The following is a 233,408-nucleotide window of genomic DNA, read 5'->3' on the forward strand; positions in this document are numbered from 1 at the left end:
TTTGGAATTAGTTTGCCTATACCATTGAAAAAATAGTCCACTGAGACTTTTTTGAAAAGCAGAATTACATTAAATCTACAGACCAATTTGGGGAATATTGACATTCTACCATGTTGAGTCTTACAATCCTTAAATGCAGTATATCTTTCCATATCTTTAGATATTCTTTGCTTGCTTTCAATACCATTTTGTAGTTTTCAACATATAGATCCTGCATATGTTTTATTAGATTTATACTGGAGTATCTCATTTGGGGGCTCTACTGTAAATAGTATTTTAAAACACATTTTGGTTTTTAATTGTTCATTACTAGTATATAGAAATATGATGGAGATTTGTGTGTTGACATTGTATCCAGCTGCTTTGCTAAACTCATGTATTAGTTAGTTTGAGTAGTTTTTAGGTAGATTTATTGGGATTTTCTATTTATACAATCATGCCCTCTACAGAGAGGAACACTATCATTTCTTCCTTTCAAATTTGCATGGCTTTTTTTTTTAATTAGCTTACTGCCCTGGCTAGGACTTCTAATATGATGTTGAATACAAGTGGTGAGAGCGGGCCTCCTTGTCTTGTCCCCAAGCTAAGGGGGAAAGTGCCCAGTCTCTCACCATTAAGTATAGAATTAACTTTAGGGTTTTTTTTTTTTAGACGCCATTTATCAAGTAGACAAATTCTCTTACATTCCTAGTTTGCAGAGAGTTTTTTCATGAATGGACATGGAATATTGTCAAATGCTTTTTCTGCATCTGTTGAAATAATCATTTTGTTTTTTCTTCTTTAGGCTGTTCATATGATGTTACATTGATTTTTTTTTTTTAATATTGAACCAGTCTTGCATTCTTGGGATAAACCTTACTTAGTCTTGGTGTATTATTCTTTTTATATATTCCCGGATTTGATTGGCTAACATTTTGTTAAGGAATTTTGCATTCATGTTCATGAATTCATGTTCATGAGAAATGTGAGTTCATAGTTTTCTCTTATTGTATTTGACTAGTTTTGGTATCAGGGTAATGCTGTTTTATTTTCTCCAAGATACTGAGTAGAATTGTTGTGGTTTTTTTTCTTTAAGTGTTTGGTAGAATTTGCCAGTAATCCACTTGGGTAGAGAATTTTCCTTTTTGGAAGGCTTTAAACCTCATATTCAATTTCTTTTATAGTTATTGATCCAGTCAGGTCAGTTATCCGTTTCATCTTGGGTGAGTTTTGGTAGTTAGTGGTTTTTGAGAAATTGGTCCATTTCATCTAAATTGTTCAATTCATGTGCATACAGTTCCTTGTACTATTCCCTTGTTATCCTTTTAATGTCTGTTGAGACTGTAGCAAATGGTAATTTTTCTTTTTGTCAGTTTTATTGGAGATTTATCCATTTTATTGATATTTTCAAAGAACCAGATTTTGGTTCCACTGATTCTATTACTTTTCTGATTTCAATTTTTAAAACTTCAGCTCTCATCTTTATTACTTCCTTCCTTATTGTTCTACTAGCTGCCGGAATGCAACACACCAGAGACGGATTGGCTTTTAATCAGAGGGGATTTATTTCGTTAGTTCTTTAGAGGAAAGGCAGCTAACTTTCAACTGAGGTTCTTTCTTACATGGAAGGTACAGGATAATCTCTGCTGGCCTTCTCTCCAGGCCTCTGGGTTCCAACATCTTTCCCCAGGGTGATTCCTTTTTGCATCTCCAAAGGCCTGGGCTGAGCTGCGAGTGCTGAGATGAGGTATGCTGAGCTGCTTGGGCTGTGCTATGTTGAGTCTCTCATTGAAGCACCAGTCAATTAAGTCAAACATCATTCATTTCAACAGGCACGCCTCCCAGCCAACTGCAGATGTAATCAACAACAGATGAGGTAGGTTCACATACCATTGGCTCATGTCCACAGCAATAGAATTAGGCGCCTTCACCTAGCCAAGTTGACACTTGAATCTAACTACCACACTTATGCTTTGCATTTATTTCATGCATCTTTTTCTAGTTTCTTAAAGTGCAAGCTTAGATTATTGATTGCAGACCTTTCTTCTTGAAGTATTTGCATTTAATGTTATAAACTTTAATTTGTACTCTAAACATTGCTTTGGCTGCATCTCAAATATTTTGATATGTTGTATTTTCATGTTCCTAACTGATTTCTAGTTTAATTCCGTTATGGTCAGAGACCATACTCTCTATATTTTAATTTTTTAAAAACTTTTCTAAAGATTGTTATGACCCAGGATATAGTCTATTTGGTGAAAAGAATACACTTGAAAAGAAGGTGTATTCTAGTATTGTTGGATGGAAAGTTCTATAAATGTCAATTAAGTACAGGTGGTTGATGGCATTGTTCAGTTATTCTGTATCTGTTGCAAATTGAATTATGTCTGCCACAAAGACATGTTCAAGTAACCCCCAGACCTGTGGAAGTGAGCCCATTTGTAAATAGGAGGCCAAACTGAAGCAGGGTGGGCTTTAATCCAACATGACTAGAGTCCTTATAAGCACAAGAAATTTCAACACAGTAGGAGAGGGACAGAGAGAGAGATGACCATGTGGCAGAGGCAGAGTCTGAGTTAAGGACCGACAGTGAGCCACTGCCAGAACACTGCAGACTTCAGAGAAAGCATGATCTGGCTGACTCTTGATTTGGCACTTCCAGTTTCCAAAACCATGAGACAAATTCCTGTGCGTTAAGGCAACTAGTTTGTGATTTCTTTGTTATAGCAGCCCTGGCAAACTAAGACAGTATCCTTGCTGATTTTCTGTCTACTAGTTCTGTCAATCACTGAGAGGAGCTGAGCACCACACACAAGGATTGCCTGAGTAGGGGGCAGATACCATGCGGGAAGGACAGGATGTCTTGGCATAATGGGTAGGTTCTCGTACCAGCTTGGCCGAGTGATGACACCCAGTTGTCCGGTCATCACGAAATAAGCTGCAAGGATATTTCATGGCTGGTTGATAAACCAGAAGGTGTATTAAATCATCAGTTGATTGCATCTGTGACTGATGACATCTGAGATGAGATGTAATGCGATCAAGTATCTCCCACAAACAAGATAATCCAATCAGTTGAAGGCTTTAAGGGAGAAGAGAAACTCTTTCACTGCTTCTTCAGCCAGCGAGCCTCTCCTGTGTAGTTCATCCAGACCCTTCCTCGGAGGCACCAGCTCTACAGCCTGCCCTATGGATTTTGGGCTCTTCCATTCCCACAGTTGCATGAAGCATCTTTATAAATCTCATATTTACAGATGTCTCCTGTTGGTTCTGTTTCTCTAGAGAACCCTGACTAACACACTTGGTCACCAGAGAGGCTGCAAGTTAGAGTACAGTGCTGGGTCCTTCACGACATCATTGCTGGTCTGTGACAACACAGCCTTGGGAGGCAGGAAGATACGAGTTTGAATTTTACCAGTTACCCTGTTTTGTACGAGAGAGTTAACAGTGAACTGTTGACTTTCAGACATAACCTAGGTAAGTCCAGACATATGTATGTGTAGAATTTATCACTATGCTTTCCTATAACTTTTTGACGAGGGAAAGCTGATTGCTGTCTGAATATCCTTTGCCTTTCAACTGGTCCAACCCCCTAATGAGCATTTTGCTGTGTTCCCTAGACCTTTGTGGGCAGGTGAACGTAATGGTGGAGAAGCTGAGACAAGTCTAAAGAGACTAAATCAATTTGCATTTAAATAAATGCTCATGGCTATTAGAAGGAGAAAATCATAGATATGTAAGGCAGCAGAGGGCTGGAGGAAAGAGAGAGTCAGAGAAGATAAATTTAAAGCAACAGCTGTAGACATGAGAGGCATTTGGGGGAAGACTTATTGAAAGGGGACTCTTGAGAAGTTGAGCGGAGTGTTGTGAAGTGTGGTTCTTCCTTTGCCAATACTCCAAGAGTCTGTCTTCAGTCAGAACCATCTCTGCTCTTGATGCTTTTGAGTCATACTTGTGCTTCTTTTGGCTATAACACCTCACCTCACTGGACCTGAATGTCAAACAGAGGCCAAGCTATCATATTCAATGCATTGACTGGGGGCCCCTGCAGAAGCTTGGAGATGGGGGGTGGGGAGGTTTTCTCTCATTCCAGTCTCAGAAGGCACAGAATTGTGTTTTCCACACCAGGAGGGGAGACTTGGCCAGAATACTGCGAGTGGAATTCAGGGAATTCTTTAATTGTATTGAAGAACCATATTTGAAATGGATCGCTTCCTTCAAGTACAGGCTGTCAACTCCCTCAGTAAGCATGGTTTTCTGGTTGCATAAAAAAAATATTTCCTCTTTTTTCAAGTTCATAGAGCTTGGATGAACCACTTGGGGTGGGACCCTGTGGGAAGCTATTTGGAAAAGAAGGTGTAAAAACCCAACCCAGTCAGGTGCACGGGTAGTTCAGTGGTAGAATGTTCGCTTTCCATGCGGGAGATCCGGGTTCGAGTCCCAGGCCATGCACAAAACCAAACCAAACCAAAAAAACCAACCCAATTGCTCAAGCCACCCTAGCCTGCCCACTTCCAAATCCCCTCCTCCCAACTTCCCTGAACTGTAAATGGGAAGGAGCTATTAGGACCATCGATAATACTAGCTGGCTATACTGAACAATTATTGAGTGCTTGCTGGATATAGTGGAAGTGCCTAGACCAGGACCTCATACAAAGAAGATTCTTGGTGACTATTTGCTGGCTGACTGATATTGGCCTGTTCTGTCAATGGTGTTTCAGTGGTCAGGTATTTCTCCCTTGTTCACAAGTCAGTCGCTCTTCCAAGAAAGAGACAGGCCCATAAGGCCATCTTCTGTATAAAACAACATTTCTCCACCTTCCTTGTTTAGGACTTTTGTTATAAGTGGACAAACCCGGTGTGAACTAGCCTAGGCAAGAGAAGGGAATTTATCAGTTTACATCCTCAGACCATAGAAAGTAGTGGTGGGGGCAGAGGCTCTAAGGATATCAGTTTCTCCTTCTCTCTCTGTTTCTTGTCTCTGCTGGCTTCGTTCTGTCCTATGCAGGTGCTCTCTTCTCTAGGCATAAAGAACATGGTTCTGGCATTCTCTGATTCAGATCCTTTGAGTCCCCAAACTCGAGGCAAGAGAGATTCTTACCCACAGAAACATCCCAGGGAAGGATGTGACTAGCAGAACCTGGCTCACATGCCAGGTCTAGACCCTCTGTAGCCTGAGGGGTGGGATAATGTGATTGGTTCAGCCTAGGTTACAGGACCAATCCTTGGTGGGAGGAGTGGGTTTTAGAATCCTTCACCAAAAAGGATTTGAAGGCATGATCTTCATCACAGGGAACATAAACTAACTTTGGTGGATATAAGCAGCATGAATTTTATCAGTCCTATGGGGTAATCACATGAAAGCGAGAGAATCACACTCGGTGCTACCCAGGCAGAAACAAGCCCCAAAGCCACCGCAGTCCTGGTCTGACAGCTGGAGGCTGGGGCTGCACGACTGTTCCTGCCACACCAAGAACTTGATCTTGCTTCCACTGCCACCAAGGAGAATTTGCCATTGAGTCAGCTTCTTTGCATCTCTGGCTCAGGACCCAAAGACCAGCGTGAGTGTATCTGATGGGCAGAGCCCATGACACACCTGGGCTCTAGCTGCACAGGCTAGAAAAGCCAGTGATGGCAGCATCGACACCTATAGTGGGAGACAAATTCTGCTTCACTCTCATAGGAAGGGAAATTCCCAAACCTGCCTGGCCAAAACTCATGACGGATGTAAACTACCGGCTCCACATTGTATATCTGTGCAACAGCCATTAACCTTGTCCCTGAGATGTAAGCCTGTTTCTACTAAATGTCAAGTGAAAGATAATTAGACATCCTTTTGTAACAGATTCCACCCTATAAATCTTGGCAAGCAGCTCCTTTTCATGCTAAGTGTCTGGGCTGGGGAATATTTTTCTCCTTCAAATTTTCCAAATGGGGTTTCTTGGGAAGCAGCTCCAGGCACCATTAATTTAAATGTCTTTAATCTGATTCCTTTTGCTATTTTCTGCTTCAATCAAAGGTCAGCCGACATGGCTCAATTGTTAAGGATGGATCTGTTTCCTTGATTGGCAACATCTCAATGGCACTGTGAATCCCATGGTGATTTTCTGGAGGTAAACTGAATTGGTGGGTAGTTAAAGAACAACGGGGGGAGAGGTCCGGGGCGTGAGAGAGCTCATGCCCTGGCCCAGAATCCATCACCTCTGACGGCAGTGGCCAGGCCTTATTTAGAGAAAGAGGGAGGTCCCAGCTGACCTCCTCAGGTCCTTGGTCGGGCGAGATCGCCTCGTTCTGGTTTTCCACACACCCTCCCAGGCATCTACGCCCTGCTATTCTTGACCTGGCACCTTTAAGTGCCTTGGAATGATTTTTCTTGGCTGACAAGCTTTCCTTCCATTGCTTTGGAGACAGGCTTTCAGAATCTTCTGGATGTCAAGAGACCATCTGCTGAACAGTCCAAGATAGTGTTGGGAAAGGGCTATGGGCGTCTTGTCTGAGCAAAGCTCAGTATCACAGGGACTCCTGGAGTGAAGCCATCTTTGCTGTTTACCACAAAGAAAGTGGTCCAGTGGTGGATATTTAGGCCAGGTAGGAGGAGAGTCCATTGCTATGACAGGAGGGGTCCTGATTTGGAGGGAGGTGGGGCCTTGAGGAATGGCCAGCTTTAATGGCCCTGTCCCCATGGCAGAGACTGTCCAATTTTGAACACATCTTCAAATGCTTGTGGGGAAATTATTCAAATAATGAGATAGTAAATTAATGGAAATTATTAAAGGCACTAGGATACTGTTTATTATATATTTTTGAAAAAACAAAAAGCTTTATTATTGGAGTCGTTTTCGGTATGCTGAAAAATGTCATGCCAAGTACAGAGAATCCCCATATACTGCTGCACATGCAGAGTTTCTCCTCTTATTAACATCTTGCACTAGTGTGGTACATGTTATAGCTTATGAACCAGTATTGATACACTGTTAGTAACTAAAGTCTATAGTTTCAGTTAGGGTTCACTCTTTGTGTTGCAGAGCTCTATGGGATTTGACAAATACATACTGTGATGTATCCACCATTATGGTATCAAACAAATGCCCTGTGCCCCACCTATCCATCCCTCCCTCCTCCTGAATGCCTGGGCATCACTGATCTTTTTAGTGTTGCTCTCTCTTTGCCTTTACCAGAACGTCATATAGTCAGATCATGCACTATTCTCACCAGCAATGAATGAGAGCTCCTGTGGCTCCACATCTCACCACCATTCTAACAGGTATGCAATGCCATATTCTTATTTTAATTTGCAGTTCCCTAATGATATATGATGTCGAGCATCTTTTCATATGTTTATTCACCATCTGTATATCTTCTGTGGTGAGGTGTCTGTTCAGCTCTTCTGGCCCTTTAAAAAATTGGGTTGTTTGTTTTCTCATTATTGAGCTTATTTTGGATTGAAGTCCTTTGTCAGATATGGATTTTGCAACTATCTTCTCCAGGCCTGTGGCTTGTCTTTTCATTCTCTTACCAATGGCCTTCTTAGAGTGCAAAAGTTTTTAATTTTAATGAAGTCCAACTTGTGAGTTTTTTGTTTCACGAATTGTGCTTTTGAGGTTGTACTCGAGAAGTCATTGCCAAACCCAAGGTCACCTAGATGGTCTCCTATGTAATCTAGAAATTTTATAGTTCTGCATTTTACATTTAAGTCTGTGATCGATTTTGAGTTGGTTTTTGTGAAAGGATGCTTATTATATTTTAATTGTATTGATTAACCTTGTGAGTTTATGAATAAACAATGAATGAAAGGGTTTAGACTTTTCTTGTTCTACCCATCTGTTCATACAACATTTACTTATTGAATTCCTATCATGTGCCAGCTGCTGTGTAGGACTTAAGGGTATGTCTGAGCAAGAGTCAAATGTGGTCTCTATTCTTTGGGTCCCATTGCGCAGTGGCCAATCATAGCTCCTTCCTTGGGGTGCTTGCAGCACCCCTAAGGAGAAGCAACGGCCCTTGGGGTTTGGCTCCAAAGTCACTGCATAAGGAGGAATTTAGGTATAGAAAAAATTGTTTGACAATCGCTTAAACTACACATTAAAGTCAGTATACACGGTTTTGTATTTACAGCTCAGGTAGGAATATTTATGTAAAATTGTACAACACATAGGTAAAACAAAAGGTCAGGCATGTCTCAGCGAGAATGTTTCAACTGCAAGTAACAGAGCATGAAAGTGAATTAGCTTAACTATGAAGGAAACTGCAATATCACACATAGCAAGAAAACCATACATATGTCAGCTCCAAGGTTCTCTTCTCTTTGCACTCTGTCTTCTGGCCAACTGTCCTCATGCTTTCAAGATAACTGCCACAATTCCAGGGGTCCTTCATAGATGTGACAGCATTGAGCAGAAGAAGAAGGGCTCTTCCTTCCTTGTGTCTTTTTTTTCTAGAACCTACATATTTAACTTTTACACTCATTCAATAAATCATCTTGAATCAATTTTTATATGTGGTGTGAGGTAGGGATCAAAGTGTGTTGTTTTTCCATCCAGATAACCAGTTACAACACCATTAATTGAAACAGATTTTTCTTTCCTCATTGAGTTAAACTGACATCATCAAAAATTGATTGATCATATTAATGGGTCCGTTTCTAGGTTCAACTTCATTCTATTGATCTGTTTGTCTATACTTTTACCGACACCACACTGTCTTGATTACTGTAGTTGTAGAATAGGACTTGAAATCAGGTAGTGTACGTCCTCTCACCTTGTTGTTTGTGTATCTTTTGGAGTAGTTTTTCCCTGAGCCTTCCAGCACATGTCCCTTCATGTTCCACTTGTCAAAACTGCACCAGTGCCCATTCCCAGTCCAATCACTGCAAGGGGAATGGAGAGGTTACAAGTAATGGTGTTGTAACTGGTTATCTGGATGGAAAAACAACACACTTTGATCCCTATCTCACACAGGGGTGACCTAACTATCAGTGTTTCCCTTGGAGAGGAGAATGAGTTGCCTTTCCTTAAGTCATAAGAAGAGGAGTAGACATCGGAACCAGGAAGCCAGGGGAAAAGCCAGGGTTTCCTTGAAGAAGGGCATGGGGAGACTTTAGAGTAGGAAGCATCAGTGTCTGCCAGAAATATGAACAGTTAAATAGAATTTTTAATTATGAGAGAAAGAAAGAGACAGAACCAAAGAATAAAAAGGACATACAGTAAACCTCAACTCCTTTTGGATATCCTTCCCAGATGCTGATGGCAATACTAAAGGTGACACAATGGCCATAAATGACAACAAGCCTGAACAGTGATCAATGACCCCGCCAATGAGGCATGTCCCTTCTCCCTCGATGACAGCATCCGGGACTCAGCAGCATGTATGCTCCATCCAGGGAATGATGGGCCAGGCCCTGGGCAGGGGTGGGGGTGGGGGGAGTGACTCCTGGAGCATTTAGCCCTGGTTTAGCTCATTTAATTGTTTGTTCTTGAAAACATAGAGACGGGCAACAGTTCCTGCATCTCTTGAGCAGCACAAATATTTCCTGGGATAGTTTCAAACCATTCCTTATGGTACATATGATTCAGAGGCCTGGTTCCATAGATGGATTGGATTCAGCAATAAATCATTCAAGTATCTGGCAACTCGGAACGCTTGACAAATTTATGTAGATTCTGACTTCCTGGCTCCTCCCGCTTGTCCTCAGTAGCTCCATCAACTTGGGTTGTTTGTCATTTCCTCTGACTCCCTGTTAGTCCTGCTCTCCATCTCCACCCCCACCCCCTTAATTCTTTAATTCCTTCCTAGAGGACAGAATAAAAGCTTCAAACCTGCTTTTACTTCTTTCTCAGGCCCTGGGTCCACTGAGGGGGTGGGGTGGGGACAGAATCGCCAGCCTTATTTATAAGGTTGTTGTTCTTTCGCCTTTCTGTTTTCTCCCTGGCAGTTTGGTTACATAGGGATAGGATTGATGCTATAGCCCTTCTAGGGTGCTGTCTGAAACTCTGAGCTCTGCCCAAGGAATTTAGAGAGGACTGTGCATGTCCAAGGAAGGCTCTAAGTCTGTGTGAGCTCTAGAAGAAGCTCTGCTTGCTGAGGTTCCTGTGCACATCATTTTCTCACATTTCTCAGGCAGTTTGGGGTGGTGGTGCAGGCCATAAGCTTCGGAAGGAGGCAGATGAGCAGGCCAAGTCCACCTGCACACAAGACTTCACCTCTTTGAGCCTCAGCTTCCTCATCCGCCTATGAAGAGTGAATATTGATATTAGGGTTGTTGTGGGGCTCTAATGAGAAGGCATTTAGCACAGTGACTGGCACTCAAAAATGCTATCCACCATATGTATCTTTACTCTTTCAGGGGAACAGAACAGATTTCCTCGGGAAGAGGGCTGGGGTGGACAGGATGAATGGTTAATGTTAGAATCTCAGAGGACCTAATATGGCTGAGACGAGGACAAATTTAGGGAGCAGGACACAGGGAAGCATAAAAAAGGGCTGTTGGTAGGGAGAAGCCATTTCTACTAGACCAGACAAAGTATTCAGAGCCTTGGGTCCTGACCCAGCCCCTCAGCTGGTCTTGAATTTCCAGCAGAGACCCAGTGGATGGGGATGGATGTCTGAGCCAAAGTAGAAGGCAGTGGAGCGAGCGATAACAGTGATGCTTCCTTTAAGCGGGTGGGTGCTTTCCATTGCAAGCATGTAGTATGTTAGGAAACAACTCCACTGAGGTGGTTCCTTCTGGAAATAGGGGTAAAAAGTGGATCATCTTGAGTTTAAAAATGAGGGGATCGAAGGCAGCCTAGAGGAGTTGAGGTGGTGGGCTGGAAACTGGATGGATGAGGTTGGGCCTTCCACACTCATGTTCAGCACGTCAGGCCTTGCTCACTTGGCATGACCATGGTTACATTTCTGGAGCATCTCGAGCACCTGGATAGCCCATGCTTGGTGCAGTCCTCACTGCTTCACTGAACAGGCAGTAAGATTAGGGCCAGACATCACTCACTGATGGAGCCATATCACGTGGGATGACATGTGCCTGCCCAAGAGTCCCTTCCCTGGCAACCTTGGGAGAGGCTTTGCCAACATGAGCTCAGGACCAGAGGTTCTTTCACATTCTTCCTGAATCTCCAAGAGGCTGCTGTTGGTGGTTCTAGAGGGTGGGGCTGCAAGAAATATTGGAAGTCATCTTGTTAGCCAACCCCCTGCATCTCAAATTATTTTACAAATGGGAAAACTAAGGCCCAGAAGTGGCAGGGGGCAGGTGCTGCTCAAGGTCAGAAGGTTATTTCTCAACCCAAACCCACGATCCCAGTTGTCCCTTATGACAAAGGAGAAAGTGTCTTGCTTTCTTTGGGGCCAACTCTGTGCTTACCTCCACAGGGAGTAGGTTTATAGTTTCTTGAAGTCTATAAGATATATCCCTTGAACTTCTGCCACTGTGATTTGTCTGAAATGCAATTTGGATCTGGCTGTTCCCCTTCTTGATACTTTTCAAACCAAGACCTTTTGTGATATTTAAGGTCTTTCATGATCTGGCCTCTCCTCTGTCATCATCCATCAATTACACAGGGCTACTGGTGGGTCTCTCATGACTCCCTGTCTTTGCACATGCTGTTCCTACTTCTTGAATACTCTTCCCCTTTTGTCCTTTAAGCTGCTTGGGCTCTCTGTGTGGCTTCTTCTGACACTTTAAGCCCAGCCACTCCTTCCTCTGTGTTCCCAGACCTCCTCTATTTGTACTTATCTCATTGATGTAGAATTATCCGTTTACATGTGTGTTCTCCCCAGAGTGGGAGACATGTCTCACACATCTTTAAATCTCCCTTCCACTGTAAGTGCCTAGTAGAGAGCCTGAAACACAGCTCTGGCTCAGCATATGTTTGTGGGATAAATGATCAAAGGACCTGTTTGTCCCCAAAGATCCTCTACCATCTGCTGAAATGTCACCACTTGTGAGCCTGCCTGGTTCCTGGCCCATGGTTGCCTTTGCCTCCCCACACCTGGGGGCCTCTCTTCTCTCTCTAACAGCTTGCCAGGCCCCGTCCAGACTCTGGAGCCAATCACAGCCTTAGCCCAGGGAGATTTAAAAAGCCAGCATTCAGAAATGCGGGTGATTCAACTTCCCATGTGCCAAGGCTGCAAGCTCTACTCCTGCCCTGGGTTTGAGGACCCTGTTCTGCCATGTTCCAAGAGACAGACAGGTTCATGAGAGACCATTTCCTGCGACCACCAAGGGTGGTCTCCTCAATGAAGGGTCTTGCCCTGGTCTAGTGTTGAACCCCTGAGGACGAGCCTCCCACCACAGCCTCTCTGCCAGACCTCTCTGAAGCCTGCTTCCCCATTCAGGCCACAAACCTTCACTGGACCCCTACTATGTGCCAGGTACTGGATCTCTGCTGCTAGAGAGCTCACTTTCAGGGAATGGGGAGACCCACAGAGAGTGGCATTGATAACTCAATGTGGTCAGAGGTAGGGCACAGGGTCTGAGAAGGGGTTGTGGGGTCTCAGCACATGGATGCCAAAGCAGCCTCACAGGAGGGAGCTGAGCTGAGCTGAGCTTGAAGGGAGAAGGAGGAAGTATGGTGTAGGAATGAGGGCTTGCTCCTGGCTGAGTGCTCTGGAAGGGAAGGAGCTGGAGAAAAACCCCTTTACTTATAGACCCAAAGCCCTCAGCCATGTCCACAGGGCTGCCTATCCCTGTCCTGGGAGCAGTCTTTTTGGAGGAGGAATGGAGGGGTATGGGGTGGGGCAGACCTCTCTTCTCTCAAAACTAGGCATACCCACAAAAGCTGCCATTTGCTTATTTATTTTACTAACGTTTAGTGAGTCTCCACCATGTGCCAAAGTCTGGGCTTGGAACTGAAGGTCAATTTACTGAGGAACAAGACATAGCTCTGCCCTCATGGGGTCATGAGTTTGCAGGGAGAGAAATGTAAAGACAAGCATGAGAACACAGCCTGCGATGAGCAATGATGGGTGCCTGCTCCTGCCAGGACAGTGGGAAGGAGCATCACCAGGGAGCAGATGACTAAACCCAGTCCAGGCAGCACTAATGGCACCTCACACTTGTGCCAGAACCTTCACATGCAATCCATGGGCCCAGTGAAGTAGGTGGGCAGAGGGGTCTCACAGGTAACCTAGAGTCACCAGATGACCGGTGACAATGTCTTTTAACATTTAAGGAAACAGCAGAGCCGGGTGCTTTGGAGACTGCTCAGATATGGATTCTAATACTGTCTCCAGCACTTGAGAAGCTGAGGGTGGACAAATGACTTCACCTCTTTGACTCTCAGTTTGTTCATTGGAAAACTGGGTTTAATATTAGTACCACCCTCCGAGAATCCTAGGGAGAGTTCAAGGAAATAACAGCTATAAACTTAGGGTGGTTTACCGTATTAACAGAATAATAACAATAATTTTGGGGAAGCACAGAACGCTGGTAAAGCCTTGTAGACTTCACATGCGTGGGTATGTGTGTGCGCACGTGTGCGCGCGTGTGTGTACATTTGGTGGCCTAGAAGGCTGAGGGGAGCACAAAACCAGGGTCCTATATTGGCCATTCCCCACTCCCTGCCCCAGTAGGGGCTGGGAGCCGTCCCTTCGTCCCCCTCCTTCTCCCACCCCCGCAGCGGCCCGAGCCTGGGGCGATCTGTCTGCGGGAGGCGCAGGTGTCCGTTCCATTCCGTGTGTCCCCATCGCTCGCTATCTTGGCTGCGGCCCCAGCTCCAGTCGGCTGTCCGCCCCGCGTCCTCCCCTAACCTCGGTTCTGGACTGGCGAGCCGGGAAAGTTTGAGTCACGAAGGGTGGGTGGGTGCGGGGGAGGGGAGGAGGCGGGCCCGTGACCCTGAACGGGGTGGGCTCTAGGACCCGCCTCCGGCTCCCAGCAGGGGGACCCCGCCGCTAGCCCCAGTTCCGCGCGCACCGGCCGGCGTCCGCTCGGAGCGAGGCGCAGCGCTGCAGACGCGCGTCGGACTGCAGCCGGGTGGCGCGAAGCGGCCGCGTGGCGCTCCCTGACTGCGTGCCCGCACCCGCCGCAGCCGCAGCCGGTCCGGCGTTCCCGGCACGATGTCCGCGGCGCCGCTCCTGCGGGTGCTGGTGGCCGTCTCCGCGACAGCGGTGGTGGCCGGGGCGCCCGGGACCGCGCTGCCTCCTACCACGGGGGACGCCACCCTGGCCTTCGTCTTCGACGTCACGGGCTCTATGTTGGACGACCTGACGCAGGTGATCGACGGCGCCTCGCGCATTCTGGAGCGCAGCCTGAGTCGCCGCAGCCAGGCCATCGCCAACTACGCGCTGGTGCCCTTCCATGACCCAGGTAGCAACCCCCTCGACCTCTGCCCGGCGGTCGGTCGGTCGGTCAAGGCGCGCACGCTCACCTGCCGGCTCGCCCATCCGTGCGCCCCGGACGCACCTGGAGATCCGCGGCCCGCTCGGCCGCTGAGTGGGTGTGCCTCCTCTCTCACCTCTGCGCCGCCGGGGTCTCTGGCGCTGGGAGCAGCCCTTGCGGCAGTTCCTTTCCGCCCCCGGGGAATCTGCTCTCCCCATTTTCCCGCGCCTTCCGGTTTCGCGCTGTCGGGTTAGTGGTTGGGAACCCAGCGCTCTGCGTTCAAATCCCGCGCAGCCCCCTCTTGGTTTCAGCAGGTCCTTAGCTCCACTTTTGCGGCTTATGAGGAGGGTGAGAACTCTATATGCAACTTGCTGAGACGTTGTAATGAGGTATTTGCGTCAAGGGTCTGGCAGGCAATGAACGTTTGCAGGTTTTGTGTTTTTACTCTTGTCATTTCTTAAAATTCTCTTCCAAAACGGACCTCGGAGGTCGGAAACACCCTCAACGGCAGGACTTGCGGCAAAATGAGGTCCACCGTCTAATCCACCGAAGGAGCCGAGTCATCCTTATCGGGTCTTGCCCAAGCCCCTGTTATCGCTGAGAAAGCCACGGCGCCCCTTAACGCACCGCGGTGTGTCCTGCCTCTGCTCAACCTGTTCGCGTTGCTGGGTCTTTCGTCTTAACTGTTTCTCCTCAGCAGGCAGCACCTCTGCAACCCCCTGGAGCCCCCTTGCCTTTCAGCTTGGGGTGAGGACACTACGGGCAATTTCATGGAGAACTGCTGCAGCCTGTGCTCGAGGCTCTCAACCTTCTAAACTAGAAGGACCGCTTTTACTTTTTCCAACACTTTCTCATGAAAAATCTTCAAATTTACAGAAAAGTTGGGGGAAAAGGACATCGAATTTCTGTATGCCTGCCACCTAGGTTTTATGATAAATAGTTTGCTTTATTTGCTTTGTTGCATCCATTTATCCACCCGTCCATCCAGAAGGATGACTTTATAAAGTCCAAAAATTGTGCAGATCCTTTGCAAAATTGTACTGTTATGTACTCTTGCGCTGAGAAAATACACAATGACTGTTATATGTTAGTATGCTCTTTTAGAAGAAATTACATTTGTTAGTCACAACACCATTACACATGTTCAAAAAATAGGCAACAGTGGGAGATATAATTGCATGCAGATTTTAGGCTGTTTGTTGTCTAGGCACTTCAAGGCTACTTGTTTCCAGAAGGTCTGGGCTCCCCAGGGCTCTCTCAGCTGCCTGAAGACCAGAAGCCGGGGATCTGGTCAGGGTTTCTAGGAACATCTAAAGGACAGCCTCGACCTCAGGGTCCGTGGGCCACAAGGCTGAGGGGTTTGTGAGGAGGTGGAGTGTGTGGGTGTCACAGGGCTTCCGCTAGAATACAGAGCGTTCTCTCTCCTCCCAACTTTCTCACCCCGTTTCTAGATTGTTCTTAGGCTTCCAAAGGCATCACATTCAGGGAGCTTGTAAATCATATATGGTACATACCCTTATCTTACAGTTGGGGAAACTGAGGCTCAGGACACAGATCAGATTTCTCCAAGGCCACTTGCCAGGGTAACTTATTTTCTGACTTGTAATCTACATTTGTCTTTAAAATGCTCAGCTGCAGTTGCAGAGTAGATAGCAGCCTTTCGGAGCCAGATGCAGTGTCTGAGGCCCAGACCGGGGCTTCTGAGGGCTCTCCCTGCTACCCCACCGCTGGCTAGCAGCTTCATAAAGTCCTTCCATCCCCCCAAATTCTCCTCTTCTCTCTGGGCACGGGTTCCAACCGTGTACCTGGGTCATGCTAGGTTCTTATATTTGCTTGGGTAGTTGCTGAAGGTTGGTCTGGGTGGCTGACATACGGGGACAGGTGAATGTAGGAGGCAGGGTATAGGAGGAAAGAAATGGGAAAAGTGGGGAGGAGAGAGCCTGGGCCAGGCCATGACTGCCTGGCAGAGGATTTGGAGGATTTAGATTTCCTTCTATGGGCCATGAGCAGCCGCTGAAGCTTTCTGAGCAGGAATTGAAGCTGTGGTTTAGGTTTAGTTGTGCCTTTTGACTCAGCATATGAATTCCTTTAGTGGAAGAGGGGCTTGATAAATTGGGGTTTTAGCTGACTGTTCAGGCTCTCCAGGGCTGCACACCCAGAGGGCATTCTTAAAGAAGCCCGGAGTTGGATTGGAACCAGCCCTGGCCTGGGGCGGGTAGGGCAAGTATCAGTGCTTCTGAGCTCCATACACTTGGGGATCCGTTTATAACTGTGCTTCAAAAATGTTTTTTAACAAACCAACGTTTTTAATGATAAAATTGATGTGTTCCTATAGTCTAAAAGTTATGATTTGGCTAATCATTTTATTTTGGCTGAATATTCAGTTTGTATTCAGTTTTTCTCTATTAAAATGTTGCAAAAAACATTGTCCCGTGTAAATCTTTGCATTCTTGAATTTTTTTTTTCTCCATAGAATTAAGTTCCTTGTAGTGGGATTTCTAGGTCATTTTGAAGGCGTAGAGCAGGTGAATGATTCTTCATATTTGTTTTCCAGAATGTTTCAGGAGTTTAAACTCCCTTAAGAAACATTTGAGGGGCCAGTTTCAGTGCAGCTGCCCCCCCAACTGGGAATTAGGATAAAAACCTTTTTTTTCTAATTTGAAAAGTGGGAAAGTACATCTTACTGTTTTAATTGCTTGTGAGGCTCAAGAGGTTTTCAAATGTTCATTAGATTTTTGGTGTTTGTATTTCTTCTTTTGTACATTGTCAGTTTCTTTGTTAATTTTTCATTGGGCTTTTAGTGGTTTTATCAGTTGGTGTGAGAACTTTATATTGAGAATATTAATTGTTTTTTGGTATGTGTTAGTATTTTTCCTGGTTGCTTGCTTTTTGGTATTGTTTGTGATTTCTGATGGTCCAAAGTTTTGAATGTTTATGTAGAGAAACCTATTGTTTTTTATTTTGTGATTTCTTCACTTACATACTTAGAAAGGTTTTTTTTTTAATCATAAAATCAGTTAGTTGTTTTGGCTTTAAAACATTTTAAGGTTTCTCACTTTCTATCTCTTAGCATTTAATCTGTCTCAATTAAATATTAGTTTAAACTTGGAATTTAAAAATTGGTGCATGTTGGGCGGTGCGATGGTGGCTCAGTAGCAGAATTCCCGCCTGCCATGCTGGAGATTCCTGGTTGCCCATTCAAAAGAAAAAAATTGATGCGTGTTGTAAAAAAGAGTCTAGTGCAGTTCTTTAAGAACGGGATAGTTAATTGTCCAGGTCTATTTTATTAAATAATCCTTTCTTTTTCACTTGTTTGGATCCCATCTTTCTCCCAAATTACATTATGTATTAGAGATTGATCCAGCCTTTCCCTTCCACCCCTTTGTATGACCATTCCTGTACCAGAAACATATTATATAAATTATTCGGTTTAATAATAAGTACTAGTAGGAAAAATCCTTACTCAGATTCTTTTTTTACTTTTTGATTAAAAAAACAATTATAGAACAGTTTTAGATTTACAGAATTATTGAGAAAATAGTACAGAAAGTTCACATATACCCCACCCCAGTTTCCTCTATTATTAGTATTCTGACCTCCCAGACAGGATATTATACTTAGAAGACTTGTATCCTTAGGCACCAGTTGGCTGTGACAGTTTCTCAGAATTTCCTTATATTTGATGACCTTGACAGCTTTGAGGACTACTGGTCAGATACTTTGCAGAATGTCCCTTAGTTTGGATTTGTTTGATGTTTTCCTCCTGTGTTTTTGGGAGGAAGACCACAGAAGTAAGGTGCCGTTCCCATTGCCTCATATCAAGAGTGCGTACTTGCCATTAGCCTTACTGTGATATTGACCTTAATCACGTGATGCAGTAGTGTTTGTCAGGTTTCTCTACTGTAAAGTTACTCTTATTTTCTCCCCTTTCCATACTGTACTCTTGAAGGAAAGCCCTATGCTCAGCCCGCACTTAAGGAGTAGGGAGTTATACCCCACCTCCTTGAGAGCAGAGCATCTACATAAATTGTTTGGAATTCTTCTGCATGGGAGATTTGCTTTGTCTGCCCCATTTATTTATTCATTTAATCATTTATTTATATCAGTATGATTTATTTTATCCTTTGGGGTATAATCCAAATGTTACTTTATTTATTTTGCTGTTTTATTTCTTCCAGCTCTGGCCATTGGGAGTTCTTTCAGTTGGCTCCTGTGTCCCTTTTGATGTGTCCCCATTGTTGTAGGTTTTGTTTTGTTTCAGCACTTCCTTACTTTCTGACACTACAAGGTACCCCAGACTCATCATGTAAATTTTCTGCCCCAGTCCTAGAATCAGACGTGTCTCCAAGGAGCCCTGGTTCCTTTTATTGGAAAATGGTATTAGAAACCAAGATCTGGGTGCTGGGTGTGCTCGGTGTCATTGCTTGTAGCCCCTCTTGGCTAACAGAATAAGGGGATATATGTTGTATGTATAATCTGTGTATATACCTCTATCTGTAAGTACTGCCTTATGTAACCACCTGTATCTATATTAAGCTAAACCTGAGATCACACTGATGTCTCCAGCTCTAGTCTGTTAGAATATGGATCATTCTAACCTCCTCTGCTTGGTTATCTAGACCTTCAAACCCGGCTACCATCATCCTGCATTTTCTTAATTGTTCAGCTCCACAGATTGATCTATCATATCTATCTAATTATCTGTCTGTCTATCTATCTATCTGATCTATCGTGATTTTAGAATTGTTAATCTGTACTCTTGATAGAGAGAACTTTATCAACTAGAGGACAGCTCTTTTGCTTATAGTTTTACAGACTCCACTCATTTCCAAAGTTACGCAGGTCAGCACTTTATTCATATCATTTGTTTTATTTCAGTTTTTATTTTTCAAAATATTCTTAATCATTTATTCTTTGAAATGAAATCTATATGACCTTGGTCAACTTCAAAATTTTTTTTCCTGCTGTAATTTTGCTTGGAAATTGTAATAAATCTTGATTTGGGGAAGAATCGTTATCTTAAATAACCCAATTGTTCCTATCCAGGAACATGCTTCTCCCTCTTATTGTGCTCATGGATTTATTTCCTTTAGTAAAGATTTATAGTTTTCTTCCTATAAGTTCCATCAATTCTTTTAAAGATCATTTCTAAATACTTTTTGTGTTATTTTTTTCTCTGCTATTTTGACCAGGATTTTTCCATTACTTTTTTGTGTGTGTGCAAATTAATACTCCTGGTATGTTGGAAAGCAATTTATTTTTGTGTATTTTTTAATTTCCAACTTGTTTACTGAAGTGTTTTTTTTCCCACCTGAACTAGTTCTAGTTTTTTTTTTTTTTTTTTGGTAGACACTTTTGATTTTTCTAGATTGATAACCATGACCTCCTCAAATTATAATGTTTTCCTAGCAGTTGTTTTATTTTACATGTCTTGTATTACTTATCAGCTAGAACGTTCAGAAAAATGTTAAATAATGGTGGCAGCAGTCGTTCTTGCCTTGTTTCTTTTATATAGTCCATATGATGCTGGCTCTTGATTTGAGGTTTTCTTCGTCATATAAAAGAAAATGCTTCCATTCTTAACTTTTTAAGAGAGAGAAAAAAGCAGGAATCATTGCTGAATTTTAGAAGTGACTTTCTGGTTTTCATTGAGATGTTTGTAAAGTCTTTATTCTCTTATCCTATTGATGTGTTTCCTTAATTTTTAGCCATCTCTGTATTCCTTGCGTAAGCCCTGCTTGGTCATGGTATATTATTCTTTTAATATACAGCTGGATTCTGTTTGCCAGGATTTTGCTTAGGATTTTGGCATTTTATTTCAATAAGTCTGATCAGAAAGTGGTGTTTTTCTTTGTGTTCTTTCGTCAAGTTTTGGCATCAAGGCTTACTAGTTCTTTCAGTTAATAACCTTTTTCGTTCAAAAAGTGAAAGATTAATACGTGTGTGAAATATTCTAAAAGCATGCTGATAATACTACTCGTAAGAGATGTGAACATTTTAAATACTTTGCGTCCTTCCAATTTCTGTGTGTATCCATTTGCTTGTTTATTCTTTATTATTACAAATGGGATTATATTATGTATACTGTTTTGCAACTTTTTTCCCCACATAACATCTCATGGGTATTTTTCATGACAGGAAGTAGAGATCACGCCCATTGTTCTTCATGGTGCTACAGAAAGAAGCTTCTTAATTTAGCCAGCCATCCCCATCTTGGGTAAATAGGTTACTTTCAGCATCTTTATAATAAACAGATGCACATTTGCAGATATATCTATGGGACAGATTCCCAGAAATGTAATTGCTCTATTAAAGAGTATGGGAACTTTGGATTTTGATGCAGTCATACTGTCCTCTATGCTGCCCTCCTGCTGACCCTACCAGACACTGCTTTTTCAAAACCCGTGCGAACCTCACGGAATCCGCTTTTCATTTTCTGCTGATTTGATAGGTGCAAAAATGTTACCTCGTTTAAATTTGCGTATCGGTGAGTTTGAGCCTTCTTCTAGGGTTTCTCTTCTGTTGCCTCTGGGTTGCCAGACGCCCCAGGTGTCAGCTTTCCTCAGGGAAGAGGTGGTTTTGGTTCCGTGGGTGACCACCTGGATGCAGGTGGGCAGAGAACCAGTGCCATCCACAGAATTCCCCGGGGGCAGGGTTGGCTCCGGCCGCGTCCCTACGTGTGTGCGCGCTTAGAGGTCTGTGCTGTCACCTCTGAGTGACACTGCGATCAACCAGCCTCTCATCAAGAAATAGAAACCATCCATCCTCACTGTGGGGAGAGAACCCACCACCCGGTCGAGGCCAGGACCCCTTTCCACAGAGGCTGGGAGGCCTGAGCACCTGTGAGGTGGACCCGGCCACGGCCTGTCCCTCTGAGGCCGTCCAAGCTGCCTGGCTGGGCCAGGTGATGCCTCGTCAAGGGGCAGTGTCCCTGCCGGGGCTTTCCAGGCGGGAGTCTGTGAAAGGAGGGCTGTGAGGGAGAGGCAGGACAGGGCACACTCTTGCTTCCAGGGTAAGGAAGCAAGTGGGAGGTGGGAGGCTCCTGGCAGAGGCTGGAATGAGCTGGGGCTGTCGGGCTGGTCTTTACAGTGTGAGCTGCTCTGGTCCCCAGGATCCTTGACGGACCCATTCTCAGTCATTCGATTGGCAGTCCTTTTTCTTCTCTCTCTCAAAATGTCATGTGTAACTTTTTAAAAGCAGTTTCACTGGGAGAATACTCCATTCTTGAGGGCTCACTGTGGGTTGGGCAGGGTGTCAGGCTTCAGTCCAGCCAGGCAGGTCCACAGTGAACAGCCACGCTCAGGGTTCTTTAATCACAGCTGTGGTCCCTGTTATAAGGAGGTCCGGGCTGCTCTGAGAGGTGGGGGAGGGTGGGAAGTTGTCCCCAAGGCGCTGAGCTGAGGTGAAGAGTGTCTGGGTGGATGGGGAGAGTCAGTCTGGGCTGTGTGAGCAGCGTGAGCAGAGGAGACCAGAAGGAATGTGGATCAGACCATGTCCTTGGACGTGGCCTTGAGCAGCTGAGGATCGTCAGTCCTGGCTTTAGACTCTACCTGGCGCTCAGGGAAAGAGGTTTGGCCCTCAAGAGGAGGCCCAAGGAGTCTCAGGTTCTGGACTTCTGGTTGCAAAGGAAGATTCTGGGGGCTTTTTGGCTTTTGGGGGAAGAGTCACCTGCCCAATTGGTTCCTCTCTCACCTTGTCTGTTCTTTGGGGATGTTAAAGGGGCAGAGCCCAGACTTGGGCTTAGGAACTCTTGGGATTCTAGAAGGCTAGAGGTCATTTTCTCCAGCCCCTTCCTGTTGGAAATGGGAGAATTGAGTCCTAGAGAAGGGAGGTGATGTCCCCCACCATGTTGGCAGGGTGTGGGCCCCGAGGCCCAGTGAACGTCACACGCTCTGCTGGGGTCACTGTAGCTTGAGCAGGGGGTGTATATGCGTACAGAATTGGCCCCAGAATTGGAGCCCCGCTTTCAGGGAGGAGGGGGAAGGGAGGGCCTTGGGAAGGGTCCTCTATGTGGGTTTTTTCTAAGAGCTGGATTCTGAGTGCCTGGCTGCAGCCTTGCTCATCTCCACTGGTGTGAAAGTGACTGTCTCGTCAGCACACAAGGCTGGGAGGGTTGGCTAACAGCTAGAGAACCAAGTGGGCCAGGGACTGGGCCTTTCCACCCATGCATACTCCTCCTTACATGTCAGAGAGAGTCCTTGGGGCTGATTCCACCCCTCTCCCCCCATCTTTTGGCGTGGAAAAAACTCCATAGGTGGGAAAAAGCTCACCTATGGAGAGATCAGTTCTAGGCTGGGTTTCTGGGGCTTGGGGGTGGCTTTAGTGGAGCTAAAGTTTAATGGGTTTAATCATGCCTGTGACTGGCAGGCCCTGCTGTGATGAACTGCATGCCACATCTGCTCAGCTGTTTGGCAAGTGCCCACTTTCAATCATGAACCTCCACCCCCACCCTCCTGAGACAGGAATGAAGGGCGAGAGAAGAAGTGTGGAGCATCTGCAGCTTCATACATGGCTGAGAGCTGAGATCTGAGGTCAGACTGACCCAGATTTGAATCCTGTCTCTGCTGCTTCCTAGTTATGAAACCTTGGGCAGGCCGCTTACCAATCTGGACCTCAAGTTTCTCATCTGTAAGGTGGGTCATTTGAGAGCAAATGTATGCCAAAGCCATTAACCACATGGAAGGGAACTTGGTGCTTAGTAAATACTAAAGCACAGGTAGCTGGCATCGTCATCGTTGTTGTTATTGTTTAGGAGACAGTATAGCCAGTGGGAGAAGACATGGAAATTAGGTACAAAAGAGATGTAGGTTTTGATATTAACTACCACTTAGTAGCTGTGTAACCCTCACCAAACATTTCACTTCTCTAAGACTCGGCACCTGCAGTTGTATTAGAGAGGAATTAATAGGACTGACTTCCTGAGTTGTTGGAAGGATTCAGTGAACTAAAGCCTGTAAAATAACAAGGGCTCAATGCATAGAAGCTTCTGTTACCACCATCACCATCATCATAATCAACCTTCTCCTCCTCCTCACCATTTTCATCACCACCACCACCGTCATCCCCTTCTCCAGGGCAGCATGTAAGGATGTGGGTTTTGTCCTGGGCAGGGTGCTGAGTGTTGACTGTATGCCTGGCATTGTGCTGGGTGCAGGATACAATGATAGATGAAACTTGGGTCTGACCTGGAGCTGCTCAAGTGGTAGGGAATTAATTGACGTATTCATTCATTCGTTCATTTGAATCATATTTATTGAGCACCTACCATGTGCCAGGCACTGAGCTTGGCATGAAGAGTATGATGGATTGCTGCCATGGTACATCCAATCACCTCTTTTGCCAAATTGTCCCATGTGAACTTGAGGGCCTCTCTTACCCTCTCCAGGTGTTATTTTCTTCATCTGTAAAAATCAAAAAAGGGAGTTATTCTTTGGATCTCTTCCTTCTCACCATTATTATGTGTGGCACATAGGTTTGCAGTCAAATTGGTTTTACCCAGCACCATTCTTGCTGGAGACAGGATAGTGGGGGCTGTGGGAGGCAGAATAACGCACCTCCAAAGAGGTTTGCATCTAATTCCCAGAACCTGTAAATCTGTTCCCCTAATTGGCGAGAGGGAATTTGCAAATGTGGGTAAGTTAAGGATCTTCAGATGGAGAGATTATCTTGAGTTATCCAGATGGGCCCAATCTGATCACAAGGGGCTTTATGGGGGGAAGCAGGAAGATCCAAGTTGTAGAAGGAGATGTGATGATAGAAGCAGAGGTCAGAGAAAGTTGAAGAGGCTAATCTTCTGACTTTGAAAATGGAAGAAGGGGCCACAAGCCAAGGAATGCAGGCAGCCCCTAGAAGCTGGAAAAGTCAAGTAAATGAGCTTCCAGAAAGGAATGCAGCCTTTCTGCCACCTTGATTTTAGGACTTTTGATGTCCAGAGATAAATTTGTGTTGTTTTAAGCCACGAAGTTTTGTGATGATTTGTTACAGCAGCAATAAGAAACTAATACAAAGGCCAAACTTAAAATTCCACTTAAGGGCTTCCCAGATGAGGGGAATTCCTTCTATCTCCTGAAATTTCCTGGGACTTGATATAGCTGTACAGTCTCTGGCAGCTGACACGTGCTAGTTGAGTACTTCAGATATGAGGAGGTCAGATGAGGAGGTCATCTGACCTCGGGAGGTGTGAGCCTTGCCAAGGGTCATGGTGGAGTCAGGATGGGGTGATTTCCCAGAAGAACCTTCCCCTCTCCCAGGGTGCAGAACCTCCCAGAACAGCCTTGGCGATGGAAGACCAGACTTTAGACGGTGGGCCTGGGCACCTCCTTGCTTCTCAATTGCAGACTTTGGGTTTCTCAATCAATTGTTTAGCAAAACAAAACAGAAAAACACCTAAAAAGAAAAAAAAATAGAGCTGGCATAGGTAGCTAGCATTTTTTTGGGGGGGGGGGTGCATGGTCCGGGAATCGAACCCAGGTCTCCCACATGAAAAGCGGGCATTCTAACCACTGAACCACCCGTGCACCCTCAGTGGCTAACATTTTATCAAGTAGAACCATGAACAAAATTAATTCCCTGTCCTTCCGTGAAACAAAGTCCCAGCCCCCCAAGTAGGATGCACCTGGACTGTAGAAAAAAGGGTGGCCCTTCCCGTTGGAGCACATGAAGTGGGGTTTATGAAAACCCACTTCTTCTCCAGCTTCACTTTTCTCATGTGCTGTGAGGGGGGAGAACATGGTCCGTCTTGGTCCGCTTCACCGCTGGGAGCCACCAGGGTGGACACGGCTGACCCACCCTGATGGAGGAGGGCCGGGCTGGCCAGGTTTCAAAACTGGACACTGCAGAGGCTCCGCTTGGTTTGAGGGTGCTGAGCAGTCCCTCCCAATTCTTCAGCAGAGGTAGTGTGACTAAGACGGTAGGTGAGGGTGAGGTCTCTGGATTTTGCAGGTAGGATGAATTGGAGGCAGGAGCGTGTAGGGATGTGGAGGACAGTTTGTGTCAAAAGTCTTTACAAATGTCCATGCCATTGACCCAGCAATTCCCTTATGGGAATAATGCCTAAAAACGATGACTACAAGGTGGTCTTCATAGCGTTGTTCATTATAGTAAAAATCAGAAGCACAACAATATGGGATCGGGCAAGTTCATATTAGACATTTATGCAAAGGAAATACAGTATGGCCTGTAAAATGATGTTGAGCTGAGTATTTAACCTTCAGGAAAGAGGCTCACAATATGCTGTCAGTGAAAAGCATCAGGTTAAAAATGAGATGCTATTTATACTTCAATAAAAATTCTGCTTAAAACATATACCTTTATGTAAGATATATTTGTGTGCTTACGTATATGAATAAAATTTTGAGGGTTATATAGAAAAATAAAAATAACTTTCTGGTTGGCAGAATTACAGGTCATTTAATCCCACCCCCTTCTGTTTTCTGCTTGTCAGAGATTTCTGTGTACAGTTCCCAGAGTGCAGTAGTCAATAACTTGACTACTGGATTATATAGATGTTTGCTTATATCCCAACTCTGCCACTTACTGGCTGTGTGTCTTTGGGCAAGTTGCTTAACTTCTCTGGGCTTCCATTTTCTCCTCTGTAAAATGTGGGTAAGACTGGGGTCTACCAGGTACCATGAGGATCCAGTGAGCTAATACATAGGAAGTGTCCTTGCATACAACCTGGTGCTTAGTAAGTGCTTAGTAAATGTCAATATCATTAATGTTCATTATTTTTTACAATGAACTTATATTATTATGTAATAAAGGAATAATGAAAATTGAGTAAAATTACTGCTCTTCTCAGTCAGACTAGAATTTAAGGACCTCCCATTGAAGCAAGAAACATTTTCCCACCACATCATGTAAGACCATCTGCTGGAGCTTGGACAGTTAGATGCTGCTATCAGCAGTGCTGGCTTCCATTCATTGATTTGTTGCTCTGGGCCAAGTTCCTGCTACGTGTTTACTTTCTTGGCTTCACTGAATCCCCACAATGACGATTCAGTAGAGGAAGATGGTGATGTTATGGGCCTCTTATTGCAGACGAGGAAGCTGAGGCTTGGGACAGCGAAGTGAGCTCTACCTGGCTCTGTAGACGAGCCAGGGGGCTTAGGGTTTAGCTGCTGTGTATGGGTTGGTTCATGGCTTAGGGTTTAGAGAAGAGGAGGCCGTGGGGAGGGCTGATTGACCCAGAAAGGTCAGGAAGAAGGCACAGGGTATGATAAATAATTATAGAACCAAGGGGCAGGGCGCTCCATGGGGGGTGATTCTTAAAGTGACCAGCTGAGGAGGTGATGTCCTTCTTGAAGCTCAAAGGAGAATGCTGGAAAATTCCATGGGCTTCTCTTTCTAAGAAAGACTAATGTCTGCTATTAGTTACCAAGTATGGAAGTTTTGTAGGGTGGTGGGAATTTAGAATTCCTGAGCTAAAAATAGTTCATTACCAGAGTTCACCAAGGACTCAAATGAAATATTTTCCTAAGAAATCTCGTGTCCACACAATGTGCAAAATCACTATTGTGTGCATATCCACATAGCTGGTTGGAATTCTAGCTCTGTTTTCAGTGCACTGACTGCATTGTCTTATGTCGGCTGAGGCTAACTGCTATAAAAAACTTTTATTGTATAGAAATTTTCAAATATTTACAAAGTAAGCAGAATAGTACAACGAATCTTCATGTACCCATCAGCCAACATCACCAATTATCAAAAAAATTCTGCCATTATTGTTTTAGCTATACCTCCTCCCACTCGCCACCCCCCTCAATTATTATCCTTTCTATAGTTCAGTTTTTCATGAGGAAAAATTTGCATACATTGAAATGCACAGATCTTAGCTGTACAATTTTGATAAGTGGGTACATCCATGGCACCCACACCTCTATGACAATATAGAACATTTCTGTCTCAGAAAGTTCCTTTGTGTCTCTTCCAAGTCAATCTCCTCTGCCCCCCATGTAACCTCTATTTTGATTTTTTTCACCTTAGATTCATCTCGACTGTTACAGAACTTCCTATAAATGGAATCATATGGCGTGCTCTCTTTTGTGTCTGGCTTGTTTAGTTCAGCGGCGTGTCTGTGAGAGCCATCCGTGTGCTGCCTGTATTGGTAGTTTGTTCTGTTTTATTGCCGAGCGGTATTCGATTATGTGAATAAACCACGGTTTGTTTATCCGTTTACTTGTCAATGGACATTTGGACAGTTTTCAGTGTGGGGAACGTAAAGCTGCTGTAAACATTCTTGTACAGGTCTTCGTGTGGACGTATGTTTTTATTTCTCTCGGGTAACTATCTAGATGTGAAGTGGCTGAACCTTTCAGTGGGTGCATGTTTAACTTTTTAAGAAACCTCCAGCTGTCCTCTGAAATGGTTTAACCGTTTCACATTCCCACCAGCAGTTTATAAAGGTTCTGGCCGCTCTACCTCCTGACCATGTTTGCTGTTTGCAATGTTTTTTTCAAAGTTAGCTACCATATAGAGGAAGCTTCTAGAAGGTTTTACTCTTATTGATCAATCTGGTGTTGCTTAGTTGCCATGTGGCCCACTTTGATTATTTGTTCACTTCTCTATTTCTTTGTCTTCCCAGAATTCTTTTTTCCACTGAGAGTGAGGGCAGGCTGGGTGGTAGAATGGATCTTGGTCAGAAAAGATTGGGACTAGAGGGAGGGACGAGAAATTGGCCTTTGCCCCCTTCCCTGGAGCTTGGGTTCCTGGTTTGGAGTGGGGAGTGGGGCACAATGATCTGACCGCCCTATCCAGACCTGGTCCTTCGAAGGGCAGCCCTGGATGCTGCTCTCTTATCTCTTCTGCTTTTGGGGAACCCAGGCCTCAGCTCCTCTCTCCTCTGATGTGCAAATAGCACGACCTCAGTCCCAGCCCACTGGGGCTGTGCATATGGGAGTCCCAGCTCACCTGGGCCTCTCTCTCTTTTCCACAGATATTGGCCCAGTGACCCTCACGGCGGACCCAGAGGTGTTTCAGAGGGAGCTGAGAGAACTCTACGTGCAGGTGGGCTGCCCCGTCCTGCTTGATGGCCAGACTGTTTCCCACGGCTGCTTGCCCCCTGTGCAATCCCACAACAAAAGCCAAGCTTCCTTCCCCACTTAGAGGCCGAGATAGTGGTTTCCTCCACCATGCTTCCAAGCTGTCCATGGCCCTCACCCCAGCTTGGGAGTCCTGGTGATTCTTTGCTTAAGGGGGTCCCTTCCTTCATTCAGTGAGCCAAGTACTTACATAGCCCTTGTGCCTGGCACCCAGCAGGTGCTTTTTTGTTTAGTGGGTGAATGAAGGTGGCAGAAGGGGAGGTGTGGGTGCCCAGTTGAGGGTGTGTGTGATGGCTTTGCCGTACCAAGTGTCTTTGTCCAGGGTCTGCCCCCACCCCACCCCACCCCCAGCCCCCACACCACCCTCTCATTGATGCCACAAGCTTCCTGACAGCAGGGAGTACACACAGGTCTAGTCACTGCAGGGCAGGGCCAGGCCCATTCAGGGGCTCATTCCTTTTCGAGGAAAGCAACATTTTCTGAGAAGTTACCTCCTTAAATCCTGCTGGGAACTGGGTGTACAAACGTGGGTGAGATGAGGATGTGCTCCCTTCCCGCAGAGGATTCCTACCTGGAGAGCAGGAAGGAAAGGCGTGTGTATTTATTTGGGATTGATATCAGGACAGGCTACAAAGAGGATTTGGGGAGGCGGCTTTGAATGCTTTCTGCTCGGTCCAGTGGCGCCCCCTCTCCCTTGTCCCTCTTCTTCTTGAAGCCTTGGTGGCTCTTTGGGCATCTTTAGAAGGTCCCCTGACTCCCTCCCACCCATCTTGTAGCACTCATCACCGTGGTGATTAAATGTTACCATAGTATAGGTGTAAAGTCTGCCTCCCCTACCGGATTCCACCGGGTGGGGGCTGGTCTCCCGTGGGTGAATGAATGGATGACGCTGCTAGTCTGAAGTTCAAGCCAGTTGGATCCTACATGGTGCCTCCAGGAAGGGGGTGGTTGGCGTCAGCACCTGACTCCTGAATGTGTTAAGGGGACTCCCAGACATGCACTGGATTCGGAGGAGGTGTCTCTGGGTGGACCTCCTCTGGAGGAGGTGGGTGCAGCTGCTGACATGCATTGTCCTGCAGGGAGGTGGTGACTGCCCGGAGATGACTGTGGGGGCCATCAAGGCTGCGGTGGAGGTGGCCAACCCTGGGTCCTTCATCTACGTCTTCTCTGACGCACGGGCCAAGGACTATCACAAAAAGGAGGAGGTGCTGCGTCTCCTGCAGCTCAAACAGTCCCAGGTGAGCAACCTGGCTTGGCAGGCTTGAGTATGGAAGTCATAAGTGGGTTCTAAGGAAAGTGCGGTCTCCAGCTCGGGCAGCCCTGAGCCCCCACCCGGAGAGGGGAGCGGCAGGGTGCTTTTCTTCGACAGCCTCAGCCCCAGCGTCCGCCAGCCTCTGTCCGTCAGCTCTCAGAACCAAGCAGGCCTGGTGAATTCCAAGAGTGTTCTCATCCTCTGGGCCCCCAGCCCCAGCTTCTCTGGCGAGGCTCGTCCTTGATAAAGAGCACACTACCTTATTCCTTCGACACCCTGTCAAAGCCTGCACAATCCATCTTCCTCCTGGCGTGGCCCCTGCTGGTCTCTGCAGCTCACATCATCCTCTTCCCATTGTCTAAGGGTTTGGGAGGCGTAGCCAGGCTGTTGCTTTTTGTTTTTTTGCAGTGAGGGCCAGGGAGAGGATGGGAGCAGGGAAGGGAGCAGGACTGGCCCATCTCACTTCCGTATCTGAAGACATCAACGGCTGGGGCAGCTTCTCTACTCTTGCCTCTAGAAAAAGCTCTGGTTCTCCGAGGTTCTTCTAAACTCTGCTGCCTCAAGGGGCCAGTCCCATTCCCTTCCTTGTGCATTTAACAACAGCTCCCTTTTATCGAGCACCTACTGTATTCCTGGCCCTGTCCTGAGCCCTTGACCTGCTCCTTTAACTCCAGCTCCCTCATTACTCCCATTTCCTCTCCCAGGCCCAGGGAAAGGAAAGGGCTAGGCTGGCTCGGACCCTGCCACTTCCACCTGAAGCAGGTACCTGGGAAGTCACAGGCCAGGCTGTGTGTCTGTCTTGCAGGTTGTCTTTGTGCTGACGGGGGACTGTGGTGACCGCACTCATCCCGGCTACCTGGCCTACGAAGAGATCGCTGCCACCAGCTCTGGGCAGGTGTTCCACCTGGACAAGCAGCAAGTGGCGGAGGTGAGCCCTGGGTGGGGGTGCCTTCCCCTGGCCTCCTGAACCGAAGCCTGAGCTCCAGGGACCGTGAGGCCCTTCCCTGCGTCTCTGGGGTGGGGGGTGGGAGGTATCTTTGCTAGGTGGTTGAATAGCAGTGGCAGGTGCTCGGTGCTGAGTGCTTCCCCAGAGCTGGCGTGGGAAGCGCTGTGCTCAGAGCTTTACCCCAGCGTGTCTGAGCCTTCCTAACCCATCCCAAAGGCAACTACTACAGGTTTTCCCATTCCACACGTGAAGAGGATGAGGCTTGTCAAAGCTACCTAGGTTTTGCCCTCGCAGGATGGTCCTAGCACAGTTTGGCACAAGTGTGGGCATGGGGTTTCCTCCAGGTTTCTCCCCAGAGCCAGAGGACCTGAGGACAGGTGTAGGAAGGAGCATGGGGGAGCCATGGGATTCCACCTCCTGGCTGTGCTGGTGGGACAGAAAATCCTGCTTGGGGACTTGGTGGGGAGGGCCATGCTTGGCCGGATGGCCCGGGTGCAGGGCGGCTGGTGGTCCGGGTTCCCGCAGGGCCTGGTGCTAACCAGGTGTCTGCGTCCTGCTCTTGCTCCTGGGCCAGGTGCCCTTCCTCCCTTCCGGTCCTTCCTTCCTTCCAGGTCTGTCTGCTCAGGGCTTCCCTGCTTTCTCTCCGCCCCGCACTTCCACTCCTTCCCGGCACCCAGGGGCACCCTTTGGGGCCGTGCTGGTCAATGTTTAACAGCCATCTCTCTGGAAAGAACAACGCCTATTTCCATGGTGTCAGAACTCCAGCCTTGGCTGATTTCAAGCTGTCTTCATGAAGTCACTGGATGTGGCGCTGGGGAGCAAGGCTTGCAGTTGCTTTCCTGAGCTGGAGTGAGCTGGCTCCCCATGCCAGTGGATTCTTCTAAAACAAATCCGACCAAGTTTCTTCCACTTTCTCCCCTGGAGAATGTCCAGATCCCGACCTGACCCCTTCGCCTCTCAGACCTCGTCGCCTGGGTTCTCCCCCTTGCCCACCACATGCTGCCCCACTGGCCAATTTCCTGTTTCTTCAGAGCCTCCTGTCCACCCTGCCCCAGGGCCTTTGCTCGTGTGGCTTGTCCTTCCAGCTCCTCTTTTCCTGGCTGCTTCTCATCGTCCCAGTGTTGGCCAACATGTCGCCTCCCCAGGGAGGCCTTTCCTGATTTCCTGTCAACATTAAGTAAGTCCCTTTCATACCCTCTCCCAGCTCCCTGTGCTGCTTTACATAATTGTAAGTTTACAGTTGTGCAATTATTTAATGTCAATAAGCTGAGAGCTCCCCGAGGGCAGGGATATTATGGGTCCCATTTGCCACTGTATCTCTGGCTTCCAGCCCAGTGGCCAGCACATGGCAGCTGCTCAGAAAAGAAATAGCAGGCGAATGCATGGACCTGAGGCCCTGGAAAAAGGAAGGCGAGAGAGGTAGCATCCGAGGCCAGCTCCGGCTTTGAGCCAGTCCTGCCATCACCTCTAGGCAAGAGTTTTGTGTGTTGTGTATTGTTAACTGAAGAGAGTGGTCTCTAGGGCCGTGTTTAGATTAGCGTGCCTTAACTCCCTGTCGACAGATGGCGTTTATAGTTCTCTGCGATACATTAGGTTTTATTTTTTTGGCGTGTCAGCCCGTTCCAGTACTGAGCTGCCCAAATGAGGGTGGGGGGCATTTCGGAGCAGAGGGATGGCCTGGTCCTTGCTTTTGGGGAGACTTATCTTTGCAACTTGCATGGGAACTGGGTTCCTGCCAGGGGCAAATCGCGTGGCAGAGCAGCCAGGGAGAAAGCTTGCTGAAGTGTGGGGCCGGGCTCTCTGAGCCCCTCCCTGGAGTTAGGAAAGCTGGGGGCAGATCCACTGGCTCGTATCTGTGGTGTCCAACCTTCTGCTGACTCAGTGGGACCTTCTGCTGGCTTGGTGGGACATGATGGTCAAGGTCAGCTGTCTCTGGTTAGGAGCATGGAGCCTTGTCCTTCCTGGACACGGGTGCTCTGTTAGCTTAATGCCTTGGACCTGGCCCCTTCCAGATGTTCCCCGACATTTTGCAAGCCTGGGAAAATGGCTAGAGCAGCCAGGGCTCTGGTCATCTCCCCAAGAGAGGGAAATGGAGCTTTCACCCAAGCCAAAGGAGCTCCAGCTGGGAGAAGGATTCTTCAGAAGTTGTCAAAAGTCCCCAAACTGTGCATGTGTAGTTAATCCTTATACCTTTACAGAATATGTCTAGTGTGGCAGGAGTGACACATTCTGCATTATCTCTTTCGTTCCTTTACTGAGCACCTGCTAGGTGCCAAGCACAGCTGGAGAGTATTTACGTGGAGCAGCTAATCAATCAGAGTTTAGGTTCCAATGATTTTGAATATTTAGCTTTTTCCAGTTGTGGAGTTGGCGTCTCTGGTACCAGGAACTCCCTTTGGAGTTTCAGGGTGGGTAAAGGAAGACAAAGACCCTCCTCACTGGCAGGGCTAATTTGGAGATTTTACCGTCCTTATACAGACAGGGAACTGGGTCCGAGCCAGGCACCGGGGCCTCTTGAGCCTGTCCCAAAGACATGCAGTTTTGATCAAGACTTAAATAGGTTCAAGAACCCCCTTGCCCCAGTGTACCATCTCTCAGGCTTCCCCCACAGCTCAAACCCAGATCAGTGTTCTGTCACCAGGCCATGAGTGAGGAGTGAATCAGAGGAATTGGGTAAACCCCATCATCCTGCAGCCTTCTCTGGGTTCTGGGAAGTCCCTTCCACCTCCTTGTAAGGAGAACACCGGGTCTCTTGTTCTCCTATGCACCATCCTCCCCCCTCTCCCAACACACATGCCAGCACAGCCAGTTCTGGGGTCTCAGAACCCTTCCTGAACCTAGTACATGAGGGTACAAAAAGTTTGCAGCTTATCCAGATAATCTGCATTTCAACTAGGGAAAAGGTGAACTGCCTTCTAGGACAGGAAGCCCCCCCACCCCCATCCCCAACCTTCATGGAAGGTTCTGACCAGACAGTTCTGATTAATGGATAAAGAGGTCCAGAGATGATTTCATCCTGGACCCGCCCCAGAGGGAAGCAGTATGATGGAGTGGTTAAAGCATTGATTTCCAGGCAAGAAGCTTGCCTTCAGACCCCAGGTCTGCCACTACCTGAGGTGTGATCTTAAGCATAGGACTCACTCTCTCTGGCCTCGGTTTCCTCATGTGCATAGTTGAGCCACAAGAGCTCCAGCCCTAGGAGATGATGGCTGGAGAAGAGGAGATGTAACAGTGCTGGGTACTCACTAGACTCTCAGGAAGCCCTTGGTAAGAGTCAACAGTGGTCCTAACTCCACCTTCCATGCTTTGGTGTGGAGCCCAGAAGATTCCAGTGTAATCTCCTGAAGCATAGGAGCTCCCCTCTAGAAGAGGTTCTCAGAGAGGTAGAGCCTGGGATGAGTGCCCAGGGATGCCAGATGGTGAGGGGCAGAGACCCCGAGACAGTTCTCTCTCTCTGTCGCCCCTTCCCAGCTTCATCTCTCTCCATCACACCATGCCATTGGGCTCAGGGATCCCCAACCCTCAGTTTTCTGACCTGTGGTTCTGAGGCCCGTTTGGCCTCCTGGCTTCCCCCTTCTGCTTCCTCAGCCTCCCTGGCTGTCGAGTGGCCTGGGAGAAGCCACAGGGGAATGATTTATCTGCTGTGAAGGGCCGAGCAGCAGCCATCTGGCTGGGATAGCAGTGCCAGATTCTTTCATTCCTTCCCCATCAGCGACAGAGACATGAGCCCAAATGCAGGCCCCCGTCGCCCTGCTAACATCTGGGAGCCATTGCCTCTGCCAAGTAAACATTGAGATTGCTCAATGAACCTCTCTGCTTAGAAGAGTCCCCAGGTTCTGCTCTGGAGCCCTAGAGGCATCTCAGAGCTCAGGAGGTCTTGCCCTCAGGCCTGGTCCTACAGTGCTCCTGGCCTTGTATGGGCAGGAGGGTCAGACCCTTTCCCCCCTGCTAAGTCCTGAGTGGTACTGTGCTCACAGAGCAGGCCCCATGAGCAGGACACGTCCTGCTGGGGTCCCTGACATTCTGTCCTGTGTCTCAGACCCAATATGGTTCGGTAGCCTGAACTCCTTTTCTCCATCAGAACGTCCTAGAACAAGCTTGTAATGACAGTTGTAACACAGTAGCAGTTGTTACTTGTTGGGTTAAGTGTCAGCTGGGGCTGCCACCACCTCCCAGCAGCTTTGTTCAGTTGCACTTTCCTCCTGACCCCTGACAAGACCTTGCCCTGGGGAAGAGGACAGAGGTCATAGCTGCTGCTTTGCTGCGGGGGGAGGAGCCTCACTCACTACACCACCCTCTGTCCACCCCTCGGGCTGGGAGTCCTTGACTGCAGCTTCCTTCCAATACTTCCCTGCATGGATGAAGTACTTTTCCCCATTCCTCAGGGAAGACAGATGGACCCTTCTCAAAAGAAACATTATTTGGAAAGCTAAGCTAAACAGATGAATGAAGTTGCTGCAGGTATAAAAGCAGATGGGTTTTAGAACAGGATTCTTATCCTGTGATAACGAAAGTCTAGCTGTAAACTTCTGGGTGCAAAAGCCACACATTTTCTAAATCTTGGACAATTCTTCCAGTTTCGTTCTTTTCACCTTCCCCCTCCCCCCCATGGAATTTCACATGGTAGGCAAACTTGAAGGACTATGAATTGCAGCAAGGATGGCAAATAAGTAGCATTCAAGGTACTACTTACTTATCCCACATTCATAGCTGACATTGCTAGTCAATCACAGAACTTTTTCTTATTGAGTTTGAAGGTGGCCTCCTGTTTCTTCTAAAAGTAGTTCCCCAGGAAACCATTCTCAGTTTGTTGGAGTTGGCAAGCAATAGGAAACCACTATGCTTGCCCAGGTATGTATTTAAGTCATAACATATTTGTTCTTTTTAAATGACTTTTACTTAAAAAAAAAACTCATGAAAAATTTCAAGGGTACAGAAAAGTAAAAAGAATATATTTACGAACTAGACTTAGCAATTATTACTGTGTTTGCTCTACTTACTTCATCTGTTTCCCTCTCTACGTACTGCTGAATCGTGACTGCTTATGGAAATAAATCAGCACGACCCTTTTATTTAAAAAAAAGATAGTCACCAATACAACTACGATATCATCTAGTAAAATTATTATTATTTCCCAGTATCATCCCTTACCCAATCCATATTCAAATTACCCTAATTATCCTCAATACATCTTTTGTAGCAGTTTTTGTCAAACCAGGATTCACGGAAGGGCTGTATATTTCATTTGGTTGTTATGTCTTAAGTTCTCCCAAATCTGAAGCAGTCACCCCCTCTTTTCATGATGTTAATTTGTTGATGAGGCATTGATTTGTACAATGCCCCATGTTTTGGATTTATCCGGTTGTTTCCTTGTGGTGTCACTAACTTGTTCCTCTATTCCCTAGATTTCCCTTAAGTTTGGAGTTAGGTCTAATGGCCTGATTGGAGGGAGGCTAACATTTATGGCAGGAATATTTATTTCATTGTTGGTGCTGTGTGCACTTTCTGTTGTCTCACATCAGGAGTCAAATAATGTCTGATTGTCCCGCTATTAATGATGATAAATTTGATAACTGGGTTAAGGTGGTGACAGCCAGCTTTGAAAGTCAAGTTTTCCTTTTATGACTCCCTGGTCTGTGGAGTGGTGCCCTGGCTCTTTGCATATGTCCATTTCCCCATCAACTTTTCATCTGAGGATTTTAACATCGCTGAGGAGACTTACCCAAAACACTTACTTCATTAGGGGTCGCAAAATGATGATTTCCTAATTGCATCATTCCTTCCACATTTATTAGCTGGCAGTCTTCCGTGAAGAAGAGCTTTTGTGCATCAGGAGGGACGGTTTGTTTTCTCTGAAGTGCAATTCCTATTGAAAAGTCAGGGATCAAGCTCAATCCTTTCTCTTTAATTAAGAAGTCACCTCTAATGCAAGCAAATGAGGTTTTGTTGTTTTGATTTCTTTTGTATTTTGCTTTCTCCTTATTAAGTATCGTTATGACACATGGGTTCTATAATACAATGTATTTCAACCAATTTCAGTCATTGTTTTTTTCAGGCTCAAATGGCTGCAAATTCAGCTCGTGGGAACTCCTTCACACTAGTTCCTCTGTCCTTTTACCTGCCCCCATTAGTCTTTGTTTTCTTGAAGTGACCAGTTGTGTCCTAGGCTTACCCGTAAATTCCTTGTCCTTAGACCTGGGATCAGCCATTTTTCAAGGAACCCTAATTCCTTTTAGTGGGGAATGGTATTTAGGAATCAAATTATGTGTATAAGGGTGATTACTGATATTGGCATATTGGGGTGTCATTGCTTTTGGGTGTATATATATAGAGAGAGACAGAGAGAGAGAGAGAAAGAGAGAGAGAAGAGATTATGTGGTTATTTCCAATTAAAATTTAGCACTGCAGATGGTTTACTTACCTTATTTGATTATTTTTGTGTATGTTGTATGGTGGGGTCACATTTTGTTCTTTTTCCATGTGAGTAGCCCGTTACTGCAGCACCATTTGTTGATTTTTTTTTGAGGGGGGGAGTATATGAGCTGGGAATCGAACCCAGATCTGTCTCCTGGCAGGCACGAATTCTACCACCAAACTACCCTTGCATCTTCTGTTTGTTTGATTTTATACTTGTACCTTTTACACTGAAATTCTTGCTTCAGAAAACATTGGTGCTTTGACTTATTTGCTTTATTCTACAAAATGCACTAACAGTTTCAGAATCACAATACTACTAACTTCTACTGACTTACAATTACTGAATAAAATTTAAATTCTCTTTGTAGTTCTTTTTGTCTTCTGGGCACATTCCACTGAGAAAGTATACTCAAACTCTTGGGTTCTAAAGTGACTCGAAGTCATTATTTTCTCTCTGTGTTATAGTATTAATCTGATGCAAAGTCAAGCTTATTTGCTTCATTTTGTTTCATCTTCAGGGTTTGCAAGGATGCCTCTTGAGATAACTTGGCCTAGAGAGAGACAGTCCAGGCTTGAGGAACCCCTTGCTCTCCTTCTTTCCTGGTTTTCTTGCTAGGAACCTGGGAGACTTAGCTATTGCAAATAGGAGGAGATGTTAGTTGGGGGAGGGGAGGGGAATCGAGTGAGATGTCCAGGAGGTAAACTAGATGACCCTGTCCAGGAAGTATGTGCAGCTGTACTTACACATACCTGTGAGTCATCAAGTCCTACTGAGACCACTCTGTGCCACCCACTGGGCTTGGGGCTCAGATACTCATGGACACAGCAGAAGTCTCTGTTCTCATGAGCTCCCAGGCTAATGGGAGGAGAGGCACAGAGCCAATAAATATGAATAATTAGGATGCAACATGCTGCCAAAGAAAACATGGGTTCTCGGAGTATGTGCCAGGCAGTAGAACCTATCTGGGATTGGAGAAGGCCTCTTCAAGCTAAGAGGTGAAGAATAAACAAACGTTCATCCATGAAGAGTAGAGCAGGGCATTCCCTGCAAAGAGAATGGCTTTTGTGGGTGGGGCTACCTGGGGGAGGCAAGAGGCTCCAGCATAGTAAGCTTGGGGAGAATCAGGGGCCTGATGACCCCAGGTCAGGCTGGACAGGTGGACAGGGCCGTAGAACTTAGAGTCTAGAAGGCCGTGGGAAGAATTTGGAGAAGTTAAATAATGAGATACCATCATAGACTAGATGAAAGTAATGATCATGTGGGGTCCGTGGATTTATGGGGGCTTCTTGGGCTCATGGGAGATCTTTGAAGGAGGTTGATAGCCCTCTGAGATCACACCTTAAATGTGTACCTAAGTAATGTGGTATTCTGGGGAGAGTCCTTCCTTTTATCTGATTCTCATTAAGATCTTTCCAAAACAGGTTTTAGATTGAATAAGTAATTAGAGAAAAATCAAGGATTTAAGATTTCTCACCATCATGAAGTCACCCAGTGAATCCCTGATCTTCTGTGAATCAGGAAGAGAGGCTGTGTGTCTCTGCAGCAGATCTTCTTGATCCTGCTTGGAGAACACAGTGCCTGGTGGAAGCATAGTCTGAGACCCTGTGGTGGGTGTTTGTAGATTGCATTGGTCTGGGGGACATTTTGGATCTCCAGGGCTCACCCGTGCTGCAGCAATGTCAGAGGTCTTTTTGGAGGAGGAAGTAACAGGTGGCGTAGAAGCTGGGCAGGTGGGGCAGAGTCTTCCCAGCAGGGGGACACCCACTTGCTCCTTCCCCCTGAGCCAAGTCCTCTGGATGCCTCAATTTGGTCATCACAACTCGGAACCCACAGAAACCAGGAAGGGAACAATGCATCAACCAGGCCTGGTGTAGCACAATGAGGAGTGTTGTAGCCTCAGGTGACCTGGAAAGCCTGTGTTCTGCCTTATAGCATCAAAACCCAAAAGGACCAGATTCTGTCTGCAGCTGGCAGCCAGTTGAGGACCCTGCCTCAGGTAGGCTGGACATAAGCCAGAGGTTATGGCCATCTGCTCTCTCATGCCTGCCTCCCCAGGTGCTGAAGTGGGTGGAGTCAGCGATTCAGGCCTCCAAGGTGCACCTGCTGTCTACGGACCATGAGGAGGAGGGGGAGCACACGTGGAGCATCCCTTTCGACCCCAGCCTGAAGGAAGTCACCATCTCCTTGAGTGGGCCAGGGCCTGAGATCGAAGTCCGCGATCCGCTGGGTACGTGCCGCCTGTGGGCTGCTTTCCTATCAGCCTCCTCTCTGTGACTGAGCTGGGAGCCCAGGGTGGGACAGAGAGAGAAAACCAGCATCGCAGGTATTTGGACACAAGTTTCAGGGAACACGGAGAGTGGAGAAGAATCCGAGGAGAGGGCAGAGATGATACCCATGGTTGACCAGCAAGCCTGGGGCTGCTCTCAGGAAAGTGTTGGGGACTCAGTTCTTGGGGTTTCCACAGGCAGGATCCTGCAGAAGGACGAGGGCCTCCGTGTGCTCCTCAACATCCCCGACTCAGCCAAGGTCGTGGCCTTTAAGCCTGAGCATCCCGGGCTGTGGTCCATCAAGGTAGGGAGCACTGGGTGGGGGGAAGATCGGTTTCACTGAGCTAGAGCACCATCTCCCAACTTCCTGCTCTGGGGGGCTTGAGGCCCAGGGAAGCTGCGGGCTGGGCCCTGGGCAGGGATGTCTAGGGCTTATCAATAGTAATAAAAGACCAAGAACAAAGGAGAAGCATTCTGTTTGTAACAGTGAGTAAAACCGCTTTGGAGTGGTTTGGGTATAGTTCTTAGAAGAAGGACTTGGAGAAACAATTTGAGTGCCCTGTGTCAAGCTGGCTTGTGACACAGAGCTATGTCCTATGAAGAATGTGCAAAAGAAGCAAGAATGACTATACAGAGTTGATTCAGAGGTTCAGGACTGGCAGGAGAAGCAGGGCCTGCTCTAATCTATCTGCAGGGTTCTGGAAGCTCAGGACTGGGGGGCAAACTCAGCTCCCATGTAAGCAAGGACTCTCTGACAGAGCAACCTGGGATGGGATAGGTTGCTGCGTTGGAAGGACTTGTGACCACATGGTGATAGGGAAAATGTTTTCTGAGCACCTACTAGGTGCCAGGCACTGTGCTAGGTGCTGTGGGTGGCATGACAGCATCAACCACCTACCTTTCAAACTCTGGGCTTCTTTGAGTCAAGAGTTGCTGATGGGGAAGGTAAGGCAGGTCAGATGCAGAGGTAGATGTCAGGGCTGCAGAAATGGGGGAGAGCTAGAAAGGCAGCGCAGCTTCAAGAGCTTCACTCAGGACAGTGTGGTAAGCTGGGGTTTCTTCCATTTCTTGGGGGAGTGTCATGTTGGGAGATGGAAGTAACTAAGTTGCCTATTTGGCTGCAAAGGCAGGAAAAATCAGGCAGGAAGAATCAAGCTGCTGACACAGGGCCTGGCAGCCTCTACTAATCTAGAGTTTGATCAGGTTGGCTGCCTCCTGTGCTGAGCTGGGGTGCTGGGGTTGGATGCTCCAGTGATGTGTGGGGCCGGGACCTGTGCTAGGTTTACAGCAGCGGCCGCCACTCAGTGAGAATCACGGGTGTCAGCAACATCGACTTCCGAGCCGGCTTCTCCATCCAGCCCTCTCTGGACCTCAACCACACCATCGAGTGGCCCTTGCAAGGTACTATGGTGCTGAGTCACCTTTGGCAGAAATGGGTCCTGGCTTTGGGAAGTGGAGGAGTTCTGGGGTACAGACTTGGCTGACCGAGTGTGTGACTATAGGATACACCCTGCAGAGGCTAAAGTTGGACCAGTCTCCCATATCCCAGTGTGGTAAACTGAGGTCCAGGGCCAGCGTCCTCTTCATCAGCCCCAGCCAAGGTGACATTGTGATAATTTACCTTTAACACATGCTCACTGTAACCAAGGGCCTCCAGAACCCTTATGCTCTCCCTCTTGTTACTGAGTTCATATCGTCCCCTTTGTTTTTTGTCAAAGCTTGTTGGGTGAACATTTAGACGCCCCAGAGGTTGATGAGTTTGGGGACAGCCTGGGAGAGATGTTGAGGTTGGAGGCACAAGGTCAGTGTCTCCTGAATGATTGGAAGTTGTCCACTTGGGTCCGGGGTGCTTGGATGTCCCATCACTGTTCGCCTAGGGGAGGGTAGGCTCCAGGGCAGGGAGGGGCTTCTGCCTCAGGCTGTCTCAGCTCCATGCTAGAAAATAACATATAGTGGACAGATCAGGGGTTACAACTTGTAGTTTGGAAAATATGGTCCCTCATCATCGGGCCACTCGGTACGTCTAGCTGGGACTAGCTCAGAAGAGAGATTGGGAGTGTCTGGAGCAGGTCAGACTGATTTTGGGGACCACTGAATAATGACCAGAAATTGTACATGTTGGACCCTTAAATCTTCTTTTCAAACTGCATCTTTTCTAATGTTTGTTATTCTTGTCAGCCCTTGTTGGTTTCTCTGCCAGGTCCAGCATTAACATCTTTAGAGTGAAAAAGGGGCTGCTTGCTCATTTTGTGTCTGTTTTGCCAGGAACAAGAAGGAGAGGAGCAGGGAAACTTAGGCCCTACTCAAAAGCCAATCTTGGAAAGAAGAGAAATCCTAAATTTAGTGCTAAAATGCTGGAATGAGGATTGAAAGTGAATGTCCCCTAGAGGACATTCACTACTGGCCAGTTTCCAGTGGAAGTGGGCAAAGGGGACCACAGCCCCTCCTGGGCTACCTTCTGCATTTTTGCTCTTGATAGAGATGTGTGGGTCCAAGACATTTTTTTTTTGAAAAAAGAGAAACAACGGGACAATTGCAGTGAGAAATAGCAGTTGGCACTTGGCCAGGGCATCAGGGAGTAGAGGAGATGGTGGCCAAGTTGACACTGGATGCCCCAGCTACACAGAGCAGCTGATACATGCCATCTGCTGATTTACCATGTGGGAATGGGTGCCCAGGATTGGCACACTTGTTTTTTTCAAAAGAATCTGGACGTCTAGATTTTCATGTGCACTTCCGGATTATTCAGTGTTTTTCAAACATTTTAAGCCTTTTGTGGACCAAACCAGCCACACCCATAGGCCACTGGTTTTGATCTTTGAGAGAAAAGAAATGATAACTGTCCAAAAAGTGAGAGACCTGACAAAAGTTTCAAAATCAACTAAGGACATTATGAAGCCTGAGTGAAGTCCTGTCTGTTCTGAGATGGTGTGAAAAGTACCACATTTCCATTATGATAGAAAAAAAATCAAAGAACAGCCGAGCAGGGGGCAAGGTTGGTCAGGAGTCACATTCCCCAGATTATGACATGCGCCTTATCTGAGGCCAGCCCCAGAAGCCTGCCTGATGATGCTTTATACCAGACTTAAAGGCAGGTGGTGGTGGAGAGAAATGCCCCTACCCAGTTCTACCCCATGAGAGTCAGAATTTGTGGTCATGGGGGAAGCATGGCCTGGATGGCCAGTGATGTTTCAGGACCATGGACAGTGGCAAGGTCCTCCTTATCTTACCCCAGCATTAATTGGCACAGGGGTAGGTAGAGGAGGTGGCAGTGAGTGAAGGAGGGCCAAGCAGGCTGGGTTCCTGAGGTGTGGTTCCAAGGCCCCTGCTTGGGGTGCATCAGAGATCACATGCAGATGCCAGCACCACTTTCCTCATCCTTCTCTCTGCAGGGGTTCCCATTTCCCTAGTGATCAACTCCACAGGCCTGCAGTCACCTGGCCACCTGGACTCCGTGGAGCTCTCACACAGCTCAGGGCAACCCCTCCTGACTCTCCCCACTCAACCCCTCTTCAATGGCTCCACCTATCAGCTGTGGGGTGGGCCACCCTTCCAGGCCCCCCAGGAGCGCTTCTACCTCAAGGTGAAGGGTGAGGACCATGAGGGGAACCCCCTCCTCCGTGTCTCTGGCGTTGCCTACAGCAGGGTGGCCCCAGGTGAGTGATTGACTCTCTTGTCCCTCAGCTCTCCTGGCTCACTTTAAAGCCCATTTCTTTCTGAATGCCTTCCCTGATTAGATTAGATTAGGAAATATTTGTTAAGCAAATTTCTTTTGGGCCAGTCCTTCCCTGAAAGTCATTATGGTAAGTACAAGACACTTCAGTTGTGATGATCAGTTCGAAAATTTAGTACAAAGTTAGCCATCTATCCACCCATCCACCTCTTCAATATTCATTTTGAGAATCTACTGTGCATCAGTTACAATGCTAGGCATTGGGACACAACAGTGGGCAATGCATTCATGGATAGCTGCTCTTCTGTAATCATAATCATAGCAATATTAATTTCAGCCACCATTTTGAGCACCTCCCATGGGCTAGTTCTGAATCAAGCACTCACCATGCATTAATTGATTGAATGCTTACAACAATTCTGAGAAGTAACCTCATTTTATAGATGAGAAAACTAAGACCACCCACCTCACAGGGTTACACTGAGGGTTCCCCATAGAGAGACAGTGTGTGGGGTGCTCAGAGGCTGGGAGTTGTGGTGAGGACCCTCTACATGCGGTGGCTGCTCTTATCGTCACTTCGCTGTGGTCATAGGTTGTTTCGTCATCCCATCCTTGGTCATACGGTGTTTGTTCTCATATGTGTGGCTTCTTGGTGGCTTCCCGTGTGTTCTTGTGGTTTCAGGATTGAGGTGGGAAGCTTCCATAGGGCAGGATTGAGTTTTAGGCCTTCTAGGTTTGCCACTGGTCTAAGTTAGCTGGCCATCAGGCCTCTTTATTGAGCTCCATTGACTTCTTCTGCCCATTCCTTCCTTCCCCTGGAGGTAGATGTCATTGATATTCTGGTGTCTTTGCAATGGATTTCAGTGAGGGGTAGTGTCCTCTACCTGCCTTGAATAGGGGTGAAGGGCCAGGAAGGTGCTCTTCTCCTCTGCAGAACTTTGGGGATTTAGGTGCAGCAGGACAGGTCTGGGCTGAGTAAGGGAGCTTTGGATCCCTTCTTTATAGCTTCCACTCCCCTGCTCCTGGGCCTCCTCTCTTTTGGCTTATCCAGCTTGGAGAAGGAATTTCCAGGAAGGAATTTCCGCAGGGGAAATAACAGCCTCTGTTTGCTCTCTGTGTACTTTCAGATGGATCCAAGAGCTTGGAGATCAGTTCTGCTTTTGGTCTCCATTGCAGCTCTAGATTAGAGACAAATGTATATATGTGTGTGTGGTTTGGAGTTTTGCTTCCACCCCATCCTCCAGGCCTGGGAGGCTGGGGTGGGAGTGGGCTGGGAGTTTGGCTGAGAGCAGGAGGCTCTGAGTTTAGAGATACGGGGGTGGTGAGGACTGGCCCTAGGTCCTGGGCACCCTGGAATCTTTTGGCTCATGGAAGTAGGAACCCAAGTTGGCCTCACAGAGGCTGCCAGCATGTGGGTGAGTGGCGGCTTCTTTGCACACAGCTGAGGACGTGGCTGGATGTCCAACACCCCTTTCCCCCGGGATGCGGCTGGAAGCCTGTAGCATGATGTCACCCGCCGCCCTCCCACCCTCAGCTCTGTGCTTTGAGGAGGTCTGGCACATTGTTTCATTCTCAGAGCATCTCTGCCTGGCAGAAGCAGTCCTCTCCGTTCTGGTGGGGAAGGGGGAGAGGGCAACACCAGGCATGCAGACCTGGGGGCACCCACAAGCACTGGCTGGCTGTGGCAGACCCTGCGGTGGCGTCTCTTAGACTTTCCTGCTGAATTCCAAAAGCCAAGGAAAGAGAATGTGTCACCCAAGCTCAGGGTCAGGAGAGGAGCAGTGGTGTCTGATGGGAGTCCCAAGGGACTAATCACTAACTGAGATTTCATTAAAGAGTCTCATTTTATCTAAAAAATGCATATGAATTCACAGTCATGCTCCGTCTATGTTTATTTTGAAATAAAAGGGCTTCCCTCCAGGCTCGTTGAGGAAAAACTGACTGTCCAGGCTGATGAGCCCTTGTGTAACCACACCCACACCCCTGGGGTGCCTGATCCCACTTGGGGTAGCATTTCATCAGATTTCAGAAGTAGTCCAACTCCTCTGCCCAGCACAATTGAGAAAATGGTGATACCGAGTCGAGAAGTGACTTGTCCATCTTGGCCAGTCTTGAGTTAGTCTCCTCACAAACCATAAAAGTAACACTAGCTTCTACTGATGGGGCTTTTGGGGCGGCATGCAGTATGCTAAAAGCTTTCCATGCACTCTTTCTCACCCATTCCTCACGACAACCTGATGAGGGCAGAACCGTGGTTACCCCCATTTTACAGAGGTGGAAGCTGAAGCTTAGGGGAGTGAGGTGACCTGCTCATGGTGCCCCACGAAGTGGTGGAGTCAGGGCTTGAATCCCACTTTTTTGGCTCTAGGTTCATGCCTGTGGGTCTCTGTGCCACTGGGTGTGGGGAGGGCAGGTCGTGGGGGGTAGAAGGGAGGAATCCTGAGTCTTGATCCTTGCCTGCAGGTGCCCCCCTGGTCAGCATGCCCCCCAAGATTCATGGCTACCTGCATCAGCCCCTCCTGGTCTCCTGCTCTGTGCACAGCACCCTCCCCTTCCGCCTGCAGCTGTGGCGCAACGGGACCAAGCTGGGCGAGCAGAGGCACTTCCAGTGAGTGGTCGATGGCCAGCTTGTTTGTCCCCAGCCCCAGGACTCCTAGTATTCTCATGCCCTGGTGAGGCCTGAGGGGAGTGGGCAGCAGGAGAGGGACTTTGGTCTCAGAGATCGCAGCCTCCCAGCATGGCCAAGGGTGGGTAAGAGTAGGCACCTGGAACTCGCACTACTGCTGGGCTCTCATCCCCTGAGATGGCTGTGGGCCTTCCTCAGCCTCCAGAAAACTCACCCCATGCAAGGCCGGGCTGCTAACAGGGCTCGGGAAGCGGTGGGGGGGGCGGGGGATCAGGGCAGAAAGGACCCTCCAAGAACTTCTTCCTTATGGATGGGTATCCATGGCTCAGAGGAAGGGCTTGCTCAGAGTCACACGACATAGTATGGAATTTGCACGTTCTTGGCTGCCTGCCTTATGTCACCAAGGTGCACAGAGGATTTGGCGTCTCCCTTCTGGGCTGGATTCAGGGGACCGAAGCTTCTGAGGGTTGGGTAAGGCTGGATGACCGTGTCTGGGGTCAGGGCGATTGTGTGTCTCCTGCTGATCTCCATGCGCAGGGAGTCAGGGAACAGCAGCTGGGAGATCCCGCGGGCCTCCAAGGCGGAGGAAGGCACGTACGAGTGCACGGCGCTCAGCAGGGCCGGGACTGGGCGAGCAGAGGCCCAGGTTGTCGTCACAGGTCTGTCTCTGTGTGCCCCTCTCCCAGAGTCTTCCCTCTAGGATTTCCTCCCAGAGTGCCTCCCTACATGGGGCAGCGTGCCAGCCGGCTGCTGGGCAATGTCCTTCACCCAGACTCTGGCTGCCCACACTGCTGCCTGCTGACCCCCACGTGGGGCTGTCTCCCCTGGGAATGGGCCTGGGGTCTCAGTTGGAGGAAAGCTGAGAAGGCTACCTGGGGTCATGCCTGCCCTGCCCCGCCCAGCCGTGAGCCCTCCCCTGGCATGTTGGTCTGGCCTTTGAGCCTTGGCAGACCCCCAGGCACTTTCAGAGATCACCATCCATCTCACAGCCCCAGTCCCTTATCACCTCTAGGGTCCTGCCCAGGACGGCCCTGTCAAGCTCAGGGAAGGATGGATGTGCCACGGAACATCTGGAAATGTAATTGGCTTCATATTGTAAAATTAATGGACCCAAGCTGTCTTGAAGAGAAGAAGAGGAACCTAATGAACATGGAAAGATTAGCCCTTCTGCGTTCTTTCATAATAAAAAAATTACACATGTTCTTTGTATCAAGATTGAAAAATATAAACAAGCAGTAAAAAAGATCAAAATAGCCTGAAATCCCTTCACTCTAAACATTATCTTGATAGTATTTTGCTGTATTTCCTTCCAGACCTTTTTCCATGTGTGCCTTTTAACAAAGATGGGATAGAATTATTTACGCTCACTTACACCCTGTGTTTTTACCACCTGACACTATAGCGTATCAACAAAGATTCTTCTCTGGCAGTAATTAATGAAACTTCCCTTTTAATAATAAGTACAGAAAAGTAGAGAGAACTGTGTAAGAAAACCGTGTGCCCATTACTTAGATTTAACAACTGTTAATATTTTGCCATATTGCTTTTTCTCTTTTTTTGCCCAAGTATTTTTAAATTAATTATAGTCATCCTGACATTTTAGTTTATATCTCTAAAAAAATCAAGTAGATTTTTCCATACGGTAAAGTTCTCTTCTCCTACCTAACAGCACTAACAGTAATGCCTTGATACTGTTTACTTTTGTCCCTAGTTGCATTTCCCTGTTTGACCTCAGAATGCCATTTTTTGGTGGTTTCGACAATAGCATTTTTAGTGACTGCAGAGTTGAAACGCCCTCCGTTTGCCCATCCGTGTTCAGGCGTCCTGGCCAGCGGCAAGGGTAGCCTGTGTGGGCTTAGCCGTTTCCTGCTGGTTCTCAGGCCCCTGTCCCCCCACCCCCCACCCCCCGAGTGGGACAGTCTCTGAATGTGTCACTTCTTATGGCTTTTTCCTTTTGAGATAGCAGTTTTCTTAGTTCCTCCCTCATTTGGGGTGGTGGCCTTATTTCTAAATTTTGACCGTGGTAAACAGCCCTGCTGTTTGGATAGAGAATTGCTTTGTGCACAAACACTTTCCCCCTGGGGGTTATTTCCGAAGCTCCATTCCCTAGGGAAGAATTATTGCTCAAAGGGTGTGAAGTCTGGTTTAGTCCTTGTTGAATATCCAGGTTGGCTTTATAGGGAAAGCACGCACAGCCATCCGCCCCGTCCCCAGGGACGGCGAGCAGCTCTGGTTGAGCTCTCTGCTGCCTGCTGCGTCCCAAGGGATATGACACCGCCCCCCAGCGCCTCAGGCCTGCTGCTGAGGCAGGGCCTGGGGGCTGCCCACGGCCAGGCCTGCCGGATAGCCCCCTGCCCCTCCTCAGCTCACCCTGCGCACGTGTCCCTGCAGACCCCCCGCCGCAGCTGGTGTCTGCCTCCAACGTGACCGTGTCGCCAGGAGAGACCGCCGTCCTGAGCTGCCGCATCCTGGCTGAGGCCCCCTACAACCTGACGTGGATCCGGGACTGGCGTGTCCTGCCAGCCTCGGCGGGCCGAGTCTCCCAGCTGGCTGATCTGTCACTGGAGGTCAGCGACGTCATGCCCAGTGATGGTGGGCGGTACCAGTGCGTGGCCAGCAATGCCAACGGGGTCGCACGGGCTTCTGTCTGGCTCCTGGTGAGAGGTGAGCCTCTTCCTGCCACTGCTGTTCCCAACACCCGACGTGTCGTTTGCCTCAGGAGCCCATTGGTCTGTCCCGCTGCTCCAGGCCTCATCCCCGGCAGGCACCACCAGCCCTTTCAGTGTTTGCTGCATCTTTAGGGAAAGAGAATTCTGCGGCTTCCTATGCCCACCTGTACCCAAGGCTAGTGGCTGTCAGTGTTGGAAGGCTCATCCTAACAGTGAATCTAAATTTCTACTGCTGTAGGCCATGCCAATTTCACCTTGTCCTGTCCTTTTCCTATGCCACTGAGAACCTCCCTTATCCACACCCCCACCCCTGTAAGGTAGGGATCACGATATTGGAAGCTTTGTAAAAGCCCAAATATCTGATGTTCTTGGCGGGGGCTGGGAACAGCGACCAGATGGAGGTGTAGACAGCAGTGAAAGGAGCACTTGTCTGGGAGTTTTGAGAACTGAGTTGTGGGCTCAGGTTTATCCAGGGTGTAGACAGATCGTCTTCCCTGGGGCAGAATTTCCAACTTGAGGTTGTTGGAACAAGTTTTCTCTCTGTGCCAGCTACTCTTGAATGGCGGTGGCTGCCTGGAGTGTGTTGTGAAGGATTCTGAAGCACAGATCCAGGTTCTGCAGGAAGGAGACCTGTTAGCTCTGTCTGCCATGGGTGTGCGAAGGGTGTGCTTGCATTTCTAGATTAGCTGTCCTGTGAAGTTTGCCCAAGTCTGACAAGTTTGTGAGCTCTCAGAGAGCCAGGATAGAACCTAAGTTTGGGGCCAATTCTAAGGCAGGCATGGGTCCACCTCAAGGTTCCTAGAGGACCAGAGCCATCCCCAGCCTTGGAAGCTGCCCGACATCTTCTTAAGTCTTTCCAAGGCACTCAGCCCAGAGCAGACTCTAGGGAGATTGCAGCCAGGATGCTCCCACCAGGCCAGGGAGCATTGGGAAATCTGTTCCTAATGTGGCCTGGGAATGTGCTCTGGGTTGCTGCCTGGTTCACCCCAGTGCCCAGGAGAGCCACTCGCAGGGATTTGGGTTCCTTGCATACTTTGCTTCTTCTTTTTTGCTCATATGTGGCTGCCGTGAGGGGAGGGGGCCCTGGGGCTGAGTGCCTGGAACAGCGCTCTGGGTGGCTGCTCTGACTGTCTCTTCCCTTGTCCACCGGCCCACCATCTGAGCTGCAGAGGCCCCACAGGTCAGCATCCACACCAGGTCCCAGCGCTTCTCACAGGGTGTGGAGGTGAGGATCAGCTGCTCAGCCTCGGGACATCCAACGCCCCGCATCTCCTGGAGCCGGGAGGGCCGCGCCCTGCAAGAGGACAGCAGGTGAGGGGCCCAGGGCCCAGGCCTCCGGGATTGGGAGCAGGTGCACATGGATGCCTGTGTCCCCTTCCTGGGCCTTGGCCTTCATACCTGTAGATGGGGGAGTAGCATTTGCTGTGCCTTCCTCCTGGGATTATTTGGGACTCTGGAGTGAGCTCATTCGAAACAAAGATGCAACAGTGTGGCCCAGTGGTTAGGACATGGGTTCGGAATCTGACAGGCCTGTGCTCTAATCCTGCCTCCCTGCTTGAGCTGTGTAACATTGGGCACGTTGCCTCCCCTCTTGGAGCCCCATAAATGTATGTAGAGCGTCCTGCACAGTGCCCAGACTCCAAGTGGGCAGGGTGGCCTGGCGGTCCCGAGTGACACTACTATTTCGTCTGTTGTTAATGATGACTGTGTGTGCTGCCCTCACTGGACCCTGCTGTTGAACATGTTGTTTTTGCGGCATGACTCCAGAATCCTAGTGGATGCCCGGGGAACCCTGATCATTCTGGGGGTAGCCCCAGAGGATGTTGGGAACTACAGCTGCCAGGCGGCCAATGAGGTTGGCACAGACGAGGAGACTGTCACCCTCTACTATTCAGGTACAGGGGCTGACGGCGTGGGCGGGACAGAGACCACTCCCCACAAATATCTATTGAGTAACTACTCCATGCGAGCACCTGTCCAGGTAGAGCTTATATTCCAATGGGGGAGGCAGAAAACAGACATGCAGATAGATAAATGAATGAGACACTTTCCGATGGTGAAGGTGCCGTGGAGGAGACAGAGCAGGGTGCTGTGATGGGGTGATGTGCAGGTGGGGGTGCGAGGGAAAGGACTGTCACCCGCGGTACTCAGCAGAGCCTCTCGGAGGAGGTGACCCTGGCCAGAGCATTGCAGGTAGAGGATGACTAGAACAGGTAGGGCAAAGGCCCTGTGCTTGGAATGAGCCTGGAGTGGTGCTCAGAGAGCTGCTGGGAGGCTGGGTGGAGTGGAGTAGGAGGGGGCGGGGGAGGGGGAGCGGAGGTAGAGAGGTAGGGGGAGAGGATGGGGAAAAGGTGGGGGGAGAGGGAGGCAGCTTAGGCAGGGCAACTTAGGGCCTTGTAGAATTTGGGCTTTTATTCCAGGTTTGGTAGAGGGAGCAGTAGAGGGGTTTGGTCGGGAGTGACTGGCTTTAATTTAAGGTCCTAGATGGGAAGCTTTCAGAAAGCCAGCTGCAGCTAGATCTTTCTGGGGTGATTGGCTCTGGCTGATGGGGGTGGGGTGGGGAGGAGAGGAGGCAGGGTATTGGAGCGCCACCCATGTCCCCTCAGGCCTCTGTCCCCACTGTACCCCTGAGCTGTGGCAAGCGTTTCTCAAAGGGCGTTTGCTTGCCCCCCAATTCCATGACTCCTGCCCATACAGACCCGCCGTCCATCTCTGCCATAAATACTGTGGTCCTGGCCGCTGCCGGGGAGGAGGCTGTGCTGGCGTGTGAGGCTTCTGGGGTTCCCCCACCCAGGATCATCTGGTATCGAGGTACGCTGGGTCGGGAGAGGGCTCCGGGGCCCTGGAGCCTCCGCTTTCCACTGGGGGCACTCTGAATGGGGTGTCTGGGGACAGCTGGCCTGTTCCAGCAGCCCCCACCCCTCACCCCAAGCCTGGTCTCGACACAGCTGATGCAAGGCAGCTCAGCAGGTGTCAACAAGATTCCGTCAGACCCAGGTCTGGATTCTGACCTTGGGCAAGTGACTTGGCACCTCTGAGCCTCAGTTTCCTTCTTGGGGAAAATGGGGAAAAGCAAAGAGAGGTTGATTGCATGAGGTCTGTGCCCTGTGTCCTCAGCGATGGTGATGGTGATGATAATGTGGAAAATGGGAGCAATAATGCTACTTTGAGGCTATTTTGAGCTCATGGGTGTGAAATGTTTTCATGGTGTCTGGCATGGAGCTGGAGTTTGATTGACAGGAGCTATTCTTCAGTCCCAGATACTCCTGGGACTTGGGGCCGCTGCCTCAGTCTTTCTAGCAGTAGGATGCTGGGCTCCTCATCAGGTCTCAGCCAGGGGAACCCTGGAAGCACTCCATCCTTTGCAGCACCTGTCTGATTCCCCTAGCGTCTCCTTGATTCTGTGCGGCAGGCTGGGCAGGGGCTATTAACTCAGTTTGAATTTTTGTTCAGCGTCACCCGTCAGTGCTAGTGGGTGGCAGAAGACTCTGGACTCATTAATTGGGGCTCAATTCACTGCATAGTCTGGCCGAGAGTCCCAGCAGCCTAGTCCTGGAGCCCTTTTTAAAAGGGGGGTCAGAATCAGGGGAGTCCAACGGACCTCGGGAGCCTGGGGGCAGAAGACAGGCAGGAGAAATGAGGGAGGCCCCAGGAGCAGAAGGCCAGGGAGGCCTTTGTGGGGTAAGCTCTCTGGGATGCAGGCAAGGATAGGATGTGGTCACCCTGGGGCTCCCTAGGCCTCTCCCAGAGCTGATCCAACCTCAGGCTGAACCTGGAGCAGAGGCGCGGGAAATAAGGAGGGAAGCCCAAGCATGGAGTTACTGGGTAGTGGGCCTGCCCTGGAGGGGAACACACTGAACCCTACCTGAACCCCACCCTCCCAGCAGGATTAGACCCAGAGACCCTGACTTTGGTGGTGGGGTGCCTACACCCAGCTCCTGTCCAAGGCCTAACTTAGCTTTGTAGAGTCACAGGAGCCCAGATTAGCAGGGCTCAGGCGGCCCCATCCCCTGGCCTCCCGCAGCGACCACAGGCACCTGCCTAATGCATTCTCGTCTTTGGTCCAGCGGGTCTGGAAATGATTCTGGCCCCTGAGGCCTCCAGCTCCGGGACCCTGCAGATCCTGGCGGCTCAGGAGAGGGATGCTGGCATCTATACCTGCCGAGCTGTCAATGACTTGGGCGATGCTTCTGCGGAAATCCGGCTGGAGGTTGGGCGTGAGTATACACCTGGTCTCTGTCTTCTCCCACCCTTGCACCCTCCCCTGGACCTTCACTCTGACTCTGAGCAAGGAGCAGAGGATTCTCCTCCATAGACTGCCCATGTGGAATTTGTTTTATGTGAATCTTGAGCATATAGTATAAAAGATGATTGGAAAGACCGTGCACGCATTCTCTCTTGCTGTGTAACAAATGGCCCCCAAATTCTGCAGCTTAAGACAGCTTAAGATTTGTTATCTGCCAGTTTCTCAGGTCCAGGAATCTGAGAGTGCCTTAGCCGGGTGGTTCTGACTTAGGGTCTCTCATGAGATTGCAACCAGGCTTGTGGCCTAGGCTGCAGATGTCTCAAGCCTGACTGGAGCTGGAGGATCTACTCCAATTTCACGACCTTGGCTGTTGGCGAATTTCAGTTCTTTGCCATGTGGACTTTTCCAAAAGACTTCTCATAACACAGTATCCCCCGAGAGAGAGTCCAAGATGAAAGCTGTGGTCTTTTATAACCAGCTGCAGTCTCAGAAGTGACATGCCATTATTTCTGGCATATTCTATAGGTCACCCAGACCAACCCTGGGAGGTGTGGGAGGGGCTCCACAGGGTGGAGTACCAGAGGGTGGGGGCTTGGGGGCCATCTTGGGGACCGCCTACCCCAAGAAAGTTTGGTTTAAGCTTAGACATTGCTATCGCTGAGCCCCAAGATCCAGCCTTGGCTCCATCACTTACCATCTGTATGCTTTAGTCAAGTCACTGAGCCTCACTTTCCTCATCTGTAAAATGGAGCTGACCATCCTTCCTCCATCACTGGGTGACTGCGAGAGTAAAATGACATTGGGCACATCCTTAGAACAGGGTCTGGCCCATAAAAGTGCTTAATAAATAAATTATCCCTTTTTACAGATGGGAAGTCTGATTTTTTCTGTGGCTGGTGCAGGTCTTGGCTGCAGTTTCCATGATTCTAGGCCTAAATTCCAAGCACTGGGAATTTCTGGGAAGCCTTGGGCTCTGCAGTTTGTCTCACTGAGCCAGGACAGATTGGGCTCGGAGGGTTTGCCACAGCCACGTGGGAGAGACAGGTGCTGGGAGTTCTGGAAAAGTGCAGAGAATTGAGAATGTGCCTGGGTTGGGTGGGCCGGGCTAAGCGTGGGCCGGGAGGGGTGGCCAAGGAACTTCCCAAGGAAGTGGGGCCTTGGCCTCTTTCCCGAGCACTCAGCCAGGGCCTGGCCTGGAGTAGACTCAGTAGGAGGCTCTGACCCCTGGGGGAGATGGTACCTTCTCAGGGTTGGGTTCCTCCCAGGTTTGGAGTGCCTTTAGCCTTCATTCATTTGTTCCTTCCATCATTTATTCCTCCATCACCAGGTGCTCATGTGCCAGGCCCTGTGTTGGGGATACAATGCAGGCAGAACACGGCTTCTGCCTTTGTGTTCTCATGGAGTTGAAGAGAGAAAACAGGCAGTAAGAATACACAGTGTACCAAATATGTGGAAGCTATATCATCAGGGGTCTGTGGGGACCCAGAGAAGGGGCCAGCCAACACTGGGGGCTGGGAGGGCTTCTTGGAGGAGGTGATGTCTAGGCTGAGGACAGAAGGCATAAGTCAGGTGAAGAACTGGGGAACAGTGTTCCAGGCCACAGGAACAGCATATACAAATCTCCCAATGACAAGAGCTCAAGGAAGGGAGGGAGACTGTGAGAATGGAGAAAGGAGAGGCCAAGACAGGCCCAAACAGGTCTCTCCCGGCCTTGGGAGCTATGCGTGTAAGTTTGGACTTGGAATTACGGGTTGGTGTTGAGAGGTTTTAAGGAGAAGATGTGCTCAGACTTTCCCTATAGAGACACACTGTATGAGCTGGGTGGGTGTGGAATGGCATGGGTGTGGGAGACTGATAATAACCATAATACAATAATAGCTAACACTTTCGTGATATTTACCATGAGCCAGGACCAGTACTAGGTACATCCCACGTACAAACTCACTTAATCCTCTCAACAACCTTCTGATGTGGATGAGCTTGGATTGTGCTTTCCCTCTCTGAGCCTTGGGCTCATCATCTGTAAAAAGTCTTAGAGATGCGGAGTGAGTGAGAGGTAAGAAAGGCCTGGGATGTAGTGGGCTCTGATAAATTATGGAGGATGGGCTCACTTTCATTAGCAGTTGTCTGGGTGCTCCAGGGAGGCCTGCTCTTGGCATTGTTATGAGCAGTCATCCCTTGCCCTGTATCTGATTTCTTTTCCGCAAAGCCTTATTTCTTTGGGGCTGACATGCCTGCCTGGCCCTGCTCTCTTGCCTGTCAACTGTTGGCCTTGAAGTCATTTGCCCACGTCAGAGTTAAGAGGCAGCTGGCACCCCAGAGGAGGCTTCTGGGGCACGGGGCCGCTGGCAGCCTCTGGCCCTTAGGTCAGGGAGAGGGTGGAGAGTTGCCCAGCACCTGTGAGACTGGAATGAGAAATTGAGGGGTGATGGGAAATCAAATTTCCTGCCCATTTGGGTGGCAGCTGCAGTCCAGCCTTCTTGGCCAGGTTGGCAGAGCCTTCTGGGACAGGGAACTGATGGGCACAGCACCTACTTCCTGCTGTACAGCTGGGAGCTGGCTTCCTGGCAGCACTGGGCACGGGAAGGAGGGCCTGCATTTGCGGACCAGCCTGCAAGCAGTTGTGCCTCATCTTCTGGGTCTTGCTTATGGCAGTTGAAGGTCCTGGGTCAGTATCTGGATCTTGTGGCTTATTTGGCCAAGTTATCTACCTTTCTGAGCCTCTCTTACCTCATCTGTGAAATGGGGATGATACAGTAGAGCCTATCTGATAGGGTTCTTGAGAGGTCTAACGAGATGCTAAACTAGCTCGGGGCTTGATGGAATAAGTAATCAGTACACTTCGGCAGCCTTTTCCCACCCACCCCTCCTCCTGTGCTGTGAGATGGGCTGGGCTGACAGAGGGTCTGTGAGGTGGAGTCTCCCACGGCTGGTGACTGGGGCTCCATCACAGCACCCCAAGTCCAATGCCCTTTCTATACTTTAAAAAACTGCCCTGTACTAAGTTATCTTGGCTTGGCTCTATTTCTCTCTAAATAGATCCTTGCCTGCCCCTCTTTCTGTCTTCTCATTTCAGTCCCTGCTTCTAGTTTCCAACCCCAGAAGGCCATGGACAAATTGCTGGGTGGACGAGCAGGGGAGGTGGGTGTGTGCTTTTGTGGGTGCTTAAGGCCCTCTGGTCAGCCTGGAGGGACTGGAGAGAGGCAGAGCTGGGCTCTGTGAAAGGCATGGACGGTCTGAGGCCGGCAGTGGGCCCAGGGCCGAGTGCCTGCGATACTTTTAGGGGCCAAGGAAAATGTTCTAATTTTAAAACCAGAATAAGAAATGAATACAATAACAATGACTAGATAAAATGAATCCAACCTAGATTGTCATAAAATAGAGCTTCTAATATTTCTTTATGGAGGATGGGCCCACGGAGTCATCTGGCATGGCCGGCCAGTGTAACTGCGGCTTAGGGCCCAACTGCAGGATCTTTCAGTGGGGGGAAGGATTCTTCTGAGCCCTCTGGGGAGGGGCTGTGGAGGCTGTGGCTCGGTCACAGCCTCATGGCTGCTTTCTGTAAACGCAGGGCAGGGTCTGAGGCCGAGCATCTCCCAGCAGGCGCGCCTTGTCCCTTTGCAGGGCCTGAAAGCGGAGAGGGCTGGGCCTTGTAGATGAGGTGCTGAGAGGCGCACAGGCCTGGGGTCTGCCCCTCCCGGATGTGCTGCAGGCCTCAGGGGCCAGCCCTTGCCCTCACCTGGCCTATAGTCTCCCATCCCTACTATAACAGGGCTGTCCAGCTCTGGCAGGTGAGGCTTCTGGGGTCCAATCTCATTTTGGGGGCCTCCAGGTGAGGAGAGGGGGCGATGGCTACACAGAGGAGCCCCAGAGAGACTTCTGGTGAGGCTCATATGGGGACAGCTGAATCTTGGATTTGGGCTGCTCTGGGACTCACCCCTGCAAGAGGATGGAAGAGGTAGGTGTGGCTCTGGCTGGGGGGGCTGTCAAGTTGTCCCCCTGCTCCTGGGGGAAGGCAGGGGTCACCATGGATGAGAGCCTGGGCTTTAGCATCGGCCCAGAACTCAGTTCCCAGCTCTGCCATTGACTCTGAGCTGTGACCTTGGGCAGATTCCTTAAACTCTAATCCTCAATTTCCTCATCTATAAAATAGAAATTAGGATAATATCTACCTTATGGGTTTATTGAAATTATAGTGAAATCAGGATTCTAAAAGCTCTGTCGCAATGCCTGTCACTTAGTAGGTAGTCCAAATGTCATCTTTATTTGCTTATTATTCTAAGTGTGTGGTCCCTTCGAAGGTGGGAAGTTCAAAAACAGGCAAGGGAATGGGGAAGAGAGTGGATTTCAAATAATCCCAGAATCAGGAAGCTGAGCTGGGCTGATTGAGGGCTGAGGACAGGAGGGACAGGAGCCAGTCTGAGAGAGAGGGAGCGTGGTCAGTGGCCTGCTTGGAGGAGGGGAGGTCTGAACTGGGGAAGGCAGACTTTTCCAGGTACCTGGCCATGAGGCTGAACCTCAGCTCTGCCCAGGGTAGGGGTAGAGGGTGGCAAAACCCAGAAACCAGGAGCCAGGACTTGGCAGGATCAGTGACCCCCTTCTGGGGTGAGACTGGAGCTAAAGTTTTCTGGGATCCAGAGTTACAGCAGCTGCCAGGCCTTAATGACAAAGTGAAGAGGCGAGCGGGTGGTGACTGAGGTTGCATCCAAGACTGTCTTCCTCTTTGCAGTAATTTTCCAAGTTGTGTTTATATCTCTTTGGAACTTCCCTAATCCCTGAGGCTGGGAGGGGATTTTGATGTCATGGTTTGGATGAATGGTGGAGATTTCTGAAGAGAGATGGAAAGAACAAAGAAGTGGAGGCTGTTCCATGCTACTGGACTCAGGGGGTTAAAAGTAGGACAGGGGCCCTCCTTGGTGGGAAGGCTCAGTACGGGGACCCAAAGCTAGAGGTGGGAGGTCGCAGGGCTGGAGCGGAGCCCGTCGGGTTGGCCCTGCTCCCGACCTGCCGAAGAACGCAAAGGATTGTGTTTCTGTTTTGGGGAATAACTTGTTTCTTTCTTTTTTTTCTCTCTCTGATTATAAAAGTGGCACAATATTTAGAAAAAAGTCTGGAAGTAATACCACAAGCTATAAACTGTGACCACCTTTGGGGAAGGATGTGGGACTTGTGGTATATAGAGCAAAAATTAGGGAAGTTTCCATTTCTTGTGTGTTTGAATTTTTTATAACTCAGGTGACCAGGGCAGCTGAGGCCTGTTATCTGGGTGCAATGATTACTGTGGCCCCCTTTTCACAGTCAAGTGCCCCACTTTGCACCATAAATTGTAAGGTCACATTATTTATGCCAAACGTTTTAATTTGGGGATAGCTTTACATGTTTATTGCAGGAAATTCAGCAAACACGGAAAGGCTTAGAGAAGAGAGTACAGATGACCCATAGTCGTTCTCGAGTCTGGCTCTTTGGCTCACACTGCAAGGGCCGTGGGAATGGTTGCCTGATCCCAGCCGGCCCTCCCTGGATTCGTTCTCCATCCACAGAGGATGGCCTAGCCCAGACCTGGGGGTTAAACAAACCATTGGCGAGTCCAAGAGACATCTGAAAGGAAGGCCCCTGTGGCCTGGGAGGCGGGACGAGGTGGGGGTGGTTAAGAGGCAGTGGGGCTCACTCCCATCCCCCATGTGAGCCCATACCCTGCAGGCCTTGGTCATGATCAAACTCAACCACACGCACGATGTGGCCAGAGCTCGGCTTGCAGCCCCTTGGTGGTGGGCTTCTTGGGAGGCCCTGCACGGCCAGCTGGCAAAGTGAGGCCCCTGCGACTCCTCACAATGAGGCCTTCCTGCTGCCAAGGGCTACCCCCTCTCTCCTTGTCCCCGTGAGCTCTCCGCTGGCGACCAAGCTCAGCTTAGACCCGGAGTCCTAGACGGGAGTCAGTCTCCCCTGACCCAAGGGGGCGCGGCTGGAAGAGGGGAGTCTCCCAGCGATGGGAGGGGAGGAGTGGGGAGGGAAGGCATGGCTGACCCGTCACCTCCCTACAGACGCCCCCTGGCTGACGGAGCCGCCCCGGGCTGTGGCCGCGGAGCTGGGGAGGAGCGCCTTCCTGACCTGCCGGGCCACGGGCCGCCCGCCCCCGACGGTCACCTGGCGCCGCGGAGACGGCCAACCGCTGGGGCCCAGGCGAGGCAGCAGGACCGGGCAGTTGGACACGGGTGTGCTGTTCTTCGAAAGTAAGAGATTAGGGCTGGGGCGGGGGAGGGTGGAGCCAGGAGGTGGGACTGCTTCTGATGCGTGTGGGTCAGGCTGCCTCAGGGTCACAGGTCAGCGAGGTGAGCCTGGGCCAGTCGTTTCACTGCCCTGAACCTGGTGTGCAGGGGCTGCGGTCTTCCACCTGTTGCCTGGGTCTAAAGGCAGTCCCGCCTTATGCGGTTGTGCGGGTTGAATGAAGCCATATGTGTAAAGCCCTTCGATTGGCTCCCGTTACACATTCTGCTGCTGCTTGCTATGAGCCAGGCCTGATGCTAGGTGCTTTGCTTACATCCTTTCATTAACTCCATTCTACAAGGTACAGATATGATAAATTATCCCCATTCTCCGGATGAGCAAGCGGAGGCCCTCTCAGCCTTCCGAGGCCTGTCTGTGTCCCTCATCCTTCATCTCTCTGCTGTCCCAGCCCTCCTACCTGAACCCCTCTACGAGGCCAGGCTGGAGGGCTGACCAGCCAAGCTCGGGCTTGGCTTCTGCCCCAGGCCACAGCCCCAAGAGCCTCCCATAGGGCTGCAATTGTGCTGAGGGCTCTCCCTGAAGTCTGGGGACAGGGGACCCAGATGGGCAAGCCAGCGCTGCTGGAGCTCTGAACGTACCTTGGCCATCAGGTTTGTCTCTTTTCTGCTCCTCAGGTGTGGTCCCTGAAGACCAGGCCTTGTATGTCTGTGAAGCTCGCAACATTTTTGGGAAGGTCCAGGCGGAAGCCCAGCTCATCGTCACGGGACATGGTTTGCGGGAGGATCTGCAGAAGGGGGCAGGAGAGGGAGGCAGGTCCCTCCTGGGGGTGCAACCAGGCCATGGGCACCCCCAAGAAGATTCCCCATGGTAACCCCATCCTTTGGGTCAGATGTGTCCACGGCCAGGTTCTCCAAGAGAAACATCTGTATCCCCACTTCCTGGGCAGTGTGCTGGGCACTTTCACCCTTTAGGATCCCCAGTCCTGATGTGTCTGCCAGTTCCCCTAGGGAGGGGGCGGGTGTGCCCTGGAGGCCTGTCCCCTGCATGAACGCATGTCTTCTCTGCCCACAGTCCCCCCGCAGATCGCCAGCAGTGCCTCCATGGCTCGGGTCTTGGAGGGGCAGCCCGTGTCCCTGCCCTGCGTCATCCTGGCTGGGAGGCCCCTCCCGGAGAGACACTGGCTGAAGGCCGGCCAGCCTGTGAGTGCCAGGCTCCTCTGGGGGCAGCGGGCAGTGGCGCCTGGGGACGGAGGCGGGCTGGTTACGTTCACACCTCAGCCTCTGCTTTGCTGCTCCTCTTTTCTGGAATGCCCTCTTCCTTTCTCTCTTGTTTTCCTGCCTCTTCCAAGAAATTTCTCTTATAGTACCCTGATAGCATCTGTTGTCCTCTGTAGTCCTGGCAGTCGATGGGCTGAAGTGGCTGCTGGATGCCTTGGAGCTGCAGGCTGGGAAGTGGGAGCCAGTGGTGGCACAAACACGGAGCACCCGGCACGCTGTTCCCATCATTCCAGGGCAGAGATGGGACATTGACTAGTTTACTATCTGTTCCCAATTCCTAGTACACTGCTGGACACAAGGTGGTTGCTTAATGAACTCACAGTAATTTTATCTTCCTCTGTGTCTCCTCTTTTGCTCAGTCTTTCTTTGCCTTTCCCTTTTTCTCAATTCTTCTTCCCTGTCCTTGGACATGCCAGGAGTACGATGCTATAAAGAGGGACCTTTGCCTTGTTTTACCTTGAAGGGCTAGGAGATGGGCAGAAGACGGACACCTAGTGAGGCGGCAATTTTGTGGCCATCGTTTCTGTACCCACTGCCCTGGTGCTGACCTCATTCTCTCTCCTTCAGGCTAATGCTGCAGCCTCCTGACAGTGCCCCCAGCCAGGACCACCCATCACCCTCCAAAGGCAGTGCAAACCCCTTAGTCTGCCTTGACTGGTCTGTCCCCAGCTCTCCCCATTTTCCCTATTTCTTTACACGGTCATATATTCCTGCCGTGCAACATACTTCCCAAATCAACCCTCTGCCTTCCCACAGCTGTGCTTTTAGCCCATGACATTTCTGCCACCAGACCCACCTTTTCCTTTCGTTTCTGCCTACCATCCCTTTCTGGTCTTTTCATAACAGCAAAAAGCATGAGAGAGTAACAGGATATTGAGTGCAGTTAGCCCAGCAAGGCCATGTGGCTGCAGCATCTTCATTCCTCAGACCTAACCTGGAAGGAAAGGCCTCTTCTTTTCCCCATTTTCAGATGGGGAAACTGAGGTCATGTAGCTAGTAAGTGGCTGAGCCGGGACTTGCACCCAGGTCTGCCTGACTCCACATCCGTGCTTCAAAACCTCCTAAAGCAGGAGTTAGCCAGTCATGGCCCTGGGGCCACATCTGGCCCTCAGACTGTTTTTGTAATTAAAATTTTATCGGAACACAGCCACACTCACTTGTTTACAGTTTGTGGCTGCTTTTGCATTACACTGGCGGAGTGAGTATTTGTGACAGAAGGAGACCATATGGCCTATAAACTTTTCCTGTCAGATTGCTGACCTTGTGCTGAAGCCCAGAATAAATGCCACCTCCTCCAAAAGGCTTTTCAAAATCCCAGCGGTTATGCTTCAACCTTACCGATTCAATCAGAAACTCTCCATAAAGACCAAGTCATTGTTATTTCTTTTAACTCTGTATTTAGAAATGCGTGCTTGGTTTAAAAATTTCCCCAGGGTTAGTTAAACATTTTTCAACGTGCAGCCAAGTTTGAGAATCAGTTGTAAGGTTGCATTCAATTTTTTTTTCCTATTAAACTGTAAACTTTTGAGGCCAAGAATATGGCTTATTCATCTGTACCCCAAATAGCCCCTGGCTCAGCACCTTACCCAGGGACTAGACATTCATTCACTCCTATCAAATGCCCACTGGTCACCTACTAGGCTGCTGAGCAGTGGGGCAATGGGTATGATGGTAAAGCCCAAGGAATCCTGAGCTCCGGAGCTTACGGGCTTTGGAGAGGATAGACTCTGTTGATGATGCACACCCGTGCCTGCATGATTAGCCCTGACGGAGAAGGACCCTTGGACTCCGGGTGGTGGGTGGTAAGCAGGCTCCCCTGGAAGATGATGCCTTGAGTGAAACTGAAGGATGCAAGGGGAAGGGCTGGGCTGGGAGAGAGTGTTGGGCCTCATCAGTGACAGGCTGGGAGCCACCGGAGGTGCTGAGCCTGTTTCAGTTCAATGGGGACAATGAGGAGGAGACAAGGAACAGAAACCCCCTCAGGCTCGCTCAGACCAAAAGGCCCCTCCTGGAACCTGAGGGCAGAATGTGCAGCCGAGGCTCGCAGGACAGTACGAGGACCACTGAAAGCAGGTTCAGACTCGATGGAAGGGTCTTTGGGGCCCTTCGCCCACTTGGGACTGGCTGGAAATCTTTATGAGGGTTTTCCTTGCCTCGTTCTGGACCAACGCTCTCCTACCCTACCCTGGTTCTGGTGGGGACAGATCTGGGAAGCCACCAGGAGCCATGCACCCTGCCTCTTCCTCTGGGATCACATCAGATGTGACCTCTCTCCTGCTCCTCTCTGCACATCTCAGGTCATCCTCTCTGCACATCTCTGGTCATCCCCTCTGCTCAGTGGCCACAATGTGGAAGGGCCACCCCTGCTCCGTACACCTCGGAGCTCCCCCCCCCCACTAAAGGCTCTGCCCCGACTCCACATTTCCATTCAACCCTCCAGTTAGCTGCCCTGGGCCGGTCAGTCCAGGCCAGACAAAGATGGAGTTAGGGGTATGAGCTCAACCTAGCCTTGCAAGGCCAGGGGGTGGGGGATGAGCTGGCTCCTCCTGGAGGCCCCTGTCCCTGCTCCTGGCAGGCGTACAGCTTCCTGAGGTTCCCTCTTAGCTGGCTCTAAGAGGCTGCCGTCCAAGCGAGTGCTTCCTCACCCTCCGCAGCTACCACCCAGCAGCCGACATTCCATCCGAGCAGATGGCAGCCTCCACCTTGACCGGGCGCTGCCGGAGGACACGGGGAGGTACAGCTGTGTGGTCACTAACACGGCCGGCTCGCAGCGTCGGGACATGGAGCTTCTCGTCCAGGGTGAGGCCTGGGCCCCAAGGTGCTTGGGGTGGGGAGTGGGGTTGGGAAAGGATGGGGGGAACTTGATCTTGAAAACCTTGAAAATATCATGCAAATAATGCATTATCATTTTAGGAAAAATAAAGATTTGACAAGTGAAAAAAATAACACATACACAAAACTTTCATAAAACTACTAGTTAAAAATAACCAGAGTTTACACTTTGTTAAAAATTAACATTTTTACTAATGTTAGATGCCCAATGTGTTCTTCAGATAGATTTTTATATCTCTGTATTTATAACTATCTGTATATAACTTTTTTATATACACATACGCCTAAATATTTTAAAACAGAACTGGGATCACATTCTATTAGTGTCTGGCAAGCTGGGTTTTTTTTTTTTTTTTTTTTTTGCTTGACAATGTATTGTGACTTTTCTCTGTAAATAAATATTTAAAAGCCTCCATTGAATGGCTGCAGTGCCTCCGTTTGGGTATCCTATGCTTATTTAGCTCATCCCCTGTCCAATTTCTCGCTAGCCTGAACACCATGGGATAACTACCCTGAACTACACTTTTGTCCGTGTTACTAATTTTCTCCTTAGGATACATTCAGTAATGTGAAATTAATTTCTGCATCATGGAGAGTGGATGTTTTTAGGGCTTCTAATGTGTTTCCTATACAACATTTAGTATAATAGTCTTTTCTGTTTGTTTGTTCATTTTTTTTACAACCCCCCCGAGGGCTGAGTGAGAAGCACGCCTCGTTCTCCATCTGACAGAGGCAGATCCAAAGTTCAGAGAAGGGCTGAGCCTGGGCCCAGGCGTCCTGTCTCCTGTAATTCCAATTAATAACAGCCATCAGTGGTTGAGCCCTTCCCACATGCCAGCCCGCTGCTAAGTTCTACATCTGTTTGCGCTTAATTTTCCTAACTGCCTTAAGAAGTAGGTATTGCTAGACCCCACATTTTGATGTTAAGGAAGCTGAGATTCAGAGCAGGGACACATCTCACCAAGGCCACGTGGCCGGCAAACGGCGGAGCTGGGATGGGCCCCGGCTGCTTCCACAGAGGCTTCACTGCCGTCACGCTCACGGGGTTGGTGCCAATCCACACGGCCTCTCTTGGCTCAGTTCATCTCCATTCAACAGATTTTTATAGCCGTGTTGGTGCCAGCCACCTGGGAGAATCTGGAAGACCATTTCCCTCATACTGTTGAAACTTTGGCTTCTCACTTCCCCTCCCGACTTTTCCATGTCCAGTGTCTCCCTTTCCACTTATCTAAGAGATCACCATTTTCACGTCTGCAAATGTGGATGGTGCCCAGAAATGGACCAGACACCTCCTTTGGAAGTTCATTGTTTCTGCAAACACTATTTTCCTCCGCTTCTCATCTGTTCATCCCCAAGGGATAGGCAGGAAATTGGGTTAATTTAGCTCTCTTGCTGATTAGGAAATTCCTTACAAAAAGATTAAGTGGTTTACCCAAAGTCCCAGAGCAAATAAACTGCAAACTGTTAAACTGTGAACTGCACCACAGTTCCAAGCACAACACAAGCTGCCCTCTGTCTAAGAGGTGGTGACAGGTGGTGATGACTGTAGGCAGTGTAATAACTCTATTCTCCTGTTGAAATGGTTTGTTTTTAAAAGTGCTCCCCAGAATCCAGCCCACTGCCACTCACTATGTCACCAATGAGGATGTCTCAGTGTCTGTTCCTTGCATCGCCTCGGGAATTCCCAACCCCACCATCACCTGGACCAAGGTAAGCAGGACCTTTTATCATGAGGGTAACCAGATGGGTGGATGGGGTGCATTATGGGGAGGACAGTTATGCAAATCACCATGGGGTGTGATGGCTCTGCTGATGTCCCCTCTGACTTTGCCTCAGGAAACCAATACCCTGACTCCCAGGGGTTCCCACTACAATGTGAGTAAGGATGGCACTCTGCTCATCATCAACCCATCTGCCCAGGATGCAGGGACCTATGTCTGCACCGCCACCAACACCATAGGCTTCTCCAGCCAGGAGATATGGCTGTCTGTGAACAGTGAGTGATGGCAGCCTGGTCCTGGAAGAGGAGCTCAGTGAGCCTGGAGGCAGAGGGATGGGCAGTCTGGCCATATATGTCTTCCTTGCACCCGGATGATGCATGCCCTCCAGACTTTCCCCAAACCCCAGTCAACCCTGTCTCTAAATTCTTCTCCTCCGAAAGCACAGGGACCAGAACTCTTCTGTCTCAGAGCATGATCCCAAACAATTCCAACCCAGCCCTTTGTAACCCAACTGTCACATTAACTCTTGGAAAGACCACAAGACCTGGTCCTGGATCCTGCCGACCTCCCCTCTCTCCAAGCAGCCCCTTTCTGGGCTCTGTCCCAGCTCTCAGTGCCCCAAACCTAGGCTTGAAGGCTTCTTCCTGCCTCAGGGCCTTTGCTGTGTATTTCCTTCTGTTTGGAATGCCCTTCCCTGTCTCTTGGCCCACCCAACCTCTCCCATTTATCAGATCTCAGCCCTTCTGATCCCCTAATCCAGTCGTCACCTTGTTATAAACTCTGCAGTTTTCCCTTCATGGCACTCGTCACAACAGTGATTGAATAACTGATGGCGTGGGGGGCTGCTGGGTGCAGTGTTCCCATGGAGTGTAAAGGCCATGAGGACAGGGGCTGGGCCCGTCTCCTTCTCTGCTCTGTCCCCAGCATCCAGCACAGGGCTGGGCACTCAGTCCCTATGCCCAGAATGACTGAATGATGCACAGGCCAGTCTTTTTCTCTTATATACTCTCAGAGCCAATATTTTTATGTTGCAATGTTTTATAAAGGGGGGTATGGATTTCTTCTCTGAATTAACAACTCACAATTTGATAGTTCAGGGGAACATATGAGAGTAGGAGGGTTTTATGTCCTCAGCCGGCTGGCATGCTTGATTGTTGTGTGCAGACACAGCCAGGTGCCCTCGTGTTCCAGTGGTAGAATAGGAATCGGGCAGGGAGCTGGGGAAGGAGGGGTAGGATATACTGTCTGCTATCTAGGATTTTCAGTGGGCGGTGAGAGAGAGGAGACATACACAGATCATTCAACCAGGGTGTGAGAGCACCAGAGAGAGAAAGAGACAGAGAGACAGAGTTATGAATTATCTGGTGATTGATGTCAAGGAAATAAATAGGATAATCAAAGTAGAGAGAGAAGAGGGCAGGATCTGCCAGAATGTTCCTGGGGAAGGTCACCAGGATAAAGAGAAGCCAGAGGAGGTATAGACATTGTGGCAGGAGAGACCCTGTCAGGGTCATCAAAGGGAAAGAAGTTTCCAGAGGAAGGGAGCCTGTGCAGCTGTGATGGGGGAGGATGGGGCAAAACCCTGGGCTCTGAGACCCTCCTGGAAACCTATGCTCTCCCTGTCGTCTCGGAGCCACGTCCCCTGGACTTTTCCTTCTCCTGGCCCCCATCCCATCCCTCCCTTCCTGCTCACAGTCCCTGCTTGCCTTTACCTCCAGCCAAGCCCCGGATTAAGGTGAACGGGTCACATGATACGGATGGGCCACTGAGAGTCACCGCTAAGGCCGGCGACGAGGTGACCCTGGACTGCGAGGCCCAGGGCTCCCCACCCCCGTTGGTCACCTGGACGAAGGACGCCCGCCCCATGCTGCCCGTTGGGGAAAGGTAACCCATTGCATGGCCTCAGGCTGGGTGAGAGGCAGAGCGTGGGCTTTCGGGGTAAGTGGGAGTGTTGTTGGACCCGGGGGAAGTGCATTCACTTCCCCTGACAAGGCTTTACGTCACCGCAGGGGATCCATGGGCTCCGCAAAGCCTCAGTGGACCTCTAGAGGGTGCGGGACGCCCAGGGTGAGACCCCTCTCTGAAGTAATGTCGTCCTGCGCCCTTGCAACGCTCTGGCCGCTGGGCACACAGGCCCTGTCACCTGAGGAACTGAGGAAACTAAGGCTCAGAGAGGTGGGGTGAAGTGCTCATGGCCACCCAGCTACGAATGAGCAGAGCTGTGGTGGGAACCGTGTCCTGACCATCACTCGTGCCACCTCCGTGCCTGTTTGCTCACCCAGAGCCTCTCCCCTGTCTGGGGCCATTGCACAGCCCACCGTGGGATCCCGGGAGTGGGTGGTGAGGGAGGAGCCTGGCTGGCATTGGGTGCACCGTCAGCCAGGGGAGTGGGGGATGGTGGTTCCTTCTGACAAAGCGGCCTGGCAAGTCTTTGAGAAGGTCCAGACTGAGAAGGTCATGGGGCAGCCTGCTCTGCAGCCCCCTGACCCCGCTGGCACCTACACACGTCTCTGTATCTTGGAACATCTGTTTGGCGGGACCTTTCCAAACCTCGAGGCTGATAACCGTGCACCCCTGAGTGTGTGTGTGGGGGGCCATGCCAACTGGGGGACTGGGAGCTGTGAAGGGCCGTGTCTGCAGGGCACCCCACCCCCATGTCCCTTTGGTGCTGATGCAGCTCCCTGACACGGGGCGGCGGTGGTGGCAGGGGCTCTCCCCGCTCCGCTGGGCCTCTTCTGGGAACACCTGGTCCTGGGTTCCCTGGTGGGGCGCTAGACGCCCGGATGCTTCATTATTTATGACTTGTTACTGAAATGGGGGGCCGCATTCCTATTTGTTCATTCCTCTTGTTGTGATACATCAATAGATCAACCGGGAGCCATAAATTTGCGAAAACTGCTTTTGCAATCCTAGAATTTTGTTCTTTTCCTTCTCTCTTGCCCTCTCCACTTCTTACTGGCTTATGCTTTTCTCTTGAGATTTATGAGATTCCAGGAGTTTCAGTGAGGAGGAAAATATGCCTGGGATGGGGTGGGGGGTTAAGAACTCAGACCTCGGAGCTCATCAGACCCAAGTGTGAATCCCGGCTGGTTCCTCACGGGCCATGTGACCTCAGGCAGCCACGAGCTCCTCTTGGCCAGTTTCTCCATCTGTGGAATAGACATTACTGAAATACTGCTCTCATGATAGAATGGCAGATGTGTGATGCTTAGTACATCGAAGTGCTCAAAATATGCTCCTTTTGATATTCTTTTCCTGCTGCTGCTAGTCACAGCTGAAGGCAACATTTCCAGCTTTAAAAAAAATCATCCTCATCTTTTCTTGTCCATTATCTCATTTAATCTTCATAAACTTAAAAAAAATACAACTTTGTGGAGATATAATTCACATACTGTACAATTCACCTATTTAAAATATACAATCCAATGGTTTTTAATATATTCACCGAGTTGAACAGCCATCATGTAGTCAATTTTATAAATTTTCATCACCCTGCAAAGACACTGTGAACCCAGTAGCAATCACCATCCATTCCTCCCCCCCCCCCCCCCACTTCCACCCCAGCCCTAGGCAAACCTTAGTCTGCTTTGTTTCTCTATGGATTTGCCTATTCTGGACATTTCATGTAAATGGAACCATACAATATGTGGTCTTGGGCAGACCACGGTGGCTCAGCAGGCAGAGTTCTCACCTACCATGCCGGAGACCCAGGTTCAATTCCTGGTGCCTGCCCATGCAAAAAAAAAATATATATATATATGTGTTTTTTTTTATATATAAATATATATATATATGATCTTTTGCCTCTGTCTTCTTTCATCAAACATCATGTTTTCAAGGTCCATCTATACTGTAGCATATATCAAGACTGCCTGTCTTTTTCTCACTGAATAATATTCTATTGAATGGATATACCACATTTTGTTTATCCCTTTATCAGTTGATGGACATTTGGATTGTTTCCCCTTTGGGGCTGTTATGAGCAACCCCAGTGTTTTTTATTGTATTTTGAAATTCCTCTCAGGCTGTAGTTTTGGGGCCTCCCTGAGGCTCACTGACAATTTTCCCACACTGAACAGAGATCAGTTGCTCCAATAGATGCCCCCTCCCCATTTAATCCCACAGCGACTGAGCAGGGAATGGTTTTCCAGCTCCCAAGGGAAGCACCACACTAAGCGGAGAGGCTGTGCTTGTTGGCCTCCTTCTCCAGGAGAGGCCTGGAGCTCGGCCTCAAAGCTGCCATCTCGGAAGTTTCACGTGAGAGAACTCACTGCGGTGAGTTTTAGGTGCTTAGCCAGTGTGAGGATACAGACATGGGCTCATAGACACAAAAACAACATGTGGGTACACACCCATGCACTCATCAACACACACACCCATGCACTCACCAGCACTCACACCTATGCACTCACAAACACACCCATGCACTCACCAACATACACACCCATGCACTCACCAACAGACACCCATGCACTCACCAACATGCACATTCATGCACTCACACCTATGCACTCACACTCACACCCATGCACTCACCAACATACACACCCATGCACTCACCAACAGACACCCGTGCACTCACCAACATACACATTCATGCACTCACACCTATGCACTCACACTCACACCCATGCACTCACCAACATACCCATGCACTCACCAGCACTCACACCCATGCATCCACCAATATACCCTCACACAGCAGCTTCTGGGCCAAGGTCAGAAGGGCCACCACTTCCTCTGGAGAATATCCTCGGCATCCTAGACCACCCTGCTGCCACCACCACCGAGTCAGAAAGTCCAATAAAAAAGGAGACATTCCAGGAGCTGGAGAGGCCCTTATATCCTACACCTCGCACCTGATTCTCAACCCCTTCTGTTACATCAGTTTACACGCAGACGCTTTTATAGAGTTAAGCATATAGCACCTTCTATTCTGCCCCTATCATTGATTTTTGTTTTCATTTACCCATTTTCTTGATTCATCCTGGCCTGACACTTGCTTTTCTCTTTAAAGGGCCAGATAACATTCCAGGGCGTTTGGCTGTCACGGTTGCTAAGCTGTTCCTCTGTTGGGGCATGTACTTAATTGCCAGTTCTGAGCAGTTAAATAAAAGGGGGCGGCTGGAACATCTTTGCACAAATGCTCCTCTTTATCTTCTGGGTCATTTCCTTGGGGTGTAGTCCTGCGAGGAAACCACTGAGTCCAAGGGTTGCAATGTTCATCGGGTCGCTTGCTATCCTACTGGGCTGTTGTTTTTGAAAAGAACATCAGACTTGTGAATTCCAAATTGAAGTCAATGGTATTTATTGAGCAACATCCTGTGCCCAGGACTGTGCCGCAGCAGCATCTGGGATGAGAACAAAGACTGTCTGTGTGGAGGGTCAGGTGGTCACAGACCTGGAGCCCCGGCCCGGCTTTACCCTCACTCAGCATCAACTTGAACAAGACCCTCCTCCTCCTCAGGCCTCAGTTTTCCTGTCTGAGAAATGAAAGGGTTGGCCTGGCTGACCGTGGTCTGAGAGCGTCTAGCCTCTCTGGTCCCATGATTCAACCTGGGGATGCTGGGATGAGGCGGTGTTTCTAGGCAACATTGTTTGTTTGTGATTCTCTTGTGGGGCCGGGACAGCTGTGAGCTCTCCTGGCTCCAGCTCTGGCTCCCGGGGGCAGCCGGCCAGGTCCCACACACAGCCAAGTCCAGCAGCATCCAGGAAAGGAGAGGGAGAAGCCGTGGGGAGGTGAGCAGTGAGAGGCTGGAGCTGCTTCTGTCTTACTACTCCTGATTTTCTTATGTTTATCCTCCCACCACCCTTCTCTCCATCCTACCCTCGAGGATGCTAAGGGACACGCAGTATCCACCCCTGTCCTGGAATGGGGCTGGTGCCAAGAAGTGAGGGCTGCAGCTGGGGTTTGGGGTGGAGAAACCCACCCACTCACTGTAAGCCAGAGGGCACAGCACAGACTGCCCAGGACCTCATGGGGTCTTTACCTCGATGAGTCCTCATGGCCCATGTAAGTCCTGGCCTGGCAGCTCCGAGGTCAGGCTTTACCAGCCTATGGCCAGGGAACTCTTCTGGAGAACAGTCAAGTAACTAAACTTCAGAGCTGAACACTTAGATCACAGCAGCAGTTAAGCGCGTGGCAGTCGAGTCCCAGCTGTACCTAACCAGCTGAGTGCCCTGGAGCCTAGGGTGTCATCTCTCTGGGTCTCAGTTCTCTCCTCTATGAAGAGGGTGATGCTGGCAGGCTCTTCCGCCTTTCAGGTTTGGCTGTTGGGAGTTTCAAGTGGGAGTGTGCAGGGAAGGTGCTTAGCCATGCAGAGGCGCGCAGGGAGGGCTCAGTAGTGCAGGCTGGAGCTGCGCCTTCTCAGTGGCTGTTCATGGGAGACCCTGTGTTGTCATCCAGGCTCACTGGGATGGTTGTCGCTTTGTCTCTCTCATACTGTACTTGGCCCTTTGGTTTTCGAAGATCAGCATCAGGCCCCTTTTCCTAGACTCCTCTACTTGGAAACATTTGTAAGTTTCCCTACTAGAGTCCGTGGTGTGGCTGAAGCCACAGTAAGGAGATGGGTCAACCTGACCCATCCCAGTGGAAAGGTCCTTTGCCCTGTCCCAGTCCAGACACCCGCCCCACCCTGGCCCCAGCAGACACAGGGCCTGGTGGGAAGTTGGCATACGGGGGCCTGGGTGAGTGGTCTGACCGTGTGCTCTGCGGGGAGGGTCAGCCCTCTGGTGGTCAGGGTAGAGGCGGGGCTGTGCTGCTCATTTGCCACTGGTTGATCCCACTCCCGGAAGGCTCTGTGCCCCCACAGTGAGGGTGGAGGTCCCGCCGAGTGGAGCCTTTATAAACAGAGGCAGCGACACAAACAGCACAAGAGACAGCTAGAGGGACGGCTGCACAGGTTGACACATCAAACTCTAAGCTCCCTGAGGACTGGGTCATTTTCCCAACCTCAGCAGCATTTGGCCTACCTTGAATCCAATGGCTCTGTGTTTAATGAATGAATGAATGAGCAATTGGCTGAACTGCACTTGAGGCAGCTCAGAGAAGGGGAACTTTAACATGGTCTGGAGTCATCAGGGAAGACTTTGTGGAGGAGGTGGAGTCTGCACTGCCCTGAGGGGGCATCTGGAAGGCAGTGGACAGGTGGGGGGAGCAGTGTAAGCGAAGGTGGGGTAAGGGAATGTACGTGGCGTGGACATGGACAGATGGAATTTGACATCAAATATTTACTGAGCACCTACTCTGGGCCAGGAACTGTGATTAGGGTTAGGGATATGCCAGGGACCAAGGCACACCTGTCTCTCCTCTCACGGAGCTGTCAGACAGTGATAGGTCATCGCAGGTGTGATACCTGTGGGCTTCAGGCACGTGACTGGGAGCCAGGCCTCCTCGGAGGCCTCTGGGAAGGTGACATCTAAGCTGAGCCACGAAGGAGGAGCAGGAGCTGGAGAGGTGAGCCCGAGCGTGGAAGGTGTGTGTAGGGCGTGAGGCCGATGGTGCACCTGGGGGGTTGCATTATTCTGAGCACTTTCTATCAGGTGGCCTTCAGCCTCCGGGCAGGTAAGTCCTCCTAGGATCTGAAAGGCTGGTGGATCCTCAGATTGCGCCACCACCCTGACGTCTGTGTGTGCTAGGCTGGCTGGGCGAGCCTTGCTGCCAACAGCAAAGGCTCAACTCCAATGGATGTCACAAACAGGAAATTCCCTGTGAACCTCTCCGTGTTCTCACCTGGGCACTCTCAGAGCCATCTGGCTGACGTGCCACGAAGTCTGCTCCCACCCGCTACAGCACACGCTCCACGGCAGCATGTTCCTTGGGGTGAATCGGGGTCCTCCCCATTTCCATGTGTCTCTCCCTTGCCGCCATCTTCCTTGCTGAGTGCAGTCCCCAAACCTCCTGCTCAGCTTCTGGGAATGGGTGAGGGAACAGAAGGAGAAAACCCCTGGAAACTCCCTGGATCCCAGGCTGTCTTCAGTGGCCTAGCAACTTTTGCTTTGCCCTTTTCTCAGGCATCACTGGGGGCTTGCACAGGGGTCAGGCTAATGGGTGTTGCTCTGTGCCAGATTTGGGCTAAGTGCTGGGGTTAAAAAAGCAAAGTGTGCCTTCTTGGAACCCAAAGGCTAAGTGGGAGGCAGGCAGGTGTCAGGAGATTACAAATCAGTGTGGCAAGGGCTGTGATGGGGGAAGTACAGGAGCCCATAGGAGGCACCTTCTGGCTGGGAGCAACCTGGTAGCCTTCCTAGAAGAGGTGATATCTTATTATTGAAGGATGAGCAGGAGTTGTCCAGGTGAACAGGTAGTTCATAGGAGATGGAAGAGTGTCCCAGGCGGAGAGAACAACTTTTGGAGGTGAAATGGATCTGGCCTCTGGGGAAGAACACGTGGCCCAGTGCTGCCCTGCGGGGATGCATAGGGTGAGGTAGAGGGTGGGGAGAGGCCAAACTGAGCAGGTCCATGCACGTCATGATAACCTTCGGTTTTGTCCAGGGACTAGTGGGCGACCGCTGAGGGGGTTAAAGCAGAGGGATGGCATGGCCTTTTAGAGCAGGTACAGGCTCTGTGCAGCAGGCACTGAGTCCTTTGGCCTCTGGAGGCCTCAGCTTGTCTATCTGTAAAATGGAGACACCTTTCTTTCCATTTCTTCCTTTGTGATATAGCAAGTAGCATCCCCTTTCTTGAAAATGATCTGTGTGCTGGTCAAAAGAGAGGCAACAAGATGCTTACTCATATTGTTGAGAATTTTTTCCATTTGGGGAAGTTTCTTGTATATTTTCCCCCCAGAAGTCCTCCTTCTTATCCTTTTAAGGATTTTTTTAAGGGAGGGTTTTCTGGGCGCTCAAGTTTTCAGAAGAACTGGGTAGCAACCTCTGAGGTAACTGAATCCAGAGCAGCCTTTTCAAATACAAAGAAAGTGAGAATCAGAGATGTCAATTGCTCTACCTGAGGTTGCGGAGCATGTCTGTAGCAGAACTGGACCTTGAAACCAGGACTCCAGATTCCCTGACTAGGCCTCTTTCCACCAACCCACACTGTCCCATTTTGCCAGCCAAGGCATTGCAGTGGCGTCTGGGGAGGAAACTGCATCCCAGGTCTAATTGTGGTTGGGTGTATATGTTTCTGCTTCCAACTAATTTGGCCCTTGTTTGCTGGGTTGTGGATATGTCGACATTATTTAACTTAAAAGAAGTGATGGGTGAGAAAAACCAAGCTGGAGAAGTGAAGCCACACAGGCAAAATGTTTATCCGTTGCTGGCACAAATAAGAAAAGTTTGTGGTGTTTTTTCCCTTTTCCTCCACACTTTGAAGATGAAGCGACCTGCGCCGTGTGGCCCAGCTGGGTGGAGACTGGGAAGCTAGCACTTAGACGCCAGCCTAGGGCTGTAGCATCCTAACAGCAAAGCCATTTATTGAGCACGCGCAGGCCCGTGGGCTTTATGCACTTCTTGTTTCATTCTCACCACCTCCTGTGAGATGGAGATGCCGGTCATTGCATTTCCAGATGAGGAAAGTGAGGCTCAGGGGATGGAATCCTTGGCCCACAGTCAGCCTGACAGGTCATGCTCAGGCCGTGTGCCATCAAAGCCCTGCGCCGACCTACTCTGCCAGACTGCTTCTCGGGGCAGAAGCCCTTCCTCACGTCCCCAGGCGGTGTTCCCGAAGGGTGGTCAGAGCCACCCGGGGCCTTGTGAAAACCCGGTTCCTCCCTGCACTACTGAATTGGAGTCTCTCATGTGGGCCTGGGAATCTGCATGTTTCACACACTCCTGGGAGATTCTGATGAAAACTGCCCCCTACAAGGTATGAGTGATGGACTCTGCCCGTTAGAGATGACAGTGTGTGAGCCTGTGGGCCAGGAGTCCATGAAGGAAGGGATAGAAGGTAGGAGGGAAGGAGAGAGGGGTAGAGAGAGAGAGAAGGAGGGAGGGAGGGAGGAGGGGGGAGAGAGAAAGGAAAGGAAGAAATAAAAATGCCTAGATGTTTACCTAATTTACCTAAAGAGGAATGAATTAATAAATTGCAGTGTGGTCACACAAAGGAATACTATACAACAATGAAAAGGAATAAATTAGACCTACATATATCCATATGATGCCATTTATATGTTTTAGAACATACAGAACAGCATTGTATATTATTTATGGATGTGCTGCCGTTGCCATGGTAACAGCTAATCTTTGTTGAGCTGAGTGCTGCTCTGTTCCAGGCACTGTTCTATGAATGAAGTCATTCAATCCTCTTGACAGTCCTCTGACTTATCCCTATGAGGGATGAGCATTATTAATGTCTCTGTTTTCCAATGAGAGACGACTGTGACCCAGAAAGGTGAAGTGCTGTGCTCAGCTTCAGAAGGCAAGCACGTGGCAGAGCAGGCTTGGAACCCAGGTGGTCTGGCCCACAGCTCGGGCTCTAGAGACCATGGTCAGTTCATCATTCGCAACAGTCCTTAGAAAACTTGCCCCATGTGCTTGCTGGATGTTTGGGGCAAATTGGTAGGGGGGTTGCTGGGCAGGGGGTATTATTTCCCCACTTTACAGATGGGGAGACCAAGACCCAGCAGAGTGAAGCAAGTAGCCAAAGTCACAGAGTGCATTGCAAATGACATTGACATGTTTTATATTCGTGTGCCCAGCATTTTGTTCACCACATCTTAGTGATCCTGCCCCGGAAGGTGGAAGCTTCCCATTTTTCAGAGGAGAAAACTGAGGCTCAGCAGAAAGGGGGGTGGTGGGGACCAAGACTGGAACCCAAACCTGGCTGGCTCCAGAGCCCAGCCTGTAACCTCTGGTGGGAGGAAAGCTCGGGGACTGGTCTTGGAGTTCCCCACCCCCATGCTGGCTGCTTGCTCTTGGGGCCAGCCAGGGCCAGTGTCTGCAGCTGCCCTCCCCGTTTTATGGGGGCGGGGTCTGTGGAGAGCCAGCACATATGGGCCAGTGACATCATGTCTGCAGGGGCCCCTTGAGGACTGGCCCAGCTGCAAGAGCCTGGCTGGGGACCATGGGATGAGGGCCAGGTGACTTCAGCAAGGTGGGCTGGGTTGGGGGTGCCAGTGGAGTCAGGATTCAGTAGCTTCCTTCCGGAGGCCCCTCAGCACAGCTCTGGGTGACACAATGCCAACAAGCATTTAGAGTCAAATTGAGTTGAGAGGCTATTCCGGAGGCAACGCTTATGCAAGCTTCAACTAGATAGAGCTAATTACCATGGTTTGCAGACCCCAATCAAAACCATTCCTTCTAACCCTACAGAACACCTAGGGCTCTATCTGAGATTCTACAAAAGTTTCACACACTGTGATTACTTTCCAGAAACCAGATGGGTTCTTAGGCCAAATAAGTCCTCAAACCCGGAGGGCCCAGCCTCTCTAGAACATCAACTAGTTCCATCCCCCTATCCCATAGTATCGACACCTCCTTACAAAATTAAAAAGTTAGAATGGGCAAAGCCCAAATACCCCAAAAGAGTGGGAGAAAGATCAAAGGAGAAGGAGGAGTTATAACAGAGAAGAAAGATTAACAAATGAGTATGACACTGAGTCCTTACATTGATATTTCTTTTAGTCTCTAGTGTCTTGGAGCAATTAGAAGGAAAAACCTGAGACTGTGGAACTGTGACCCTTTCCAAACTCTGAAATTTGTTCTATACCTACTTGTTACAATGTACTTTGAAATATATATATATTTCACAATAAAAAATGTTTTTTAAAAAAAGCACCTAGAGGCCTTCCGAGCCGTGGTGTCCTCCCTGCCTCGCAGGGCTGTGAGCCTCTCAGTGATCCCGGGTCGAGGCATGGCACGTGTGTGCTTTAGGAGAGGCGAGTCACGGCCAGCAGCCGAAAGGGATCGAGTGGTGACCAGGTCCCAGCCCTGGCAGAGCCCGCAGTGGAAGCCCTTTACCACCCAGAGACAGGACCTCTCATTATTCCCATTTTCCAGATGAAGAAGCAGCACCTGGGAGAGGCAAAGCCACTTTCCCGAGGTCACACAGCTAGAAAGGGCTCATAGTTTGGACTCAAGCCCAAGCCCGTGGTCTCCTAGTCCAGTTCTCTTGATCTGTTATACCAGCAGGGGTGGGGTTTGGCCCTGGCAGGGGCAGGAATGAAGGGTAAGCTCTATGGGCTGAGGCCGAAGAGCGGTGGGCGGTTGTGCGGCGGGTCTTGCCTCAATCGCGGAGGACTTCCCGGCAGAGGCGGCTGGTCCAAGTTGGGTTTTGAGGCCTTTCTGGCGGGAACAGGGCTGGTTAGGGTCTCACCTGTGTCCCCTCATCCCTGCAGGCATGGCCTCCTCCCGTCGGGCTCCCTGCGTCTGACACAGACCCAGGTCAATGACAGTGGCCGCTATGAGTGCACAGCCAGTAACCCCGCGGGGTCCGCCTCCCGGCGCTACATCCTCAGGGTACAAGGTAGGGCCTGGGCTGACAGCTGCTGTCGGCCTAACTCTGCCCCTGCTCCCCACTGCCCAGGGCCCTGCCTTGCCCCCTCCTCTTTCTCAGGCCTCCTCCGCTCGTGACGCTCGCCCAACCCCTGGCCTTCAGCTCTCCTCTTCCTCCCGCCACCTCTCTCCAGTCCTGCATCTCCTCCCCCACCCGTTTTAGTTTCCTGGGCTGCTTAAAGCAAACACCATGAAATGGTTCTGCTTTAAACAGTGGGAATTAATTGGCATAAAGTTTGAGTGAGAAAATGTTCAAATCAAGGCATGGTCAAGGCAACGCTTTCTTCCAGAAAGCACGGCCCGTGCCGGTGCCTGCTGGGCTTTCCCTTTTCTTCCAGGTTTCGTTGCTCTCAGCTTCTGGCATCTGTGGATTTCTTTCTCTCTCTCTGTATTCATTCTATCTATAAAGGACTCCAGGAGTAGGGTTAAAACCTATCCTGAATAAGGTTGGTCACACCTCAAAAGAAGCACCTCATCCGAAGGCCCTGGTCACAGTGGGTCCACACCGGCAGGAGTGGGTTAGAGTTAAGAACATGTTTTTCTGGAGTACATACAGCTCCAAATCGCCACAGCCCTTTTTCTCTATCTCTCCTCCTTGGTTGGGGCCAAGAGAGGCTGTTTAGAGGCCCCCTGAGAAGGGACGGCAGGGCTCAGAGGGGACCTCAGTGCTGAGAGCCTGGGGGGTCATCGGGGGTCCCGGGAAGGGGGCAGTGGGGTCCTGCTCTGCCCCAGGAGACAGGGTTTGGCGGCATTAAAAGGCAGAGGCTCAGCGTATGCCTCTCCGAGCTCCCTCCTGATCAGCTGCCCACCTAAAGAAGGCCTTTCCAAGACCCTATTTTCACCCCATGCCTGTGGCACACCAAAAACGGGAGCTGTTGCCCCCCCGGGGAGCACCTGCAGCATGCCAGGCCCTGGGCTGAGCGCTTCATGCTGTGGCTTGGCGGTTCCTAGGCATCCCACTAAGGTTCTGGCTCCCACCCCAGCCAAGGGCTCCCAGGAACGGGTGTACCCCTGGGTCATCCAGAGGAAGCTGGTCCGAGCGAATCACTACATCAAAGAGGCAGGGAAAGTGTCATCTCTAAGACAAGGGTCACCCAACTACGACCCATGGGCCAAATCTGGCCCCTACCTGTTTTTGTATGGCCCATGAGTTTTACTTGATTAGGGGGGAAATATGAACCATGGTTCATGACAAGAAAATTATATGAAATTCAAATTTTGGTGATTATAAATAAGGCTTAATTGGGACGCAGTGATACCCATTCCTTTACATACTGTCTGTGGTGCTTTTGTGCTACAACAGCAGAGGGGACTAGCTGAGAAAGAGACCAGATGGCCTGCGGAGAAGCAAATATTTGCTCTGTGGCCCTGTACAGAAAAAGTTTGCTGGCCCCTGATCTAAGCTAATGCCCCATTTTACAGGTGGACAGGCTGAGTCCCAGAGAAAGAGCGAGGCTCAAAGGTTGGCTGTGCATTTGTATGAGTTATGAGAAAGACACAGAAGCAGGGAGGATAAAGAGCAGAGACTGAGGGTCGGCAGGAAGGGTCTGCACCCTGGCTCTGCCTCTGACCGGCTGTGTGACAGGCTAGTTGCTTGGCTTCCCCGACGTAAAGTAGGGGCGGCAATAATGCCTTTCTCAGAGTTGTCAGAAGGTGTCCGCATAATGCACTCAGCACAGTGGAAGACATTGTTTTCAGCAAGTGTGTGTGCTTGTGCATGCGTTTGTGTGTGTCTGTGAGAGAGAGAGGGACAGGCACACAAAGCATGTGCATCCTCCTACTCCTGGGTGGGGAGCCTTCCTGGCTCATTGCCAGGCCCCTCCTCAGAAGCTGGGAACAGGGTGTGTGTTCCTCAGCTTCCCCCAAGGGCCCAGGACCGCTTGCTCCAATGTCCTGGCAGCGTCCAGAGTGGGGAGGCCCCGGGCTCTGAGAATGCACCTAGGCCATGAGAAGCTTCCTGCACTCCTGACCGTACAGACCCAGGGCTGTGCCAGCTCCAGCCCCTATCAGCTGGGAGAGTGGGAGACTGGCTCAGTCCAGCCCCTATCAGCTGGGAGAGTGGGAGACTGGCTCAGTCATATAACTATTTGGAGCCTCACTTTCCTAGGAAGGTCTGAAGGAGACGGAGAATGAGAATGTGACTTGAAAACACAAATGCCCAAGGGAATGGAAACCTGCTGTCTTCCCCATAGCCAAGGGAAGAGGAGGAGGGAGTCAAGAATGACGAGAATAATTCTAACCACCATGTATTAGGCACTTGCTGTGGCCCGGGGGCTGTAGTAGCTGCTTTAGTGAAGCATCTTGCTTCATCTTCTGGGTGGTTTTGTTATGAGGGGGAAACTGAGGCTCCATGGGAGCACAGGGTCCCATGGTCTGTGAGGGGCCGAGCTAGGACTCAAACCTCAGCTATCTCACCTAGGATGAGAGCTTTGAAGCTCCTTAGTGTGTGCTGCCTCCCACCCTTGCTGTGTGGCTTTGAGTCAATTGCGTTGCCCCTCTGGGCTTCAGTTTCCCCTTGGTGTGCACTTGCTGTGTGGCTTTGAGTCAATTGCTTTGCCCCTCTGGGCTTCAGTTTCCCCTTGGTGTGCACTGAGGAGGTTGTTTCCCAGGTGGTGGTTCTCAAATGGTGTCTGGGTAGATACAGTTCTGGGGGAGGGGGTTGTGGGGTAAACAAGCCAAGTACCAAGGAGCGAGTCTTTCATGAGAGTAAGATGATTCAGGTGAAAGATCAGATTTCACTCACTTTTAGGGGCATAAATGGGGTATCCTGATGTCTTTTCTTCACAAAGCCAGGAGTCAGCAGCCTTTGGTTGCCTCCCACAGTGAGTTTTGCAGATCGGTGCTGCCCAGAGGTGCAGGGAGCCCTGTGACAGGCAAAGCCCTCCACCAGTCTGGGCTCTGGGGTCTGTGACCCCCTACCTGGTGTTCCTTCTTCCTTGACCCCCACTTCGTGGCCCTGTCAGCGCCCCCCCAGGTGCAGCCAGGCCCACGGGTGCTGAAGGTGCTGGCAGGCGAAGCCCTGGATCTGAATTGCGTGGCTGAGGGCAGCCCGGAGCCTCTGCTGAGCTGGTCCAAGGACGGGGCAGCCCTGCAGGGAGGAGGTCCTGAGGGCTCCATCCGCTTTGCAGCCATCCAGGCCTCCGACGCCGGGATGTACCGCTGTGAGGCCTCCAACAGCGCCGGGGTGGATGCGTGGGAGCTGGAGCTCAGGGTGCTGGGTAAGTCCCCCCACAGTCCCCAGAGCCCTCTCCTTACCTCCCCCAAACCTCAGCTTGGGCTTCTGAGACGTGCATCTGCTGTTCTGGGCTCAGCCCCCGCTGTCCCCTTCCTTGCTGGGACAGAGCGCTTTTCCTTTCTGGACCCTCCCTGGGCCTACCCAAAAACCCTGCAGCTGTGGGATGTCCACGTCTGGGAGCCTTATTTTTCCTGGTGGGGACTGACGAGCAGGTCCTCAGAGCCACCGCCAGGGGGCCCCTGCGCACCCTCTCCTTGCCTTGCGGTAAATGGACCTCTGAGTACATGGTAGACAGAAGGCCTGGGGGGGCGCGGGTTGAAGAACAGGTGCCTGGGCCCAAGCCCAGCCCCTTCCACTTGCAGCCGTGGGCCAGTCGTTCACACTCTGATGCCCAGTTTTCTCCTCTGCAAACTGAATCCAATAATATATGTGTGTGTGTGGGGGGGGGGTCAATGAGAGAATGTGAGGGAAGCCCCTGGAGCATAGTAAGTTCTGGATCAACAGTGCTAACATATTCCACTATTATGAATGCAAATGTTTATTAATTTAAGACAAAGTTAGAAAGTGGCTGCCAGAAGGGAGCTGGAGGGGGAGGACCACGCTCAGCCCCTGGTGTCTGGGGACGCGAGCTCAGCCTCCCCCAGCCTGTGGGGGCGCAGCCCAGGGGCTGCTCCATTGGCCCGGATTCCATTGCCGGGAAGCTGAGGGCGGGAGCACGAGGCTTGCATCCCTCTTCGCATCTTGCCGGTATTCTGGAGGGGAGACACCCTCCCTGCTGGCCCTGGCTCCGTGGGGGCAGCTCCAAGCCTTGGGCTCAGGGGTATGAGTGTGACCACGTCATTTCCTACCAGAGCCACCACACTGGGGAGCTGACGAGACCAGCGGCCTGCTGGAGCACGTGGCGGGAGAGAATGCCAGCCTGCCGTGTCCTGCCAGAGGTGAGGCTGGGGCCCGGGGTGGACTGGGGTGGGGGCTAGGGATGGGTGGGCTGTGGAGGAGCCCCCTGCCCCCATTCCGGTGCCCTAGATCACCCACCGATTATGGGGGTTTTCGGGGGGTCCTTACTCCTTGCCAGGGCCCTGCCAGTCATTTCATCCCATTTCGTGCCTGTCAGATGGGTATTGATCCTAGCCCCTTTTAACAAGGGACAATTCAGGCCCAGAGGAGTTAAGGGACTTGTCTAGGGTCACACAGCCAGAGAGTGGTCTAATTCAACTTCAGCTCTGCTCATCTCTTTAGCCACTTGCCCCTCAGTGTCCTGCAGCACAGCACCTGGGGATTATGACAGACAGGGCCAAGGAAGGGCAGGGGTACCTGTTTGCTTGGGCTTCATGGCCCCAATCACTCCCCAAGTCCCACTCTGATTCCCAGAGGGTGGACTCATGCAGTCCTGGACAAACCAGCCCTTCCGCAGGCTTCCTTTGGGGCAGTAGAGTGGGGCCGAGACCTCTGCGGTCAGCCACCCAGTGCTGAACCTACCTTGGCCTTTCGTGGCTATGTGACTGCGGGCAGTTTGGGCCTCCTTTCTGAGCCTGCATTTGTATCCCTGTGGTGGGTAAATGTGGTCCCTCCTGCACAGGGCCGCTGTGAGAAGTCACTGGAGCAGCAGGAGTTGCCCAGGTCCTGGCACTGTGCCCAGCACTTTGTGGGAGTTCGAGGAAATGCGTTGAAGGAATGGATTCTGTTTTTCTGAAAAACCTCGTTGTCCCACCTTGCTGATCATACTCTCTCTGCTGGACTTGCATCTTTCGTATTTGGGCTGTTTCATATGGGCGTTTTCTGCAGCTGACTTGTGAGGGTCTTGCTCCCTGAGTGCATGCTGCCTCCCCTCGAAGTTGTCTGGGTAGCAAGTGGCATGAGCCAGGAGAGCTGCCTCTAGACCTAGCTCTGCTTCCTCTTGCCATGGGGCCCAGGGAAGTCCCTGGAACAGGACACAGGGAGGGGCACATAAGAGCGGGACCAGCTCTGGCTCCTAGGTGTGTGGGGTGACTAGCTGTCCATTGCGTCCTGGGAAGGAGACAGACACGCCAGGTGGGAGTGCTGGAAGCTCAGCAGGTGCGGTCCCGAGCACTTGACCATGGCGTCACCTAGTGGCCATCTTGGGTAACAGCAGCAGCTGTTCCGCTTTCTCCCGGGGTGGGAGATGGGACCCACCCCGCCCAGACCTCCTGCCCTCCATTGCTGCCCACAACCCCACACATGCATCTCCTATCAGTCAGGGGCCTGTTCTCTGGGCCAGACTTCAGCTTCATTAGCATAAGCCCAGCCCCCTCCACATAACACTGCCTCACCCTGACCATGTCCTGCCTCCCAGGCTGACCTTGACCTTCCTTTTCTAGCAGGTGGTCAGTGCCTGGGGGACAGTGTTGGGTTCACCTCTGACATTCAGCGGCTGTGTGACCTTGGGCTTGGAGGGGCTGTGAGAGCTAAACAAGAAAGCAGCGAGCGCCATGCCTGGCACACGGGGACCCTCCAGTAGACGTGGCCCCACCATCTGCTCCTTCCTTGTGGGTGGGATGGAGAGGCCCGGTGCCCAGGCACCAACTCGCTGGACATGTCGTCACTTCTCTTCTGGACGATGGAGGGGGAGGGGAGAGGAGGGGTTTTCATTTGCGCTGTGTACCCTGGAATCTTCCCATTACTGTGCTCCAGGGCACTCCACAGCCAGTTCACCATTAGAATTTTTGTATTAGAAGAAGTTCCAGTCCAATGGAACCCCAGCCCTTCCAGCTCGGAAGCCCTGGTCCTCCTGGGAGGTGGGGGAATGATGGGGTAAGGTGGAGCTTTCAGGGTGAAGCTGAAGGAGCCAGAAAGGGCACAAATGTGAGTGTGTGTATGTGTATGCACATGAGTGTATGTATGTGCGTGCATGTTGGGGGGTGGTGTGTGTGTGATGTGCATGTGTGCATGTGCAGCGGGGAGAGCAGGCACTGGGAGCAGGGCACTCTAGCTGGCAGCCTGGGCAGACACAAAGAAAAATGACAGAGGTCTCCATGAGAAGATAGGCACACAGAGATTAGCAGTTTGCCCGAAGACACACAGAGAATGGGTGGACATGAACGCAGGCCCCTGGGCCCTGGGCCCTTTGCCTCGCACCAGAGGCAAGTCACAAGCAGAAAGGGAGCGTTTTCAGCACTGTGAGGTGGGGGCATATGGTCATGCAGGGTGGGGCGTGGCAGGGAAGCCTCCTGAAAGGGGTCATGGGGTGCTTTACAGTGTCACATCTTGACCCCAGTCCCCCATGCCAAAGTGGGTGGCTCCCCCCTCCCTCCCAGGGCCCCTTTCCCCCCCTCCCACCAGCTGAGAGGGAAAAAGAGAGTGTGTGTGTGTCCACAAAGGGTGCTCCACGCTGCCGGGGAGGTGGTGGGCCCTTCCTGGCAGCGTGAAGGATAAAGTGTGGGCCGTTCTTCCTGGTAATTATTGTGAATCCCGGTGACTAGCGAGGAGAGTGAGTGCTGACGGGCTGGGGGCGCAGGGATGGAGGTGCCCAGGGGGCTGACCTGTGAGTTTGGGGAGGCGGCCCTGGCGTTTGGCAGCCCCTGCATCCTTTCCCTTCTACTCAGTGTCCATGGAGATGAGGGGAGGCGCGGGCTGGGGGTGGGTGCTTCTGTTGTCCTGAGGCTGACTCAGCAGGTGGGGGCAGAGCTGGGGTTCACAGCCAGGTCCGGAGACTCGGGCCCTGCTATAACTGCTGGGCAGCGCTGCTTCTCCAGTTGCAGTTCTTGGATGGTTGGCTCATTCCTTCCATGCCGCTTGGAGGACCTACTATGTGTCAGGCCTTGTCTTAGGGGCTGGGGTTACAGAGATGGCTCCACTCTCAGTAAAACGCAGGCGACTGCTCACTATGCACCCCCTGGGCACCAGGCCCTGTGGAGCAGACAGTCTGTTGGCAGAGACAGGTCAACCTGGGGGGTGTCTGAGAAGAGGATCCTAGGGGTCATGGCGCTCACGTGGTGTTTTAGTTTGCTGATGCTGCCGGAACTCAATATACCAGAAACGGGTTGGCTTTTATAAAGTGGATTTATTAAGTTACAAGGTGACAGTTCTAAGGCCATGAAAGTGTCCAAACTAAGGCATCCAGAGAAAAACACCTTGACTTAAGAAAGGCCAATGGCATTCAGAATACCTCTGTCAGATGAGAAGGCAGGTGGCTGGTGTCTGCCCATCCTTTGGCTTCTAGTTTCAAACAGTTTCCCTGGAGCTGTTTTCTTTCTGCATCTCCAAACGTCTCTGTCTGTATCTCTGAGCTCTTTCCTTCTCCATGAGCTCTCTTAAAGACTTCAGTAAACTGATTGAGACTCATCTTGAATAGGAAGCGTCACATCTCCATCTAATCAAAAGGTCCAACCTACGATTGGGTGTGTCACATCTCCATGGAAACCATCTAGCCAAAGTTTCCATCCCTAACAATAGGTCTGCTCCACGAGGTTGGATTAGGAAAAAGAACATGACTTTTCTGGGGTACATAACATCTTCAAATTAGCACCCAGGGGTTGTGTCTGGTTCATGCTTAAGTGAAGCGCCAGCTGGGCACAGCAGCTGCCTTCCTCCGCCCCTGCATCCATCTGGCAGCACAGTGCAGGCTGCTGAGCACAGCAGACTTGTTCATTTGTTCATTCATTCAACAGAGGTTTATTGTGCACCTGCTATGTGTATTGCTGGGTAGGGCCATGCAGTGGCCTGGATGGGGCCACAGGGAAACTGGGAAGACCATCAAGAGGTGCAGCATTAGGTGGGGGGCAGGGAGAAGTGTGGGTTCCTAGAGCCCGAGGACAACAGCTCCTTGCAGCCTAAGGAGTGAGGGAGGTGCTTGGGGAAGGGCCGGGATCCACAGGAGACACGTGGGGAAACAACGTGGGCTGGGGTGTGGAAGCGGGAAGGTGTCAGGGTATGTGGGACTGATGATTCTGGGTGCCTTCCCAGGGATGCCTAAGCCTCAGGTGACATGGCGGAAAGGCCCATCCTCAGAGCCCCTGCATGACCGGCCAGGTGTGACAGTGCTGGAAGAAGGGGCCCTGTTCCTGGCCTCCGTCTCACCCACTGACAGTGGAGAGTATGAGTGCCAGGCCACCAATGAGGCGGGCTCTGCATCCAGGAGAGCCAAGCTGGTTGTCTATGGTGAGTAAGGCCCCAGAACTGGGGACCGGGTGATGAGGGCAGTGGGACCTGGAGACTGGCCTGCACCACCTCCCATGGCCCAGTCCCAATGGTGTGCCCAAGTGTGGCAGTGCCAGCCCTCCAGGGCCTGAAGGTTCACTGCAGGGATGCCTGCACCCAGGTGCCTAGCAACGGGGATGGCTCAGGAATGTTGGAAGAGGAGCAGGTTGCACCAGGTGCCCCCCTTTTCCAGAAAGATCCCAGGTTGACAATATATAAGGAAGCACCTGGGACCCCACAAATGGTTTTTAAGGGGTCTAATAGGTGAATCCAGGCTAAAATGAGCACCAAAAGTTGGAGGAGTCCCAAAGCCCACCTCTGGGGTTCAGGGTAGGAAGCACAGCCCCTTGCCTTAACACAGAGACGTTGGTGTTGGGGGGTGCCCTACTTGCCGATGGGAAGATATTATGAACGTTGAGTCAGATTTAATGGCTCCCAATGGGCCACCTTCCACTCCCCTGTGACCTCGCCCCGGCTCACCATCTGATACGTTGCCTGGAGAGTTTATTGCAAAGACATCCCCAAGCTCCCCCTTCAGAGGCTCTGACTCAGGGGGCCCAGGATGGGCCACTCTCCCCCAGTGATCATGGTGACATCCTGGTGTGAGAGCTGGATGGATGCAGCCTCTGAGAGTGCAGTATGGCAACTGGGCATGCCAAGGGCTGTGCTGTGTCCAGGCGAGGCTGCTGCAGCCTCTTGTTTGACTATTCCCAGGTCTGCAGGCTCGCCATAGCCGGCCAGAGCAGTGCCAGGGTGGTCGAGGGCAGGTAGACATCCTGGGACCCTGTGATGGGCAGAACGGCAGCCCAGAGACTCTGGGGGAGGGGAGAGGTGGCCCAGACGGGGTCCAGGTGGCTGTGGCTCTTTGGGCTGGCAGCTCCTCTGCTTCTCCTTGCTCCCAAGTACCCCCCAGCATCCGAGAGGAGGGGCGCAAGGCCAACGTGTCGGGCATGGTCGGGCAGTCCCTGACGCTGGAGTGTGATGCCAGTGGCTTCCCAACTCCTGAGATCATGTGGCTCAAGGATGGGCAGACGGTGGGTGTCCCCCTGGGGCAAACGGGCTGTGGGGTGGGATTTTATAGGGGAAGGGCCTTCGGGATGGGTGTTCCAGTGGTGCCAAGTTGTGGTGGTGGACTGTGACAGGTGTCTTAGGATGGCAGGGAGTGGGATTGGGGCAGTGGAGGGCTGTGGTCCCATGATGAAGCCTGGGAGGCTGCATGGAGGAGAGGGCAGCCTGCTGCTCTGGAAGTCAGAGGCTGTGTATTCTGCTCACCAACCAGCTGTGGGACCCTGGGCCAGTCGCTTGTCCTCCCTGGGCCTCAGTGTCCTCATCACTGAAGCGGTAGCTCACTGGCTGCCTCTGATCTCATGCACCCAGATCCCTGAGCTTGGCAGTCGCCGTCTCCTGGATGGGGCCCGAACCCTCCACTTTCCCACCCTCCGGGAGGGTGATTCGGGCCTCTACACCTGCTGGGCAGAGAACCAGGCTGGGAAAGCCCAGAGGGACTTTGCTCTCCTTGTGCTCAGTAAGTGCGCCCTGAGCCTCCGCAGCTCCCCCTGGGCCTGGGTCCTACCCTCCCTGCTCCTTTAGGAGGGGGACCTTGCAAGGGCTGTTTGGGGGGCAGTGGAAGGCTGGAGCCCCTTCCCCCTTTGCTCATGCATGTTTGACCTATTTGTAGTTACTACCTTCTGTGTGCTGGGCCTGTGCTGAGAGCAGGGGACAGGAGGGGATGGACACCATCATCCTTGTCATGGTGGTGGGGCATTAGACAGTCACAGCATTAGCAGGTAATTACCATGGTGTTAGTGCTGCAAAAGAGTAGTACAGGCTGCTAAGAGAGCACAGAGCAGGGTCCAGGCAGCCAGGGGGGAGATTGCATATGCAAAGGTCCTGCAGTAGGAAATTGCTTCACCCCCTACCCCTTCTCGCCCCTTAGTCCCACCTTCTGTGCTCGGAGCTGGGGCCGCTCAGGAGGTGCTAGGACTGGCTGGCGACGAGGTGGAGCTGGAGTGCCGGACCTCCGGGGTCCCCAGGCCCCAGGTGGAGTGGACCAAGGACAGGCAGTGAGTGCCCCCCACCCCGGCAGATAGTGTGAGTGTTGTGCCCAGGCAGGAGCAAGGTGGATGGGGGGACTATGGAGAAGGTGGACTCTGTGTGGGAACCTTCCCAGCACCCAGGCACAGCTGTGCCACCCATTAGCAGGGCATCGTGGGCGCCTCCCACCCACCCCTGAGAAACCCCTGGCCTGGTAAGCTTTTCCTCATGCTTGACGAGCCCCATCATTGACTCTTCCTTTTCTTTCTCTTCCTTTTTATGAATACTATTCCATCTTATGGATATACCATATTTTGTTTACCCATTCACCCATGACTCAACATCTGGGTTGTTTCGGCCTTTTAGTTATTATAGACAGTTCAGCCTTCCTTTTTACAAGCATTTCCTTTATGTATTTGTTTTTTAAATTTTTATTAATAAAACCAATCAACATACAATATGAACATTCTTTTTTTTTCCCATCACGTAGTTGTATATTCATCATCATGATCATTTCTTAGAACATTTGCATCATTTCAGGGAAGGAAATAAAAAGAAAACAGAAAAAAAATTCATACATACCATACCCCTCACCCCCCCTTTCATTGATCACTAGCCTTTCAATCTACTAAGTTTATTTAACATTTGTTCCCCCTATTATTTATTTATTTTTAATCCATATGTTTCACTCATCTGTCCATAAAGTAGATAAAAGAAACATCAGACATAAAGTTTTCACAGTCACACAGTCACATTGCGAGAGCTATATCATTATACAGTCATCTTCAAGAAACATGGCTACTGGAACACAGCTCTGCATGCATTTCCTTCATTAATAAAGCAGTTGTGCAATAGTTGGACATGGCCATCCAAACGTGGATACGGGCCTCCTGTGTGCCAGGATCAGTGCTGGAGCAGGAACACTGAGCAGAACCCTCCCTTTTCTTCCCTCCTGGAGCTCAGAGCCCCTGGGCGGAGACAGATCCCAGTAAGCAATAAGCTTCTGTATGTGTGCTCTAGGACTGGGGGTGGGGGACAGCTGGAGGTAGGGATGGCTAGCAGTGGGCTCATCCTCATTATGCAGAGGAGGAAACTGAGGCACAGAAAAGTTAGGTATGCTGCCCACGGCCACCCAAGTAGTTGGTGGTAGAGGCAGGATTTGCACCCTGTGTCTGGCTACATGGCCCATGTTTTTGCCCCTCATGCTGTTTGAAGGTCTATAGGGTGAGATGGAACTTGTACTCCAAGTGGGTCTGGGAGAGGATAAAGACTTCTCCAGGTGGGACTTGGAGAGGATAAAGGCACTGTAGGTGGGGGGACGGCCTGGGTAGAGTGTAGAGGCGGAAGTGTGCCCTCATGATTGGGGGCTGTGAGAGGTAAGGTGGGGAACCCATGCGAGCTGCACAATCTAGGGCAGGGTCTTAACCTCTCAGTTTTCTCATCTGTGTAATGGGGCTGGTCCCCTGCTCACCACGAGGCTGAGGGGGTCTGGCCCCTGGGATGTGCTCCCGTGGCTGAACAGCCTCACTGTGCCCCCTACCCACCCCGCTCCCCTCCCCAGAGATCACAGAGGAGAGGGGACAGAGCAACCTTGGTCTGTGAACAGAGTTCATTTGGCAGGCAGGGTTTATTTTTAGGAACAGCTTTATACAACATAGAATTCATCCTTTGTATAGGTCCACTTCACGAATTTTTAGTAAACTTTAAATAGAGTCGTGCCACCCTCACTGCATCTTAATTTTGTAGCATTTCTGTCACTCTCAAAAGTTCCCTTGTGACAATTTGCAGCCGTTCCCGGCTACTGTCCTAGCCCCAGCACCCACTGAGCTGCTTTCTGTTCTACAGATTCAGCTGGGGGGTTAGGACCTGCTAGGTTTAGGCCCAGGCCTGGGATTAGAGTGAGGCACTTAGGACACAGCACTTAAGGAGGCCCTCATTCTGAGGGGCATCCGAGTTCAGGGTTGGCATTTGCACAAGCTGAGGGCAAGTGCCTCCTTCAATGTTACATCTAAAGTGCCTCTCTATCCTCACCCTGTCAGTCCTGACCCTGTTGAGGCCCACAGGTGCGCCCGCGTCTCTGTGTTACCCCACCTTGGCCATGGAAGACAGCAGAGTTTGCATCCTTACCCAGATTTTCTGGGGCTCCTACTGCAGGCTCCTCTCTGTGCAGCTTGCCCTTGCCAGGGCCCTGGTCTCACAGGTGGCTTTCTCTTGGCCACCTCTCCCCCCCCACAGGCCTGTCCTTCCAGGAGACCCTCGCCTCCAGCTCCGGGAGGACGGCCAAGTTCTCAGAATCGCCAGCAGTCACCTGGGGGACGAGGGGCGGTACCAGTGTGTGGCCTTCAGCCCAGCCGGCCAGCAGGCCCAGGACTTCCAGCTCAGAATCCACTGTGAGCCCCGGCCCCTCCCCGGCCCCACTCCGGGCTGCTGCCAAAGCTTCCCGCCCACCCAGCTGCCTGCTGCCTTGGAGGGAGGATGAGTGCAGAAACGGAGGCCCTGGGTGGGGAGGGGGAAGCCCCCCCCCAAGAAAACCAGGGGTGAAGGGATGTAGGGGAATCCAGCTCATTTCCTGAAGCACAGTCATTCCCCTCCCAGCATCACAAAGTTTTCTATTTCTGAACTACCTGGTATGATTGTTTCTTTACTTTGTCTTTAAATCGTCACTCTTTTCCACTCTGAAGAGGAAAGAGTATGTATTATCTCAACTGTAAGTGGAAAACCAAGACACCACTTGACGCAATGCAAGGTAGTAAACTATAAAAAATGCATCTGAAAGAGCCATGTCAGAAATTCTTACCGTGTGAGCTGTCTGCAGAGGGCTTGAGCCTCCATCTGCTCCTCCTTTGCTAAAAAAAGAGTAGGAAGTGCTAGAAAGGTTAGGAGCAGCAGCATCAAACCGAGCCTTTTTGCGTGTCATAACCTGGGTGGGAGGAGACTTGGAAAGGGCACAGCTTTTCCGTAATGAGGTTCAGTGTTATTTCATGCAGTGCCCATACGCCACCTAAACTCGTCTTGGGTACCAGTGGTGTGTGACCTGCTCTTGGGAGAACTCTGATCTAGACTAGCCCCTCATTTTACAGATGGGGAGACTGAGGCCCAGAGAGGGGAAGTGATCTACCCCGGGGCCTTACAGTGAGTTAGATGAAGAGTGGGGTCGACAGCCAGAACCTTGACCACCCCCACCCTCACCCCCCTCCCCTTAACGCACGTGTCGCAATGACTGGGTATGCTTCCCGCGTCAGCATGTCCCTGAGCTGGCTGCTCCCCTGCTCTGCCCATCCCCCGCAGCTTCCTAACCTGGGGCAGAAGCCCTGTGACGTGTGCCGGTGCTTTCTGCCCACTGGCACGTGCATGGGAGGACGCCAGCTGCCTCGGGAGGCTCCCTGTGACCGTGCCTCGTTTCCTTCTCAGCACCTCCCTCCATCTGGGGTGCCAACGAGACGGGCGAGATGGCCATCATGGAGGGCCACCCGGTGCGGTTCCTGTGTGAGGCGCGGGGAGTGCCCGCTCCTGACATCATCTGGTTCAAGGACGGGGCCCCGCTCCCCACCAGCGCCAAGGCTGTCTATGTCAGGGGCGGCCGGCAGCTGCAGCTGGGGGAGGCCCAGAGCTCGGATGCTGGCGTCTACACCTGCAAAGCCAGCAACCCTGTAGGAGCAGCAGAGAAGACCACCAGGTTGGAGGTTTATGGTGAGTGGGCCTGAGGTTGTGCCAGCAAGCGATGGTTAGGGTGACCCACGGAAGGGACTGTGGACTGTGATGGCCTCCTTGGGTCACCAAGGTCAGTGAGGGGTGGCCACTTTGAGTGCCCAGAGGTAGACAGGGTAATGGAACCATAGAGTCACTGAGGGAGAAGGGCGACCTTAGACAGCATATCCCATTGCCCTCACACAGGCGAGGAAACGAGACTGGAAGGGGCTTGTCTCCGAGCCCACAGAAGACTCTGGAATCCAGGGTCTCATGCATTCATGGTTTGGGTCTTTTTCACCAACCCATGCCAGACCCCCAGGACCACTACAAATAATTAAGTGCTTTAATTACGCACCTACTATGAGATAGACCCTGTGGGGCAGTTTAGAGCACTAGCTCATTTGATCTACTCTGATGTGGCAGAGGAACTTGGAAACTGTCTCCCTGCTGACAGATGAGTCCAGGGAGGCTCCGAGGGTGAAATGGCTTGCCCGGGGTCACTGAGTGTGACTCCAGATTGCTGGTGTTCTCAGCACAGCCCCAACTCTGAGGGGTTTGGCCTCAGAGCCAAACTTGGATGGGGTCTGAGAGGGGCCCCAGGTGCAGATTGAAAGGGCAGAATGCAGATCGGAGAGGGTCATCCTGGCCCCTTGCTGTGAGTCAGCTCTGGAACTCTAAAGATGCAAAGTGCTTGACCCCTGGAGCTCCAGGACTCCAAAGGGAACATGGCTGTGTGGGACCCAAGGGGAGCCTCTGTGGATGGGCCCAGCTGCTGGCCCAGGGGCTCTTACTTTGGGATCTGAGAACCCCACGGAAATTGAATAAAAAAATGCATGTGTGTCCTTTCATCAGATTTTCAAAGGGGCTTGTGATCCAGACGAGGTTAAGAAACAAACACAGTCTCTTTATTACCCTGTGTACCCTGATAATAGGTCCATCAGCTCAGCAGCTTGAGAGGCCCCTGTGCAAGGGAAAGAGGGAAATTTCTCCCCTCACTTGACTATGGGGGCTCCAAGCTAGAGTTGGGTGGACACAGCTAAAATCCTGTCCTTTCCCACCATCAAGGTCTGAGTTAGGAGCCCCAGTAGACCAGGCATTCTGGGTTTGGGTTCAGTCCAGTTAGTGCTTCCTCAGACTGGGGAGGGGACTTTTAGGAGCATTGGCTCTGGTCTTGGACACTGGGGAGCCCATCGCATTGAGATCAGCAGATGTCAGGACTTACAATGTGCAGGAATGGGAGACACACACACTGACAAGCCACTGTTCTGCTCACAAAGAGTTCGCAGCGGTAGAAGTGGGGATGGAGAAAGGACGCAGACAGTGTCAGGCAGATGGCAAGCAGTGCCCCGAGAGTGCCACCAAGGGGCAAAGGAGAGAGAGCTTGCTTCCAACCCGGAGCCCCCGGGTAGGCTTCCTGGAGGAGGTGATATCTGAACAGGCGCTTTCAGCTAGTGGAGGTGAGGGAGGGAAGCATTTCACATGGAGGGGGCTCCGCGAGGGGCTCATTTCAGGCTGGGTGGGCACTGGCTTCTGGGCTGAGAGCAGGCTCGTGTCTGAGCTCTGGGCCCTGAGCAGCCCTGGGCCTCTTCCCTAGTCCCGCCCACCATCGAGGGTGCTGGTGGAGGACCGCATGTGGTGAAAGCCGTGGCCGGGAGGCCCTTGGAGCTGGAGTGTGTGGCCAGAGGCCGCCCACCCCCCACCCTTACCTGGCACCACGAGGGACTGCCCGTGGCAGAAAGCAATGGGACGCGCCTGGAGGCGGGAGGCAGCGTGCTGAGGCTGCAGAGCCCGGCGGGGGCATCCGGTGGCTTGTATGGCTGCGTGGCCCGCAGCCCTGCGGGGGAGGCGGTGCTGCAGTACTCCGTGGACATGCAGGGTGAGCCGCTCCCCTGGGGCCAAGGGGTGGGCTTCTCCCAGAGCCACCCAGGCTTCTGGACCCTTCCTGCCAGCATGAATTGGACACCTACTGTGTTCTTGTCCCTCATAGTCCCCAGGGGATATGGAGAGTGAAGAAGTAACGAGTCTCCACCCCTGCCCCTCTCCCTTGTGTGAGACAGATGGGGAAGCTGGGGGTGGCAGGGCTGGGTCCAGAGACCTGGAATCAAGGGTCCCTGCTCCTGCCCAGGACTTTGTGCCAGGCCACCCAAGACAGAGGATGCCTTTACTACCTTTCCAGAGGTACCCCGGTCAATGGAATGGCCTTTTATTGAGAAGTTATTAAGGCCCGAAACTGGCTTGTGGGAGCTAGCCCCATTAGACATTTATCAAGCATATATTCTGTGCCTAGAAAAAGCAGGGCTCCCAGAAGACAGGACCCCTGCCCTTGGGGAGCCCTCAGGTCTGGTGGGGAGACAGACATTAAATCAGTAGGCCCGAGCCAGTGGGGGAGCCAGAGGGGGAGCCAGAGGGGACCCCTAACCAGCCTAGGGGGTAACCCCGAAAGGCCTCCTGGAGGAAGAAACATTTATGAGGAGCTGGGGCCTTCCTCTGAGGGCAGTGGGGACTTGGGAGGGCTTCAGTCTCGAATTTGATTGACTCCAAACCCACAATGGTGGGTCCTGTCTGCAGTGCCCCCCCAGCTTCTAGTTGCCGAAGGCTTGGGCCACGTGAACGCCATTGTGGGCCAGCCCCTGGACCTTCCCTGCCAGGCCTCGGGCTCCCCGATGCCTACTGTCCGGTGTGTATGGGATAAGGGAGGTCAGGGCTAGGGGTGGAGGGCAGAGTGCATGCTTTGGAGGCAGGTGGGGAAGGGAGAAGCTCCCCCGTTCCCAAGAGTATGAAAGAGATGGTGATGGGAGGTGGGGGAAGCTGGGAGGCCACCTGGCTTGTCCTGTCCGGCCTCAGGCTAACCCATCCCCCACCCACGCCCCTCAGGTGGCTGCAGAATGGTCGCCCGGCTGAGGAGCTAGCGGGGGTACACGTGTCCTCACAGGGGACCACCTTGCACATCGACCACGTGGAGCTGGGCCATGCAGGCCTTTTTGCCTGCCAGGCCACCAACGAGGCGGGCACTGCCGGGGCTGAAGTGGAGGTGTCTGTGCATGGTGAGCAGGAACCTGTGGTTGGGGCCGTGGGCCACCTGAGATGCAGAGATGAGGCAGGACCCAATCTGTGACCTAGGCAGGCCAATGGATTGCTTCTCTGGATGGCATTTCTGGGCTGAACTTCCCAGTTCCCCAAATTGAAGGTGGATGGTATGAGAGGTTAGCCGAGGCCACTCATCACACTCGCCACCTGTCCTCATCTAACCCATAGGCCCTTGCTCTGCTCTCCAGCCTCCTCTCTCACCCCTTGCTCTCTTAGTGCTAACCATGTTGAACTTCTTAGAATTCCTTGAACACATCGGTGCTCAGTCTCACCTCCAAATCTTGCATTGTGCTGTTTCATCTGCTTGGAACATTCTCCCTCTATCTCTTTGTTGCCTAGCTCCTCACTCTTGTTCAGGTCTGTGATAAAAACATCCCTTCCTCCAGGAAGTCTTCCTTGATTGCACTATATTTCTAATCTACATGGCCTAGTCTTTCATGGCCATGGACCTCCACCCACTCTGTAGGGATTTTTACTTAACTGTCCATCTCTATTGCCCAGCTCTCTGAGCTCTGAAAAGGCAGCCCAGTGGCTGCTTTTCTCTGCTGTGTCCCTGTACCTTCCAAACGTACAGTTTGGAAGACAGAGTAGATGTCCGAAGTACATTAGGAATGGATGGATGGATAAGAGAATTTTTCAAGAAAAAGACATACTCTGCCGGCTCCTAGTTTGGGGCTCTTTCCACTAAGTCAGGTGTCTGGGGAGGGGGTGGGGATAGTCCTTGGCCAGTCCTTGGCCCAGCCCTGCAAGACCACCTCTTCACTCCCCTCCTCAGGCATCAAAAGTTACTGGATGCCCACTGCACCTCTACTAACCCTAACCCATGCCCACCCACCTCTTCCTCTGACCAGAGCTCCCATCAGTCATCATTGTTGGGGATGAGAACATCACAGTCCCTTTCCTGCAACCCGTGACCCTACAATGCATAGGGGTTGGGGTGCCTACCCCGAACATCCGCTGGTGGAAGGATGGGGTGGCCCTGGCAGCCTCAGGGGGTAGCCTGCAGGTACGTACATGGGCCCCAAGGCTGGGGGGCAGCTGGGCACAGGGGGAGGGGCTGCTTCTTAAGGGTCCTAGAGACCCTAAGGGGGACCCCAGCAGCCTGAGGGTAGGACGGATACAATATCCACTCAGCCTGGGGAGGCCAGTAGATCCTGGGGTAGTGGGCCTGAGGAAGAAAGGGGGCCCTCAGCCTATTCCACGTCTCAGGAGCTAGAACCGCCAGAAGTGAGAATATGGGGTGAGAGGGGAGCATGCCCAACAGTCAGAGGCACCTGAGAACCCTGAGTGCTTGACTCTTAACTCTACCCCCTGAGTCCAAACCTGTCCCCATGCCTCCTTTGTCCTGTCCCTGGGCATCAGCAGCAGTCTGACTGCTGGCCACATTCCACCCTGTGCTTTGACTGCCCTCCTATCAGGGCTCGAGGGTTCCCCCATTCTCCCTTCTCCATGGTGCACACTCTGCCCTCCCCCTCCCCCCCCATGGTGCACACTCTGCCCTCCCCTTCCCCCTCCCCCATGGTGCACACTCTGCCCTCCCCCTCCCCTTCCCCCATGGTGCACACTCTGCCCTCCCCCTCCCCCTCCAGATTGAGAAGGTGGACCTGAGGGACGAAGGCGTCTACACTTGTGTGGCCTTTAACCTGGCTGGGGAGAGCAAGAGGGATGTGATGCTAAAGGTTTTGGGTGAGGACCTGGAAGCAGGTGGGGACCAGAGCCTGGGATGATAGGGAATCCTTTGAGGGCCCTTGGGCTGGGGTGGGTGGTCAGGGCAGGGGAGCAGATTTTTAAATTATCGTTGTGCCCTTAATTTTAGAAGAAGTAGAAAGTCATAAAATTGAACCATAAACTCTTGCTTTGTGGCCCCTTCAGTTGTTTCTTATGGGGTTTTTGTTTTTGGTCCTTGTCCTTGTTCTTATATACCTTTGCTCTTTGTATTCATTTTGTTATTTGTGTCCTTGCATGTGTGGCAAATATTGACACTTTTTGCTTTCCGTAAGACTTCTTCTCTGGTTGTACTGCACATCAGCAGTTCCTTGGGGTGGGGATGGGAGGCACTGCGGTGGTTCTCCTGTGATGATTGTAAAGGTTGTAGCCAATTGCTCTTTGTTCCTGGGCTTGGTTCCAGGAGTGGGGTGCTTCTGTCGGAGCAAGCAAGACTGATTGGGGAGACTGGTGAGAGGTAGCAGGAACTGCTGGGATTTGAACTGTCCGGAGCCCACCCCTAGCCTGGCCAGATTTCTCCTTGTCTCCCTCTAGTGCCCCCCAACATTGAGCCGGGCTCAGTCAACAGGGCAGTGCTGGAGAATGCCTCGGTGGCCTTGGAGTGCCTGGCTTCAGGCGTGCCCCCTCCTGGTAAGACGGCTCCTCTTGACTCAAAGTCCCCTCCAGATGCCCTGATTCCCCACCTGAGGAGGCCATCAAGGGCCCCAGGCCCCAGAGTATAAGGAGAGGAATCAGCAGGCCCTCCTCATTTCTCCTATTTCCTACTCTCCCTTCTCAACAGCTATTTATCCAAAGCCCATTATGTGCAAGTCACTGGACCCAGGACCCAGAGCTGTTGGGCTAGAGTCCAAAGCCCCTGCAGTGCTTTGGCTTAGAGTTTGCAACTTCACAGGGCTGCCCCGGGGCTGAGGTTGGGGATCTGACCCTCTGAGTCACCATCCTTCTGGGTCTCTTCTCTAGACCAGCAGTTGAGGAAGCTTGGAACTAGGCCTGGGGCACCAGGCATACAGGATAGGTTTGGGCTTATCATGGCCCAGGATGGGGAGACCATCTCCTGTCCCCCATCTGAACCAGGTGTGGGGCAAATACCAGTCCACCCTGCTTTGCCTGGGGTAGGTGACCCTCAGAAAAATTTGTCCCCTTCTTTGGGGGAGCCCTGTTGGGTTCTGGGATGGGACCCTGGCAAGTTGAAAAGAAATTGAAGATACAAGGTCCCACTCCCGAGTTTTGAGGCTGCTTTCTTGGGGTAGACCATGAAAGCTCTTCTTGGTGAGATGGTCTCCTGGCTAGGGGAGAAGGGGGGTGGTTTTGCTTTTCCTTGTTCCTTTAAGGCCCCATCCACCACCCCCACTTCCTCTCTGCTCTTGACCCTGTCTCAGGTAATAATGCCCTGCTCAACTGTCTCCCCCTCTTTTCCTGGAGAGCTCTGGCTTTGAGAGCCTGGAATAAAATCACACCACGTGACTACCCTGGAAGCCTCTCCTGAATGCCCATTACAAGTTGGTCCTGAAGGGCTTGCAGGACCCTTCACATCTCTCTGTCTTTTCTTCCCCAGATGTCTCCTGGTTCAAGGGTCACCAGCCTGTCTCTGCCCAGGCAGGAGTGACTGTGTCATCTGATGGGAGAGTTCTCAGTATTGAACGAGCCCAGCCTTCTGATGCTGGGAGTTACCGCTGTGTGGCATCCAATATGGTGGGCAGCACAGAGCTGTGGTTTGGCCTAAGGGTCAATGGTGAGCTGCCTTGTGACTGAAGGGATCCTTGTCCAAAAAGTTGGCTTTCCATCCATTTGTCTAAATATCAGTCCATCAGTCTACCCATCCATCCATCCATCCATTCATCCACCCATCATCCTTCCCTCCTTCCATCATCCAACCATCCATCTACCCATCTAACCATCTATCTATCCACCCATCCACCCACCCATCTATCCATTCAACCATCCATTTGTCTATATCCATCTTCCATCCCAACACGGTGATTGAGTACTTACTGCGGAATAGACCCCGTGGCTGCAGTTCTGAATCCTGGACAGGACAGACCTAGAGCTTTCAGTCCAGTGGAGGATACAGTAATTATATAATTAATTATCATTTCATGGCAGCTGTGATAAGACCTAGGAAGTCTAGGTCCAGGCTTCTCTAAGTAGTTGGGGCACTGACTAATCTGAGGACCCAGAGAGGCGTCCTCCAGACCTGGGTGCTTAAATAGAGACCTCCCTTACAGCCTGAAGGAGACCTGGGGCTTACAAAACAAGGCCAGGAGTGGTCAGGGAAGGCCTGGTGGCCAGATAGGGGCTACGGGGAGAGGTTGGGTTGTCATCCTAAGAAAGTTTGTAGCTGGGCAGGCGACTGGGACTCTGGGCATTAGGGTTTGTGCCTCCCAGATAAAACTGAATCTCTTGACCGTTCCCACTCAGTAGGCACTGCCTGTGAGATAGCTTTTCATCTGATACCTCTGAGATGGGTGCCCTCAGCCCCTGGTCACCAGACCCCACCCCTATGATAAGTGACCTCACGCTGACCAGAATGAGTTCAAGCACTACTTCTGTCACTTCCCAACTGGATGACTTTGGGCAGGTGACATTCCCTCTCTAAGCCTCAGTTTCCCATGTGAAAAGCCTCATGGTGTGGTTGAAAAGACGAGATAAGCAGCCTTAAGAAGTGTGGATAGGGGTGCCCATATCGGGGAATGGCCATCCCTGGGCTCTTGTCTGTGGCCGTGCATTCCGTGTGGGTGCTCGGACAGGGGCAGAACCAGGCTGGAGCCTCTCCTCCAATGGGTGCCAGGCAGGGTCCTGCCCACTTTGCCCCTGGTAGGGCTCAGCTCATGCCCTGCGTTGCCCTGTCCTACAGTGCCTCCGCGCGTCACGCTGCTGTCCAGACCGCCAGGCCCCGTGCTGCTGAACGCCCCGGTTCGGCTGACCTGTAACGCCACCGGAGCCCCCACCCCCACGCTGATATGGCTGAAGGATGGGAACCCTGTGTCTGCTGCAGGGACCCCTGGCCTCCAGGTCAGTCGGGCTGGGGGGCCCTGGCTCACCTCCCTCGTGCCTCCTGTAGGTGCAGGGAGCAAATTTCAGGCCCCCAGGAGCTTAGTCATGAGGGAGAAGCACTGATAACCCAGAAGCCTGGGCTGGAAGGAGGCAGGAGGGGCTGCTTGCGAGGCAGGCTGACACGGAGAGCTGGGCTGCGAGAAGAAACCGTAGTGTCTGCCTCAAATGCGAGCCACGTAGATCTTTTAAAAGTATGCAGCAGTCACTTAAAAAAAAAAGAAAAGAAAGCAAGTGAAACCAATTTCAATATGTTTTATTTAATCCAATATATCCAAAATATCCTTTCATTATGCAATCAATATAAAAAATTATTAATGAGACATTTTACATTCTTCTTTTTGCACTAAGGCTTTGAACTCTGTTGTGGATTTTGCACTGGGGCCAGTCTCATTTCGGGCTGGCTTATTTGAAGGACTCAGTAACCATGCGTGGCCAGTAGCCTCTGTGATCGAGCAGGCTCCAGGGAACTCTTTAGGAGGCCGTCTGATTGCCCCCACTGGCTGCACAAGCTCCCAGTTTCTCTGCATCTTGGGGCTCTCTCAGGGTCTGGGGCAGCTGGTGACCATGTGGGTGCTGCCCCCGGAGAGATGTAACAGCGGGATGTCCTGCTAATGCAGACTTCCTTCTGGGGACAGGTCTTCCCTGGCGGCCGGGTCCTCACCCTGACCAGTGCCCGGGCCTCTGACTCTGGCAGCTACTCCTGTGTGGCCGTGAATGCGGTGGGCGAGGACCGTAAGGACGTCGTCCTCCAAGTCCACGGTGAGTTGAGGTTCGGAGAAGGGAGGTTGGATATGGAGGCACTGGGCCACCAAGGGCCCCTCTGACTGTGATGGCCTGATGCTGGCTGCCTTCACCTGGGGTCAGATGGAGCCCCAGAGACGCGTCCTGGAGTTCCTGTCCTCCCTTTATGTGAGCTCCCCTGTGGGTGGGTGGGTGGGCAAGTGGGTGGACCCCTGGGAGGCTTGGAGTTCCGTGTTCAGGGAAGAGATGGAAGCATCAGGAAATAGCAGGAGGAGCACAAGCCAGGAGTTAAGCAGCCCAGTCTTCTCATTTGTGGATGAAATGGGGTTAACTGGCCATTCTGGAAAGGCAGTGTGGGGTGGTGGTTAGGAGCACAAGCTCTTGAGTGTGAGGTTCGAATCCTGCCTCTACCACTTTCTAGCTCTGTGACTTTGGGCAAGTCACATAGCCTCTCTGAGCCTTCATTCCGTCAGCTGTATAATGGGGGAAAGAATAGCATCCATCTCTGGGGATTCATTAAGTTCATTCACATGGTTAAGTTGCTGTTGTTTGTTTATTCCCTTGTACGGCATTTTATTGCTGTCTGTTGAGGTACATGAAGGAACTCTGGGAAATGCAGAGCCTTGGAGATGAGGTGTGAGGAAGCTTTAGACACGAGCTTGTTCCCTTTGCTGGAACGAGGCTAACAGTGATAGGTACTGTGTGCCCATGTGCTCCACCTGGGTCACCTCTAACCTTCATAGCTGCCCCAAAGGTGGGTACTGTCATTATACCCATTTTACAGTTGAGGAAACTGAGGACCAGAGAGGCTGAGTAACGTCTCCAGGGCCTTACACAGCAAGTGACTGGTTGAATGCAGGGTTCAAACCCAGGAGTCTGGCTCAGGACCCCACGTTGTTATTTTTTTTCCGATTTTTTTTGAAAAGAAGTTGCAGGTTTACAGAAAAATCATTCATAAGAATCCCACATTCTTTTTTTTTCCGGTTCAATCTTTTTAATTTTTTTAATGTTTTATTAATAAAACAACATACAAACACACGCATTCTTAACATACAAACATTCCATACATGGTATGCAATCAGTGGCTCACAATATCATCACATAGTTGTGTATTCATCACCATCATCATTTTTAGAACATATGCATCACTTCAGAAAAAGAAGTAAAAAAGAAAAAAGAAAAACCTCATATATATCATACCCCTCACCCCTTCCTCTCATTGACCACTAGTATTTCCCAATTTATTTTAACCTTTGTTCCCCCTGTTATTTGTTTATTTTTTATCCATATTTTTTACTCAACCGTCCAAACACTAGTTAAAAGGAGCATCAGACACAAGATTTTCACAATCACACAGTCACATTGTAAGAGCCATATCATTATACAATCATCTTCAAGAATCAAGGCTACTGGAATACAGCTCTACAGTTCAGGTACTTCCCTCCAGCCACTCCAATACACTATAAACTAAAAAAGGGGATATCTATGTAATGCGTAAGAAGAACCTCCAGGATAACCTCTTGACTCTGAAATCTCTCAGCCACTGACTCTTTATTTTGTCTCATTTCTCTCTTCCCCTTTTTAGTCAAAAAGTTTTCTCAATCCCTTGATGCTGGGTCCCATCTCATCCTGGGATTTCTGTCCCATGTTGCCAGGAAGGTCCACACCCCTGGAAGTCATGTCCCACGTAGAGGGGGAGGGCAGTGAATTCACTTGCTGGGTCAGTTTAGGGAGAGAGGCCACATCTGAGCAACAAAAGAGGTTCTCTTGGGGGAGACTCTTAGGCCTAATTTTAAGTAGGCTTAGCCTATCTTTTACAGGAATAAGTTTAATAGGGGCAAACTCCAAGATTGAGAACTCGGCCTATTGATTTGGTTGTCCCCACCGCTTGCAAGAATATCAGGAATTCTCCAGATGGGGAAGTTGAATATTGCCCCCTTTCTCCCCAATCTTTATTCACTGTCCGAATCTCTCTGAGATTTATCAGGGCATCACACTAACCTGATAAAATCTCATGCCCTAGTCGAGATTCCATGTACTTACGGTGTTAACTAAACTGATTGTACAAGTTAAATTAGGAAATTCACTACCCAAAATATAAATTTTGCACCAAATAAACATCTCTTCTATTAGTCTCACACAGAAGTTGAAGTTTTAAAACACGGAGGATATCATCCTTTACCCAGTCTTCTCATATGGCTTAATCCTATTCAGATCAGCTTCATTCATAGAGCTCCACATTCTTAACCGCTCTGCTGTGCTGGTCATTTTGGTCTCTAGAGAAATGGGGCTCTGGGGCCTGTTTTTAAAACATTATTATTATATATTAAATTTTTTGAGATAATGCTGGATTCACATGCTGTTGGAAGAAGTAGTGCCGAGTGCTCTCAGGCAGCCTTTCCCTAGCTTTCTCAGCAAGAGCATCTGCAGAACTGTAGGAAAAGATCGCACTGACGCAGTCCCCCCACCTTCTTCCGACTGGGGTACTGCCTTCCAACTGGGGGACTGTGAAGGGAATTGAGGGGAGGTCACCTGGCGAAGCAAGCTGTGGCTCAGGAGGTGGACTCCAGTCTTAGAGGTGACGCCCCAAATCCCTGGTCTTTGCTGGAATCGGCGTGACCCGGCTCTAGGCTGGCAGCTCCCAGGCTCCTGAGGAAGCTCGCCTGCACCCCTCCCTGCAGTGCCCCCGAGCGCCCTGGGAGAAGAGCTGAACGTGTCCGTTGTGGCCAACGCGTCGGTGGTCCTGGAGTGCCGGAGCCACGCTGTCCCCCCGCCGGTGCTCAGCTGGTGGAAGGATGGGCGCTCCCTGGCGCTGCGGCCTGGCGTCCGCCTCTCTGCAGACAAGGCGTTGCTGGAGGTGTGTGGGCTCCCGGGCCTCCAGGAGCGGGTTAGGGCTCTGGGCGGGGCGACAGCCTGTGGGCGGGGCTCGGCCAGCACAGCCACCAACACCGGTGTCCTCAGCGCCAGATCCCCAAGTGCCCCCAGGAGTGCCAGTTCAGCTGGATGTGACCTGCAGGCCGCTCCGGTCCTCCCCACGTGCTCAGAGCTGCTCCAGCCAGGTGGGGCAGGAGCCAGCAAGGCCCCAAGACTGGAGTTGGAGGGTCCCCCCACCCATTGACCCTAATGGAGCTGAGCATCTTCTGGCACCCCAGCTGACTTCTTTGTCACGGCTTATTCAAAAGCCTTGCGTGGGGTCTCCTTGCCTCTGGGACCAAGTCTGATGGCTTTGCTTGGTCTTTCAGGCCCCTCATTGGACATCCAGGGCAGGGGTTCCCTAGGGGACGGGGACTGTGGAGTCAGCCTGGATTTAAATGTTGGCTCTTCTCCGTCTGGCTGTGCCACCGTAGGCCATGTCCGGACCACTGAGGCCCCAGGCCCATAGACTCGCTGGCACCTTTCCGCGAGGGGAACTGGGAGAGTTTGTGGTGAGAATGCCGGTGACGTCCCAAACCTCCGCAGAGAGCAAGTTACCCATGTCAGCTTGGGGGAGGAAGTTGTTCTCTCTCCGGCTATTGAGGAAAATCTCCCACCGCTGCCCCTTGGTTTTCTCTGCCCGGAATGCCTGCTGCCTCCTTTCCCCTGCCTTCTTCAAAGACGCAGCTCTACCCCTGTACCCCCTAGGTCTATTTGGACCTCTGAGGTCAGGGAGCTCCCCCCCACACACCCCTTTTCATTCACTTTCTCCTCTGGTCTGTTCTCCTGGCCTTTCCAAGGAGACTCAGAGCAGATTAGGGGCAGGAAGGAGCAGGTAACCTAGCCGGGAGCCCCCACCCCCGTCCCTGAGCAGGGCACAGAGCCCGTGGCTGAAGACTGTGGATATGACGTGGGGCCAGACCGGCAGGGCTGGGTGGGAACAAATGCACAGTGGGTGCAGGAAATATGATGGCGGTGAAACCAGTCCCTGCCATTTCCGGAGCCTGCCTCATGTGCCCAGCCCACGTCAGGCCCGCCGCGGTCCTCGGCTTCTGGAACCTTCATGGTGCCAGAGGTGAGCAGGTGCTCTCGTTGCCCCCCTGTTCCAGGTGAGGAGAGCGAGGCCCAGCGAGGTAAAGCGGCATGCCGCGTGTTTGAGGGGTAACCCCGTCTCTGTGCTGCCCCCGCTGACGCCTGGGTTTTACTCTCCTCCAGGTGGACCGAGCGGAGGTGTGGGATGCAGGCCACTACACCTGTGAGGCGCTGAACCAGGCGGGCCGCTCAGAGAAGCATTACAACCTGAACGTCTGGGGTGAGGGTCCCCCAGGCTGGCTGGGCTTCCCCCTCCCCCCTCCCCCCCCACGGCCACTTCTCTCACCCTGGGTAGGGGGTACCGCCTTGGCCGGGTCCCAGCATGCAGCCTTCCTCCCCTGTCCCCTCATCTCAGCCTTCCTCCGTCTCATTCCCCTTCTGCTCTGACTCAGTCCCTCCAGTGTTTCCCTCCCGGGAGCCCCAGATCCTGACCGTAACTGAGGGGTACCCCGCCAGGCTGTCCTGTGAATGCCGGGGTATCCCCTTCCCCAAGATCTCCTGGAGAAAGGACGGTAGGCTTGCTGCCCTCGCCCAGCCCCACTCATCGCCCAGTGCAAGGAGGCCACTCCCCACTCTCCACCACCCAGGACGTAGCAGAGCTGGACGGGTGTTTGGCCCTAGGGGTGGGGGATACTAGTTTTAGAAGAAATAATTCCCTAACCCCTATCTGCTCAGTTCCTGGGCCTGCAGAGCCCCCAGGCTCCTTCCCAGCCAATGTAGGCTAGAGTCATACTCAAGCCTCACTTCAGATGTCCCTTCTTTCAGGAAGCCCTCCCTGACCCCCACTCCCACGCTTGAGGAGGGCCTCCTTATCGCAGCCATGTGCTAACCTGTCACATCACCCACCTCAGTCCTTCAGTGTCTGCTCCTCTATGAGCTGGGAGGCCCATGAGGCAATCGCTACTGAACTCCAAGTTCAATCCTTGGTACAAGATAGGTGCTCAAAAGATGTTTGGAATTCATTCATTTAACTAATATTTATTGAGAGTCTTTCTGTGCCAGACCCTGTTCTAAGCACTGGGAGTACAGCAGTGAATCAACAGATGAATCCTTGCCCTCAATTTCGGGAGAGTCAGATAATAAACAAAAATTTTATAAGCTACTTGATATCTCAGACGCAGGTTGACAATAATTAATGTTTAATCCGGCACTTTGAGGTTTGCAAAAACCTTCCCCTGACTGCCAGATATACCAGCTGCCTAGTCTTCCCGACCCCAGGTCACTGCAGCTAGATGGATGAGTCACTGAGCCCTGCTGTGTGCCAGGCACTGGGATGCCTGTACGCCCCGAGGGAAAAGTCAGGCAGGGCCTGCCCTCCTGGAGGGCCCAGGAAGAATGCCTGCAGGCAGATTGTGTTGGAAGGAAGCTCTGGGATTGGGGAGTTTGGAGACAGTGCCAGGATCAGATTTGGTGCTTAGGAAAGGCTTCCTGGAGGAGGTGACAGTGAAGTGGAGGCCTGAAGGATGAGCAGGATTTGGCAAGGATGGGTGGGAGGACAAGCGCTCCCAGTAGAAGGACTGGGTGTCCCTGCAAATGCCCTGGACCAGGGCCTTCTTTCCTACTGCTTCCAGGTCAGCCCCTGCCTGGGGAGGGGGCTGGCCTGGAGCAGGTGTCGTCTGTGGGAAGGCTGCTGTACCTGGGACAGGCCCGGCCAGCCCAGGAGGGAACGTACACCTGTGAGTGCAGCAACGTGGCCGGAAACAGCAGTCAGGACCTGCAGCTGGAGGTGCAAGGTGAGCCAGGCAGGCCTCCCTGAGGGCCCGGGAGGGCAGGGACGGGGGCAGGCTGGCAGGGCAGAGCCCACTCACCAGATCCCTAGCGAAGACTGGAATTGTGATGATGGGAAGCGTTCACATCCGCTCTTAGATTGACGTGATTTAACAGCCCCTCCCAGTTTCTGACCTGAGCAGGGGAAAAAGAGGGTGACACGATCCCTATATATCCACCAGTGTTCCAGAAGGGAAATGCCACATTTTGAGACAGTTGGAAACACGAAAGAACTGTTTCAATTGATATGACACATCCGTGCATAGGGGGAAACTTGAGTGTCTGTCTGTTTGTCCTGAACTTCTGTTTGTGAGATTAAAGATCTTAGTCTTGCAAAAATCATTAGAAAAGAACACCTCCCCCACCCAAAAAAATGCACTCTTCAGCATCTTGTGGCAGAACATGCCAGTGGAATAATCCCCTCCCCCCTCCCCCTCCCCCTCCCCATTCCCCTCCCCCTCTCCCTCCCCCTCCCCCTCTGCTCTTTAAGCTCCAGGAAGCCTCTGGATTTGGAGAGATACGCCCCCAAAGTGTAAAAGGGTTCTGGCATGAGCTTGTTTCCCAAACAGCAGGCCAAGAAGTGAGGCGCTGCTGCCTCTCTACTAGGGACTGGACTGAGATGGGGCTGGGGGTTCTGGGGGAAGACTGGGTAGTAACCAGGACTCCCAGGTGGGGCAGGGGGCCGTGCGGGTCCTGTTCCAACCCCCGTTACAGAGATGGAAACGGGAGGTCCGGAGAGGTGAGGTCACAGGTCACCTGGCCAAGGTCCCACGGCCAGTGGGTCATAGGGTGGGGTGCCCAGCTAGGTGGGGATATAGGCCTAAACGGGCTGTACCCAAGGAGCCTGGCACCGGGCCAGCTCTTGGTGCCTGGCCACAGCAGCTCCCCCTGACGTGGCTTCTCCCATCCCCAGTGCCCCCTCAGATCATCGGCCCCCGGGAGCCCCTCACACACGTCTCGGTGGTCCAGGATGGGGAAGCCACTCTGGAATGCAACGCGACGGGGAAACCGCCGCCCACCGTGACGTGGGAGCGGGACGACCAGCTGGTGGGGGACCAGCCTGGCCTGCGACTGCAGAACGGGGGTCACAGCCTGCACGTGGAGCGGGCCCGGGCTGCTCACGCCGGACGCTACAGCTGCGTGGCTGAGAACGCGGCCGGGAGGGCCAAGAGGGGGTTTGAGCTCTCCGTGCTGGGTGAGGACCGGCAGCCTGCTGGAGGGGGTCAGGAAAGCGGCCTGGACTGGGGAGAGCAAGGCCGGGGCAGCCTCCGAGTGCAGTCCTCGGCCGTGCTCTGGGCTCACCCCTTGGAGTCAGATCTCAAAATCTGAACTGGCCTCAAATCGCCCTCATTTCTCTCAGTTCTCCTTCCCTCCCTCCCTCTCTCCCTCCTTCCTTCCATCTCCGTTCTGGGCTCTGGGGAAATAGCAGTGCCTATCTCGCTTGATTGGCTTGCAATGGGGTCAGGGGCCCATGAGTGACCAGGATGACCCTGAACACTGTCATGGGAAGTCAGGGCAGCCTCCTGGAGGAGGTGACCTTTAAGCTGAAACTTATAGGTTAAGTAGGAGTTATCCAGGTGTAGAGATGAGGGAAGAGTGTGCCAGGCAGAGGCCCATTCAGGGTGGCTGGAGCAGCTTTGTCCATTCCAACCATTTACTGACTCCTAATATAAACCAGGAGTGTAATTCAGAGTGGAAGCAGAGAGGATATGTTAATTTGCAAGCTGCTGGAATGCAATATACCAGAAATGGAATGGCTTTTATAAAGGAAACTTTAAGTTACAAGTTTACAGTTCTAAGCTATAAAAATGTTCAAACTAAGGCATCCAGGGAAATACCTTAACTTAAGGAAGGTCAATGGTCAGAAACACCTCTGTCAGCTGGGTAGTCATGTGGCTGGCATCCACTAGTCCCTTGCTCCTGGGCTCCGTTGCTTTCAGCCTCTGTTCCCATGGGGGTTCCTCACTTCCCTTCTCCGGTGCTGGCTTTCATCTGTTGGCTTCCCTCGGCTCTTTCCAGATTCTGGCTTGCTTAGCATCTCCTGGCAACATCTGCTGGGCGCCAAGCATCTCTAAACATCTGCGTCTCTGTTCTCTGCCTGTCAGCTCTCCTCTGAACTTTCTGTCAGCTCTGTCATTTCTGGCTGTCTCCAAAACGTTTCCTCTTTTAAAGGATTCCAGCAAACTAATAAGACCCACCTGGAATGGGTGGAGTCACATCTCCATCTACTCAAAAGTTCATACCCATAATTGAGTAAGTCACATCTCCCTGAAGATAATCTAATCAAAAGTTTCCAAACTACGATATTGGATTAAGATTAAAAGAAACGGCTGCCCCCACGAGATTGAATCAGAATTAAAACATGGCTTTTCTGGGGTACACAATAGTTTCAGACCAGCACAGAGGATAAGATATAATGTGGGAGAGGCGGGCGGGGATTGATTTATGGGAGAAAGGGGGGCTCTCATTGTGGTCCCCAGTATCACGTGGATTGAAAGTGTCACTCAGTTATCCCTGCTCAGCAGAGAAAAGTTTCCTTTCTTTTTAGGGCCACAAGTTTGTATATTAAACACAGTCATTGATGTTTCTAATATTGAAGGATTTTCAGAAGCACTACATGACAATGCTATCTAGTTTAATGCTTCACTTTGAGAAATTAAATATTTATATTGAAGAAGAGTTTCCATGTCATTCTTTATATAAAAAAATTTTAATTAGTAGCTCTTTTAGTAGCATCTCATTATTCTGAGTTTATATTAGCAGAGAGCCCGATTAGCAGCTTTGTGTTACTTTCCTATCATGCAGATTTATAAAAGTATTATAATTCCCCCCCCACTGTCCACCCATTAAAGGAAAAAATACTTATTTAAAAGCACATACACTCACAAAACCTTTAAATACCACCATAAAGTAAGAACAAATGTTTGTTTTAAAAAAATTATAAATTTTGTAAAAAAAAAATTAGAGAATAACTTTAATTACTAAGAATAAACTTCAGTTGTGTACTATTTCGTAGTTATGCATTGTCCCATTTGAGCTTAACGCAACCCCAGACACAGGTGCTTTCACCCCCACTTCACAGATGAAGAAGCAGGTTCCGAGAGTACAGGTGACGTGCCCTAGGTGACGTGTCTAGTCAGGCGGGCATCAGCACTTTAACTCGGGTGTGAGTAGCTGTGTACTTGGTGAAATTCTTAGGCCGAAATCCCTCTGCTCAGGCCCCTGGGCACAGCCTGCTGTTTAAGCCACAGGACCACATGGGCAGAGGTTCATTTCTTCTTCCTGGACCCCCACCTCCCAGAGCACTTCTGCACTTCTTACCCACCTGCCGTTTGCTAAACCCTGGGACAAGGATGGAGAAGAAGAGGAAAGCTTCCTTTTTTCCGGGTCCTTTGGGCGCTTTGGCTCTGCGCTGTGTGATCTAGGGCATGCGTCTGCGCCCACCTTTGCTCTGAAGTCAGGCTCGTTCGCTCAGGACTTGCTCCCTGCCAGGCACTGCGCTAAGTGCTTTTCCCATGTTCTTGTTGAATCCTCCCAGCAGCCTCTGAGGGTTGGGGAAACTGAGGCCTGAAATGTCTGTCTGACGCCAAAGCCCAGCCTGTGGCCACCACTCACTCCCTTCCAGGTGCCACAGCTTCAGTGGGAGCCCATCTGAGCTGTCACCTCTGTTTCTCAGACCCTCCCAATGTGGGGCCGGGACAGGTAGACTCTTGTGGGGGGGAGACTGGGTAAGGTGTGCACAGCCCCTAGTCTGCGTCCTGAGCTCAGCGTCTTCTCTGTGTCTAGTGCCCCCAGAGTTCCCGGCAGACGTGGACCCACTGACCAACGTGACCACTGTGGTGCACAGCCCCTTCACGCTGCTCTGTGAGGCCACAGGCCTCCCTCCCCCAGTGGTCCGCTGGTTCCGAGGGGAGGAGCCCATCGGCCCCGGGGAGCACTCCTACCTTTTGGCAGGTAAGGTGGCAGCCAGGGAAGTGTCCTGAGAATCAGGTCTGCCCATCACATGCCCATGACCGTTGACCTTGAGCTGCCCAGCCTGATTGGGATAACCATTGTAACTGTCATTCTCCAAAGAGTGTGCCCCAAAACACTGGTAGGTGAGGTGCTTCCGGAGGGAAAAAAAAAGCATTTGGATTTTAATAAGTTGGGGAAGGCTTCCTACTCTGCTCCCCTCGAGGAGATCCACAGTGAACATTTGCACTGCAAAGGTTCTGGTAAGTTCTGCAGCAAAAATTCATGTGGCATCATTCCACAGAAAAGCAACAAACTCTTGGAAATGCTGATCTAAGCACCTCTCCCCTGAATATTCATCCTCCTTACAAAGTTGGTTTGTGATAATTCTGCCTGGTATACAAATGGGGAAACTGAGGCCCGAGAGTCAGTGCCCCATCCAAATCTCACAGGACTTCAAGGCCCAGGACTTGTGATTCCCAGCTGAAGCTTGGATTCAGTGACCCAATTATTCCACCCAGCCTCTGCTGGAATAGCAGATAAGTGTCTCCTAGTGCACCACTTCAGATACATTGTACAGATAGAAATTCAGAGTCTGTATCTGGGCCCAGCAGAGAGGAGTGCAGCGATCAAATAGTGATGTCTGTTCTAGGTATAGGAATGGCAGTGATAGCATGTCTAGCTATAGGAATGGCAGTGATAACATGTATCCTGCAAATCTGCTCTCCTCAGGCTGATCTTAGGAGACCCCTGGGTTCCTCTGAGAGGAGCAGGCTCACCTCTGAGGTGTCCCTAAGAGAAGAACCCTTTTACTGGGTCCATTAGAGTAGGACAGGAGTCTGATGGGCCAGGATGACAAATCCCATTGCTGTCCTCTTAGCCCCAATCTCTAGAGCCAGAGTGACAGCCCCTTCTTGCTAGAACAGGGTCCTCAATTTTGTCTTGTTGCTGTATGATGTCCAGGTGGCTCCATCTATCTGTTCTCCCTGGGCCTCAGTTTCCCCAACTGAGGAAGAGAACACTGAAGGAGGCAAACATATGCATTGAATTACAACTCCTGGTGCTTTCCCCTTCCTGGTAGGAGGCCTGGCTCAGCCTGGGACAGAAGCCTGTTCACAGCTGTGCCTGGACCCCGCTCCTTTCCCTCTCTAGGTGGCTGGATGCTGAGGATGACTCAGGTGCAGGAGCAAGACAGAGGCCTCTACTCATGCCTGGCAAGCAATGAGGCAGGGGAGGTGCGAAGGAACTTCAGCGTGGAAGTACTGGGTATGTTGCAGCCTCGTTCTCGGGGGTGTCTCACAAATCCTTCTCCTCTGGCTCTGGGACTTTGCAGGGCAGGACCCAAAGCTAACAGCTCATGCTGTCACGGGAGAGCCAGCATAAGGAAAGAGGGAGAAGCCAAGCCTTGTTATCTTTGCCTTATCAGAAACCTCTGTTCTGAGGTTGCCATGGAATTTTCCAGAAACAGCAGAGATTAACCCAAAGTGGAAGGGAGCAAATATTTTCAACTCCACCAAAAACGCCTTCCTGTGCCCAGAGCTTTCCCCAGGAGGCGTTGGTTCTTTCTCACCGTACCCATGGAAGCAGGCATGAGGGGGTGGGGAAACTGAGGCACAGAAAGCTGAAAAGAGGAGGTGTGGGCCCTAGACCTCCTGCTCCATGGTTGTTCACTCTGAGCGGGCCAACCCTGATCAATAGCTCTCTGTCTCCCTGCTTCTCTCAGTTCCTCCCAGTATTGAGAACGACGACCTGGAGGAGGTGATGAAGGTCCCTGAGGGGCAGACAGCCAACCTGACGTGCAACGCCACAGGTAGGGGCCACACCCACATGGCGGGGAAGGGGAAGGGCTGGGCAGGCAGCCTTGGAGAGGAGGGCAGCCCTGGGCCTGGCCTGTCTCCCCCGGTCCCATTGCTTCCCAGTGAGGTTCTCTTAGGCTCAGCCCTGCATCCCTGTTCATCTTTGCACTTGCCATCTCCTCGCCTCCAAACACTCTTCCCACCTGACCACAGATATCAGCTTCCAGGACCCTCCCCAGGGAGGCCTTGGCTGACCCCGCAGGACTTGGGGGCTGCCTCCTGTGGCCTCACACAGCCCCCAGCACTGACCACACTGGACCTTCACCATCTTGTGACATCTGTATACCCCAACCCGACTCTGAAATCCTTGAGGACTGGGGACTGCCTAGTTGCTATGATTCCCCATTAATGGATGGATGGATGGATGGATGGATGGATGGATGTCTTGCCTGTCTATTCCAACCTATCTCTTCCCACTCCTCTGTGAGGAAAAAGCAACCAAAGCACAAAGGAAAGGGGCCCTGGCAGGCCTAGTGGGTGCTTGCCTTGCCCCACTGCCCGGGCCTCTGGACCTGGATGGAGATTCCAAGTTCCCTGCCTCATCCTGGAGCAGCCTCCAAGCCCTGGGCCTACCCGGGCAATGCCTGCTAAACTGCCTCACCTGCCCCCTCTCCTCTGTGGACAGGCCACCCACAGCCCAAGGTCATGTGGTTCAAAGACGGCCGGCCCCTGGCTGGTGGAGATGCCCACCACGTCTCCCCAGATGGAACCCTCCTGCGAGTTCTCAGGGCCAACCTGTCCAGTGCCGGCCACTACTCCTGCATGGCAGTTAATGCTGTGGGGGAGAGGACCAAGCACGTACAGCTTAGTGTTCTGGGTAAGTGCCAGGTGCCTACTGGCCACCCTGGGTGCTGGTAGGGGGAAGAACCAAGGGGATCAGCTCATCCCAGCGTCTTCCCACAAAGCCCTCCTTTACTCATTTGTCAGGGGCCAGGCATGTGCCCCTAGGAGATGGGAGATGGGCTTGTCCCCATGTCACAGATGAGGCTTCTGAGGCCTACAGTGGTGAAGAGACTCATGCCAGGCCACGGGTGGTGGCTTTGCCCCAAAGGCCATCCATCTCCTGAGGACAATGCTGTCTTGTCAGGCTGGAGAAAAAGAGGGGCACAGACTGGTTTAGTAAAACCTATTTCTGAGAATACTCATGGGAAAAGGGAGAGTCCCCTGCAGGGGCTGAAAGGGGAAATTTTAGGGTGGATGAAGGCAAAGCTTCTCCACCCAGCAGGAAAGGAAACAGTGGCACCCTCGTGCAGGGGATGGGACAGACTGGAAACATCAACAGAACTGAGAAGGCTCTAGTTAAATCCAGGGATGATCTAGATGTTCGGAGGCTTTTGGGGAAACTGAGGCAAGAACTATCCAGCTTTCCCTGGTGTTGCTCAGTGGTGGAGAGCCTGGGCTCAGGTCTGTGTGTCCCACGGACAGGCTCCTTTGGGCCCGTCTCCTCATCTGCATGACGCAGGTACTAGTAGCAGCAAGGCTAAGCCTCAGGGTCTGGGGCTTTCCCAGTTCCTGGGCCCAGGTCTGGGGATCCCCGTTCATGGGTGCCCTCCCACCCCCCACAGTGGCTCCCACCATCCTGGGAGTGACCGAGGACGGTGCAGACGAGGAGGTGACCGTGACCCTCAACAACCCCATTTCTCTGATTTGTGAGACGCTGGCCTTCCCGCCCCCCACCATCGCCTGGATGAAGGATGGGGCCCCATTCGAGGCCTCCAGGAATGTCCAGCTGCTCCCAGGTGATGCCCTCTGGAGTGGGGGAGTGAGGGCACGGGCTGCCCCGCCATCAGGCGGGATCAGAGGAAGGGGTCCCGTGAGCCTGGGCCTCAGGCCTATGCTGTCCCCGAGCAGGCACCCACGGGCTGCAGATCCTGAACGCCCAGAAGGAAGACGCAGGCCAGTACACCTGTGTGGTCACCAACGAGCTGGGCGAGGCCATCAGGAACTACCACGTGGAAGTTCTCAGTGAGTCCTGCCACCCCACCCTGCCGGCGCCACTTTGTGGGAGGCGGGGTCCTGGCACCTGGGCTGCACCCGACACCCTAGACCACCTCCATGTGGCTTTGTCTCCTCTGATGCTCGTGAGGTGGCGGGGGCGGGCCTGGGGGGCTCCTGTGTTAGCGATGAGGACCCTGCGAGGAAAGTGAGTTAGGACTCGGGCCACGTCGTCTCCCAGCCCCATAGGAGTTTAGTTTTCGTCTCGCTCCTTCCTGTGGAGTGCAACTGTAGACTCCACGACTCGAGATCTTAGGATCCCCAAGAAGGGCTTCCCGAGGCCACCCCAGGCACCCCCCTGCCTCAGACCCGCCCTGTCCCGTAATCATCACAGACACTTGCTCTCTCCAAAACAAGGGACTCCAGGAGCAGGTGTGTTTCCAGGTCCCTGTTCCCCCACTCCCCCAAGCCAGCCCCTCGTTCTGGGACTGCTCCAGGGACCCCGTCTGGAAACCCCTTGGTGAGTGCAGGGTCTCAGCAGCCCCTACCCCAGGCCTGCACTCAGACTCCCTTGTGGCTTTTAGTCCCCCCTTCCATCTCCAAAGACGACGCCTCCGGGGAGCTGGGCGTGAAGGAAGTCAAGACAAAAGTCAACAGCACCTTGACCCTGGAGTGCGAGTGGTGGGCCGTGCCCCCGCCCGCTATCAGCTGGTACAAGGACGGGCAGGTGAGTGCCCCTCACCCTGGGTGGCCTGGGCCCTGCCTCACCCTTTATTTTCGTAGTGAGAAATCCAGCTGCCTTTAGAGGGAACAAGTCCCATAAGCACCGAACTCTGACTGTTTCACCCATTTCATTTAGGCTTGGTTTTACAAAGTTGTTGTCAGGGTATGCCCATCACTTCATGTTGTGTTATTTAACGTTTATTAAAAGAAAACATATAACCAGTAAGATACACTTATCATAATGCTTTCTACCCCCTCATTTCTTTTCTTGTTTTAAATATTTTTATTGTCAAACTTTAACGAACATACACACATTTTTGACATACAAGCAGTCCATACATGGTGTACAATCAGTGGCTTACAATATCATCACATAGTTGTGTATTCATCACTATGATCATTTTTTTGAACATTTACATCACTCCAGCAAAAGAAATAAAAAAGAAAAAAACTCATACATATCAAACCCCTTATCCCTCCCTCTCATCGACCACTAGTATTTCAATCTACTCAATTTATTCTAACCTTTGTTCTCCCTATTATTTATTTTTTATCCATATTTTTTACTCATCTGTCCATATCCGAGATAAAAGGAGCATCAGACACAAGGTTTTCACAATCACACAGCCACATTGTGAAAGCTATATCATTAAATAATCATCTTCAAGAAACATGGCTACTGGAACACAGCTCCACATTTTCAGGCAGTTCCCTCTAGCCTCTCCGCTACATCTTGACTAATAAGGTGATATCTATTTAATGCATAAGAACAACCTTCAGGATAACCTCTCGACTCTGTCTGGAATCTCTCAGACATTGATCCTTTGTTTTGTCTCATTTCACTCTTCCCCCTATCGGTTGAGAAGGTTTTCTCAATCCTTTGAAGCTGAGTCTCAGCTCATCCCAGGATTTCTGTCCCTCGTTGCCAGGAAGGTCCACACCCCTGGGAGTCATGTCCCATATAGATGGGGAGGGTGATGAGTTTGCTTGTTGTGTTGGCTGGAGAGAGAGGCCACATCTGAGCAACAAAAGAGGTTCTCTTGGGGATGGCTCTTATGCCTAATTTTAAATAGGCTTAACCTGTCCTTTGCGAGATTAAGTTTCATATGAACAAACCCCAAGATTGGGGACTCAGCCTATTGCTTTGGTTGTCCCCACTGCTTGTGAGAATATCAAGAATTCTCCACTTGGGGAAGTTGAATTTTCCCCCTTTCTCACCATTCCTCCAAAGGGACTTTGCAAATACTTTTTCATTCACTGAGCAACAAAAGAGGTCCTCTGGGGGTGACTCTTAGGCCTAATTTTAAGTAGGCTTAGCCTGTCCTTTCCTGCCCCCTCATTTCTGATCACGGCTCTCCTTTCTGTGCACCCTCCCAGCCCGTGGCACCCAACCAGCGGCTCCGCCTCCTGGGTGACGGGCAGCTGCTGCAGATCCAGCCCACGCAGATGTCAGATTCAGGGCGCTACCTGTGTGTGGCCACCAACGTGGCTGGCGAGGATGACCAGGACTTCCACGTGCTCATCCAGGGTGTGTGTTGACCGGGCCGGGGGGGTGTTGGCCACTGTGGCTGGGATGGGGAGGGTCACCAGCCCCTAGAGGGTGGACTGAGGGGTGCTGGCCAGTGGCCAGCTGGGGTCAGGCTCTCGGCACCCTTCGCCTGGCCCGCTCCACCAGGCAGCCTCGCGGGTACATCCTGCTTCCATCTCCTGCTACCTCTGGATTCTACCATTAGAGCCATTTCCTTCGCTTAGGCATTGCTTCAGAAGGGCCTCCTTTGAAAGGTTGGTGTATTTCAGGAGCCCTCTTGAGGGTGTCCTGACAGCTCCCCTGCTTCGCTGAACTGAAGCACAGATCAGTCCTTTCCCCTTGGGGCCTCCGAGAGGAGATCTGCATTTAGCATGAGAACCTTCGTAGCCTGAGGGCAGCTGGCACCGGCCAAGCTCGGGCTGCGTCAGTGGTGCCCGTGTGCCTTGCGCAGGCATTTCCCACTGACTCTCAACCACCCAGACCCCCGATACCGTGAGGGCAGGGGGCGCCAAGAGATGAGGTGGCTTTCCATCAAATCACAGAATTAAATGGCAGAGCCTGCATTTGAACCGGGCCCGGTTAATCCTAAAACCATGCTCTTAAACCTGCTGCCAGACGTCTGCCACTTGATTAGGAGATGTGAGGATTTGCTTCGGAATAACGCAGGGTGAGAGGGAGATGAGGGACCATGAATTACAGTTGTCAGAGCTGGTCATGGAACGTGGGGGCTCATTTATGTTAGTCTCTCTGCTTTTGTGTACGTTTTGCAATTTCTTTCTTTAAAAAAGGAGAGAAAGAAAGACAGAGAGACAGACACAGAGACAGAGAAAAGAAGGAAGGAAGGGGGGAGAGGGGAGGAGAGAAGGCGAAGCCATGCAGGAAGACAGGCAGGTGGGGAGGCAAGAGGGAGCCAGGGAGGCCGGTGCAGCCCAGCCCAGCCCAGCGGCACAGCTGTGCGTTCAAGGCCCGACCTTCCTGTGTGGTGCTTCTGGAGGGGCCTGGCAGGTAGATTACCTGTTGCAGGCTGCGTGTCCCTGTTCTCAGTGCTGCCTGGTGCATCTCACTCCAGGTCGGTACCCCGGAAGGGGAATTGGAGACCCTTTGCACTTCTAGCCCTGGCTCTGTCATTAACTGGCTGCATGAACTTGAGAAGTCACTGTCCCCTCTAGGTCTTAGTTTCACCCTTTGTAAGATTTGGGTTGTCAAATCAAGTGGCCTGGGGGCCCCTTCCTATTCTAAAAGCCAATGACTTCGTGCCTCTGTGCTCTGATAAACTCTGGTGAAAGTTTGGTTTCTGACTTCCTCCCCTAAAAATTATTTCTGCATAATGAGGAGTCTTTCAGAGTCCTTTACGTATGAGTGTCAGAGAACAGGAACCTTCTCCTACAACCCAGCACATAGTGGTTGCTCAATAAAGACCAGTTGAAGGAGTGAATTTTTAAAATGCCTCGACCTAAGGGAATGACTCAAATGGTTCTGCGCCTGGGGAGGCTGGGGTGGGCGTCTCTGAGCAGACATGCCCCATCACTCAGCCCTATTTCCTAACGACTTTGTCACCCCCGCTCTGGCTCCCATCCAGTGCCCCCCACGTTCCAGAAGGCGGGCGATGCCAGTGCAGACTTTGAGGTCCCATCCTCGGAGGAGGAGGCCCAGGGCAGGGTGACAGAGTACCGGGAGGTCATAGAGAACAACCCCGCCTACCTGTACTGCGACACCAACGCTGTCCCACCTCCGGAGCTCACCTGGTACAGGGAGGATCAGCCGCTACCAACCACAGATGGGGTGTCTGTGCTGCAAGGTAGGCTGGGTCCTTATGGAGAAGTCGGGGCATTTGCAAGCTAGAACCTGGATTGGACCCATGCCAGTGCAGGCCCCTCAACCTGCTTTCCACAAATCCTGGGAGCTCTCTTCCTCCTGGGGGCTGCTTGCTGTGCAACCTCAGGCACGACTTGTGACCTCTCTGGGTATCAGCTGTCCTTTGTCTATCTAGAGGCAAAAACTGGGACCCCTTCTGCCTCTTGTTTTTGGAACAGAGGTTCTCACCCTGGAGCACACTCATCCCTGGGCTTCAGAATCTGTAACAGCCTGAAAAGATGGGTAAACCTTGGCATCTCTCTCTGGAGAGAGAGTTGTTCCCTTTATTAAAATCCTTAAAAAGTCTCATGACCCAAAACATTGAAGAAGCTCTCACTGGCTGTAGATTTTTAAAAATGTCTTTAATTTAAGATTATTTTGAAATAAACTTAATTTTGAAATAGTTTTTTAATAGATGTTTTTAGAATTAAAAGGCTTCAGGGGCTGGGACACAGCAGTGCCCAGCCTCCCTGCCCTGCTTGCCCCAGCCTTCTTTGGGAGATATTAAGTCTGATGAGGGGAGACTGGATGATCTCCCTTTGGGATTCACGCTGTGTCCTGCCAGCTTCGGGCCGACAGCAGAGTTAAGGGTGGTTGCACGGACGAGCGTGGTCAGAGCAGGGTTTGTACTTTGGCAAGCACCAAAGAAGGTGGGGGTAGGCTAGGCTCACTGCAGGCTGCTCGTTTCTCTAGTGACCCCCGGACTGATCCCTGTACCTGGCCGGTGACCTCTGACCTGAACTCTTTCCAAATCCTGGGTACGCAGTGAGCTCACTCACACGCTGACCCTGAGCAGTACATTAATCCCAGCTGTCAGGCAAGCCCTGAGCACAGCCGCTGACCCCCACCCTCACCCTTGGCCCTAGCCGTTGATCTTCAACCCCACCATTGACCTCTGACCCTGGACACTAACTCCCTAATCCTAGGCACACAGTGATTTAGGTCATAGGCTGACCCTAATGCTGACCCTGATTTGACCCTACCCATAATTGACCCCCAACCTCGGCCACAGCCTCCCCAATCCTGGCCATTATCTTATGACCCTGCCTGTAACCCTGGTCACAAGCCCACCATAATGCAGGATAGAGACTCCCTAACCCAGAATCCTGGTAACCTGGGCTACCACTGCAGACTCACTCCAGCTCCTGACTGCGCCCAGACCTTCTTGGCCCTCGACTGAAGAGAGTCCCGGGGATGCCTCCCCCAGACCTCCTCCCCCAGACCAGGCGCTGACCCCTTTGTCTCCTTCAGGAGAGCCTCGACTATAGCATCTGCCCGGACACTTGCCCATTCTCTGCCCTTCCTAATGCCTTCTCCCTCCTCAGGGGCTCAGCCTAGCGCTTGCCTGCTGCTTCCTTGCTGGGTACTCTCAGTCAGCCTCAGTTGTCCCATCAGAAACATGGGGATGATTGCAGCACAACCTCAGAGTCCAGGGGTCTCCAAGAAATCCAGGAAAATGCTTAGCTCAGGGCCTGGCACATAAGAAGCTGTTGTTGGGCTCTTAGTTGATCCTCACCTTGACCTGTGACATGGACAGGGAGGGCTTGTGCTTTCCTTTTCACAGGTGAGGCAGGTGGGGGGGGGGGAGAGTGACATGTCCTGGGTCACCTCCAGAGGGAAGAGTGGTTGCCTTGCTCCTGGGTGAATCTCTTGCCCCTGAGCTCAGTCCTCTATTCCCGGTCCCTGCAGGAGGTCGGGTCCTTCAGATCCCCCTGGCAAGGGCGGAGGATGCCGGGAGGTATTCGTGCAAGGCCTCCAACGAGGTGGGCGAGGACTGGCTGCACTACGAGCTGCTGGTGCTGAGTGAGTGGTTGCAGGCCCGGGGGTGAGGGTAAGGCCTGGGTCTCAGGACTGTAGACCTCTCTTTCCTGGTAGGAAATTGAGGTAGAGTGCGTTTGTGGTCTTGATGACAAGGCCGATAATATAGGGGTGATGAGCTTGGGCTCTGAAACCAAGCAGAACTGGGTTCAAATTTCAAGTTAGCAGCATCCTAGCTGTGTGACCTTGGTCAAATCACCAACCCTCTCTGTGCCTCAGATTCTTTAATCACACGAGGGGTTTGGGGGCTTGGTGAGTGGGGTATGAGGCCCCACAACCAGAGTCTGACACCAAGGACCACTAATGACCTAGCCTTCATGCCCTATCTCCCACCCCAGAGACCATTCCCCATGGAGGGCTCCTGACCCCTCACCCTCCTCTTTGCCATCCCCAGCTCCACCTGTGATCCTGGGTGAAACGGAGGAGCTGGTGGAGGAGGTAACCGTCAACGCCAGCAGCACCGTCAGCCTGCAGTGCCCGGCCTTGGGCAACCCCATGCCCACCATCTCGTGGCTGCAGAACGGGCTGCCTTTCTCCCCGAGCCCACGGCTGCAGGTCCTGGAAGATGGGCAAGTCTTGCAGGTCAGGGCAGCTCCCTGCATGCTACAGTAGCAGCAGCTGCTGCAACTTCAGTAATGCTTGTCTGGGAACCAAGAGGCTGAATTTTCTGTGCCAAATGAGGCTTCTTGCCTGAAATGTTGGAGCACCTGGGATTTAATCCAGCTCAGCAAATCATTATTTAACTATATGTGAGGAGGTTCACTGGGCTGGCATATAACACCTAGAAGTTCAGGTGACACCTGGAAAGAGACACACATTCATGCTACACCAAGGGCCCAACGTGGCACAGGGCGACCTCCTGTGAGAATGCCACCTGACACAGAGCTTAGGGCCCCAGGCTGCACCTGACACCCTCGGCCACCCAGGGTGCAGAGCACAGAGCTGCATGGAACCCTTGTAACCCAACCCAGCCAACAGCAGCCCTTGATGGGCCTAATTTAATCCACTTCTAGTTTGCTATAGGGATGCACCCAGCATCCAACCTCACACATACCCTCCCACCCCCAAATGTCACACAAAGCCCTACACAGATGTGTATGCGTCATGTCCATCAATGGTGCCTCCCAAGTCCTGCTCCGTGTAGATTTTGGGGCCTCCTCCTGGTCTGTAGGAGCTGCTGGCTGCCTGCCATGCCTGGCCATGGGCGGTGGGATTCTCACGGTGGTTCCGTGGGGATGGAAGGCATCGGTAGCCTGGAGAAGCCTCTGGCTCTGCCCAGAGCCGTCCCGCCTGTGGCATCTCCCCAGCACCCTGTCCCTGCACCACCCACCCTACAGGTTTCTACTGCAGAAGTGGCTGACGCTGCTAGTTACATGTGTGTGGCCGAGAACCAGGCAGGCTCTGCAGAGAAACTCTTTACCCTCAGGGTCCAAGGTGAGCTGGGCCGAGCAGGCAGCCCCTGTGAGTTCCCCAACCAAGAAAGGGGCTGGCGCTGTCTGCCTGCTGTGCCTCTGGTCTGGCTCTGCCACTGACCAGCATTGTGGGCTAGCAGGGCCAGGCTGGGGGCAGAGAGGTGCAGACACGGCATCCCGTCCCAGCCCCAGGGGTTGGGATACTTCCAGTATCCTGGACTCTGGGACCTGCAGTCAGAGTTCAGGGATCCCGGCCTCCAGCCATATCCTGTGAGAGAGAGTATTTGTGGCCTCCGATTGCTACTGGGGCAACCAGATACGACTGTAAGCAATTTTGGAGTCAGTCAGGCAGTGGTTCTTCCAAGACTTTATAGCCCCACTAGTGAGCACTTACTGTGTACCCTGCATGAGGCTAAATATTTTCCCTGTGCTGACTCCTTCCAGCAGAGCTTTGAAGTTAGCTCAATTTTACATCTGCGGGATGAGATGCAGAGAGATCACACAGCTGGAGAGCCTATGCCCGAAACCTCTGCACTCTTGTGACACACTGCATGTCAGTGGCTGTGCGCTCTGCCTCCAGATATGGTGATAGCTGTGGCCTCGGGGAGGGAGGGGTGGCAGTGTTGAGGACTCAAGGTCTTGGGCACAAACCCAAAGTCTCATTTTGGCTCTGCCACTGACTATCTGTGTGGCGTTGGAGAAGTGACTCTCCCTCTCTGATCTCTGAGCTTCAGTGTTCTCATCTGTAAGATAGTTATAATAGATAGAGGCTTTTGCCCAGGGTTGTTTGAAGATGGGCCAAAGCGACGCATCCAGGAGCTCAGTAAAGTCTCTCAGTGTTTGGCTTTGTGGCTCTCTGCTTGCTGCCAGTGTGCATTCTCATGTGTCTTTCTTTATCCTGGTGGCCCTGGGGACAGTCCCACCAAGAATCACAGGTCTGGCCTCAGAGCAGGTCACCACCATCCTCAATAGCAGCGTCTCCTTCCCCTGTGACGTCCACGCTCACCCAAGCCCTGAGGTCACGTGGTACAAGGACAGCCAGCCCCTCTCCCTGGGCGAAGAGGTCTTCCTCCTGCCTGGTAGGTAAACTGAGGCTTTGGGTCCCGCTCAGAGGCTGTGTGAAGAACCAGAGTCGCTTTCCCCAAACTTAGGACAGGGCTGTGAGTCTGGGAAAGCGTTAGGATTACGGGAGTGGGCCTGGGGGCTGGGACCAGTTTACATTTCGAGGGGCTGCGCTCCCCCCACAGGCACCCATACACTGCAGCTGGCACGAGCCCAGCCCTCGGACTCCGGGACTTACATGTGTGAAGCCCTCAATGCTGCTGGCCGAGACCAGAAGCTGGTGCAGCTTAGTGTGCTGGGTACGTCCTGTTTATCCCCTTCCTGCCCTGTCCCCACTCCCTCAATCAGCCTTCAGCCCCATGTGCCTTAGGCAGCACAGCCAGGAGAGGGGCAGCTGGCACCAGCTGGGGCTGAGGCAGGAGGCCCATCCCTCTTGCAGGGCCGGTATCCAGGTGCCTGGTCTTGTATGGGGTTCTAGAGCAGACACACTTGGGTTTGAAATTCAGCTGTACCCTTACTTGCTCTGTGACCTGAGGCAAGTCACTTCCCCTCCTCTGAGGCTCGGATTTCTTGTTGTAAGGCGATGGTTGGTACGTAGATTAAATGATGGCATACGCAATGTTTAGCCCAGTGCCTGGTGCACAGTGAGCTCTGACGATGGTGAGGTTGAGGAGGGGAGCCGTGTGATGAACCCCCCAGAGTTTGGTCTAGGAAGGGGCCTTCCCCAAGTCTGATTAATCCTGGAACTCAGCCCAGAATCTGTTGCAGAGCTCATGGTCTTCAGAATACTCTTCAGAAAAGCTGACCCAGGGCCTCATTGAAAATTGCTTTCTAACCCTGGGGTTGCTTCATTTATCGGTGCATGTTCACCTTATGTGTGCCAGGCAGTGTCACGTCCTGGGGGCTTGGAGCTGGGAGTGGGGAGCTTCATTGGTATTTTCCATGCATGGAAGGAGCTGGTTTGCTAGAAGGACAGGGCTGTTTGGGGGCTCTCCATGGAGGGCTCTAACCCAGCTGGGACCTGCCTCCTGTGGAAGGGAGCCCAGGAGGGCTGCCAGGGTATCTCGCTCATCTAGGAGCCTGAGGCCCAGAAAGGGCAAAAGATTTTTCCCAGGTCACCCCGCAGGCCTTTGGCAAGGCTGACCAGGGCTCTCTTCCCCCCACTATCTAGGGTTTGTGCTCCCCTCTGGGGGCCGGGTCCTCTGCCTCTGAAGGCTGCTCCCTTGTGCTTCTCACCACACCTCACTCTGCTTGTCTCCCGCCCTCAGTTCCCCCCACCTTTCGGAAGGCTCCCGTCGGTCCCCGGGACACAGTCCTGGTCCGGGCCGGTGACACAGCCAGCCTGAGCTGTGAGACAGACTCGCTCCCTGAGCCGGCCGTGACCTGGTACAAGGACGGGCAGCCCCTGGTCCTCACACAGCGGATCCAGGCCCTGCGGGGGGCGCAGAGGCTGGAGATCCTGAGCAGCCAGGTGAGCAGCCAGGGCCGGGGGGGCAGCTTCGTGGCACAGTGTGGGGGCTGCTGCCCCCTTGGCCCATGGGACCCCAACCAAATTGGTTAGCAGCCTCTGGGGCCAGAGACATGGGAAATGCAGGACTTTGGAGAAGTGAGTTCGAGTCCTGGCTCTGCATTGACTCACAGTGACCTTGAACAGGCCCCTTCCCTGCTCCCTGCTTCTGTTTCCCCATCTGTATATATATATATATATATTTACGTACAGTAGATCCTTTCTAAATCCTTATGGATCTGCAGGTCTCTGGCAGTCTGTTCAACCCTCCCTCCCCCCGTTTGGATTAGATACTCCCGAGTGTTTCTTGGGTGAATAATTTTTGGTCCTCTGAGAATCCTTTCTAGGCCTCTTTTTCCTGACCCAATTCCACCCCCACAGTGAGGGGGTTTCCCTTCCGAGCTTGGCTGATGTGCATGCCCGGGAGAGGACAGGGGTTGGAGCCTACGCAGCCACCTCTGATTCACCCCTCTGCTCCCCCAGGCCCTTGGGAAAGACCAGAAGGTCCCATCTCCCTTTGGCTTCCTAGGCAGGACCAGCATATTTGGGAAGTCCCTGCTCTCCTCAAGCTTCTAGGGCCTGGATGCTTCCGGGCAGACCTTGGAACCCCTCTCCCCGGACCTATGCACACCCCCACTCTATGCTCTCTGTCTCAGGTGTCAGATAAAGGTTTGTACACCTGCAAAGTCAGCACCGCAGCTGGAGAAGCCATGCGAACCTTCGTCCTCACCGTCCAGGGTAAGACAGCATTTGGCGCAAGAAGCCCAGCCTTGCCGGTGTTGTCATGGCACCCTTGGGGGCACTCGGGGGCTACCAAGGATGAGAAAGACAAGAACTGCAAAGAGGTGGTATTGCCCACTGGTTAAAGACATAAAACCTAGAATTTAAAGGACCAAGATCCAAGTGTCTGCTACTGCCTTCTTTGTGGGGCCTGGTGTGTCACTTTGCCCCTCTGAGCCTCATATTCTCTTCAGTTAAAGGGAGCTAAAAACAGTCCCTGCCTGCTGTCACCTAGGAAGTGCTCGATCAGGTGGGACTGCCATTCGAGCAGTCTCTGTAAAGTGCTAGACACAGGGTGAGGGAGTCCCCAGAGATCAGACACTCAGGAGGCCAGGGGCCGTGTCACCTTCATCTAGAGGATTGAGGGAGCCCAGCCCCTCAGCCCAAGGACCAAGATGGATGGCATTTGAGTAGATGTGTGATTCAGGCTGGGGGGAGCCTGTTTGAGCTGTCTAGGGAAGCAAGGGATAGAAGCCTAGCCAGACTTGCTTGGGGTCAGATGCTGTAACACTTAGGGTTCAGACTAAGTCATATAACAAAGAGATCCTAAAAATGTAGTGGACTAAATGAGTTTACCTTCCTCATCTAAAAGCCCAGAGGTAAATGAGGCAACCTAGGAATCCAGGTTCTTTCCATCTTCCCCCATCCTCTAGGGTGTGTTCTGTGTCTATGTGGTTGAAGCTGGGACACGTTGCAGCCTGTCCCAGCCCCAAGAAAGCAGAAAAGAGCACCAGTCGGGGGCAAGCATTTTATTTTTAATCAAGCGATGCAGAAGTTGTAATCCATTCCTTCTGCTCACATTCTTTTGGCAAGAATGTGGTCAGCTGTCACAGCAGGCTGCAAGGAAGACTGGGAAGTGTCCTCTACGTGAGCAACCATGTAGCTCAGCTAAAACTCTGCTATGGGAGAAGGGAAAAACAGGCTGGGGGGTGAGGCTGGGACCAGCTGTTTGCCACAGATAGCAAAGCCAGTAGCCTCTCAGCTAGACGAGAGTGGTGGGTGGATCCACACCTGAGCCAGATGAATTGTGGAACAGGATGGATAGGAGGTTTGCTGTCTAAAGGTCTTCTCCTGATGGCTACCTTGATAAATGGTGGGAGGTGGGGAATGGCTGGTCTCAGAGGGCAAAGGCGTTTTCTCTTGAGCCCAGCTGGCTCTTCCACTGGCTGTGGTTGGGTGGGGTGTTGAGCCAGAGAGAGTGTAGGGATTGATTAGTGATGTCTGCCCTGGCATAGGATGAGGACTGCAGGTACATGAGCCATGTGCTCAGCATCCTTGGTCTAAATGGAAGCTTCTTGGGTGCTGCTTTGTAATTGTTTCTTAACAGCCAGCTGTTGTCTCCATCAAAGGCAAAGCAAAAATTGTGAACTCTTAACTATGAGAAAGGGCTTCTCAGGCATCCCCTATCCACCTGAAGGGAAGGAAATGGTGTGGGGAGAAGGGGAAGATTTCCAGGATTCTAGAAATCTTGCTTCTTTCCTGCAGTGCCTCCAAAGTTTGAGAACCCCAAGAGAGAGACAGTGAGCCAGGTGGCTGGGAGCCCCCTGGTCCTGAACTGTGATGTGACTGGAGTCCCTCCACCCATGGTCTCTTGGCTAAAGGACAGAATGCCCGTTGGTAAGTACATCACATCCTTCTTATCTCTTTAACACTAAATATTCCTTTATTTAATAAAATGACAGTGTATGCAGAAGAAAAGTTGTTGGTGTTGAGTGTTCTTACCTGGCAAAATAAAAGACTAGTGGTGCAGTGTTGGTCCCACCCTCCCTACTTTGTTTTTAGTTCTTTGTCATTATTGGCCCTTGAAATCCAAACATCCACCCAGGAGCGGATCCTGTGGTGGCCTGAGGCTCCCCCAAGTCTGTGCCCTCGGTCAGTACCCCCAGGGGACAGAATCCATGATCTACATTGTGCAGGGCAGCACGGAGGGCCGTGGGGAAACACTGGCTTCACTGGCCCCCCAAACTGCTCCTCCTCCAGTGACTCAACTCTGTCCAGGTCCCACCACTGGTCACCCCTATCCAGGGCCCCTCACCCCTGTCCTCGCCACTCAGGGTGGGTCCTCCAAGCCACGCTCCGCACGGTCCTGAGGAGGTCTTTTCCAGTGCAGCTCTGAGTGGGTCATTTGCCTGTTGAAAATCCTTTCGTGTCTCGTAGCACCCTCAGAATAAAGTTGGGGCTCCTCAGCACAGCCCAGGAGGCCCCGTGTGGCCGGGGAGCAGGCTAGCCCTCCCTACCTGAGCCCCAGCGCCAGCCAGCCCCTGATGCTCCCAGTTCCAGGCATACTCTTGTATAACAGCCTCATGCGAGATAGAATTCACGTCCTGTACAATCCAAAGTGTATTTAGTCTATTCACAATTGTGCAACCATCACCACAATCAAACTCAGAACTTATTATTGCCCTAAAGCGAAACCCTGTGGTCACTCCACACTTCCTCTCGACACCCCCAGCCCTTAGAATCCACAAATCTAAGTTCTCTAACTGTAGATTTACCTATTTTGGACATGACATGTAAATGGAATCAGACAAGATGTGACCTTTGCTTCTTTTTGGCTTCTTTCACCTAGCAGAATGTTCTCCAAGTTTATCCATGTTGTAGCAGGAATCAGTACTTCATTCGCATTCGTGACTAAATGATATTCCATTGTAGGGGTATACCACGTTTTGTTTATCCAGTTGTCAGTTGACATTTGGATTAGCGTTGGGAGTATTTCCACTTTGGGGCGGTTGTGAATAATACTGCTGTGAACATTCGTGCGCAACTTTTTGTGTGGATGTATGTTTTCATTTCTCTTGGGCGTATACCTAGGTGTGGATTGCTGGGTGTCCAGTGTTCTCTTGCCTCCAGACCCTTGCACATGCTGTTCCCTGCCTGGAATACCCATCCTAGACTCCCCTGACCACCTCCATTTTCACTTGGCTAACTCCTTCTCACTTTCCAGTCTCAGCTGAGACTCACCTCCTCCAGAAGCCCTCCCTGATTGTCCCCATGCCCTGATACCCTGGATTAGGGAATTCACAGGGGCTTGTCCCCCTGGGTTGTGATTCTTTCACTGTCTGTCTTTTCTGATTCATTCTGAGCTTTTTTAGGGCATTCATCTTTGATTTCCAAGCTCAAGTTTGGACACCTAGTAGGTACTCCATCAGTATGTATTGGAAAGCTGGCTGGATAAATGAGGATGTAGAGGAGGGGAGATCAGATAGAGAAGGCTTTAGGAGAAAGGCGGGGCTGGAGAGGATAAAGGGGGCTGAGGGTGGGACGCAGCCTGTGCCAGGCCCAAGGGGAGGCCTGACCGTGACCGAGGCTAGATCAGTGGGTGGCCGGCCACCTTCACTAGTAGGCTTAACAGAGGGGGCGGGGCAGGGGCCGGGGTGAAACTGGGGGTGGCCGGGCCTGAGAGTCGACAGAAAGAGCAGCAATTCTTTAGGTCCTTGGACACTAAAGGAAAGGGGTCCCCTTTGGAAGAAATGTCCCCAGTGGCGGGAAATAGGACAGGACTGGGAGGAGGACTAGAGCAACCAAAGGCAGCAGAGGTTGTGCTGGATGTGGGAAGAAGGTCCTGGCCCCCATAGGCCTCAGTTTCCCTGAGAGCACAAGAGGGGGTGGGTGATTCGGGGCTTCCCGGGAGTCTTTCCCACTTTGAGGGGATGGGGGATGGAAGCCCTTTCAGGAAGGCACGTGACTTCATGTGGTGGCACCCCGGTCGCCGGGTCCTGTGCGGGTGAATCCTGGCATGCCCGTCTGTCCGCAGAGAGCAATGTGGCGCAGGGCGTGGTCTCCCGCGGGGGCCGCCTCCAGCTGAGTCGCCTGCAGCCGGCCCAGGAAGGCACCTACACGTGTGTGGCCAAGAATGCCGAGGCCGAGGCCCGCAAGGACTTCGTGGTGACCGTGCTGGGTACGTCGGCACCCTGAGCCCCCTCCTGGGCCCTGCCCCCATGCCAGCCCCTGCCCCTGCCCCGGGCCTCACCCGCAGTCCCTGCCGCAGTGGCCCCCCGGATCCGGAGCGCAGGCACCGCACAGGAGCACAGCGTCCTGGAAGGGCAGGAGGTGCGACTGGACTGCGAGGCCGACGGGCAGCCGCCGCCAGACGTGGCCTGGCTGAAGGACGGTGGCCCGCTGAGCCAGAGCCTGGGCCCCCACCTCCGGTAAGGCCGAGCCCGGGCCCCACCCCAGGCGGCAGGGCCGGTAGCGGCTCACACACCTGCCCTCGCTCTCACTCCCTGCGGCAGGTTCTACCTGGACGGCAGCTCCCTGGTGCTGAAGGGCCTGAGGGCCTCGGACTCAGGTGCCTACACCTGCGTGGCACACAACCCTGCAGGGGAGGACGCCAGGCTGCACACCGTGAACGTGCTGGGTGAGGGAGCCGAGGGGGCAGCCCTATCCACCTGGACTCCAGAGCCTGGCCGGGCTGGTGTGGGGGCCACATTAGGGGGCTAGGTTGCCGGAGACCTGGGTTCAAGTCTCAGTTCTACCATGCTGTGTAACACAGGCTACTGGTGCAGCCTCTCTGGGCCTCATCCCTCATCCATAAACTAGACAATGAGTTGGAGGACTACCTGCCCTCCCCCCAGTGGGCCTCATCCCTCACACGGGGTGGAAGTGGCACTAAGAAGCCCCAGATATGAGGGGTGCTTGTGGCAGGAGTCCAGGAACGTCCCTGGGAGGAGCCACCTCTCCACCAAGCATCTCACTGTCCCTTTTGTCTTCTCTCTGCCCACCCCCAGTTCCTCCCTCCATTGAGCAGGGAGCAGATGGAATGCGGACCCTGGTGAGCTCTCCTGGGGAGCTGGTGACCATGGCATGCCCCATCAGGGGCTCTCCGCCCATCCATGTGAGCTGGCTCAAGGACGGCCTGCCCCTCCCACTGTCCCAGCGCACTCACCTGCACAGCTCTGGGCGCACCCTCAGGTAGGGGAGCGGCTCCCCACCACAGCTGGCCAGCAGATAGCAGGCCTCAGACACACTCTTCAGGCAGACATCTGAGTGGTTTTTAGAATAAAAATAACATAAACTTATAGAGCTGTGTGATATGGGGACAGTGAGGGAACCACACTTCCAAAGGGAACTCGTTGGGGCCCTGGAGATGAAAGGGGCCTCTGCCCTCAGGCACTCTCACAGAGTGACGGGGAGGCGGACACAGAGCTAGGTAATGACAGGTGATTGCACCCAGCTCAGCCTGGCCTGAGGTGGAGGAAATCCGGAAAGGCTTCCTGGAAGAAGATGCCTTAGCAAGACTTCATGTGCTCAACCTAATTGTTCCAGGCACAATTCCAGGCACAGGGACTAGGACAGTGAGCGGGGTGAAGTTCCTGCCCCCTGTAGCCGTAGGGGGCTGGAAAATAGATGTAAAAATGAAAGGTCAGGAGTGATGCATTCCTCTGAAGAAGATTAAAGCAGGGCAAAGAGGGGTGGCAGGTGGCAGTGGACAATGCTATTTGAGGGTGGTCAGGTATAGGCTCCCAGACAAGGGGACATTTGAGCAAAAATCTGCGGATGGTGAGAGGGAGGGTCAGGCAGATTCCATGGGGGCAGGGCGTGCAGCCAGAAGAAGCAGCGAGTCCAAGGGCCCAGAGGTGGGGGTAGGAGTGGGGGAGGGGAGGTGATAGAGGACCTCTGGAGCCCTTGGAAAGATTTTTGGACTTTTATTAAGGAAAACTGTGGGAGGATTTCAGCAAAGGAGTGTCATACTATTCTAGCTTAGGCTTGTTTTTCTTAATTTGAAAAATTGTAGGTTTACGTAAAAATCATGCATAAAATACAGAGCTTCCGTATACCACCCTGTTATTAACAACTTGCACTGGTGTGGTACATTTGTTGCAATTCATAAAGGAACATTTTTGTAATTTTACTATTAACCATAATCCATCATTTTGGCTTGTTTTTAAAGAATTCTCTGGTTGTTATATGGCACCAAATGTGGGAGCAATGGCAGCAAAAGTGGGGAAGGCAGTTCGGGGGTGGTGGTTGCAACACTCCAGGTGTGCTCCAGGTATGCTCCAGGTGTGCTCCAGGTATGCTCCAGGTGTGCTCTAGGTGGCCTGGACCAGGGCAAGTAGAGCTGCCAGGATGTGTGAGGATAGGAGAGAAAGAGAAAAGTCAAGGATACACCAACATTTTTCTCCTGGGTAACAGGAAGGTTGGAGCCCTGATTTTCGGAGCTGGGACCCGTGGGAGGGGGGCGCAGGTTGAGGGGAGAGGTCCTGGAGTTCTCTTTGGGCATGTTGATTTGAGAGGCTCTCAGACATCCAGGGACAATGCAGGCAGTTTACTCGTCCACTCTGGAGTTCAGGAAGATAGACGTTTGGGGTCTGCCATCAAGTAGGGGGAAGCCAGGATGGGCTGAAACCTTCCAGGGCAAGTGTGGTCTACACCCCCCACCCCACCCTGCCAGTGTCAGGATGGGGCTGTGGGCGAGGAGGTCCAAGGAAGGGGGCTGAGAGGAAGCAGCCAGGGAAGTTGTAGAGATCGGGAGAGGTGCCGTTTTGGAGGCCATAGCAGCCAGCGTTTCAGGGAGGGAGAGCCCGGGAGCTGGCCACTGGCTTTGGCAATGCAATGGTTACTGGGAACCCTGACAAGAACATTTTAGGAGTAGTTGGGGCTAAAGGCTGATTGGAGGGTGTTCAAGAGAAAACAGAATGGTGGAAAGTGGAAACGGTGAGTGGAGATGACACTTGTGGGGACGTGAAGGCAAAGAAGGATGGGGTAGGCGGTCTGTCCTCCTGGGGGACTGGGGGAGCTTCCAGAACTTGGGAAGCAGAAAGTCTGGCTGTGGAGCAAGACGGGTCAGCCACGGCAGCAGGGGCCGGGCCCAGGGGAGGGGAGAGGGAGTCTGGGGCTTTATCTTGGGAACACCAGGATACAGGAAAAGGGCCTAAGCAGATGGGGCTTTGGGTGAGAAGGACCAGGGAGTATCCTGAGCCTGCCTCTCTCTCTCTTTCAATCTCTCTCTCTCTCTCTCTCTCTCTCTCTCTCTCTCTCTCTCTCTCTCTCTCCCTCATGGTGTTCAGGATTTCCCAGGTGCAGTTGGCAGATGCGGGCATCTTCACCTGCGTGGCCGCGAGCCCTGCTGGCGTGGCCGACAGGAACTTCACCTTACAGGTGCACGGTACGGAGCGGGGGTTGGGGGGTGGGGGCGGTGAGGGTAAGCAGGTCCTTTGGCCTTGGCAGGTAAGAATCAAGACTGTCGCCCCCTCTACCTATCTGGGCAGAGGTCTTAGCCCCTGGGGGAGGTCAAGTCAGGGCAAACGTAGTGACTCAGTCTTCGATGCACTTGGTCATCTGGACACTATGATGTGCCAGGACTTGCCAGACACCAGGATGCAGTCGTGAGTAGAGGTGACCCTGCCACCCAGAGGCCAGTGAGGGGAAACCTCTGTAAAAAGCTGTTTCATTAGGGTGCAAGGGTAGTTGAGTGGTAGAATTCTTGCCTGCCATGTGGGAGACCTGGGTTTGAGTCCCAGCCCATGCACTTCCCAAACAGACAAACAAATGAAAAAACCAAACCAAACAAAAATTCAACAAATGGTGTTTCAGTAAGGGGATACTCACATGGAAAAAGAATGAAATGTGACCTTCACCATACAGCATACAAAGAAAAAAAGACTGTTACATTTCCAGGTGAGGGTTCAGGGAAGGCTTCCTGGAAGAGGTGAGGTCTAAGCCGAGCACTGAAGATAAGAAGGAATTGTCCAGGAGAAGGGTATTCTGGTCCACAACCTGTGCAAAGGTCCAGAGGGGCCACCTGGTGTGGAATAAAATGACTCCTGCCCACCTCTTTGCCCTCCACAGCGCCCCCTGTCCTGTATCCAGTGGAGTTCCAGAATGAGGTGGCGGTGATCCGTGGCTCCGCAGTGGCCCTTCCCTGTGAGGCCCGGGGCAGCCCTCTGCCCCTCGTGTTGTGGATGAAGGACGGGGAGCCCTTGTCCCAGAGCCTTGAGCAGGAGGCCAGCCTGCGGCTGGAGAGAGTGGAGCCAGGCGACGCGGGGACCTACTCGTGCGTGGCCGTGAGCGAGGCTGGGGAAGCAAGGAGGCATTTCCAGCTGATAGTGATGGGTGGGTCGAGTGCGCTCGGCGCCAGCTTCTCTGGGCCAGGGAGGAGAAGGTGGGTGAGGTGGGGAAGGCTGGGAGGGAGGCGAGCCCCGGAGGCTGGGAGCTGCTGCCTGCAAGGGGGCCTTAGGGAATGGGCCTGCAGGGTGTGGGTGTGTGTGCATGCGTGCGCGTGTGTGCACAAGTGTATGTGCGTGTGTGTGTGTGGCCAGGATGTTTGATTCTCTAGGATGTTTGAATCTGCCCCTCAGTCTTGTCCACCAGACCTTGATGGCAAAAGCAAGAACAAGAGCCATGGATATATGGGGGCAGAGCCCTAAGCCTCAAGCACAAAATTTGCCAGTGTTGCATTATATTGGAAAAATTTGTGTAAATTGTGCCTTCCCTGCCATACCGGTCCTTGTTCATTTTAAAGCACCAAGTAATTGTTACTCCCCATCAAGCGTCATGCTGCTCCAGGAAGATGGGCCCACGGTTTCTGATGTTTCAGCCTCTCCCCTGCACCTCCTCACTGCCTGTTTGCAGCTCTGCCTGCTGTCAGCTCCTGGTTGGGGGCCTGGCGGCAGCAGGGAGATGAGGCCAGCCCCCAGCGCTCCAGGCATGGCCCAACCACTGACCCAGGGGGATTGTCTTGCAGATCCGCCCTACATCGCGGGCTCAGGCCAGCCTGCAGAGCTGTCGCTGATTGCAGGTGCCCCCTTGGAGCTCCTCTGTGATGCCCAGGGCACGCCCCCACCCAACATCACCTGGCATAAAGACGGACAGGCCCTGAGCAGGCCGGAGAACAGCAGCAGGGCCGGGAGGGTGCTCCGGGTCGAGGGTGTTCAGGTGCTGGTCCCTGCACCCTGTGGGGTGGGGCTGGGGGAAGGGAAAAGGCGGGATCGCAGCTTCCCCAGACCTGTATGCAGTTGGCAAGGTTTGACCAAGCTCCTCCTTTGTGCCAAGCCCTCTGCAGTGCATGAGGGTGTGAAGATACCCCATAGGCCCTGCCCTCGGGAGCTCCCAGCCAGGTCAGAGCCACGGCTGGCACAGAAACCAGATAACTCCTTCTTTGGGGAGTTCCTGGGGCAGAGGAAGGCTGGTGCAATCAGGGGAACTTCTTGGAAGAAACAGTCCTTGTGCTAGCCTTGAAGCAAGGCTGAGAGGGAAGAAACATTCCAGAGAGGGGAGTGGGTTGGTTGGGGAGGCAGTAAATGGCAGAGTCAGCAGCTGTATGTAGGAAAAAATGAGATCTGGAGGTGGCCAGGCTGGGGCCAGAGGTAGGTGCTCACTCCACTCCATCCTCAGGTGGGTGATGCTGGGCTGTACACCTGCCTGGCCAAGAGCCCTGCTGGCAAAGTTGAGAAGAGCTTCCGGGTCAGGGTTCAAGGTAGGGGGTGCCAGGGTAGAGGCAGAGGTGGGAAGGGGTGGGGCCTGCAGGAGCTGGCCCATCTCTCATGTCCTCTCTGTTCCCTCCCAGCCCCCCCAAACATTGTTGGGCCCCTAGGCCCCCGCTCCGTGGTTGGCCTGGCCCCTGGGCAGCTGGTCCTGGAGTGCTCAGTGGAAGCAGAGCCAAGGCTTGAGATTGAGTGGCACCGAGACGGCGTCCTGCTGCAGGTGGGTGCCACGCTGGGGATCCAGGGGCCCTGCCCTCCCTCCCTCTCAGCCCCAGGGCCTGATGGGCTGGATCCCACATGCAGGTGCCCACTTTGCACGCCTGCTCTCTGATCCGTACCCTCACTACCTCCAGTATTATCGTCATCCCATTTTGTGGATGGGACACTGAGGCAAAGCTGAGATTTGCACCCAAGGCTACTTCCCATTATACCTTCCAGCTACACTTAGTGGCTGGGTAACCTTGGATCTCTGCACTCGTCCCTCCAATGGGGTCATTTGCTGCTGTGGACTGAAGGACTGCAGGTCCTGTGGCGGGGGCTCCAGCCCCTGATCAGAGCATGAGTCCACTCTGCAACATCTCAGACAGACAGAGGTCCAGGGACAGGGCACTCCCTCCCTCCTAGTGCAGCCCATGTCTTCAGAGGGTCCTTGGACAGGCACTGAGTCAGGGGCTGCAGGACAGCTCAGAATGGAGTGGAGGCCACTGCTTGGCCTCACCTGGTCTTTGATCCCCACTGTCCATCAATGATGGAGGGGCAGGCTGGGGTGTGGCCCAGCACTGATGAGGGTCTCTCTGCCCCTGTGCGGGTCTACAGGCAGATGCCCACACACAGTTCCCTGAGCAGGGCAGGTTCCTCCAGCTGCAGGCCCTGAGCACAGCTGACGGCGGCAACTACAGCTGCACGGCCCGCAGTGCAGCAGGCAGCACCAGCATGGCCTTCCGCGTGGCGATCCACAGTGAGTGCGCGCACCTGCCCGCCCCCCCCCCCCCTTAGAGCCTCAGGCTCCCAGCACCTGCTCTCTCTGTGCTCCTACTCCAGCAGCGCCCACCATCCAGCCAGGGCCACCCGCGGTGAATGCTTCAGTGAACCACACAGTCCTGCTGCCCTGCCAGGCCGACGGTGTCCCCCAGCCCCGCGTCAGCTGGCAGAAGGATGGGGTCCCCCTGGATCCTGGGAGCTCCAGGTGGGAGCTGGAAGGGGCAGGGAATAGGGAAGGGTTTCAGCGACCACCCTGCAGGTTGTCAACAGAAACCCACCTGGGCAGGCTGGAGCAGGAAAGAGAATTTATATGGGGAGTGTGGTGCCTCTCAGAGCAGGACACACAGGCGCACCCATTAAGGGTGTCGAGAGCCTAGGTGCTCTCTGCTTGTGTGTGTGCTTCGGCTCCATACCTCTCTCCCAGAACAGTTTCCTCTCTGTGTGCACAGGGCACAGATGGTCCCCCACAGTCCCTTCATTTACAGTTCCTCAAGTTCTCCACGAATCCTAATTTCCAATTCCCAGGGTGGAGAATTCCATTGGCCCAGCCTGAAATCCCCCATCCAATCAACTGTGGCTGGGGACGGGATTACTCAGGACAGGACTGGCTGTGGTCATGGTCCTTGGGAAGTGGAAGTTCTCACACCTAAGGGCCATTCTCCCAAAGGGCGGGAATGCCTCTCTCTGCTTACTGTCTGGGAGAGGCCGGGCCTAGGTGTGGGCATGGAAAGCCTTTAGTGGCCCCTCTCTTGCCCCTGCTGAGGCTGAGTTGGGGTGTGGGGAGCTGCCCCCTGGCTGTGATCCCCTGACCTTGGCCTCTTGGATGGACAGGGGAGGGTCCTGCTGGAAGCACCACCAGGGGTCCGGCCCCTAGCAGTGCCCAGCTGGGCCTGCCAGTCTCCATTGCAACCCCTCCCTCCATCCCAGGTTGGAGGTGCTGCCCGAGGGTTCCCTGCGGATCCAGCCAGTCCTGGCCCAGGACACCGGCCACTACCTTTGCCTGGCGTCCAGCTCCGCTGGCTCCGATCGGCAAGGCCGTGACCTCCGGGTCTTTGGTAGGTAGACGAGGAAGTTCCCTGCTCTTGGCATCCAGTCCCCATTTTGGGCTGGGTCCTGCCTGGTTCCTCAGGCCACCGCAGAGGTCGAGAGCAGTGGTCTCCCAGATGGGGAAGTTTAATATTTCCTCCTTTCTCCCCAGTTCCCCAGGCGGACTTGCAAAGTATTTTGCAAATACTTTTTTATTCTCTGCCCAAATTACTCTGGGATGTATCGGTTACCACACTAACCTATACAAACCAACTAGATCCTATTCCCCATGCAAGATTCCATGTAATTATGGTGCTCGAATAAACTGACCATACAAGTAAAAAATAAATAAATAAAAAGAGCCGTAGCCTCCAAATAGTTTTTGTCTTAAGTCCATTACCAAAAAGTTTTGGGGCAGTGTGATGGTGGCTCAATGGCAGAGTTCTCACCTGCCATGCCAGAGACCCGAGTTCAATTCCCAGTGCCTGCCCATGCAAAAAAAAAGTTTTGCATATGCGTACTGAAAGTTTGCATGCCTATTTGTGTGTGTGTGTGTGAAAAATAACATATATGCAAAAAAGCAATAAATTTTTTTAAGTAAAGGTTTTTACTTCTAGTTGTTCTAAGATACTGACTGGCAACTAAAAGAAATATCTCTATAATGATTCAGCAATCACACTCATTTCTTAAACTCTACTGTCTCTGTATAACTCCACCATCACCTTTAATCTTTCTCCCATTCTTTGGGGGTATTTGGGCTATGCCCATTCTAACTTTTTCATGTTGGAAGGGGCTGTCGATAATATGGGGTAGGGGGACGGAACTAGGTGATATTCTGGAGAGGCTGGTCCCTCTGCATTTCAAGACTTAGCTAGTCCAAGGACTCATCTGGAGGTTGTAGGTTTCTGGAAAGTTCCCCTAGTGCATGGAACCTTTGTAGAATCTTACATAATGCCCTAGGTGTTCTTCAGTATTAGCAGGAATGGTTTTGGTTGAGGTTTGGCAGGTTATAGTGGGAGCGATGTCAAATGAAGCTTGCATGGAGTGACCTCCAGCGTAGCCTCTCAACTCTATCTGAACTCTCTCAGCCACTGATACCTTATTTGTTCCACTTCTTTTCCCACTTTTGATCAAGATGGCATTGTTGATCCCATGGTGCCAGGGCCAGGCTCATCGCTGGGAGTCATCTCTCACTGCATGCCTGTTTTTAATGCATATAATTACATATGCTTACTACTGTTCTATTATATTAAGAGTGTGAGAAAGCATGCAGAAAAAAGGAAACTTTGAAAGAATCAGATTAAAAATCTCTGTCCTTAGAGGCTCTACTCTTCTCTTCCCTTCCGAGGGATGCCTTCTTTGAGGCTGCCGTGGTGGGGCCTGGCCTCGGGCGGGGTTGGTGCCATCTGGGCCCTGGTGGTCTTGTTCAAGGAGAGGTGGTTTGGGGCACGTCAGCCTCGGAGATGAGGAAGGTGCCCAAATGCCCCAGCTTTGGGAACATGTGGGAAGCCTTTCCTTGGGAAATCTCTCCTGCCCCCTCTCCTCTCACTTCCCTGGGATGGGCTGAGGATGGTGGCATTGTCACCTGCCTCTGGGCATAGCCTCAGAGAGCCCCTGGCTCCCCCCTCCTGTGCCCTGTCTCCTGATGACTGCCCTCTCCCCAGAACCTCCAGCCATCGCCCCCAGCCCCTCCAACCTGACCGTGACCGCCCACACCCGGGTCTCACTGCCTTGTGAAGCCAGTGGCTCCCCCAGGCCCCTCGTGGCCTGGTGGAAGGACGGACAGAAGCTGGACTTCCGCCTGCAGCAAGGCACCTACCGGTAATCCGCCTGTCCTTCCCACAACTCCAGGAGACGCACGGGGTGGGGGTGGCGTGGGCAAGGCTGCATGCACTTCACCGGGAAGGAGATGGGTCGGTTGGAAATTGGGACAGGGACATGCGCGAGGTCTCACCAAAACCAGGACCAGAACTTGTGTCTCCAACCTTGGCGCCGGGGTGGGGCCTTTACATTCAGGCAGATGCGGCTAACAGGCACTGGGGTGGGGGCATTCGGGACATACAAGCAAGCAGAACACTGTGTGACCTTCACAACAATTAAAGTCATTGTTTGTTTAAAAGACAGTATGTGGAGGCCTGAGTTGGTGCTGGGTGAGCCTGGACCCGTGACTTCACCTGGAGCCTCTGTCTCCCCATTTCTCTAATTTAGATGCTCATTAAATGATCATTGGTGCATTACAGGAGTTAATTCACCAACTATTTCTTGTCTTAGGAGCTGGATCCCAAGGAGCTTTACACCCAGGGAAGGTGTTCAGTACACTTGAGCTGTTCTGATTAGGGATTTGAATGTAGTTATTATTGTACAAGGTTTAGAGAAACACAGGGATGAAAATAAAAATTATCTGCAAATCCAGCCAGAATGAGCCATTATTGACCTTTGGGGTTAGGAATTTCTAGAATCAGGGTGAAGGGTCAGAGGCAGGGGTGGGAGTGAGGGTGTGGTTGTGAGATCGCATATCCAGATGGCCTGGTAGAGAGGCTAAGGCTGAGTCATCTCAAGTCAGCCCGGACAGTTATTTAGCAGCCAACTGTCTGTCTGTCTGTCTGTTCCAGGCTCCTGCCTTCCAACGCCCTGCTCCTTACAGACCCCAGCCCTCAGGATTCAGCCCAATTCGAGTGTGTGGTGAACAATGAGGTGGGCGAGGTCCGCAGACTCTACTGGGTGACTGTTCACGGTGAGTGGGGAGCGGGGGCAGCGCCTTCCCTCTCGTGTTCTCTTTACTTGCAGGAAACTGCACTGCTTTCCTCGGCGTGCCTGAATTTCACAACTCACCTCCTCCAGGAGGCCCTCTCGGACTCCACCTCACCCACACTGACATAATGCCAGCTTCAACCCAGGAGCTTGCAAGAGAGGCTGCTCCCCAATCCAGAACTCTCTACACCCAGAATCTCACCTTGTCATCACCCCGGTTAAACTCCCTCCCTCTATGACACTGCCTTCAGGATCAAATCCACAGTTTCACCTTGACCTATAAGGCCCTACATGGTCAGGCCCCAACCTGGGCCCCTTCCCTTGGGATCCAGCCATGCTGCTCACCTTGGGTCCTTCACACATGCTGTTCCCTCTGCCAGGAACACTCTTCCCTTCACCCAGGTGGTACCTGCTCTTCCTTTAGATCTCAGGTTAAATGCTACTTTCCTTGCTGGTCTTCTTTGACCTCCATTCCAAGCTGGATTGCTCCCACAAAGAACCCCTCTGCTGTGACACACTCACTGTCTATGAAGTGGCCTAGCCAGTGTCTCCACAGAAAGCTATTTATGACTCTCCTTCACAGGTAGCAAAAATGTTTGCTGAGTGAGCAAATGTGAGTCACATTTGCCTTGCGTCTCCCTCCCTGGCCCTTCACTGCTAAAGGTCCACCTGCTGTCTTAGCCCATGTGGCTGGTGTGCCCCAGGACACCTCAGCAGGGTCACGGGCCTTCCCTTGCCTTTCAGTGCCTCCCACCATAGCCGATGACCAGGCAGACGTCACTGTGACCAAGATGGCGCCCGTGGTCCTCACATGCCACAGCACTGGCGAGCCGGCTCCAGTCGTGTCCTGGAGCAAGGCAGGCACCCAGCTGGGGATGCGGGGGAGTGGCTATCGTGTCTCACCTTCGGGTAAGTAAGGGTGAGCTACATAGAGTTGCCATAGGGAGACTAGGAGAGCTGGGGGAGAAGGTGAAAGGAGTCACTTGCAGCCATATCTTACGATAAGATAGAAAGTTCTGCCCTGGCCCTGCCATTCACTTGCTGTGTGACCTGGGGAAACCCCCTTGCCCTCTCTGGGCCTCAGCATCTCTCTCCATGCACTAGAGTTTTGAGATCCACTAGTGGTTCCCTGATGTTAGTTGGCAAATTTGTGCTGTTTCATATCAGAATGAGAAAAATTGTAACTACAGATTTTTCATTAACCTAGTTTTATCAGTTGAAGGATTATTCTCTGTTCTGAAATTATGTTCTCTGTAATTTTTTTGATGTGGAAAGTTCCTTTCTTTTATTAAACTAGGGTGATGGTAAATGGTAATTTTTTTTAATGTCCTTGATGGTCAAATAAAAAGTTGGTAACTTTATGGGGATTCCCAAACTAAACGTATTCCTTAAAGTTTGGGAACCATTGGCTAGATCTGTGGTTTTCAGACTTCTCTGAAGGAGTGGATTCCTTCCTTCCCTGAGGGAGTAGATTCCTTCCTTCCAACAAGCAGCCACGGGGAAACCCAATGTGAACAAGCAATGGTTCCAGTTACAGAAATCATTCCCCTAGCCTACCCCAGCAAGCCTGCAGGGGTCCATGGAGCTCAGTTTAGAAACTGCTTCACTTAACTGCTGTGGTGCTATCCTTCAATCCAGGAAGGTTAAAATGCTGTTTGTTGAGCACCCAAGGCTAAGGGGAGGGCAAGAGGTGGCGATGATCCTAGGAGGCTTCCTGGAGGAGGCAAATTTTGAGCAGAGCATGGTAAGGACAGCAGGGTGGGGACTTTTGGAAATATGGATGGGCCAGGGATTCCAGGCAGGGCGGTGGCAGATCCTGGAACATCACAGCCAGAAAGGTCTAGAGACCATCTTGTCTGATTTCCCAGTACATGTGGGGAAACTGAGGCCCAGAATGTGAAATGGAACTTGCCTTCAGTCATGTTCCAGGCAGAGAGCAGAGACAGGCCTAGAACCCAAGTTCACGCACCGCTCTGATTTCCTGTGTTTTTACAAATTGGGCAAGGAAGACAGGTTGAGTGGCCTGGAACAGAGACACCAGGGTAGGGGTAAGAGCCTGGCCAGCACCGTCACTGACGACATGTACTCCAGGCCTCCTCATCCCATCCCTGCCCCATTCCCACCCACAGGCGCCCTGGAGATTGGGCAGGCCCTCCCCATCCACACTGGCCGCTACACCTGCACCGCCCGCAACTCTGCTGGTGTGGCCCACAAGCACGTGATCCTCACCGTGCAAGGTAAGGGTCCCCGGATCAGATAGCCTGTGGCCCTTAGGGCAGGGGAGTGGATGGCGAACTAGAGGAAGAAAGAGCTGGGGGCTCGGGGTGGAGGTGAGGGTCCCAGGTCCCAGATGCCTGCACTTGTCTCTGATCAGACTCCCCAGTGGGATTCCTTGGGAGAAAAGAATCAACTCACCTGAGTCTTCCTTGTTGAGGTTTCCAGAAACCCTTAGAATCATCTCTCTCTAATGCTCAGAGCCCACCTGGTTAAAGGCATCTGCAGGGACCTCTGCACCCCTGTTCTTTTGCAGCCTCCCCCGTGGTGAAGCCGCTGCCCAGCATAGTTCAGGTGCTGGCATTTGAGGAGGTGGTGCTGCCTTGTGAGGCCTCAGGCATCCCCCGGCCAACTATCACCTGGCAGAAGGAAGGGCTCAGCATCCCTGCAGGTGGGTCTCCCCGGCAGCCAGTGTGGAAAGGGAAAAGAATGGGATGGGTCTGGGGATCATCCCTCCAGCTCTAAGACTCTGCAGACCTGTCTAGAAGCTTCCAGAAAGCCCCTGCCCTGCCCAGATGCATGCTGCACCATGCCCCTCCCACTCCACCCCCCACCCCCCACCCCCATTCCCATCTTCATCCTCCTGCCCTCTTCCCTTCTGCTTTCACCTCCTAGAGCCTGTGATCCTGTCTGAGCAGGGTAGCTGATTGGGAGGCTGGGAGGGGCAGCCCTGCTCACTCACCCTTTGACCACAGCTGTCACTTCTGTTGCCTGGTCAGACAACTGCCCAAGCCTGCCCTCCTTTGGGTCCCCATGCCCCAGCCACCAGCCCCTTATTTTCTCCTACAACACCCAGGAGCAAGTACCCAGGTCCTACCCAGTGGACAGCTGCGGATTTCCCACGCCAGTGAAAAGGATGCCGGGAACTATTTTTGCATTGCCCATAACAGTGCAGGCAGCGCCATGGGGAAAACGCGGCTGATGGTGCAAGGTGGGACCGCAGGAGAGGCTGAGGTGGTCCCTGAGAGCTTCTCTCTTCACTGGAGCGGGATTAGGGCTGCCTGGCTCTGGGGCTGAGCAGGGCATGACCCAGCACCCATGGACCCCAGCACTGCTTTCGGGTCTAGGAGGAACTAAGGGATAAACAACTTCTTTTCTCTTGCCCCAGGGTCTGGCTTCTGACAATAAACTCCCATCCCCAGTGTGTTTCCTCTGGGCCATCCTGGGACCCAAGTCTGGCTGTCCCTCATCAATTCTAGTCGTCCAATAACAATAGATATGCCTGTCTCTTTTATGACTCAAAATGCACCATTAGAACTGTTTCCTTAATTTGACCAATCACCTCTAAAGACAGGAGACATCATTGGCCCCAAATTTGCAAAACACATACTCTGAGCATACTCAATATGGACCAGTCCATGCTGTGATCTGAGTGCCCTGATTTGGTGAGGCACCTCCGGTGGTTTCCCTGCAGGCTGGTCATGTGTGGCCGGGGTTGGACTCCGCTGCCACCCCTAGCCTTAGACTGTGCACTCAGAGAGGCCCCTGGCTCCACGCCTCCTCCCCGAGCCTCCATGACAAATGGTTCTTTTTCCCTGCAGCGGTCACCAGCCAGCAGCCCCCACTCCACCTCAACCTAGCCCCTCCCAGAGAGCAAAATACATAGGCTTTGCGACGCCTGAGCTGCTTTTGGTCCTTGAGGCTGCCCCAGGGGACTGTGCCCAAGTGGCCTGACTCAGGGGCCTCTCTCCTGAAGCTTTTAGCCATGGTGCGCTTGTGTATATGTGTGCATGCAAGCACAGTGGATATGTGTGCATGCAGGCATGTGCACAGTGGGGTCACCCTGTCACAGCTTCACTGTGACTTGAGAGAGTCCCAGAATTGTCCAGATCCCAGGCGATGGATGGCCTTTGACCAGAGGAGTGGGTGGGAGCAGCAGATGGGGCTGGAGGAAGGGGCTGAGGGTCCATGCCAAGGGCACTGGGGCAAAGCAGCTTGCCCCTCCCCTCCCGCCTGGAGTCCAGTCCTGAATGGACCTTCCTCTCCCCGCAGTCCCACCTGTGATTGAGACCAGCTCCCCTGATCTGTCCACCCCCGAAGGCTCCCACGCCCTCTTGCCCTGCACAGCCAGGGGCAGCCCAAACCCTGACATCACCTGGGAGAAAGATGGGCAGCCTGTATCTGGAGCTGAGGGGAAGTTTACTGTCCAGGCTTCTGGGGAGCTACTGGTGAAGAACTCGGAGGTGAGGACCCCTGTCCCAGGTGCAGGTGAGGAGCAGTCGTGACTGCGGGATCAGCGACACCTGCTGAGCACCCCCTGTTCCTCGCGCTGAGCGCTGAGCTCCGTGCAGTCTTTTAATCCCAGGGACCTTGGGAAATAGGTATTAGCACCCTATGCACCAATGAGGAAATCGAAGCTCCAGGGTACCTAGTTTTCCTAAGGCATGCCATTGCTAAGAGGCAGAACCAAGATTTGAACCCAGGCCTCCCGGTAGGTTCCTGGGGCGGTGGGGGGGGTGTGTGTGTGAGGGAGCCCAGGTTCAGGGGGTGGGGGAGTGGATGGCATCTTTATGTCCCCAAAGTACACCTGCTTGTTCTCAAGCCATGTTTGCAGCAATGATGATGTTGGGTGCCCTCCGGGGTCCAGGGACGGTGCTGAGTTGAGGTGTGGGTGGGACCCCTAGCTCCCTCTCCCCGTCAGCACTCATTGGTTTCTGTAATTACAAAAATGAGCAGTTCCCCAGATGGGTGGGTGGCTGCTCAGGGGAAAGGCTCACCTAGAGGTGGTTCAGGGAGCTCGATGGGACAGTGGTGAGTGCCCCGGCCCTGTTCAAAGGCACCATGTAACTTCTCCTTTTCTGAGCATCGACTGGGCCCTCTACAAAAAGACACCCAAAGTAAGACCCACCTCAGAGGTGATGCTGGCATGGAATGAGCTGATGCAGGTCAAGTTCTGCACACAGGCCTAGGCACATAGTAGGTGTTCAGTAAATGGCAACTGTCACACTCATGCTGTCAGGGCTTGGACTATGAAGGCACAGAGTGGTGTGAAGGCTGCAGGGAGGTGCAACGGTAAAGCTGAGCCCGTGGCTAGCTGTGTGACTTTGGGTGAATCACTTCACCTCTCTGGGCTGAATTCTTCTCTGAGAGGTCTCCGAGGGGCATTCCAACCTGTGCCAGGGTCCAGTTCCCAGGCTGACCCCTCCCTCCGCCCCCAGAGCCAGGATGCCGGCACCTACACCTGCACCGCCGAGAATGCGGTGGGTCGCGCCCGTCGCCGCGTGCACCTCACCATCCTGGCCCTGCCCGTGTTCACCACCCTGCCCGGGGACCGCAGCCTGCGCCCAGGGGAGAGGCTGTGGCTTCGCTGTGCTGCCCGGGGCAGCCCTACCCCCCGCATTGGCTGGACCGTCAATGACTGGCCGGTCACAGGTCTGGGACTGCTGGGGGCTGGTAGGATGGGGACCCCGATCCTGGGGGTAGGGCCAGTGGGGAGACCTGACCTGGTAAAGAGGAAGAGGGTATCTGTGGGCCCTCTGGGTTCCAGGTCTACAAATTTGGCCTTGTGGTGGGGGGAGGGCAAACCCATGCATGGCCACTTTGTCCCAGCCACACATCAGGGCACGCAAGAAGCCACTTTTGAAGAATCCACCCCCGAGTCCTCACAGCTGGGAGTCCTGCGGTTCCCCTGTGAGGGCAAAGCCCTTTCCCCGGGGTGGGGGGAAGGTGGGGCTTCCTGTGTTTAGGAAGACACAGCACCTGCAGGGTACATAGTAGCTGCTCAATAAATGTCTCCTGAATTGATGAATCACTGAAGCCCCTCCACTGTGAAATATTTTTCTTTATTAGAATACAACATTAGGAATTCCTAAATTGGTCCCTACTAAATGGGAGCCCAGGTGCTGTGGAACCTGTGTGGAAGCTTTACTGGCCCCACCGCTTCCGGGGAAGGCCTTGGGAGAGTGACCAGCCCGGCTCTGGGCCTCCCCCAGAGTCAATTTCCCATCTGTGGTAGCACTTGTTCTCATTTCCATTGGGGGGGGGATGACCTCTGACCCACAACAAAGGGAAACCTGTTTTTAAACCCACTAGTAGAATCAATCGGTATATAAATTGTGGCAGTGTCTCCTGTCAACACCATGTGGTACTAGGTTCCCTAAGACTTGCCCTCGACCACTGAGCAAATTCATGGTGGACCTGAAAACAGGTTCCTAAACCACATCCCCTCATGTGACCTGGGCCTCCCATGAAAGGGTCTGACTTGGTTAGGTGTCCACCCTGGGGGAAGGGACACCTGTTTTCTGTGTCTTTATTAAGCACCTGCTGGGTATCCAGGCCTGAGTGAAACGTTTAGGACAGGAAGTCCCTGGCTCTGGGCTCAGAGTCCCCTTGGGGCATCTCTTTTCCCCCCACAGAGGGGGTGTCAGAACAGGACGGCGGCAGCACACTGCAGCGGGTGGCGGTGACCAGAGAGGACAGCGGGACCTACGTCTGCTGGGCCGAGAACAGAGTGGGCCGCGTGCAGGCGGTCAGCTTCGTGCATGTGAAGGGTAGGCCATGTGTCCTTCCTCTCTAGGTCCTCCGTGGAACCTCCTCTACTGATTGTTTAAGAAACCAGCCTCCTTACCTGTTAACTACTGCTTTTCAGCCTTGACTACACCTCAGAATCTCCCAGGGAACTTTACAAAATACCGAGACCCAGGTTCCATCCCAGACAAATTAAATCAGAATCCCCCCGGTGGGGCCCAAGCATCAGGGCAGGCAGAATTGGGGCTCTGACTGATTGGCCTGCAACGTGACCCCCAGCTGGGCAGTGGGGGTGAGGAGGGCAGGGAGGACAGCATACCCTTGCAGAAAAATGCACCACGCTTGCAGCCTGCTGATTGTTCCTGGGAGCCCTTCTCCCCCAGGAGCAGCACGGTGATCCTTAGTGACACCGCAGCTGAGTTTGCTCAACTCCAGGATGGATGGGGCTTGGTGGAGAGCGAGACACCGCCCAAGAAGACAGCTCCAAGTTTGGGTGGATTCAGCCACAGGAACTGGGAAGGATGAAAACCCGCACAGGGCATCCATGAGGGTTTTGGGATTCACGTGAAAGGAGGATCATGGGACTCTTAGCGTTGCTGGGTGCAGTTGAGGTGTCCTAATGATCATATAGTTCTTGTTTTACAAAGTATGTATCAGAGAGCAAGTGAGTATATGACACACGGAACACTGTGCTCCTTCTTGTGCCTGTTCAGGCATTGCTAATCGATCAGAGCACTACTCCCCCTCAGCTTTGACACCCTCCAGGTCCAGTGTTCCTGGCAGCCCCTGCTAGTCTCTCCCAAGCCATGGAAGCTGTTTGCCATCCTTGGTGCATTGACTATGCACAGCCATACTGCTGGCAAAGCCTCTGGAGGGCCCTGGGAACAGGGGCTGAGCAGGCCTTTGGGGATGAGTTTACGGGTGGGTGAACCTTAAGAGAACCTTCTTCCAAACTCCTCCTTTGATGTCACCCTATACAGAGGCTCCCATTCTGCAAGGGGAGGCCTTCTCCTACCTAGTGAAGCCCGTGGGGAGCAGTGTCCAGCTGGACTGTGTGGTTCATGGGGATCCACTGCCTGACATTCGCTGGATCAAAGATGGCCTTCCACTGTGGGGCAGCCATCTTCGGCAACTGCTGCAGAATGGCTCGCTGACCATCCACAGGACTGAGGTAAGGTCGGGTCTGGGGCCTTGGGGTAGGACCACCTGGGACAACCCTTGGCTTTTCCTGACGGATTGTACCGGAAGTTTCTTCAAGTTGGCACAGCACTCTACAGTCTACAAAGCACTCTCCTGTCCATCACACAGCATCCTCCCACCACTAACTAGTGTGACCTCTAGCCAATGACTTAACTGTTCTGTGCCTCAGTTATTTCACCCATTCACTGGGGGAATATTGTTTCTACCTCGGGTTTATGATGAGAAAATCGGTGAGATGCCCCATACCAGATATTTAAGTTTGATTGGCCCATGGATAGTGGCCAATAAATATTACTATTATTGACAAACCCAGGGGGGCAGGTAAGCAGGCAGTCCTCCCATTTTACAGATGAGGACATTGAGGCTTAGAGAGGCAAAGCAGCTTGTGCAGGGCCCCACAACCAGTAAGCAAAGGAGGCAGGACCCCACCCCCGGTCTCCTGAGTCCTACTTCTTGGACACAGAGGCAGCCCCCTCCCACCTCCACTTCTGGGTCCCAGGTCCCAGAGCCCATGCGGAAGGCTGTTTGAGAGCTTGTCTCCGGACTGGACTGGAAGAATAGTAGGATAACAATGGCCGCCACAGCAACGATAGCTACTGTTACCTGAGTACTTACTGTGGCCAGGCCCTGTGCCCTTCACAAGTGTCATTTCATTTGGTGCTCACCAGCCTAGTGGTCATTTCCCCATTTTAGAAATGGGGAAACTGAGACTCCAAAGACATGGTGTAGTATCCTAATAATGGGTTCAGGTTGGTAAATGGTGGAGCTAAGAGTTGGTCCCATCCCACTCTTAACTGTGTGCCATGCTGCCACCTGCCTATCCCCTGGGAGCAGCTACCAGGATATCATCTTATTGGTGTGGACAGTGGCCTCAGGCTGCCACCCAAAACTAAGTCTGAACTGCTATCTTTTCTGAGTTCCATAATATATACACATGTTCATAGATATCCTATAAACAGAGTTTCCCTTGTCATCCAAGGTAGAGAAGTGCTTCTACTCTACTCTGGAAGAAGCATGAAACACTGGCCCAATAAAAGCCCTGACAAGTCCTGCAGTGCAGACATGCATTGCTGTCAATGCAGTATTTCCCAAATTTAGTCAGCCGTGGAGTACTTTCTTCAAGGAATCCCCAATAACATGCAGTGGATCAATAATATTTCAAAATGCACAATAACCATGCCCTTTCCAGCATGTGGCAACAAATCCGTAATCACCACCACCTCCAGATTCTAGGGAACGAAACATGTCTAGATGCTCTTTGAAGCTCTGTTGTCAAGTGGCCTATGGAGGCCCTCCTGGTACATTGCAGGTGTCTGCCTGCCCGACTGATTTGTGCCCTGAGCTCTTTCCTGGGCAGACAGACCTCAGTCTCATCGCCCCTTTCCATGCCCGGCTGCACCGAGCTGCTCCCCTCCCCGTCGTCCTCCTCTTCTGAGCACCACCCTCCTGCCTCCTGTGCCCTCCTGCAGATGGGCGATGCAGGACGGTACCAATGCCTGGCAGAGAATGAGATGGGGGCCGTGGAGAAGGTGGTCATCCTCGTGCTGCAGAGTGAGTCTCGGCCTCCCCTTTCCCTGGCCCCAGGCTCTTCCCAGCAGGGCAGGGGTGGGTGCCATGGGGGCTCAGGGCACAGCTTGAAGGCTATGTCCAGCACTGCCCAGGCTTTCTGATAAGAATGGAGGGGAGGGAGAGGCAGGGCCCAGGTGTTGGCATGCGTTTACAAATATTTATTCAGAATGCACAGTTGAAATCCTATGAAATGTTTCGCAAATGTGGGGTGAGATTTGGGGTTGGGGCTAATGGAACCCAGGGACCTAGCCGCCAGACCTGGGGGGAACCGGTTGTACAAAATTCAAAACTATCACTGAAATCAAACAGTTTACAAATCAGTCTTGGGGCCTCAAATTCACCCTGTGTAATAGTCTAGAGAAGAATTTTTCTATAAAACTTTTCGTAGAAGACTGATACACGTATAGAGAAGAACACACATCATAAGTGTGCAACTCAATGAATTTTTGTAAAGTGACCCCACCCATTTAATCTGCACCTTGATAAAAAAAAATAATAGGGGCTTGGTTATGTAAATCACAGTAGATTCAAACAGTGGTATACCAAGTCGGCACTAAAAATGAATATTTAATGGCATGGAAAGTTAGTTATCTATTGTGGAGTTAAAAAGAATGTCTAGAAAGAAATACCCAAGAATGATACTCAGGTAGTAATTCTCCTTTCTGTCTCTCTGCATTTTCTGATCTGCCTAAATGAGTAAGCATCACTTGAATGCACAAAAATAATGAAACATTCCTAAAAAGCTGCCCGGACTGCCCACAGGTGCCCCAGTATTCCAGGTGGAGCCCCAGGATGCAACCGTGAGATCTGGGGATGACGTGGCCCTGCAGTGCCAGGCCACTGGGGAGCCAGTGCCCACAGTGGAGTGGCTGTGGGCAGGGCAGCCATTGCGGGTCAACCGGCGGATCCGGACCCTGCTGGACGGGAGCCTGTGGCTGGAGAGCGTGGAGGCTGGGGACGCGGGCGTGTACGAGTGCGTCGCTCACAATCTCTTGGGCTCTGCCACAGCCCGGGCATTTTTGGCCGTGAGAGGTACGGGGCAACCCTCCCCACAACTTTTGTGGACAGAGACAGAACGTGCTGCTCGATGGAGCTGTGTGTGTTGCTCGTAGGGGACCTGGCCTACTGCCCTGCCAGTTCCCCAATCCTTTTCTTTGCCTAGAGTCACAAACTTGGAATGGACCAGCTGGGAGGGCTTATAGACCATCTTGTCTCTTCTGCCCATTTACAGCTGGGCAAGCCGAGTCTCAGAGATGCTGCTTGTTTAGGCAGGGAACCCTGATTACTCCAGCTTACTTGGCGCAGGCGTGTCTTCTCTTTGGACATTCTGCAACTCTGAGAGATAGGCAGGTAAACCAGGGACATCAGTGGTGCCCACCTCAGGGGATGCTGGGGCGAATTACTGCTCACTACTAGTGCCACACACTTCCTGACCATGGTAGGTGGTTAGTAAAGGATGTTGTTTGCTGGTGTTACTAACCCCTACCATCTCAGGACTCTGCAATCAGCTCCTTTTTCCCTTGGTTCAGACCAAATTGTAAAATAGAGAAAAGGACTATCCTGAGAATCCACAGTAAAATAATTCGGACCTGCATAAAAGAAAATCACAGAGTATTTCTGAATTGTCTATTTCTCAATAGTAAATACTCCATGTTTGTGACTTCCTGTCTTCCACCCTGCCTGTGGCAGACATCACTAATCTATCACTGCATGCAATGTTGACAATTTTCTCCATAGAACCCTTCTCCAGGCAGCACCTCTCAACTAACTGGAATTGGCATTTGACATCTGCCACTTGCGAATCCACTTGAAACCCACTGCCAGCCAACTGTGGGACCCTTTCTGGCCCCTGCTCTCATCATCGCCTATAGGCAGGAGTGGGGCACCAATAAACACAGCTCTCAAAAGCCAGTGGGTTTTGGCCCCTCAGCTGCAGATGCTGTAACGTGGGCAGCTTCAGGCTGAGCAGGCCCTCTCTTTGTTTTAGAGCCTGACCTCAATTCTTATCATCTCCTGTTAAGAAGACCCTCACCCAAACTCTAGAGCTCTGCACATGCTCTCCTTATTTCCTTAATGAAACCAACTATTTTTTCCTCAAATATGCTAATTGTGGACAGGTCAGGAAATATAGAAATCTGTGGAAAAAAGTAATTATCAATTATCTCCCATAATTCAGTGATACAAATAGCTTAAACAACTATTTGGGGTATATCCTTCCGTACATTTTTCTCTAATAGACTGTTTTGTTTTTTGCATATGAGATAAAATTTGCAGATTGTCTTTATAACCTGACAATTTTACTTACTGGATCTCAGACAATATTCCATGACAACAAACCTAGGTCCATGTTTTCTTTAGTGGTTTCACATCATTTCATGAGCATTTTTGAACTCAACTGTTGTCAACTTTGTGGGCTAAACCACATAGTTTATTTTTCCGGTTTCCCCTCCACAAACCACACAGAGGATGCCCATCTTTGTGTGCTGGCCTGAATATTTATTTCTATAGGATAAATTCCTGCAAGGGGCATTGCTAAGTAAAGGGTTTCAAAGTTTTTGAGACCTCCTAACTATAAATTTGTCATCCCTCCCTGATGTTTCATCCCTCCTTTCCTGTCAGCCTAGGGGCTGTGGGAGGGAGTATTCACATGGGTAGGAGACAAGAGGCTAATGAGCCACCCCATACTGGGGAAAGTTGACAGTGTTTTGTCATTCCTGGGCTCCAATTTCCTGGACCTTTCAAAAGCTGCCCCAGGTCATGCCGCTGCCTTCTTATTGGAAGTTCCCCCTCCTCCCCTGACTCCTTCTCTTCCCTTTATTAAATCTCTTTATTAGAAGGCCAGGGGTGGGTTCTCTCTTCTTCCTGTCCGTCTTATAAACCCCAGAGCAGCAGATGTTGACGTGAGCTATCCCAGATGGTATCAAATCTCATCAAACCCCAGCTCTTGGCTGCAGGAAATGGTACTGCTTCCTGGAATTCAAACTTAACCAGCCCCTTGATTTACCCATTTGGGATCCTGGCGGTTGAATGCTTTATGTTATTTTTTCGACAGATCATGGGCAATTTGTTGTTAATTTCCCCCAAGAGCTGGTGAGTGGTGAGGCAGGCTAGCTTCTGTCTCTTGCGCCCTGGAATGCCATCAGCCTGAACGAGACAGCTGGTCTATTAGCAGAGGAAGCACCCCCTGTGCCTGTGCCATCCATTTGATTAGCACTGAAAAAACATCTGTTTTCAGACTGCCTGGTGCGCTCAAAAATTCAGTCTACTCCAGCCAGGCCAGCTGTAGGGCAGCTGGAGCCAGGGCCCCTGATGGAATGGAAGAAGATCAGGCGGCCTCACTGGCTCCTCCAGCAGGTCCACTAGGACCTTCATGGACTCTTGGCATTTTAGAACCCAACAGGTTTCCGTGTGCCTGTGTTTCCACCTTCTAATTTTATAGGTAAGAAACTAAGGTCTGAGTTGGGGATATGACTTGCCCAGGTTTCAAGAAAGTGAGAGCAGAGTCGGATTTAGAGGCTGGCGCCCACACTCCAGTGCAGAGCTCCTCCCAACAGCACCCTTCTCCAGGAGCTGGGATCCCCTGGTTTTGAGTCCCTTGCCCATTGGCCATGTGCCCTTGGATGAGTTACTTCACCTCCCTGAGCCTCAGTTTACTTCTTCATGAAAGGGAAATAACATCAGTACCTGCTTATGATGAGGGAACAAGCAGATAATCAGCACTCCTGTCCCTCTCTTCCTTCCTCACAGGGGAGCCCCGGGGGAGCCGGGGCAGTATGATTGGGGTAATCAATGGCCAGGAATTTGGCGTGGCCTCACTCAACGCCACCTTGCAACAAGAGTTGCATTCTGGGACCGCCAAGATCCGGAGTAGCCTCAGCCACATCCCTGCAAATGTGGGTAAGTGGGGGCCAGACCTTGACTCGCATCTGGGCCCATTACCCTCACTGGAACCCAGGAGGAAGCGAATTCTGTGCTCCCAGGTTTGCCCAGGGCTGATTTCCAAGGGAAAGCACAGGCATCACAGCCTCTAGTGGAAGCTGAGTCCAAGATGGAGTGGGTTTAGGGGCAGGCAGCTGCCTCCCTACCCTGCAACCCTCCCAACAAAGCATAATGGCAGGACTTGAAATCTGATTGAGAGAAAGTATGAAAGAATCTGGGTTATGTGGATGCAGGAAGTCAGGTAATGGGTTTTGAAGCCGCTGAGTGCTGTGTGATTTTCTTGCCACTGTTAAAGGCAAAGGAAAGCAAAGGATCACCAGTAATGATTAAGGGATTATGAGCTTATTTCTGTATGAAGAGTACAGAAATGGGGGATGGGGGTGGGGGAAGCATGTGGAGAACAAAATCAGTAAAATTAAGAAATGTCCACTTTGAGACAGACCCATGAAATATTGTGTCTTAAACAAATGGGATGGGCTGGAGAGATGGTCACCATTTCAGCATCTTCCTGGGACGTTATTGCAAACCTCGACTTACTGGACCTTAGGGGACTCCGGGGCTCCTCGTGGGAGTCGCGAGCAGGGTAGAGGGCCATGCTGGCAGGGTCTTTGCTAAAAGCAAGTCCTCTGAAGCTGGTCTTAACCATGAACCTGTGTGAACACTGCGGGGCCAGGAACTTTGGCCAGGGGTCACTCAGGGCCGGCTGGCAGCAGAGGGTGAATGAAGCAAGACGCCTTCCAGACGTGACTGGTTCTTCCAGTTGGCAGAGCAGGAATGCAGAGAAGCGTCTCACCCAGAGCCAGGTGGGGCAGGCTCTGCTGGGTGGAAACAGAGGCACAGAGAGGTGGCCCGGAAGGCTCTGCTCCCCACCCCCCTGCCCGGGGACAGCCAACTGCTCTTAACGCCCGTCCTCCCAGCACCGACAAGAGCTAAGGTGAGGAGCTGGACGGCACCGGACCCCCCAGCGAGCACGGTGTTTCCCTTCCTCACCCCCAGGGCAATCTTTTGGCCCTTTTTTCAAAGTTCATGGTGTGGAATGGTCCATCCTCTCCTGCGCTCTGCCGGAAGAAGAATCAACAAGTCAGACAACTTTACATTTTTCCATTCAGTTCAGCAAACATAGATTCAGGGTCTTCTGGAGTCCCAGGCTCGGTGGTGACACAGTCTTTGTCAAATTGAGTTGAACATCTGCTATCCATATGCATTTCTTCGTATTAATTTTCAAAACAACCCCATGAAATGGATATTTGCCTTTGCCATTTTCCAGATCACAGATTAAATAGCCAAGTGTTGGGTCCCCAGACTGAGACTGAGCAGGGAGGGAAGGGTTGATGCTTTCTTGGGGGCAGTGGGGAGCCATGGAGGGCTCTTGAGCAGGAGAGTGCCCCTCAGGCTCAGGGCCTAACCTGGCCTCACTGCCCCGCCCTGCCCAGGGCCGCTGATGCGTGTGCTCGTGGTCACCATTGCCCCCGTCTACTGGGCCCTGTCCGGGGAAAGCGGGGAGGCCCTGAATGGCCACTCCCTGACGGGTGGCAGCTTCCGGCAGATGTCGCATGTGGAGTTTGCTACAGGTGAGCAGCATCTTCACTTAGGTGGGGCCGGTGGGGCTAAGGCACCAGCCAAGGGCCTGTGCCCCGTAGTTACTCTGGGCTGGGTGGGGATTGCAGGAGAGCTGCTCACGATGACCCAGGTGGCTCGGGGCCTGGATCCCAACGGCCTCCTGGTCCTCGACATGGTGGTCAAGGGCATCATCCCCAAGAGCCTGGCTGAATCCGATCTCCAGATGCAGGTGGGGGGGTTGAGCCTACTCCATACCCCTGGGTGTGGGGGGGGCAACCCTGGGGGTGTGCATATGGGGTGGCTGAGAGAGAATTCCTCCAGCAGCTGGGCTTGCTTTCCTTCCTGACACCCGAACAGGGGCTGGGTCATGTCCTGGCCTTGAACTTGGGGGAGGATTAATAGCTTGTAATGGGGCCCACCTTGGAGTGGGAAGATGCCCTGAGCCCAGGGATGGAATGCTGTCCCCTTTCCATAAAGAAGGACACTGAAGGAAAGTGACTTGCTCAAGGTAACGCAGCAGGTTGGAGAAAGAGATGAGAGGTACACCCAGGTCTCCTACCCAGCACCTCCCAACGCTTTGGGGTAGGGACCTGAGGGTCCCTGGCTGCTTTAGAACTAAGATCCTAGGCATTTGTCCCCTTCTCCTCCCCCAGGACTTCCAAGAGCACTATGTGCAGACAGGGCCGGGCCGGCTGTTTGTGGGCTCCACGCAGCACTTCCAGCACCGTGGCCTCCCCACATTCCTGCGCTGCAACCACAGCATCCAGTACGACGTGGCCCGGGGCCCCCAGCCCCGGCTAGTGCAGCACCTGCAAGCCTCAGCTGTCAGCTCAGCCTTTGATCCCGTGGCCGAGGCCCTGCACTTCGAGCTGACCACAGCCCTGCAGGCTGGTGAGGCCCCATCCTTTGTCCCCACCCCCTTCTCCTCTGGCTAAAAGCCTGAGAGGGGCCCTGAACACACCTGGTTGAAAGTCAAGGTGACATTCCCCACCCTGCATGTACTGCCTATGGGACTAGAGATCACGTGTACTAGAGATGGCTCACTGCCTGGTCCGCCCACCTCCCACCTCCCCCCACTCCTACTCATCCATCCACGCACCCGGTGTCAGGAACACCACCTTTTAGGCCACTCCTGCTCAAGCCCTCCGGGAGCTTTCCCAAGCCCCAGGGAATGACTCAGGCCACACCCCACCCTCTTCTCCCATGGGTGCCTGCACCAGCGGTCCCACCCAGGGGGCGCGAGCCATTACCTGAACGCCTGGAGACCCACACACACAGGCTTTAGTTTTTCAACCAGTGGATGCTGAAGATATGTTATCATATTTGAGGTGCCCACATTTTTTTTTACATTGAACAAGGGACAGTGCTAAGAGCACAAGCTTCAAGGTCAAGCAGACATTGGCCCAAATGGCAGCTGTACCACTTCTATGCTGTGTGACCTTGGGTGCAAGCCCCAGCTCTCCCCGAGCCTCAGTGTGCTCATCTGCCTGATGGGCACTGGAACACCCACCTTGCAGGGTATAGGAGCAGAGCTGCAGTTTCTAAACCCAAGCCCAGCACCCGTGAGAGCTTCAGAAACTGGCTGTCATAATTACCTGTGTAATTATGCAGGTCTCCTTCCTGTCTCCGAGCACATATTGCCCCCTTCCGCCCCCCACCTCCTCATGCCTTTGTTCTCGCCGTCCTCTTCAGACCTGATCATTCGCCCATTCTCCAAGCCCTCCCTTCACAGCCAGGAACCCACCTCCACCTCCTCTGAATCCTCATAAACTCAGCCTTGCACATGTGGGCCGCCTGCTTTGTACTTTTTTTCTTTAATGATTTCTGCCATCTGCCTGACTCATCACCCCAGCCCCACCACAAGCTCCCCCAGGGCATACTTACGCAACCCGGCATGTCCCGCAGCCAACACCTTGAACGGGCCTGGGCCAGGAATGGGCTCCCTGACTCTCTGGGTACCCGGCCTGGCTCAGGACAGGAGCTGACCCACAGTCTGGACACTCGGCTCAGACAGTGGCTGCCCTGGCCAAGCAGGCAGGAGGGAGCCGTGGGCCCGGGCTGTGGCCACGCTGCTCTCGGTCCGCGGGGGCCTCTGTGGGCTTTAGAGCCTTCCTGCTTTGCCTTGCAGAAGAGAACGAAGCTGGCTGCCCAGAAGGCTTTGATCTGGACGCCCAGGGAGCATTTTGTGTGGGTGAGCACCCTCCCCGCCTCACTCCCCCCCCCCAACTCCTCGGGCAGGAATGTCCTGCCCAAGCTGCCTGGGGTGGGAGGGGGGTACCTAGAGCACAGACCACCCGCTCTCTTCCCCACCTCAGACAGGGACGAGTGCTCGGGGGGCCCAAGCCCCTGCTCCCACTCCTGCCACAATGCACCTGGCCGCTTCTCCTGCTCCTGCCCAGCGGGCTTCACCCTGGCCTGGGACAAGAGGAACTGCAGAGGTGAGTGACCCCCAGTGGAGAGGGTCTCTTCGGACCTGCTGGACCAGCAAGAAGGCATGCACAGGGAGGGCCCTGGGGCCAGGGCTTTGGTCAAGGGGCACATTCTTTAGGGAACGGCCGAGTCCTAAGGACATGGAACATCAGCGTGGCATTCCCAACATCCTGTCCCCGCTGGAACACCTTTTCTGTTGTGAGGGCCACAGGTGGGAACGGCTCAGGGTTGGGGGAATTTCCCAGGGACATACAGGCAGTGGTCGCCTTGGAAGAGGTTCTTACTTGAACCTCCACGGGGTCTGTCCTGGGCAATGGGTGGGGCTGCAGGACAGAGTAGGAAGAGTGAGGGGGACTGGGAGAAGGGAGAGAGGGATGAGGGACTGGAACTCCTGATCCCTTCTACCTGGGAATGCTGAGGAGGCAGCTACGAGCCATGCAACAGCAGTGTTTCCGGAGCACTCACCTTTTCTCCTCCATCCACCTTTGCACTCTCTCCCTCTAGCTCCCTTGATGTTTTTTTCAGTGTCCTTTATTTCCTCTGCCACAGGGAGGGTGACAGCAGCACAGCACGCTGGAACCAGAGCCCTAGACTTTGGCATTAGACAGACCTGGGTTTGAGTCCTGGCTCTGACACTGACCGCCCACCTCACCTGGGGTGCATTTCAGTTTCTTGACCTGTGAAATGAGAATGGGAATAAACCCACCTCTTGATGATAATTTGCAAGACATGCAATATGGTGCCTGGCCTGTGCTGAAGAGCTTTAGGAATTATTTTTCCCAAATCCCAATATGAGGCTTCAGTCCTTTACCTGGTACCCCAAATAGTTGTCAGCCTGTCCTCTAGGAAAGAAGCTGGGTGCTCATGCCACAAAGCTCTTCTACCACGAAGCTCTTCTCCCACATACCCATGGCAGACATGGACAGTTGATCTTGGCATTTATACTCGCTGAGGCGGGACACAGCCTCAGAAGCTTTCTCAACACTCAGCGGCCACTTCCAATTGATTGGTATTGGCAAGTGAGCTGACATCCATTTGTTCAGCTTGCTCTATTTGACCCTTTGATGAATCACTGGATGAGAAATCTAACCGTGAGAGTATCTATCCTAATGCTGATTCCAAATCTGAATCCTGCCTCTCCACCTGTGGGGCCTAGCAGTGGCTCCTGGAATCAAATCTCCATGGACTTTCAGGTGGAAATTGTCTGTAACTTTGTCTCAAGTTGCAGGCCTTTGGGTCCCTTGAGGTGGTCTGTGTGTTTGCAGGACAAGGTTGGGGGAGGAAGGATGGAGAGAACTAACAGAGTGGGTGGGGACCTTCATGCCAGGGGCCTGTGGGGCTGGGGGCAAGGCCTGTGTGGGTACGCTGCGCCAAAGTGCAGGCGGGAAGCAAGGGCATGTGTTAAAGTTGTTCCTTTGCCACACATTGTATTCGAAAATTTGAACAGCAAATTTCAAATAAACCATTCTATGGCTGACAGTGTTTGAAAAAACATAGAACATGTTCGCACAGTCATCTGCTCCATCCCCACCCCCAGATGTGGACGAATGTGCATGGGATGCCCACCTCTGCCAGGAGGGACAGCGCTGTGTGAACCTGCTCGGGTCCTACCGCTGCCTGCCGCACTGCAGGCCTGGCTTCCGGGTGGTTGCCGACGGCACCAACTGTGAAGGTGACGGGGCCTGTCCGTCCTCCAGGGAACTCTTCAGTTGCCAGGGTTTAGCAGAAGTGGGGCCATGGGTCACTGAACCCTGGGCCTTGGGGAGATCTGAACCTCTCTTGGCAGAGGGAGCGCAGTGAGGCCTGGGAAAAAGAGCCTGGGCTGGGGCTCAGAAGGTGTGGGGTCTAGCCCAGCTGGGGCTACTGGCAACTTGAGCACTTTTGACAAGTGACTGTTCCTTTCTGGGCCTCTAGTTTCTCATTTATTCAATGAAGAGGGAAGGGAGACACGGTCAGGAACTACAAATACCAAAACATCTGCTTCTTCCCGTCTCCTCTCACGGACCATGGTCCAGTCTAGAGAAAACCTCTGAATCCTTCTCAACACAGATTTTCCAGCACCCTACTAATCAATTGCAATTGGCATTTGAGATAAAACCCAGGTGTCACCCTGGTTGGGGTGACCTCTAATGTCCTTCCCACACTAGCATTCCATAGTTCCTTGATTTGAGTTCTCTTGGCTCCCCCAGTGGAGTGGGGAGAGCACGGTGGAGTCTGAATTTAGAAGCAGCAGCTCTTCAACCTCAGGGACCCTCGGATTTCCCTTCCTATTTACAAGGCATTTCTGCCTGCTGCCTGCCTCCGCTCCACACACACACTTTCCTTTCCACGCTTCCTTCTTTCTCACCATTCTTTTGAGCTCTCCCCATGTGTCAGGCCTCTAAGACCTTTAGATGTGTGATTCTCTCTTCACCGTGCTCCCTGACCAGGTCCCGTCTTTTTCCCTCTTTACACATGAGGAAACTGAGGCTCAGCGAAGTGAGTTACTTGCCTCAGGAGTAGAGTAAGACAGAGAATATGGCAGAGCTCAGCCTGAGCCCGGAATATCTGCCTCTAAAGCCCACCTTTTAAGACCCACGCTTGGAAAGCCCTTAATCTTCAAACCCAGTGCCATTGGGAGAGGGGTTGCAAGAGTTGGCATTCTGCCTCGTGACACTTAGGATGGAGAAGGGAACAGGGGATGAGTCCCAGATGTGGAGGGGACGGTTTGTTCCCCTGGGGCAGAGCTTTGAGCACAGAACCCACCCCTGACCAAGCCCCTGCCTCCTCAGATGTTGACGAGTGTCTGGAGCAGTTGGACGAGTGTCACCACAACCAGATCTGTGAGAATACCCCAGGCGGTTACCACTGCAGCTGCCCCAGGGGGTATCGGAGTCAGGGCCCTGGCCTGCCCTGCCTAGGTATGGGAACGCTCACTCCCTTGCTGGCTCATGGACACTGCGTGTTTGTGATGACAGTGGTACTGAGTTCTGCGGATTCCCAAAAAGCAGTCAGCACTAAACGTGCACTCACCATGTGTCTAGATCCCCACTTTATCTGCTTTATGGCACTGAAACCTCACCACTGACCTGGAAGGCCACCTTCTCTGGGAAGGAGGAGGAGAGAAGGGAGAAATGGGTAGATCTCAGAAAGTTTTAGGAGGTAGAATTGACCTAAATATGAGGCTAAAGGGATGAGGGGCAGAGGGTGAGTTGGAGTCCGGAATGATGGTTGGAGCTGGGGAAGATACGGTCCTCTTTGAGCTGTAGAGGCTGGAGTTGGCAAAGGGGCTGGCATGGCCCAGGGGAGGGAAGGCCTGGAGGCAGGCCTGCGTGGAGCATATGAGGCAGCTGGGTTCTGGGGAGGTGTGATCACGTGGTTGCAGGCTAGGCGAGCCTTGAACCACCCCCAGCATCCCCACCTGCCCTCTGCCCCTTTCCAGATATCAACGAGTGCCTCCAGCAGCCCCAAATCTGCGGCTACCAGTGCCACAATCTCCAGGGTGGCTACCGCTGCCTGTGCCCACCAGGTCAGGCCCTACTCCGTGATGGCAAGGCCTGTGCCTATCTGGAGCTGAGTGGAAAAAATGTGACCACCGTCAGCCACCGAGGCCCCTTTGTACCTTGGCCGCAGCCCCGCAGCCCCGTCTCTGGCAGCTCCTACCGTGCGGGGGTCTCCCTCCAGCCAGGCCCCAGGGCTCTGAGCACCATGGGCCGGGCCTGGTGCCCCCCTGGCTTCATTAGGCAGAACGGTGTCTGCACAGGTAAGGCCTGCCCAACCGTCTCAGCAGGGACGTACCCTACTGTGATCCTGGCCTCCTAGGCTGGGCGTGTAAGCACCATCCGTGGTGTTCAGAAACCCAGGACTTGTGGGTAAGGGGGGCGGAGGTGCAGGCATTTCCCCAAGATATATTCCATGAAACACCTATTCCAAGGGGTATGGTAGATGCTTGGTGAAAAGAGGGATTCCATGGCCAATGAGTTTGAGAAAAGTAAAGCCAGGCAAAGTTGAGGCTGCCCCCTTGCTACAGGGCATCTCAGAGCCTTGGCCAGGCTAATCGGTAAATGGCCTCCAAGAGGACAATGGAGTATTTTCCAAACCGTTTGACTCCAGGACACTTTACTCAGAGGGAGGGCCTCCTGGGCAAGTGTTCCCAGGAACCCATTTTGAGAAACACTGCTCTTGGACTTCAAAGGTGAAGCAGTCAGGGAGGGGAGATTCTCAAGAGTAAAGAAGAATATCCCAGGTAGACGTGAGAATGTAAACAGCAAATGTGGTCAGGGACAACCCCCTGAACCCTCCAGGGGCTGGTGCTATGGGCTACCAGGAGGGGGAACGGCGGGCAGCTTGCCTGCAGGCTGATGCAATTCAACTTTCCTGCCTGGGCAGAGGAGCCCATGGTAGGGACCAGAGCCCCCAGCACCTCGGCGAGCCTGGTTCGGCAGCATTCCCGACACTTGCCCAGGAAGTCCCCCAATCTCCGAAGCCAGGGTGGGCGATGGGTGGGGCCACGTGGGGAGGAGGTGTGAGCTGCCCAAGGCAGGCAATTTCCCTGGCCTGCCCGGGAGCCCGGCGGGCAGGCCCATGGCCCCCCTGGCGTCTGTGACTCAGCGTGTCTCTGTCTCCCGCCATGCCCCGCCCCAATCCCGCCTGTGCCAGACCTCGACGAGTGTCAGGTGAGGAGCCTGTGCCAGCACGCCTGCCAGAACACCGAAGGCAGCTACCAGTGCCTCTGCCCCGCCGGCTACCGCCTCCTCCCCAGTGGAAAGAACTGCCAGGGTGAGCAGGCACCCAGTGTGGGGCCCAGCTTCCCCATCGCCAGAGGGGGCAGGGTAGGGCACTGAGGAACAGGGCGATGTCGGGATCTCTCACCCTCCACCTTCCATCCCTCTGTAGTTCTTCAAGTCTCCTCACAGTCATCCTCCCATGAGACAGCGGCAGGCAGATGAGCTCAGAGGGGTTAAGCAACCACCCCAAGCTCCCACAGCCAGTGCTAGGGCCAGGCTGGGCTCCCCCCACTCGAAATTGGAGCCTTAAGAAATTACATGGGCAGGCTCTGAAATCAGCCCTGGGGTTAGTTAAAACCTAGCTCTGCTGTGTGTCCATGGACAACTCACTTCATCTCTCTGAGCTTCAACCTCCTGTGTAAAATTTTGGGGCCAACACAGTCCCCACCTCAAGTGGCCCAGATGAGCTATGTCGAGTGTGGGTACACAGTAGCACAGAGCATTTTCCAGCTGTACCCCTGGCTAGGGCCAGTCATGCTTCTTACCCCTGTAAAATGGGAACCGTGGCACCTTAACCTGTCTCCATCCCTCCCTGTCCATCTTGGGGATCAGTGACTGTCCTCTGAGAAGGGGATCAGAGGACCAGATGGCCTCCTGGGGCAGCCCTCCTTAATCCCTGGCTGTCCACTCCAGTGCTAGACTTCAGCAGGTCCCTGGGGTGCCCAGCAATGCCCTGGTGTGCCCCATTCCCCTGGGGAGATGAGCAGGTATTAGGGGTCAGAGGCCAGGCTGGTCAGGATATGGGCGAAGGTGCCACCCGCCGGCCTAGGCCTCCGCAGTGTTTTTCTCCTGCCCTAACCCCCTTTGTGCCTTCCCTTCGGGCCCCTTCTCTCTGCTCCATCACTTCCCACCACCTCCCACCCTTCACCACCACACTCCACCCAGACATCGATGAGTGCGAGGAGGAGGACATTGAGTGTGGGCCCAGCCAGATGTGCTTCAACACCCGCGGCAGCTACCAGTGTGTGGACACGCCATGTCCTGCCACCTACCGGCAGGGCACCACCCCGGGGTAAGGGCTGAGATGGCCAAGTTGGAGTGGGAGGTGGGAGTGCATTATGTGCCAGGCGCCAGGTCCTTCCACTCTGGCTGCTCTATGGCCAGACCCCTCCTCCATGAAGGCCACCTGCCAAGCTTGATGGAAGTTATCTAAAAAGAGGTCCTCCTGGGGGTGACACTGTCAGGACTCCTTGATTGTCAGGATCTCTGTGGCACAGGGCAGGGCAGAACGTCCCGGGGAGGGCACCTTCCTGCAGCCACTCTGCAGGGTGCTGTCTTTCCCTGCAGGAATAATGTGGCACTTGTAGATAAGAGGGCATGGGGCACTGGGAGAGAATGGGGCAGCTGGGAGAAGACAGACACGCAGAGACACATGGGGACACGCAGCACCACACAGACACACACAAAACCACGGGACTCAGGGACACATAAACACCAGCCAGGGACACACACAAAATCCCAAGAGACAGACAGACACAGACACACAAATGCAAAACACATCTCAACACAACATACTGTAGCTACAGTCCTCACAAAGACACATAAGGACACGAAGACCTCGGCGGACAGGACCTGCAGGGTCAGGGAAGGTTTCCTGGGGTGGGGTTGGCTCACCCTGGGCCTTGCAAATCGGGAAGCCCAGGCAGGGGCTAGAGTGAGACCCTTGTCAAGGCTGAGCCCGTGTCCTTGAGCACCCCCATCCCGGCAGCCAGCCCAGAGTCCAGGTGGCCCCTTCTAAAGTGCACGCGGAGGACTCTTAAGTTGTATGACTGCCTTGTGCCGGACGGTCGCCCTGAGGCATGGACTGGAAGCCCGCTGGGGATGCCTGCTCCAAAGTTAAGGGGATGTCTCTGGCTTCTTTGGGCCCCAGTTTATCGATCTTTAAAATGAGTTACAGTGGCACTGGAGAGAAGGTATTTGGGGAGTAGAGAGAGCTCGGAGCTGGGAGGGGAGAGGGATTGAGGCCCCATTTACGTGGCCCGACCACGCTCCGATGGCGACCGCCCCTCCGTCCCTGTCCGGCCCGCAGGACGTGCTTCCGCCGCTGCTCACAAGACTGCAGCGCCGGCGGCCCTTCCACGCTGCAGTACAAGCTGCTGCCGCTGCCCCTTGGCGTGCGTGCCCACCGCGACGTGGCCCGTCTTGCCGCCTTCTCCGAGGCCGGCGTCCCGGTCAACCGCACGGAGCTCAGTGTGCTTGAGCCCGACCCGCACAGCCCTTTCGCGCTGCGCCTGCTGCGCGCGGGCCACGGCGCCGTCTACACTCGCGGCGCGCTCACCCGCTCCGGCCTCTACCGGCTCACCGTGCGTGCCACCGCGCCCCGCCACCAGCGCGTCTTTGTCCTCCTCATAGCAGTCTCCCCCTACCCCTACTAAGGGAAAGAAGGAGGGTGTCATCGGCAGCAACTCTAGGGCCAGCGACCCGGGGGATGACAGGGGTGGGGTGGGTGGAGGAGCTGGCCCAACCCCCACCGTGCAGCCCTTGGCCACACCACCTGCTGTGGCAAGCCAAAGCGTCATCTCTTACTGCATCAGCCCGATCTTCAGCAAACATGACCGTGCGCACATCCTTGACCCCAGGTCAACGAGGACGGGAGCCCGCTCCCGCCCCCCAGGGAGTGGGAACGTCCTCAGGCAGATGCCAAACACTGCCCTTCTGGGATTGGTCTGCAGACAGGGCTGGGGGTGAAGCCTCCATATCTAAATGGCTCCTCCAGACTTGCCCCAAGTCCCCCGGGGGGGCTGGGCTGGGACACAGCCTGCCTGGAAACCCAAGTGGTGGCGCCCGCCCACACCTGACACTGCCCCATCCTGAACCAAGGTGTATGTGTGTATAATGTAAAAACAATTATTTTAAACCAATTTGATTTCTTTGTCTAATTATTCGCTTTGATAAGAAGGGTCTTTGTCTGGGAGAGAGACCACCACCCTTCTGGACCAAGAGCGCTGGAATAGGAGTTCAGGTCCCCTGGGCTCCTTATGAGTAGGGTGGTCTCAGGCAAATCACTCAGCGCTTCTGGGCTGTTTCCTTTCCGTAAACTAAGACTCTGACCATAGAGCCTCCCCACAGGGCTGTGGGCAGAATTAAATGAGCACATAGCTAGCTATACATGGTAGCAACAAAAAGGTCTCAATTTTCGGAGGTTGGATGAAGAGAAGTCATTCATTTATTCATTCATTCACCAAAGATCCAATGAGTCCTAATTATGTGCTGGCAGTGAACATAAATCCTTATGCTCTTGACATTACAGTCTAATGGCAAAGGGTATATAAACAGTAAGGAAGCGAAGGTAAAATGTGTACCTGGTCAGTTGGTGAGGTGTGCTAGGAAGAAAAATTTGGAAAGGTTGGGGTGGGAGGTGGGGGGCAGTTTTAAATAGGAAGAACCACATAAGCCGCACTGAGAAGGTGACATCTGAGCAGATCTGAAGAAGGTGAAAACAAAGCCAGGTGGAATCTAGGGGAAGGCATTCCAGGCAGAAGGAATGGCAAATATCAGAGCCCTGAGGCAACAGCGGGCCTGGGTGGTGGGTCTGGGTGGTGGACATCCAGCAAGGAAGCCAGGGCACCTGGAGCTGAGGGAGGAGAGGAAGGAAGAGGGAGAAATGATCAGAAAGGTAAGGGAGGAGATGATGTGGGGCTTTGGGGCCCCTGGAGGGATGTTGGCTTTGCCAACATCATTTGGCTTTGCCAACATCAACATTTGTCAAAGGGAGGAGAGACAAGATCTGAATATATGTGATGTATATTGGCAGATCTCCAATGTCCTATGACCGGGCTTGAGTTCCAGTAGGAAAGCAGGGGCTCCACAGAAGCCCTGCAGGAGCACAGCGCTGTTTCTCATTCCCCACTTCTCCATTTCCTGCCCCTCTGGGCTGGCTGCAGCTCCCGCCTTCAGCGGCCTCCCTGCTGCCAGCTGCCAGCAAACACAGCCTCTGGAGGAAGGACGTGGTTTTGGAGAAGAGGGTTCCTTTCTCCCTGCTCCCCTTGCTCAGGGTGGCATTGCCATCTCGCTCTTAGGACACACATCCTCTTATTCGGGTAATAGGAAAAGCAATCTGAATAATTTCCCATTAAGGGATGAAAGAGATTCCAACTACTGAAATGGAGCCTTCCAGCAACGCTGGGAGTAAACAGGGAAGACATTGCTGTGTTCATTTCACAGATGGAGAAAGGGGGCTCCGGGAGGGTGCGACCAAGTCATTTAATTGATAGTTAACTGTCAGTGGCTGGAGCTGGGACTCACGGCTAACTGATTCCCGATCCCTGCCTAATAGCGCTCCCCCCAACTCACTCTTACCCAGGGGCACCTGCACTGTCAAAGCTGGTTTCCTTTAAAGTCTACAGACTTTTTCTATACAGGGCCAGAGAGTAAAATTTTCTGTTTTGTGGGACGTACAGCCTCTGTAGTAACTCTGTTTTGCAGTAGTAAAGAGCCATAGACAACACGTAAACAAGTAGGTATGGCCGTTTTCGAATAAAACTCCTTTTATGAATACTTAATTCGAATTTCATATCATTTGCATGTGTCATGAAGCATTCTCCTTTTGATTATCTTTTCAACCACTCACAAATATAAAAACCATTCTTGGCTTTATGAAAACTGACACAGTCTATAGCGTGTAAACCTCTGTTTTAAACCAAGTAAGTCACTAATGAAGGAATTTCAGGCTTGGGGTTAGAGGGAAAAGCTGGGGGGAGAGATTTCCTGTGCCCTCTGTATCCTTTTCATCCAGGGCCCGCCTGTGAGTGCCTTCCTTGGGCTGAACGTTCCACTTTGTGCAATACTGGGATCAGGGGTCAGAGCTTGAGCCTCCTCTTTGCTGGGCTGTTAATTTTTTATGGAGCTGGGGAGTTTGCTGCCCAGGAAGAGAGATAGGGTCAGTCCTGGAGCCAAAGCATTGCAGAAGTTGAGACCTGGAGCGGGGAGGTGTCGGTTCCTCTCTCACCCCTGCTCTCTCCTGCCTGCCCCCATCCTATTCGAGCACCTTCAGGTTTGCTAGGCTTCCAGTTTTTGAGTCCCCATCCAGTACCTCACAGACTTGAGTTTATTAAATCCTCCTAGGAACTCCAGAGGCAGGAACTAGTATCCTTGTTTCACATAGGATGAGACACGGCTCAGAAATTAGTCACTTGTCCAAGGCCACAGGCCTGTCTGACTGCGGAGTCCTGGGCTCTAACCATCAGACTTCCCTGCCCCCACTGTCTACTGAGGTAGGAAGATGGAGAAGGAAGAAGAGGGTCAGGAGCAGGAAGAAAAGGGGTCATGGTAATTCAAAGCCTGAGAAGCTGCAAAGGGCAAGTCCATTCAGGACAGCCCCTTTCCTCCTCTATCTTCTCCTCCTTTTCCCATTTGAGGTGACAAAACAGAGGCCTGAAGAGAAGTGACTTTGTCCAAAATCATGAAACAAACCAGTGGCAGAACCAAGCCTTGGACCCAGGCTCTGACTCCAGGTCCTGTGCTTACCCTCTCCCACTGTCCACACCCACAGGGACAAGTACAGGAGGCACCTCCCACGGGAGCTGCAACTGAAGCCAGCTCAGAGAGGGTTGTTTTCCACTTCCGCTTTTCCAGAGGCCATCTGCCTTTGGCCAGGGCTCTGCCTAGCTGCCCAGCCCCCAGCACCACCTGACCTCTGGAGCTGTTCTACACCATCAGGGATGGAAAACAGTTCTGAAGGTCACTCATTAAACTCACTGTTGCAGCTTTTCCAAGAAGCAAATAACTGGACTCTGTGTTCCTATGGGTGGGGACTAGCAACGTGGGGCCCAGCCTGCAGGACACTCCCTGTTCCTGGGGTGTCCAGGCCTGGCTAGCAGCAAAGTGGCTTTTGGTACCAACCACAAGAAGGTTGCAGGGCAAGACCCTTACCATCTCTGCACATCCACAACTGGTGGGTGCAGAGCCCCTGGCTGGCAGAAGAGAGAGCCGGAGGGCAGGAAGGGGCTTACTCTATAGCTATGTGCATGGGTTATTTCTATGTCTATAAGTTGCAGGGGGGATTTAATGGGTCACATCCATTGAACTTGTCCTTCAACAAGTGTCCATAAAAGTCCAGACTGACCCCTCAGGCTGCAATGTGGAAAGTAGATTAGAGGGGCTGGGTGGGTGCAGGCAGGAAGACAGATGTGCGCCTGCAGGGTATAAGTGAGAGGTGATGGTGGTCTAGGCTAAGACGATTAGCAGTGGGAAAAGGAAGAAGAGGCCAGAGCCCTCATGTTTCTCCATTGTGTTTCTGGAGACGGGCATCTTCTGTATTACAGATGAGAGCATATTAAAATGGCCTGTTTGGTGGGAGATGATTCCCAGGTATGAGTCCGGCCCTGGCACCATGGGATCAACAATGCCATCCTGAACAAACGGGGGAAATGAAATGCAACAAATAAGGTATCAGGGGCTGAGAAAGTCCAAATAAAGTCGAGAGGCTACCCTTGAGGTCACTCTTATGCAAACTTCAGTTAGACATTGCTACCTATCAAAACTTGCCAAACCTCCACCAAAACCCTAAAGACTATCTAGGTCATTATATAAAATTCTACAAAGTTCCATGTACTACAGTAACTTTCAAGAAACCTACAATCTCCAGATGGTCCCTGGACCAAATAAATCCTGAAACCTAGAGACCCAGCCTCTCCAGAATATCAGCTAGTTCCATCCCACATCCCATATTATCAACAGCCCCTTCCAACATGAAAAAGTTAGAATGGGCACAGCTCAAATATCCCTAAAAAGTGAGAGAAAGATCAAAGGAGATGGTGGAGTTATATACAGAATGTTGGGTTTAACAAATGAGTATGAGTACTGAATCATTAAATTGATTTTTTTTTTAGTCTCCAGTATCTTAGAGCAGCTAGAAATAAAAACCTAAAATTGTGGAATTGTAACCCATACCAAACTCTGAAATCTGTTCTATAATTAACTGTTGTGATGTGCTTTGAAATTTATTGCTTTTTTTGCATATATGTTATTTTTTACAAAAAAGAAAAAAAAAGTCGATTGTAATGATTGAAAAAAAAAAAAAGAAGAAGTACAGAAAAATTTCCTTTGCAGAAATCTACACTCTCCAGTTTTACTTCTAGGCCAGATACGTCCTGAAACCCAGAGGGGCCAGCCTCCATAGAACATCAACTAGTTCCATCCCCCCATCTCATATTGTGGACACCCCTTTTCAACATGAAAAGTTAGAATGGGCATAGCCCAAATATCTCTAAAGACTAGGAGAAAGATAAGAAGGAGTAAGTGGAGTTATAACAGAGAAGACAGGATTTAACAAATGAGTATGACTGCTGAATCATTATATTGGTGCTTCTTTTAGTCTCCAGTGTCTTGGAGCAGCTAGAAGTAAAAACCTAAAATTGTGGAATTGTAACCCAGACCAAACTCTGAAATCTATTCCACAACTAATTGTTCTGGTATGTTTTGAAATTTATTGCTTTTTTGTATATATGTTATTTTTCACAATTAAAAAAAAAACAAAACAAAACAGGACCTGTTTGCTTGGAGGAGAGGGAGAAGCCAGAGAACGTACCCCCAAAAGGACAGACACTGAAGCCGAGACCAAAGAATTACCTAAGGAAAGATTGGAGTTGGGAGTAGGGATAAAATTCCAGGCATTGGGGGCAGTATGTGCAAAGACCATAAGGCAAGAAAGGGCCTGACCACTGGAGAAACCACAAGCAGACCAGTTCAGCTGGAGCAGTGGTTAGGGCAGGGGAGGGAGAAGGGCCAGGCTCCAGGCTTGATCCTAACAGTGATAGGGGACCATAAGAGTCTTTTTTGTTAAGTATTTCATTCATTAATATTTCAGTATATATCTGTAAAAGTTAACAAGTCTTTTAAAAACACAACTACAATACCATTATCACAAAAAAAGTCAACAATAATTGCTTGCTATCATCAACTATCTGTCAATTTTCCAATTTCCAATTACTCATAAAGATGCCATTTCTTTTACATGTTTGTTTGTTTTTTTAAATCAGTATACAAATAAGGTCTACATGTTGTGATTGATAATGTCCTTTAAGTCTCTTTTAACCCAAACCTCCATTTGGTTTTTTGTCTTAAAAATGTTTAAATCTGGACGGGCCACAGTGGCTCAGCAGGCAGAGTTCTCACTTGCCATGCCAGAGACCCGGGTTCAGTTCCTGGTGCCTGACCTTGTAAAAGAAAAAAACAATTTAAATCAACTTTATTGATATATAATTATTCCAGGAATGCAAAGTTAGTTCAATATTTGAAAATTAATCAATGTGATTTACCACCGTTATAGAATAAAGGAGAAAGCCACATGATCATCTCAATAGATGTAGGAAAAGCATTGACAAATTTCAAGATAAAAACTTACAACTATCTAGGAATAGAATGAAACTTCTTCAACCTGATAAAAAGCAGCTTTAGAAAACCTACAACTAACGTCATACTTAATGGTAAAAAGATTGAATGGATGTTTTCCTCTAAGATCAGGAACAAGGCAAGGATAGCCACTCTAACTATCCCAGTTTATCAGGGCTGCTATAACAAATACCACAGACAGGTTGGCTTAAACAACAATGTGTTAGATTTCAAACTGCCAGAATGCGATACACCAGAACTGAAACATCTCATGGTGACGTCTGCTGGGCTCCAAGCATCTCCAAACAGCAGTGTTGGTTCTCCAAGTGTCGGCACCTGTGTCAGCTCTGCTCTGAAGTTTCTGTGAGCTCTCTCTCTGTGTTGGCTCTGTTGCTTCTGTTGTTTTTTATTGTCTCCAAAATGTTTCCTCTTTTAAAGGATTCCAGCAAGCTAGTCAAGACCCAACTGGAATGGGTGGAGTCACATCTCCTTCTAATCAAAAGGTCATATCCACAATTGGGTGTATCACATCTCCCTAGAGATAATCTAATCAAACACAATAATCTAGTCTAAACATAATAATTTAATCAAAAGTCTGGAGACCAGAAGTATTGGCAGGACATGTGCTCTCTGGGGTCTCTTGCATTTTCATGGTGGCTTCCGTGACTCAGTCTTTGAAGGACACCGGTGATCTGTCTCCTTCTGTCTCCTGCTCATTCCTACTTCCACATCCAAGTTTCTTTTGCTTATAAGGACTATTGTCATATTGGATTAAGAACTCCCCTGACTCAGTTTGACCTCTACTTAATAGAAACTTCTAAGAACTTACTTACAAATGAGTTTATATCCACAGAACCAGGGGTTAGGATTTGAATATGTCTTTGTGGGAGATATGATTCACTTCACAACACTCCACAATTCTATTCAACATTGTACTGGAGGCCTTAGCCATTGCAATAAGAGAAGAAAAATAAAAATGCACAAAGTATAGGGCAAGGAAGATAGTGCCTATATCTTAAAACATTACCTACTCTTTGAGACCAAAGGAAGAAAGGTTTATTTTGTCCAGAACCTAAATTTTCAGTAGCATATAATCTAACTCAACCTGTCTGGAGAGATCATTTAAATAATCCAAACACAAGGAGCCCAGAATAAGAATGAGAGCCTTTAATCCTGTATAGCTTAATGTAATGTCTGGGTACATCCCAGAGTATGTTAAGCAGATAATCAAAAAGTATTGGCGAGAGGTGCAGTGTGACAGTGGCTCAGTAGCAGAATTCTTGCCTGCCATGCTGGAGACCCAGGTTAGATTCCTGGTGCCTGCCCATGTTAAAAAAAAGTATCGGCGAAGGAGTACAATGGTAGTTCAGTGGTAGAATTCTCGTCATATGGGAGACCTGGGTTCAATTCCTGGTCCATGCATTCCCAAAAAACAAACAAATAAACAAAACAAAAATTCAACAAAATGGTGCTGCAATATTGGGATACTCACATGGAAAAATAATAAAATGTGACCCCACCATATAGCATACAAAAAAAAAAAGTATTGGCAAATTTCTTTGAGGAATGGGAGAAACAATATGGAACTATTAAACTTTACCACCAGGAAAAAGCCAGACACTGTGTCAAACATTAGGGACACCCTAATCAATAGGCCAAGCCCTCGATCTTGAGGCTTGCTTTTGTGAAGCTTATGTAGTCATGGAGAAGCTTAGTCTACCTATAGGAATGCCAAAGAGTCACCTCCAGAGGACTTCTTTTGTTGCTTAGATGTGGCCTCCCTCTCTCTAAGCCCAACTCTGCAAGTGAAACCATTGCCCTCCCCACTATGTGGGACATGACATCCAGGGTTGAAAGTCTCCTTGGTGGGTGGGAGAGGACCCCAGGGATGAGTCTGGCCTTGGCACATTGCGGGATCAACAATGTCATCCTAAGCAAAAGGGGGGAAAGTGGAACAAATAAGGTATCAGTGGCTGAGAGATTTCAAATAAAGTTGAGAGGCCACTCTGGAGGTCACTCTTAACACAAGCTTCAGTTAGACATTGCTAGAATCATAACTTGCCAAAACCTAACCAAAACCATTTCTGCCAATCCTAAAGAATACTTAGGACATTACACAAGAGGCTATAAAGTTTCCACACATTACGGTAACTTTCCAGAAACCTACAATCTCCAGATGGGTCCTGGACCAGATAAGTCTTGAAATGCAGATGGGCCAGTGTCTCCAGAACATCAACTACGTTCCATCCCCCCATCCTATATTATCAACAGCCCCATCCAACATGAAAACATTAGAATGACTATAGCCCAGTATCCCTAAACAGTGAGAGAAAGATCAAAGGTGATGGTGGAGTTATACAGAGAAGGTACAGTTTAAGAAATGAGTGTGAAGGCTGAATCAGTAAATTGATATTTCTTTTAGTCTCCAGTACCTTAGAGCAGCTAGAAATAAGAGCCTAAATTTGTGGAATAGTAACCCATACCAAACTCTGAAATCTGTTCTACAACTAATCGTTGCAAAATACTTTGAAATGTATTGCTTTTTTGTATATGTTATTTTTCAGAATAAAGAGAAGGAAGAGTATAATAGAGAAGACAGGATTTAACAAATGAATAAGACTATTGAATCAATATATTGATATTTTGGTCTCCAGTGTCTTGGAGAAGCTAGAAGAAAAAAATGAAAAATCATGGAACTGTAACACATACCAAACTTTAAAATCTGTGGTATAAACTACTTGCTAAAATGTACTTGGAAATTTATTGCTTTTTTTGCATATATGTTATTTTTCAAAGTTAAAGTTTTTTAAAAGGTGATAAAGGGAAAAGTAAAACTGTCTCTTTCAAAGACAACATTATTGTCTACATAGAAAATCCTAAGGTATTTACAAGAAAACTTTTAGAGTTAATCAGTGGATTTAGCCAGGCTGCAGAATATAAAGCCAATATATAAAAATTAATTAAATTTCTTTAAACTAGCAGCAAATAATTGGAAATGAAAATTTTTTAAAATTCCATTTACAGTAGCATCAAAAACTTTAAGTACTTAGAAATAAATTTAATGAAAGATAGGCAAAAGCTGTACATGGAAAACTACAATATATTGCTTAGACATCTGAGTCAAGAAGGGTCTTTTGGCACTTGTATTCGCATTCTCCAGAGAAACAGAACTGACAGGGAATATATATATATATATGAGATATACCATCGGAATTGGCTCATGTGACTATATGGATTGGCAAGTCTGAATTCCACAGGGCAGGTGACAAGTTTTGGAAAGTCTAAGAGAGTGGCAAATTCCCCAGCTAGCAGTAGGCTAGCTGAAGTAGAGATAGAAATTCTTTGTGACAGTTGAAATCCTCAGTTCTAGCATTAAAGTCTCCAGTTGATTGGATGAGTAGATTACTCTCATTGCTGAAGCTAATCTCCTTCGTTGACTGTAGATGTAATCAGTCATAGATGAAATCAACTGATGATTTAAATTCTTCTGCAAAATACTCTCACACTTAACAATCAGGCCAGTGCTTGCTTGAACAAACAACTGGACACCATAACCTAGACTAATTGATATACAGAATTAATTATTATAACACTCCCATTGAAATTGAGAACTTTTATACCACTCCTCAAAGACATCCCAACCTCTTCTCTGAATAGAAGACTTGGGTCTTTGCTCGACTCTAAGCTTCCATCTCATCCTGGAAAATCATTCAAAGTGTCCAGCAGAATATCTATCTCGGAGCTGGGACCTGGAGTAGCCACACCTGGGCTTTATCTCTTCTAGCATGAAAAGTGACCCGTTCACAGCAATGCCACAGACCCCAGGCCTTTCCCACAATTGTTACATATCCTCTCCCAAGTTGAGGAATGCCCATCTCTACCTTTTCCATTTGGGAACATGCAGGGAACTTATAAGCCTCTAGCAATTCTTCTAAATCTAGGGTTTTCTTTATATTTGAGATTTCATAATGAATTTCACTCAAAGGTACATACTTCAACATTGTCTTAGAGATGCACTTCTGGTTTAAAACAAAAAAATGAACTCATCACAAATAAAGATTATCTCAAGATGTAGTCCCCTACAGATTAACTTGATTATTTTACTTTCTTTCCCATTGCTCGTGCAAGAAACTTTTTAAAAGTTTTATTTAAATTTTTTTAATTCTGGGAAAATTAAAGGAGATACAAACGGTGAGATATACCATGTTTATAGATGGGAAAACTCATTGTGAAAATATCCACTTGCCCCAAGTTGATATAAAGATTCAATGATATTCCTAATAAAAATCCCAGGAGGCTTCTGATATAAATTGACAAGCTGTTTCCACAATTTTTATGGAAATGCAAAGGACCTAGAATAGTCAAAACCATTTTGAAAAAGAACAGAGTTGAAGGAAATGTACTACCTGACTTCAAGACTTACTATAAAGCCACAGTAATCAAGATGGTGTGATATTAGCATAAAGATAAATGGATCAATGCACCAGAATAAGGAGTCCAGAAACAGACCCAATCTAAATAGACCGTAGATTATACAGCCAATCAGTTTTCAGAGAGATGCCAACGCAATTCAGTGGGGATAGGAAAGTCTACCAATGTTAGAACCACTGGGCATTAATATGGTGGGAGTGGAGAGAAGAATGATCAAAAGGGGTTTTAAAAAGGGAGTGATCTGTTCTGACTCGTGTTTTTAGGAACTCTCTGGCTGCTGCATGGAGAAAGGATTGGAGAAGGAACCGGGGAAGATCAGGGGAATTAGCAAGGAAACTAGGGATCTGAGTAATCAAAGAAGATGGTAGGCCAGTATGGAGTGGGTGGAGGTAGAGGAAAAGGGACAGAAAATAAGAATGTCTCAGACTTGAGTACCTCAATTTCTCCACCCAATCAGGCTTAGGTGTTGCTGTGCTTTTAGGGGTGCTACCCAAGGTCACTCACCCAGAAGGTGTGTAGGCTCCTCAAGGAACCCTGACCTGGGGATAGGAGGACTCAAGATGAAAGGCAGAAGGCATAGTAGCCCAGCCGCCTGGGGGGCAGATCCCCTCAGACCATGCCCCCAGCCCCAGGAACTGCTCTGCAGAGTAAGGGCTGGGGCAGGGTTCCATGCCCACCCAGCAGAGGGAGGAGTGGCTCACCCAAGAACAGAACAGTCTACCTCCGTGCTGGCGTTCAGTGGGCAGGCCCTGCTGGCAGCTCAGGCCTCTGTTTATCTCTTGGAAGAGCTGTGACCTCACTGCCTCTTATGTTACCAGTGTCTGTGCGTCAGGAACAGTCCCTTGGGCCAGAGCCATTTTTGCTACAGGGAGTAAAGGTCCCTACAACCTGTGACCCTAGAACTCGGGTCATAGTCCTAGGGTCCTCAGTTCCGCTACCAGTTCAGCTCAAGCCTGAGGTAGAGCAGAGGATCTGAGCTCCAGTTCTGCTCAGCCCCTTTGGGGGAAGATATACCCTCTTGCTGTGCTGTAGCTTCCTATTTGTAAGAGAGGAATCATAATAATTGCTCCTTCCTATTAGGTAGTTGTGAAGATTAAATGAATGTAAGGAATGAAAAAGTGCACCTGATAACCACGAGGCTTGTAGTTAGGACCAAGCCCTGCCCAGACGGCCCAGGGAATGCTGACCTCCTCCCTGCCTCTGCTGGCCAGGCAGGGATTCATCCCTCATCTGGGTCTGGGGAATGAGGCCCCTACACTGGCTCTGAAGAGGCTGGGGGGAACATCAGGCCTCCCTGTTTCAGTTTCTCCACTCCCTCTGCAGTTAGTCCTAGGGGATGGGCCCTGTTCACCGTCTCACCCCCAACTTTCTTTGAAGGTCAATGGCATCTTAAAGGAGTAAAGACAGAGCAAAAAGTCAGGCTGTGATGGAGACTCAGAGCTTTTATGTCAACCCTCCCCTCCATGGGGTAACTTCACAAATGAGGAAACTGAGGCTGGAGTGGGGATGTTTTACCCAAAGCTGCACAGCTGCTGCAGATGTCCCTCACCTGCTCCGTGCTATTCCATAAGGCCTAGAGGACCATGAGGTCTGGAACTGGCCCAGTGAAGGCTCTAAGGCTTCAGGGAGGCAGCTCCACCCAGAGGCTCAGTGACCAGGCAGGCAGTCTTTGTCCCTCTCTGCCGAGAGTCCCTTTCTCCAGCTGCTCCGCTGTTGCAGGAAGGGACTTGGGTCTGTGCCACCTCCTCCACCTCACCTTTCATTCTCCCTGCCTCTCATTTTCTAGGATGGCTGAATGGCAAGCCCAGTAGCGCAGGCTTAGACCTGCTGCTCCCAGCTTGGAGCACCCCACTCCCTGCGGTTTAGGTCTGGGGTGAGGACTGGGGAAGTTCCCCTGCTAGGATCCATCCCAACTGTAGGATAATTGCCTTGGATGGGTCCCAGGACCTGCTGTTTTACTGGGGTTGTGGGTGCAGTGAATGCTGCTTCGGGGCCTGTAAACCAGGCTGGGAAATCTGGAGGCTCAGAACCTTCTGAAGGCCAGACTGGGCTTAACAACTCCTCGATTCTCCTGCAAGCAAGAGGCTTCTTCATTTCTGTGAACTTCTACCTTCCCTGCTGTCCAAACGATTAGCAGCCGGCCAGTCATTTACTCCCTATTTCCTGGGAGTTTGGTCAGGTGCCAGGTTCTGAGGATACAGCCAGGAAACCAACCCAAATCTTCTAGTTCCAGCTCTGCCCCAGTTTTCTCCTCTGTACCCTGGGCCCCCCATCCCACCCACCCACTCGGTTACCGTGGGGGAAGGGAGGGGCTTTAAGGTCTGCATAAAGGCCGAGGAGTGGGACAATGAACTTTTAGCCCCACTCCCACCTGGAAAGCTTTGAAGGCTCCCCAAGGGTTAGACGGAAGGTTTCGCGGCGGGACCGCTGCGGTGGCCCTGCCAGCAGCGCGGGTTCCAGGCCCAACCCGGCTCTGAGGGGCCCCGGAGACCCGCACAGCGCGCGCCCCCGCCGGCGCTCCCTGAGAGGCTGTGGCGGCGCCAGTCCCTCCGACGGCCGCGCTCCGCCCGAGGCGGGAACTGAGTGGCTTAAAGAGGAGGGAAAGACAGAGAGAGGAGGGGGAGAGGGTAGCAGGGGGAAGAGAGGGAGAGGCTGGACCCTGCCCGCCCGCCTGCCTGTGGCCGCCGGCGCTGAGCTCCGGGTGGGGGCCGGGCCCGGGGCGGGGCCTCCCGCGCGCGTCCCCCCACGTGTCCCGGGTCCCCAGCCCTGCCCCCCAGCCCTGTGCTTATAACCCTGGATGTGCGCTGCTGCCGGCCCTGCTCCGTCGTCCGCCACGCCGCCTGGGCCTGGGTAAGGAGCCCCCCACCCCCCCGCCCGGCTTAGGCTCCCCTGGCGCGCTGTCAGCTACCCGGCGCCTATGGAGAGAGCCCGGGAGCCTGAGGGAAGGCGCCAGCCCTGGCCGCCTCGCGGGTGGGCTCCGGGGACCCAACCCCAAATCCTCCTGCCCCTGGGGCTCGCACCTTAGTGGGAGGGGAAGGGGCCAACCCCGGGGCTTTTGTTGTTCACGCTCCTGGCGGCCGGATTCCTGGGCACGAGTCCGAGGGTCTGAGGAGGGAGCAGGTCGGGTTTTGTGTCCATTGTGGGGCCCCGGGGCGTTCCCTTTCCGGATCCGGCTTCCTCTATACTGTGAAATCGCCAAATGGGGGCCTTGGAGAGTACCGAGGATTGAGGGCTCCCGACCCTCGCAACCCTTCTCTGACCAGCTGTTTCTGCGTCAGTGCCTGAGACCAGATTTCCAGCCCCACCTCAGCCCCTCACCCTCTGGTGCTTGCTCTATCACGTTCCTCTGAGACTCAGTTTACCCTGGGCAGTAAGGCACCTCCACTCCCCGGCGGGCTCCCAATGGATGTGCTGGGCTCCCTCCTCTGCCTCCTGAAAGGGATCTGCGCTGTCTAGGCGGGGTTAGTGGCATAACCCTCAGGCAGGCGGTGCCCAGCTGGCACTTGGCTGGGGCCTGGGGGAGGGTCAGTTTAGCAGAAAATGTCCACAGTCTGGGCGTCTGTTGCCATTGGCCACTGTTGGTGGCCTTGCCCTCCAGGGAGGGAGGGTCATTGTGAAATGGAGGACAGTCCTCTCCCATCCTGCAGGGTCCTTCCCAAGGAGGAGGGCATTGCCCCAGCCACCCCTGTGTCCTCTCAGTGGAGCAGGGGGCATCTGCTCCCAAGCATTCCCATCCAAGTGTCAATCTCTTCCAGGCGGGAACAGACCTGTCCCTTTCCCAGGAGTGGATACAGAGGGCCCTGGGCTGTGATCACTCCCCTTCCAGTCTGTGGCCCTGCGACGGGAGAGAGCAGGTTCTGGGTCCAAAAGACCTAAACCCCAATTCAGTGAAGCCTTGCAGCCAGCCCCGGCAGCTTCCCACACTTCAGTTTCACCGCCTGCCAGAGCTGGCACAAGCTCAGGGCTCAGAAAACATTTGCAAATATAAGAGGCTGTTAAAGGGCATTATAAACAGTTGAGAGCTGTGCCCAGATCCATTCACTCATTTAACACATGTTTGGTGGAGTGTCTCGCCTTGCAATGTCTGGGGACACCAGACACCACAGGGAAGGAGACAAGGTCCTTGACCTCTATGATAGGTTTTGATGAGGGGGAGAGAGACATTAGAGGCAGAAACAGTTGCACGGTGTGTGTCAGGGGGAGGGGCGGGGAGGGGGAGGGGAAGGTGTTGCAACTTTGGCTAAAGACAGGAACTGTAGGAGTCCCCATTCCAAACTCCCTCTTCCACTCCCTTTTTCAATGACCCCTCCCCCGGAAGCCTGAGGGTGGGAGGATCTGTCTCAGGTGGAGCCATCTGCGTGTGATGCTGAGAAGTAATTCTGGTTCTGCTCAGTTAATAGACTAAGTGAATGAATGAATGAATTATACCTGCTGAGCACCTAGACCAGGGCCCAGGCTGGAGGTGGGGCAGCCAGGAAAGGTTCTCCCTCTTGGCAGTCTGGGCACCCCTGAGCACTCGTACTTGGCTCCCTTAACTACTTGTCTGCTCAGGACAGGAGCCCTGTGCATAGGGTTTGCAAGGTCTCCCAGTTCTGATGGTAGACATTTCAGTCTTGAGCCAGGATTTGTGCCTAACTCATGGTGGGGCCAAGGGTATTCATGCCAGACACCTGCTCTGTGAGTACTTTGCCATGCTCTACCTCAGGGGTCCTGGGAGGCAAGCCATCTGGCTGGATGCCCCCATTTGAGCCCTGAGCACAAGCCCCCAAAGTGAATGGCTTTCCTGTGGGTACTCATGTGGAAGGAGGTAACCTCACTGGAATTCAGGATCCAAGACCTTGATTTCTGCTGTAATACTTTGACTCAAATTGATCTGCAAGTCCTTGGCTCCCTCCCTCCTGCAGGGCAGATTCCTTCTCCAGACTTGGGGGGAGGCCAGGCACCTCTGTGCACTTTGATAGTATCATTAGAATAAACTGAATGAATGTGCTCTTTTTTCCCCCATAACCAGTGCCCTTAGGAGAGGCTTGCAGGACTCGGCAGTAACTATGAGGCCTACCTCAGGGCATTTTCATCGAGACATGGAGATCAAATCTTCCTAAACCAAAGCAGACTCTCAAAGACTCTCAACCCTGAGTGGGGAAAGGAGCTGGACTATTGGAGTCCCCAAGAGCCTGGTGCTACTGGTTGGATTCTCAGGCCCCAGGAATCCTGCAGCTGAGAGTTTCAGCCAGCTCAGTGTGTAGCCTTGGGCAAGACTCCTCCTCTGTTTTATCTGTCAGTTGGGAAGACTATCCTTTTCCTGTCTGTGAAGTTGGAATGAGTTGAAACTCAAGGAAATGTTCAGTCTGGGTCTTAGAGGACAGCCGTACCCCCAGCCCAAGTGTGGAAAGGCAGACAAGCTCTATTGGACACAGCCGAGGGCAGCAAAATGGGAGCTGAAATCTGAAATTGAGGAGACCTCTAAGATGGGGGGAAATTCTTATGACCCAGTGGATCCAGGGTTAGGACATTAAGTAGGGGTTACAAAGGAAAATACCACAAGGCTGTGTGCAAGCACACAGAAATAAAATACCGGTGACGATTCACTGGGGATTTTGTTTTCTGGAGAAGACCTAGAGGCCAGAGATTATAGAGGACAATGCAGTAAAGAGTAGGGAGTTGGCAGCCAGCTTCCATTTGGGTCCCAGCACTGGTGTTTGCTGTCCTAGTGACCCAGGACAAGTCACTTAACCTCTCTGAGTCTCAGGTCCCTCATGTGTAAATAAGGCAGTAAAAGTACCCGTGCCTTGAAGTGATGCATGGGCGGGACTGAACGCAGTGCCAATTTTTGTAGTCTTTCCAGCTCTGATGTTTTAGAGTCACACGAATCTTCCTAAGTGTTGAGTATCCGGTCTGACCTGGCAGGTTTCCCTGGAAGCTGGCAGGATGGCTCTGGCTGGGGCCACATAGAATGCCCTCTAAGGCCAGCCTGGCAGGCAGCTTGGCCGGAGGCCACCTTCTTCCCGCTTTCCAGGTGTGCCTCTCCTGGCTCTCTGGGCTGGCACTGGAAGCTGGAGGCATAGGTATTCTTGGCCATGGGGCATGTGCCGAGGAGCTGGAGAAATCTGCTCCAGGCCCTTCCGGGGGGTGGGGGTGGGGGCCAGGACTGGGATTAGGAGAGGCGGAGTTCATCCAGGATCTGCCAGGTGCCTTCCCCAGGGAGAAAGCCCACCTTCTGGGATGTCAGAACTAGAAGGACAGATTCTGAGGCTGAAGTGGGAGAGCAGGGAAAATTTTGTGGGTATCTTCCTGGTGCTCAGTGCTGGGCTTCTTCCCCCAGCATCTCACAGAATCCCCCCATCACCTGCGGGGATTGCTTCCACCCCTGCTTTGCAGATAAACAGCTGGGTTGAAAAAGCTGAAGCGACTTGAACCCAGGTCTGGCTGACTCTGCCACTGCTTCACCCGTAGTGAGCACTCTAACACCACCTCCTCCCAGCTAAGGCCTCAGCCTCATCACACGGTCCAAGGGCCCTGGTGACTGAGGAAGGAGGGAACGTCACCAGGTGCTGGAGGATAGGAGCCAACCCCTGCTGTCAGATTGCATCATTTGCCCAGCAAATCTGTGCATGCACACACAGGTCCGTATGCACACATGCACACACCCACGCATGCGTACAGGCACTCTAGTACAGGTACACAAATGCACAGGCATGCACACATGCACTCTGGTGTAAGCTCCCAGGGGCACCCACCCTGTGCAGGTCCTCCGTGCCCACGTATGTGCATAGCCTGGCACACAGAAGGGGCTTGATTTCTGGACTCCCACCTTGTTACAGATATGAACTGGACCTCCAGAGAGTGGAATCAGCAGGGTTGTTCTGAGTGTGCCACATGCCAGGCACTGTCTGGGAGATGTTCCCTGTCCCCATGGAGCTCACAGCGCTGGGGAAGGGACAGTTAGAAGACAGCATGGCACATGCTATATTGGGAGATGTACAAGGCACAGCGGGATCCCTGAGGGGGACGAGCACAGGGGAGCTGCTCTTCTCACCCTTGGGCCCATGGTCTTGACTGTAGATGGCTTTCAGAGGCAGAGAAGGGGTGACTTTAAGAGCTGGGAAAATCTTGGACCAGCACCCTCTCTCCCTGTCTCAAGCCCACCTCAGCCACCCAGGATATTCCCCAGCCACCTCAGGCTCTCCAGACCACACCTTGTCCCAGCACTTTCCTGAGGAGCCTTCCCAGGGAAGGCTGTCTTTGTACCTACGAGCAGTGGGCTGTGGTGCCTAGCCCATCTCCTACTAACCAGCTAAACAAGGCCGTGGGCAAGTGTCTGAACCCAAGCCTCAGTTTCTCTGTCTCTAAAATGGGGATACCACCTATATTAATGGCTTGGGATATGATGGATATTTTCATTATCTTGATGTTAGCAGTGGTTTCATGGGTGTATACAAATGTTGAGACTTAATTGCACTCTTTAAATATGCACAGTTTGTTTTATGTCAATTATACTTCAACAGAGCTGTTTTTAAAAATACGCAATAGGATACACACCACCCCCCAACCTGACCGTGCTATGCACAAACACAACGTGCACACCCCCTGAATGCTTCCTGATGCAAGAGAGCAGGAGACTCCGGGCCTCAACAAATCTGCCTGCCCAATGTAGCTGCTCAGCGGGATTCAGGGAGCTGGGGAGGCTGGGTTCGGGGCCTCTTCATCACCCAGGCTGCTATGCCAGGCGGCTGACCAGCTTTTGTTTTTGCAGAGCGGCTCGCTGAACCGTGAAGACAGATTCCGGAAACCAGAAACCCACACTGCCAATCCCAGGTTCTTAATCAAGTCTTTCCTTCCTCCCTCTCCCTTCCTTCCCTCCATCCTTGGTGGCCTATTGCCTGGCTGCGGTTGCCATGGTCACCATCTGCCGGCTCCAGGGTCAAGGTGGCTGAGTCACCAGCATCCCAGGTCCTGGGCAGTTGGGCCCAACCTTCCACAGCAGGGTCTGGCGGGCGATTGAATGCCTGGGAGAGGGGAGAGTCGTGGGCATCAGTCGGAATTCCCCTCTGCCCCATTCAGCTTTGCTGTTCCATGAGGTGTTTTCCCTTCCAAGTCCAAAGGGTAGCAAAGTCAGTTGGGCCTGTGAGGTACGTTAGGGACAGCGTGGAACGTGTGCTCTCTCCACACGGCTGGATGTCAGCAGCAGCCTGGCTTCACGTCCAAGCTCTGCCTGTGTGTCTGAGTGACCCAGGACAGCTACTTCCAGCTTTTCAAATATCAGGAAGTACTCTGTACACAAGAGCCTCCAGCATCGCGACAGTGGTGATGGTGGGTAACCCGACTGGGCTCCTGTGGACCTGTGAAAGGATGTTCATAGTTTTTCCCATTGGTGTCTAGTCAGGATGCCTGGTTGATCCGACTCCAGGGGAAATGCTCCCACTCATTCACAAACCCACCCCTCTAAATATTGGACGGTGGGGCCCAATGGCCTGGAACCAAACCTGCCTCTGCCACCTGCTGATCGTATAACCTTGGACAGGTGGCTCCGCTTCTCTAACCCTCAGTTTCTTCTTCAGCAGAGTGATCATAATAATAACACCTACGCTTGGGGAGAAAGGGGAAGCCCTAATGCAGCCTGAGCATGCAGGGAGAGCCTTCTGGACAGAAGGAACAGTGACTACAGAGACAAGGAGACAGGAGTTTGCAGTGCATTCAGGAGACTTGAAAGTAGATGAGAAGGGAGATAGCGTGGGAGCCAGCACGTCTTCCCTTCCCCAGGGCCCATCTGTGCCTCCTGGGAGAGGTCGCTGGGATATAGAGAGACATTTTGCCTATGCCTGTTTCCTTCCTTCTCTGGGCCTGTTTTTCCATCTGCACACTGGGGGAGCTGAGCTCTTCCCAACAGGGCATTTTCAGAGTTGAATTCACTGAGGTGCTCCATTGTGTTTCCCCTTTCAGAGGCTTTTACACTTGAAGAGAGCTGATGCTTAAACCCACTGAATGAACTGCCGGTCTGCTTGCAAGGGGGAGGCAATGCTGTATGCTGCGTAACAGCCCAGTTCTGGGGACAGAAACCAACATACACTCTGTGACCTTGAGCCTGCCACTGACCTTTCTGAGCCCCACTCTGCCTCTGCAATGGGGTTTGGAATGACACACATGATGTCCCCCAAAACTCTGCCTGGCACTGTCTGTGCTTAGCACAGAGTAGTTCTGATTGGGGCCAGGTCTTTTGCAAAAAAGAGGCTGGGAGCTGAGGCCCCTCCCAAATCTCCCAACCACTGTGGCTCCTTCATTCCTCCTGGCCCTCATCCAAACAGCTCAGCCTCGGGCGCTTTCTCTAACTGGTGAGGGATTGGCTCAAAAAGATATCTGCCGCCTGCCAGCCCCAAACTGGGCTGTCAGTATTCCTAGGCCCCCAAAGTGGTATTATGTACTGGGTCAGTGTCCCCTGGGAGTGGAGGGGCTCTTTAGCTAGCCTTGATAACGAGTGAGCAACCTGTTCCCAGCCCACCAGTGGCAGTTCATCCAGGGGGTGAGACTGCCCAAGGCAGAGGCAAGGTACTAGGGAGCCTGGGCCTGCGGCCCTCTTCCTGCAAGGCCTCATGGGGTCCAGGGGACAGGCTGGTGGGCTGTTTGCGGGCCTGGCAGGTGGACACTGGGCAACCTGGGTCACTCACATTCTTCCTCAACTCCCTCCAGACAATGTCCAGCAAAGGCTCCGTGGTTCTGGCCTACAGTGGTGGCCTGGACACCTCCTGCATCCTCGTGTGGCTGAAGGAACAAGGCTATGATGTCATCGCCTACCTGGTACGGGGGCGCTCTGCATGTCGGTCTTTCAACCTGTTTTCTTGCACTGTTCATCCACCGGCCCTCTGCCAGTCTCTCCCTGGGTTGTCTGCCTGTCTGCTTGTGGTCACTTGTCCAGGCTTTCCTCTAAGCCTGTCTTGGACTAGAGAGAAATAGCTTCTCACTGTACCGCCACACTTGCTTTTCTTTTCTTTCTTTTGTGGGGGCGGGGTGCAGTGCATGGTCTGGGAATCGAACCCAGGTCTCCCGCATGGAAGGCAAGCCTTCTACCATGGAACCGCCCGTGCATCCTTGTTGCACTTCTATGAAATGGACATCTCAGTGTCTCCCGGGTCTGGGAAGCCCCCCAGAGGAGGAAGAAGGCTCGCATGCAGTGACTCAAGGGGGAACACAAGAAGGGAGGTTGGCAGTGCAGCTGGGCCAGCCAGCCTGGAGAGGGGCCCTGGGCTTGGGCCAGTTGCCATGGCAACCTGAAGGCTATGGGGAAGGCACATAGTCTTCCCATTTCCAGAGTCCCCCAACAGCCCCCCAATTATTCAGCAAAGATGGGCTGAGCTGGAATGGTCCTCGGAGAGCATCTGGGTATGGGATGACAGATAAGTCATAGGTCACTGTGGGTATGATGCCGCTCCCCCATCCAAGCGCCATAACAGACTCACTAACGTGATGAGCTCCATGCGGCTGCACTGCTCGGTACTCTTGGTTGCAAGTTCAAGAAATACAACTCAAACAAGCTTAAGGGAAAAAATAAAATAAAAGTCAGTTCTTGGCTCATGTAACCAAGAAGTCTGGGGGTTCAGGCAAGGTTTTGTCTCCATTTCTGCTAGCTTCCTTCTTAGCCTCTCCACATGGTCAGAAGATGTCTGCCAACAGGCCTGCCCTCACATCATGGTAACTTCTCTTTCCTAGAGTGGAGGCTTCCCTGTTGGCTCTAGCATTAGGGCCCAGGGGTCTCCAGTTGGCCTGAGTCACTGCCAAGCATGCTCACCACTGCACGGCATAGGCTCTGGCTGTCCAGACTTGGGTCACAGACCAGCCCTACAGTGAGAAAAAGACATGTTCTGCTCCGCTCCATCCATGTGGAAAGGAAAACGTAGGGAAGAATGTGCTAATCCCAGAGGAAGTGGGAACTGTGCTCTGGTCAGACAACACCTCGGTGCTGCCAGAAGTGGTGTGTTTGCAGTTGAAGACGATATGCTGTGTCTGACTGCATTTGTCTGCCTCATCATTCAGGTGGAGGAAAGGGAGGCCCAGAGAGGGGAGGCAGCTTGCTCTCAGTCACTTGGTAAGGTCATGTAAAGGCCCCAGGGGGGCCATTGGGGCAGTCAGAGCTTGGATCTGGCTGTCCAGACTCCTGGGCTACCACCTGACAAGCACCTGCAGCTGGGCTCTGGGAATATTCCAGAGTCTGGTGAGTGGAATGCAGGGAGCATAGGTTCAGACCAGGGTCTGGTTAGCAGGCCAGAGTCCAACCAGCAGAAAACATGTTAGTGTCTAGACAGGGGGCTGCTGGCACCAGAGGCCAGGGCTTCAGCTGCTGGCATAGAGCAGAGAGTTCCTAAACACAGGCCTTTCTGCCTCCTGGCTAGTCAGACCCCTCCAGAATGGTCAAGCCACTGCCCTTGGCTGGGGAAGCAAGGGGGCTGGGAGCTGAGCAATTCTGACACACCGACCTTTGCACCGGCTTTGGGGAAGTTGGCTGGAAGAGATAGATGGGTTTCAGGGAAATCTTGGACTTTCCTGAGGCAATCACCACAAATGGGTGCATCACAGCACAGCAACCTTTGTGCACAAAAGCAGGCTTCACCAGTCCTTCCACCCATGGAACCCACTTCCTGGACACTTGGGCAATCCAGCCCCAAGTATTGTTTGCTCCTGGGAGCATCTCAACTTCTCTGGATACCCTGGTTTGTGCCCTTTCTCCTTCTTACTGTGACCTCAGGTCCATCGAATGGAAACCACCTCCATTTGAGCATTGTGTACGGGCGGTGCTTGGCCAGGGCTCACTCCAAGGGACTGGATATTCTCTCGCTCTCCTTTCATCTCCTGGGCTGATTGGGCTTCTCTGTTTCTGGTCCTCAGGCCAACATCGGCCAGAAAGAAGACTTTGAGGAAGCCAGGAAGAAGGCGTTGAAGCTCGGGGCCAAAAAGGTACCAAGTGGGAAGCCAAATTTGGGGTGGGAGTGGGTTCCTGCCTCGACTCCTTGCCATTTACATCACCTCCAATTCGTCCTCTTGCTTCCACAAGTATGCGATCGCTTCCTTCTGTTCCCAGATGCGTGAACAGCATCATCTCGCTGCCTTTCTTCAACACCTTTCAATAGCTACCCACCCATCCCCGCTCCCCATCTGTCTATCTCTTATCCAGTCATGCGCCCACCTATCCCCCTTTCATCTCTGTCTGTCCACTCATCCAATAGAATTAGAAACTCCACTTGAGTTCAGTGTGACAAGGTGGCAGGTGGGTCCCTTGCTGGGTGCAGGGCTGTCTTGGCCAACGCGGAGCTTGCAGTGCAGATCATCCTTCTGCACCTGAGTGAGCTGCGACCCGGCAAGGTTGGCGCGGGAGGCCACCAGCTCACCTGCCTGGTCAGAACTGGTCCCTCCTGCAGCACGCTGCCTGAAGGGTTGCCAGAAACTAAACACATACCTAGCACAGGATGAGGCCTCAATTAGAATGTTAGAATGAACGCATCAGGGAGTAAATGCCTCCGGCCCCAAATCACAGCGGCAGCCCTGGGCCCGATACTGGAATACCCCTCCAAGGCCCTGAGAGGAGAAGAATTGTCTGATCAGGAGCCCAATAAGGTGAAGTGAGAACACGCTTTCAGCCAGTGCCTGAGTCAGGGCTCTTCACTTCTGGCTTGAGTTCATCTATTGCTCTAGATAAGTGTTCTTCAAATCTTTTGGTCTCAGGACTCCTAAACACACTATTTATTTGGAGTTTTTTTAGGTTTATTTTATTGCATATAATATTAGAATAAAATCTCCATTTCTTTGTTATTTCCATTTAAAAGAAATTTTTTAACCTGAATTAATCACAGGAAATTGCAAAAAATAGTACAAAGAGTCCTGTGACCCCTTCACACTCTTACAAATCATTTGGGATGCCAGTGAGGCTTTTGTGGATTACATCTATCAATATTTATCACCTTCGGAATAAAAACTAAAACTTTTTGCCGCTCAAAAGAGCAATAATAAACACCTTAATAGAATTAACATTGACTTATGAAAAATATGTAAATTTTTTCCAAAGCAAAAAATTTTTAGTAAGAGCGGCATTTTTGCAAATCTCTTTAATGTCTGGTTTAACAGAAGATAGCTGGGTTCTCGTAGCTGCTTCTGCATTCAGTCTGTCATGTGCTGTTTTCATTGAAGTGTATGAAGAAAATATGGCCTCATAGATGTGTACTGGGGAAAGAGAAGAGTATTTAATAGCCTTTTCAGATAATTGGGTACGTTCTTTAATACTGCACCAAAACCCAACAAATGGTAGCTTCTTAAGCACCAGTGTGATATATATAGTCTGAAACCCTAATGTTCTAGTTTGCTAGCTGCCAGAATGTGATAGGCCAGAAACAGAATTACTTTTAAAAGGTGAATTTATTAAGTTGCAAGTTTACAGTTCTAAGGCTGTGAAATGTCCACATTAAAGCAAATCTATAAAAAAGGTCCAAATTAAGGCACCAAGAGGTTACCATCCCTCAAGAAAGGCCAATGAAGTTCGCGGTTTCTCTCTCAACTGGAAAGGCACATGGCAAACATGGCGACATCTGCTGGCTTTCTCTCCAGGCTTCTTGTTTCATGAAGCTCCTTCTGGGGCCCGTTCCTTCGTCTCTAAAGGTCTCTGATTGCGTGCTTTTCGTGACTCTTGGGACTCTCCTTTTCCAAAGTGTTTCTTCTTTTAAAGGATTCCAGTAAATAATCAAGACCCACCTAAAATGGGTGGCGTCACATCTCTAATCAAAGGTTAATACCCACAATTGGGTGTGCCACATCTCCATGGAGATAATTTAATCAACCTTCCAATCTACAGTGCTGAATAGAAATTAAAAGATGGATGAGGGTTAAACATGGCTTTTCTAGGGTACATGATCCTTTCAGACTGGCACACCCATCAGTGAACTTTTCATACTCAGTTACATCAAAACTGGCCCATCTTATACTGTGATTGTGTAATGTCATGCACTGGTAATTTAGAAGATAATGTTTTTGCTGATTTCTCTAAATCTTCCAAATGATGACATGTTTCATTACACAAAATCAAAACATCACATTCATTAGTATCTCCACTGCTTACCTTGGAAGTATTGGGAAGCTGTCAAGCTCACAGTGGCTGATATAAGTTTTCCAAACATTTTAATTTTTGCCTGAACACTTATGTTTTTTGTTTTCACTTTTATCTTTTTTCTAATTAAGAAGAAGTTTAAATAACGATCATACAAAAATCCTGGATTCCCACACACTGCCCCATCACCAACACCTTATATCTGTTGCAATTGGAACGTTTGTTACAATTGATGGTAGCACTTTTTTATAATTGTACTTTTTTTTAGCAGTAAATACTTCATTCCAAATGATGAAAGATTATTAAATAGGACTATTAACTATCACTATACTTTGCATTAGGTGACTTTTTTCCCCTACTCTACCCTTTTATTAACACTTTGTATTAGTGTCACATAATTGTTATAATCCATGAAAGAACATTCTTACACTTGTACTGTTAACTATAGTCCATCATCTATAACAGAGTTTACTATGTTATATGATCCTATGTTTTATCTTTTAATTTTTACTCTAGTAACATACAACTTAAAGTTGCCCCTTTCAACCACATTTACCTGTATAATTTGGTGCTGTTAATTACACTCACAATATTGTGCTGCCGTAACCACCATCCATTTCCAAACCTTTATAATCCACCTAAATAGAAATTCTGTGCAAATCAAACAACAACTCCCCATTATCCAAACCCATTCTATCCCCTGGTAAACTATAATCTAGGTTCTAACTCTGTGCATTTCCTTTATTATAAGTTCACATCAGTGAGATAATATAATATTGTCCTTTTGTGTCAGGCTTATTTCACTCAGCATAAAGTCCTCAAGTTGCATCCATGTTGTCACATGTCTCAAGACTTCATTCCTTTATGACTCAATAATATTCCATTGTGTGTGTATACCACATTTTGTTTATCCATTCATCTGTTGATGGACACTTGGGTTACTTCCTTCTTTTGGCAATTGTGAATAAGGCTGCTATGAACATCAGTGTTCAAATATCTGTTTGAGCCCCTACTTTCAAATCTGGGTGTATACCTAGTAGAGGGGTTGCTGGGTCATATGGTAGTCCTATAATTAGCTTCTGAGAAACTGCCATACTGTCTTCCACAGTGGCTGCACCATTTTACATTCTCACCAGCGATGAATGCTTCTTCCTGTTTCTCCACATCCTCTCCAACACTTGTAGTTTTTTGTTTTTTGTTAGTAGCCATTCTAGTGGATGTGAAATATCTCGTTGTGGCTTTGATTTGCATTTCTCTAATGGCCCGTGATGTCGAGCATCTTTTCATGTGATTTAGCCATTTGTATATCCTCTTTGGAGAAATGTCTATGCAAGTCTTTTGCCCATTTTTTTTTAACAAACATCTTTTTATTGTGAGATAACTTCAAGCTTATAGGACAGTTGCAAAAATAATATAAAACCTATACAGAGAACTCCAGTATACACGCAGATACCCAGATCCATTAACTTAACATTTTGCTACATTTCCTGTAGCATCTATGGATCTATTTTCTTAGTATTTGATGGTAAGTTGCATATGTTATGCTCCTTGAACACAAGACTTCCGTGTACATTTCTGAAGAACAAGGATATTCACTTTTTTAGCCATCTTAAGTGCAGTTATCAAGTTTAAGAAATTTAACATTGATATAAACCTTACAGTCCATATTCCAATTTTTTCAAATATCTTAATACTGTTTTGGGGGCCTTGTCTCCTCCAGTGTTCTGGGTACTTTTTTTTTTTCCCATCACAGGCAGGCTCCAGGAATCGAACCCGGGTCTCTGGCACGGCAAGCGAGAACTCTGCCTGAGAACTCTGCCACTGAGCCACCGTTGCCTGCTTTTTTTTTTTTTTTTACTTTTTTTAATGCAATTTTATTGCAATGTATTATATATTCACGCATCATATTATTATCCAAATTCTGTAGTCAGTGGTTCACAATATCATCATATACCTGTGCCTTCATCATCGCAGTCAAAACTAAGAATGAAAGTGAAAAAGAACACCCAGAATATCCCACACCCTCCCACGCCCCTATTATTTATTTATTTTTGTCTTTTTTTTTTTCCTTATCTGTCCATACACTGGATAAAGGGAGTGTCAGTCACAAGGTTTTCACCATCACAGTCACACATTTAAAGCTCTATAATTATTCAGTCATCTTCAAGAATCAAGGCTATTGGATTACAGTTCAACAGTTTCAGGTATTTCCCTCTAGCTGCTCCATTTCACCAAAAATTGAAAAGGGTTATCTACATACTGCACAAGAATAGCCTCCAGGATGCCCTCCTGTCTCTATTTGAAATCTCTCAGCCACTGAAACTTTATTTAGTTTCATTTCTCTTATCCCTTTTGGTCAAGAAGTCTTTCTCAATCCCGCGATGCCAGGGCCAGGCTCATTCCTGGAAGTCATGTCCAACGTAGGGGAGGCAGTGAATTCACCTATAGAGTTTTTTTCCCCCCAGTTTTTAATTGGGTTGTTTGTCATTTTACTATTGAGTTGTAGGATTTCTTTATATATTCTGGATATTAAACTCTTATCAGATGTGTGGTTTCCAAATATTTTCTCCCATTGAGTATGTTGTTTTTTCAATCGTTATAAAGTCCTTTGAGGCACACAAGGATTTAATTTTGAAAAGGTCCTGTTTATCCATTTTTTTCTTTTGTTGCTTGTGCTTTGGGTGTAGTCTAAGGAACCATTGCCTAATACAAGATCTTGAAGATGCATCCCTACCATTTCTTCTAGGAGTTTTCTAGTCCAGGTTCTTGTATTTAGGTCTTTGATCCATTTTGAGTTAATTTTTGTGTATGATATGAGCTACGCGTCCTCTTTCATTCTTTTGCATATGGATATCCAGTTCTCCCAGCACCATTTGTGGTGCAGCTAGAGACTATTTTTTCCCAACTGAGTGGACTTAGCAGTCTTGACAAAAATCAATTGATCGTAAATGTGAGGGTCTATTTCTGAACTCTTAATTCAGCTCCGTTAGCCATTATCTCCTGTGTCAGTACCATGATGTTTTGACCACTGTAGCTTTGTAATATATATTTTTTTTAATTTTTCATTAGTAAAACCAATCAACATACAATATGAACATTCTTTTTTCATCACATAGCTATATATTCATCATCATGATCATTTCTTAGAACATTCGCATCAATTCAGAAAAAGAAATAAAAAGAAAACAAAAAAAATTTAATATATACCATACCCCTTACCCCTCCCCTTCACTGATCACTTGTAATATATTTTAAAGTCAGAAAGTGTGAGTCCTCTGGCCTCATTCTTCTTTTTCAAGATGTTTTTGGCTATTTGGGACCCTTTAACTTTCCAAATAAATTTGATAATTGGCTTTTCTGTTTCTGCAAAGTAGGCTGCTAGAATTTCTCTTGGGATTGCATTGAATCAGTAAATCATTTTGGGTAAAATTGACAAATTAATGATATTTAGCCTTCCACTTCATGAACAGTGAATGTCCTTCCATTCATTTGGGTTTTATTTGATTTCTTTTAGCAATGTTTTGTAGTTTTCTGTGTACAAATCCTTTACATCCTTGGTTACGTTTATTTCTAAATATTTGATTCTTCTAGTTGCAATTGTATGAATTTTTTTCCTTGATTTCCTCCTCAAATTGCACATTTCTAGAGCATAGAAACCCTACTTATTTTGGGGGCTTAATCTTGTATCCCACCACTTGGCTCAATTCATTTATTGGCTCTAGTGGCTTTGTTGTAGTTTTTTTGAACTTTATATGTGTAAGATCATGTCATCTGCAAATAGTAAAAGTTTTATTTCTTCTTTTCCAAGTTGGATGTCTTCTATTTTTTTTCTTGTCCAACTGCTCTGCCTAGATGAACAGTTGACTTTTATCATTGGTAATAAGTATAGTCACTTCTCCTTGAAGTGACAGTTCACTTCATTTTTTTTGTGGAAAGTCCTACCAAAAAGTCAAGTCTGTCATCATTTTGTCCATCAGTCATCCTTTCAAATAAAAATGGTGTTCCATGAAAAAAGCAGCTAGCTTGGATTACAACTCAAATATTGCTTTTCCCTGAGCGACCACCGCTATGCAGCACAGGTGTTTTAAGTGTACTTCACATTTCAGACTCGAAGGTCGAGATTTAATGACAGTCATAACTTTACTGCTTCCTCAAGGCCATTCTTAAGTGAATTGGCACCATGAGAGGACAGCATGAAGAATGTAATGGCTGGGGGTCAGTTGGGGGCCACTGCCTCAATTGGTGCTGAGGCACCAGCCCTTTCACCCAGCATTGCTTCTGCACATCAGTGCTAAAATCAGAAGGGTAGAAAAGGTAAATAGCATCATAGTATCATAAAAACTGTTTCCACTTAGAATCTCCCTGAAGGGGTCTTGGGGAACCCAAGGGGCCATGGACCTCAGTTTGATTACCTTTTCTCTAGGTCAGGGTTTCTCAACCTTGGCACTCCTATGGTTGGTTGTCTTGTGCATTGTAGGATGTTTAGTGGCATCCCTGGCTTCTATCCGCTAAATACCAGGAACGCCTCCCTCCCGCCCTCCCACCAGTTGTGACAATCAAAACTCTCTGTACATTGTCAAATGCTGCCTGAGGGGCAAAATCACCCCTCATTAAGAGCCGCTGCTCTTGATCTTGGGTGATAACCAAGTTTTATCTCATGTCCAGAACACTGTGTTGAGAGTGATTTAGGGACCCCATCCAATTTTAGCTGGGTGATATGTCAGGATTGACAGTGATGTCTGCCATGAGTGCAGGAGGGAGAGCAGCAGTATAGTATGCTGAGATTGAATAGTGATGTCTGCTACATGTGCAGAAGTAAAAGTAGGGAAATAGCTTTTTGTGATTGATTAGCAAATTAGCAGTGTCTACCTCAAGTTCAAGCCATTTGAGGCCCGTGGGACTCCATTCTAATTGAATGCCCCTTCCTTGCCAAGGTTTCCTCTCATGGACACCTCTCCCCACAGGTGTTCATCGAGGATGTCAGCAAGGAGTTTGTGGAAGAGTTCATCTGGCCTGCTGTCCAGTCCAGCGCACTGTACGAGGACCGCTACCTCCTGGGCACCTCTCTTGCCAGGCCCTGCATCGCCCGCAAACAAGTGGAAATCGCCCAGCGGGAGGGAGCCAAGTATGTGTCTCACGGCGCCACGGGAAAGGTGAGGCAAAGGACCTACTGCACCAGGGAGGGGCAGCTGGACAGAGAAGGGGTAGCTTTGCCCTGTGCACAGGGACCTGCAAAGGAGAACCCAGACAACCAGGACGATGAATAGCCCTCGGGCAATTCTAGGTTTTGCCTCCAGAATAGAGTCAGAGGCACACTGGGCGGACAGGCCATTGTTAAAATCTCAGTAAGAGTCATAGCAGCAGCTAATCCCTGAGCTCTGAGTGAGCTCTGTTTGTTCTATGTGTATGTTCTGGGACCTCTCAACTGCCTGGTATAGCAGAAGTGATGTAACCCTATTTGCACACTTAACACTGAGGCTTGGGGACATTGTCACTGACCAAGGTTACAGAGTGTGAGTAGCCAGGGCATAGTGGAAAGTGTGGGAAACCCTGAGTTGGTGGAGCAGGGATTGAATCCTAGCTCTGTGATGGGATAGCCTTGTGCCCTTGGGTGAAGCCCTTTCCCTCTCTGAGTCTCAGTTTCTTCATCTGTGCAATGGGGATAACACCCCCTGCCTCCAGCCCGTGTGTGTTTCGGCGTAGACTACAGGAGGACCCCATGAAGTACAACAGAAGAGCCCATAGCATGCTGCCCTGCAGGAGGCCATACTCAAGAAACAGCCTTCCTGACAGTGTTGTCCGCTATCAGGAAATGTTATATAAGCGCTTTTGAGTCATGAGGTCTCAAAGTTAGTGGCTGCCATGCCAGTGGCCTTTTGGGATGGGATTTGGCTGCTTGACAGCCCTGCAGTCATTAGGCTCTAAGCATCCTGAGTGACAGGGAGCCCACTGCCTCATCTGCACAGCACACACGTGAACCCCTGCCCTGGGCTAGTTGAGGAGGCAGTGGGCAGAGACCCTAGGTCAGTGTGGTACTGGGATAATTGTAGCTAAGATTTATGATGTGGGGAGATGCATTTTTAGAGTGGTCTTGCAAGCAGCCACCCCACCAGATGCACTGGTTCATGTATTCATTCATTTATTCACTCAGACGCTGGCTCAGCAAGTTTGCTCTGAGCATCTAAAGGGGTTGGGTGCCATGCTGGGTATGGTGTTCATTCAACCTTGCAGACCCAGTGCCTACCCTCAGGGAGCCTATGTCCTAACAAGGGAGGGGAGAATGCACAATGACAAGGCAGGCTGTAGGCTCAGGGTCAGGGAGCAGTGGGAGCAGCAGGCAGTGGGCAGGGCTGATGGATGGCTGTTCTGGGCATAGTCCTGAAGGATGAGTAGAGGTGAGTGAACAGTGGGGTTCAGGAAGCGTGTGCCAGGCAGAGGGAACAGCCTGTGCAAAAGCCTAGAGACAAGCAACTCTGCACAATGTTCCATCCTGGAGCATAGAGTAGGGGTGGGAAGCTGGGGGAGGGAGGGTGGGGCACAAGAGAAGTGGGAGTTGGGCTGGGCGGTGCTCAGGGCAATTGATTAGGAGTTATGGGAGCATTCCAAGCAGGATGGGGGTGTGTGTGTGGCTGGTGATTTCCCAGCAGGATGTTTGAGAATTGAACTGAAATGATTGGGCTTCTGTGGAAGGAGAAAGCTGGTGAGTGCTTCTCATACACAAACCCATGGCCCTGTTTTTCATTATTACACCAATTGTGAGCACATTCAAAGCAGGATGATTGGAAATATAGAGGTTGACAGATCTGTGCTGTTTGAGCAGAGACATGGATGCTGCTTTCCACTCCAGATGACAGTAGAATAGGATGCAGGAGAGCCCAGAGGTTAAAGACTGGGGGCTTAGAGGCTCGCAGAGCTGGGTTTGCATCCTGGCTCTGATGCTTCCAAGTCATGTGACTTTGGGCTAATGTCTTCATCTCCATGCATCTCTCTCTCTTTGTGTATGAAGGGGATAAAATAGAACCTAGCTCAGGAGTGCTTAGGAGCAGTGAGTAAGATAATTCCAAGAAATTACTCAGCACAGGCCTGGCACACTCTGAATACTCAATGAAAGGGAACTGCCCTAACTGAATGATTGTAAGACTTGTTCTGGGGGCTCTGGCAGGCAGAGGAATGTCAGATGTTGGCACAGAACAATAAAGCTTCTGCACCATCTCTTCTGCCTACAATTAAATGAGTTGGCAGTGAGCGCCCCATCACAGGAGGCATTAAAGCTGAGGTCAGGGGATCAGAATTCTGGAAGGGTTTCCTGTCCCCAAGAAAGTTGGTCCCATGGTACTGTCAGGGCTGGGATTAAGGGGCCTTAAGGACTGGTAGAATAAATGAGTGGGCCTGTGCGTGGGCCTGACCTTGACTTGGGAGGCTCCTGAGGTCCAAGAGACACAACACAGCTCCGGCCCTCAACTCCGCCCACATACAACTGGGAGCAGCCGCCAGTAACTGTGTTGCCCATCATTTGGCCACCAGAGGGCACCAGAGGCTTGGGTTTGAGACCTATGGGGTCAATCCCAAAGGAAGCCTGGGGGTTGGAGGGCAGGCTGTGGGGCATCTCTCCTGCTGGTTGACCCTGCAGGGATTTAATTCTGAGAGGACCATCCTCTATGAGCAGTTCTGCAGCTCCTTGGGACTTGGGGTCATCCCTGCAGGGATGACCAGACTTGGAAACATCAGCTGAGAACCTCCAAGATCCATGGCAGGAAGGACAGGAGGCCTGGGGAAACTGAGGTTCTGCCCTGCTTCTGCCGTCTCTTCTGGAGTTAAAGGACAAGGCGTAGATCTGCGCCTCGGTTTTCCCTTCTTTACGATACCTGGGAAGACCACAGCAGCCTCTGGAGACTATTTCCTAGGACTGAGGGGCGGCGAATGAGAAGTTTAAAGAAGGCCTTGGGTGGGGTCCAAAGAAGCAAAGTTTGGGGTGGGGCTGGGTGAGTGCTGGCCCAGGGGTGGCCTCGTGGTTTGGCAGCCTGGGGATGGCACAGCGACTTCACCTATCAGGGGAAGGTCTCCAGAGCCAGTGCGAGAGAGGCCGTGTGGCCCCAGGAGACAGAATCAGGGTCACGCGGGGCCAGGCCTGCTGCAGGCGGGGGCCCCAGGGGCGGATCTCATGAGGACAGGTTGCAGAGCTTTCTGTAAGGGCTCACAGTAGTGGCGCGAGGGCTGCCAGTTGCTGGGGTGTCCACCGTCTGAGTGGGCTCCCTGCAGATGTGGAGAACATTTGTCAAGCACCGGCTCTCCTCCCCGCACAGCACGTGGATGCCATGCTCTTTGGGCGTGGCTGTGATGAGACAGGCTCAGCGGATGCACTTGGGGAGTTAGGAGCCCTAATCCAGCAGGGGTCAGGGAGGGTGAAGCTGAAACATCCAGGAAGGGTAAAAGTGAGCCAGTGAAGCTAAGAGGGAAGTGCATTCTTAGCTGCAGGAACAGCATGTGCAAAGGCCTATAGGCAAGAGGCTGGCCCCGCCCCAGCTCCCCCGGCTCAGGCAGCACTCTGGTGCAGCTTGGTGCTGTGGCATGACTTGGAGCTGAGAACAAGCCATATCACTCCCCTACTCGCTTTGCTGCAACCCTGATCCCTCCCCACCCAGAAAACTACACAGAAGCTGGTGTGACCCTACAGGGCCTCCTCCCTCCCGGTTTTGGAAGCGGGGCCTGGAAATATGAACCTGAGTTGCGAAGGGGGTGTGGGATAGCAGTTTTGTAAATGGGTGCCATCTGTGTGGCTGTCCCAGGAGCAGATGGGAGACCCCCCAGCCCCTCCAGTCCCGGGGGGTGCCACACCACATTTGCACACGTCTGCACATGTGCCATCATATAGACACCATGTTATATGGTGCTTGGGATCCTGGGGTTAGGGAGGGGAGGACTGGATAGGGCTTTTGGCTCTTGTTCAGAACAGAGTTTGAACCAAAGAAACCTGTGTGTTTGGCTTCTGCAGAAGTCTCCTGGTTCCTGAACAGATGGGTGTCCCTATGGCGGCATCCGGACAGGCAGACACCAGCCCAGCTGAGCCTTTGTGTCAGGGAAATGTGAAGCTGTTGTGGGGGGTGGGGCAGGATGGAAAAGAGACTTGAGGAGGAAAAGCAGCTAGGATATGCATCACTTAACCACACACTTTACCAATCTAAAAAATCTAAAAGAAATCTGCTTTTTATAATAGGAATTGTGCTGTAGATCCTTGAGTAAGTGTTACCATTCTCTGCCTCAATTTCCTCTTCTGTAAGATGTGGGTAGTAATAAATCCTACTCATGGGGCTACTATAAAGATTTGATGGGTTGATTATATCAGGGCTATAAGAATAGGAGTGTTACCTGCTGGCTGTGTGACCCTGGGCAGGTGGCTTTGTCTCTCTGAGCCTCGCCTTCCCCATCTGTAAAACAGTGTTAAAAATCCTCCTGGCTTCAGGTGGCTCTCTTGTGTGACAGCACACAGTGAGTGCTCACCAAGGGGGTTGAATGTGCATGGGGTAAGTGGGGAGTGGCTATTCTGGAGGGGCTTGTGGACCTGGAGTTATGGAGAGGGGCAGCCTCTATCTCACAGCTCCTGGCTCTGCAGAGAGGGGCTGAAACCTGTATTTCTGCATCACCTGACAAGACTCTGGAAAATAACATGTTATTCCCGCCGCTACCTCGCTGCGCCCGTGCAGTTTTCACAGTAGGCGAAAAATCCCTCTGTTATTTCCACAGCGCTTAAGTCTCCCTCTGGGCTGCCAAGCTGGTAGGGAAGCAGGCAGGATGCCGGCAGCCATTTTCTCTCCTGGGTCTAGCCGGGCTGGCCGAAGCCAGTGCTGTGGGTGGCCTGCGCTGCCCACCCACTCCTTGGCAGCAGTGTGTTAGTGTGTCCTGGGAGTGGTCACGGGAGATGGTAGAGAACGTTCACGTCTCAGTGGGGTGTAGGAATTATTCTCCATTTTACAGCTGAGTACACAGGCACAGAGGGCAGGGTTCCCTCCATGGAGGCAGTGGAGACTCTGGGGGCTGGGATACCTGGCCCTTCCCCAGCTGTGTACCCTTGGACTAGTCCTTTTCCCTCTCTAGGGCCTCATTTTCCCTGTCTAGAGTGAAGATCCACAGAGCAAAGGCCCTCATTTGGTCACTCCCCCAACCAGCCATTGGGTAGATGGGGAAACTGAGGCTTGGAGAGGCCACAGGACTCCAAGTCTTATGCATTATGGCGCCAAAACCCTAAAGCAAGCTTGGTCTCAAGTCTGGGCCAGGCCAGGCAGGTGGGGTACCGTCAGGAAGAGGCTGAGGTTTGGGCAGCTTGTTGTCTAGAAAAGGGGTTTTCTGGAGAAAGGCATCTTACACCTGGAGCTTCAGCGGTGCCCAGGCCTCCATCCCCCAGGGGAAAAGTGGGTGTGGGCACATCCATGAACACATATGCACTCTGAAATGTGCACATGCATGGTGACACACGCACACTCTATTCCCTGCCACATGCACACATGTGCACACATACTATTGCACAACCAAAAACAACAATATTCACAACCAAGACACACACAACTCAAAGCCATGTTGGGCATGTAGGCATCCTGGCCTCCTTCCACTGTGCACACATGCATTGGCCCTATTTTGCTCAGAAAGTCCTGGGTTCAAGTCCTGAGCCCACCTATGGGGCAGGTGCTGATTACTGAGCCTCTTCAGCAAACGCCATTTTGCCTCATTTTAAGGCAGGTTCATTACCATACTCTTCTGTGAAGGTCACGAAGTTGGATGAGAGTGCACTAAAGCAGCTAGTGGGCCCACCCTGAGCAGCTGTCAGGGCCCCCTGTCTGCCTTTGCACTGAGCTTCCCCCACTTCCTGCACACACCCAGGCCCTAGCACCCTCCCTTCTGTGCCTCCTGACACTCCTCTCTTCTATGTTTCAGGGGAATGACCAGGTCCGGTTTGAGCTTACCTGCTACTCACTGGCTCCCCAGATTAAGGTAAGACATTGCTCCTCTCCTTTGGAGGGGTGAGGTGCTAAGGGTGGGTGGTCAGGTACAGAGGAGGTTCTGGGAGGTTCCATGGTACAGGGACAACGTGCACCTGAATCTTCTCCCACAGTGGCTGGAGAATCTGATGGCGAGACCAGATGAGAAAGCACTTGGGGTGCCAGGTGTGCAGCAGGGGGCTCCCTTCACTCATACCAGCTGCTGTTCATTTGTGGCCGTCCAGGTGCTTGGGTGGGCCTCGGCACTGCACAGGAGAATGTGGCTGTCCTTAAGGCAGTGTCCTTGGCTTTCCTGCTTCCAGCCTCCTGGATACAGGCCAAAACAGTTCCAGGACGTGGTTGCCGATTTCTGGGCTACTCCTTTTCCTCCCAGCCCTGGTCTGGGCTGCCCGGGCAATGGATGTCCTTGTCACTCCCCGCCACGCCAGCCCCCGCACGTGCACACACACTGCTGGTGCTCTTACCCCTGGCAGCTCTGACCCTTTCCTGGGATGGGAGTCACCAGGCTCTCAGGATCAACTGCCCTTGCCCATGGCCTGTCCCCAAGGCATGGTAGTGCATGTACAGCTTGCTACAACTGCCCTCTGCCCCTTCTGGCCTGTCCTGGGACTTGGACCTGCAGCCACCCAGCCACCCACCCCTCCCTTCATTCATTCAGTGCTCTCAGAATGCCTGTCCAGTACAGGCCCAGGCCAGGCTCCAGGGACTCCTGGTCCAGAACAGCTCCGAGCAATAGATATATAACACGTGCTACAAATGTGAACCCCATGTATAACTTTAAATTGTCTTGAAGCCATGTTGAAAAAATTAGATATAAAGGGGAACAGGTGACAGTCTTAATAGATTTTATTTAACCCAGTGTCCCCCAAACATTAGCATTCCCCATGTAATCAATGTAAGAAAAAATTATGAGTGAGATGTTTTATATTCTTTTCTTCATAGTTTGAGTCTTCGAAATCTGGCGAGTATTTGTGTCTTACACTTGCAGGGCCTCTTGACCAGACCTCACCACGTTTTACGGGCTCAGTGGCTTGTGGTTTCTATATAGGACAGCACAGGCCTAAGGCTGGGGCTCCTTTTAGACACATCTGGCCACTTTGGGTGGAAGCTAAGGCAGATTCACCCTTTCCCGAACCCCTCAAGGGGCTCCAAGGTGTTTAAATATTTCTTTTAAATAGAAGATCTTTCTCTGCCCCTTTAACCAGCCAGCAGCAGCTTAGGAGATGGGAGCGGCCTGGAGGTGAGCAGTAAAGAGCTCTAATGAGCTGTTTTGACCCCAAACATCAGGCTGCTGAGAAGCCCTCAGACCGTAACTGCTTGTTGACTTGCTGCCCGCAGGCATCAGGGGTCCTTCCCCTGAGCCCTACTTTTCTGCGTTCCCACGGCAGGTGGGGGGGGCAGGGTGTCTGATTTCTGGGCCTTTGTCTAAGGAGGCCAAGCTCAGGGGCTGGGGTGGGACGGGGGGGGGCAGAGGCCTACTCTGGGCTCTGGAAGGCAGCTGCAGTTCCCGAGCTTAGCCCTGGGCCAGGGGCTGCTCGTGTTAGGGCCAGGGAGAGGTGGAGGATAGGGACAGGCTCTTCAACTGCATCCCTTCCATCCATCAGCTCTGCAGCCCAGAAATCAAACCAGCTTCTCCACATAGGTGACACCCCCGCCCGCCTCCCAGTGAAGTTGTTGCATTCAGAGGAAGGGGCCTGGTTAGCTTCAGGAATTAGTAGGGGCTCTTCTCGGGAGCCTGTCCTTGACCCCTCAAGCCTGTGAAAGCAAGTGGAATGGGTCTGGTCAGAGCTTAGACTCCTCCCGGTCTCCCACCTCTTTGTTCCTAAGCAGCCATGGTTGCAGGAAGGAAGAGAAACGGGGTGGGGGACAACACGTATCATCTCTGAGCTCCACATCCAGGAGCAGGGCCAGACCAGGAGATGGCAGCTGCATGGACACTCCCTGCCTCACCTAGCGGTGAAGTCTTGGCCCTTTGACTGGGGTGCTGACAAGGACCTTGAGGCCATCTAGTTAAAACCTTCACATCCCACTTGGGGAGACTGAGGCCCAGAGGGGCAGGGACCACCCAAGGACACACAGCCATTCTGCCATGGCCTGGGCCTCTCCGCGGCCATCCTCCAGTGTGGCAGACTGCAACCTTCCCCATCTGGTGGGGACCCCCACTCAGCCCCCCCATGGACTTCGTCCTCTCTGAGTGGCTGTCAGAGCAGGAGGCCCTTGCTGCAGCTAAAGGGTCAGGAGGAGCCAACTGCTCAGCCCTGCCCGGTTCCAACTCCTTCCTTGCCCTGTGTCCAGGTCATCGCTCCCTGGAGGATGCCTGAGTTCTACAACCGGTTCAAGGGCCGCAACGACCTGATGGAGTATGCAAAGGTAGGCTGGGTCGACAACGCCACCCTCTCAGCTCCCAACCTCCCCTTCTGCCTTCCTGGTGCATGTTACTGCATGGGGGTCATCTGGACCTGTGGCATGAGGCCATGATTAATCCCTGAGTGATGGCCGATTCAACCTCTGCCCCACCTGCCCCCGTGGCACCTGTCTGCTGGGCAGGCCCCACAGAGGGGTGGTCATCTGTCTGGTGCTTTGCCGGGGTGGGGATCCCTGAGGGACTTCCAGAGGGTGCTGGGCTCATCCTCCCTCCTGTTGCTGGGGAAACAGTGACCAAAACCCTGCTTGTCACCTCTGTCTGCAATGTGCGTGTCATGCAGGGGATGCCTGGGCCGGGGGTAGGGGGGGTTTGTGTGAGCAAGAGCTTGTTCTCTGCTCAGAACATCAATTACCTGGCCGCTAATTGTCCCCAGCGCTTTCCCAGGAACAGGTAGGCACTCTGAGGGGCCGCAGCAGACAAAAGCTTTTGTCACACAAGCCCTTTTGAAGTACAAGTTGCAATAAAACATATTAGAAGTTTTGCATCAAGATCCTTAGCCGCTCTCCAGGGTACCTTTCTTTTTAGCGACTCGATGGCAGCTCTTGACAAACAGCCTCAATCAATCAGGCAGGGAAAAAGCAACTCGGTGCACACACCAGAAAATTGCTCAGGTTTTTAAATAGCAGTCACCAGGGCTGGCTGTGAGCTCTCACCGCAGCCAAGGTGCCGCGTGGCAGGGGACACGGCAGGGACACAGCCCTGCCCCTGCCGCCAGCATCCCATTAAGGCCCGGAGAGCGGGGAGGAAAGATCTTCTCTACCATCTGTTGTTTTATTATTAAGAGGGGAGTTTACAAGAGCAAGCCCATATGTTGCCAAACAAATTGTCAAATAGCAGAGCTATTAAGAGAGCTGGGGTTGGCGAGGGTTTGGTGTTTTTTTTTTTTTTTTTTTCTTCCTCCTGTCTCCTTGAGATACAGAATATGGAGCATATTTCATCTGTAAGAATAGCAAATTGGAACCCCCACCCCATTCACATGCTCATTCCTCAAATTGTGGCTAAAGAGAGGGGATAGGGCCGACGAATACATTGCCTCTGTGACTGGTAAGCTCCCAACCAAAAGAGGCTCCTCATTTTTTCCAGGGAAGTTGAATTTCGGGAGAGAAGTCACTTAGCTCTGCTTCTATCCCAAATAGCCTTTCGAATAGGGAAAGTTAGCCAGGAGCTGCAGTCTGGCTCCCTCGGCTGGCTCCCAGACGCTGCTATCAGGATTGAGCCTGGGGAATGGGAGCCCAGTCTGGGAGGGAGGCAGTGTGTCTGCACCCAGGAAATGACCAGCATAACTGAACAGCTTTGAGGCTTTGTCCAAATTTAGAGTCAGGCAGGATCTGAGACAACTGAGACAAAAATCAATGGGGCTTTAAAAATCTCTGCTTTCAAGACCTGTAAGTAACCAAGGCCAAAGGGTGCTGTCTGAAACTCATAAGAACATACATTTGCTTCATTTTCTGTCTCCCCACAAATCCATTGTCCAAAGGGAAAGCACACAGTACCCACCCCGTCCTTATCATCGCCACCATAGTTCATTAAAAACAAAACAAAACTGGTGTACGAAGTGAGAGCTGGAAAACAAGCATGGTCTCAAGTCTAAACATCAAAGATGCTGTTGTTTGCTGCCCTTAATTACAATGAGAGTTTGCAGGGAGGAGCTCAGAACAGAAGTTGGGAAGGAAAACTGTCTTGGGGTTGTCATTCTTCAGTATTTGCATGTGTTGCCTTCCTGAGGAGGGGGTGCCTGGCCTCATCTTCCTTTTTTCCTTTCCTTGCTCCTTGATGGAGGCCCACCGGAAAGAAAGAAGGCAAGAGTGCTTCCTCACACACCCCTAAACACAAAAGCTTCAGGGAATCTGGCCTGCTTTTTCTCAGCCCCCGTGCCACCAAGCAGTGAGGTTGGAAGCCTCTGTGCACAGGCCATTGGGGTTTTGGGTTCTAGCCCTGCCTTGCACAGAGCCCTCGTCCCTGCACCTGGAAAATTCTACCTGTGTTTTTACTCTAGGCAACGTTTTATTTCCCCAAACAGCCCCCAACACAGAGCGTTTAAGTGAGGCCTCCCCGTTTACCCATGTGGTTTAGATTGAAAAGTATACAAATTCTAGAGTAGGTTGGGGGTGCCTTTTTTAAGCAAGCCTCCTGCTAAAGCTTTAAAAAACAAACAAATAAACAAAAAAGCCCAGTGGGTTTTGGCCTAATTTATTTTGAAGTTTTAAAGTGGTGATGAAGGAAACACAGCAGCTCCCTGTAGGTGGCCTCTAGACTCTAACAGAGACGGAAGTGGGGGAGGCAGAGCCCCATGGGAAAGAAGGGTGGTGGGGAAGGTGCTAGTGGAGGCTGGGTTTGGACCGGCCCTGTCCTGGAACCCCCAGGGCCTGAGGTGCTGAAAAGGGGCTTGGGTGGCAGAACACCCGTTCTCACTGGTTGAAAGGTGCCTGGCAGGGCCAACCAACAATGGTGTGTGCTGGGCCCAGGGAACATGGGGGGGGATCCCAGTGCCGGGTGTGAACTGAACGCTGGTGGAGCGTATGAGGCACGGGTTTGATTCATCTTTTCCCCAAAAGGCTGAGTAAGGTGGGCCTTCAAAGTGTTGCCAACAGCCTGTTGAGCCCAGGGTCTCGGTGGGGATGGATTTTCTCCTTTGACAATAGCTGGGATCATTTGGGAAGCAAAACATAATCAGAACCAAGTAAAATGAAGACGGGGGTTGGAGGTCCAACTGGGCTGGTCCTTTCCAGGGTCTGGAGAGTGATGTATGTGGCTGTTGTGCCGAGTGCAGGGGAGAGGAGCGGCTCCCAGAAAGTACCAGGCCCCTTGTTGTATAGTTGAGTAGTGAACAAGCATCACGGGCTCGGAGCTCGGACGGGTGTCTGGGCTTACGTTCATAAACCCTGAGCACCCGGTGGGCTCTGGTGGCGTGTGCCTTGGTTCACATCGTGCCTCCATGGGTGCGATTTGGGTCCATTTCAGCCTCTAGCTTGAGGGGGAGCCGTGAGCTGGTGCCGGGAGACCCTCTGCACAGAACTTGGTGCAAGGGAAGTGCTTCAGGGGCCCTTGGTTACCTGTGAAGTGTAGACTCAGAATCTTGTGGAAGGAAGGCCAGCTGTCCACTCCATGACATCCCAGACACATGCGTCTTGTAGCTCCTGCATGGGCACAGCTAGTGAGGACTCTGGTCACTCCGTCACCAGGCAGCCTAGGGGAGGGGAAGGAGACCAGGAGTAGTCTGGTCTCGCCTGAATGGGGACCAGAGTTTGGAGCTGTCTGTGAGAGAAAAAAGGCAGCTGGGCCTGACCCTCATGATGAGCTGCCTCACATCTGCCTGGGTCATCTCTTACCTGCAGCAACATGGAATTCCTATCCCAGTCACCCCCAAGAACCCGTGGAGCATGGACGAGAACCTCATGCACATCAGGTAAGATGCTCCTTCCACCTGTGCATCCCTCTGTCCTTCCTCTGCTCATTCAGCAGAGCCAGTGGGTGAGTGCCTGCCTGAGCCCAAGACTGTGGAAGTGACCCTAATGTCCCCTAATATCCCTCATGGAACCAGGAGACCTTGGGAAGACAGACTCTGAGCCACCACTCACCAGTTCACTCACTGCCATTGTTGCCATTCCACTGAGTGCTGGGAGGGAGATAATGGAGACTTGCCTGACCTGGGTATCAGGGAGGGCTTCTTGGAGGAAGTGGCAGTTGAGTTAAAACAGCAAGTTTGTAAAGAGGCCAGCCGGGGCATGGGTAAGAGCCTTCAGGGCAGAAGCAGTAGCTTGTGTGAAGGTCCCATGGCCTAGTTAGTGCCTGAGAGCAGAGGCCCCCAGGTCTGGACCCCTTAAGCTATGCCCTAGAAGACAGAGGGAAATTTCCTGGGCCTTTCCTTGCAACCTGCAGCTCCCGCAGCTGGCTGTGGTGAGCCCAGAATATTCCAAGCAGGGTTGGCAGTCATTGCTTTGGCAGAGGGAACAGGGCAGGCTGGGTTTGTCCATACACTCAGAGATTTGGGGGCTGGCAGTGGGGCTGCTGTGTCCCTCCCCTACTGAATCCCTGTTTGCCCTCTCACTCCCACAGCTACGAGGCTGGAATCTTGGAGAACCCCAAGGTAATTCCCCATTTCCTCTGCATAGTCTGTCTTTGGTGGTAAGGCTATTCCATGCCGATACTGTCTGATGTATTTGTAACCTAATTTGAAATTTCACGGGGGGCCGGGTGTGGGGTTGGGGCTGAGTTCTGCCTGTGTTCCCCAACCCTCCCCGACCGGGCTGGCCCCCCTCCGCTGCCCTCTCCGCGCTGTGTTTTAAGATCCCCCCTCCCCCACCCCACCAGCTCTTTTTCTAATTGCTGATGAGATGAATAGGGGAAGGAAATATTTCAGGGCAGCATAGAGGGAAAGTGTCATTGTGAGACAATAAAGAAGCAATTAGGCAGATGAGACACTTATGGGAGGTGCCCAGCCTGTGCCCACCAGCTCTTAGGCCATGCTGCTTGATTATAATGGCGGGGGGGGTGGGTGGAAGGGGGGGCCCAGCAGTGGCACAGATTAGAGCCTCAGGGCCCATTCGTGCCTCTGTCCCACACCCGTGGGCAGGCTGCCCTGATCCTCTATCCCCGGCCTCCCAGGCTGGCCAGGCCTGGCGGCTTGGCCTTGTTTGAAGTTTAGAGTTTCTCTCCCTGGGGGTTTCTCTTTGTATGTCTCCCTGCCCACCGTGGGAGATGGGGGAGGCAGGGTGGAATCTATCATGGGAAGAGAGAAATCTCTTTGTCCCTGAGGGAATGTGTCTCCATTCCCTGGCTCAGCCCCACACCCCTGGAGGCTGGTTTGGGGGTGGGGGTGGGGGGCTGCTGGTCCGATGCTAGGGAAGAAGTGTGCTGGATAGGGGCAGGCAGCTGGGCCAGCAAGATCCAAGATGACCGGCTGGAGGGGAGGAGGCCTGGGTAGTTTTGGTGAGGATGGAGATTGCTGGAACTCCACTGGGGGTCCAAGGATGGCTACCCCAGGGAGCAGGTGCCTCTGACTCTCACCCCACTGCCACCACCACCCCAAGTGCTTCCCTGGGGCAGCACCCTCCCCGTTGGCGATAATATAACATGTGCCACCTACCACTTATTGGGACCCGGGGCTTGGGCTTAATCTCCTTGAATCCTGACCGTGTATGTGAGCACCCTTGTCTTATACCCATAAGAGGAAACCAAGGCCCAGAGAAGTACAAGGATTCACCTGAGGGCACCTGCTGCTCAGTGAGGGAGTGGGGTGCATCCCAGTCACCCCATCACGGGAACTGACACTCTGGCCCTTGCTTCCCCCACTTCCCACCAGCCCAGAGGAGCCAGGCCCCCCTTCCCTGCCCACTCACCCTGCTGGGCCCAAAACTTGTCACTCAGGAGAGCCCCACACCCTTGCCCCCTAGGGGCTGATGAGCCCCACAGGGCTGCCGCCTGCTGGCCACAGGTTTTTCCAGTTCATGCTCTGCTGACCCCACAACTCTCAGGCCAGCCACCCCTAATTAGCCAGTCAGTCAGCACCAAGGGGGGCGGGGGAGGCTGAGCGGCTGCATGGCAGGGCATCCTCCAGGCCCTAGCGGGCCCCAAACCACTGGGAAACTGCTCCCCACCCCTCTCCCAGCAGCCTGAGGTCCCTCTGCTCACCAGAGAGAAAGTCACCCCTTGGGCAGTACTGGGTAGGCTGGGGCCTCAAGGCCTGGTGCAGGCTCACTGGGTGACCTTGGGCAGGTCCTGTCCCTCTTGTGTCTCTGAGTGTCTAATGCAAGCATTGGATGAATATGTGTTAAAGAATTTATCTTTAGATTCTGCGCCCAAACAAGCCTTGAGACTGGGAAGGTAGGAGGTGCAGTGGTTAATACTCATGTCTGAGAGGCAGGAGCCTGGGTCTGATTCCCAGCTTTACTTTTTTTATTGCTGTGTAACCTTGGGTAAGTTACCCAACCTCTCTGGGCCTCTATTTTTTTATACACAAAACAATAAACTGCAGCACCTTCCTCTGTGGCAGTTGAGGCTGAAATGAATGCATGTCTGAAGTGCTTGGTCTGTCCCTGGCATAAGGCAAGGCCTCAATCATGGAATTGGGGGTCCTGCTCTCCCTCCTGAGGCCAGCTAAGAAGCTAAGATTCTTTTCTGGGGGTGAGAAGAGGCCAAGATCCTCTCAGGGCCAACTCTCATCTCCCCAGGAAGAGGTCAAACTGGGCCTGAGTTGAAGGAAACATCATTCCTTCTAAGAAATACGGGGAGATTCCCCTGAACCCAGGGTTTGTCTATTCTGGTCCTTTTCCAAACTGCCCACTGCGCTGTGCTGCGCTGGGCCTGTGTTGACCTCTAATGCTAATCTAGCCATGGGGCCTCCACCCCGGACCCACCCGTGCCCGTCTGGAGTCCATGTATATGAACATGCTTGTCCTCCAGCCACCTCTAGCATCCCAGAAACAAGGAGGCCACAGCTAGGGGAGCAGGGTGTCAGCCACGGCCCCCTTGAGAGGAACTCAGGAAGAGGGAGCTTAGGGGAACCGGTGCCCCCTCCCCCTCTCCAAAAAAAAAGCCCTGAGACCTGCCGAAGGGAGGGTTTGCAGGCAGATGGCTGAGCCATTTTCTGCCTCCATGAGGGCTGATTGAAGGGCAATGAGGCAGCTAATGCGAAGAAAGATAGAAATTTACTTGCTTTAACTTCATACGGCCCACAGTGAAAGAGTTCATTCAGTCGCCAGCCCCGCCATATCTGATGGATGAATAAACCATTTGCAGCATCGATCATGCCTCTACATCATGGTTTAGTTCATGGGCCATTTGCTTCCAATTTCTTCTTCTTGGGCCCTGTTTCATGCTTTCTTTCGCTCTCCCCACCACCACCCCCCATTCCCTCTCTTTTTTTCTTCACTCTCTTCCCGCCCCCCTCCCCCTCCCCCCAAAGATGGCATTGGAAGTGAGCCCTCCCGCTGGGATGGATAAATAGATGGCATTGATACTCAGCAACAAACTATTTGTCATTTGAACTGGGCTTTTAGGAGGGAGAGTAAAAAGAAGGCAGGCGCCCCGAGCTACCTTGGAATGCAAAGCAAATGTCATTTTATTTCTATTTAGTTATTTTATTTAATCGGCGCTGTCAGGTTCCCTCCAGGGTGTCGGAAGCCTCCCGTCAGCTGCCTCTGACTTCCACTGTGGAGTCTGGGACGTGTGTCCTTGGGAGTCTTCCTTCCTCCGCCTCTTTCCCTCCAAATGCAGAGTCTCGTTCTCTGACTTCTGTGTTGGGCTGTATTAAGAAGTGTGGCAGAAGGAACTGACAGGCACAGAATTGAAAGCGGAGGGTCAGGTGCAGAGCAGGTGAAGGTGGCGGGGAGGCCGGCGTGGGTGGAGGGTTGGGGTCCTCAGGATGTCAGAGCCAGGGGCCTGCTGGAGACCCTGGTGTGAGTCAAGCCCAGGTTGGGGACCAGAGGAGAAGCCCCAGCAGGCAGGGCAGGCCATGTGGAGTCTTCTTGGCAGCCCAGAGGTCCCAACCCAGTGCTTCACCCCTGTGGCTAGTGGCACTGGCTCTTTCTGGCTACATCCCTCACTCTTTCTCAGCCTCCAGGTAACTTCAAGTGATTAATATAGGATGGTGGAAGAGCCCGGAGGGCCCAACCCCAGGGCTGGCTTCCACACTGGAGGTGACGTGCTGCTGGATTAGACAAGCCGCTTCTCTGGGCCTTCATTTCCCATCTGTTCAATGGAGACATCAGGCTGGGGGAGGCTCTTAAGGACTTCCTTAGGTCTGTTTTTGAGGCTGGTTCGGGGTTCTTGTTCCTGCCTTACAAATGGAAACCAATGTAGGAATATATACAGCTGGACCTGAGGCGTACAGCGCTTTGAGGTCGGGCGTCTCCATCCCCTGCCCCTGTCTGAGCTCTGGGCAGACATAGAGCTGGAAGAACCAAGCAGCTTGGCTTGCTCGGGGCTGAAGGGTTTCTCAGGACACAGGACGTTCAGTGGTAAAATCACGAGTGTCCTGGGCAACCCAGGACGGTTGGTCACCCTAGCAGAGAGCCAGCAGGCAGAGTGACCACAGGTGATCAGTCCTTCCCAGGCCCTCCAGGTGGTCCAGGCCCATGCAGGGAGGAGGCCCCCTCCTGGAGGGAGGCTCGGGGCGCACCAAGGGGTCTCCTTCAGCCATCCTCGCCATCTGCGAAGCATGCTGCCGTTTACACCAGGCTTTTCGTTGCATTTTCTTGGATGATTTTCATGTCCAGTTAAAAACAAAACAAAAAACATAGAAACTGTCCACTTAAATTGTGAAATTGTCAGTTACTATTTTCCCCCTTTTATAGATGAGGAAACTGAGGCTCAAGGAAGTGAAGCAGTTTGCCCAGGGCCTCACAGCCTGGGGTCTTGCCTCTTGACTCGGGGAGTGTATTCCACAACTTTAAAATCAGCATGCCTTTGTTGGGAGCCTCGTGGCTTCCCTGCCTCATGCTGGGTGCCAGGGATGTGGCGGGGGTCAAATCAACTGTGGTCTGTGCCAACAGCTGCACCTACAGTCACTTCCCCTCAGCCTTGGCTTCGTCATCTGCAAAGGTTCACTGTGCTTGTTTGCCCTTTGTACCACACAGGGCTGCTGAGAATGCAAAAGAAATCAAAGATAGAAAGTGGGATTTTTAAAAAATTAATTTATTTATTTAGCTTTTTATTTTGAAGTAATTTCAAACTTACAGGAAAGTTGCAAAAATGCATAGAACTCCAGCATACATCCCCTATCCATTTACCCAGATTTACCAACTATTAGCATTTGCTGTATTTGTTAATCCTGTCTGTCATCTATCTTCTAAACACCCGAGAGCAGATTGCATCCAGCATGCTCCTTTCACACACTTGCACGTGTTTCTCCTGAGAACAAAGACACTCACTTGTGTGGCCAACCACCTTAACTGCAGCTAGCAAGTTTAAGAAATTTTAACATTGATATAAAGCGTACAGTCCATATTCTATTTTTTCCCAATTGTCCCTGTAGTGTCCTTTTGGGCCTTTTCTCCTCCATTATTAAATCCTGGTCCGGGATCATGTATTTCATTTAACTGCCGTACATGTCATCATCTCTTTAGTCTCTCTCTCTTTTTAATTGTGGTAACATACATACATATCAGATTTCCCATCTCAGCCACTCCCAAATGTACATTTCAGTGGCATGAGTCACAGTCCCAATCTTGAGCTACCTTCACCACCATCTAGTACCAAAACTTGTCCTTCTCCCCAAGCAGAAATCGTGCCCCCTTTATGTTTGCAAGGTTTTTAAAACCACAGATGCGAGGGACTGCCATTCCCAGGGTGTCGGCAGGTGAACGGCTGGGCCGCAGATGCCCACAGCAGGGCCCGTCCCCAAGGTGGCAAGTGTCCAAGCCTCAGCCTGGGGGAGCTGTGAGAATTTTGAGAGTTCTAGGCAGCAGGCAGCTCCTCCGCTGCTGCGTCGAGATGAGAGGCCCGTTTTCCAGCACACCCAAGAAAAAATATACATAAAGGTTGATGTGTTTTCAAATGGGTTTTTGCTTTGCTCTTCTCTTTTCTCCCTGTGAGTATTAACCTTGGGGACCCCGAGGACGGCTCGGCTCGCCAGAGCACCTGCTGGGGTCACGCGTAGTCATTAGCTTTGCGGTCAGTGCAGAATAAACCCCAATTCCCGGCGCCAGCAGAAGCGTGCGTACCCGCTCCTGGGAAGCCCCTGGAACGCCGCCTCGCCCCTCCAAAGTCCCACTTTTTCCTGCCTGACTTGTTCCTCTCCTGCTATTCTACCTCCAGCTGTGGGGGCGTCGAAGAAAAAGATGAGATCAAGTTGAGAGGAAAATTTGTCTGATTTCTTGAGCCCTTTGTTTCCCAGGCCCCTGGCAAGCGGGGCTGGCTAAGGGCTGGGGGCTGGGGGACACGCAGGTCGGTGCCAGCTGGCGGGTCCTGGATGGGGAGAGCGGCACAGTAAAGATGCAGGAGGTGGGGGACGGGGGTTGGGCAGGCCTGGGAGCGCAGGAACTGGTACGGGGCAGCTTGGCTCTGGACACCCCAATCCCTGAACTCTTTCTTTTGTCAGAACCAAGCACCTCCAGGTCTCTACACAAAGACCCAGGACCCAGCCAAAGCTCCCAACAGCCCCGACATCCTTGAGATCGAGTTCAAGAAAGGTATGTCCCCACCCACCAAGACTCAAAGGAGGCTGACTCTTGGGGCCCTAGCTCCTTTCCTCTCCGTTTTGGAGCCTAAGCATAATCCCTCCTCACATCTCCTGCTTTACGGAAAGCCAGAGTTGTGGCAGGGTCTTCAAGGGTTCCTAACACCCCTCTTCCCTGGATTGTGATCCCTGGAAGCATCCAGGCTGGAGAGGGAAGCAGAGGGGCCCTTGGGGGCACATTACACCAGTTTGTAGGCACGAGATCCAAATGAGTGTGTTCCAGTCCTTGAGCAGCCACTTGCCAGCTGTGTGCCTTTCCGTGGTCTCAGTTTTCTCATCTGAAACTGGGGATCAGAGGGTCTTTTATATTCACGGGTGTTGAATGAAGTCCGTACAGGAAGGGCCCAGCTCAGGGCCCTGGCATGAGGAGGTGTCCGTAAATGATGAGTCTTTAAAAGCTGGCCTCAGGGACCCCTCCGGCCCCCTAGAGCCTTGGCTAGTCCCAAATTAGCTGCTTGCCACCACCCCCTCTGCCCCCACCCTGCTTTCAGAGCTGCTGCCTCTCTTGGCAGAGGATGAGTATCTTGAGCTTCTCATCTTCACTGCCATGTACAAGAAGTGCTTTCTGGCTTGGCCTGAGGGGGCATCTTTTGCCCAGGAGGAAAAGGGGAGAGGCAAGGCATGCCTGACAACAGGAGGAACAGGACCAAGCTCAGAGTGAGGGTTAAGGGGCTCCTAGGAGAAGACCCTTCCAGGAGGCTGCAGAGATCAGAAGGCTTCCTGGAGGAGGTGGTGTTGGATCTCAGCTTTCTAGGCCGGGCAGGGGCCAGAGGGCCATAGAGGAGGTGTGAGGCCTTCCCCAGCCCAGGCAAGGAGACTGCTGTCCATCCATAAAGTGGAGCAGGGAGCAGAAGGAGAGGGGCCCCACGGAGCAGCCAGGGACACCCCAGAGACTGAGAATGGGAGAGGGAACAGGGTTCAGATCCTGGCTCTCCCGTGAGCTGGTGCAGACTTGACAGCTGACTTCAGTCCTGAGCCAGGGGCTCACGCACGGATGAAACGGGCCACAGAGATGAGGCTCATAGGGGCTGCACTGGGCATTTTTGCAGAGCAAGGGGGTAGGAGTTGGAGGCCATTAGTACTTTGGTCATCTGCCTCTTCCAGGCCTTTCTGGAGAGCCTGGTGGAGGAAGCTCAGCCTTCCCAAGCCAGTGGGCATCTTTGTTGCTCCCCCCATCTGTTCCAACCATGAATTTCACACCCCTCAGGGGCCACACTCGCCTTGGTCGGAGGCCCCTGAAGACAGCTGGAGCCCCTGGTCCATTTCGTGCCCACTCTGCCCCGGTCTAGAGCCTCTTGGGCATCCCCGTTGATGGGTCGGACCCAGGTAATAGCTCCTAGCAGGTGCCCCAGGGCCCCCGGGAGAGCACCGGGTTGGGTGCCAGGCAGGAGGTGGAGAGTTCCAGGCACACGTCTCTGCCCTTCCTCGGGGAATAGGGCCATGCTGCGGACTGGGCCAGGGAAGAAACGTGATCCATTTTAATGATTTGGGGACTGTCTGGAGACAAAAAAAAAGATGGGAGGATCTGTCTCCTGACTACTCCCCATTCGTCTTCTCGTTAATTTATTTGAAGTTTTAATCTAATTATTAACTATTTTAAAGGCTAAGAGGCTTTCTCTAGCAGTAGCACTAACAGTGTCGCCTCCCCTCCCAGGCAGGCCCCATCCAAGGCCCCGGCGAAGGCTGATAATAGGAACGGGGAGGGAAAGAAAGGAAGAGGGGAGAGGCAGGGGGGTGGGCAGTGAGAGGGGCTTAAGGTTCATTATTGGGCAGACTTACATTTAATAGCAATTTACAACCAAGTTATAAAACCCCTGGAAATGGGGGTTAAGAATGGCGAGGCTGACAGCGCCTTGAGCGAAGCCCCTCCGAGCGCGCCTGCCTGGCTAATAAAGACTCGAAAGCCGCTATTGAGACCTGATTGGCACCTATCGCTGGCGACATGGTAATGAGTCGGGCAGATGGGTGGGGGATTAGCCGCCAACTTTGAACAGCTTTTCTTTGTCACTGTTACAGCTCTCTTGTTAGCCCCCTAATACATTTATTGCTCATTTCACACCGCTCCAGAAAGTGCCCCTTGCTATTCAAAGTCAACCCTGAACCCACCCACTGCCCCCCCCACCCCCTCGACGCAGCCCTTCCCTTCCCCAGCAGTGGCCACTGCCCTCCTGCCACCCCAGACCCGACTTCTCAGAATTCATGGACCTCGCCCGCTGGAGAGGGCACCAGTTCACCCCCATTAATCAGATGGCTGCGAGCGGGTCTGGGGTACGGGGTCGGGGGTGCGGGGGTCTGCCTGACAGACGTGGTAGGGGACTCTGTGTGTGTGTGTGTGTGTGTGTGTGTGTGTGTGTGTGTGTGTGTGTACGCGCGCACACGCCCGGGAGCTCCCTGCACCTCGGCCAGGCGGCCCCGGGTAGCTGGTGGGACAGAAGGTGCTCCCGGCATAAGACAATAGTGGAGCGTGAAATTCAATTAGTTCAGGGCCTGGTTCCGATTTCACAGCCCCTAAATGCAAAAGGGGCAAAGAGAATGGGAAGGGTGGGGGAGAGCAGTTTTTATTGCATTTTCCCTTTCATTCTGGGGGGCTTTCTCGCCCCTTCTCTCCCCGCAGCAGCAGGCCTCAACCTGCACAGGGCTTTTCAAGGAGTCATTTGGAGTCCATATCTGTCACATTCATTTAAGGCATTGCGGGTGGAGGGGAGAGGGCGGGGTGGCAAGGCGCGGTGCTCCTCCGCAGAGCTCTGGCCCAGAGGCCCACTGCCCTCTCCTCCCGCCCCAGGGGTTCCCGTGCAGGTGACCAATGTCCAGGACGGCACCACCCACTGCTCATCCTTGGAGCTCTTCATGTACCTGAACGAAGTCGCGTGAGTGCCCATGGCCCTACCAGGCCTCCCAGGAAACTGCAGGGTCTTGGACAAGCAGAGGCTTGGACCAGGACAGCTCAGGGTGACAGTGGGCTAGGAGGACAGGGCAGCCCCCTCTGTCCCCGGCCTTGAGGTGGCTTTGGCATAGCCCCCCTCCAGCCTCCCCCAAACCAAGGGGACAGGTGGCCCCTGCTTAATGCCCCTAGCCCAAAGTCAACCACCCCAGGGAGTCCACTGGTGAGAGACCAGGAAAGATGAGCAGTGGTTAAGGCTGGTGCCAGGGCAGAGGTAATGGAAGGCGCAAATTAAACTCACTGAGCCGCCCAGGCGAGTCCGTCCCTCTCCGGACCTGCATTTCTCCACCTGGACAATGGGCGGTGGGACCGGGTGACCTGGCTCTGCTCTCCTCCGAACCTTGGATCCCGGGGTGGACCCTGACCCCCAGGATGTGGCTCTGGGGCCGGTACAGCCAGGCCCCCTCGTGGCACGGCGCACGCGGCAGCCCGGGGCCCGCTCGCTGGTGCTGTCTGACCGCAGCCTCAGGGTCACCCCTGGACCCCAGCAGCCCCTTCCTCCCGCAGGGGTAAGCACGGCGTGGGCCGCATCGACATCGTGGAGAACCGCTTCGTCGGAATGAAGTCGAGAGGTGAGCCTGCTCCCCTGCCCTTGGAGGCTCGCCTCCGCTCTCAGACACCCCCAAGCCCCTGGTCCTGTTCAAAGTTGCTACTGCCTGGCTGCGTGGGTGACGTGGGGCAAATCCTTTCACCTTGCCAGACTTGAGCTTCCCTCCTGTCGAGTGGGGTGGCAAGCCTTTAGCCCACAGGCCTCACAAGGTCTGGGCCGGGGACATTGCTGGGAGGAGCCCGAGTGCCTGAGAGAGACTCTGGGGAGATCGCAGGCTGAGGGCCAGGTCCGGAGGTCAGGCTTTCTCGTGTCCCAGGCGAATCTTCCAGTTGGGAGGCGGACCGTGCAAGGCTGATTTCGTGGTCATTAAAGCTGCGTTGAGGAAGCTGGTGGCTGCGCAGGGCGGGAGGCCGGCCAGGGGTGGGCGCTGTCGGGTGCTGTGAGCTGGCCAGGACCTGCAGGCCTGTCCCTAGGACAGAAACAGCACCGGAGCCCTTCTTCCCAGGGGCGGGCCACCCTGGCGGGGCCCGTGTGCTCTTCTGGCTGGGCCCCAAGCAGCTACCTCTGCCTTCTCTCAGTGACCAAACCCCATGATTCCCTTTGTCGGTCACTAGAATGTCTGTGCCCTCAGTTATTGAATGTCATCTTGGCCATGACATGCTCCTCCCTGGGCCTCAGTTTCCCCATCCGTTGGACTGTAAAATCCAAAGAAAGCAGATCCCCAGATTCAGCTGTTAGGAAAGGGCACTGGTCTGGGAGGCAGGGGTCTCATTCCCGGTTTGCCCTGCCTTGTCAAATGACCTTGGGCCTCAGTTTCCCCAAGCATAGTATGGTAGGAGTGGTAGAGAGAGTTGGATCATTCTGGCTCTGACCTGTTTGGGGTTTATCTTAAAAGGTGTAGGGAGGACCAGAGAGAGGCGGCAGCTTTGCCTCTTCCATGTGTTTTTCCTTCCTCACCACAGCTTTTATCCGTCAGAAACAACCTAATTGAAACTCCCTGGAAGGCCTTGTCGAGAACAATATTACTAATTAGCTGCTCCCTTTTATCCTCACCTCCCTTTGTCTCATGCCCATATTAGCATCTGATTAAATGCCCCTTTGTCTAAACCTGCCCTTGGGAGCCAGTCACAATGTGACTCCTCCGTGGCGGAGGTGGGAGGACCTTGAGAACCAAGAGACCAGCCCTCATTTTACAGATGGGGAAACCAAGGCGCCAGCAGGGAGAGGGCTCACTCACTGTTGATCCTGGCGCTGCCCCCAGGTGCCCGTGACTGGAGTAGGACAGGCCCAGGTTCAGACATAGCAGAGGGACGGGGGCAGTGAGGTGTGTGGTAGAAGGTGGCTGCCCCTGGGGGAATGCCAGGAAAAGGTAAAGGCAGTAGTGGCCCCCATTGTCACATCACCCCCCTGCCTGTGGCAGGCACCACTGATTGATTGTGGCAGTGTCCTGTTGAATCTAGATATGGTCTCAGAGCTGCAGGCAGCCACTGCCAACTAATCAGGATTATTTGCCTTTCCTTATTGGAAGTACAAACACTGGCCCTGGGTCCCTGTGAAACGGCATCGTATGGGATGGGTGAGAGTCAAGCTAAATTGATGTGAAGAAAGTGATTGCAGAAGGAGATAGTGATGGCGGCCTGGACTGGGCTGTCGGTTCTGGAAGACATCCTGGAGGAGGCAGCAGAACAGGCTTCAACAGGTGGAACTTGCGATGGGGAAACTGGAGTGGGAGCACTCAGGGGAGAGCGCGAGAGAAGGGTCGGAGGCACCCAGATGGAGATGGGTTGGGTGCGGTAGGGGCCAAGTCCCAGGAGACCTGGGAGAGGCACACCGGAGAGCTGGTGTGGAGGGCCACGGCTTTGGTGTCAGACCCGAATCCCAACCTCGGCTCCACCACCAATGGGCGAGCAGCTTAACTCCCCGAGCCTCACCTTCTTCATCTGTGAAGTGGGCGTTTGTGCAGAACAAACGTAGAACATTCCTGGCCCCATAGTGGATTCTGTGCCTAAATGGTAAGTTCGTCCCCAATGCCGGGGCAGCATCTTTACCGTAGAAGGCCAGCACTGTGAGAGTAAATGTCTGTCCCAACCCCTTTGGCTCCTTAACTCCCACACGAGGAGAAAGTTCCTGGAGCTCGGTCTTCATTCTGCCTGGATGTTGTGTGTATCTGTAGAGGAGTGTCCCTAAAAGCGTAGAATTTTCTCTGAGAGTTGGACAGTCTTTGGGGAAGGAAATCAGGATTCTGACTCTGAGCCAGGCCACGTGACATAGCCAGCCGTCTCTGCAGCTCCCTCCGGAAGTTCTAAGTCACCCCTTCTCTTGCTTGGATGGGGCGATGAGAGAAGAAAGTGGCTTGGTGATTTTAGGGTGGTGTCTTGTTTTAATTCCTCCATCTCAAATAATTAGAGGGTGAGAAAGAACGGGAACAATAAATTAGGATTTGTGTCAGAGGCATTATGAATTTCCCCCACAACAAAGTTTTTATCAGGTGTACAGTAATGGGAGAAGCTGTTAATCATCAGTAATATTGAGGGCAGAGCTGGGAAGATGCGCTTGTCCCCATCTCATCATACAAGGGGAAGACGTTATTTGTATTGGTTTTACAAAGCTTGTCTTTTTCGGGGGGTGGGGAGGGAGTTGGGTGGCACTTAGTCCCCAGGGTCTGGGGTGACCTGGTCGGCAGCCCTGGGGCCCATGGGGTCAGAGGGGCAGGGGCAGGGGCAGGCAAGGCTGCAGATGGAGTAGCTTTCCCTGTATTGTGGCTGTTCCCAGTGTCATTATCACATTATCTTTTTAACTCTGGAGGGGGGCTAATTAAGTGAAGTAAATGAAATCAGTGGGGAGGAGAAGGTGGAGGGGGTGGGGTGGGCAAGACAGGCAAGAGAGGAGCAGGGAAGGAGCCAGCGCCGTGTCCTTCCGCTCCCCTTCTCTCTCGCTGTCTGGGCCCAGGCTCCTCTGCACCCCAGGCTGCTCCTCTCCGGCCCCATCCCGGCTCCCCTCTGCCTGCTGTCTCTACTCCTCCTCTTCTTGCTTTCCCTTCTTTCCCTCTTTCCTCTCTCCCCCTTCCTCCTCCACCCCCTTGCCTGCTTTCTCCTCATCCTTTTACAGCCTTCCCTTCCATTCTCTTCCCTCTTTCCTCTAGCCCTGGCCCTGCTCACCTCTCTTCTCTCACTTCCTCCTTATTCGTCCACTGGCCAAGGAGGAATAAGGGCGCCTGCCCGCCCACCTGCCCAGTCCTACCAGAGGCTCGGCTTAGCACAACCTTCCAGATGGGGTGTGGAGGGAGGCCTATGAGCAAAGGGGTTCCCAGTCCCCCAGCCCAGGGGTCCAGCCTGATTCTTGGGAAGGGGCCTGTGGGGCAACAGGGAATGCGGAGAATGCCTAGTGTCCCACCCTGACAGCCTCCCCAACACCATGGCAACCACCTCCGTCTTTGGCCCTGGTACCACAAGGGGATTCTTGGGGTCCAGCCAATCTCCCTTCCCAACTTGCTTCCTCTGGATACTGCCTCCCCAAAGGACCAGAGCCCTTTGGAGGCATTGGGGAGGTGGGGTGGGGGCGTTCAAAGTGCTGGTCCAGGTGCCCTAACTCCCTGCTTCCCTGCCGAGTTGTCAGATCCCACTCAATCCTGCCAAATTGCTCAACGGCTAACCTGGCAGCCCGGGCAACAGATGAGGGGAATTTAAGCCACAGCAGCTGTTTGGGTCCCCACCTCTTCCTCCTTGGTCCACTCTCCCACCCCTACCCTGGCCGCCCCAGCTTCTCACCCTTCCTCCCCCCTCCCCACTTTGTGGCAGTAATTACGGCGTGATTGAAGCTGCTCCACTGAGAACTGCTGACACCTCTGTCTTTTTCCTGTAAACACGGGGAGATGAAAATAGACACTTGGAGCCGCTGTGCGTGTCACTCTGCAAATGTCTGTTGTCTCTTCCACAGCAACACGGAGACTCAACTGTCATTTCCTCCTTCTTTTTGCGCAGTGGTTTGTATGCCGACTGTCAAAAGCCCCAAATCCATAGTCTTTTAGCATCAGGTTTCTGTCACTGATTTTTTTTTAAATCATTTTTTTGTGTGTGGAAGAAATACACAGAAATCATCGGTACTCCCTACCCCTATAGAGAGGAGAGGGAAGATGTTTAAAATGCTCTCTCTCTCCCTCACACATACACGTAATTAGCAATCCCCAAAACAAGCTTTTTGATCAGTCCCAATTAACTTTAACACCTTCTCAGAAAAGAAGCAGGAGTATCAATTCCGCTGATGTGTTTAGGGCTGCCAGCTCTTCTTGCCCACGATCCGCCTGCGGCTCCCTCAGAGGGTTGGGGTCCTGCAGGCTCAGGAGGTGGTGGGATGTGCCACCCCTCTGCCCGCCAGGCACTCTCTGCTCCCTGTGCTGACCTCGCTTCCTGGAGAGCAACTGTGATAGGCCAGTAGCTGGGGCTCTTGGCTAAGCCATGTCTCATCCTCCCTGGAAAGTACAGATACCCTCCTCATTCCCTCCACACCACCTGTGTTCTCCCCTCTCTGGACTGTGGGGAGACTTTGCAGAGTTGGCCTGAAGTGCTTTAGACCCAAAGCACTCAATAAGGGTGGTACGCCAGGACGGCCATGTGTCCAGATACTTACCTTCCAGGCAGGTCGCAACAGAAGTTAAAATGTAAGAGCAGCCAAAACTTGAAGCCCGCCATCTTCTTGTGTTCTAGACAGGTTTCTGGGATTCTGAGAAGCAAAGATGGGCTAAGGTCCCCAAAGCAAAGCCTGGCATGATCCCTGAAGATAACAGTTGCTGTGGGACTTCTGGCTCCAGGCCCCGGCCCTGCAACTGCAGCTTGAACCATGCCCTGCCGCTGGTCCAGCTGCAGACAGAGAAGCAGGGAGGAGGCCTGGTTTCCCCACAGGAGCTGGAAATGAGGGGGTGGTGCCTGTTATCGGCCTGCCTGGGATGGCGCCGTTGCAACGATCTGCAGCCAGCCTAAGGAAGAACTTTGCAAGTTCTTGGGTTTTTCCAAAACTCAGCAAAGCTAATAATTAGAAGTCTGGTTTCTAACCCAATACGTATTCCTCATGCGTGCCAGGATGAGAAAGCCAATAGGCCTTCGTCAGTGTCTTGCTTTTGCTGGCTCTTGGGAAATCACATTATCCTTGATAAAGTTTCTAGTTTAACTGATAACTTGCCTTTTAACCCAGTCATTTTGGAGGCCAGTATTTCCAACTACTCTGCCCACATCCATCTCTGTAAAGAGGCCACTGAACCATTAGGCCCGTCCCTTGGGGGAACACACTGGCCCTGTGCAGAGTGGCCCCTGCCTCTGTGCTGAGTTCTCAGCTCTGTTTTTTATACAGTTTCGTTTCCCCCCTGCTGTGCTTGTCAGCACTGGCTTTTCTCAGCCCTCTTTCTCTGCCTCTATCAGCCTTTCTGCTCCTTTCCCCTTTGCAGCTCTGAGCCGCTCTGGAAAGCTGTGTGATGTAGCTGGCCTGTTTGAAGTGTGTTTACCAGAATAATGATGAGGGAGTCACGGGCTTGAGCCTTGCACATAAACTTGAAAATGTGGACATTTGGCTGCTGGGGAAGCCATTTTCCACTCAAAGCTCACAACTAGACTCAGGTCAGCAGAGATTGCCCAAGAGCTGCACCCCACCTCAGCAAAACAGGATAAGCTCTTCTGTGGCACAGGACAATTATATTAATGCCTGGTCTCTGTAAGACTTTTACACATTATGCTCCCTGAGGCCAGGATGGCAGAGCTTACAGGTCAGAATGCCAGGCAGGCACCAGAGAGGTTCTTTTCTGCTTAGGAGCACCTCAGAGCCACAGCAGAGGCTCTCCCTCCACTCCTACCCCAGCACCTCAGCCTTGCATGTTTCTTTGCCCGCTTTGGTCACCAGTGGATCACTTGTGCCAAAGGTCCCAAGTGGCACTCTGGAGCAGAGACGGGAGGCCCAGATGCTGGGCCTGGGGCCCCCTCTAGTCATCTGGGTGACCCTGGCCAAGTCACTTCCCTCCTTGGCCTCAGTCTTCCATTCTGTAAAATGAGGTTGGATTAGACTGGTATTTAAAGACTCCTCAGCAGAGCCCATGATTTGCAGAGGGGCCTCCACTCCTTTGGCAGGGCCTCGACTATCTCTTCCCATAGGCTGTACTTCTGACTAAAACTGTGTTTGAAGAATGGTTTTGCAGCTTAAAGTTAGGGAAATGCTGCATCAGCTGGAGCCAAAGGGTCTTTCTTGCAAGTTCTGACATTTCTGTGATTCCCAGACATGGAAATCAAAGGCTGGAGGAGTTCTCAGAGGAAGGAACTCTGGGGTTAAGCCCATGAAGGCTTTATCAGCCTCCGCCTTCCCAATGTCCCCTTTGGACTCTAGAGTTGAAAATGATTGCATTTCTGTGTGTGGTTTTGTTTTTTTTTAAGCAACCAGTACAGTCATTGGTGGTAAAGTTTCAGTGTAACTGAACTTGTCCCTTTAGGTGGTGGGAAGAAAGGAAAGGAGAATTTGGGGGGCTGGGGGCAATTGCTGCTCCTCCATTGGGACAGCAGGCGCAGGCAGCTTTGCCTAAGGCCAGCGGAGAAGTTTTATCCAGAGGCCTCACTGCTGGCGGAGGGAGGGTGGCGCTGGGAGGAGCCGAGCTGTGTGAGCAGCCTGCTCCTCTGTGCCTTGGTTTTCTCTAATGCTGTGTGGCTTACTGATTGGACTGTCCTCAGCCCAGGGCCGGCACTTCCATGTCACTTCGGTGACCAGTTTTGCCCAAGCATGGTGCAGATGGAGGAACTGAGCCTGAGTGGTGGTGGTAGGGGGGCCGGGACCTGAGCAAAGCCCCCTCCCCTTAGGCCTTCCGGGTCTGGGGCCCCACTGGGCAGCAGACAGCACTGGTGAGGTAACTCGGGGACTTAGATTTGGTTCCCAGCTTCACCTCAGGCAGGCTTCTCATGGGCTCAGTTTCCCCATCTGTGCGGTGGAGCCAGGGCAGGTGATTCTCAAGCCCCCCACTGCCCAGGGAGGTGGGTAGGTGTGCGTCAGGATTTCCCCAGAGAGATGAGTGCAGGAGGGGGGCTGCCCCTGAAGCCAGCTTATGTGCACGCATGTACACACATGTGCGTGTGTGCGCAGAGCCGCCCCCTCCCCCGGCTCCCTGGTGGAAGGGAGGAAGAGATATTTGGGGCCCTGGGCGCCACCGTAGTTGGTTTAATTACAGGTTTTCAGCTGCGGGCCGGTGGGCATGCATTTGGAAGGAGGGGGTAGCTGCTCCGAAACCCTGTCATTTTCCAACGTCTGAGGGCCTCTTCAAAGAGGGGCATCTAGACATTTTCTCCACAAGCCGCAGAGTGGACTGTCGTGGCCCCAGCATGAACATAATGACAGATGCATTTTGCAGCAAGCTGGGAGTGAATGGGTCCGACCGGCTTGTCTCCTGTCAGACGAACCATTATTTCTTTTTCTTTTCCTTTCCTTTTTTTTTTTTTTTTTTTTGTCATTTGCTGACAGTTTGGGTTTCATGCATTTCTCTCTTTTTTTCTCCTTTTCCCCCTGCCTGGAAAAATGGCTAGGTATCTACGAGACCCCAGCAGGGACCATCCTTTACCACGCTCATTTAGACATCGAGGCCTTCACGATGGATCGGGAAGTGCGTAAAATCAAACAAGGCCTAGGCTTGAAATTCGCGGAGCTGGTGTACACCGGTGGGTATGCCTCTGCAGCCCCCTGCTCCCCACCCCCGTTCCTGGCCTCCCAATCCCCCTTCTGGCTCTCTGGCCTCCCCCTCCTCCCCTCAACGAAATGAAATGGCACCCTCCTTCCAGTCCCACCCCTCCCGCAGCCATCCTTGTGTGAGAACCACAGAGCGGCAGGTTGAAGGGTCCAGGGAGTCAGTAGGGAGGTTGCAAGCCTTGTTCACCAGTGTGCAGGGACATACTTCCCGAGTTGTCCTCCACCACCTGGGATTTGTATGACTTGGACAAGACCAGGGAAAATTCCTGGCATCATCACTTCTGCAGCCCCCCATTATCCAGCACGTGCTGAGGGCCAGGCGCTGTGCGGGGAATATGCACCAGCCTACAGCGTCCTTACAACTTCCCTAGACAATCTGTAACTCACTTTACAAGTGAGGAAACTGAGGCTCTGAGGGGGCGGTAGCTTGAACCAATTTACACAACTTAAATGGCCAAGCTGGGGTTTGAACCCAGGTCAAGCTGTCTTGGGGGAGAAGCTCCCCATGACCAAGAGCTCAGACCCGGGCTTGAGCTAGATCTTAACCTCAAAACTCCAGGGTGGCCACTGAGCCCCCACCTCGCGCCACGCCACAGACTGGGCATTAGGATTGGAGCTTCCACCAGCCCGGTGTGGGTGGAATTCCCTTCTACAGGTGGGGACACCAAATTTGCATTGACTTACCTCTTGTCACAGAGTTGGAATCCAGGCCTCCTACTCCAAATCCATCCCTAATATTGTATGACAATGGCCAGAAAACTATAGTCCATGAGCTAAATCTGGTGCATGGCCTGTTTTTGTTCAGCCAGTGAGCTAAGAATGATTTATACATTTTTACATGATTGGGAAAAGATCAAGAAAAGTAAGATCTCGTGACGCATGAAAATTATATAAAATTCAAGTTTCATTGCCCATGAATCGTTTTATTGGAACACAGCCACTTTTTCATTCATTTGCATCTTGTCTGTGGCTGCTCTGGGGACTACAGTGGCAGAGGAGAGTTGTTGCAGGAGAGACTGGATGACCCGTGGAGCCTAAAATATTTACTGTCTGGACTTTGCAGGAGGTTTTCTAAACCCTGCTCTTAAACTTCCATGTATTGCTAATTTGAGAAATCGTATGGAACAGCTTCTCTGAGCTGTTGGGGAAGAGGCTGCTGCCTGAGGCTCTCTGGGGGGCCTGGACTTGGGTAAAGTTAAATATTAACAGTAACTACCTGAGACTAGCCCTCATGCCCCTCCCCTTTACCCCTTCCCACCCCTCTGAGATTTTGTTTCCTCTTAAACCTCCTAATCACTGTAACTCATCTTGGGATTTAGAGTGGTTATTGGCTGGCATTATTTCTCCCTCCCATTGTTCCCAGCAGCTTTGAAGCCAAGTCCTCCCCCAACCCCTTTCCAGGTTCAGGCAGGTGTTTAAATACCATTGTCTCCTGCGGGCTCTCCTGCTCGGCGGGATTGAAATGCTGAAAGGTGGCTTTTGGTTACAAAGTGAGAGTCATTAAAACGTGGCAGGATCCAATGGAGGTGAGAGCACCTGGCACGGGCCGCTCCGGAGGCCTGAGTGAAGCTGGGAAGGGGTCAGGCAGAGGCCTTCTCTCTCCGCAGTCACCATGGCTGCCAGCTACTGGACTGGGCACTGGCTGCGTATTATCTAATCCTAGCTGCGCAGAGGAGGGGGAGCTGCACAGGGAGGTGGAGACTGGTTTCACAGCTGAGGAACAGCAGCTTTAAGTCCATACTGGCTTTAGAGGCCAAGTTCACAGCTGCCCCAGTACTTCCTACAGGGCTGTGAAGGTGGGCTGGGCCATTCGAAGGGGTTGACCCAAGAGGCACAGTGTGGACAGGGGAGTCCTGGGGTCCTGGGACACAACTTGGCCTGGCTGCAGGCTTGATACCACTTGACCGGACTGCCTGGGCCGATCTCTGCCATCATCCAGCAGGCCCTTTAAATCCCAAGGTGAGCTGCAGTGATCAAGTGTAAAGGAAAACCAAAGGGGAAGGGCGCAGAGGCTTGTCCCAGGGAGTTAGTGGTAATATTAACTTTACCAAGCTCGGAGAGGCTGTTTGATAAGATTTCTCAAATTGGAGATACGTGTAAAGCAGGGTCAGATTGAGCAAGTTACTTAAACTCCCTGAACCTCGGTTTCCTCATTTGAAAAGTGGGAATAATCATCCTCCCTGCCTCAGGGTGAGGAATAAAGACTTTCCTATTTACATAGCATCTAGAGCAGTGCCTGGCATGTGGGAACTATTCCTGTGTGTGTGTGTGTGTGTGTGTGTGTGTGTGTGAGAGAGAGAGAGAGAGAGAGAGAGAGAGAGAGAGACACGGTGGGTGGGGGGGTGGGGGAGGTAGGGAGAGGGAGAGAAATCAATAAAATCACAGGGCATGGTTTCCGGAAGCAGAGGCAGGAGACTGGGAGCCTCGCCTCTGGCTTGGTTTATGATCTTGGACCCACAGCTGTCTCCTCTGAACCTGTTCCTCACCCCTGTTCCTGAGTGCCCTGACTTCCTGACCTTAGCCTCGTCCACTGCCTCCGCACATCTGTGTGTCTGTCCTCTCCTTGTCCCATTCCCAGCATTCCTAGTCTGGCCATATGGGTTTGTGCAGACCCCTCGCTCCGGGTGCAGCCTCTGTCATGAAAGATGCTCTCCACACCCCACAGGATCAGCCTGGCAGGACCCTGGCTTCAGCAAGGAAAACACCCCCAGAGGGACCCAGGGAGCTCTCATCGCAAGGGGCATTATTCACCTCCTCTCTCCTTGCCTTAGTTTCTTCAGCAGTGAAATGGGGAGAAGAGCACAAGTGTCACAGAGGGTTGTTCTCCAGATGGCAAGGGTAGCATGTACAGCATGCTTGGCCAGTCTTGGTGGCAGGAGGGTGAGGCACCTTCTCCGGACCCATCCTGGCCCACTGGGTCTCCCACAGGACATCTGTGGGCCCAGGATCTGCAGGGCCTCTCCCCACCCCCACCCCATGTGGTGTACTCTAACTTACAGGTCCACTGGGAAAAGAATGAAGTGGAGAAAGGAGAGCCCCAGGACAAAGCCAGGCCTGGCAGCTCCCACAGGGATCCTTGTCCTCCCTGTCTCTGGCTCCATCTCCCCCTTTCTTCCATCCTGGGAACTTAATGGGCTGATTATTCCAACTTAGAGAGATGGCCCCGGAGAGGACAGTGGGGCATGGAGGCGGTGGGGTGGGAAACACCCGTGTTCCCTCCTCAGGGTCTCATTTTCTGTTGGATAAAGCCCTGAGCTAGAGTTAGGAGCCCTCGATTGGGATCTGAGCCCTTTCACTATCTCGCTGCGTGGCTTTGGGCAGACCTGCTTCCCTCTGTGGGCATCTGTCTCAGTGAGGGCTAGCATAGGTCAGTCATGTTCAAGCTGTACGCCATTTTCTTCAAAGCCCTGAGCTCAGTGCTCCACATACTCACTGGATCCACACAGCTCCCTGGAGAGTGTTAGCAGGACAATCTCACTGTGTAAGGGGGGAAACTGAGGCACAGGGAAGATGTTGCTTATCAAGATGGGGCTAGAATATGAACTCAGGTGACAAGCCACCAGAGAGCAGGGACCCAACCTTTACTCTACCTGCTAGCCCTCTCCCGGCTCTCCTACTTCTGCAAGGCACCAGACCCCACCCCAGAGAAGGCCTGCTCCCCTTTCCCATGGAGAGACTCAGCAGGTGCCCCTGGAGGCCTCGGCCTCCAACAATAGCCACAGACCCTAGGCTGACCTGGCCCTTTATCAGGACAGGAGATCGCGCACCATCTGGCCCCGCAGCTGCCCAGGTGGGCTCACCTTCCCAGCTCTGTTTCACAGAAACCCTATGCCTGGTGCTGCCCCTCCCCCCACCTGGCCAGCCCGTCTGCCCGTGTCCCCCTGTCCTCACCTCCCTCCGCAGAGCAGAGAGGAGGTGCCGGCGGAGTGTGCTCTGAGTCACCTGGCCTCTGAGGGCTCCAGCCTGGGGACCGACCCCTAGGACTGTAGGGGACCGGTGCAGGGCATGGGTCGGGCAAGAGGTAGCACATTTCTCAGGCACCTCCTGCCCCCAACGTACAACCTGAGGAATGTTCCATCCAGAGAGGGAAGCTTGATGATCATTGTATGAAGGAGAGTTGTTGCAACTGGGGCTCACTGAGGTCCAGCTAAACTTTCCTGAGCCTTATTTCCTCACCGAAAAAGGAGAGAGGCTTAGAGAGTTTTTCCTCTAGGACTCAAAGTGCCAATTCCAGATAAAGTGCTTAGCTCAGTGCCTCTGCTTATATATGTAAAAACATATTTGCATATTAAAATTATCCAAAACCTGTTCACCGATTTCCAAGAGGCCTGCCCATCCTGAAATTGCCTGTGTTCACAATAGCACCTGGTCCAGTACTCACTCAGTACCCAGGGCCCCACATGCAGTAAACCCTCTAGTCCAGTGGGGGGAGATATGATGTCATCCCCACTGAATAGATGAAGAGACAGAGGCTCAGAGAGGTGGAAGCCACATGCACTGGTCTCGGCTGATTCCAGACCCCCACTCAATTGCCGGTTCTGGGCATACCCCTTGCTCAGCACTGGGCAACACATGTTTCTGAGCCTTATCTGGGGTCTCCTGGCCCATTGCTGTGCTTCCCTCACAAGACTGAATATTCTCATGGGCAAGAGACCGGGTTCCTTTACCTCTGTATCCCTAATTCCTGGCACAGATGTCTGGAATGAAGCAGTAGGTTAGCTCCCCAACTCTTTAGCCTTGGAAGGTGACTGTGTGGCGGGGCAGAGAGAATGGCCCCTACCCCATAGGACCCCCTTGAGCTAACAGGACAGGGGTCCTGTAACCTTGACTCTATCACAGTCATTTACAGGTGTATCCTGTGCCAGAACTCAGCAGTGAACAAGGCAGACCCAGGCTTCCCTCCCAGAGTCCCTGGATTCGAGGGGAGGCAGTCAAGTTTTGCCGTGACTGGGCAGAGCAGAGCATGTCCTTCCTGCACCCCAGTCCCTCCCTGGCCCCTGACCAAGGCAGGCAGCACTGTGGGCTTTCCTAGCACCCTCACTTCTCTCCTCTGCAGGTTTCTGGCACAGCCCCGAGTGTGAGTTTGTCCGCCACTGCATCGCCAAGTCCCAGGAGCGGGTGGAAGGGAAAGTACAGGTGTCTGTGTTCAAGGGCCAGGTTTACATCCTCAGCAGGGAGTCCCCGCAGTCGCTCTACAATGAGGAACTGGTGAGGTAGGTGCCCCTCATATCCACTGCCTCCGCAACTGGCTTCTCTCGACAAATATGCGCCTGAGCCCACAGCCCGTGCTGTGCAGGGTCTGCACAGGGAAGATGGTGGGAAAGGGTATCTATACCATCTGTGCCCTGATGGAATTTACAGGCTAGACAGGGAGAAAGGCGTCAATCAAATGATCACACAAATGTGGAATTAGAAAAGGTGGTGATGTGCCATGAAGTTCAGGATACGTTGGGAGGGAATAATAACTGGGATTGTGGAGAAGCTTCCCTGAGGAAGTCATCTTTGAATTGATCTCTGAACGAGAGGACTTAATCAGATGAAGAGGTAGAGAGAAAGATTTCCAGAGAGTGCCTGTCATGTGCAAAGGTCCTGCTTCTTGAAAGAGCCTGGCATCTCCCAGGCATTATAAAGATATAAGGGGCAAAGGGTCCGGGTAGAGGGGGCCAGAGCTGGTTTTGAAAGCACTCAGCAGTGGGAGAGCATGATCAGATCTGGGGTCCTTCTGGGGAACGGAATTGTGTGGGGTAGAAACTGGCAAAGGTAGGAGCAGGGCCATCTGTGGAAAATGCTGGTGGCTTACACCAGCTTGACAGTTCCAGGAGTGCAGAAAACCCTCCAGTGCAGTGGGGGGAGATATGATGTCATCCCCACTGAATAGATGAAGAGGCAGAGGCTCAGAGAGGTGGAGGCCACATGCACTGGTCTCGGCTGATTCCAGACCACCACTCAATTGCCAGATGGATTTGATGAATATTTAGGGAGCACAATAAAAGGGCTTAAACGTGGAGGAAGATGGAAGGGCTTCAGAATAACTCTGATTTTCATGAGTGCCTGGGTACTCATTGGTAGTCACCACTAAGTCAAGGAAACATTCCTGGGAAAGATCTGCATTTGGATTTGGACGTCTTGAGTATGGGCTTAATTTGAGACAGTCAAGAACTACCTACCCAGACCTTGGGCCAAAGAGTCTGGAGTTGAGAAGGAACCTGAGCTGATGGCATTGGAGAGCCACAGGCATCTTGATGTTCTTGAAGCCACGAATCAAGGGGAGAGCATAGCGTAGGACAAGAAGGGAACCGAAGCTAGAACCTTGCAGAGTTCCTTCATTTGCGGGCCAGGCAGAGGGCAGCTGAGAAGGAGCACCCGAGAGGCAGAAAGACAGTCCTGCTGGGCTGGGCCAAAGGGAGCAGTTTAACTATTAGCTGCTCCTGTGTTTGCATCCGTGAATGAGAGTGGCCTGCACAAAGGAGCAAGGCGCCTCCTCTGGAGGTGACCTGGCCAAACAGGAGAGGGGCCAGGCCCCAGTGGGACAGCCCAACCTGACACAGGTTCCAGGCCCAGCTTAGCTCAGGCGGAGCCCAGGTCTTCCCTCTTGGAGACCAGTTGAAAATTAAAGTACGAGTTTTGTTTGGCAGTCAATATTATTTTTTTCTTTCCCTTCTCTTTGCCATGTTGAGTTTCTCCCCACTTCAATCTTTCTAAACACTTTATAAGCCATAAATATAACCGAATCAGTTTAGATCAGTCGGGGTAAATGTCAAATTATCTTCTCTCTTTCTCTCTCTGGTTTTTTCTTCCCTCCCCCTCCAAATCAACAGCCTCTAATAATCTGTCCAACCCTTCATTAAGCCTTACAGTCTCACTCAGGGAGATTAAATGAATAAAGTAAAAAGGGAAAGGGGAAAAAAGAGAGAAAAGCAGGAGCATTTATTCTCACTGTGTCTCCGACCATTTCCCTTTTCTTTTTGATTTCTACATCGCTGACTTGAAAGCCCTTGAGTGACAGCGTCACAGGGACCAGCGAGGAAGCCGCGAGAGGTAGCAGAACTGGAAATGCCGCGGCACAGTAGGTAGAAAGTAACGTAATTATAGAGCAGGTCAGAGCCACTCGAATGAGCAAAAATAAAAGCACAGAGGTTTCCTGTAGACCGTCAAGGGAGGTAAAAAAAAAATCATTGTAAACTCTTTTTCCACCTCCACCACTCCCCCCACCCCAATTTTAAAAAGAGGTTTTCCGTTCCTGCAAAACACCTCTTGGAACTCTCCGGCAGCCTCAGGGGACAAGTTTGTCTCTGGATGTGGTCCCTCTCTGCAGGGCCTGTTGTGGCAGACTGGAAGGGCCCATTTGGGGGAAGAGGCGGGGCCGTTTGTTTTGACTTAGGAGAGACGGAGGAGAAGGGACAGCTGTGCATTGGGGGTTGGGGGGAGTGGGACAGGCGAGGGGCTTCTGTGCCCTACTTCTCCTTAGGCTGAATGCAGGGACCCTTCGAAAGGGGACAGGGAGGCTTCGAAGGTTGGGGAGAAGCTCAGGGTTTGAACGCTTGTTTGATAATCTGTGTGGTAGGGGGTAGGGAGGTCTTAAGTTTCGCTTATGATGAGAAAGGTCTGTGAGTGGGGGTTGAGGAGGTAGATGTGTTGGAACCACCCTTTCCGGGGCATCTACTCTGGGCGCAGTGAGAGGTACCGAGAGGCAGGCGCCTCTAAAGTCTGGTACCTTCTCCCCTCGCGGTAGATACGCTGCGTGTCTCCAGGTGGCTTCAGCCGCCCGAGCCCTGGAGGGGCTACTAGCGATGGAGAGAAAGGAGGGTGGGAGCAGGGGCCTGACCTCGATGGAGACCTCCAGGTGCCAGCTTCAAGTCACGGTGAGAGCCAGGGTGAGGGCACGAGTGTAGGGCGAGGGGTGAGCAAGGGGGCCCAATCCCAAGCCCGGAGCCCGTGGCCCGGCTGGCTGGCTGGATGCAGAGACCCCGTTTGTCCGTGTGAAAGTTCCACAAACAAAGACCACCAGTCAGAGGCACTGGCCTCAGGGTGGCAGGGAGAGGCGGATCCTGAGAAAGCAGCGCCTTCCCTCCCCCCATCTCACCTCCGGAGAGGGCTCCTGAGGGAACGGGCCGTCTCCTTGCCCTGGAGAACCTTGAGACCGCTTTGTCCACGGGCTGGAGTTTTGTATCTCCAACCCTTTCAGTCGTGAAGACAAGGGGCCGATTCAGGCCAGGACATGATGAGGGGCCCCGTGAGAAGCAGGCGGGTTCTGGCGGCTCAGAGGCACCCTGCCCTGGAGCCTCAGAGGGTGGCCTTTTGGAGTCGGCGTCTGAGCTCGCAGTGCCCTGAACTTGTCCTCGCAGGGGTTATCACGTTGGATTAACCTTTCCTTGTTTCCTCAGCACCTGGCACAGGGCCGGGCAGGTAGCCGGTGGCTTCATAAGCATCTGAATAAATGGATGAGTGAATGAATAAATACTACTAATATTGAGAGCTTAGCACACGCCAGGTGCTAGGTACATCACTTGGTGTGAAGTCTGTGAGAGCTAGCTTTCAGCACCCCGATTCCCAGTGAGGAGAGGGAAGCTCAGATGCTGCAGAGCTTGCCCCAGGCTTTGTGGGGACGGTTGATGGAGCTAGGAGTCACACTCGTACCTGTCCGCCTGGAATGGATCTGAGGTTGCGAAGGCTTGAGAGGGCAACTAAGTGAGAACAGCCCCCCAAATTAGGACTGGAATCTAGAAAGATGGACATTGTAAAGGCAAAAAATCAGTTCCACTAACTGCCGCAGCCATTGACCGGCCATTTTTCATGACCAGCTGGTGTATGGTGGGTGTCGGGGTTTGAGGATGGATTAGACAGGACCCAGGGTTTGAGGATGGATTAGACAGGACCCAGCTGCTTAGACAAACAAGGTGGAAAGGAGGCTCTGGCCAGATCTCCCCGTGAACACAGGATGCCTCGGGAAGCTGCAGGCCGTTCTGATGCACGCTGCCCGGACCTGGCTCCTCCCTGAGCCACCCCCAGCCCCCAGGGCAGAGCTGGCTCAGGTCCAGTCCTCTGTTCACAGCCAGAGCATTCTGACTTGTCAGGATTTCACCATATAGCAGAAAAGAGGCTGCTCTGGGCACCCCGAGTGGTTGTAGCGGCAGGTGCCACACCCAGGGTAGGAGTTCGACCAAAATCAGATTAAAAGCCAAGGCGCAGGAGGCTTTGAACCCACCCAGGGGCAGTGCCCTGGGCATCTGTGAGGCAGGGCTGCTCCTGCCCGCAGCATCGTACTGACAGGCCGCTGCTCTCTTCCTGCAGCATGAATGTACAGGGCAATTATGAGCCCATCGATGCCACCGGCTTCATCAACATCAACTCTCTCAGGTGAGACACTCTGGGCCCTGACTGCTTCCTCTGACCCCCAGGGGTGGGTGTGCACACTCGGACAGGATCCCTGCCCTGCCCACTGCACTGCCGAGACCAGCCCCTCCTGTCACAGCAGCCTCAGTGCCTGCTCTAGACCCAGCCTGCTCCTGAGCTCAGGGGGGCCAGAAGGCATGCTGATGACAGCCAAAATAACAGAGGGTCCTGCCTTTGTCTCTAACACTCACACTCACCTTCTCTGGTCCACAGGGACCCCATGTAGGGGCCCTTTTCTGGGCAGGTTAGGAATGGAAGTTGCTAAGAGGTAGAAAAGTGGCTCGAGGTCACCTCGTCCAGTTCCGGCCATCGTATCGCCATATGTGGGCTACAGGTCTGGAAGGAAACCAACCTAGCCACGTGGATCTCCACGGTTCAAAACCCAGCTCTGCAGTGTGACCTCAGATCCCCTCTGAACTGTGGGAGTCACACAGTGGGGGTGCTAGCAGTGCCTGCCTCACGTGGCCCAGAATCTGGCACACAGGAAGAGCGCAGCCCTTGGCAGCACATGGTCTGGCCGAGTGGCCCTGGGGGTGGCAGGTACAGGGGCAAATCAGGTCATTACCAGCATCTACTGCAGACTGGCCACTTCCAGGCACTCCTAAATTGTCTCATTTAAGTTACACAAATTTACAACTGTGGGAAAAGGCCCAGAGTAGTTAGGTAACTTTCCTGTGGTCGCACAGCTAGGAAGTGATGGGTCTGAGTCCCGGAGACCTGAGCCACTGGCTCTAGGCTCTTAATCACCAACTTCCCGCTCATGGGGTTGAGGTTGGAAAAAGGGTGGGAGTTGCTCCCCTCTCCCTGACAACATCCCTGAGCGTAGAGCCACCCTTTTCTTCCAGAGCCGTTCTCAGACCAGGGGAAATACTGATCCAGCCAGAAAGCCCTGGGTACCCTCCTCTCCTCCTCCAGCTCCCCCTCCCTGCTCCAGCACCCACTGTTTGTATTTTATGACTCTATAAACCCTTTTAAATGGCCCAGAACACACCGTGTTTTCATAATAGCCTCTTCATTTCTCCCATTGCCAGTTAGCGGCTTTGTCTTCGACAATGACAAGCAATGTTTTCTCCCTAAGATAAATTAATTACATTATCCTGATTGGAGGGCAGCAGGGGCCAGGGCGGGAGAGGGAATACAGGAAGAAAAAAGACAACTTCACACACATCTTAACAAACAGCTGCCCCCCGCCACCCCAATTCTGCCTGAATTAATTGAACCGAGCGCATGTTGTTATTGTTAATTTACATTTTCCTTTGTCTTGAATCTGGTTTACAGGCTGAAGGAATATCATCGTCTCCAGAGCAAGGTCACTGCTAAATAGACCGGCTGACAATGGAGGAGCTGGGGCCTCCCCACTCTGCCCATCTCTCAAGTACAGGCGCTAATTGTTGTGATAATTTGTAATTGTGACTTGTTCTCCCGGGCCGGCTGACAGCATCGTGGGGACGCCAGGCCCCAGCTTTGTTCCCTGTTCCCCTTCGCCTGCAAAAGTGGTCAGTGAGGGGAAAGGTGGGGGGCAGGGGCTGCAGTGAGAGCTGTAAAATGACAATTAAAAAAAAAGATACATTAGTCTTTTGTTTCTTTATCTCTGCAGAGAGGGGTGAATGTGTGTGTGTGTGTAGTCAGGCGTCTTTTCTTAGTCTAACCTTTGTGCTTGCTGCTGTAAGTGCTGCTGAAGGCCACCCTTTGACAGAGAACCTGTTTTATCTGGAAAAGTCGACCTCTCTCCTCCAGCAGACCCTAGCCCCAGCAGTCTGAGATCTCATCACCATGGCGGCCTGTGGCATGTACCGGGGAAGCCAGAGAGAGTCTAGTTGATGTGTTGGAAAGCACGTCTTGCCTATAGCTCTGTCTCTAGAAATTTCCCCATAGCCATGAGGACCTCGTGGACATGGTGGCCAGGATTCTGTACCACAGTGGAGAGGTCTGGGAGTGCCTGAAGGAAGTCCAAATTCCAGAGGAGGAAGAGCTCCAAGTCAGCAGAGAATTTAGTTGTCACTTTAGATGGTGTCTGCCCAGTTTGTACGGTTCTCTGTACAAACCCAGTTTACCGGGACCCAGAGCAGCCATGCTGTTCCGTGACCCCACCCCCTGGTCATATTTGATTGGACCGTGCTGGACACCTGGCCCAAGCTGGGCTGCTCAGAGTCTCACCCCAGAGAT

General features: G+C 52.0%; 2 protein-coding genes and 1 long non-coding RNA gene across 4 annotated transcripts; 2 read left to right on the top strand and 1 right to left on the bottom strand.

Moving 5' to 3' along the window:
• Positions 1 to 14,028: 14,028 nt before the first annotated feature.
• On the top strand, positions 14,029 to 163,071 carry HMCN2 (hemicentin 2). Its single transcript, XM_077128152.1, has 98 exons — positions 14,029 to 14,278; positions 28,224 to 28,294; positions 29,409 to 29,567; positions 30,387 to 30,509; positions 39,001 to 39,172; positions 39,410 to 39,516; positions 40,493 to 40,613; positions 42,605 to 42,868; positions 45,349 to 45,493; positions 46,049 to 46,170; positions 47,903 to 48,175; positions 49,350 to 49,491; positions 49,948 to 50,075; positions 50,878 to 50,991; positions 52,248 to 52,397; positions 58,468 to 58,656; positions 59,326 to 59,421; positions 59,723 to 59,850; positions 62,583 to 62,727; positions 64,358 to 64,470; positions 64,597 to 64,756; positions 66,200 to 66,365; positions 76,754 to 76,881; positions 79,874 to 80,128; positions 80,997 to 81,083; positions 85,069 to 85,263; positions 86,206 to 86,336; positions 86,680 to 86,827; positions 87,239 to 87,365; positions 89,572 to 89,726; positions 90,748 to 91,026; positions 92,621 to 92,902; positions 93,595 to 93,703; positions 93,901 to 94,070; positions 94,965 to 95,119; positions 95,703 to 95,817; positions 96,373 to 96,468; positions 97,394 to 97,570; positions 98,693 to 98,850; positions 99,528 to 99,651; positions 102,315 to 102,490; positions 103,762 to 103,858; positions 104,031 to 104,150; positions 105,210 to 105,371; positions 106,319 to 106,600; positions 109,192 to 109,359; positions 110,509 to 110,622; positions 111,080 to 111,166; positions 111,838 to 112,029; positions 112,778 to 112,951; positions 113,064 to 113,177; positions 113,732 to 113,874; positions 115,248 to 115,398; positions 116,978 to 117,196; positions 118,942 to 119,055; positions 119,465 to 119,652; positions 120,408 to 120,504; positions 121,400 to 121,561; positions 121,730 to 121,843; positions 122,813 to 123,015; positions 123,708 to 123,789; positions 125,317 to 125,448; positions 127,586 to 127,729; positions 127,820 to 127,979; positions 128,064 to 128,188; positions 128,559 to 128,742; positions 130,842 to 130,939; positions 131,623 to 131,886; positions 132,518 to 132,708; positions 133,168 to 133,249; positions 133,340 to 133,476; positions 134,073 to 134,214; positions 134,298 to 134,442; positions 135,165 to 135,292; positions 136,928 to 137,084; positions 137,876 to 137,997; positions 138,759 to 138,923; positions 140,144 to 140,251; positions 140,545 to 140,679; positions 141,085 to 141,219; positions 142,281 to 142,471; positions 143,447 to 143,660; positions 144,644 to 144,778; positions 145,736 to 145,926; positions 147,425 to 147,506; positions 148,287 to 148,556; positions 151,272 to 151,421; positions 152,897 to 153,034; positions 153,131 to 153,252; positions 153,677 to 153,914; positions 155,152 to 155,214; positions 155,339 to 155,461; positions 156,991 to 157,125; positions 158,225 to 158,353; positions 158,875 to 159,195; positions 160,092 to 160,211; positions 161,105 to 161,231; positions 162,249 to 163,071. The coding sequence occupies exons 1-98, from the start codon at positions 14,029 to 14,031 to the stop codon at positions 162,592 to 162,594; spliced, it is 15,237 nt and encodes a 5,078-aa protein (XP_076984267.1). The 3' UTR covers positions 162,595 to 163,071.
• A 4,650-nt stretch (positions 163,072 to 167,721) lies between these two features.
• On the bottom strand, positions 167,722 to 176,481 carry LOC143672479 (uncharacterized). Of its 2 annotated transcripts, none has more exons than XR_013169874.1 (3): positions 176,361 to 176,481; positions 176,002 to 176,165; positions 167,722 to 168,375 (listed from the first exon to the last, which is right to left on the bottom strand). It is a non-coding gene; the product is annotated as an uncharacterized LOC143672479 (long non-coding RNA). The 2 variants fall into 2 exon arrangements; XR_013169875.1 differs by having other exon boundaries at positions 176,344 to 176,481.
• ASS1 (argininosuccinate synthase 1) lies at positions 175,729 to 232,814 on the top strand. The gene is made up of 16 exons (XM_077147120.1): positions 175,729 to 175,831; positions 180,735 to 180,796; positions 182,666 to 182,773; positions 184,856 to 184,924; positions 192,026 to 192,214; positions 197,988 to 198,044; positions 200,348 to 200,422; positions 203,813 to 203,883; positions 204,534 to 204,564; positions 210,517 to 210,607; positions 213,437 to 213,521; positions 214,103 to 214,167; positions 221,690 to 221,821; positions 226,906 to 227,062; positions 231,141 to 231,206; positions 232,521 to 232,814. The coding sequence occupies exons 3-16, from the start codon at positions 182,669 to 182,671 to the stop codon at positions 232,564 to 232,566; spliced, it is 1,239 nt and encodes a 412-aa protein (XP_077003235.1). The 5' UTR covers positions 175,729 to 175,831; positions 180,735 to 180,796; positions 182,666 to 182,668; the 3' UTR covers positions 232,567 to 232,814.
• The last annotated feature ends 594 nt before the right edge of the window (positions 232,815 to 233,408 follow it).

The sequence above is a fragment of the Tamandua tetradactyla genome, chromosome 2, assembly GCF_023851605.1.
Source record: "Tamandua tetradactyla isolate mTamTet1 chromosome 2, mTamTet1.pri, whole genome shotgun sequence".
Classification (NCBI taxonomy): domain Eukaryota; kingdom Metazoa; phylum Chordata; class Mammalia; order Pilosa; family Myrmecophagidae; genus Tamandua; species Tamandua tetradactyla.

Bases quoted from the DNA above. Each gene is read 5' to 3' on its own strand.
- HMCN2 (XM_077128152.1), top strand. From the start codon at position 14,029: ATGTCCGCGGCGCCGCTCCTGCGGGTGCTGGTGGCCGTCTCCGCGACA. The intron at 96,469-97,393 runs GTAAGACGGCTC...TTTCTTCCCCAG, and splicing joins TTCAGGCGTGCCCCCTCCTG to ATGTCTCCTGGTTCAAGGGT. The intron at 112,952-113,063 runs GTGATGCCCTCT...GTCCCCGAGCAG, and splicing joins GAATGTCCAGCTGCTCCCAG to GCACCCACGGGCTGCAGATC.
- ASS1 (XM_077147120.1), top strand. From the start codon at position 182,669: ATGTCCAGCAAAGGCTCCGTGGTTCTGGCCTACAGTGGTGGCCTGGAC. The intron at 182,774-184,855 runs GTACGGGGGCGC...TCTGGTCCTCAG, and splicing joins ATGATGTCATCGCCTACCTG to GCCAACATCGGCCAGAAAGA. The intron at 192,215-197,987 runs GTGAGGCAAAGG...TCTATGTTTCAG, and splicing joins CTCACGGCGCCACGGGAAAG to GGGAATGACCAGGTCCGGTT.